Below are 244,074 nucleotides of genomic sequence, written 5' to 3' on the forward strand. Positions count from 1 at the left end.
TATATATATATCTTTATATCATTTATATTGTTAATGTAACATTCTCAATTGTTGGCATATAATATAATTTTATAAACATTTATTGTGTAATAATTATTATAATTAGGATTATTATTAGTTTAAATATTTGATAGGAAACCATGTTTTAAAAACAAATAAATAAAAATAATAATTATGTTCATAAAATATAATTTATAATTTATTTAAATGTATTATTTCATATTTATTTTTATATTATTATTATTGGTAGTAGTAGTAGTACTAGTAGTAGTGGTATCAGCTGAATAATTAATTGAAAATCAAATGTTTTTTAAATTTCTAAGGGCTAAAAATGCAAGTGCATGTTCAGAAAAAAAAATAGAGAATGTGACAGTGGCTTGAAACTCTCTCACACTGGCCCTGGGCCGGCAAAGTGGTCCTTTTTGTTTTGCCCTGTAATGAACTCCATGATTCATATTCAAACTTTATGGATCTCTCTTTCTATTTCTTACTGTCTGTGTTATATCATGACTATATGTGAAGAGATAAATGTGCAAATAATCTGTTCAAAATTACATTTTTCTTCTGTTTTAACCTCTTCATGGCAGATACATGAGGCTTGTGTAAAATGACATGGGCAATCACAGACTATCATCCATAATCACCAGCGAGCAAAATATACATTGTCATTGTATCCCTGATTTCTCACAGGTGATTTGGCCTGTAGAGAAATTGCTTTGACATTTTATTCCTGCATCGCGGCGGATTTCTGCCCATATCTAGAAATGATTAAACAGGCTTATGGAGCGCTAGCATTAGTTAAGAAAACACAAGGGAGAGGGCCAAAGCTTATCGGTGCTATGAGCAGCCATGTTAATTCACTACAAATTAGCCCTGGCGTGTGCAGTGAAATAATCAGACGCTTGTTTGTTTGGTCAGGCTGCTGAGGGCCTTTATCTGACGTCTGAGTCTCTGTTGACGCTGAAACTCTTGTCTGAAATTAAACAGCTGTTTGCCAGGAAACGCCCTCATGGCTGTTGAAAACTACCAACCCTGACTTGGCACTTATGTGCAAGTGCCATTCAGCATCTGGTGCACGGGCTTAGTTAGGTAACCTGAAACCCTTCAACCCATCAAATTCATCCCCTTGTTTTTATGGAGATGGAAGGAGAGCTTTGGCCAGACGTACACCTGAGAGTAATTTTTCACCCTAGTATACTGACCTTTTTTTACTACAAATGGGTTTCTCTGAGAGAGGATATAATTGTGTAATATGTTCTGATCGTTGAGTCATTCAACTCTACGGTGCACACTAAGGCCAAAAACCACAAGCGCAACATTATGACATAATTCTGAGCAAAAGCTTTATATTTACATTAATCTAAAACAGGATGAGATCATTATCGCAAATGTAACAGAACAGAAGGGATTTCATTTTCCCGGTGCCAGTAGATTTTCATCTGTACGCCAACAAATGTGTGCCTGGATATGTTTTGATGAAATCTGTCCCATTTATGATCCACTCAGTTTTATTTTATTGTTCTGGTTTTGACTTTATGAGGGGAGTGGATCTCATCACAGCTGATTTGTCATTGTTTTTTACACTAAGTGCCATAAATCCATATTCATTATCTTTATAAATCTATTTCTAAAAAACTTTATAAAAGTGTCTATTGCTACGGTTTCAGTTTATTTGTTTTATGTTAAGTTTTGGATTTTAAACTGAAGGTGGATGTATATTTTTTGTTTCTGTGTAAATATACTATTAGCAAAGGGTAACATACAAAGCAAATACAGTGAAAGATGCTTACAAACATTACATTAACAAGATTACTGTATCTCCAAACAAGCTTTACTTTCCACACATTAGGACTCAAATGATACCATTTCATGTTTTTTCTTTAAAAAACTATATATGTATATATACCTGTTACCCTTAGATGAAGATCATGCCGGAATTTTTATACCAAGTCACTTGGTCTGAGTATATTTTCAATATCTTTTCAGTAACTAAATGGCTTCACTTACTTCCTGTCACTCCCTCCAACCTCTCAAATGTCTATATTCCCCAGGATACAGAAACCATTAAAGGGTTAAATGTGCTTGCCAAACTACAGTTAATGCAATGTTTATCAGTCAGATACAATCCCATTAAATTGTAAATTGAAAGAGTAGTTAATTAAGCTTCTTGGGTTCCCATGGATGGGAATTCACTCACTCAGTGTGTGGAGTATTGGCTCACAGACGTAGTTTATTGCTTTTTAGGGCCTAATCTGTCATTATGGCCTGGAAGAACAATGGTGAAACAGAGCTGTGCCACATTAAATGTGTCCCCTGTGTGTTTAAATGTAATAGCTGAACAGCACGACAACTAACCATCAGAGAACACGCCACAGGTCTCAATCACTCCCCGACATTGTTATGACCATGAATGCCCCTCTCACACAATGCCGTTATATTGCCGTAAGGAAGAAAGCCTGGGGAAAGAAACAAGTGAAAAAGCAGTCCATGTTGGTGCTGAACCTCATGTGAACCCCACACAGCTTCATGGGACACATAAACAACTCATCTTGCCATCGTGGAGCTTGGGACATGTGGCCAACATGCTTGTGTAAACAAAGACTTACTGCTCTTGCTTGCTTATTACATCTATCCATTGGCGTTCTCAACTCGCTGTTTACATTGTGTCGGTGTTGAAAAAGTCTGGTGACAGCAGACACTTGAAATCAAAATTCACTCATTCAAAGGTTGTGACCCCAGCGTTGGGGGATTTGTGCAATCAACAAATCAGAAAATCTGTCATCGTAGAACAGCACAAACTGGAGCTGTACACATTGCAAATTCACGCACTAGCAACCCCTGAGGAGCAATGACACTACAGTCACTGAAGCATTCGAGTTGTACAGCTCAGCAAGGGAAACTTGGCAAACACAATGAGTCAGCAGTAGACCGGTGCTGCGTCTCAGAGTTTGAGCCCTCTGATCCCTGTACTGGATTCTGCTTCTCCTGTTACTCTGTATCCACCAGCATGGGCAACAGCACAAAGCAGGTGGCATTACAGTAAGATAACATCCACTAAAAATATATATTCTGTCTTCCATCATTAGCAATTTAATTTAAAATGTTTTTTTTTTTTTTGTTTTTTTTACATGTGAGAAAAAAAAGATTTTCATATATATTCCATATATTTATAAGTAAGAAAAATAGTATAATGCTATAAATGACAATAAAATATATTGTATATTGTATATATATATATATATATATATATATATATATATAAAATTGATTAATTTATATTTTTTTTTTTTCAGTTATTTCAAGTCTTTTTTTTTCTTTTTTTTTATTGATTCATTGATTTAAATATATATATATATATATATATATATATATATATATATATATATATATATATATATATAATATATATATATATATATATATATATATATTTAGTTTATTCTTAGTTTCTAATTCCTCCTCTCATTTTGTCCTGTAGTCCAGGATTACAGTGGTGGGATTAAGCACAACCTATCCATAGAAATGAATGGCCAATAAGTGCAATTAGATTACAGACTAACATTTGCTTGAGGATTTTCAATGGTGGAGTTGGCCCTTGGCGAAATGCAGATTTGATAGGGGTATCGAATTAATTAAGTTCATTGGCTATAGAAAGAGAAACTAAACTGGATTACAGCTACAGGAGCACCGCCAGTACTGCGGTTAAAAGCTAACTGTGTTTTTGAACATCATGAAGTCAGTCTCCAGCCTTAGGGTTCCCATTCCGTATTTACATTTTTGTGAATAAATTCCTATTGTTTAATATATTTAATAGGTTTCAAGTTGTCGCAAAACAACCTTAGCCTGTTGTTTTGCCAAAGGAATAGATGTTTAGTGTGCCACAACACTGAATACATCACCAACAATCGTATCTGTCTTTCTTGTTTTATTCATTCCTACTTCTTGAGGTATGGCAGTTCAGAGAGCTTTAATAGTTACATCAAAATTGAAGCATTACTCAACAGCATTGCATCTTATTTGAATAAAGAGAAAGAAAACTGAAGCCTTGGATCTGATCTGAAAACACATTGGTTGTATTCAGGGCTTGCTGTGGTGTGATGTCCTCATCAAGGCTTGTGTCTTATTGGACTCAGGTGGAAACAGATGTAATATAATTGACTAACCTTAAAATTTCCCTGCAAACGGATACAGCTGCATGCCAGGCTCAGCATGCACATGAACTCTGTCAGCCTGAGTTACGTCCAAAACTTTAAAAGTCTTTTCTATTGTTAAATGAGCACCTGGTTTCCATCCATCTCTTAGAAGAACTTTCAATAGATTAGAAAAAAAACGAATGAATAAGCCGCTCCCCATGCTAGAGGTGGTGTGTATATCAAGGTTACATATTTTGAGTGACATAATGTATGTTCTCAGAATGGTAACCATAAAACAATGTTTATCTCTGAATGGTAAAAAGTACTATAATTATTTTAATAATTATTAAATAAATAAAATTATATTGACTCCATGGTTTTGAATGGTATATGTAAATTGTTACAAAAGCTTTTTATTTCAGATAAATGCTGATCTTTCTTTTGGATCTTTCTTACTGTTCAAAAAATTTTGTAGTCTATGTATGTAGCCTATGTATCACACTCATATCACATCTTGTTTTGGATAAAACATTGGGTCCAACAATATTGTTTCTTTTTTTATTTAAATCTAGCTTTATTTGCATTGGCCCATGGAAACCTCTATGATCAAACTTGACTTGGCTAAAAAATCTTTGGGGACGAATTTATGTTTTATGAATAAGTATTTACATATTCTACACTTATCGCGCATACACATTAAGATATGTTTAGATGCCTGCCTCTGTTGTGAGTCCCTATCAAGCACCGATTCAACTGCTCTCTTCTTCTCCTCCTGCCTGGGTGGTTTAAAAAGTTATTTAGAGGAAATAAGGTCAAAAGTGTTATTTTCAGGTGAAGTATACCTTGCTGAATGTGGGTGAAAATATAAAAACGGGTCAATGTGCGACATATGGGGCAAAGAAAAATGTTTTATTGAATACAGTAGGAGGCAGCTGACTAGACAGTTTTCTTTTAATTCTCTTTTGTTTGTATTAGAAACGTTGCTTTCACTTTCACAGTTGAACTGTGATGAACTTACAACACTGATAAGTTAACCAAACAGTCCGTTGTGATTTCTAATCATGTTTATAGTTTTCCAAACATGCTTGAGCATGTTTGTTTCACTCAGCTTTATCAGCATCTACTTCAATGGTTTTTGCAGCCTCATATATACAAAAGGCAGCTTACCCCAGCATTTTTTACAGTTGAAGCAGCATTTGTTCACATTCGAATATCTTGCTTATGGGTCCATGGATCGTTGTACGTCTTTGGCAGCTGTGAGCTGTATTTACAATAAAATAGTGGAAAAATAAACGTCCCTCAAAGCTGTCATCACCATCAACAGTCAAAGGCCACAAGGCTGGCACTGCAGCGCAGACAGACACAAGGACAAACAGAGGGAACGACTTTGCAGGTGTCACACGATCACTTCTGATGACTTTTTTCCACATGTTGCTCAGTCTGGAAATGAGATATATGCATTCTGTCTTGATTTTCATAGAGACGGAAAAGCTCTCCGTAAGAATTTTGCTTGATTTATGCATTAAACACGACAAATTAATGGACCAGCAGTTTAGACGCTGTGATATCCTGGATTATTTTCTTTCCTTTAATCTTTCATTGAAGCTGGTGCTACATGGCAGTAGTGAGAGTAGGAAACAGTGCTGTAATTGTACGTTGTGGTCCATTTGAATAAATAAGCACAACTTTTGCATGTCATTTAGAATTTTTATGATGCAAAACAAATAATTTTGATCTCTATTGCCTCTGTTTTGTAGCATATTTTATGTGTGGTCTAATATAACAGATACATATTTGGTTAAATATTTTGTACATTTTCAAGAAGTGTAACCATTTGGGTTCAAATCAATCAACTAATTATTAGCATACTTTAACAGAATGCAGTTTGTGAGCGATAATGCCACTCTGCACTCTCTTACAGGGTTATTTTATTTATTTACCCGCCCTGTCTGAATGCAGCTCTGGACTGCACCTGGTCCCCCTTCACTGGTTGCTAATGCCAGCTTTCCATTGTCCTTCCATTCCATTTGGCCTGTCTTTATCCAATGCACCTGCATAGTACAGATGGAAACAAACAGAGGCACTGGGTGGCCTTCTCTTAATAAAACCATTTCATAAACATCTCTCATCTAGGCACTGTGGCAACAGGGAGATTAATCCATTTGTAAAGAGAATAGTGTGACAGACATTTGCAATATTTGCGTTTGTCCGATCAAAAACTCTCAAGGCAAGATGAAACCTTTTTTAAATAATCATTTTGCATGTCATTGTGAATCTTTTTGGCCTTCTTAGTGAATTACAAGTTAATACAATTGTGTAAATTTGTAGGCTAACACAATTGCAAATATAATTCACCACACATTCTTTGATCTATAGCAATAGGTTTTAACTATAACCATCGCTGAAGATGAATGAAACTCAAATGTGTCCCAAAAGTCAACAATCATAAACTCAGTCTCAGATCTATAAACTCAGACTTATGCTCAAATGTGTAACATCAGTATACCCAAGTGTATAATATCTCAATTGTTAAAAAAGAACTTTTACAGAATAAAAAAACTGCCAACTGTGATTGTCAGAATAATTCTGTAAAATACAGTATATTTTAAACATATTTACAGAATAACCTGTAAATATTATAGTTTAAAACTGTATTTCACAAAACTAATAAACAAATAAAGAAATATATATACTGTATACATCCATACAACAGTCTTTTCTTTTGAATGATCAAGGTCATGCGACTACTAACATATACTGACTAACATAAACTACCATAATAACACAGGTGGTAAAGAAAAGCCATATGGAGAATAAAGTAGCTTTTCCACAAGCTTATGTAAATAATTATATAAAGATGGTGCACAGTGTCATACACACAAATACACAAATAAAAATACAACACCATCATGGTAAAGCACATGGTTCAAAATTAATGCAATAAATATTAATAATAGTCACAAATGACTAATGTTCTAATTTAAAAAAAGAAACACAATTATTTGTTTAAACATGTTTTTACTGTAGCATTTTGACAGCCTTTTAGAGTTAAAATTACAACAACAACAACAACAACCTTTATTTATAAAGCACATTTAACACAATAAAAATTGATCAAAGGGCTGTACATAGTTCATAGCAGGACTACACTATAAAAAAAACAACAATTACAAATTTCCAAAAGCTAAAGAATTTACAGTGATTTTTTACAGGGCAGTGTCTTTTAGCCATAGTCAGAACAATTAAACATTGTGATTTAAGAGGTTGCTTCACAAAACAACTTTACACATCTTCAACTTTATACATTGTAATTCCTCTAACCAACCTCTTATATATATATGTATATACATATATACATTATTATTATATTATTATCCTTAAGTTATCCTCAATAACTTAAGGATAACGTGTGAAAATGTGAAGTTAAAATTCTCAGAGGCAAAAAGTACTTATAAAAAAAAGTAATTGTAGAAATTAATAAAACTGATATAATCAACATTTTTAATTATATCAGTTTTATTAATTTCTACAATTACTTTTTTTTTTTTATTAGTACTTTTTGCCTCTGAGAATTTTAACTTCACATTTTCACATGTTATCCTTAAGTACTTTCACATAAATGCAATTTTCTAGTACTCTTTCACCTCTATCACCTCTGTATATTATTAAAAAAAGAACAGCGGAAGGGCATCTTGAAATGGATCTGTGAAGACCTCAATGAGCGATTCAACACAGGCATGCCCAGAGGCTTCAACTACCAAAAACACAGTAATTCAAACAAAAACGTATGAGTATATGCAGTTGTATATGAGCCAAGGTATGGAGTCTACATCTGGAGGGGAAAAAAAGCTGCTCTTTTGGCCTGTATTTCTGAAGGGTGAGGAACTGCCCCGCTGTATCACTGAACAAGGATGACCATCACATTCCTGTCAGCCATGGGGCAGTACTCTGATACAAAGCCTTCTGTAAGTCCCTTCCTTCTATTACCACATACATGTTTGGGTGAAAGCAGTTCTGAGAAAACAAACTGTGCCATATTGAAACTTATTCATCATGACAGCCATCCAGATTTGTGGTTAGAAGCATGAGAATTCAAAAAGGGAGGAAATAATTTACAGGATGGTCTATTTAATAATATCATATGCATGTCCGATGTGAAATTGTTATGGTCATAACTAATAGTCTTCAGTGCTGTTTAATAAAAAAACACATTTTAAATATAAATCCCAGGATGATTGTGCACCTGATTGCTGATCACTCTCTGGGCTTCAACAAAACAAAAAAAACACCCTCTGCTCACATGACCTCATGCGGACTTACTTTCATGTTTTTCTGAAAAGCCTATGATATCTTCACCCAGTAATAATAGATTCAAGCTGAAAAAGCGTTTTGAGTTGATGGTTGTATTGTTCTTGACATTGCGCCATACAGAGGAATGCAGAGAGAGACTGGTTTTACTAATTTTAGGCAGCAGGATGAATTACCCTTCTTTGTTGCAACACAAAAAAGTCTCAGTCCTGTCAAAATGTAAAATGTTGCAAATGACATAACTTTCTAATCTGACACCATTTACAGTCTGTTTTTACTATATTAACACAAGGCTGATCCTCTTTTCTTGATATGTAACATGATGTTATCTGTGTTCACTGTGATTCTCACAACACAAAAATAACCAAAAAATTACAAGATATTACCATGGTTTTTGGACATGCCTCTATGATAATGCTATTTGGAAATAATAGAAATATAATAATTTCATGAAGTACCTTTAAATACCATGCTCTTTGGATATGTAAATCATTCACTACCATGACCATTCATTACCATCTGATCATTGTAATGTGCTATGGTACTGTTACAGTACTTTTTTGTAAGATTTTTTTCTGTTTTATGTGTACAATAAAACCTTTACACATGCTACCGTCATAATAATAATTCCGTTCAAAAGTTTTTTGGTCAGTAAGATACTTTAATGTTTTTAAAGTCTCTTATGCTCACTAAGGTATTTAATCAAAAAAACTTTTACTTTTCTTAGCTGAATTTTTAGCAGCCATTACTCCAGTCTTCAGTGTCACGCAATCCTTCAAAAATCATTGTAACATTATTATTTAAATCAGCATTTGGCGCAAAAGAAAAAAAATCTTAATGTTTCCAGTATTGACAACAGTTGTGCTGCTTAATGTTTGTGGAAACAGTGATTATTTAAATGAGCAGCATTCATTTGAAATAGAAATCTTTTGTAGCATAATTGTTTTATTGTCTCTTTTGAAAAATGAAATGCATCTTTTAATAAAAGTATTAATTTCTTTCACAAGAAGAAAAAAAAAAAAAAAAACTGACCCCAGTGGTATAACTGAATTCAGCAGGTCCATGGGTAATAAAATAGAGGCCTTCCTTGTAATTCATGAATCTACAGTACATCTATAGTATTTCTTTACAAGATTCCAAAGAATAACATCCCGTTCTAGTGTTTCCTTAAAAGAAGTCCAGTGTACTCAGATCTAGACAAGACTGCACATGCAAGAATACAGAAAAGCAGACAAGATCTCATCTACGCTGTGATTCATAATTGTCCTCGGGGGGTTTCAGATGCTAACCAAGGAGCCCCCTAATGCCCCTCTGTTGATTATCTGGAATGTAGCCTTTAAGCAGTACTACAAGGTGTCATTCAACTGCAATGCAATTACAGAAACAGTTGTGAGAGATGTATTATGAGATAAAACAAAAAGCAGGGGGGAAATCAGCCCATCGTGATGATGTCTGGAATGAAAAAAAGGAAACCGCTTGCTGATGTCAAAGAAATAAGGAGAGACTATAACTAGAGCCAGAAACAAAGTTTGGTTTTGCTTTGTTGACAGGCAAGGGCCCTGGTCTATATAGGAGGCCATATCCAATCACTGTCCCTTGGCAGCTTCACTGCAGACCCACAGAGCTCCTAAGAAAATAAACTAAGTGGCTTTTGCTTTTGTGTACGGATAAATTTGTGGCACACAGACATCATATCAATCTACTGTGCAGACAGACAGATAGCTATGTTTTTTAAAACCTAGTGAGGTGCCTAGGAAGCAGTATTTTAAGGTATCGGTCTTGGCACAGAAGCTCCTAAAATAACTGTTTTTAACCAAATTCTAAGGCAACACGAATCATTTGGGGAGGATGTAATCGCAGGATGCACCACAACAGGTAATTGAAAAAAAAAAGCATCAAAGATGGGAGAAAAGTATTTCATTAAATACTGAACAGTTCAGTTTAATTAAAAATGTATAATTTGACTAAATGTATGTATATGTACTGTTTTAGAACACAGCAGCATATTTTTTATGCAAAGATGCTCTTGTTCACTTAAATCAGAGGTTTTGAAACTGGGTTCTGGGAGACCACAAGAGAATTTCAATGGAGACTGTGAAAAAAAACTGTAAAAATACAAATATTAATAATAAATATTAATATTTAAATAAAAAATATTTAAATAATAAAATAAATACTACATCTAACAGTACAGTGCTAAATATTTTAAATATTTCCCAAATCTTATTTTACATATTTATTAATTTGTACAGTATAGATCTTTATACACGGTCATTATTCATGAAAAACTGCCTTTTACATTTTATAATGGGGAACATGAGGATGATCATATTTGAGGGTTCATGGCATTTAAAAGAATGAAACAATGCAATTGAATTACAGCATTAAAGGGAAGTAGACTGTAAAAGCACATCTGGAATATATAATCCATTTTATGTGAAGCAGAGATTGTTTTCATTTTTGTGTTGCACATATTAGTTATATTTGGTGTAACTGGCGCTAGAGCCTGAGAGCTAAGTTGCTTTCACAGCCAATCTGTGTGTTCAGTATAATATATGTAGTGACTGTTTCTCTCTTTGCCCTGCCCAATATCACTCCCTCCCCCATAGGGGATATCCATGGGAACTGTGCCCCTGTTACTGGACCCCCACAAAACATGGCACTCACAGAAAGGAAATGAGACAGAGGGAAAGGTTGGGATGGGGGAAGGGGGTAATGACAGGAAAGCAACCATTGAACCAGCTTTAAGACCACAGCATCCTCAGAAACTCATTCACAAAGAGCATGGCCTGTTCGACGCCCATCAGTGTGGTTTTGTCAATAAAGAGACCCAGCTGATGGGTGGGATAGAGAAGTCCATGAAGAGTCTATTTTCTCTTATGGGGGGGCGAAACCACAAAAGACCAGCACCAGAGAACCACTGAGACCCAATCAAAAGGCAATCTTCTCTTAGAAATTAGTGCTGCATTAGACCCTACTAGACCAAATGCCCTCAAGTAACATGAATGATCTGGTTTGGGCCTTCATCTGCAGAAGAGGACCATTTAAGCCTAAGCTATTTACTACAACAAAAGTCATCAAACAAAGAGTCATTAAACAGGAAATTACTTTGCAATTACCCAGTGTCATTATGTTCAGTATTTTCTTCATCTGAGAGAGGACAGAACAAGAAATGTCCCCACAAACATCAAACCTAAACAGACATAACAAAGACGGCATGTTATGAGGCTTTGAAGGGAAGGGGTGGAGTCATTCTGGAGAAACACCTGCTGGAAAACAAGACACAAGGAAGCCGCATTTACAGGATGAGTGATGACGCTATGGATTAACTTCCATGTCTGATGCATCATACGAAACCCAGAGCCATGACAGATATGCTCTTCCTGATAGAGGAGATAAGATGTAAAGGTTTCAGTCTGACATTTCTACGGTTGTTGTGAAGTGAGATAACAAACATTCTGGTAAAAAAAAAAAAAAAAAATTCCAGATGATACAGATCTTCTGGATCTTTCATGTCTCAGTAAGCAGGACTGATAGTAGGACACAAATGAAAATGAAGTCAGAAAACAATTCTTTTCGCATTTCAGGTCAGTAGAACATGCATTTATTAGCAAACAAATAAAAAGAGACTCAGCAACACTGTAAACACTGTCCCATTCATTTCAGCTAACATCCACAGTAATCAATAGCATTTGCATCAAACATTTCCTGTTAGTCTTATAGCATTAGTGACAATAAAATGACATCCATTAAACAATCTATACCTTAAGTGATTAAACAAAAGCTTTTCTTTTGGGATTTTACTAGTGAAAAGAATCACTTCAGTGCCACAAAGGGAGGCACCATATTTGATCGCTCATACTAATGTTGAGTAAGGTGCCAGTCAACCTCTGTGCAGTTTATGTAAGGTCAGAGTATGTATGTTTACATGCACTTTAAAAGTCCGATTTCAGTCTGACTAAAGCAATAATTTGTATTTTTAAAATGACATGTAAACACTTTAGTCCAACTAGAAACCATCTGTTTTTTTGTCAGGCTAGCAGACCTAAGTGTAACTTGGCGCTAGTCCAACATGTAACAATGTTATGTTTGTTTGTATTTTTATATTTATATTTCTTCATATTTTGAAAGGCCTACAACTTTTTATGTCATTTACTTTTTATATTTTATTTAATTTCAGCTTCTTTTCAAAAACAAAAAGTATTCTTAATAGTTTCCATAAACAATAACAACACTGGCATGTAAACATATTAATCATTCTATAATTGGCATTGTGTAACATTGGGCTGAGAAAGAAAGAGTTGATGTGCTACGCCTTTAATCCTTTAAATATTTGATTAGACATTGTCATATATGCACAAAAACACTCCACAAAAACACGCTATAGCCTGAATGTACAAGATGTTATATCATATGTGTATTCCACAGCTGAAAAAAGTTGAAAAAAGTTTGTGAACCCTTGTTATCATGTTACTCAGATGTATTTGAGGACTGAAATGTATAAAGCACCTATAAATTGTCATCTCTGCCCACTTTTCCTCCACTGTGTTCATATGCAAGATGCAAAGTGTTTGTTTCACCCAAAAGCCCAATGGAGTTGGAGAGTGGTTTATAAAAACCTGCCAGCATATGTTATGAGCTCTACATGCCTGTAGGAAGCAGTGTTTTTGCTGTTGCTCTCCAACCATCATTTCATTTCCCAAATGTTCTGTGTCGCATTAACTAAGAAACAGCTCTGCTAGTAAATATCAAGGCGGTTTAGCACGTACACTGTACAGGTATGCATGTTTAATGAATTTCTCTCACCCTCTTATATTAGTTCTTCCATTCACACATATCTTTATTTATATATGTACATGTAAACAAGGAAACCAGACAATCTCACAATCTGAGAGGGTTTGTTTGTGCTTGTGTATTTGCAGATGTCAGAGTGTGGTTGATGAGAAACTCCATCAGTTAGGTCCAAAGACCCACCAATTTGCTGTCCACTGAGAAACCAGGAAGCAACAAAGCTCTCAAGATCAATGAGCATGGCGGCAACAGGAAGAGGAGGTGCCAGAACTACCCAATGACAGCCAGGCCTCAGGGAGCAGCAACTGACGCAAACCAGGAAGCCACCTGATGTGACTGGGGTCAGATAAACGCAACAGCAGCAGCCGCGGAAGAACAGGTGCTTCCTCCAAGCTTGCTCCCTTCTTCGGTCATGACAGACTAGACTTTTCCCAGCCTGTGTGTGTGTGTGTGTGTGTGTGTGTGTGTGTGTGTGTGTGTGTGTGTGTGTGTGTGTGTGTGTGTGTGTGTGTGTGTGTGTGTGTGTGTGTGTGTGTGTGTGTGTGTTTGAGCGGAGCTGTTAAAGGAACAGCATCCTCGGGCGAGGCAAGACGAAGGACAGTGCACGCACACAGGCCAGGAAATGCTGCACAGCCCCGGCTGTTTTTGTTTTTGTTCACCCGTTCTGTTTCTATATACATAGTGTAAACACACATTTACTTACAGAAAAAGACAAACTCGTTCAGGACTCCTCGTCAAGGGCCCAAGCTCATCTGCTCCTAATATAGACACTTGACAGGAGCCCTGCAGCTGTGAACATCAGTGTTTGATTTGATGAATGAAGCCTATTTCATCCGGGCACCCAGGGAAGACTGGGTCAAGGGCCATGTATACCTACTTTTAGCTTGTCAGTGGGACAATACCATCAAAAGTGGACCTAATTAGAGGTTGGTACGATTTTTAAAATGCTTTTTTAAAAAGTCTCTTGTGTTTGCCAAGGATGCTCTTCTTTGATCAAAAATATAACTAAAACGGCTTATATTTTAAATATACTTTAAAATGTATTTTAAAATATTTTTACATTTTGAATATATTTTAAAATGTAATTCATTAATGTGATGGCAAAGCTGAATTCTCAGCAGCCATTATTCCAGTCTCAGTGTTCCACAATCCTTCAGATCATCATCCCATCATGATCCTTCAGATCAATCATTCTGATATGTTTATTTAGTAGAGCTCAAAAAACATTTCTTATTAACATCAGTTGTGCTGCTTAATATTTTATAGAAACTATGGAACAATTATAATGTGTCTTTAATGATTAAAACGGTTAATTCCCGTCCAAAAATATCTTACTGACTCCAAAGTAGTGTATATACGTATATATTACATAGATAGATGGGGGCATGGAAAGCTCAGTGTCCATACGTGCCGAATACATCGCAGAATTAAACAATAGGATGATGAGAGCAGAGGATTTGGGGCGGGGGGGGGGGGGGGGGGGGTCTGAGTCATTGCAAGGGGAGGCACGTATGCAGCCTCTCCATGGCCTTATGCACACATTTGGAACTCTTTAAACTCCTGACCTGAGAACAGTGCTACAGCTGAAGACAGACCACCACAGCCAAATCTAACCTCATAGATGAGACGGTTTCCTGACCTCACTGAGAAGACAGAGCTCATGTGCAAGTGAGTGGGAATAACGCATGCCGCTGATTGGAACCGCAGACCCCTCAGGCCCCCACTCTTAATTATTGCTAGAATGCCACAAGAATTCGTACAGATGTTTTACCAGAAAAAAAGGTAAAAAAAAATATGAAAAGAGGGTGAACATTTTACCTTGACACCTAATAGATCAGAACCTTGACTTAAAAAGTGATTTTTATAAAAGTACCAATAAAATAAGTAAAAAAATAAATGTTTCATTATTGAGAATGAATGAAAGTAAATATATATATAAAATAAGCATAGAGAAGTCATATGCACAGAGAAAGTTCTCTGAAACTTCCCAGGTGACAATATATATTATTTTAGTCGAACACTGAAAAGGCAAAAAAAGCCTGCCCTCAGGAACAGCCAACCGTTTTTCATGATAAGGATTTTTCATTGTTTTTGCAACAAGACAGCTTGAGTGAAAAAAAAATATCCAGCAGCCGACCGGCTAAGTTGTTTCACGGTGATATAATGCCCATTCACTCTTTGTTGTGTGGGTGTCAGTTGGCGGCTGTTGAGGGGGGGGGCATGAGTAGTGTTGCCCCTTTGTTTGTTTTCAATGGCTCATAAACAGTCTGCATAAACTGATAGAAAAAAGCCCGCTTCCCTTTTGCTCTCTGTGCGGCTGATTCCTCGTTCACACTCCTCGGGCCCTACGACTATGGGATTGTTTTGAGCTGTCCAGCGAGGAAGGAAGCCAGTGTGAGAAAGTGGCTGTTTTTTTGGAGTGGACAGGATTTGGCCTCATCGCGCGCGGTTCCTCTTTTCGCCGGTTAAAACAATGCAGTGGCGTCACACCCCTCAACTGGTGCTCGGTGTTTCACATGGAAAACTGTTCCCAGAATTCCGCTCCCAGGCTCAGAGGTAAGGCTGGGAATGGAGGGAGGGAATAGAGAGCAGAGGAAATAGAGAGCGAGAGAGCGGCAGGAACGGAGAAAAAGCGAGATCAGAATTAACCAGTGGTCACATGTTGCGGTGAGTCTGTGTTTCTATGGTAACGCTCCTCTCAGCCTGTGGGATAGGTGCTTGACTTCCAGGAAGTTGGTATGCATAGCAGCAATTAAACACATCATCATCATCGTTGAGGGCCTCCAATGTTTCCTATGCCTTGCTAAATACAAAGTCCCTTCTTCCCTCAAAAACATCTAAATTAGTGTTTTCTTTCCATGTGCCATTGGCACACAAATTTAATTTCTAATAGGGGGAAATAAAGTGGGACCGAGCATGGCTAAGCATGCCTGGAACTGCTTAATGAGAAGCAAATGAGGCTGAGTTCGACCTTGAGCTGACATCCCCGCCAGAACTGCACACCACAGCCAAGCCTCTCTGTATTTGCACCAGTATGGCAAGGAACTGGGAAATAATGAAATCATACAGCCATCTGCCCCGTATCCATCCTAATACTGCTGCAGATTAATAAACAACCAATTCAAATATTGGATTTGTGAAAAACTGATCAAGATGAGGACGATTTGTCAGTCCTGAAAAGTTTGATGAAATAGAAATGGGCTCAACAGCAAAACAAACAACAGAAAAGTCCAAGTATGATCGCCAATCATGATTATGGAATAAAATAATACCACATCATACTAGCACGTTTCTGGAGGATGCTGAACTGTCATCACTCACCCATTAACAAACACACACACCCACAAAACCTCTTGAATTTGAGTTGAGGTAGCAAACAGGATGTAGAATTAAATTTGAATATATTTATATTGATGAATATATTATGAATATATACAAGTAGAATTAAAATGACATTAAAAGAAATCCATATTCAAATAAACAAACAGCCAAATAAATAAATGATTTAAAAGGTTTTTGAATATTGCCATGACAAAGCCTGGTTTGAATGGATGGTTGGTTGGATGGATGGAGGGAGGGATTTTGCACAACCCTGCAATATCACAGTCACTTTCTAACAATCACTCAGCAACAGATGCCGGGAACGACAGACAGATGAGAGCAAATACATCAGTGCAGAAATGTGTGAAACATGGAGTGGGACCCGTGCCAGCTCACCCATCATTAACGCACCCCCAAATACACCCCTTTGAATGTTCACATGGGCAGCCAAAAGCAGCATGTGTTTTCTGTGTTTGTGAGGGCTTTCATGTGTGGGGGTTATGGAGGGAGTTATCATACTGCATTGCTAACATTTGCTGATACTGGGGTATCTGTAATTCTACTTTAAGATCTACTGCAGCACCACATCGTGAGGCTAAAGAACCAAACAGACAGAGGTAACATGGTAGGCAGCATGCGATGAGGGTGAGAAACACGGAAGATCACAGCCAGCACTCTGCACAATGAAGGAGAGACCTCATGTGAGGGCTCAAAATAATCATCACGCAGATGTTCCTGTACGCAACCTCCTGTGTTAGTAACAGGACCTAATGGTCAAAGCGTAAGGATGTGAAGCTTCTCAAAAACATAACATGCAGGAAGCGGCACTTGGAGATGGAGGAGGGGTAAAGGAGGTGGAATGAGGCAAAAGAGGAAGCTGACTCAGTGTTGCATGGAAACAAGGTCTTATTGCTCATTTGATTAAAAATAATAATAATAATAATAAATAAATAAATGAAGCAACTTTAAATCTGACAACTAACACTATTAGTCCTAAATGTATACATGACTGCCATAAAAATGTCATTGTGATACCAGGCACAGGTGCTGACAGAGGTTTTTTATCTTCAACTTAATTTGGAATATGGAAGATAATGAAGACATTTAGATGTTTGCAATGTTGGTGTTACATGGCCATTAATTGTGAAGACCATAAAAATGTGTTGGACAAGGTAAAGATCAAGTGAAGTTTTAGACTGAGGACACACAGTTGGCAGATGTACAGTAGTATGTGTGGGAGTGTGTGTGCTAGAGCATGCGAGTACCTTCCCATGAAATTATAAATATTTTCAGGGATTCTGACACGCATTCCAAAAGCAAAAGTGACAAGAGCCCTTTAAAAAATAATGATTAAATGCCATGGCCTGTAAGTGTTTTATGGCTCCAGGGGCTCAAATGATGTAGTGATTTGATTTGAATCATAACTGTTTATTATAAAACTATTAAATTGGATAAATTGTGAGCCAACAAAAATAAAACACAACAATATAATTATATATACGTAGCACATCTGCCAATTTATCAAACCACACAAAAAATATAAACCAGTGCACAATGGCTCGTGGTCTGCACTCTGTGCTCTTGTTTTCAACTGTTGGGCCAAAAGTGTCTGTTTTGAAAAGGAAATTAAAAATTGCCTCTTTTCCTATAGCAAATAATAAAATACAAATAACTATATAATTGTGCATTGTTAGGAGAGAAAAAATAAATATACTTATTCATTTAGAAAAACTTATCAACTAATCAAATATAGAGGAGAACAATTTCCCATATTTAATATTTTGTTGTTGATGTCAAGGGCCATGAATTCTCTACAGTATTTTGGCACAAATTCTGCCATTAGACAGAGGCCAACATGGAAAGTTTGCTTGACATGCCCTCATCCTCAAACCATGAACAAAACTACACAATACAAAAATAAAAATAAAAATCTAGACTACTTTAACATTAAATACGGGTTCATTTGCAACATGGTTTGTGCCACTTTATTGTCTTTTGAGAGCATGAAACCAATAAAAATGACATTTAAAGAACAAAATAATAATTTTTATTTTTCTTCATAAATTAATATTTATCAATATTTATAATTTGAAGATTTTTAAATACATTTTTGCTAATAAAAAACTTTGGTACTATGTATAGTCTGGGTTGTAAACAGAGGTATTATGTCCATTCATGCCGAGGACGTATGTGGACCCTCAGATTTTTTTAGCCAAAAAGATTTTGAATACAGCTTCCAATGTATGTGCAAAACGAATATAGCCCGAACTATCATCTTTCAGTATTCTTCGCAATGAAAAAAAAAAAAAACGTATGAAGCCCCTGGTCGTGAAGAAAAACCAATTAAAGAACTACTCCTCTGATACACATGGTTCTGAAAACTTCTATATGTTTTAAAATCAGGAATAGCATCAGACAGTGACCCCTATGAGAAGTTACCTTGAATACGGCCATAGACAATAAAGTGATGTCAAAGATGATCCCTGAGCCAGGAAGGCCACAGTAAACAGGATGTTTCTCGCCAGCAAGCTGCATCCCATATTTGAATGAAATCACAAGCGTGTAAACATTCCGCATTTAAATATTTAAATAGCACAATTGTACACAGGTGATGATGAGAGTAATTGTCATCAGCAGATCTATTGTTTTGATAAAATCGAGTCCAGTTTAGATCATGCACTTACAGTATAATTGTTTGCTCGATCATTCATTACTCAAACTCCCAAACTCATTGTAAACAGTCAAATCAGCTGTGTCCAAACACAATAAGACCTCAGTGATTTCTCAAGAAATTCAATATTTATTCATTCTCAACCCATTCTATAGCCTTATATGTAATGCAAACCACATCAAAGCACGTTGCACTTAAACGGCCTCTGACCAAATCGCTTACTCTCACTGCTTCCAAGTCAATGTGTACATACGTACCCACGTTCACATCACACAGTGCAGACAAACACAATGACACACACAGCTATTTGGAGGCTGCAGATAAGAGAGGCAAGCTGTGAGGAGATGGAAATGTGAAGGGAACAGTAGGGGGAAGGAGTTGAAGAGGGAGGGCCTGAAGGATGAGAACGATCAGCTGTGAAAGGCCAGACAGGTTCTTGCAGCATTGTGAACTTCTATTAGGGGATGACTCTCACACGAAACTATTGTGGCTAATTAAATAGCCCCTTCATAAAAGTGCTAATGACTAAGATAGAATGACTCTTTCCTATTGTTTCCACTTCAGTGAGTTGTATATCCTGCTGCAGGCCTCGCAATCCGATGGTAATTTGTGCAATAGATAGATTATTGAGATATAACATGGCCGGCAACAATAGTGCTGATAAACGAAATAATTCCCAGGCAATCCTTGAACGCCGGGACTGGCAAAACATCGGAGGGCCAGTATAGACGGAACACCCCTTTCATTTCCCTAACGAGGCCACAATAGGGAAAGAGGCAAGGCCTTCTCAGCATTGTGTTCCCAGTGCGGTTCTCTGGGACATTGCAACCCTAATATGTACACACAGGATGTGGGACGAGTGACAAAATAGGTAGAGCCGAGAGAGCAGCTCAAGTGATTTTGGGAATTCATTAAGAAGGAATCATGTTCTGGATGTTTAGCACCTGACTATGTTAATCAGGTAATGATGCAATTTCTGATTTTGCAGGTCAGTCACACTTTTAAGATGACTGTATTTAAGGTAACATTTTATTATTATAAGCCTGAAGCGAACCTAGCATTGTTAGCGACCCATGCTACTGTTTGAGGTAGATAAACACACTAGCGTGATATATTGTATATACATTGTAGGCTTCAGTATTGTACACAATTTTAAATTGAACACAAATTGGACTATCTATTTGAAAGGGAATTTAGTTTACCGCCTGCTTTCCTTGCAGCCTTAGTGAGCCCCAAATCCCAAACTTTTGAACAGTTGTGTATATGAATGACACAATATATAATTGAGTGCAATTTACTTAGAAAGCGTATCTGTACTTAGATTGACTTAATTTTAATACAAATGGTGCAGCACATTTGACATTAACATTTAATGCCTTGCTATATTGGACTGCAAATATCTAGAGAATAAGATGCAGGTTTAACATGCTGAACGTGCCACAGCTGCGCATAGTACAGTAAAGAACATCTATGTCTAAATGCATTACTCTGTGTTCATAAGAACGATGCATTAAACCCAGGGGAGTTATCGCATATGCATAGACAGGTGCTTGTTTGATGCGGATATGAAAAATGCTCAGAAGCGACTCCAAAATTCAGATAATAAACTAGATTAGATCAGTATGTAACATGTAAAATGATTATAGTAGCAGTGTATGACTCAAGGAACAGTGCCCCCCCCCCCCCCCCCCAACACACTCTGAAGCATATGAATGACATGAATACTAGACGTTGAGTTGGTACCTTAAAATCACTCTACAATAGTCCTAATGTGACTAATATTTTTTTTTATTTATTTATTTAATTATTTTTTTACTGTATGAAGTCATCATTAACAGTCTCCAAACTGGGAAGTTCTGGCTAGAACCTTCCCTGTTCCTTTAATGGAATTACACCTTACACACAGCATAACAGCATCAATCGGAACTCTGAAAAGATTGCAGCCAAAACTACTCCACCTGTCTTTATGAGCATGTGCAATTAATTAGTCAATAAAATGTTTTTATGACATAGTCCCATAGGGGAAAATGAAAAGGCATGAGCTTATTAGCTTATAGAAAACCACAATTGAATTATGGATTTTTTTAAATGCATTGCAAGTTCATATGATTAACTCATACTACTGATTACATTCACAAAAACCTAAAGTAAACCTAAAACATATGTGGTGAATTTAGTAGAGTATAAGATATGTATGACAGCTGGCTTGAAAAATTCAAGACTACTTTAGAGTCATTATTTTTCATAACCAGAGTGAAATGTGAGAGCCCAAAGTTTTTTTGTTGTTGCTGTTGTTTTATGAGTTTTAAAATCATTTTGAAAGGCATAGAAGATTACACTAACAAAACATCTGCTAAACTGTTGAATTACTGTCCAAAAAAAAAAAATTAATTTATGTACCGTTAAAATTTTTTTTAAAAAAATCTTCCGCTTCAACACCCGACCAGGCTTTAAACTCAAAAGACCCATGTTCTGGTTGTTTGTACTTCTTCATGAAATGCAACCCATATAAATATTTACATCCTAAACATTAATCAAGGTGCCCCTATCTCTGGTTGTGCTTCCAGGCAAACAGCTGACTAAAGTGAAGATTGGTTATCGCAACAGAAACAGAACCATGTCTGGAAATGAAAAATTTTCCCTGATCTGTCAAAGTAACAGACTGTATCTTGGTGGCCTTTCAGATAAGAATGGAGTGTGCCATTTCTGCAGTCAAGTGCAGATGTACAGCACTTGGGAGATTTATAGTAAATGATAGTCTGGGTTTGTGTTTATCTGCTTGTTTTACGTGTTAACATTTCCCCAGGAGATTTGGAGCTGCTGGAAAAAACATGGATTGCTCAAAAATGTCCTCTGGGGCTGCTTTCTTTTTCATTCAAATTTGGGTCATGACATAAAAACCTCTAAGGAAATCCACAAATAATGTAAACAAAGTAAGATTAATGACCTCTTACAGCTAGAAAAATATGATATGCTCACTGATCATGTGTGGATTTTCAAGTGTGGTTTGGCTGAATTATTTTTCATGCAGTATTCCAGCTGAACCTGAGGGAAGGCTGCAAACTCTGGATGGAGAAGACTGACGGAGGTTGTTGTTTCTCTGTAAACATAGAGGATTGACTTGTGGCTTGGACTGTTGGTGAAGCAGCACTGCTTTGTTTTTATATCAACAGCAAGCTTTAGGTTATGATGCTGTCTCTAAACAACCACAGCGCTGGCATATGGTGTAATGATCTCAGTTAACTCTTATACATGTCTCTCCTCTTCTACAACTGTTAGTATTACCCGATGACCCTGAACCGAAATAACACTGACCTTGGAAAAGTAATTGCCAAGAGCTGTGGCATCCCAAAAGGATTTCTTGAAAGTATGAAGTTTTGGCTCTCCGTTTGGATCTCTATCAAAAACATTTGCATCAAGGGAATGGGGTTTGTTGAAAAATTTTAGGAGCAGGAAATGGTTCTTAAAAGAATATAACAGCTTCGGTCTTACTGTTAAATGTTGGCGTTATACCCCATGTGAACTTGATTCAGGACACTGGCTTCACAAATGAGTCTTGTTTTGCAATATTTCTAGAAAACCAAAAAGTGAATTCTCAGCAAAGATTTGGGCACAAAAGGTTATGGATTTAGTCGCTCTTTTAGTGAAAAACATAAGCAAAATTTTGAAGCAAAATAACCATACTTTATGTGCTATTTGCCTCAGGCTACATTCTAATCCCACTTTGAGCACTTTTCCACTGTAAATTATACTTTTAATGAGTTAGTTAGCTAGGTTACTTGTCACTCGGGTAAGCAATTTAAACTACTCAAAAGTGCAAGAACAGTTAGTCATCTTTGAGCAGCCTTGGATTGCATGTCCTGCCTTAGGAAAGATAATGACAGGCTCTTCATACTTACCTGGAATGAGTTGTCAGCTCAGATCCTTATCCATGAAGATAAAGTTTAAATAAAAGTCATGTTCAAACGTTCATTGTTCATTAAAAGAAATGTTAACCACGAAGTGAAATATCTAGAGAACATCACTGTTCGCATGGAGTGTCTATACTGATCTACGTCACTGCGGGACATTACACATGCCGAGGTCATGACCCGTCCCAAAGGCCACAACCACCAGTAGTTTTCAGTAACCCGCTAGTGTCTGCATCCTCTAGAGTCTAGACTGCTGTGTGTCACTGCAACACTTGAAGCAAAGGTTACAGTTTTGTTTAATACCCTTCTCTTGCATTGCCTTTTTAAACATAGTAATGTCTGTTTCCATGTTGTTGTTGTTTGAAAGAAACAACATTTTTATTAAGCAAGGATGAATTAAATAGATTTTTTAAAAATATGTAAAGAAACTCAACTATTTGTTTCAAAAATATTAACATTGTTAATCAAAGAAATGTCTCTTGAGCAGCAAGTCAGCAAATTAGAATGATTTCTGAAGGATCATGAAGTAATGGCAAAATTACACAAAAATAATTACAGACAGAAATTGTTACATTTTAAAATATACTAAAACAGTCACTATGAATTGTAATAGTATTTCACAATACAGTTTTTTATTGTATTTTGATCACATAAATGCAGCCTTGTTAGCATTAGAGACTTCTTTCAAAAACATTAATGATTCTTACCAACCTCAAACTTTACAATAGGAGCGAAAGAGAGCAAACTATTAATTTGTGACCCTGGACCACAAAACCAGTCTAAGTCCCCTGTGGTAAAATATATACAAAAATACATTGTAAGGGTCAAAATTACTGATTTTTCTTTTATTCCAAAAATCATTAGGATATTAAGTAAAGATCGTGTTCCATTGAGATATTTTGTAAATTTCCTACTGTAAATATATTAAAACTTAATTTTTGATTAGTAATATGGATTGTTAAGAACTTAATTTGGACAACTTTAAAGGTGATTTTCTCAATATTTAGATTTTTTTGCACCCTCAGATTCCAGATTTTCAAATAGTTGTACTGTGTCTCGGCCAAATATTGTCCTGTCCTAACAAACTTCGCTTATTTGTTCAGCTTTCAGATGATGTATAAATCTCAATTTCGAAAATTGACACTTATGACTAGTTTTGTGGTCCAGGGTCACATATTTCAATGGAAACATTGGTGTCCAAAAATTAAGAGAACACTAATTGCATAACAAATGATATTATCAGCATAACAATTTGAAAGAAACGTTAACTGAAAAATTAACTAATTCTCCTAATATTTGGTTTGTCCCCATTTTGCTTTAATGACAAAAGGCTGTGTAAAACCTGATGATGAAGCTCTCCAGTATGACATGAATAATGTCAGAAATGTACTTATTTGTTTAGTGACAAAGAAATTGTGCAGAACCATAAATATCTCATTTTACATCATTACTTCACACTTTATTTATTCCAGATTTAAGTTTCAATAGCCCAGATTTTCAGCGTGGTCAGACTTTTTGGATCCCATTGTATATTTGAAATCATAATCACTGGACAAACTTCTTTTTGGAAGCTACCGAACTGTTTATAAAAGCCTTGTGAGAGAAGCAAGGCATGATGCCATTTACTAATGTTTTTTATAAATTAGATTGATATATGGATTTTCAGATGGTCACCAATTAGCAGAGACATCCTCAGGATATTCAATATTGGTAAAAGCATGCAATCAGGAAATCATTTCAGCTGGAAGCACCACCATCTCCTCCAACAGACAAACCATTTTTAGTCTGCTTATTTAATCTGCAACACAGAGTAATTTTAGCATGAAACAGTCTAATTAAAACTGTAGGAGTTTAAATCCATCTGCATGTGCTTTTCTGAGCTTTCTGCACAGGTTTAACACATTAAATACCAGCAGCTGTTTCTGAGAAAGCGGCACTCGTGGAAGCGCTGACACTCTCCCCTCATTTCTTTAATGGCCATATCCCCCCACACACACTCCCCCTCACTATTAAATATCTGCATGCATGTGTCTGCTTCACACACACTCACACATACACACACATAAGCTTCCTAGCAATCAGAGGCTGAGAATAGGAAGAAGAGAGAGGAAACGTCCGTGCATTCACAGTCTGGGAACAAGGGGTGAAGGGGGGAGACGGAAAAAAGCGGAACCTGGAATTTGCAGAGGAAAAAACAACAGCCTTCCAAAAATACCCCTGACCCATCCCAAAGCAGATAAACAGAAATATTATTCCTTTGTTGCTCTGGCCATCATCATTTTCTGTTGCCCCTTCCTCACTGGCCAGGAAGCTCAGTGGTAACTGCTCGTTAGGAGTCTCATCAGCCTCCTGCTTCATGACGGTCACAGACTGAAACATCACAACAGATGAAAAACAAGCATGGTTCCCTGTTAAAACCATCGCATTAATCCCACTTTCAGTGCAATCAGGGATAGTTCTCCCCAAAATAAAACCTGTCATCATTTACTCACACATGTTGATAATTTGAAGAATGTTTGCGGTCACACAATGAAGTCAGTGGCGTCTAAAAACATTGATTTTCATAGAACACAAAAATAAAGGTTCCAAAATACAGATTTCTGTGAACAGTTCTAAATTTCTCAGTTTTGTGTGAAGAATATTTTAATGTTCTGAAAAACCTTTTTCAATAGTACAGAACCTTTTGTCCAACGGTGAGGTTTTATGGATGTTAAAGGTTCTTTGTGGAACCATCAATACCAAAAATAAATAAATAATAACAATAATAAAAAAATAAAAAAATAAAAATTAAGTTATGCATAAGAAAAAGCATTTAAATTTTTTTATTTGTATAGCGTTTTGCACAATACATATTGTTTCAAAACAGCTCCACTGAAAAAGCATATTTAAATGTTACAATCAGGAAGTATTCTGTCATCAGTCAGAGATGAATGTGTCATATGTCCATATGGCAGTAATATACATGAATGAATGAATTTTTCTATTATTATTGTGTCTTGCATACACATATGCCCAGCCCTTTTAAGGGCTTGTAAGACACCATCAATTTACTAAACAAAAGACCAGTTGCCAAACTGTAGGCACAATATACAGAAATGAATACACATTTATCTAAATAAATAAGTCTGCCGTTTTTTTCCAGGCTTTAAAGACAAAGGTAGCTAACTTATACACATTGAAATTAAATAATCATTTCATCTTATCATCATCTGTGCTCCAGAACAATTCAGGGTTTTGAGCAAACATCTCATTAAACATAGGAATTCTGAATTCAGCATATAAAGTACAATACAACAAAAAATGACTTTCACTTTCCACTTCTCCTAACTCATAGAGCCGACAGAGTCTTTCCTCTTCTGGGATTTGAGAAAATCTCCCAGTTTCAAGAGTCAGGGGGAGAATCCCAGTACACAGCTGGGCAATCAGGGATCTCTGATTTCTAGTCAAATTTACTCCAACATAAAATGATGATACAGCTATAAGTTATGTGGTTAGTAAACACCATGGATTCAGACACAGTGAGCATGTTAGGCAAAGATTATAGCTTGAGATCTTAATGATTACAATACAAGGGTAAAATTAGACAGTTTCGTATGACGATCCAAAGTTATCATCATCTGGAGTTTTGGTATCAGCCATTATTTTGTCATATGAACTATACCTTTAAGATTCTTGTCTGACATGATTAAACTCATAAACTTTGGGAGTTGTTTGATTTTTTATTGGTATTGATGAAGTCATAAGGTAGTAATCAATGGGCATCTACTGTCTTCCATGAAGCTGCATCAGCGTCTTGTCAGATGAACTACACACTTTACCCAACACTTTACAACTGTGACAGCCTGTGACATAACCCTTGCTATGAGCAATTGTGTGTCAGCACTTTAAGGTCACTTCCTCTGACCCCAGCTTCCTAAGTGATTCAATTTTCTCCTCAATAGTCTGGTTCTGAGCATTCTCAGAGAGACAGCGTCATTCGAATGGCCATAATTGTGATGAATCTACTTTGGGTTAAAATTTAATTTATATGAAAAATATGGTACCATGTTGACTGACATCTAGTCTATCATACACTTCCATAAATATTCATAAATGTCAAACACTGCTACACCAGTCAAATAACCTACTCTGTGTCTGCTGGGCTGGATGAAGCTAGTTCTAAAAGATGCAAAAAAAAAAAAAAAAAAAAAAATGAAGAAGATTGCTTCATCCATTAACACAGTCCTTGAATAATGGATGACCCCATGACCTGAAGCGTTACAGATGTGGACCCTGGTGGTTAATTAGGTGAGTGGTTAACAAGATCCCTGGAGAGAACCCTCTGGGAGTTTAAAGCATATTTTAGTTGTAGAGTTGGGCCATCTTTCTGACTAATGTGTATACATGTTAAATGAAGCAGAGAAATAAACAAAGAAGGTTTTTAGTTGTTTCCATAAAATGAAAGACAGTGCAGTCCAATGTTGTTTTGGAGCCCACTGACTTATGTATATCTTATTTTAAAAAAAGAAAGTCATACAAGTTTAGAACAGCATGATGGTGAGTAAATGATGACAGAATTTTAGCTTTTTCCCTTTAAAGCTAATTCTTTTATTTAACTATATTGCCTCGTTGAACATGTTATACTCATGTTAAGAATTTTGTTTTCTTAATATCACTATAAAAAAAATTGGAGTATGTTTTACAAGAAAATAGCAATTTTAAAAAGATTCACATTTAATTAAATGTGTTACCTGCAGTTTCTTTGTAATTTTATGAATTTTACAAGCAATATCTGAGTGGCTTTTTTGTTCATTTACTTTGAAACAAAGTAGTTTTAATACTTGATAAAACATGCTAGCAATATGCTAAAACATTTACGCATGGTTCCCTGAGAAGTGGAATGAGAAGCTGCATCCCCTAGAGGGCGCTTTGGGTAATGCCTCTTGCATGACCGGTGTTTGAAGCATGAGTCTAAACATGACAATGAACTTGACATTGGCTGGCAGCAGACTATGACGTCACAGCGGTTTCGGCCAAAAGTATAAAAGGGCACCTGTGAAATACTTTTTCCACTTCTTGTCTGAAGGAGACGTGCAGGAATTCCTGAAGCATGACAAAGGGACGCAGCGTCTCGTTCCCCTTCTCAGGGAACCATGGTTACATGCATAAACTGAGACGTTCCCTTTCGAATGGGGACTTGCACTGCAACCCCTAGAGGGCGCTATGGGAAACAATATACCAATGCCGCCATGCTGAAGGGATGAGTGCTTTATTGGTTGAGCTAAGTCAAAGACTCAAAGGAGTCACACCTGCACCAGCAACACGTTAGACTGGAGCTTCTCAAAAATCAGAGGCCTCAACAAGAGCCTAACTATGTTGTTATTTAGCCTAACAACCTAGCATACTACCCTACCACCTAGCCGAGCTCTTGGAGTGGAGGCCTTGACATGATGACTCTATAAAACAAGAGGAGGCCAGCTATGCCCCATGCTAAGGACATCCGGTACGGAGGCTCGCTCAGAGCCTACTGCTCAGATGTTGCCTTAATGGAGCCCTAGCAAGCGGAGACCTCAATGAAGATAATTATATGTATCAAGAGGAGGCCTGACAATGCTTGCAGTAAATGGCCGAGCTCCAGGAGCAGAGGCCTCACCATGATGACTCTCTAAAATGAGAAGAGACCTAACCACACCCCATGCATAAAATACCCTGCAAGGAGCCTCACAGAAAGCCTACAACCTGCAAAAAAATGTCCTAGTGGTGCTCTGGTGAATGGAGGCCTCAATAAAGACAACTCTCTGCAGGGTTTCCCATACATTGATTTTTCTTTGTGGCGGGCCGCCACAATATCAAAACTGACTGCCACAAATAGATTTTCCAAAAGGCTTTGACTATATTGAATAACCATGAGCACTGCATGTTTCAAAATCAAAAACCGGTGTGGGTGTTTTTATATTACTGTATTTCAGAAGGAAACCGACTGTATTTAGAAAATTTTCGATGTAAATTGAATTTCATCTTGCATGTAACGCCTGATAAAGCAGCATTTGTGAACTCAGCTCTGCTTTACAGCCGTTACCGGAGAAACCTCTTTCTCTCCCGCTCTTAAAGCGCCTTCTGCTGGCAGAAAATGAATATGTATATATATATATATATATAAATATATATATATATATATATATATATATGTATATATATATATATATATATATATATATATATATATATATATATATATATATATATATATATATAAAGCGCCTTCTGTTTGTGGGGGATGGGTGTGTGTATATATATATATATTTTTGGGGTGTGGGAATGACTGCTCTGTTTGGGTGTGGGGTTGTTGGAGATAATGGTATGTATGGATAGTGACGAAGAGCCTAACAAAGCACTTTTCTAATTCCTCAGCATTAGATACATAAAAAACATTAGTGTTATTTGAGTCAACAAGAGAAGCCAAAAAAAGGAAAACTTCCTGTTTGACTCATCCATGCTCTGCCTCCAACCCTACCACGGGGTGCAGGCGTTCAACTCTGTTCTCCTCAAAAGAGAGTCAAACCCGGGTAGAACCAATTACTGCGACTGCATCACAAAAAGTGCACATTTAACCCTTAAGCATGCTAGTTCAAATGAAAGCTTCTATCACTCTGAAAAAATCATATGAGAACAGACACGAGTGAATCACTATAAGTGCCATAAACTTCTTCGAGAGCCGAACGCGCTCGTGCAGACACTAACTACTATCCCTCAAGAGAGAGCAGATAGGAAGAAGTTCCTTATCTGTCTCTTGTAGTCAATCTTGTGAATGCATCATACCTAGCATATCCAGCTTGCTCTTAGAGAAGACAGCATTCCACTTTAAAAAATGCATCCCTCAGGAATAGGGACAACACAAACAGCGCTATCATCAAGAAATTTTTTCAATGTACACATTCTGCCCCCTCAGGAGCTAAATACGTGTGCGCCTAACTCATGTACAAACAAATGTCTCCTGAAGACAAGAAAGAGGTTGACGTATTTCACAGGTGCCCTTTTATACTCTCGGTCGCATCAGCTGTGACGTCATAGGCTGCGACCTGCCAATGTCAAATTCATTGACGTGTTTAAACTCATGCTTCAGACACCAGTCATGCCGGAGGTATTCCCCATAGCGCCCTCTAGAGACAGAGCAAGTTCCCATTCGAAAGGGAACCATGGTTAATTTTTGTAAGGGAGAAAATACTATTTCAGTCTTTTTACTTAAATTCATATTTAACTCAGTTTGTTACTTGTAGTTTCTTTGTAATTATTTGTGAAAATCTACTATAGACAAAAGTGAAAATTGTTTCAAAGTAAATCCTGCACCATTTTTATTTTTTATTTTTTTTAGTGTATAGCACAAAGCATCAATTTTACATTGTTTTCATTAGTTCTCTTTTGCATCAGATGTGCTGCGGGAGCATTTTGGGAAAAGCATAGCCTACTATAACCTGAACAAAGTAAACATGATACAGGACTGAAAGGGATGTTAAGTTCAAGATAGTGTATTTACTTGTACAAAGCTTAACTGCAGTGTAGATCTCACTTGTTGACTGATTACTGACCACGTCACGTCTACAGATGGCTAGTAGGCTTGCACCCCATGCAACAGATTACCCAAATTGTTTTCAGACCTTTGCCCAGTACAACCTTCCACTCCTACCTGGTAACAAAGAAAGTAGACGAAAAAATCTTTAAGAGTATCACTCATGACTCCGGTGTTGCCCTCTGGCACCATCTTACCCCTCTCTGACCATTTACCCTCTATCTCATCTTCCAGTTTTGCAGGGTGGGATAGTGTGGAGACAACTGGGATTATCTTGGGCTACAGACGTTAATCCCATTGTAGCAAAGGCTTTGCAGAAACTGTGCCCCCATGTGTTGCTTTTGGCCATGCTCCCAAGGTGCCATATACTTAACCACTATTCTTTTTACTTTACTACCACTAGCAGCAGTGAAAAAGTTTTGAAGGTAAAAAGAGTCACATCACTAGCTGTATCTGGCTTCCATAGTGAACAAGTACACAGAGTAGATCAAACACATGGTTTTCACTTTTGTTTCACAGGCAAAGATGTGGATGATAAGATGTAGCGTGTAATTGATTAATAGAGTATGTTTTCTGGGAAGATTAGTGCATGCTTTAATTCAGTCTCGCATCATGCTCTAAACCCCTTACATGGCTGCAGGTGGTCTCTCTAATCTACGTTCTGTATCTCAACCACATGTCTTCTCTCATAATTGAGTCAGGAAGTGGAACTAGTCTCTTTCTGTCATTAGCCCCATACTAGCTGGATGCATCAGGTTCAGCTGCTGCTCTGGAGGTGAGAGAACACAAATTTAAGACTCATTCAACTCCATTGTTTCCTTATAAATGTTGCATGGTTAAGCATGTCAGGAGAAGTGACATTTGAATGTACACTATTGTTCAAAAGTTTTGGGTCAGTAAGATTTGTTTTTTTAAATACATTAATATTGTTGTTCAGTAATGATTCATTAAACTGATCAAAAGTGACAGTAAAGACATTATAACTGAAGATTTCCATTTCAATTAAATGCTGTTCTTTTGAACTTTCTATTCATCAAAGAATTCTGAAATGCATCATGGCTTCCACAGTAAATGAATAGATAAATAACATTTCATGAGCACCAAATTAACATATTTGATTGATCTCTGAATGATCATGTGACACTGAAGACTGGAGTAATGGCTGCTGTGATTTTGCCATCATAGGAATAAATTATACTTTAAAATATATTAAAATATAAAACAGACAATTGTAATAATATTTCACAAAATTGCTTTTTACTGTAATTTTTAGCAAATAAACGCAACAAAAACATTTTTAACAATCTTGCCAATCCCAAACTTTTAAGCAGTAGTATACACTTGAATTATGAAGACATGGAAGTGGAAGTTTAACTTAAAAATTATGTTTTTTTTTTTTGTTTGTTTGTTTTTGTTTTTTTATGCTATGATGGAGTTCTTTTTAATATACATTGTTTACTGATTCAAACACCCACTTTTTGCTAAATAAAACAGCCACTGATGTTGACTGCATCTGAGAAGTTCACTTATTCTGGATTTTCATATACAATTTAATCTATTTTTGATTTTTATGTACTTTTCAATGGGGTTTCTTCCAGAAGGTCATGATATGATGGCTCGTGACAGCTTGAAATACACTCATGGATCGTGGTTTCAACAGAACAACTGCCAGTAACAGCATTCTTGTGATGGATGAGAGCAGTACTGGAACAATACTGTTGTGTCAACATAATGTGGGAGAGAATGGTAGAAAAGTTCCAAAACAGGTTTAGAATGATAGACAAGCTCTTCTCAGTGGGGTGATCTGTGGGTGCTAGAGATTTTTATGAGAGACCTTAATGGCTCGCCAGCATCAAGTTGTACGGAGCCTGTCTGATAGATCGCTATGCTTGAGGGAGACAGTTCATATAGGTAACAAAAAGCCCTTTGTGATCATGTTTACTGTCCATTTTTTTTTTATCTATATTCATTATGTTCACATTTATATCCATAGAAATAGAAGCATCCATATTCACTGGCCAAAGTCTTAAAAAATATATTTTGATAGAGCTTGAATTTGGTGTGAAGCCAAATATATGAGCAACTCAGATGAATTAACCTTCCTCAGTGGAATATTTAACAATGAGTGCTGTCTTGCTTTAGTCATTTGCTGGTGCTTAGCTAAAACAAATAGAGCTCTAAACTATAATCAGTGAAACAGGTGGCTTATTGCTGATATACAGCCCCTCAGTGCAGCACTACTGATGGACTGGATATTGATTGGCCAAGACAGATTGTGGCTCAGAGATCAAATGTAGCATCGTGGAGTGTGAAACTGCCATGTTTTTAATAGGGGTGTAATCCAAGTGGACCAGGGCCATCTGCCTCCACTTCCAGTGCTGGCAATAAAAAAAGTGTTGATAAGTCACTCCGGCAAAAGAAGCAGGTTTGTTTGATAAATTCTGGATTTACAGTAACAATGATGAGAACTTCTGTGTGTGGTGATACAAAGCAGATGTAGCTGTCATACATAAACCATAATAAACCTTAGTATAAAGAACCCTTCTTTATTTGTTTATTTAAATAGAGAGCAATTTGTACTCAAATATAAAGTTTGCTGACAAAAAAAAAAAAGAAAATAAATTCTGTTTGTTTAGTCTGACCTGATATTGGTGATCTGGGATTTTTACAAAATATCTAGAAGGACTATATATATATATATATATATATATGTTTGTATATATATATATTATATATATATATATATATATAGACTATATATATATATATATATATATATAAAACCATAAGAACTCATACATCTACATCAAATGCTGAAAATGATTATACTTCCAAAAGTTGGTTCACTTGTTTGGAACAGGCTGATCACCAGAGTGATCTCACAAATCATCAGAACTCTAATCACAGCCAAAACAAGAGGACATATATTGTATATAGACCAGACAACAGTGTAGTGGAGGGAAGTGGTGTAGACACAGAAGGAAAAATGCTCTGTGATCCACTGTTCTGCTCACCGCAGGGGCGATCTAAGGACTGCAGAAAGTCCTCTTGGGACTTTAGTTCATTCAAACCCAGTTACAGTTTCTGGATCAGATAATTGAATAAATGAGTTGAAGAGTTCAGTTTTATGGTGTTATCAAATGGCCATCTATAAAGTAATTACGGTAGGAAGTTTCATTATTTTTTACTAACAGCAGCATTTATGTATTTTCTTAATTCTACTTTTTTTTAAAGATATGTAAAACTTTTAATGTGTTATTTTAATTATTGGCAATTTTAAAAGACATAATCATGCGATCAGTGCAGATCTTTATTGGTTTGTTTCGTAGTGAACATTAAAACAACTTGTTATTTGAATCTGTATCTGTCTTATCTCCCTTTTACCATGAAAAGAGACAAAGAATGGTTATTTTCCACATTTAGCACAATGCACTAACATCAGCAGTGTGGATGCATGAAACACATCTATAAATGCTCAGTTGTTGCTTGCACCGTGTCTGTTTAATTTGAGACATATGGCACGAGAGGAGATAAGACGGGTAATGTTTTCCACAGCTATCAAACCAGAAACCGGCTTTCTACACAACCTCCTGGGTGCAAATAACACGATACTATCAGACTACAAACCCTGTTTAATGATTTGATGAAAACAGGCTGATTTGGACCATGCTGAGTTTTGTATTGCTTTTTAACTAGTTGCAAAACAAATGAGAGTTGATATGCCATGTGGCATTGTGGACTAATGCACTGCTTTGTCCACTGAAACTCAGTGATTGATTGATCACAATAAGCCAAAACAAACATGTCTCTGCTATGGATAATTTGTTATAAATGGTGCTTTTAACAATAATTCAGCTCAGAAATAAGACAAATATCAATGCAAAGGGTATGTCTTTCCATCACTTTTTCTCTCCCTCACTCTCACTCTCTCTACATGCTTTATTTTTCATTTTGTTGTTTAATTTGTTCTGGCCATCATCAGGATGGCAGGTGTGTAAATATGACTCACAAACCCTATTCAATACATCATCTTCAGAAAAAAAGAAGAAGATGATAAATATGCTGTCTCAGCATATATTCAAAAGCAGATGAGATTTGAATCCGATAATAGAAAATCAACAAACACTGTTTCACAAATCAGGGTCTGTGTCAACATCCACTAGAATTTCCATTTTAAAAGAGCCTTGATAAAATGTTTAATAAAAACACCAACCTGTAAAACATGGGAAGTGAGGCATATTTATTATTATTTATTATTATGGCTGCCCTTCCCACTATAACTATCAACTGCCCTATTGACCAAAAGCTAATATAAACAGAATCCCATGTGTGTATAACAGTTTGTCAGTAGAAGGGTTTAGATCAACGTTTATGCATGTGAGGTAATTAATTTACAAATATATCACAAAAATACATAATATTACATATACATATATAATATATATATATATCTATATATATATATCTATATATATATATATATATATATATATATATATATATATATATATATATATATATATATATATATATATATATATATATATATATATATATATATATATATATCATATATATATATACATATATATATATAACAGAGGATAGAAGAAATGGGAATTATACAGTTTAGCAAATAAGATGATTTATATGATTTATATCCTCCTTCAACTTCAGACCTAATGGGATCAATGAACCACATCTGGCTGTATGGCCGCTCTATGATTTAAATATTTATTGAAATATTTAGCTTGTTTTGAACTGAATCCCATTTTATAAGCTGTAACCATTATAAGTAATTGATAATGGGATATTCAAGCTGTTAGTTAGGTTTACTACTAAATTTGGCAAGATAGCCAGAGAAACTATGATGCCTTGCCTAAAGAGCTCAAATGTCACAGTTAACCACAAAGCAATTAAACCCTCTTTCATGCACTTTCGCCACCTGTGCATGTATCAGGCGTTTCCTTCGAATTCTCAAGTTGGCTCGTTCAGAGCGCACTGGCAAATGGAAACAAGGCTTGCTGTAATTAATGAACATTTCACATTATTCTAATGCAATTAATGCACTGCTTGGATGCGCCGAATCCCTCTCTATTCACACTAACGATGCCAGCTAGAATCCAAAATGAACAGGTTCAGTCTGTCGATCAGAGAATGCGCGCGCTCAGTCTACCACCAGATGGTAAATTGAAAATCCTCAAGCGACATGACAGTCCAATAGCACAACCAATCAAAAATCAAAACGCCTGTGGACATTGGCAAAATATGGAAACCAAACTAGAAATAGGCTACTTTACTTAATTTAAACTTCTCTGTAATTTGCATTGCTATTTCCTTTCATACGCTATACAATCCAGTGCTTTATGAAAGAGAATGCCTGCAAACCACTCTAATTTTCCAATTAATTTTAAGTAATCAGTTTATTAGCCTATTAGAAATTACATATGCAAAGATTGTATATTATGAGTGTTTTAATATATTAAATCATCTTTTATTGGGCTCATACATTGTAGGCTATGTTTGATTTTAAACTAACTGTAAGATTTTAAATATCTATTTATATCTAATACAGGCTTACACCTACATGTCGCAACTATCATCACCCTCATCCAAAATGAATGATTCATAAACCACCAAGACACTTAGGTAATAGAGTAAAACTAAACCGGAATGAAACTGGAGTCATTTACATTATCTTGTTAAATGCAGAAGAAGACGAAGTGTTTTATGGCGGTTCTGGCTAAAAAAAAAAACTCATTATCATACAGCTGAATTGTTATCTCACCCCATCTCAGCCAGAGGCCCGTATGAAAGCCACATGAAAGCCCTCGAAACGCGCTTCTAACAAGGGCCACGCGACTCAACAATAATGGCACGCTGTATTTAGGCTGAAAAGACAGCGCGTGCAGCACATGTATCAAATTAAATGAGGAAATTTCATTCATTATATATTTAATTAGGGCTTATTTAGGCATCACTTGGAGTGAGCCTTTGATTCTTTTAATAAAAATACAAAAAATATTGTGTCAAACTATTTTTTTAATATTTACATTTTTTATAGTGTTTTCGGGGTCACTATAACGCAGCGTTTTCCTACTACCCGAGTTAGAAACATGAAGAGGCTCTACGCCGGAACATCAGGTAAGGTATATGACCCTACACTGACCGTGCACGCTTTCGATAGATATAATTACCCGCGCAATTGACTGGAACGGGGACAAACGAGAAGTAACAAGCTGCGCATAGGCTGACGTTGTGCGAAGTGTCCACCTTTTTTTTCTTTTCTTTTTTTGGATAAGGGAAAATTGCACATTGTGAAATGATCAGCGTTTAACCGTGCCTGCTTTAAATATGTCAGCAGATTGTTAATAATCACTCGCGCTCAATTGGTCATCATCCGCGTAGTGGTGGGTATTAAATGTGGATATCATTGTTGTCGAGAGAGGGGGGCTGAGTATATAAAGTGGGCGGCGTTTCGTGATAGACAGTTTATATAATGAGCAGCGCGGACACAAAGCCAGTATAAATACTGCGGGACGTGAGAAACAAGTCTTCATTCACGAATTACACGAGAAGCGCGAGGATACCCAACTGCGCAATGCTGACGCACAAAGTTTAGAACCAAAACAAGACATTACCATTGACAATAAACACACCGGTGTGCTCACTGTGGAATACTAAACATGCTCCGTGGATATCTAGAGACGAAGAGGAGTAAGACTGGATGCTGATTTTCTAGTTTCACCTTCACCTTTTGGATAACCTGGAAATTTGACGTGCTCTTGCACACATTGAAGTGCCGTGCAGCGTGGACGCGCAGCGGGATATACCTTTTTACTCTTCGGCATTTGTTTTCATTGCACCCCTTTTCACTGGAATAGGCTCTTTCGGGGAATATAATCGTGGGTGACGCGGCTGCCCAGGAGAATCGAAAAGCATGGCAGCTTGGCTCACCTTTCTCATCGCAATTTTCACGACCGTTTTGACGCAGGTAAACATCCAAGGTCCTGTGGAACGACAGCAGAACCCCGTTCCTCTCAACTGTCTCTCCAGTATCAAGAGCACTTTTGTAGGTAAGCCAGTGTTTGCAGTGCAATGTAGTAATGCATGTAATTTTTCCCTTCAGATATTTGGATCTGGTGTTTTCGAACTCGACCTTCACGAGTTCAAAAATTCCAACGGCTTGCTCGCAAATGGCAATGCATGCAAGCCTGATTGCAGGACTTTCTTCCGAATTTGCCTAAAAAACTATCAGGTGGTAGTGTCTCCAGGTGACTGTATCTTTGGAAGTGCCATAACGCCAGTGCTGGGGACAGACTCGTTCAGTATCACTGGAGGTGGCTCTTTCAGCACACCGATTCGACTGCCGTTCAACTTTGGGTGGCCGGTAAGCTCAAATGCAACTCCTTTTGATCGTATGTGAGCTGAAAACAGAACGCGTTGTGTTTTATTATAGTTTTATGGTAGCAACAGCTTGTAATGCATACAGGTTCAACATGTGTAGACTAATAGTTTTGATCCACTCCACATTATTAAGAATTTGTATCACTTTAATTACTGTTGTTAATTTCTGTTTTTTAATGCAGTTAGTTTTTATTTATAGGCTATACATCCTTCCATGTTTTAATCTTGTGTTTTAGTTATTAAAGGCCTAAATATTTTTTTTTCTTTCCTGTAGGGTTCATTTTCATTGATTATTGAGGCCTGGTACTCCCCTCACGCGGATCTACCTGTAGGTAAGATTCGATTTTATCCACTAGAGGACGACACTTCGATGTTGTTCATATACTGAATTTCAAGCTTGTATTTTCATTAGAAAGTTTTATACATATATATTTCGTTTCCAATATTTGATTAAACCTTGGCAAGTTGTATCCAAATCCTAAGACAACGTTTCATTTCAAATTTGCAAATTTGTTGAACATTTTCCTATTGCTTCAAACACCTTTGCATTCTCATGCTCAAACACAATTGAACTTCCTTTGGTTTATTTTTGGCGTGGGAAAGCGCAGTGGGCTTTGGTGAGAATACACAGTGCTTGCCAAAACCATCCGACTGCATTTTCCTGTATTTTACACCTTTGTCTGTCCCACCCTTTAGAATGGGATAATACCATGGGAATTTTTTGCTTAACTCAAAGGAAGAGGAAACTTAAACATAAGTTTTACTCCAAATGTGTCAGCTTCCCAGAACTTACAGTTGGTCTGCATTTGTTCTTTTTAAGACTCTTTCAAAAACGTAAAATGAAAAATATGCCACGCTCTATCCTACTTATTTAAGCTTTTTAACCTGTAAAAAAAAAGAAAAAAAAAAAAGACATCAAATAATAATTCAGCATTGGCCTAATCACAATTTTCTCCTTTTTTTTTCTAGACACAAACAACCCCGACTTGCAGATAAGCTTTTTTGCCATCCAAAGAAAGTTGGAAGTAGGGGCTCAATGGTCTCAGGATGTTCAAAGTGGGAAGCAAACGGAGCTAAGTTATTCTTACCGGTTCATCTGCAATGAAAATTACTACGGCGACAGTTGTTCCAAAAAATGCACGCCCAGGGACGACCGTTTTGGCCACTACACCTGCAATCCAGATGGGCAGTTATCCTGTCTCCCTGGCTGGAAGGGGGAGTACTGTGAAGAACGTAAGCAATCAGAAATCACAATCCACTGGACTCTAGTCTTGTCTTGACGAATGAGGCTTTGCTTAGGTGTGAGCGTAGTGTCTTGCTCGTCCCACTAATTTACAATGGAACAAATCAAAATGTCTGAGTGATGTTAACAGTGCTGCCAGCAAACCTTAAGCTATGCCATCAGGGATCAACCTTTTAAAAGGAATTTGTATAAGAGATTTTAGAAATGGAACAACCAGAGATGTGTTTTGTCACCTCCAGCACAATTAAACTCACTTTTAAATCTGTTATTTTAGATATAATTTTTGTGATACAGGTAATTTGTGACATGCAAATCTATAATTAACTGAAAAATAACATTTAGTGTTAATAAGAGGAAAAAAAACCTAATATTTAATATGTAATAGTTAATGTAAATTTTTGTCAATGTTCAGTCCGATGATGTTATGGCAGGCTGTACTTTTTTTTTTACAAGTAAAAGATAAATGTGCCTTCGAGATCTTAATTCTAGATCAATCGTGACGAGCAGGAGTACACACAGTGTGCTGAGATGGTTACAGGTTTAATGGAAAGCGTATGTTTGCCGACCGTATGACTGTATTCATTTGAGTCTTGTGTGTTTTGCTTTAGGCGTTTTCTTTGTACTGTTGTAGTTTCTCTGAGAATTCACGGTGTTGATCAGGGCGCTGACACAGTTTGTGTATACTCTAAGCGCTCGTGCTTGGTAATTTAATCCTACTCGAGCGTCATGGCAAGCACGCGCCGGGTTAATCGCGCCATTATTATCCGCCACGCGCCACGAAATTGTAGCCCCCATTGTTGCGCTCCAGCGTAGCAGCTGCAAATATGGTTCGCACAGACTACAAACAACAATAGGGGCAGCTGTCCGTTACTGGGATAGAGCATCTGCTGTGGTCTAACCAGCAGTTCAGTGCAGGTCGTGTACCCGCTCAAAATTTATGTCATAGACAGCTCAACACAGGCAACAGTAAATTACCCTCATCTAAAGCAAGTAACCTCGCCAGACAGGTTCTGTAAAATTGCTTGCAGTGAAAGAGATTTAATTGGATAATAGCCATGCACTGTGCTGATAATGAACCAGTACTAAACTTCAGTTTTTTACAAGAGCAGATGATAATGATTTAAAGCTACAATGCAATTATGGATGCTCCTATTGTAAAATGGACTCAAATCTCGAAATAGAGGTCTAGTCCAGTTTCTGCCATGTCTGTTTTTCGTTCAGATACAACAAAGCTTAATGCAAAGAATGAGTCAGTCACACTTATTCATTTAAAGCTCAGGACTATATTCCAGGTAGTTCTGCCCAAACCTGGCTAAGCCAAAATTGCTATTTCAGACCAAATAAGCTGTTCAAACAAATGGGATGCATCACCTTATATATAAACTACTGTAAACCCATGATCCTTTACTAACAAGAGCTTTTACTTTTAATGCAGCAATCTGTCTGGAGGGATGCAGTGAGGCGAATGGCAATTGCTCTAAACCTGGAGAGTGTGTGTAAGTATATATAGCCTGTGTATGAAGTGTGGAATATTCCTCTTAATCTTTGTCTTTGCATACATGCATATGTCTATATAGTATTTGCTCTTTTGTAATTTTCTGACCCACATACAGGATAAGGCTTAATATGTAATATTGTTAATGAGCTTTTTTCATTAAATACATTTTGGCAGCTACAGTTTGATGGGAAAATGACCTATGCAAATGTCTAGTTTAGTGGGGTTTTAAAAACAACCATGTTTAAAGTGTTTCTTTGGCATATTTGTGTATTGCAGGTGCAGAGAAGGATGGCAGGGTAAACTTTGCACAGAGTGTAGGAAATATCCAGCCTGTAAACACGGCACCTGTCAGCAACCATGGCAATGCAACTGTAAAGAAGGCTGGGGTGGATTGTTCTGTGACCAAGGTAAGCGTAAAGCCTTTACAGTTACAGTAGCTGACTAAATGTCTCACTCTTCATTGACCTCAGGGTCATAGTAATAATAGAGCTTACAGCACTTTAACTCATTGCTAGTTTAATATTGAATAAGTAGATCTGTGACTAAAACATGGAAAAACTTAAGGTGATTCACACTGATACTGAAAAATATTACCCTTTCTAGTACTAACATTTTGTATAATTTCTTTCAAAACAGATTTGAACTTTTGCACACATCACAAGCCATGTGTGAACGGAGCCACATGTATGAATACAGGTCAGGGCAGTTACACCTGCACCTGTCGACCTGGTTACACGGGGGTCAATTGCGAGCTTGAGGTGCGAGAATGTGACAGCAGCCCATGCAAGAACAGAGGTCTTTGCTCGGTGAGTCATTATTTCATGAAAAGCCCCAAACCTTCATGTTTTAATAGCCACAGAGAGATTCAGACTCATCCGAGTTAATGAATTTGATTAAAACCACATGCATTTAATGAGTTTAGTATTTTTGTACTTTAATGTGAATTTGGACTGGAATAAGAACTAACGAATAAATCCTCTTCACAATAGACTTAATAAAAAAATCACTAAAATATGACAGTCTTTGATATTGAATGCAATTTTATCATCTCTCCATGTAACATTATTCATTAATAGTGTCTTGGAAAAACTTAAGGTTTAATCAATGGCCATGTTATGACCTTATTAATGGATCCAAGCATCCTTTGATTAGCCTCTTTCTTAACATCAGAAATTACTGTACAAACATAAAACAATGCAAATGGCTCTGTAAATAGCTCTATGAAACATCTGCTTCCTTTCTCACACTGTAGGATCTTGACAAAGGTTACATCTGCACCTGTCTGCCTGGCTTTGAGGGAACTCACTGTGAACACAGTCTGCTCACCTGCGCAGACTCCCCGTGCTTTCACGGCGGCAGATGCTACGAGAAAGACAACGGGCGCAGTTACGCATGTGACTGTCCCAGAGGCTACACCGGTCTGAACTGTGAGAGAAGAGTGGACAAATGCACAACTCTGCCATGTGCCAATGGTACGAGAACATATCTTCTTTGCCTCTAACCTTTCAATTCAGAAATTTTGTGGATGCAGAGATCCAGATGTGTGTGTGCATGCATATCTATGTAAAATTAATCACTGACACCTGTGCCACTGATCCACAGATGGCTTGTGTGTGGTCCTGGGAGGTGTTCGCATGTGCAGCTGTCGAGCAGGCTTCACTGGCCAGCGCTGCGAGATCAACATCAACGACTGCGCAAACAACCCTTGCGCTAACGGTGGCATGTGCTACGACCGCATCAACGACTACGTCTGCTCTTGCACCCCAGGATACGAAGGACGCAATTGCGACCGGCCTTCCAACGCCTGTTCGTCCAGACCCTGTCTCAACGGCGGCTCCTGCGTGGGTATCCCAGGGAACCCGCCCGCCTGCTTCTGCCCCAGCGGCTTCACTGGACCCCACTGTGAATACTACTCGGTCACCGCTCCGGTGACCAAAGAAAAAGCTCAAGACCGCTTCCAGTGGGCTGCGGTTTCTCTGGCCGTGGGTTTGGTGGCTCTTGTGGTTCTGCTCTGCATGGTGGTCATTGCCCTGCGCCACATTCACAGGCAGGCATCTGGAGAAAGGACTCGAGGCGAGGCAATGAACAACATGTCGGAATCACAAAGAGACAACTTGATCCCCACCTCCCAGTTGAAGAACACTAATAAGCAGGTCAGCCTGGAGGTGGACTGCACACCTGACAAATCAAATTACATACACAAGAACTGCCACTTGGACTACAATTCATCGAAAGAGTTCAAGGACATCGTATCCCAAGAGGACAAAAGTCATAAATACGAAAAGTGTTTAGAAGAGAAAATACCATTGAGTAGAATGCACAGGTAAAGAAATGGATTTTACATCACTTTGATAAATAGAGGTGTTTGGATGAATTGTATTTGCTTTATTATGCTGAGGTCATGCTCCATTAGAGTGCTGCGCAGTATATTAACCTTTGCACTTAGGGCTGGCTTGATGACCGTAATACGAACATCAATACTGGCTAAAAGAAGTTAAACCTCGATATCTGCAACCGCAAGACACATTTACGCACTTAAATGTGGATTTTACACACAGACCCAAAGGCATTGACGGCAAGAAGCCTTTTTACCCTGTTAAAAGTTTTTTTATTGATTTGGACCGCACAACAAAAGCACTTTTTCCACTTACAGGGATCAGCCTCTGTAAACAAAGCAAAATAACAAAACGTTTTAAAGTGAAAAAATGAGCTGAACGCTTTCACCCACCATCTCAACACAATAAATAGCTGCCCCATGTGCTTTTACTTTGTGTTAACATGAAGCGTGATTTGTGTGTGCAGGGAAAAGCCAGAGTGTAGGATATCAACGATATGTTCCCCAAGGGACTCCATGTACCAGTCTGTGTTTGTAATAGCAGAGGAGAGGAGTGAATGTGTCATAGCAACTGAGGTAAGGAGGATCATTTAATTTCTTAATATGTCTGCATGTTTCAAGCAGGGATCTACTGGCCATGTTCACCATTTTATCATTCTGTCAGTGTCTACTAATCTAGCCTACTGAACAGAGGCTTGTTAATAGTGAGAAAAGTGATAAATCTGCTGTTTAGGCCACTTAAATAGTCCTTAAATTATATTTAAAATTGAATTCTTCTGTACATATTGAGAGCAATGCATCAATTCCAAAGCACAATCTAAGCCTCTGTTCTGTTTTTACTCTTTCCACAGGTATAAATTACAGGCTGATGTCTATGAAGAGAGGAGACAAAAACACAATCGAAGCAGAATCACTTTCTGGATTGTTTACAAAAATAATTAGAGACTGGAGGTTTATGTTGACGTCCACTGCTGCACTGAGAAACTTGAGAAACTGGAGAGAGCAGAGTCCTGCTCATCGAATGCAATAGTTTAGTTTTATGTTGAAGAAGTGTTTGTGTACAAAACGTGTACAGTCCTGGATGATTTCTGAACTATTCTGCTACGGTATGTTTTTCCCCCGAGGGCTGAAAGGAAAAGGAACTTCTTTGAAAGGAAAAAAAAAAAGATCCTTTTGCGGTAATCATGGACATGTCATCCGCCAAGTAATCAATAGAAGGTGCCAGGGACTTCCAAACCTTCAACCAGCATTGCCAGCTATGCAAGAACGAGGAGGGGAGCACCAATCAGAGCTCAGCTTACCCAAACAAATAAACGATGGGCACTATGAATGTCTGAGAAGAAAAACACTGCTAACATCAATCATTTAAGAAGACTTTTTGCTCTCCTCTTTACAATAAGATTGTAAGCAGCTGAAAATTCACAAAAAAGCCTTAAAAGAATTAAATAGAGTGCTATGTTTGTGCCCAGGGTCTTCTTGGATTGTTTTGTGAGAATTTAATCAACATGGAGAAAAAAAAAGAAGAAAAGAAAAATAACTTGTAGAACCGTAATATGCAGAACTGTGCCAGCAAGATCCAAGAGGAAGTTCAGTTGACTTCTTTTATGCAACACGGCCCATGAGTACAAGACAAGAAATGGACAGAAACAGAAAAACAAAGCGACTGCTCACCACTGACTGCCTATAATTAGTTTTGAGAATACAGAACCAAATGTAATTTTTTAAAAAGTGATTATTTCCAGAGTTAATTTAATAATGACACACTGCTCTTTATATGTTTTATACTATTATTTTGTATATAATGCATATTTATAAGAAAACAAACATCTGAAGAATAAAAAAGTTAATTCATTCAAGCAATTTTTTGTTCTTAATGAGAGATAATTTCACATTTGTTTGTGTGTGTGTATATATATATATATATATATATTTAATTCATTCAAGCTCATACATATAACAGTTATACTTTACAAGGTTTTAGTTGTATTCCTTCTTACAAAAGGTTACACGTGCTGTTTTGTTTTTACATCTCCATGAACTATTTTCCCTCAATCCTGAAAAAAAAAGAAACCCCCCCAACACACACACACACACACACATTCCCATTCCCCAGTTGTAAATTGGCTTGAAATTTAAATCCGTTGCCTCGGATACAGGCCCCTTGAGCTGGAAATTTTGAAACAAAGACAGGAGAAGAGCGCAAACGAAAGAGGAGCGGCCCCTCCTCAGAAAACCGAAACAGATGCCCCAGGGTGCAACCTTGCCCTTACATAAAAACAGCGGCATATGCCGCCCCTCTCACCAGGCTCATCATGGTGCTGCTCGGCAGAACACCCATAAAGAAAACACACACACTTATCTACAGACGCAAACGAGTTCCAGCTATGAGGGCCTCAGCCTCGCCTTCGGGGCTAAAGGAGACATCTCAAAACCCCAACAAAAGAATCAACTGCAGCTGTGCTCATGGCCTTGGTGCCCACAGATGGGTTTCAGTGGCATTATGTATTCCAAACATGAAACAAACAGGAAAAAAAGCAACGTTCAGAATAAAAAAATAATTCAGTTAATGAAAGACTGCCAGAGCAGCACAGGCTGTACAGGGTCACCTAAAGATTGCAAAGGTCAGCTTAGGCTTGATCTGCAATTTAAGTAGTTGATATACATCAAAAAAAGAAAAAGAAAAAAACAAAAAAAAAATTTAGACTTTCATTTGATGTTCAGCACCAACATTCATACTTTCCATCAGTTCTTCCCAAATAATTCATCACTCTGGCCAAAGTCAACACTATAAGACCCCATGCAAGGCACCAGAGGGCCATGCAGAAGATGCATTTTTGAGTTTAACTACGTACGAAACCAGAAATAGTTTTCAAGAAGGTCAAGTTCAAGCTTCTTTCCATTCCAAACAGCAACATAATCAACAACCGACAACAAATCTATGCCACGCAAACACACTTCACACACACATCCTGTTCATCTGTGTCATCTAAGCATCCTTGTCTTTGCTTCTGTGCTTGGGTCAAAAGGACACTTAGAAGGGATAAACATTTCGGAAAGGTTCCAAAAGAATTTCCGTCAGCAGCCTGAGCGTTAAACACTTGTTATCGCAGCAATTAGTCTTGCGCTAAAGCTTTCGCAATGCAACCTGTTGCCCGAACCCCTCCCGCTGCAACTGCAAGTGTGTGTGTGTGTGTGTGTGTGTGTGTATATGTGTGCTGCTCTCTGGCCTCTGGGTCTAAATCGCATGGCCAGGCATTCTCATTGTGTTATAATCACTGCATCCTGTTTGTGACCCAGTGACATCATTTCCTGCTTCCTGTCTGATTAAAAAACGCAGAACATGCCGGCACTGGCCAAGCACTTTTCTCACGCATCTCCTTCTTTCTCCGTTCTCTGTATTTGTACGGATCCCCAAAGTTTCAGGAAACGAGCACATAACAAACAAAAGGGGAGGGGGGCATCAAATCAAGACTATTGATTTCATTTCAAGAGTATTTTGAAATCTGGACTGTGGAATGTGAAAACATCCTTGATAGAAGGATGCTAAACATTCATTAGATTTTGACACAGTCGGCCATGTGCTGTCAAAAGAATAAAACGGGTAAACACAAATGAACTTTTTCTGAACCTGAAATTGCAAATTAATGCCTTCCTAAAGCAGCATTCAAATGCAATACTAAAATGTACAATTTAAAACACATGATGTCCAAAACACAGCCATCATAAGTCAGAGATCCAGTAAACCCAGAGGCCCTCCATCTGCAATTTTCCTCCACTAACACTAGATGTCACTAAAATGTCCATGCAGTTTGCACAGAAACGCAGGGTCCAAGTTTTCATTTAAAACAAAAAACCTTCTGTTGTCTGTTGCTTATCACACTGTTCTTGAAGTTCACTTTTATATGTTTAACCATGTGACAAAAAAGGTATGTACAGACTTGCATCTATTAATGGGATAGTTCACCAAAACATGGCAATTCTGTCATTATTTGCTCTCATTATTTGAGTCATTTTAAGCCTGTCTGACTTTTTCTTCTGAGGAACATAAAAAAAAGATATTCTGTAGTTCTGTTTTATGTCCATACAATAAAAGTCAAAGGGATTCAGTCTTGTCTTGGACAGCAATAATTGGAACGTTCTTCAAAATAATCTTTAAATATGATATATATATATATATATATATATATATATATATATATATATATGTGTGTGTGTGTGTGTGTGTGTGTGTGTGTGTGTGTGTGTGTGTGTGTGTGTGTGTGTGTGTGTGTGTGTGTGTTTGTTTTGTTATTATGTTATATTGTGCTCCACAGAATAAAGTAATACAGTTATAAGGTAGATAATGTTGAGTAAATTATGACATTTGAACTGCCCCTTTAAGACAACTATTATTAAAAATAATAATAAAAAAGAATAAAAAATGCTTTAAAAAGTGATCAAATATTTAAAAAGTGATCACAATAAATATATAATTATCAAACATTCTCATCTATCAGTGAACCAATTAAAAAAACATTTATGAAACACATCAACATGTCTGAAACATTCCCTGCATTTTATCATGTATGGCAGGATGAATGTTTAAGTGCACTATATGTGCATGGGGCATGGGAATGTACTTTCTCTTAGGTTTTCTGGGTTTGTTTATTTTGGGTGCATATTTCTTGGTCTCCACCCTATGGCATGCCCAGTCTCTATAGGACATACTGTACATGTGTTGTTGTTGTTTTGTTTGTTTATAATAGGACATACTGTACATGTGTTGTTGTTGTTTTGTTTGTTTATATTTTTGGTTTTGTTTTTACATTTGACAGTGGTATGTTTCTGACTAGCTGAAACCAGTTCAACTGGTAGTGATGGGGAGTAACTAGTAGTACCTGTAATGGAATTACGTAATTTAATTACAAAATACATGTACAGTAATTGTAATCAGTTACAGTTACTGAGAAAAATGTGTAATGAAATCAGTTATTTATGTATTTATGAAAAGAAGTTAAAGTTTTTTGATAGTTGTTTTCGCCTAAAACTATTCACAAAGCTGCTGAGAGCTAAAACTTTTTAATAATCTTAAATAGTCCTAAATTTAGAGAAGTCAAGTTACTAAGGAATAGAGAGAAGTCTTAAGCTAAGAGTAAGGGCGGGGTTAACCTCGTTGATTTGGTTTGTGTAAGGTTGTTGGCTGATGGGGAAGGGGTCTCTGTCAGAGATTTATTCATAGAAATATTGTAGAGCAGATGTTGCCATATATAAAGGTTTAAAAATAAAAATGTTGCCACATTCAAATAAAAATTTAAAAACGCCGCCGGAAAAGAGGAAAGAGAGCCGGCGTCCTCGTCAGACTCAGAACGTCGTCCCCTCCGACCTCCTCTCCCATCCATTAAGCTGTTACTAAGTAAAACAGTATATGTTCATATAATTGTCAGCCTCTTACATGTATGCTTTTCGTAAACAATTAGTGTATATGCATATAAACAGCCTTTTAATTAACAGAGTAGGATAATCATGGCTGATAGTAATAGATGCAAACATAAAAAAAATAAAATAAAAAAAAAACAGCTGTTACTTCTTGCCCAACTGGTTAATGAAAACTAGGATATAATCAAAGGAAAATTTAGAGTTGGGATAACCTCCAAAACCAAAGGCGATACCTTTTCAAAAAGTCATTATCATCAGATGTTTCTAAAATGTTTACATTCCTAGGCAGATTGCCGGGAACAGCCATTTTTGGATAGTTTGTGGTTCGATCTTAGTGACTTAGGAGACCTCTTCACTACTCCTAACGTTTCACAGATTTAGGAGCTAGTTTTAGAGCTAAAACGCTTTGTAAAATAATCTTAAAGCAAAAGTTAAGAGTCCTAAATTTAGGATTGACATTTTCTCCTAAATCGGCAAGTTATGAGCTACTTTAAGCCTTAAGATGTTTTGTGAATACGGGCTTTTGTGAATTATGTATGGCCATGGGTGCTTATGTATAAAGCTGGTAAGAGTTTAGGTTTAGGTGTGTACATAAGTGTGTCAATATTCTAAGAATGCCGTAATTTTACTCTTATTCCTAGACTTAAGAATAAGAGTGATTCATAAAGGTTAGTGTTAAGACTAGGTCTCAGCTCCTAAATTACTTAAGAGAGCTGGAGAGGTCTCCTTACCTAGTTAGGAGCTCTAACGTGCGAACTGCCAGACATTGTTGGCAGCAAAAACACCAGGCGGGGAGGAAAAATCCCGGAGGAATCAGTGACTCCAGCCATCTTCCCACAGACTTTCCCGATCCCGCCCAAGATATGACATATACAGCATACTCCACAATATGGTTTATATGAAGATATTAAACACAACTAATCTACCTGTTGATCCAAAATCCATATTTCTGTATACAAACATGATCTTCAAGATAGTCAATTATTTTTGTAACTGACCAAGTAAGAAATGTTATAACTTGTTCCACTTTACAAATCAATGCTCTAACTGCAGAAATGAAAGTAGTAATTCAATTTTTTTGGCTGTAAAATTGGAAAAATGCAGCACTGGTGATGACATAATAAGAAGGGTCTTAAATATTGTGGCACTAATCCCACCAAACACAACAGTGGCCAAAAATGATATATGGAGGGCTTTTATATATATATAACCATCAAAATATAAGGGGAAAAAAACACAGACTGAGTGTTGTCAACTGCTTTCAGCTGAAAGTAGCTAAAATAGTTGCTGAATGTTACTAGATTATGTCATAATGGCGAGCTCTATGATCTATATAAATATAAATATAGATCAGTGGACAAGTCTTGGAATCTAGATAACGTTTGTCCAATAAATTTATTTTGTTGCTAGGCTTTTGAAAAAATCTCAAAAGGGGCAAGGAAGTCAGTAAATCTAGTGACAAAATCACTAAATTGGCAACACTGACATGGCAACATAATCAGTTATTAATATTTTGTTGGTCCTCTCTTGTTTTTGCATGTTTCCGTAATTTTTTTGTATGACAGCATGGCAAAAAATTATGACCGCATTGGAATGTTTCATTGCATTATCACAAATAAAACAACTGATTCTATGCAACTTTGCAATATGCTCACAAAAAAACTTTAACACCTGGCATCACTTTTGGCCAATACTATAGGGCAGTTCTCTGACTTCCCAACTGACCGTCAAGCCATGCTGCAAAACAAGCCACTTTTATGAGAATTGTGGGTTTTTACTGGAGTTGTTGGAGCCATTGATGAAACTCATGTTCACATCAGTGCTCTAACTGTATACAGTAGTCCAATAGAAAACAATTTCAAAGCATCACTAACTATTTGTGATAATTTTGCACAATGCAAAGCATTTTTTAAAAACACATTTAAATACTAAAATATTTCAGTGTCTTATTTAAATGATTTTATTGTAGTTACATTAAATGAGCAGGCTCACTATTGGCTGTTTCAGAGGTTGAGGGTGGCCATTTTGGGCTGACATCATTGTAGTCCTTAGTTTGCAACACTTAAGTGTCACCTCAGGCAACACTTAAGAATCAATCTTAGACTTTACTAAAAGTTGCTTATAGCTTCTTTATAAAAGTTTCCTACTCTTAGAAAAGTCCTAATTGTAACTAAGAATTTTATGAGTCAAAGCTTAAGTCTATTCTTAAGAGCATTTCTGAGAAGTTTTATACATATGGGCCCTGATTTCAAAAACACTATTATAGCTATTAAACTATATTGATAGTTTAATAGCTGATGATTTTACATCTATATTTAACCTCAGAATGATCTCAAAGTAAGTCTGATTTTGTGGTGGCTGTGCTTTAAAATTAATTTATTATAATCTTAATTAATTTTAAAAGTCTGACAGTAATTACAACCCAAATTCCAGAAAAGCTGCATTTTGTGAAATGCCATACAATCAAGAATATGTTATTTGTTCATTCTCTTTCACCTTTATTTAATTGACTAAAATACAAAGAAAAATTAATTTTCAATGTTTTCACTGGCCAAATTATTTTGTAAATATAGACAAATTTTGATGGCTTCAACACACTCCAAAAAAGTTGGGACAGAGGCATGTTTACCACTGTGTCGCATTAACATTCCTTTTAATGAGTGTTAAATTGTTTGGGAATTGAGGATACTAATTGTTAAAGTTTTGCAAGACTACAAGACTACAGGACCCGTATTCACAAAACATCTTAAGGTTAAAAGTAGCTCATAACTTGCCGATTTTGGAGAAAACCTTAAAAATAATGGGCGTGTCAGTCCTAAATTTAGGACTCCTACATTTTTGTTCTAAATTTCACAAAGCGTTTTAGCACTAAAATTAGCAGCTAAATCTGTGAAACGTTCAGACTAGTGAAGAGGACTATATGTCACTAAGACCAAATCTAAATTATCCTAAAATGGTTGTTGCCATCAATCTACCTCAGAATATAAACATTTTAGAAACATTTGACGATAAGGATCCTGAATATAAAGCTGTTCTCACATCCAGTTTGGTTTTCTTTTATGTTTGCATGTCTTACTATCAGCCATGATTATTCTACTCTGCTAATTAAAAGGCAGTTTATATGCATATTACCAAAATTGTATTAGTCGCTAGCAGAAATACAAAATTCCACATGAAGTAGCGAAATCACGCAGTCCGTGATGGACAAATCATTACGGCTGGTCTATGTGGTAATATAGTACATCGGACAGGACATACTCACCTAACATTCATCGACCACAAATATGACTTATCATCTGAAATATGTTAGTAGCAGCAACTTTACATGGCAGATCAATCTAATGTTAACCTAGAAAACAGTGCGCAGTTCACGTGTTTGTGCGGAGTGTGGAAGCTGAACAGTAGCACCCTTGGAGGCGCCGGTGCGATCATTTGCTCTTAAAATACTTTGTCATTTTTGGTATAGGGTAACTTGTAATCTGTAACCCATTACATTTCCAAAGTAACCTTCCCAACACTGTCAACTGATCATCAACATAACGTCACACCTACATGAGCCAGTGTAACTAGCATGAAGATCTGTCATACATTTTTTAAATAATGAGCTTTGTAAAATGACATTAATTATAGTAGAATTATGTCAATTAAGATAAACATTCAATCAGTTATGCTAATAAATTCTTTCAGGAATTTGAGCAACAGCCAAAAAAAGTATGGATTTAGAAATTTGTTAGAAGCGGCTGAAAAGAAACAGCAAGTACAACAAATGCTATTCACACGACCCTCTTTCCATTCTGTCATTCATGTTAGGTCAGCAGGGGTCTAGCGTGTCCGTGCCTAAGGTTACTGTGCTGGAGAAAGTAAACAGGCAGTCCCGTGAAAGGTCTGGTCACTGGAGCTCCCCCGTCTGCCTGAGCTATAGGCAGAGAAAGGCTTGTGCATCATGCAGACTTTTAAGGAGCTTACATGTGCTTGTATCTTATGATGCCAGCTAATACCTCTATTTATAGATAATCTTATCTTAACCAAAGAAGAGCCTAAGCTATACTACAAGGAACAGTCCAGGGGTGGCCAGGGGCAGATGGGTGTTTCGTTTATCGACTGAAATTGAACTAATTTGAACATTTTATAAGAAAAAAAAAATAACAGCAAAAACAGCAAATAAAAAAAATTCCCCTGATCTAATTGTTTTGAAATTCACTGATTCATTTATCTGGAAAATATTACAAACAATCTTGCAAAAAGGAAATAACATGTAATAAAAATAAAATATAGCCCATCCTTTCTTTTGAAATTAGAGTGAATATTAAATGAGTCACCAGTAGACTAATGGCTTAGAAACTGGCCTGATAAAACTTGTCAACCTAAGACGTAAATCTCAAGCAGGGTTGACAAAAGAACTGTGACGCTACTGAAATCACAAGTCTGCCCTGCCTGTATTTCTTAATAGTTTGATGATGCTGTCATGTTGTTATTCTGAGACTGGCCATATATATATAATACGCAAAAACATTAATTTAACAAGGCTCTGAATCTTCCAGACAGAAAACAGGTTAGTACATTAATATTTGTTTGGCTAAGAACATTACGCAATTCTAAGGACAAACAACATGCACTCAGAGTACTTTCTGAACTTAAGGAACTGATGACCTTAACTTTATCATAATATGTAAACAAGATCATGAAATGTAATCAAGAGAGAGATGAACACATATGGTTGAACCTGCTAAGAATGTGGCACTGGATGTCAGGTTTGTAGAAAGATTAGAAATGTATGAAAAATTATCAAGATGTTTCTGTACTGATTCTGAAAGGTCAGAAATTTGTCACACTATTACAGATAGAGATTACAGACAAAGGAGATCTAAAATACAAGCCGATGCCATAGCTTAAAAGATCTTTAGGAAGAAACTAATCTGTCTCAGCAGTCATGATAAGATAAAACTGAATGGGGATGTCTGAAGGATGTTATGTTTTCTGGTAACGAGAAAAAAATGCATTTAATATTTGACGCGGCTACTGCATTTAAATAAAATTTGGAATTCATGGACATGCTTTGTAATAGCATCTTGATTTCTTTATTATATTATTTATTATATTATATTATATTATATTATATTATATTATATTATATTATATTATATTATATTATATATTATATGGCTCTGATATGCTGAGTTGCACTCCAGCATCCCTGTGATAGATAAATGGATGAATGTTATATTATCTTTTTTATATATTATGTCATATTTTATGGATTATTATATCTTCATAAGAATGATTCAGAATGCTAACGGGAACACAAAAGCAGGAACATATTACTCCCATTTTGGCCTCTGTTCATTGGCTTCCTGTCCGTTTTAGAATTGATTTTAAGATTTTAGTCTTAATTTTTAAATCATTGAATGGTCTGGCACTAACATATCTCTCTGACTTAATACAGCCATATGCTTCGTCGAGGGGACTTAGATGCGCTGACCATTCATTGTTAGTTGTCCCTCGTGTAAGGCTGAAGAGCAGGGGTGACAGTGCGTTTGCAGTGGTGGGCCCTAGACTTTGGAATAATTTGCCTTTACATGTTAGAAAGGCAACTTACTGTTTTTAAATTTTGCTTAAAAGCCTATTTTTATAGTATGGCGTTTAACACTGTTTCTAAAAAAGTGCTTTATAAATAAACTTTGAAGTCAAATCTGGTCCCTTGAATGTGCATTCAGCAGTGTTTTCGGTGTCAAATAACGTTCAGAGAAGGCCTGATGCAATACTAAACAGTACGTACTGTGCCTGTATCGCCGCTTGAAACGCTTGTTTCAAGTTGCATCAGCCGAACAGACTTTAAGCGACAGATTTTCGGACGAATCAGTGTAAGATTATTCTGTGACTGACGTCTGGCCCGCCTATGAAATTAAACAACCTCTGGCGTTTTTTCCTGGTTTGTGAGCCAATCAGACAGGTATGCGCTTATAGAGCCACGGCGAGATGATTTGATTGGATAGAAGCGAAGACTCCCCGCCCTATCTACGCTGTGATTGGACAGGATTTTGAGCAAGGTTAGATACGCCCATAGACATCGTCGCATATAGCCTGCCTCAAAGCAGCCTAGATTTCATCATCCGCTGAGGAGGAGAAGGAGCAGGGCAGCTTAGGGCGCTTGAAAGTAACGGTTGAAAGGCTGGTTAAACCGCTATTTCTTCTGACTCTGATGTGTCGTGTGTTTGGCTGGGTAGAGGTTTGTTGGTAAACAGCGGGCTGGCCGGTGAGCTAGCAACAGTTTTTGTCTTTTATTCTAGTTGAAAGAGCCGAAGAGGCCAAAATGGAGTTTTAATGCATTAACGCGGTAACTGCACGGCATCGGCATGCACCAGGCAAAGAAAAGCGATTTGGGTGACTTCACCATCACAGCTGCCAAGCAGTTGGGCTCTGATACCGTCCGCGGTATAGCCGTGAGCCAACCGATACCTCTCCTACTTGATCGGAGGAAGCTAACGCTAGCCAGTTAGCCTGTAGGCCCATTCATTTAGCAAGAAGCAGCTGCTACATCAAAGTGTACACTACTACCATTTCTATCCTCATACCATCCTGTAAAGATGAAACCTCAAGACATAATCGCTGGAAAATCCAGCCTGTGGATCTTCGGTTACGGTTCGTGTTTGGAAACCAGACTTCAAGTACAAGAGGAGCAAGATCGGCTATATTAAGGGGTACAAGAGACGCTTCTGGCACGGGGATAATTTTCATCGTGGAGATGATGAAATGGTGAGTTTATTTGCACATTTTTAGCTTTCGTAAATACATACGTTACTAAATACCTGAAGAGTTCCTCATTGACGTTTGCGTCTTTCCATTACAGCCCGGAAGAGTGGTGACGCTCATCGAGGAGGATGACGTAAGTGTAACTTCCCCTTTTCATAGGAACAACGCTGTGAATAACGTTAGACAACAGTGAAATATCCATTTTTGTTGACGTAATGAGTGTTTTTTTTTCTTTTTCTGTTTACTCGAACTTGCGTTGTTCCAAACCTGTATAACTGACATAATTATTTCTGCTAAACCAGGGCTGGGCAGCTTCGGTCCTCTGCCCTGCAGAGTTTAGCTAGTGGAGATGTCAGTGGAAGTTCCTTTCAGTTAAGACGATGCATTTTAGCCTGAGACTAGGCTTTAAGCCTTGTCTGTGAAACCGTGGTAAAGATGTTGAATTAAATGATAGCGTCAGTCAGTCTCCATTCACTTCCATTGTATAGAAACAAATAGATGCAATTGAAGTAAATTGTCACTGAGGCTGTCATTCTGCCATATTTTATTTCTACTGGAAGAAAGACTTTCGGGTTTGGAACAACATGAGAGGGAGCAAATTACAATTTTTATTTTTGGGTGAACTATACCTTTAAATACTCATTCCCTTCACTAGATGTGACTAACCTTGTGTTTACATACACAGGCGTGCACCTGGGGTGTTGCCTTCGAAGTGACTGGCTCTCAGGTAGAGGAGTCTCTCAAGTACCTGAATGTGAGGGAGGCCGTAAGAGGTGGCTACCTGACCCAGGTCGTAGAGTTCGTCCCGCAGGGCGCAAACCAGTCCCCTGTCCAGGCTTTGGTTTACATCGCCACGCCTGACAACCCTATTTACCTGGGGCCTGCCAGCACAGAAGAAATTGCTTCTCAGATCGCCGTGTGCAAGGGGAAGTCGGGCCACAACATCGAGTACCTGCTTCGTCTGGCGGAGTTCATGAGAGTCAGCTGCCCTGATGTGGACGACCCTCATCTGTTTTCCATTGAAAAAGCTGTTCTTGCCACCATTAGACCCATATTGTTAGCAGGCTAGACACCTGTATCTTCTATAAAACATTAAATAAGTCAACATTTAGTCCAAACACCATTAAGAGCCTAACAAAGTTCATGTTGCCGTACTTGAGGTGTGTTTGTGATTTTAGTGACTATTGAAATATTTCATTCTCCCTATACTAAGCTATTTAAACGTACTATACTACAGTAATGGTACTATATTAAGGGAACTTGGTATTTTAGGCTGTCGATGTTGTCATTCTATAGCATATCATGCATACTGTCAGTTGTCTTGTGCTCTTGACCCAAGTATATGGTGCTGTTGTACAAAAGCATGTTTGTGTGACAATGTATTGCCAAAGTTTGTCCAGTTTTAAAGCTGTTCACTTTTTTTTTTTTTTTTTTTTTTTTTTTTTTTTTTTTTTTTTGGATATGTGGGCATGAAACCTCAATACACTTCCATTTTAATTTGCACTGAAGCAGAATACTGTTAAGCCATTACGAATGTTTTCCTTTTGCACATTAAAACCTTTAGAGAACCTGTAACCTGAATGTCAAGTGTGTTTGGTGTGACATGAAGTCGGTATCTGTGTTATATAAGTAAGAAAGATGTGTGAACTTGTGAGAAGGTGAAATGCAGACTTGCATTTTAAAAACAGACAGGGTTTTGAAAGATTCAGCAGAAAGAAGACCCACAGTGAAAATTTCAAATCACTGAATCAATGTTTATTTAGTTTTTCTCCAAGTTAGTAAAAGGACCATTTGGGTTTTTCTCCAGGTATTTACACTGACCTATAAAAATAGACAAGCAATTGCGGGAAAATGGAGAACTTTGAAAGGGACAATACCCTTTAAGTATTTACATACATATAACATTTATAATCACTTTTAAAGACAAAACCCAAAAATGGCCTTCCTCAAAACCATAGCCACATGTCACAGATGCAACAAAATTATGGACTTTTCATCATGTTATTTAAAAATAAAACCGCTTTGATACAATTTACAAGTAGCACAGATCATCATAAATTACCAGGTTTTAACTTAAGCTATGATACATTTCACAACCAAATATTTTAAGTTACAATCTGAGCTGTGACGTTTTTCGAGCAGCACTCTCTTCAGACATTTTTCCATTGCATTTACTACAAAAAAACATTGATTTCTTTAATTCTTCCCAAAAGAAAATATATATTTGTATTTAAGCCAAAATCTTTGAATTTGCAGCAAATAAAGAAGGCCATTCGGTATTCAAATTGAACAAATGTCAACGAGTCGGTCCTACAAAAATAAGGGCAATCTTACAAAAGCGGTCTTATCTGTTCCTATGTGTTCAAGGTAAAAACTTTGTTCCAGAGGGTGTTCAATAACCAACATTCTTCCCCTGTCCCATTTCAACTCATCTCTGCTCATAATGATACCTAACATCTCATGATCAGAGCCAGAAGATGAAGAAAAATCTTGGTTCCCTTATTTGACCCTCCTGCCCTTTGCTTACTTGGTCATCAGAAAACAAAAAAAATTGAGCTGTCACTGAAAAAAACAAACTCTTTTGTCAACCTTTACAATGGCTATTTTCTGTACAATAAGGAACAGTTACTTAAATTTCATGTTCAGAAGATCAAATTCTCAATGGAAAAGTGACTTTTAGGGAAGTGTGCTACCTCCCATACTGTTCACCAGCCCCTGAAATGGATGCTATATTGGGGTGTGCATCAGGTCGGGTTTCCCAGTGACAATAGGGCTTGCAGTCTGATAACGGCTCGACATCGTAAGCGTTAGAATCATCAACCTTGGACTGAAAATGTACTGGCCATGCTACAATCAAAAAGCGAACATTCACAAGCTGCTACCGCCCACTGTGGTTGCTGGGTGCTTTGGCTCTCTTAGTGGCGTTGTGTTTGCTTTGTGAACTGCCGTGTGCTAAAGTCTGTGAGTTGGTGGCCACAGTGCTTCCTTTAGCCTGGGGGGAGGAGGTGCCAGCTGGAACAAAGGCAGGTGTGGTTGAAGACCGAATAAGAGCCGGTTGTAAGGAGCCAGCTGCTGGAATACCTGAGTAACAATAGATGAACTGTTATAGACCTTTTCACCAGGAGTTCTGTTAGTCAAAGACAAATCTGTTACCTTTGGACACACTGTAGCCGTATGCGGCATACGCAGCCGCAGATGCCGCTGCCGCCCCTGCCATCGCCCCCGCCATGGCTGCAGCACTGCCCGCGGTGGACTTCCGTCCTCTTCCCTTTCTCACAGAAGACTTCCCAGCTCCTCCAGAGCCTTTGGGTCGTCCTCGACTCCGACCGGACCTTCCCCTGCCTGGACTGGACACATCTTGGGAGGAGACACCTGAGAGAAAGTCATGTATGATGAAATGGGTTACAGCCCATCACAGGAATAAATTATATTTTAATATATTAAAATGGAAAACAGTTATTTTAAATTGTAAAAATATTTCACAATAATACTGTTTGTACTGTATTTCTGATCAAATAAATGTAGCCCTGGTGAGCATAAAAGACTTCTTTCAAAAACCTCAATAAAATTACCAACCCCAAACTTGGTAGTGTACCCTCAAAAGTATGATTTCAGATTATGTGCCAGCCAAACACATCAATATATTTCTTTTCAATTTTCAGAGTTTGCCATTTTTCCTCTAATCCTGCCAGTTTATTATGAGGTTGCATGCCGAGGCTGTCTGAGTCACTGCGGCCCAGACTCACGCACACCATGTCTCCTTCATAGCCACAGTTCTGCTCGCGTTTCACAGGCAGGCTCAATCCAACAAACCTCTGCACTCTCAGCTTTATGGCCTAGACTGCAACACTGCTTATTAGCACTGCTCATCACTCGACAGGAAGATATCCAGATCTGTGCTAAAAACGACCTTGTTAAACTGTATTCAGGGATTTGAACAATAAAGCAATAATCCCCAATGAACACATGTATAAGACCAGAGAAGCAAGAAGTTGTAGCAAATGTAGGTGTTGGCTGAAAAAAAAAAAATCTTAATTGATGAAATACAACAAAGCTTTCTGTGAGCTACACAAGTCTGAATGCAATTAAAAAACGAATAAGAATTAAAACAAGTACACCCACCATTCATCGTGTCAGACACAGAGCCGGCGATGGACGCGGGAGAGTTGGTGGCACGGGACTGTGGAGCAGAAGACACGGGTTCATCCACAATTACCAGCATGTCGCTGCTGCTTTCGTCTGCAGGAATGGAGCTGGGCTGGAGCTCACTGCTCAACGAGATCTGCAGAGACACATAGTTCTGGGGGTGAGACAGGGACAGAGGGACAGCACCACGAAGGAAAGACAGCAGGACCAGAAGATGGACGAGGAGGAGGAAGAGCGGCGTGAGATCAATATGGCAGCTAAATGAGAGGATGTGTGTTGACAATGGCATAACAGCTCTATAGAAATCATCTGTTCTTTGGGCAAGTTCTCACATTATTGTTTTGTGGACTCATCAGCTAAAGAAATGTCATTACAGGACCAACCCTGTACAATAACTCTTCCTGACATTATGACCTCTGCAATTCAATAAAACATTATCAGGATCACATAGTTCAATCCAGTACAGGAAGTGCATACCAGTAGAGTCTCATAGACTCTTACCTCACTGAAGGGGCTGGGCATGGCAGAGTCCATGTCCACACTGATGAACGAGTCTTCTCCATCTGCCGACAGATTGGAGTTGTCTGCAGACGGGACAAAAGGGATGACCACATTCACACCTTCTTTCCTCCTCTTAGTGTCTGGGTCATCCTCCTTTCTCTTTTTAAAATGAGTGGGATGCAGGGAAAGAGGATAGATAAACAATGGCGATTAGGACATTTTCTTGATGTTCACCTACAAAATAATTTGATAAAATTTGCATATGGATTTCTACATCAGGAACCTTAAAAAAAAAATCCTTGTGGAAATGAATATAAAGCAGTGCTATTTTTGTATCATTTACATGCTATTATAATATATACATTTTGAATAAGGTCTTATTTTTATATTTTGTGTTAAGTGGTTAATTTAAGTTTCAGTTATGTTGATTTGTCTTTCTGTCATTTTTTTTTTTGGAAAAATATATATTACTATTGTTGAACACCACTGCACAGGAAGTCGATTCTTCATCACTGTACACCTCTATGAGAGAACTTACCCTTTCTGCATACTTCTCCCTCTTCCTCTTCCTCTCTTTCACCTTACTACTCTCCTCCAGCTGCCGTTTCTCTTCCTGCCGTAAACGCACTGCCCAGAAACACAACCAAACCATCCAATCAGAGCCAAGCAATTCATTCAGTTATTAACCCATTTAGATTCTACATATGCATTTATTATCATAAACAGAGTGGTAGCTCACATTTTTTCTCCAGCTCCTCATCATCCAGCAGCAAGGTGACCACCTCTTTGGGTTTCAGGGTGTCAGGTTTAAAATTTCCTCCTGATATTACCATCCTCTGAATCTGAAGTGCAGATCCCACAGCAGAAAGTGATTATTGAGACGGAGAATAAATAAATCAAATCAGTAAGAGCAGAAAGAGGAGAAAATTTGACTCTTGGAAACATATACTGACTATGATGATGTGTTGATACAGATATCCCGGACTACATGTGAATGTTTAGAGCACATGCAATTACAGTATAATAAGTTGTAACCGCAGTTAAATCCATGGTCTAAATATTCCTTTCACCCCCTTGTCACTGCAAAGACTCTTCTGAGGTTTGACATTTAGATAAATATAGTTTTTGTAACTTAAACTGACTGATGTAAGCTATGAGGGGAAAAAGGGGTAATTTGTCCAACCATAGCAGTATTAGCTGAATTAAAAGGAAAACAGGCTACATTTTATTTTGTGTAACCTTCTGGCCCAAGGAAGGGACTCGATACTGTGTACTAACCTCACTCTTTTCTTTGGCTCTCTGTAGGATGCGTTCTTCAATTGTCCCTTTGCAAATAAGCCGATAGACTGTGACCTGCTTGGTTTGTCCTAGTCTGTGGGCTCGATCCATAGCTTGCTGGTCAACTGTGGGGTTCCAGTCACTGTCGTAGAAGATGACCTGGAAAAAGAGGAAAAGGCTACCTTAGTCACATGAAATGATCTCATCATTCCTATTCATGGCTATCGCACAGATGGCTTTTTAGTTCTTGCATATATAATACACACTGGTTTAAAATACCGTTTATGTCTCAGACTGAACACCTTCATAGTCAATTCATTGACTATCTGATGCATTATTGTACACAACATTGAAAAGTACTTTCTGTATCTGACCAAGCTCATATATGACTGGCTGACTCAATCTGGGAGTATTTAGTCTGCTTCAGAAAGACATGCTAACAAGGTACCTTGCTGATACAGTGACCAGAGTTTTATTATTATTATTTTTACAGTTTTATTTTTTTAAATTATCCAATATTTTGTAATTTCTTATTCATTTTATACAGACTAAAATGGCATCTAATTTTAGCTAATGAAAAAATGACAATTTAGTTGACAGGAGAATTCCAAATTAAACCAAATATTCAAACATTTTATATATTAATTTAAATATTCTTAACATAACACAACTTGCAAAAACAGTCCTTTGTGTTCTATCAAAGAGCTTTAGTTTAATGGTGTTCATTCAGTAAAATTAAATTAAATTAAAGCATTATCTTCATTAATTCCATTATGGCTGTCAAAGTTAACATTATATTTTAATAAATGAATTATGTTTAATGCAATGATTTTCAAAACATTTTAATTACTTTTACTAATATTTCATACATGGTTTTAAAAAGTAAATATTTTCCAGATAAAATAAAATAATATTCTTTAATTTCAGTAAAGTGACAACATAAAAGCCAGTTAATTAATTTTACACACATTATATTTTGCATATATATCAGAGATATATGGAACATACACGTAGTAGCAAGTAAACTAGATACCCTCAAGCTGAACTGCACAATTTGCTGAGCACTTTGCAGAGTTTCACTGTTTTCAGTTCTTATTTTTTATAATTCATTCTGATCCTAGTCTTTGTCTACACAAACTGAACATTTTCAAGTTTTCTGTGTAACTGCTTACAGAGACTGCTGCACCGTAATTTGTTTATTTATTTAATACCTTGCTATTATTGCGGTATCCATCATTTCAGATTCACCCACCCCTAAACATAAACAAACTGTGGTTGGTCATGTTACACGCTGACCATCTGGTTGAAGCTTCAAAGTGTCCATGTTAAGGTCAACGAGTTCAGCAGCTATTACTACATGACTGCTAATTGTTCATACAATATTAGAAGCCGTTCTCATGGCCTCTGGTGGGGGGAAGGAGATCTGGTAATCATGATGTGCTGATGGGCTACGGCCTCACCGTGTCTGCAGCTGTCAGGTTGATCCCCAAGCCTCCGGCTCTGGTACTGAGGAGGAAGACAAAAATATCCGTCCTGCAAAGGGAGGGGAGACCAGAACAGTGAGAGAAAGCAAATAAAGCAGAGCCAGATCATGGTCTTTAAGAGGCCTGTCCAACTGCCCAGGATTTACACAGAGAGACGTTTCAATATACAGCACACTCCTCTAGAAAATAAAAACCAGAGCCCACTGCACCCACAGAGAGCTGAGCTAATGCAAACCAGACCCCATGAGGAAGGGTGGGGAAAGAGAAGAGAGCGCAAAGCCCAGGGATGAGGAATTTACGCTTGGTGACATTTTGGAAAAACAAGCCCTAATTAGGTTTAAGAAGATATGGGCGCTTGCAGACGTGTGCGTCTCCTTTTCAATCCTTGCTGTCATGCTGCAGAAAACTAGCTAAAAACTCACCGGCTCTGGAAGTCAGCCACCATGTCCCGCCGCTCCGAAATCTTGGATGAACCATCCAATCTCATGTAAGTATGCTTGCGGTACACCATGTACTCCTGCAGGACAGTTGAGAAACACTTCAAGTAAGAAAATGGAAAATCAAGCAGGCAAACATGAAACTGGTGTCTATTTCACTTTAATTCTCTCATAAAATCTGCAGGGCTGGTTTTCAGTAATGTCCCCCTGAACACACCACCACAGATCCTCATTAGCATTGCAGACTCTTCTCAGAGATTTCTCTCAGATGACCTCCCACTCTCCTACGCCACCCAGAGTGAAGTCTCAACTCCACTGGATGGCCTCCCAAAAGCACATCTGGTCCGAATGAAGTCTCTTTGACATTAAATATCTTTGATTAGGACTTTGTTCCAGCCTGAAGTAACATTAGATCACAAATCTCAAGCTTCTCTGCAGCTGTAAGAAACAAACTGCATTACACCGCTGAGAATATAACTCCAGGTTATAACTCCAACATTACATGATTTAGCCTGAGATTTAGGAATAAAGCCTGGAAAATGCTTGAACAGACCTCAAGTGGGAGTTAAGCTATTGAACACATAATAAATAATAATAATAAAAAACTTGACCAAAACACTCAAGGGATCTGCTTGGAGAGACACAATATCAAAGGAGACAAGACTTGACAATCTTCGGCTTCTGCACAGAGAATACACTGATTCAGAGCCGGAGTTTTCAAACTGGGCTCCGGGGACCTACGAGGGGGTCTAGGGGGTCCGCAGAAAACTTGGGTAACTTATTAACTTAAGATGGAAATTAAACATTATTTAATGTTTTTAAAACATTTGAATGTTTTAAACATTTTAACAGTAAAAAAATAATAATAAAATAAAGTTTAATATTTTCTGGATTATATTATTATATTTAATTTTAGCGGCAATTATTTAATTTTGGATACATATACTTTGCAACTTGTTTTTATAAAATTTGTTATATTATATAGGTATTTAAAAATTATAATATATGGCTTCCTTTATATTTTAGGAAGGGCTCCCTTGTTTGAAAAGTTTATTATACACATGAAACTAGAATGGTTATATATATTGTGACATATTTCTATTCAAAGAGCAGGACATTGTGAATAATATATTATCCATCACAAACTAGAGGGGTTGAAAAATAAGCCAAATATGTGATGCCAGCTGAAAAGGAAAGTCATTTCAGAGGCGGGGTAAGTTATTACATTTTGATGAAAGAATGTAAAGCCAAACATTTTTTCTTTTGAATTGCGTGCACTGATGAATCGTTCACAATAAGACCAGGAATGTGTATCCAAAAAGAAAATAGGATCAATCAAGATTTTTATGTTGACCTAAAGTAAAAATATAAGGTGTAGATATACACGTCGATGCCAAAACTAATGGCCAATCAAAGCCAAAGGTTGATGCCATGTTTTTCCATGCTTAACTTTATCTATAGACCAACTACTTCACAAATAAAGGAAGTCGAATCTACGTAATGAGACTTTAGAGAGACTGGCATGAAAAAAGCCAAAATGAATCGGAAGGAATTCCTTTTGACTCTAAGGTGTTTCTAGACTACGAGCGCTGTTGTGTAGGACTATGTTGACAATGTTATTGGAGGCTTCTACTTTTAGCTCCATGTTTGGCTTGCTGCGGAACATGTGGCAAACAACTGTGTGCCTCTGGAAAAAGTGATTGTTTCCTCCAGTTCTCTTCTCTCAGCTTTTGTCCAGCTTTAACAATATGAAGCTATTTAACAGCAAACATTCCTTTCACAATGCTTGATCAAATTTAGCCCTCTCTTTTTTTTGTGGGATTAACAACTCAAAGTACAACGAACAGGTAAACAAAAACATGTACAGTGTGACCTCCGATATCTACAATCGCTTCAGTACAGACAGAGTTCTGTGGACGTGAAGGAAAGGTTGAAGGAAATAACATGTAACAATGACAACGTAGCTACATAATATTCACAGGCCACAGAGCTGTCAGTCACCGACTGTGAGAAGTTCCTGAAAGCACTCACCTCTAAAAGGTCTATCATGCGGGTCATCTGAGAGTAGATGAGAACTCGGTGGCCCTGAGACTTCAGTCGAGTCAGCAGCAGGTCTAGAGTGTGAAGCTTCCCGCTGTCTGTGATCAGAGACTCTTTGTCTGAAGAACAAAGCGGAGAAAAACATTTCAGAAATGGTAAATAATGCGTCAACTCACAAGATCAAAACTGTATCCCACACTGTCGGAATGGAGCTGATTAGATATTTTAAAGCAATATAATGAATAAGCTTGTGGAGTGACAGCAATTTCCCCTCCCTGCTCAAAGCGTTCCATAATCACTCCGCTCCAGCTCCGCTCCGGGTTTTCCATTTCCTGCTCCTCACTTACCGATGACAGAAATCCCACTCTCGGCTCAAAATTGGTTACAGATCCATCATAAAGTTCTTTCAGTATGTTTGTTTTGTGATATCATGAACATCTGAGCATTAAAGTGAAAAGATCTCTTAAGTGGAAAAAAAAATACTTAAGATAAAAATGTTATGCTTTATTGAAAGGTAGCGATTTCTTTTAAATTATTTTTAGTGATGCATGATATATTGGTACCATATTGGTTACAGGACAATATTTTTTTTTCTTTTTTACATTTAAACTAACAATAACAACAATAATCTAGTAATTGTTTTGTTTGTTTGTGTTCATCTAAATTATTTGCTGAGGTAATCCACATCATCCTATAAATTCTAAGCAAGTTGTATTTTCAGTTTTTTTGCTGGTTATCAAATGTATATCAGTTATGTAAGACATCAACACATTTGACTGATGTTCACAGACCAGAAAATTTTGTGGCAGTGGTCTATCAATGCTGTCACCCCAACAGTGCTTACAAAAGAGGAAGCACAGGCTTCCCATTGTTGACTGGTGCAACCCTTGACCCTAGGGTCAGCTCATAGGGGGAAGTTAAATGACCCTGCTAGTCATGGGCACTCAGAAAGTGATTATACACACAGAGCCGGCTGCCAGAGCAATCTAGAGATCCCCAGAGAGAGTTTGAGGCCTGCTGGCCGAGCCTTAGACAGTACAAAAAGCATGTCAAACTCATGGCCAGCATGACCATGTTGATCATGTCCATGCTAATGTGAACCATAGCTGAACCCTGACTCAACACCCCCATGACCCTGAAAAGGGCATGCGCGTAACCTTTTCAATGAGTGGTGGAGAATGGCTCAAATTAGCCCATGCACTCAAAATCTCATACTCACCATGTTGATGATTGACAAGATAATGTCCACATGGATCTAATTTACTCTACACGAGATGAACATTTGCTCTGAGGCAGGGGGTCTCAAACAACAGATCTGTGGGCCATATTCAGCCTGAGAGATACTTTCCAATTACCTCTCAAGTTTTAATAAATCGAGATCACATCCAAGTGATTTGTTTGCACAGATGATGGCAAGTTCTGTTTGAAAACTTGAGAGCAAATCATGTAATTTACAAACAAATGACAAAAAAGTACACTTGATTTCTCATTATCATACAGCTCTAAAAAGTGGTGATTTGATGAGATTATCTGGCAATGAAATTGGAAAAAAAATATTAGACACTTTACAATGATCACAAATTCTTAATTTACTAATCATGCAGAAATGCATTCATCAGCTTTCTGAAAGGAGTTTCAGACAAAGCAGACATCTAAAATTTCATTGGAATAGTTAAAAACATGAGATTAAAATGGGCCATCTTCAGTTTGATTCATCTCTTCATTAAAAGCCTTGTTGTTGACTTTAATATTTAAGATATAAAGAAAAAAAAACAATTTACAAAATAGTCAATTCATAACATTGAAAATTAAATTAAATATAATCGATTGAAACACTGATCAATTATACAATTATACAGTGATTTGCAATGTAAAAAAAGCGCTATACAAATAAACTATACAATAAATATTGTGATATATTATTACGATTAAAAATAACTGATTTCTATTTTAATACATTTTAAAATGTAATTTACTGTTATGGCAAAGCAGAATTTTCAGCAGCCATGTGCTGCTTAGTTTTTTCATGGAAACAGTAATTTTTTCAGGATTCTTTGATGAGTAGAAAGTTTGAAAGAACAGGATTTAATTGAAATTGAAATATTTTGTAACAAACATTTTACTGCCACTTTTGATCAATTTAAAGTTTCCTTGCTGAATAAAAGTATTAACTTCTTAAAAAAAATGTTCTGCCCCCAAACTTTTTAATGGTAGTGTACATACCTTAATTTGCTTTAGTGTTTTACAGTGACTAGCAGCTGAGCTTGCACATTCAATAAAGATTTACTAGAGCTGGTTATACACTGATCATATACTATGGTGCATAATGATTATATATTATACTATTTTCAGACCACTGAAGACTGCTTGAAGGATCACATTTTTCACCAAGAGACTGCCTGCTGAAATACGTGTACAAGTTTAACAACCATATCCCACAGTGTTAACAGCAATGGTTTCTTTAGCAAAAGGCTGAGGTTTCAGGTTCCTGACTGAGAGAAAGACTGTTTTATGAAGAGAGAAGAGTCTCCCATTCGCTCTTCCCCATAAAACTCTAATCTAATGGGTCTGGCGTCAGAGGGAAGAGGCAAAGAGCTGCCAGATCCCACTTTATGAAGCCCTGAAAGACTGTGGGATGAAGATGGTGGTCTAAGGGGATGATGTGACCCATTGGTACCCACAACTCAACAGCACCGGCACCACAGAGTCTCCTCTGGTGTTTCCATTCCTGTCTTATCAAACCCCCCACACGTCCTTTTTCACAAGTCTGACAATTAGTCAGACACATGCTACTTCATCTTAAAGCAACTCTTAGACATGCTTATCAAACATGACTAAACTCATACAAAAACATTTTCAGAGGAAACTAACAAGAGTGACTTTTACGATTTTACGATAACAGATTTAGGAGTGGGTTATGTTGAAATGAAAGTTCATAGAGGACGGCTTCATGTATTTTCAGGATACCTTCCAACTGCAAAACAGGGGGAGCTCAAAGAAACCAAATGCTGTGCCATCAGATATTACTATGGTTACCGCTATCAATTTAACCCACCTGCTGGCGGAAACCCCTCAAGAGTGGCGTTACAGGAGCCTCGGCTCTAATCCAGTCCCTCCTGTCCAGAATTCAGGTCTGACCCGAGGGTGACCCAATTTTTTAAAATCTGTCACAGAGCCCTGGACGAGCTCATTAACCACCCTGCCTACTTAATTGTCTTTCCATTGCTTGCTAATTTCATTAAAGCAATGTCAGCTTTAGGACCACTTTTTTTGGAAAAGGGACAATAGGTGACAACACAAGCATGCACAAGATTAGCTTTAGTGTTTACCGGTGCCCAGTACAACCATTAGCCAATACCCAAACATGAGCACAGGTCCAAGGAGTGAAGCTGATGCTCAACATAAACAATGTTTGTTTTTCCACTCAATTCACATAACTTCACCTACGTGAAAGTGCACCTTAAAAACAGGAAAGAGTTGCACAAATAAATGATGCAATCACAATTTAGAATGTAGTGTTGTAGTCAAGACCACCTAAACCAAGACCAAGTCGAGATCAAGACCATAGTGTGTTGAGACCAAGACCAAGGCAGGGCGAGACTGAGTCAAGATCAAGACCGAACCAGCACTCCTGAAATTCAGGTTGGTGATAGATCACCACTGTGTGTTGCTCAGAAACGCAACAGTTGCTTTGGATTGCTGGACTTTGTTTGGAACTATTTTCATTGCTAAAATAGAAAAAAAAAACAAAAAAAAAAACAACTGTGTCTAAAATGTAATCCACTTAATACTTCTTTGTTTAACATTCGCATAAAATCAATATTACGTTTTGTAATCATGCTCATATTCATGAAAATAGCTCTTTTGCTTGAAAATAGCTTATTTTATGTAACATGAAAAACAAGATCTCAAATACATTTTTTTTGCAATCATATCTTGAATATTTTGGCTATTTGTATTAATTTTTATGAGATTTTTGACACAATTTCCCATTAAATTCTAACCGGACACAGCAGTATCAAAATAAATCAAATTAGAAATAAGTTACTGATTGCATTTAAAGCAGGAAGTTTTACGTCATCACATTAATGATGTTAACAAACAATTCAGACAGTGCAAGTATGAGACATCCCTGCAGTTGTGGTCTTAACCAGTCTTGTAATAAAATCCAGAGTCCTTTAAATCTGAGGCCGAGACAAGACAGAGTAAAAATAAGGTTGAGACCGAGACAAGACCAAGACCTTATAAAAAAGGTCTTAAGACCGGTCTAAAGTACCACAACACTACCCTCATGTTGTTCTGAATAACTTTCTTAAGTGGAACACAAAAGATGGATTTTTCAACTGCTTTTGTCCATACAGTGAAAGTCAGTGTGGTTCAAAGCAACATTATGTGAACTATCTCTTTAAACGTACAAAAAAAAAATACAACATTCAAGACAAAAAACAGGTAGGCTGCTGATGAAATGGTTCAGATAGTTAGGATGTTCCATCTAAAGCCATCTTTTTGTAGGTAAAGATCATAAAATGTGACACATTTGCCACACACTATGTTTACAGAGTCTGGCAGCAGTCCAGTGACCACAGATCTTGCTTGGACAGCAGATGAAACGAGCAAATGATGGAGACTCTCATTAAGCTGTCGTATATACCGATTATACTCACCAGGTCCCGCCTGAGATCTGAGCACAAACCCAAACACAGAAGCAAATGGGGGTGAATTATATGACCACATTTTGAATTTCACACAAAAGGGAGAGGCAAAGCAGACTAAAACAAAGTAAAATACTCCCTCTGTAGGCCAGAAGGAGACCTGCATATGGGAAGCAACTTGTTATACTAAAGGTCAACATCATGACTTTTTCAGCCTTTGACCTGCAAAAACAAAATAAATGGTGGACTTGAGAACATATTGAGCAATGGAGCTCATGGGAAATCAGGGTTTGAGTCTGTTTGTAGCCATATTCCCATAATGTCCTCTTTCCCCTTGATTTTCTGTCAAATAAATGTACCTTCAGACAAAAAGAAATAAGTATAGTAATTTAATATAGTAACAAGTATAGTAATTTTATAGTTATATATTATTTTATAATAGTAAAAAATAACACTATTCTATTTAATGTTTGATATATTAAGTGTGATTATACTCTTAATTTTTTTTAGTAACAAGTATAGTAATTTTATAGTTATATATTAATATATATATATATATATATATATATATATATATATATATATATATATATATATATATATAAATTTAAAAATAAATAAATAAATTTATGCATTTAGCAGACGCTTTTATCCAAAGCGACTTACAGTGCATTCAGGCTATCAATTTTTACCTATCATGTGTTCCGGGGAATTGAACCCTCAACCTTGCGCTTCGTAACGCAATGCTCTACCACTTGAGCTATATATACTTTCTAATATTCAAACCAAGGCATGTGAATAAATATATACAAATTTAAACAATGAAAATAAATAAATACATTACTTTTAAACATTGGGGGTTGGGGGGGGGTGGAGATCGGGCATCTGACTTAAGGATAATCTCTCCAAACACCTTGGTGAAGCCTAAGTGTTTTTCACAGCCAGAAAGGCGGGCCGAGGGAGCAGATCACAAACAATTATGCAGTCACTGTTGTTTGGGCCCCAAATCAAAAAGGCCAGGAATATTTCCGGCCATTTTGCTGGAGTGCAGAGATTCTTTGAAAGAACAGGAAGGGAAAGCAGAGTTTCCCACAGGCTGTCTGTGAGCTGAGCTCTGCAGCATTCTTACTCTCCCTCCCTCAAAACAACAGCTCAAAGCAGCAGTCACATTACAACAATGTGCAGAGCTATTGTAAAAGAAAGCCTGTCCTCCTGTGGCCTGCCCCCCAATTAGAGTGACACGAAAGGTACAGAATCAATACACTAATACTCTCATGTGTACAAACCAGCCAACGGGGGGACACAAACAATATGCGTCAAATTGAATCTTGCTAAATGTGTGTGTGATACTGTAAACACAGTGGGTATAGAAAAGAATCAACCACCTTTAAAATAATCACATTTTGTTGCTTTGCAGCCTGAAATGAAGACGGACACAGTTTTTGTTTTATCTAGCTGTATTTACTTACTTTAGTGCAACTTATAACATCCAAGTGAAAGATAAAACACCAACATGTCTGAAAAAATAAAAAAACAGAAGTTGGAAAAAGGATCACCCCTAATGTCAGTATTTTGTTTAACCACCTTTTGTTTTAATTACAGCCTTTAGTCTGTTGGGATTTGTCTCTACTAACTTTACACATCTAGACCTAAAAATATTTGGCCACCCTTCTTTGCAGAACTGCTCAAGATCAGGTTCAAGTTCAACTGCTGTGTGCTCAGTTTTGCTGTGTGTTTTGGGTCATTGTCATGTTGGAAGGTAAACCTTCTTCCCATTGACAACTTTCTGGCAGAGGGCAGCAGATTTTCTTTCTTTGCTTTTTCCTTCCATCCTGACAAGTGGTCCAGTCCCTGCTGCAGAGAAACACCTCATAACAGGACATTATCACCTCCATGCTTTACTGGAGGAATGCTGTTATTTGAATGGTGAGCTGTATTGGATTTCCACCAGACATTTTCGCTCATCTGCCTCAGAATTTTATTTTTGTTTTTTTTTATAGCTCAGTCGTGACTGCATGTGGCCTTTCTTGAGGAGTGGCTTATTTTTTTGCAAAACTCCCATGAAGCCACATTTGTGGAGAATTTGTGATATTGTCACATGCACACAATGACCACTCTTTGTCATAAATTCCTGCAACTGCTTCAGGCTAGATTTACACGACAATGATGTAGTCAAAAAATGGAAATGTTTTTTTGCTTGCGTTTTTAAAAAGTTATCATATCCGCAAAAACGGCCAAAAATGCTGTATTATGTATGCCAGGCCAGTAGTTGGTGCTGTCACCTTGTTAGTAAACAGTACCTGTAGGGAAGTGATGATTATATGTTGTATATGATGCATCACCGCTATTGGTTGTAATATTGGTGAAATAAATCCACACTTTGCTGAAAAAGCGTTAGCAAACTCTTGAGCAGCAACAACAGTACCATGTACTCCGCCATTGTTGTGTATGCTTGTTCGCGCTTGCCTTTAAATTCGGCACGTATTGCGCATGTCTACATACCTAACACATATTACGTATGCGCATGATGTAACCGTTTTCAAAGATTCAAATTTTCAAGATTACTGTGCTTCTAGGCATTGATTTATGGAAGCAGATTAGTCTCAAATATAATTCACGCAAAAAACACGATTCACACATGCGTAGACAATTTCACATGCATGAAACCTAATTCACGTACACACAAAAATAATTCACGTGCGTGAAAAAAAATATATATTCAAAAAAAGCAATTCACATGCGCAAAATAAAATTATATATTCATAAAATACATTTCACAAATGCAAAACACAATTCGTAGATATACAACTGTGCACAAAAACCTTTGAATGTTTTAAAATGTACGAGTGTCTGAATGTACAAATCGTCATTTACTACGAATCCACTCGGATTTTGTGTGTGTGTGTTTTTGAGACTTTCCTGGCAGAGCTCTCTTCCCACGTGGGTCTGTCCGTACTCTTAAGCCAATCAGATGCGAGCTTACCATTCAACCAATCATATCATAAGCCACTGAGAGTGCATTCAGAAGCTCGTAGGCAATCGGGGAGACGTCAAGAGAGAAGCCCATAGAAGCCCTGGCGTTAGATTTTAAAATACTATACAAAATAATTAAACAGAATACTTACTCCTGCTCACTCATGCCAAAGAACTCCCCGCTCAAGTTCGCCGTCTCTGCAAGATTAACGATGGCAGTTTGCACGCACAGCTACTAGAAGATTTACATCTGTCAGACAGGTTGCTGACGTCATCAAGCTTAGTTTGAGTCTGCGCGTCAGAAACGGAAGTGCTAAAAATCGCTAAAAATGGGCTTCACTTGTCTCACCTGAGTTCCAATTGGGTCGCTGTGTCCATTTCTTTTACTGACTATGGGATTACTGATGTAAAGGCTTAATTTCCGTTCTAATTAATCCATATGGTGCAAAAGGTGCGCAGAATCGTGCTCCTTGAATGCACTCTCAGTGGCTTATGATATGATTGGTTGAATGGTAAGCTCGCATCTGATTGGCTAAAGAGTATGACAGACCCACGTGGGAAGAGAGCTCTGCCAGGAAAGTCTCAAAAACACACACACACAAATATGAGTGGATTCGTAGTAAATGACGATTTGTACATTCAGACACTCGTACATTTTAAACATTCAAAGGTTTTTGTGCACAGTTGGTATATCTACGAATTGTGTTTTGCATTTGTGAAATGTATTTTATGAATATATCATTTTTATTTTGCGCATGTGAATTGCTTTTTTTGAATATATATATTTTTTTCATGCACGTGAATTTTTTTTGTGTGTACGTGAATTAGGTTTCATGCATGTGAAATTGTTTACGCATGTGTGAATCATGTTTTTTGCGTGAATTATATTTGAGACTAATCTGCTTCCATATTGATAAAGCCTTTGGATTTTTTTTTGTATCCATCTCCTGACTTGTGCCTGTCCACAACTTTATCCCGGAGATCTTTTGACAGTGCCTTGCCACCCATAGCTGATTGTTTGCTTCAGTTGCACTACCAAGGACTGAAATGCTCACAGAAAGCTCTTTTCATGCTGAACTCATCAAAATGACCACAGTTATCACAGCTGAAAGTCAAATGGCTTTGTGTGCCATTGAGAAGGTGATTAGCTACACCTGATTAAGTTTACAAGTCATTTTTATGAGCGGGGTGATCCTTGTTTCCAACTCAGTGATTCTGTTGTTGGTTTTTTAAATTAATTAATTAATTTTTTTTTTTTTTTTTTTTTTTTTTGGTGTTGGCGTTATATATTTCACTTGGATGTTATAAGTTGCACTGAGTAAATACAGATGGACAAAACAAAAACCGTGTCCGTCTTCATTTCAGGCTGCAAAGCAAAAAAATTTATTATTTTAAAGGTAATTGATTATTTTCTATACCCACTGTACAGTAAATGTGTATGCACTATAAAGAGGGCAGAGGTGAACATGTCCACATTTGTTTGCTGGTTGTCTCAGGTATAAATGTATGCATAACTCTATAACTAAGATGTAAATAAAAATATATATATTCTTCTACTATTACTATTCTTTAATAAAAGTATGACCTGTTCGTGTGATCATCCTGATTTTTATATGACTTTATTATACAACTCACAAATGTATCTGTAATGATACAATTCATGTAATTAAGTGTTTTCAGTCTTTAAGAGGTCAAAGACACCCAAATATTATCAACCTCATGCAAGGGACCCCCATCCTTAAATTTTTGTATTTATATAGTTTCTTCTTAAGACCCAAATTTGGAAAATTAATCAATTGTAAATAAGTTACATCATGTTTTTTTCTATTCCTTGTTTATTTTAATCTGATGTTTATTCATTCACTTTAAGCATATTTTCAATTATATATGATCCTTCCATTTATGAAGAATCCCTGATCTATATAACTTATTTCTATGTCATTTTTTATTTGCATCTTACGTTACAGATGTACAAATACAGCCACATTTTGAATTTGATAAATATTAAAAAGTATTTTTCCCCTACACAGGAAAAAAAAATAAAAAAAATAATTAAAGACAAGAATAAAATAATGTTAATTTGAAATATATATATATATATATATATATATATATATATATATATATATATATATATATATATATATATATATATATATACATACAGGTCCTTCTCAAAAAATTAGCATATTGTGATAAAAGTTCATTATTTTCCATAATGTAATGATAAAAATTAAACTTTCATATATTTTAGATTCATTGCACGACAACTGAAATATTTCAGGTCTTTTATTGTTTTAATACTGATGATTTTTGGCATACAGCTCATGAAAACCCAAAATTCCTATCTCAAAAAATATTTCATCCGACCAATAAAAGAAAAGTGTTTTTAATACAAAAAAAGTCAACCTTCAAATAATTATGTTCAGTTATGCACTCAATACTTGGTTGGGAATCCTTTTGCAGAAATGACTGCTTCAATGCGGCGTGGCATGGAGGCAATCAGCCTGTGGCACTGCTGAGGTGTTATGGAGGCCCAGGATGCTTCGATAGCGGCCTTAAGCTCATCCAGAGTGTTGGGTCTTGCGTCTCTCAACTTTCTCTTCACAATATCCCACAGATTCTCTATGGGGTTCAGGTCAGGAGAGTTGGCAGGCCAATTGAGCACAGTAATACCATGGTCAGTAAACCATTTACCAGTGGTTTTGGCACTGTGAGCAGGTGCCAGGTCGTGCTGAAAAACGAAATCTTCATCTCCATAAAGCTTTTCAGCAGATGGAAGCATGAAGTGCTCCAAAATCTCCTGATAGCTAGCTGCATTGACCCTGCCCTTGATAAAACACAGTGGACCAACACCAGCAGCTGACATGGCACCCCAGACCATCACTGACTGTGGGTACTTGACACTGGACTTCAGGCATTTTGGCTTTTCCTTCTCCCCAGTCTTCCTCCAGACTCTGGCACCTTGATTTCAGAATGACATGCAAAATTTGCTTTCATCTGAAAAAAGTACTTTGGACCACTGAGCAACAGTCCAGTGCTGCTTCTCTGTGGGGAATGCGGCACCTGTAGCCCATTTCCTGCACACGCCTGTGCACGGTGGCTCTGGATGTTTCTACTCCAGACTCAGTCCACTGCTTCCGCAGGTCCCCCAAGGTCTGGAATCGGTCCTTCTCCACAATCTTCCTCAGGGTCAGGTCACGTCTTCTCGTTGTGCAGTGTTTTTTTTGCCACACTTTTTCCTTCCCACAGACTTCCCACTGAGGTGCCTTGATACAGCACTCTGGGAACAGCCTATTCGTTCAGAAATTTCTTTCTGTGTCTTACCCTCTCCCTTGAGGGTGTCAATGATGGCCTTCTGGACAGCAGTCAGGTCGGCAGTCTTACCCATGATTGCGGTTTTGAGTAATGAACCAGGCTGGGAGTTTTCAAAAGCCTCAGGAATCTTTTGCAGGTGTTTAGAGTTAATTAGTTGATTCAGATGATTAGGTTAATAGCTCGTTTAGAGAACCTTTTCATGATATGCTAATTTTTTGAGATAGGAATTTTGGGTTTTCATGAGCTGTATGCCAAAATCATCAGTATTAAAACAATAAAAGACCTGAAATATTTCAGTTGGTGTGCAATGAATCTAAAATATATGAAAGTTTAATTTTTATCATTACATTATGGAAAATAATGAATTGAATATGCTAATTTTTTGAGAAGGACCTGTATATTACACCCTATAATTAGGAATCATTCAACACAGTATTGTTATTGCTAATAAAGCCTTAATCAGCCTCTATATTGAGATGTAGGCTTTTAATTCCATGAGCCAGTGGTGGGACCGCCAGCATACTTCAATTACTCTTACCCAGACTTGTGTCACTTCCTTCCCTGGGTACAGTATGACTCTGAGAAAATGGGAAAAGTGCGCTCTGAAACACCTTAAGCCTGTGAATGAACATTCACAGTGATACACACACACACACACACACATACACATTCAAAGCGCTTACCTAACGCTGTGCAGAAACAATGTCCAATAGTCCAACTTCCTTGCTTTGTCCCCCCTCCCAACTTCACAGACTTCACAACCTCTTTCTCTTCCCCAGTCTGCTCCCAGCAATTACACTGGAACGCGCACACAAACACATGCCTGCACACGATTCACGCAACAGGCTGATGCAAAAATCTGTCTTATCTGCAAATATGACACTGGCACTACTCCTATCGAACTGTCATGCTAAACGTGATGAATGGCACTCTGTGAGTTTTGCTTGATTGAAATGCACTTTGGCTCCAGAGCACAGCGGTGCCATGAGGTCCCTCAGGGCCTGAAGCCTTGCCATAAGGAGCTGAGACACAGTACTATGGTTTGTGTTTGGTCTAAAGAAGGGAGTTGTCGCTGCTGAGGGTATTATAAATTTCAATAAAATTTAGACTTCCTCTCAAAACATTCAAAACCTTTATGATACAACCAATGAATGTGAGAAAGTCCTTCATCTTAAATGAAAATGTCTTTGCAAGGACAATAGCCGGATACAAACATCTTGGGAAAATTAAGTACCTCTCAACCGCTTTTACACACGAGCAAACATAAACAAACAGACATGCACGCACACTAACTCCCACCCAGGATTTCACCTACCTGGAATCCTTATGAAGGACCAGCCGTGTCTTTGCTGCAGGGCCATGATGCCCCCTGGGCTCTGAGGGAGGAAGGCCTGAGAGCATTGAGCCCAGGCGCAAGCCAGCTCGGGGGATCCGTACAGGAAGCACTGCTTAGCAATGAGACTCCCTCCATCTCGTATTAACCTCCATTCATACTCTGCACTGCGATCCGCACAATAGCGTTCCATGGGAACTGAAGTCACCTAGAGAAAGAAGAATATCCCTTAGTCAACATCTCCGAGGCTGTTTACAATATCCAAGTGTCTTTCCTCCAGATAATTGGCATCTATTTCCCTATTCAGTCTTTTTATTACTAAGAAACACCAAACAAATTGGAGCTTGAGGGGGGAGAAGAATCATTTCCAGTTGTTGAACGTGCACACACACACACAGGCACGCACAACCCTGTCTTTCTGACATTTTGTCCGAACCCCGCCGCTCTGGCAGGAAAGCGTGGCAGAGGTCAGCGGTGCTAACAGCGCTAACAGGCCTTTGAGTAACAGATGACCATTTCCTTTAGTGACTCACACCACTTACAATCCCTTCCACTGGCCGTTTCTTTTCATTCCCTCTCCCTCTTGCTTTATCCCTCTTTCAGCTTTATGGAGAATTTTATGGCGTGCTGACAAGCGGATGATATTATCTTCCTTTCATTCTTATCTCTGATGAAAAACAGCTCAGCTTTGGCCAGGCTTCCAGTTTTGTAGCGAACAGCTGACCAATAGGAGCGCGGACTCGCAGATGTGGCCATAAAAAGCCAACAGGGCCAAGAGTCCCTCATGAATAAAGAGAAAAAAGGCGACTAATCTATCTTATCACTTTCCCACAGTGCCAATATGCCCCTGGTGCCTAGGGGCCGGTGCCAATTCTCATTACGTAGCCATGAGGCTAGACACAATCCCGACTCTTGGGGCTGGGATAACACTGAGATAGCCTCACATTAGCAAAGTTAACAGCAGATAACAGTTTCTCATACATGACTGAGCCATTAACATTGCAGATATGATTCAGTACAACCACACTGGTCACGTATTAAAGATTAATATCTTGACTAGCTTAAGACGGACATTTTCCTGGCTCGCCGTCTTTTTGCTGGATCTGAAACAACCTTGCTATTTACCAATCAGATTTTCAGATTAGGTTTAGGGTTACGGTTAGGCTTAAGGGCTTGAAAAAGATTTGATCAAAGTGTCATTTGATAAAAGATCAAGTCACCTCTGGTTTAAAGTGTGGGACATGTTTAGGGTTAGGAAAAGAAAAAAATATATAAACATATAATAAAATTATAATACTATAAATAAATAAGTAGAATAAGAATATAGAAGAATTATAACATAATTAGTTTTATAAAATAAAATACTATAAAATATATTAAAATACTTAATTACTTCATTATATTACATAAAATCATAATACAAATAGTACATAGTACAATAGTACATTCTGACATTACTATTTATATAAATAAAATAATAAAACAGTAACTATTATATTTCTATAGAAATCTAATAAAAATATGTAAACATACAAATTATAATAAAATTATAATTATAAAAATTAATTTAAAATGAGAATTAAAATATAATCAATAGACTAATTAGCTTTTATTATTATATAAAAAGAAGAAGAAGTAGTAAAACTAAGGATAATGTATACTAATAATGAATAAGGAATGTTGATCTTGAACCAGCAAATGATGTTGTAAGTCACAACTACCACGTTTCCTCCAGTACCAAAGACATGAATTCACAATATCTCAACAATAATATATCCCTAAGTTTGAGAGTATCCCAAACGGCGGTGTGGGTTTTGATGGGCTGTGTATTCACAGCCAGAGAAGCAGCCCTTAACCAAGACCTCTGATTTCTCACTGGTGGGCTTGTGTTGTTTGGTTACTCTCCACCGGGGTCATGATCAGCTGAGCAGAAGATCCGTCAGGGGGTCAAAGAGGATAAATAAACCAGGCTTGTACTGAGGGCCACACAGAGAACAAGTCTTTCATTTTGGATAGCAAGTTTGTTTCTGAGACAGCGGGAGATCCCCGTCAGCACCTGACTACCCTCAGTAGAAATTCAGTTTCTGACTTTTGCAAAAAGAGTTGCTGCATATAGAAATCTGGATTTATTTCAAACTGCTAAACTGAGTAAAAGTACTGGCAATCAATATGTTCCACTAAGATGTTTTTTTGTTTTTGGGGGGGGGGCTGTGTTTCTTACCCTGGGCGTGACAGTGAGTAAAAACTTAGGTGGTTGGGTAGGCTGGCACGGTCTGAAGATCTGAACGGATGAGCGTCTGCTGTGGATGACCACGTCAGTGCGACAGATCAGCATAGACCCTGTGGACGTGAACACTAAATCCTGCAGGAAAGAAAGAAAAATAAAAGTCAGTATAGCATATTACACCCTACTAAATCACATACTGCCAAAATCTCAACACGTATGACTAAGTGTGTGCGTGAAGATGGCCATTTTTCTGCACCATGTGTGAAGTCGTCACAAAACAGAACACGGGCCTGCAGCACCTCCTAGTGATCTCCCTACTCTCTACAATGAGTTATCTAATGTAAACCCAACTCCCATCTCATCAGCTCCATTTTTCACAAGCCAAGAGGTCACTCTGAGAAGAAGTGATACCCTAAATGAGACCACAGTGGTAACAGACGTCCAGACGGGGGTCACAGTCCAAACTACAGCTCTAATCACCCACATGAATCATAAAGACCAGAGTATATATCTGCTTGTTTCCTGTCTGCATCCACACAAGTGACAAGAATAAACAGACCTGTCGGCTTCATTTAGAGGAGGTTGTGAGCTAATGATGGATGAGGTGTGAAAAACATGTGATGAGAGAGAAAGAACGAAAAAAAAGAAAGTGAGGAAAGAATGAGAGTGAAAAAGAAAAAGAAAAAAGAGAAAGAAAGAAAGAAAGAAAGAAAGAAAGAAAGAAAGAAAGAAAGAAAGAAAGAAAGAAAACGAAAAATCAAGAGAAAGAATGAGAGAGAAAGGAAATTTAAAAAGCAAGCAAAATTACAGCAATAACTAAAAGAACAAAGGAATGGAGAAAGAAAAATGGAAGAATGATGCAAGAAAGATTATAAGAACAGAGAAACAAAAATAAAGTCAAGACAGAACAATAGGGGGAAAACAAGCAAAAATCAAGTATGAGTGAAAAAACACAAAAAAAAATAATGTATATATATATATATATATATATATATATATATATATATATATATATATATATATATATATATATATATATAAAGAAAGAAAGAAAGAAAGAAAGAAAGGTGCTGTAGGGCAGTCTCAGCAGGAGTGCTCGTGTCTCATTTCATGAAGTACAGGCTTGAGACTCTTGCCAAGACGTCAGTGAGAGACAATGACCGTACAAACACAGATGAGGCATCAATATGATCCAGCATCCAGAGCTCTGAGATTCTCACAGCACTGCTGCCTGCGGCTGCATACTGACTGATACAAATACATGAAACGCTAATTACCATACAACAACACAGATCCGCTCCATCTGCACAGAGCACCTCTGAGAGGAGGATCCCTCAGCACTGGGCTTGAGCAATATGTGATTACTTACAAAACACACTGCCAGCTTAAATTTACAGACTGGGAATCAGTTTTGCTGAGCGTCTTGGTTTTCAACTCAAAATCACAATATGTTGCAATGCTTAGAGAAAAATGAACTGCTCCAAATTGAGTCTGGAGAAGATCTGAAATTGTAGAAAAAGGCAGGTGCTTTCACTTTTGTAACTAGTTAGTACAGTTTAAGGTTCTTTACAACCTTGAGTGCTCGATATGGGCCAGTCCACACGGGGAGCTGATTGTTGTGGTGTCGTGTTCCCCATCCATGCCCCAGTGGAGCTAGGAGACGCTTACGTGGTACAAAAGCTGTAGTGGGAAGTGGATAATATTACACCTCAGTCAGCACCTTCTGCACACAGCTTCCCCTGATCGTAGCCTAAACGCACGCCAGCGCGCCAAACTGCAGTTTAGCCCCTGCTGCTGTTCGGCCTCCAGGGGACGACACTGTAGCTTCTGGACTGGGACATCCAGCACCACTTCCTCCATCGTCTTTCCTTTTCCCGATAATCCGTTTGGACCTTTGATATTCTCATCAGCATTTGATATACAGCAACACTGGAGTGTCTCGTGGGTGAGTGGAAATAGGTTTTCACAATGAAATCTGAGCCCTTGCCGCTAATGAAAGATGAGGGTCATTCAATCTGGTTAACCCAAGGCAAGAGTAGACATGCGTCCACACACACAAAACTCCAAACGCAAGAAATACTATGAACAAAGAAATACGGCAAACTTTGTGCAAGCAAATATTTGAAAGATATTCCGTTTTATTTGAGCACGATAACTAGACATCTAGAAGCAGAACTGTTCCATTTTGTCTTTTGAGTTATGTCTGTGAAATAACCAGTACTTATTATTTTTGGACATACCTTTCGATCAAAATTTGTGCCAATAATGAGAAGTCTGGGTGACCGTTCACACAAAAAGTGTTTCTGTATTTCACTGCACTGCTTTTCCTTTGTTTTTTTTATGTAAACGTGCTAGATGGACAATCTCAAGGATCTCAAGGAAGCAGGCAGCGTTCTAGAAATGTTGCCGAATAGTCTTGGACAAAGGGGGGCCTTTGAGAACCACTAGCATATGGTGATGAAGGCAACTAGTATATCATATGACAAAGCAAGAAAAACTCACCTGTAGAGTAGGACTGCTGTGGATATTTGGGAAAGATGTTGGCCGGTTAAGCCACAGGATGAGATCTCTGTGTGAGAGACACAGCTTGCCTAGCCGGGCTCTCCCTATAGCCTCGTTCTCCTTCACCTCTTCATCCCACAGACGGCTGTGGTGGAGCCGGTAAGCCGATTTGAAGGACAGATATACGGCTAACCACCTGAGAAAAGAGTTGATTTTATTATCTAAACAGCTCTTAAGATGTGTTTGCTTGCCATAGGAAACACACATCCAAATATTATTGATATATTCAGTTCTTATTAGAATTTTGCTTAGGACAAATCAGAGAAAGTGTGTATTTATGTTTTATTCTCTGACTGATGTGAGTGTGGTGTAACTTACCTCACTAGAGTCCCCTGAAGCATGATGTTAGACATCTCAGCAGGAGACACATCAATGAAACGCAGGAAAGAATAGCTGCTGCCTTCATCGTCAGCTGTAACAATTGAACATATGATCCGAAATTAGAGAAGTTTTGAAATAACAATATCAGAATATATTTGTTGAATAACAGAGACTTACTTTTGCGGTGAAACAAGGACTGTTGAATGTGTTGAGCAGAGAACGGAGAGAGCAGAGTCTGCTTCAGCCTGAGGAGAGACAACGATTAAAACTATGAGTTTAATAAAAAAATAAAAAATAAAAAAAGGCACTTGTAAAAGCTTTTACACAAGTTGTATAACAGCATTTTGATTCAATCAATAATGCCACACAGTTGGTTAAGAATCACCCTAAAGGTTTGTTCACGTAAAGAATGATAACTATAAGAAGAACTATAAATTATAATTGCATGCTGCAGTTCCAGTTGTGCTCAACATAATTCATACCCTTGGTAAATATGATCAACGTAAAATCTGCACAGTTAACCCTTTTGATATTTTATTTTAAACATTTACAAAAATCGAACCTTTCATTGAAGAATTAGAATTTAAAATGAAGGTAAAATCTCATTATGAAATAAATGTCTAATACTAAATGTAATATAAATGTCATAATAAATGTCTAATAATTGTCTTATATACATTGGCCACAATTAATCATACCCTTTTAATCAATTCTTTTTGCAACCTCCTTTTGCAAAGATAACAGCTCTGAGTCTTCACTTAATTGTATATTTTGTTTTTACTAATGTTTTAAATGCAAATATAAATGGGAATATACTTTAGAGATATTTTACTCATAAGAATTTCTAGCAGTACTGATAATTGTGCCCATTGTGTTTTAGAGGAAAATATTTTTTTCATAATGTGATTTTCCCCCCTTTCACTTTTTTTATTCTTTTTTTTTTTTTACTTTAATCAAAAGTTTGATTTTTATTTATTTATTTTTTAATTTTGAATTAAAGATCAAGTGGATAAACAATGCAGATTTATTTTCACACCCTTTTTTGGTAGGCTTCATATTTACCAAGGGTATGAATAATTTTGAGCACAACTGCATTTTGTCTGCTGCTTTAATTATTCTGATTGGCTGAATATGTTTTACCGTTCATTAGCTGGAAAAGAAAATAAGTCACTCTTTCTTCAAACAAGTTATTCCAACATTATTGTTCCTTCGTGTATATTTGAGGTGTGCATAGAATCACAATGGTTAACTTTATACAGTAGTTATCATCCTTGGTGTTAACGGGCCTTAAGGGAGGTACAGTAAACCTTCATTGAGATCAACTCACCTGGTCTTTCCGTGGTCAGACGTATGGATGATGGCATGTCGAAACAGAAATTTGGACATGATGAAGGGCTTCAGGGACATGTGGAAAGGCGAGCGGATCTCCTGACGCTCAAACAGATCTGGGTGGTTACAAACCTTAAAGATGAGAACAACATGCTGTGTTTAAAAACAGCTTCTTCACTATATATACAGTAAGAGTTCAAAAGGTTACATAGGCTTTAAAGGGATAGTTCACCCACAAATCTATCCCTTTAAAGCTGACAAACCCGGCCTCACCTTCCTGAACTGCATGACAAGGTTCATGAGGCTGCTGGTGGTGCTGTGGGATTGCTGGGACGTGCCCATTGATGACTGCAGCAGGTCCTCGATGGAGATCTTGTTCTTTAGAGCCTGGTAGAGCAGCCGCTGTCTGCTGGTCAGCTGGCAGTATGTCAAGATTTCAATCTGAGATGCAGATATGAAAAATAAGCAAGATAAATCTCACATACATAAACATTAGGTATGAAACCACAATTCTTTCTGAGAGGCTATAGGACATCACCTTGTCAGAGAGCTCGTTCTCCACATCCTTCTTTATTCTGCGCAGCATAAAGGGTTTTAGGATCATGTGCAATCTGGAAAGTTGGTCTGAAAGGGTAAACCAAGGTAAATCATGTCAAGTGACAGCAGAACATAAGCAAAACGTGAAGGCTTTGCTTGCTCAGCGCGAGTTCTGCTGTTTCAATATTAACTGTTATCAAATCATACTGCAGCTGAAATACCCAAAAATATATAATAACTTGAATATGAAAATTCTGTCATTATTTACCCTCATGTCATTCCAAGCCTGTATGAGTTGCTTTGTTATGTTAAACACATAAAAGAAGATATTTTGAAGATTGCGGTTTTTGAAGAAAACGGTGGTTGCCATTGACTTCCATAGTAGGAAAAATATCATATTTTATGCTAGCAACACGATAAAACATGTCTATCTATCTGACAGACTAAGACGGAGAATAGAAAAGGATGGCTTTTAAAACTACTTCAAACTAAAAAAACTTTCGAACTTCAAGCTTTTTAATCTACTTCAAATTTTCTATCCTGTCTTTCTCACATTAACATCCATAGTTGTCTTGCCAAACTTTTTTTAATCTAATTTTTAAAAAATAATTTCTTTGACTACACTGTTCCACCCTAACACATATTGTAACCTACTTGGAGATCAAATGAACAGTAAACAACAACTTAAATGGAAATGAACAAAAGAGTTGACTGACTTTCATCAATAGCAGATTTGTTCTCAGCATGACTCTCGATGTCCTTGGAGAACCACTCGTTGAACTCCTCGTGAGAGTCAAACAGAGTCGGCATGATGAAGTGAAGCAAGGCCCACAACTGAGAGGAAGAACAACAGTGTCAGGTTTTTCACTCACACTCGTGAACTCTCAAATAAGGTCTCACATGAATACACTCACCTCTGCCATTGTGTTCTGAATTGGCGTCCCTGTTAGCAGAAGGCGGTTCCTGCACTGGAACTGAAGGAGAATCTTCCATCGTACACTGCCAAGAAGAACCAGACACAGCTACTAAGACCTCCAAATCAAGCAGCAAGCTGAGGTCAATGGAGGATATAACTCGCGACATCACATCAACAGTCAGTGCTGAACTCTGAATCCTATAGGTCGTATAAGATTCAGAGTTTAGCATTGAGTGTTGATGTGATGTCCTATAGTATAGGTATTCTCTTCAGAGCTCACTTCTCAGACTTGGTTAAGTCTTTCATTAATTATGGGGACTTTAAGCCTTAAAAACTCATGAAAGCTGCTCTGATGCCCTGTAGAGACGCCGATTGGGCAATAAATCATGTTCCACCACAACAGAAGCTGCTGGCACATGTCCTGTCATCTCCAGAGATGCACAAACTCACACTCAGAGCTCGAGAGGCCCTCATTCTCTGAAGGGTTCCAGTCCAGATATAGTGTCACTGCACTGACTATGAGGACGGAAACATGGAAAATCTGAGATGCACCAGTACTGGAGATTTTTTTTAGAAGCTCTTTTTTCCTTGTTAAAGGTTCAACCAAGGATACATATCAGTTAGACAACCAGATTTTCACATTTTGGAGCTATATTCGCAGGAAAATACACTTACAATTTAAGTAAATACTCTGTGTAATATTCTATTCGAAGATGCAAATGTATTAAAATGATATTTTAGTTATAATTATTTCATGTTAAGCTTATTTCATTTCATTTATGTCTTTATTATCAAGATTTTGTTTGTATGTAATAATTCCATATGCTTTGCAGTCAATCATCATGTTATTCCAAAAATAATATATATATGTAAGTGTGTAAAATTAACATTTTAAAAAACGCTATTTTAAAGGTACTAATTGAGTTCTAATTACCTGGTGCTGCTTTTCAGTGCCTGGGCCTCGTCCAGAACCATATACTGCCATTTCACCCTCTGGAAATACTTCACATCCTGCACCACCAGCTGATAACTGGTGATGACAACATGAAACGGTGCATTCTGGGTATACAGAGTTTTCTACAGGAGCCAAAAAGGGATAATATATGGTTCAAGTAGTAGATTGCAATCCATCTGATATTTTAAAGCAATATTCTTATGAAATGTTTACCTGGCTCCAAAATTTTCTGATGACTTTACGATCATGAGGATTCCCCCAGTACGGTAACACCTGCAAGACCGAATGAGACAAGATTGCAATGATTGCATAAGAAATATTATTTGAAATTGGCCTTTGCCTGATGAAATTAAATAAAGATGTAAAACTCTTGAAATAAAACATATATGTCCATAATTTTCATAACAAGGTGTATTATGTGAACTATTCAGGGCTCAACAATAAGGATAGACTGATTAAGCTGGGCAAGAATAAGAAAGTAAAAATATGTGTTTGAGTTTATAGCTTTCATGAAGTTACATTAAATCTCTAGAATTTCCAGTTATTACACAAATTAAAAAACATAATAAATTACTTTTTGTTATTTGTTTTTAGTATAAAGAAAACTAATGTTTAATGAAAAACATATTTAACATAACAAATCCTTCTGACACATACAAATAATTTGCTAAAAATAAATAGTGGCAGGGCCAGTGAATACATTGGCAGGGCAAGTATAAATCCTGACCAGGCCAACAAAAGAAATAATTATTGTTCAGCTCTCTGATATTCCTAAAGTTTTCCTGGCTGGTATTTCAGATACAGATGATTTGTGAGATTAATCTGACTGAAGGGGAATGAATATTTAGGTTGGTGACTTTAGTGGAACTCGCTATAAATGATACAACACTGCCCCCTAAGGATCACAAAAATTAGACCAGAAGTGCTCAGTCATTCATTTCCTTACAGCAAAAATATGCAAAGGATAAGAAAAAACACATCTTTCATTGTTCTGAATATAGACGTAGTTCAAAGGGTTTGTAAAAAGATTGAGACAGTGAGGGACACTGAAAGAAAGCAAGAGAGAGCGGTAAAAAGGATTCCACGGCTGCAGGTGTTTCCCTGCACAGCTGCCACACTCACCTTGAATTTGGGGACAAAGCGGGAGAACTCCTGATGCCAGTTGTTGAGTGTTGAGGCTGGGGAGATGATCAAGAAGGGTCCCCAGATGTTTTCCCTCTGTCCCATAGAGCACACGAACACAAAATAAGCCAAACAGGTGCAGACAGCGGAGGGGGAAGGGGACGGAGATGGTGGGAAAGAGAGAGAGAGAGGAGAGAGGGGTCAAAACAGGAAACAACTGAAAAACGAGGTAACATGCTACCATGGCTTCCTATGGGCCCACAGCGCTACACTTTCATATCAAATACCAAAACTCTGTATCCTCCTTTTTTCGCAAGCCCTTGAAGTCACGCAGAGCAGCGGAGACAGCTGGAGGGTTCACACTGATGCCAAATAACTGATTTGTGGTGTCAGGGGTTTGTTTGGGAGAAATGAATATGATAGCACAGAAAAGCAGAACAGAGAATTGTTTTCTTTTAAAACGTTGGTGTCATATTTCAAAAAAATAAACCTTTTCCAGATTTTCGACCTGAGAGCCTAGAGATTGGGAAATACGGTATCTTTCAAGTGAAATCTGTTGGCTTGAAGATGATACAAAGGGATGGAGAGAGCAAATACATGTAATGCTCTGAGAAAACTCAAATTGAGATTTTTCATTAGTTGTAGTATAAGTATTACTATTTGTTATTTGTTAATACTAAAAGAACATTTAAAATGTCTTCATTAAAGGGATACTCCACCCCAAAATGAAAATTTTGTCATTAATCACTTACCCCAATGCATTCCAAACCCGTAAAAGCTCAGTTCTTCTTCGGAACACAAATTAAGATATTTTGGATGAAAACCGGGAGGCCTGTGACTGTCCCATAGACTGCCAAGTAAATAATAGTGTCAAGGTCCATAAAAGGTATGAAAGTCATCATCAGAATACTTCATCTGCCATCAGACGTGCAACTGGGTTATATGAAGCGACGGGAACACATTTTGTAAGTGAAGAAAAAAAAACAACTTTATTCAACAATTCCATTGTCAACGATCTCCTCTGTGTCTCTCCATATCACCGTATGCTGCGTATGCTCTTCTGTATCATCCGCGCCACAAGTATGCGCTGTATCTACATGTATTTAGCTTTTATTTGAAAGAAAACAGCGCATCCTTGTGGCGCGGATGATACAGAAGAGCATATGAAGAAATGCAAAGGTCTGATGGCAGATGGAGTATTCTGACGACGACTTTCATACCTTGACACTGTTATTTACTTGGCAGTCTATATGGGACAGTCACAGGCCTCCCGGTTTTCATCCAAAATATCTTATATTGTGACATGGGGGTAAGTGATTAATGACAAAATTTTCATTTTGGGGTGGAGTATCCCTTTAAAAGTGCTGTATGTAAGACTGACATCCAGTGGTTGACCTAGGTATTGCAGTCCAAATTCAGAATATTGGAGAGGGTTTTTTTCACCCAGTCCCTCCTCCTCAGACTTGATGCACATGCAAGTTGCCAGATTGACGACACCAACAGGAATGAGCGCACCTGACGATGGAAAGAATCTCCAATATTTATTCTGCTTTTATTATACCGTTGTTGATCATAAAGTTTTTTGGATGAATGTCAAGGCTTTTTAGGATGGGCAGAAAGTTCTATTTCCCGCTCTGTTCCCTTTTATTTGCCAACTTCTATGACTGAAATGAAATACGCTGTGTTTCCTGCCAAAAAAGAGACCGATATTCCACCCGGAATGCACATTTTCAAAGGAGAATAACTGACTGTAGCATTGTTTTTCAGATAAACAAGTATGTTAACTTAGCATGTTTCTTAAATATCTGCAAACATATTATGGTATTTTTATGCTTTAGTAGAGTCAAAAACTTACATACAGCACCTTTAAGGAAAGCTAGGACGAATGGCAAGTTTTTCAGTGCGTAACTACTTAATTTTCAGTCTGTCCCTCACCCAAAGCTGCTGCTGCATGGCTTCAGAAAACTTGCAATGTCAGTCCTTACCTCTGCCAGATGAGCCAGTAAAGCGATGCTCTGAACCGTTTTTCCAAGCCCCATCTCATCTGCCAGAATGCCATTAATACCCTAAAAGAGACAATCAGACAGAGACATAAATCATCTTTATAAAGTCCACAGGCATGATGGAAAGATGAGATATAAACTACTGTTCAGAAGTTAAGGGATCTGTAAAATGTTTTCATGTGTTTGAAATAAGTCTCATTTATTTGACCAAAAATACAGTAAAAACAGCAGTATTGTGAAATATTATTGCAATTTAAAATAAAAGTCTTCTATTTTAATATACTTTAAAATGTATAGCTGAATTTTCAGCATCATACTCCAGTCTTAAGTGTCACACGATCCTTCAGAAATCATTCTAATATGCTGATTTGGTGAAGAAATACCTCTGATTTGGAGAAGAAATACCATTTAATTACCTTATTATTATTAATGTTGAAAACAGTCATGCTGCTTAATAGTTTTTTGAAAGTATTCGCAAGTTTCTTTGATAAAAAGAAAGTTGAAAAGAAAACCTTTCTGACATTATAAATGTGTTTACTGTCACTTTTGATCAATCGAATGCATCTTTGCTAAATAAAAAAAATCTTAATTAAACTTTAACCCAAACTTTGGAATGCTAGTGTATGTATAAATAACCATAATAGAGCATCAAAAATCACCTGTTCATAAAGATTGGCCAGCCAGTTCATGCCTTTGAGCTGGTAGCCCTTAAGTTTCCCATTGAACATGGTGGGCTGGGGTGTGTTGTCTTGACCTTGAATAGATGGGTTTGATAAGCTGTAGCTCTCGCCGAAGCCAGAGCCGGGCAAGATAGGCTAGTGTTGTGAGGGGAGGTGCTGCTGTTTTTTGTTTGCTTGTTAGTCAAACAACCTGGTCTACAGAACAAAAAAAAGGGACATTGTAATCATTTCCAGACAAAATTCATTAAGATATACTTGTATCATGTAAATCAAAGGCATAAAATACAATTCAGACTGCCACTTACTCTGGCCTGGTGGATCTGGTATGCTTCTTTTGCATTTTTAAGGGCCTGAGACTTGTAATATTCACTATCTGCAAAAGGACAGAATGAAATTCGACTCTAAAATTCATGTGATTGTTATACGCATTTTGATAACATCTATCAGGGACAGAAAACGATCCTACCATAGTCCTCCTGGCCAACATTGACCATAACTCCTCCACCGATGTCGATCTGCCGTTGAGAGGTGTTGTCCTCAAGCTTGCGCAGGATCTCCTCCTCTGTGCCGTCTCCCCCAGCATTCTGCTTGCCCCCCATGAAGTGAGCATAAAGCTCTGTCTGGGTGATCAGGAAGTTAAGCTTCCTCTGCTGACGCTTAGCCTGACGGGACACACAGGAAAACTGTCGGGACAATCCTTTAGGAAGAGATTTTCATTTCTAGTGCATATGTATTGATACCTCCCGCATCTCCTCATCAAGTTTGCGCTGCTCAAGAGCCTCTTTCTCAGCTCGCTTGCGGTGCTCCTTCTCCACCTTCTCATACTTCTTCCAGTACAGCAGCATCTCTTTGGTGAGGCGACGTGCCCGTGGCAAAGTCTCTTTGCAGTTCTTCTGTGCTTGGATCGCAGCCCTCCGGACCTCACGCATACACTGATGAGCCAACTGGACAAGTATACACATGCAAGTAAGCATTAAATCGATCAATGGTCAGTAAAGATATTTACAATATTACAAAAGATTTCTTTTTCAAATCAATTCTGTTTTAAGTTTGTATTCATTAAAGAATCCTGAATGTTTCAAAAATGTTTCAATATCTTCAAAAATATTAAGTAGGTCAACAATATTAAGTTTTCAACATTCATGATAATAAAGCACCAAATCAAAATATTAGAATTATTTTTTTAAAGGAACATGACTGCTGAAAATATGGCTAAAATTAGTATTTATATTTAAAAAAATATTACAGAATTTTACTCATTTGAGCATGAGAGATTTCTTTCAAAAACATTTAAAAACCTTAACCAACCCCCACTGGTAGTGTATGCAAAAAATAAACCCCTCTCACCTTTCTGGCATTGGTTAAAACAAAGTTCCTTGCGGAGACTTTCTGTTTAAACGCCTGAAATGAAAACAGAGATTAAAGCGGAAACAGAAGAAACAGCTCAGGGATGCCAAACTGATGACCAAGAAAAATGATTGTACCTTTGGGATTTCTTTTTTGGCAATTGTGAGCCACACCTTTCGTCTACGAGCATTGAGCTGCTCAATGGTTAAGTGCTTCTTTTTGATCATGGGAAGAGGTGCATCATGAGAAAACTTGGCAAAAATTTTAGTAACGTGTGGCCGTCCCTCCATGGAGAACTCCTCTCCTCGTTTCTTCTTCTTTTTCATCTTTTTCTTGGCTAGGAAAACAGAAGAAGAATGGGTATTCAAATGAGCAGAAAACAGTTACTGTCCTCCTCTTTTGTTTTGTAGGCTTACCTTTGCATTTCTTCTCTTCCTTGATTTTCTTTTTCTTGAGGCCCAGTAGGTGGCGCTGCTGCTCATAGAATGGGTCGTGAGTGGAGAGGAGGCCTGTGCTGTAGTGTTGATAGTGCTGCAGCTGTGAACACAAACACACATTACCAACTGGTTCCACGAAGCTATTGATGCGGGGGCAACTATCCCAGACTCAGCAAGAATGTCGTACTTCTCTGTCAGAGTGGAACTTGCTCTGGTGGAGTTTGGTGAACTTGTGCAGGCGCAGCATGTCCTGGAGCTCTTCCCGTGTCATTGTGAAGTCAGAATCATCCGAGTCAGTATCGGAATCTGTGGTGTCATCGCTCAACACGATGCCCTGAAATTCACAAACGATCTCCCAAACATCAGAATGCTTAGACATGGAAATAAAGGAGAGGCACAATTACCAATAAAAAAAAAAATTGTTTTTTGCCAGAATTCGAATAGTAGTATGGAAGTCTGTTTCCCCTTCAGAGCAAAAACAACTCTAAATTCATATCTTATTACTGCAAATCAAATTGATTTGTATTTGGTAATAATTGCAACTTCTAAAGGGACAGCTATAGAAAAAAAAATATTTCAATTCTTTTGTGTTCCCCAGAGAAACTATTTATTTGTTCACCAAAAATTTCCTGCTCTCTCACAAAAGTACTGCGTTCCCCTAAGAAATGTAACATTTGCTCGCAAAAGCTTTAAAATATAATATTTCATCCTACCTCATTTCCATGACCAGCTCTGCTTTCGCAGTTTCTCTGGGACAACTCAAAACTTTTTGTGAGAAAATGCAAACATTTTAGCAGTGAATGCAACGTTTCTAGGGGGGAACATGTCCCCTTAAGAGTTCATATCTCAATATTCTGAGTTCATTTCTTTTAATTATGACTTTACTCTCACCAGTACTGCCACTTTATTTGCCATAATTTAGATTTTTCATATCACAGTTGAGACTATATTTCTTGTAACTGTAAGTTTATATTTTGCAAAGTGCCTTTATTTACTATTTTAAACGCAATTACTGCTTTGATTTGTTTTACTCTGAGGCGGAAACAGGCTTCTATAAAGCAGGGATTGGATTTAGATGAAGGTTTTCCCAGAATTACTGTACTATTTTATATATATATATGCATTACCTTTAGCCATTTCCTGCTTTTCTTTAGTTTCGAGAAGTTATACAGACTGGCCTTGTCAGCTTTGTGCTCTGTGGATGACAGTTTGGGGTTCAAGGTGATTTTTTTTTACTCATTAAAAACTTTCACTCCTAAATAAATGAAGAGTACTTTTGAAAAATATGTTTAAAATCATATAAACATTAGAGGCCGCCATTCTGAAATCACATGACCAACCAAATACTACTCCTTTTATCATAGTAATGAGATAAAATGTAATTAGATGCCAACAGAAGTCTAAGACAACTGGTCAGGGCAATATATACAGAAAATTACATTCTTATGTTATATAACATAGCTATTTTTATTTTGTCTTGTACCTTGCAGCACAGCTCCATTGAGAGTGCCACACTCTGCCTCTCCATCTCTGCAGGTGTCCTTGGTCTCGTTCTCAGGGTTGATGTGATCATCTTTCACTGCCAGCAGTGGGTTAGACGGGGCCAGAGAAGAACCCTCGCCCAAACCCCCATCGCTGTCATCGCTGATATAGAGAAGCACACACAAACACAACCATAAAGAAACCACCACAGGCATTACAACCAAGCTGCAGTGCAATATTTCCCATAAAACATTTACTATTAGCTTTTGGTGTTTGGAATTATTGGGACTGGAGAAACATTCTAAAACAACAAAATAGCTAAAAATCACAAACAGAACTGGGACATTATAGTCGCGAAGGAGTAGTCATGCAGTGACTCAAAAGACAAAAGGTCAAAAAGGACCTCTTTGCCTTTGAGAACTACACAACGAATTACCTGGAAATGCTCTGGTTAAAAACAGCAGCAGTCTGCCTTAGAAAAGTGTCTAGACGGAGGGATCGCTCAAGGTACTGCAGGTGAAGTGGTTTGGCCAACTTTGAGCATGTGGCGTCTCCCGCGACATCCTGCTCTGAGGCCATAGGTAGAGGTTAAGAGCCTGAAAGGGGTTATCACTGCAAACACAACATGGAAACTATCTGTCAGTTATCTCTAAATGAGATCAATTTGAATCAAGGTAAGAAAACTGTGGTCAAAGAACAGTACGGTACCTTTGAAGAGTGAAACTTCATATTTCACAATTTCAACATTCAGTGCACCAGAAATGATGAATCTGAAACAGAAATGGTTGTGATATTGACTTATTTACTGCATTTACTGATGAAACTGCCCACTATTATATAGACATAATCACTGTAAGATTGATTGCACATTTAGAACAAGAATTTTGTATTTAAATATTCAGAACTGGATGAAAAAACACATATGCACATGGCTTACTGGCAGTGGCTGAAAGAGAATGAAGTGGATTGGGATTAACACAGATAGCCTACTGAAATGAAATACTGCCTTTACTGTTGTAGCAGGATGTGGGCAACAGAGGTGCTAATCAACCTAAAAAACAGCCTTGTGAGGTTCAGAATCAGCTGACCACAAACTTGAGCTTGAACTGGCCTTTTTAGATGTGCATGTGTTCAAAGATTCAGAAACTTGTGTCACAAGTTTGTTTGTGTAATTTATCCTTGTGATGGCAAGGCTAAATTTTCAGCATCATTACACCAGTCTTCAGTGTCACATGATCCTTCAGCTATCATTCTAATATACTGATTTGCTGTTCAATAAACATTTATCATTATAAATGTTGAAAACAGTCATGCTGCTTCATTTTTTTGTGTAAAATGAGATACATTTGTAACAAGTCTTTACTGTTACTGTCACTTTAATCATAAAAGTAAAAAAGCTTACTGACCACAAACTTTTGAATATTAGTGCTGCATCTTTGTAGCTTTTAATGCTTGTGTGTCAGCTTTGAGGCCATCTATGATTGTGAAATCATAAAACTCATCAGAATATCATCTATCAGATATACAGGTTTAAAATAGTGTTTTTCTTTAAGAAAAACAGACAAAAGACAAAAGATTTACTTAAGACATTTTATCAAAAGATATGGATAACTTATCTTGCACTGACTGCGCACACACACACACACATACACACACACACACACACACACACACACACACACACACACACATATATATATATATATATATATATATTCTATATATATATATATATATATATTGTATTTATTTCCAAATCAAATGCTCACTAGACTGTCCACACCATCTAAAGACACTTGTAATAAATACCAAGTCGCAAATTGTGTTTTTGTGGCATCAAGTGATTTCCTGGGGTCTAATGTTGAGAAAACATAGCAACAAATCTCTGTACATCACAATACAGAAGAAAAAAAAATATGTTGCTACTTCTGTTTCATAGCAACTTTCAAAATAAAATAAAATAAAATATACATATGTACTATAAAAATATATAAATATATATATGATAAAATGTGAAGTGCATGGATGAATCGTTGAATATTGAACTGGTGAATTGTCCATAACATTTAGAAAATAGATAAATAGAAAACCGAATTTCCTTCTCATACCATTTTTAAAGAATAGTAATTGCTCAAACCAAAAGTACTGTCAGAATAGGCATTGTTTTATTGAAAATGCACCATAAGAATTATGAATTTACTTCTGTTCGTAGCAATTCACCCCACTGCAAATATACTCCAACTCAGATGGTGCATTTGCACGGGTTTGAGAGTTTTTGTAAACAGAAGCACTGGCACCACTAGTGTTTCAGTGCCCCATTTAACCATTTCCTGGATGCAATATGCAAAAACAGCAAAGGCAATGAGTTATTCTTACTTCAATAGTTTGGCTACTCATTTAGCTTTAACGCCCGGGGAACTATTATTACACCATCAATAAACGCATGTGTTAAACTTCTAAATATTGGTCGATTTGCATTTCTTCATTTCAGACAACGCAATTTATAAACCTTACGCACACTGATGATACAGTCATACGAGCGTAGTCTTTTATATAGTGAGGAAATGTACAGCGGAGCAAGGTGTCTGAAGACTCATAATGAAATCCAGGCAAAACTACTGTTCACACAATATTATCTACAGGGTGATATTTTATGTCCGACTTAGCTTAGCTAGCACACTAATCTGGCTAGGTTTAGCTAACGCTAAGCGTCTCAGCAGCAAGTGCTGCTTGTTCATCTAAATCCAGGGTTACTGTACATGTTGCTAGTTAGCAAGCGCTACAACATAAGGTAAATATGAGCCACGACCACTAAAAACGAGCTTTATTGGATTTTTAAAAGCAAGGCTATGAAGTTTAGCTGGCTGCTATTTGGAATGATAACCGTGCAGAGATGACTTTTTAGCAAGGTTTTAGTATTATGACAAGTTCTTGATCATTTTGAATAATTGAAATGGGTTCTGTCTCTTTAAGGCCACCACCTCTTTGTCAAATGAAATGCAGGGAGATATGATTTAAAATGATTCGTAAGATTTCTGTGGCCTTGTTCCACGTGAGGTCAAGCCCCATCTGTCCCGTCTCGTGTCTACATATACCGCGGGAGTCGAGGAGGCCAGCAGATCTGCGATTCCCATTCTAATTCTTTCTCCCTCCCGGCCATCTTCCCCCATTGCTCCCCCACCAGGTTCCTCATAAACGCTAGCTCACCTTGTCCCCCGTGTCCGCCGTTTTTGCTCTGTCTCTGTTGCAGCCGACTCGCAGCTCTCTGTCTCCAAAATGGCGGTTGTGAGCGAGGAGAGAGACCGTGAGTCGGTAGCAGCAGAGAGGCGGCCACTTTCAGTAACTGAGAGAGCAGGGACACGGCGCCATGGCGAGGACAGAGTGGGGAACAGGCGTAGTAATCAAATAGAGAGCGAAGGCTGCAATCTTATAAGCATTCAGAGACGTATCATAGAAAAGTACTAGTAGCAGAAAGAAACGAGTAGTTTCGTTAAAAAAGGAGGTGGTGAAGATTTCGACCCATTATAAATTTAGTGGTTTATTGGAGGAGCGTATAATGGCTATCGGAGTTCTACTGATTGTGCCTAGAAAAACCGAACTCTGCCGAAGGTCTAATGACGTAACACTTTCCGAATGTAGCCTCAAAATATCGCGTGATTGGGACTTAACATAGAATTTGTCACAGTCCTACATAGCATTAATGCAATTTTTTTTATTATTCTATTGATGTTATTTTTAATTGTTGTTGTTTTAATTTTGTTGTTCCATAATGTAAACTAAATGTTCAAATAAAACATAAATAAAAAATATATATCATTAATGCCATTTCTTATGCTAGATATCTTGCTTGCCAAAATGTATCCATAAATGTAAAATATAAAAAGTAACCCTATTTTTCAATTTATCAATCCATATATGTACTTATCTACTTCCTGTAACAAAAAGCCACCAAAACTTGAAATGTAAGCTCACATTTTTTTTAAGTGATCTATTTAACATTTAGTTTTTTTTATTTTCTCATTTTATATATTTTCCTTTAGAGCCGTGTCATAGCACTGTGCATAAATCCTTGGCTATTATCGCTTGGAATATATTATTTATTTATTGTATACAGTTGTATACAATAAATAACACTAATGAGCAGATGTCATTTAATTTAATCAGACAAATAACACCAATAACTATATATTTTTTACAAATTGAAATTATTTTCCATAAAATGTCTGTGCACACATTTGCCCCATAACATTGTATCACAACACAAAGTCTGGTCAAATAGCAATCATTTATTATTTTTTGCTGCATACATTAAAATAAAAAAATATTATTCACATTACTCATAATGCAAAATGAAAACAAGTGCATATTAAATTTAGAAGTGACTAAGCAACATAAAATCAAAGAAGAACATTTGTACTGTTAACAGAACCATGTTAATGCTCATTAATTCAGCTTGTAGCATATAACATTCTAAACAAATTACAACTTTCACAATGCACACATAATTAAACTTTCAGCATATGTTCAACGAATAACAGCAGCCCTCAAAAGAGCTCATGGAGAAGTGTGTCCTTCAGAGCCAGCTGGACATCTCTTGATCAAACTTCTGTGGTTCTATGAAAGGCTTGTCAATGGATTTGATCATTAGCTCTCCACAGTAGACACACTCACACGCTATGATGTCATCAATGTCTGACTTGATCTGCTCTCTGCTTCCTTGACCCTTGCCTAAGCTGACCGTATCCTCCTCTTTGGGCCTGTGCCTGGATTTGGTGGTCTGCGTGGTCGCTGCCAGCTTCTTCTGTAGCTCATCTAATTTATTCTGCTTATAGGAAGAGAGGTGAGGGATGACTTCCTGTAAGAGGCAATCATAATGGAACATGTGCCCACAAAGGAAGAGATAGAAAGGTCGGTTGAGCAAGGGGAAATCACAAGTGGCACATTTTTCCTGAGACTCCACCACCCCATACTTGTTCCTCATCTCCTGGATGTCTTCACGGATACGTTTGGCACTTTCTGTGGCCTCCTCCATTTCTTGTTTCAGCTCCTCGATGTGTTGGTTGTACTCTTCCAGGGAGTTGCAAATTGCCTCCTTGAAGTGGTCTATCGTAACAAAATCTGGAAAGAAAGGCAAGATGTCCTCAATCTTAAGAAGGTTGCAACTGGAAAGACAGTTCATGGCTTTCTTGACATCCTTCTCCTCCTGAACCACATGACGAGCAATCTTCAGCCACAGCTTCTTCCTCAACTCCTCGTCATCCTCTGGAAGGTCGGCGCAAGACTTGGCCAAATCTACATCCACCTAAAGGGATAAACATAGGCAATTTTTTCATGCTGAATTTAAAAGATTTTTTCCATTCTTTATCGTGGACACTCATAGCGCACAGTCATAGCTCCTTAACAGAAATGAAGGAGAATGTAAAGAGAATAAAATCACTCATACCTGTAGAGCTAGATCCACAGCTTCCTCATACAGCTCCATAATCTTGTAAACCAAGACGCAGGCCTGCAGGTACCCATGCTCGGCACAAAGGCGTAAGGCATATTTCAAGTCATAGTGGATATCAGAGACATGTGTTCCCGCTTGTTCGAGGTACCACAACAGAGAATCCGGCTTGTGTTTGGCATAAAGCGAGAGTAAGTAATTGTGAATGGCTTCGTCTTTGACATCCAGCTCATACACACAGAACTCCATGTACCGGATGGTCTCATTTATCTGCTGCATGCTGCCCATCTGGCTGTAGTTCACCAGCGCTGGGATCAGATTCTTGGGATCCAACCGATTTCCCATCTGAATCCATGCATCGACCACCTTTTTGGGGATGTGCTGCATGAGAACTGGGGAGAACTTGTAGAAGAGCTTGTCATCGCAGTGTTTGGAGAGAACGTCTAAAGCTGCACTGTAGTCATCATGCTGGCAGTAATGAGATATAACGCGTTCATAATCTTGCATGATGACCGAGAAATACACCATGTTGTCCACGTCGCCGTGACTAGCGAGCAGGTCGTAGATGGTGTTGCGATTGTTGTAGAAGCACTCTTTGTGTTTGGGGCTTTTAAGAAAGGTGCGGAACTCTTCGCGGGTCTCTAGGAAGAGGTGTTGTTTGCCGTCATCGGTCTCCAGTTGACCGAGCCGGTTCAGATAGAGTTCTGTCAGCCAGGTGACCAGCAGGGTGATCTGAGTCTTCTCGGTGGGCTTGAAGTTGGTCAGCTTCTTAATCAGAAACTCTTTCAAGGCCTCCTCCTGCTTGGCCTCGATGAACCTCAGCGCAATCTCCTCAAAGTAATTCTGAGTGAGAGCGTAGCATTTGGCGCTCTCCAGGTAGCGCTTGTTCTGGAAGCAGTGCTCCGCCTCTTTGGCAAGCACCATATCTAGGCATTCTGGTCGGTCTTTGCAGTACTCTTTGGCCAGGTCAAACTTATTCATGCTCATGTACATCTGCCAAACGTCCCGCGCCTCCCTCTGGATGTGGTAGCGAAACACAGCTTTCTCTGTGTAGATCCACACGAGCCCGGTGATGGGATCTTTGATCATCTTTTTTAGACTGCCGAACTTTTCTGGAAACACATCTTCGTGCACTACCTGCCCGTTCAGAGTGCAGATACCCTTGACGCGATCTGGGAGCAGGAGCAGGAAGTGAAACTGTGTGAGTACTATAGAGATGGGCTTGACGAAGTTTAGATCAATGTCTGATGTGTATTCCCACACTTGAACATCACTGAGTAGAGAGTCGGGCCGCACGTAGTCTAGCTGTCCATACAAAACCCCATTTCCCATCATCCATGCAAAGGTCTTCGGGGAACTGCGCAGCTTTGACGTGTAGAACGTAATCTCACTGTAGCCCATATTGACTGGAAACTCCTGGAAGCTGGGTAGGAGATCCTGGTTCTGGGCAAAGATGGAGCTGAACCCCTGCTGCTCGGATCCCTCTGCCAGCTTTCCTACAAACTGGAAAAGGCGTTTCCGTGTGGTCGCAACAATGAAGTACTTGGATTCCAAGCCACGTTCCACCTCGAGGCAACAAACCGGAGCTGGCTTGCCATCCTCCTCCAAAGAATGAACCTGTCTGAAGTACTGGTCTGGGTTAGTGTTAAACAGAGTGCCCTCTGAGGCAGATATCTCCGCTTCAAAGATGATTCCCTGGCTGGTGCCGACCAGAATCGGCCCGGTGTTGGTCTCAGAGCCGGTTAATTTGTTCCATCCTATGCTTTCAATCAGGTGACCTCTCCATCGTGACAGACTCCGGACCTTTTGAGTGTTTCGGTTTAGGTATACACATTCGTTTGTGGTCAGGCTGATGACTAAATGTGACCCTGTAAGACAATTGATAAGGTCATTTTACAGACTGCATTAAAAAGCAGGTAAGTTTAAGCAGTTCAACACTCAAGTTTTTTTGGTATAAGACCCATCTTCAATCAAAGCTAGGTGTAAATAAGGTATAAAATGACCATGTCACATTTGTAATTTAAAAGCTAATCCATCTGATCATCCTAAACACTTGTCAACTGTGCTGAAGAGACTTTGCAGCTAAATATCTATATAAATGTATTTTTATTTTAATATACATTTTTGAAAATGTATTATTTAATATTCATTTCTAAATTCTTAAACATTAAAATCATGACATACATGACAAAACATTATGGTACAATTTGTGCTATAGACTATCACAAGATAATCTTGCAATTTCAGACATTTAGACCAACTAACCAGTTTAAAAAGTTGATAAGTCTATTCATCTGTCAATCAACCGATGTGCCAAAAAGAGATTTCAAACTTCGCTGGTTACAGCTTTAAACAAAAATAAATTACAATTGTATATTTCTATTTGTAAATATGCACTTCTCATTTAATTTATTTATTATTGAATATTTATTTTAAAATGATTTAATATAATTTGTTGCTAAAACTTTAAATGACACCACACATGGCAAAACATAAATACACTGATTCATTTGTACTATTTACTGTTACACAAAAAGAAAAAGGAATCATTATTAAAAACAAAACATATTTTATAGATTCCAGCTAGTCGGACCAAGCTGACTAGTTTAAAAGGTTACACAATGGATCACACAAGACAGATCTTAATACCAGGTTTAAACACAGAATTAGTTTCTCTCAATAAGATGCATTATAGAGCATTACATGATATAAATCATATAATCAAAAACAGATTACATTCATGTGTTTATTCATTGTACTCATTTCCCCACCATTGAAAATATACATTTTCATAATTGAATTTCCCAGTTCACATCTATTAAACTACTTTGGAATGCTTTTTTTGTCATACTAATTTCCAAGGAAATCTAATCAAAGCACTTATGTGTCTAATGACATCATAATAGATGACCCGAATGCCATTTAAATCCTCTTACAACAAGGTGTGAACACTGACACGTGATTACCTGTAGGATCTAGGAAAAGTTTGTGCACTTTGCTATCATCCTTTCTTCCCAGTTCAATCTGATTTGGCTGATCAGGTTTTCCAAGATCAATTCTGAAACATAATATGCATGACAACATATTACATTTTAAACCGCTCTGTAAATGTTTTTAAAAGTTTTTACAGGAATTCATGAATAATGCAAGTTAATCATAATTAGTATTTGACTGATTGATTACAATAACACAAACAAAAGGCAGATTAAGTGATTTTTATCCCAATTTAACAACCTGACAAGATTAAATATGCATTTCAAAGAGGATTGTATTTAATGGTCCACATCCTCGCTGCTTAGTCCTTTCTCCTTTCAATACTCAAGACAATAAAATACACAATCACTAATTGCATGCACATAAACTAATCAATGCAAAACTTAGCAACTGCAAAATCTCCCAATTAAACAGTTGTTGATAACATAGTGTCGAGAGATGGCAGCTTTACCTCAGCAGGGTGTCCTTCCCCAGACTCATGCATAACTGGTTGTTGCACACTGAGAAATGGTTGATTTTTTCGGGAGGTGAGAAATCGATGCGCTGCTTGTTGAAAATAGGTTTCTCTTCCTCCAACCTTACATTCACAAACCCTTTAAACGGAAAAAAACTTAATGTAAAGTACAACAGTCGCCCCTAATTACCCAAAATGGAATCATAATGTCTGCAATTACACTAAATGATGCAGATGCAGAGGTTTGTACCTGAATGAGTAATCCCGATGTTAGCCGCTGACACTCGGCTGTGCTGACGGATGTTCTGAGAATCTTCATATTGATCCAGAATAGATGCCATTGCAAATGATCATATATTCACAAGACTACAGTATTCACAACAAACACTGAACCTGTGTTTACATTGCATGTAAAGATGTAACGTTACAGTATTTCTACCAGCCGTTGCCACCCATAACACACTAGCATGTGAGCTAAATGTCCAGTTCAAAAGCTCATTTACTGACAATACACCCGTTATGTGCAAATAAATATATACTGGAACTAAAACACACACAAAATAAAACGGAACTGGACTCTAAATTATATTTTATCAATAAATAAGGTCAGAACTAAGAGACCGAGCTGCGTTGTGTGATTTGCTGTCTTGGTCAGCTGATGAATATCATGTGATTACAAGACAAAAATCCACTGCTGTTCTTAATCTGTCCACGAGGCGGCACTGTTCAGTTAAAGATTAATTCTCAATTTCTAATGCATTGAAATTTTGTGTAATTAAATATTATTAGGATTATGATTCGTAATGGTTAATTGTACGTTTTAAAAAAATATATATATATATATATATATATATATATATATATATATATATATATATATATATATATATATAAATATATATATATACATAACCAAATACAAAGGTCTAACAATAAAAATGAAAGTGCAGACCGTCTTTATTTTTAACATTTTTACACGGTTCATGTATAACAAGTCAATCGACCAGGTCCAGTTTTTCCTCTTAAAGATGATGACTGTGTCAAACGCCTCAGGACACTACTGTATTCTACATTTGGTGCATTTAATATTTAAAGGGTCTGTTTAATTGCATAATACAAAAATCACCAGTAGTATAATACATTTTATTTATCAGTTTAGAAAAGACATGCACTTTGTTTCATTGAGAACCGTTTGGGGTTAAAATCGTTAACGAATCATTAAAAGGCTCATCTGTGTTCAAACCAAAAAATTTGTTCTTTCCATTGAGGTCCGTAGCTGCGGTGGGCGTGGCTATGCAAAGTCAAGCCTCTCCGTCTCGCTGATTCAAAAGGCACAGAGAGGTCCCGTCACAGTTCAGAGAGAGTCAATTCAGCTTTTGAGCTGCGAAAGTAATGAGTCACACTTCAGTCTCAACAAAAACGCAACCCAATACTGTGGAGTTTAAAAAGTTTTCCTGAAGACCCTTCTTCTTGGCTTTAATTGTTGGACATGCCACCTCAAATGGATTACTTTTACCACGAGTCGAGAGTTCCGTCCGTGTGTTTAGAGCAGGACGACGCGCTGGAGCCCGGGATCAGCTGTATGCTGGTTGGGGATGGTGCGGTTGGGAAGACTAGTATGATTGTCAGCTACACAACCAATGGATACCCCACGGATTACAAACAGACGGCTTTTGACGTCTTCTCAGGTGAGCGGATGATCTTTTACCCCTTCTAAACCCTGATGGTTAAGTTAAAGTAATCAGATGAATCATGGGCATGAAAACTTAAGAGTTTTTAAATTCTGCTTATTCAGGACAAGTTCAGGTGGATGGGACCCCTGTGCGGATTCAGTTGATGGATACAGCTGGACAGGTAATAGTTTCAACTGTTTTGTCTGTCTGTGGTCACATTTCACAGAAGTTGTAGGAATTTCTTGAGAGTTTAACATTTTGTGAATAAAGTATGTAAACTTTGTTCAGAAAGTTTGTCTTTTGTAAACTGTGTTTAATTTGTCATCTGCAAACAAGTTTTTTTGTAAAGTGGAAACTTTGTTCAGAAATGTTTAAAAACTGTAAACCATGTAATAAAAAATAAAACAGTTTTGTTGAACAAAAGTTTGTTAACTTTGTCAAGTGTTCTTATCTGTCGTTGGCTTTGACTTGCAGGAAGAATTTGATGAATTCAGATCTCTGTCTTACGCACACACGGATGTCTTCCTTCTCTGCTTCAGTGTGGTTAACCCCACGTCATTCGAGAACATAACCAAGAAATGGATCCCTGAGATTCGTGCTTGTAACCCATCCTCCCCCATCATTTTAGTCGGAACTCAGTCGGACCTTCGGTTGGACGTTAACATTCTCATAGACTTGGACAGGTACAAGGTCAAACCCGTGCTCAGCTCACAAGCACGGAGCCTCGCTGAGAAGATCAGGGCCACCGAGTACGTGGAGTGTTCGGCCCTGACCCAGAAGAACCTAAAGGAGGCCTTCGACGCGGCAATATTCACGGCTATTAAACACAAGGCCAGGAAGACCAAAAAACTGAGACTGTCAGACAGACGAGCTAAAGCTTTTTCCAAATGCAGCTGGAAGAAGTTCTTCTGCTTCATCTGACCCTGTGGGTCAAAATGTGTAGACTGTTTACATGAGATATTAATTTATTTTGGACCGTGTGTTCACCTACGGTCATTTAGCTTTATTTTATGGGTGGAGTTGTTTGATCGGTGGGGAACTTCCCAGGAAATGTTCAAGTGACGTTTAAGAGCTGTTGTGTTACTCAACACAATGTTTAAGGAGCATTTTAATCACACAAGCTGTATAAGTAACACATGCTGTAAGATTTATAGACGCATTATGAAGAAGGATTAGAGAAAACTACACCTTAAATCGTTCACAAAGAGCACCCACCATATGTAAATGAATGAATTTGCATGAGCTGGAGAGCCGCCTATTCAAAGCTTGAATGGTGCTCACGTGGAGATGTCTCTGATGGTCGAGGGGACGAGAGCGGGTATCTGTCTTATCTCTTTTGTGTCAGGCGCTACTTAGACAGTCTCTTTCATATGCAACAGCCCAAACTAAAGCCAGTGTGTGTTTTCTCCTTCTTAGGTGCCTGTGACCACATAAATCCAACATCACTCTTACAATGATTTAGCCTGTTCTCCTGATAAATCTTAGCTGGGGATTGTCTTGCAAATTGGCAAAATAAGATTATTAGACTTGTGTGAAAATGGTTTCCTGAAACCGGGGAAAATTCGAGTTGTTCCTGGTTTCCTAAGTGTCCATTCTTGTGTAAATGTATTGTGAGAGCACATACACAGATGAAAGTATAGAAGCCCAGCCCATTTTGTGGAGCCGTAGCTTGGTTATGTTAATTATTTAATCTTTTTCTGACAGTGTGTTCTTCTCACAGAGTAAACAGTACTGTCTTTGTTGCAAATATGCTTCTTGTGGAAGTTATCTTTTTTAAAATGCTGTTTGTTTTTAACAGTTCAGTTTTGATGCCTCAGGCAAGAAGGATGTACCGCTTGATCATTTTATCTGTCTTCACTATTGTTTTGCCTTTTGATCAAATTCAAGCAGCACTTTTAAACAGCTTCTCCTTCAGTGTTTTTTTGCATCATCTAAGAATAAATTTACAATGTTAAATTCACAATGCAACTGTGCAAGTTCTTCTTTTTTTCCTGCTTTAAGTGTTATATGTGAAAGTTGTGTATTTCCACAATCGTATAAAGTTCCTCTTAAATATCAAATAAATAAACAATGTTGAAAATGGATATTGTTCCCTAATTAATTTTTTGAGCTTAGTTAAGCAACAATGTAAGCCATCACATCATTCAAAAGGCGGTACGATTTTTAAATATTTTTCTTTTTTTGTTTTTTATGCTCGACAAGGCTGCATTTATTTGATCAAAAATACAGTACAAACTATAATATTGTGAAGTGTAATAATAACTTCTATTTTCATATATTTTAAAATGTAATTTATTCACGATGGCAAAGCTGAATCAGCAGCCATTACTCCACTCTTGAGTGTCACACGATCCTTCAGAAATCTTTCTAATATGCTCATATGGTGTACAAGAAACATTTATTATTATCAATGTTGAAAACATTTGTGCTGCTTAATATTTTTGTGGAAACCATTGAAAAAAAAAGTAGAAAAAAAAGTAAAAAGTTTAATGAAAAGTAGGTTCAAAAGAACATTTATTTGAAATAGAAAGCATTTGTAATATTATAAATGTATTTTCTGTCACTTTTGATTAATTAAATATTTTTGCTGAATAACAATATACATCTTGTTACCATTTTAAATATTTTTTTCCTAAAATAATTCAAATGAGCTTATGAATTTTTAAATTCACTTTAATTAAAAATAATTAAATGACTAAATTAAATATGTGGTTATGAGAACAAATATCGCTTTGCTTACACACACTTTGTGCTACTAAATTATGTCCATAGCAAACAAATGTTAGAGATCTGAATACGCTTCCCAAACAGCGTGAGTTCTTGATGTAAATGGTCCTGCAAATGTCTTCAGAGGGTGTAAATGAGACACAGAGAAGTGTCAGGTACTGAAGGGATATGAATACATTGTGAACTCACACTTCTCTGCTCTGACGTCTCATGCTGTGACTTTGAGCCGAGCTGAGATGAATGTGGGAGAGGATATCACTCACGTACCCTTGAAGTGTAAACAGAAGATAAAGGGTTTGTTGTTGTTTGTAGTGAACTGCTCAAAATGAAATTCAGACTGTTACGTTGGCTAGACGTCCTACATCCCTACACCCTAAGATATAAATAAATAAATATGCAAGCTAAATAAAAACACCAAATTTATTTCTTTTTCTTTCTTTCTTTCTTTTTTAAAATGCTTAATATTAGCATTCAAACTTCTCATAGACTTGTAGAGGTACATGGTAAAGTTCAGCTCATGGGGACGAAGCTTTCAAGGCTTTTGAAGGAATGGTTCACCAACGAATGAAAATTTGCTAAAAACTAATACATCCTCAAAACATCAAAGATCTAGATGAGTTTAGTTCTTCATCGGAACAGATTTAGCATTACAAATCTTGTTCACCAATGGATCCTCTGCAGTGAATGGGTGCCATCAGAATTAGAGTCCAAACAGCTGTCCACAAGTAATCCATATAAAATATTAATTCAATTATGAATTTGTACATTACAAACACACAGCTTTTTGCTTCACAAAACGTTAAAGGGATAGTTCACCCCAAAATTACCCATTTAGTCACCCTCAAGTTGTTTCAAACCTGCATGAGTTTCTTTCTTTTGAATAAGATAGTGGGTTACCTGATATGTCTGGTCCCCACTGGCTTCCATGGTATTATTATTATTATTATTATTTGGGTTTTTTTTTTCCATTCTGTTGGAGTTAATGGCTACCAGCAACTGTTTAGTTACCAACATTCTTCAAAATATCTTCTTTTGTGTTCAGCAAAACAAAGAAACTCATACAGGTTTGGAACAACTTATGGGTGATGCCAAAATTTAAATATGTGGGTGAACTATACCTTTAAAGGGATAGTTTACCCAAAAATGAAAATTCTGTTATTTATTACTCACTCTTATGAAGTCCCAAACACCTCAGACCTTCGTTCATCTTCGGAACACAAATTAAGATATTGATGACATCCGAGAGCTTTCTGACCCTGCATAGACAGCAAAGGGAACTACCATGTTCAAGGCCCAGAAAGGTAGTAAGGACATCGTTAAAATAGTCCATGTGACATCAGTGGTTGAACCATAATTTTATGAAGCTACGAGAATACTTTTTTGTGTGCACAGCAAACAAAAGCAACATCTTTATTCAACAATTCTTCTCTTCCTATTCAGTGAATATGTCAATTCATGTGTGTGCATTCCTCTGCTTGTAAACAAGGCGCAGCGTGTTTTACATCAGGAGCACCACACGCATAGGACGCGCTACTCTCGTGAATGATGGCGGACACTAAAGGGAAAAGGAGAATTATTTAATAAACTCCTTATTTTTGTTTTCTTTGCACACAAAAATCTTACAAAAGGTCTTACAGAATTTCCATTTTTGGGTACTATCCCTTTAACTGATGAATTGGAGTTTTGTGGATTACTTGTGATTATTATGTTTTTATCAGCTGTTTAAACTCATTCTGATGGCACCCATTCACTGCAGATGATTCATTGGTGGGCAACAAATCTTTTTAAACTTTAAAAGCTTTTTAACTTTGTCTTGACAAACTATATTTTTTTGATCAAATTCAAATTTCTATCATAACTGTTAACCTTTAAACTTTTACATGTAAACTCAGATATCATTAAACAGTCACATTGAATTGCAGAAGTTATGGCTGCCATTAGTACCTGTTTAAATGAGGACCAAAAAAAAAAAACACAGTGAAGTTGTCATGGGCTTGCTCACCACTGATTCAACAAAGACTCTGGTAAGCCAACAACAATGAATCACTTCCACTGTGGGGTTACACTCTTGCTACCTGAAGAGTATCCTGTTTAAATGAGTTGCACAACTTGACTCATTTCTGTTGCACTGAACTGAACCATTATGGATTATGAGGACTAGATTAGATGTCGCCACTCCTAACAATATGAAAGATCAAATGACGCATGACCTCATGTTTGTTAGACCACAGTCAGTATGAATGATTGGAATCAAACCATACAGAACATTTTATTTAATCAATTCTATGAGCAATTCAAAATTGTATTATGTTCCCTTTTATTATAAATAAAAAAACAAAATTATATTGCATTTATAGACTATATTGTAGACTACACTAAAATATGTGATATAATTCATAATAGTATAGTGAACATTTCTAAGTAAATAGTCAGAAACATTTCTATAATTAGTCTGACATGAAGTAATTAAACTAATCTTCTCTAACTTGTAAATTCAGCCATGTTCACACACACCCACATTTCCTTGAGGATGCATTTGTGCATTTGTCTTGCATGATACCGCTTTCCACATGTTGAGCAACAGAGGCCAGGCCTGACAGGTTTAGGTTCCCATGAATGGTGAGGTGTTCATCTCACTTTGTGGTTAAAGAAACGGTTACTCACCCCTTTGTTAGCTTTCTTGCCCGCCCCCTTTCCCAGGCCTCAGACTAAACTGACTAGTGCCTTCTCTGGCATGCAGCCAGTTTCAATGAGTTTCACTCCTGTCACATTTACCTACAGGCCTCTTGAGAGGAGACAGGTACACAGTCACAGACCCGGCCTGTTCCTGGTCAGCCAAATCACTGATTACTGTTTTTGCCAGAGGCTGATTGACAAACAAGATGATGCATAGGCCTTTCAGACTTATTTTGCTTATTTTGTTTTCTTTTATGAACACAATGTTTTGATTTGAAAGTTTTGCTTTCAAATGGGGATTTTCCTCATTCTTTCAAATGCTAACTAGATTTTTGCATTTAATCAACCACTGAATGTGTGTAACTTATGCTAGTTGCTAAGTTGATATAGCCAGGGTGTTTGAGCAATTTTTAGCATGTTGCTAACAGTTGCTTGGGTGTTCTAGGTTGCCTACCAATGTTATTTTACTTTTATTTCTATAATATTATAGTATTTATAAATATTTTTGTTTTTATTTGTATATTTTCTAGTTTCAATTACATTTTAGTTTGTTTTAATCATTTTGTTTTTGCCATTTTATATTTTTAATGTTTCTATTTAACTTTATTTATTTCCGTTTTATAATTATAGAACTTCAACTTCACTAACTGTCAGTGCAACATTTGTAATTTTAACTAGCTGTCAATGCAACATTAACATCACTAGTTTCTAAAGTCTTTATGATACTGTGTTCCCTAGATATAGCTCATGTTCAACAAAAATAAATAACATAAAAACTTAAAGTTTTTTACATTACATCCCTAAAACTTAGTATGAACATTAGTAAAAGAGATGCTTTAAAAAAAAAAAAACTTATATTTCAAAATTATTCCATTTTTAGTTTTTATGCATTCAAACTAATTAAAACTTTCTTTACATACAGAACAAATTGTTGTTAGCTTACAAATTGACACTAATAAACTGTCTTGATGTAATTAAATTTGTTATGTGTGATGCTTTTAAATATATAAATATATTTTTTAACTTAAGTCAGTCTTTTGTAGAAAAGATCGGTGGAGCAAGGGGAAAGTTTTAACCAGGAAAATAAAAGTAGTGATAACGGACAGCTCGAGGGCCTCTGCTTGTCTCACAGCTGTTGTCTGCCGAACTGCCTGAAGGCAGTAACGTTACACACTCCCACACTCACTCACTGTCAGATTTATTTGATTCATCCCCAGTTTCGGGTGTGTGGCTTATAAGCTGTTATGGTTTCAGTTCTCACACATACGACAGAATCCTGATAAATCTGTTCCTGGTTGTATTGACAGATAACTGGTAAGCAGTTGTGTGATCCTGTGAACACTGATTGCTTGATAACATGTACATAATGGATTGCCTCACTGGAGAATAAAAGTTCATCGGCTGATATAGTAAATGTCTTTCAGTGCATCACAAATGTCCATCTTCAAAGAAATCATGCCACTCTGATTCCTGATCCTCAGACTGGTCTGATTTCCCAAGACTGATGAGCTGATGATATTTCAGTGATTTGATATAAGCCTTGATTGGACTGTTCAGTGTGATGGTATCATTTTGACCATTGGACTAAATCAATTGCGCAGCTCTTATGTCCACGTTATAGTTTGACCTTTTGAAACCCATTGAGCAACGACTTGCTGAGTCTGACCAACAAAAGATCCATCTTGGTCAACATAAAAACAAAGATGCAATGTTGTCACATGACAGTGTTACATGCAAACATTTCACTTTGCTGTATTTTGATTTCCATTAATTATTTTGTAATGTCTCTCACTGTATGTCATAGACCCTGTTCTAAAACCTAGTGAGCAGCCTATGTAGGCAGCCTTTAAGGCATAGAACTGTTGCAAAAGGAAATTATAATATACTGTGTTCTAAGACAAATTTAAACAGCATCACAGACACAGTTTTTGTTTAATCCAGCTGTATTTACTCAGTGCAACTTATTACATGCAAGTGAAAGATATAACACTAACATGACAGAAAAAAATAAAAAATAAATAAAAAACAATAACCAAGTTGGAAAAAGGATCACCCCCTTGTGTCAGCATTTTGTTGACGCACCTTTTGCTTTAATTACAGCCTTTAGTCTGTTGGATTTGTCTCTACTAACTTTGCACATCTACAGTAGACTTATGGGCAATATTTACCCACTCTTCTTTGCAGAACTGCTGAAGTTCAGTTAAATTTTATGGTGATCGTTTGTGGACTGCAGTCATTAAGTCTGGGCTCTGACTAGGCCATGCAAGGACATTCACCTTTTTCTCCTTCAACCACTGTGTGCTCAGGTTTGCTGTGTGTTTTGGGTCATTGTCATGTTGGAACATAAACCTTTTTCCCATTGACAACTTTCTGGCAGAGGGCAGCAGATTTTCCTCAAGAATTTGACTTTATTTTGCTCCATCCATTTTTCCTTCCATCCTGACAAGTGCTCCAGTCCCTGCTGCAGAGAAACACCCCCATAACAAAATATTACCACCTCCATGCTTTACTGGAGGAATGCTGTTATTTGGATGGTGAGCTGTATTGGATTTCCACAGGATGTATTGTTTGGTGTTGAGTCCAAATAATTACATTTTAGTCTCAACTGCCTCAGAATCTTCAAGGTGTGTTTTGGCAAAGCTCAGTCGTGACAGGCCTTTCTTGAGGAGTGGCTTTTTTCTTGCAGCTCTGTATTTGTGGAGAATTTGTGATATTGTTGTCACATGCACACAATGACCACTTTTTGTCATAAACTCCTTCAACTGTTTCAGAGTTGCTGTAGGCCTATTGATAGCCTCTCTGACCAGATTCCTCCTGGCTCTTTCATCCAGTTTGGAGTGACGTCTTGATCTAGGGAGGGTTTGTGTTGTACAAAATACTTTCCACTTCTTAATAAAAGACTTCACTGTGCTTTTAGGTATTGATAACACCTTTGAAAAGTTTCCGTCTCCTGACTTGTGCCTATCCACAACTTTATCCCGGAGATCTTTTGACAGTGCCTTGCCACCCATAGTTGATTGTTTGCTTCAGTTGCACTACCAAGGACTGAAATGCTCCAGGAAAGCTCTTTTCATGCTGAACTCATCAAAATGACCACAGTTGACCATAGTTGAATGTCGAATGGTTTTGTGTGCCTTTGTGAAGGTGATTAGCTACAACTGATTGAGTTTACAAGTCATCTTTAGGAGGGGGTGATCCTTTTTCCAACTCAGTGATTCTGTTTTTTTTTTTTTTTTTTTTTTTTTTTTAAATGCTGGTGTTATATTTTTCACTTAGATGTTCAATAAGTTGCACTGAGTAAATACAGCTGGATATTAAAAACATCTTCATTTCAGTCTGCAAAGCAACAAAATGGGATTTTATTTTAAAGGGGTGGGGTGATTCTTTTCTATACCCACTGTATATACAGATTACTTTCATGTTGCAAAATAAGGTGGATACTACAGTGGTCTAGAATGCTTCATTCTGGTTGGCTTACAGATATTAGTTACATATGACATTAATTTATTTAAGTTATTTGAAAAGCACTTTATTTGATAAAATAATGTAAATGTAATTTTGTGTGATTTTAATCCTTATTAGAGAATCACTTCATTAATGGTGCAGTGAAGTCTTCTGTTTGGTTGCCTGCAGAGTGTTCAAAATTGGTCACTTAGAAGCTCCTTACATTTCGAACAGAGTAATAGACACATACAGTCATATTTCAAGACAAACTGGCAACACAAACAGCCAATATAAAGTTCCAGAAATATCAATAACTTTAATTATGAAATGCCTCTGTTAAGATAAGTGAATTAATTATGATAGGTCCATCAAGGGTGAGAATCAGGAGGCGGTGCCTTTCTCACACTTTGCATGTAGGGGTGGGGGTGCAGCCACACGAGCCAACTGAGTGGCGCAGCTGCAAGTAAGGACAAGATGGTAACAACAACCAACAGTATCCCACACTTCTCAACCACCCGAGCCAGTACCAAAACAGAAGACAAGCTGACATCAGAACATGTTTACCAGTGGTGCATCAAGTCGCATGAACTCTCACAAGCTTGCTAAGGCTTGTTAATAAATGACAAGATCATTGGCTGATGAGAACACCATCGTCCTTTAATCACCATTCCACATAAGAGACCTCTACAAACATAATGCTTTATTTTCAAATAGCTGCATGGTATTCTACGTGACATCCTTGTTATCCACCTTATCTTTAACTTTGGCGCAGCCATTTTTAACTTAAATGTGCCTGGCTTCCGGAGCTGCAAAGTGCTGTTTGATATCATATTATTTTAATTTATAACCATTATCATAAAACAACTGCTTTATAGCATGCATGTTGCAAGGATACCACAGCACTCTAGAATGCTTGATTTAGATTGGCTGACAGACATTACAGTAGATTGCCAGTGAATTTAATTTGTCTTAAAGAGCTTCCTACAACAGAAAAATAACCAGGAATAAATACAAAAGACATTATCCGGGCAAAAATGTTTTGGGAAATTACCCTGCATCCCCCTAACAGAGACAAACAGAAACATCTTGTCAACGCTGTTCCATGGCTTACATTACTCATTAGTGAGGTGACAACATTGTTATTTTTAAGTAGTTAAAGAAAGATAGAAAGGCGCTGCTGATGAACAGTGCTATGAGACAAAGTCAGATTAAGTTCTTGGCACTGAGCTAAAAAAAGGAAGTATACAAGAGCCATGTAATCCTTTTTTTATAAGAATGATCTGGGACAGTTCAGACATCAATGTTATCATTTGTCAGCTCTAATCGTAGTATTACTGTAAGAATGCAATGCATGCAAGACTGGCATGTTGGCCAGCTGTGCTTCCAATGACATCTACCAAATGTTTAAACTTAACTGGTTCTCACTTACTCAATCTGAAAGAATGGGAATCATCAGAGTTTTTTAAAGAAGCTTTACATATTTTTCATTGTTAAAATAATGTAAAAAGGACACTGAAGTGGATTATTTGGAAGCACCAATACCCAAACTCGCAACTAGAGTTAAAAAAAGATGATAACATTGAAGATAACATTTTTTGTTAGCATTCACAAAAACAGCATGATGTCATTACAAACTAATCTCCTCTTTTGAGTCTTTGAAGATAACTTCTGCAAATGAGTGGACATTCAGCATTATCCAGCTGCACAAATGTTGAATTTAACCAAGCTATGAAAACATACTGTGGCTCTTAATTTAAGTATAAAGTATATCCAGACCAAAGGTCACTGATAAGAAGTAATCTGATGATTTAAAACGAAGTCTGCATGAGGCTTAAGATTTGTTAACAAAGCGAACACTCACCTAACTGGCTTTACAAGCTCTCTCTCTCACTTCTCATCTTGAAAGCCACTGAGCCAAAAGAGCTGGTTTGACTGGAAGAACATCTACCCTTTCGGCCCAGCCTTCAGATCACTTAACTGCTGGTGAGGTAATGTGAGCAGAGAGCTGGGTTAACACATCAGCATCCGTTTCCACAGATTTAAACTATAGATGATTAGGCTCCGATGAAACTGAGGACCTCAGATTAACATAATCCTTGAGGAAATAGTGTAAATTTGCTGCAATTACTATGATTCTTTCAAGTTTTCAAACTACAAAAGTGCCTAAAGAAATAAAAGCACTATATTTGATACAGTAAAAACAGTAATATTGTAAACTAGTATTACAATTTAAAATAAGTTTTCTTTTTTATAGATCATTTAAAATGTAATTTATTCCTTTGATGGTAAATCTGAATTTCCAGCAGCCATTACTCCAGCCTTTAGTGGCATGTGATACTATAGAAATCATTCAAATATGCTGATTTGGTGTGTAATATATATATAATATATATTTAATTGTGAATGTTAAAAACAGTTGTGCTGCTTAATATTGCATGCAAACCATGTGTGTGTGACTGAATTAATTGACAGTAAGTATTTTATTTACTTGTTCTTAAATTTGTCCTAATAATGCTTTCCCAACACTTTATTTACAGTAACTTCTGGGGTGTGGATTGTAAAGAAAATTTTGTCAATACAACCATGGTTATTTTCATTTTCATTTTATTATAATGAATAAAGAGAGTCATCTGTCTGCCTCCTTGCTTTCTGATCTGCTATCATAAAAATGGCTGTTTATTCCCTCTCTGAGAGGCCTAGCAGTAGCAAACTTGAGAAAAAGAGGATATTTGGTGGATATTTCTAGGTGAAGGTTCATAGGGAGGCAGATGGAAATTGCACAGTCCAAAAGAACCTCGGGAAAAAGAGAAAGCCTGAGTACCTAATTCTACAGCCGAAATGCTTGAAACTTTAACATATAAATTAGTAAACCGGCAAGGCAAAAGACACTGCCACATTCCCACGGGTCAGTTCAGGTGACAAAAGCTGCATTGCCACAGCACCTGTCCTATGTTTCTGAACACGTTTAATGAGAAAAGCTGGAGAGTTTAGAGCCAAGATTCAAATGAAAACTTGAGGCTGAAGGGGTGGGCTTTCTGGTTGAATTTCCAGTAACAGTTTTGTTATTCAGAGAGGTATGGGGGATGGAAAGCATTGAAAAACACAGCAGTATAGCTTCCTGGGTAAAAATACTGAGTCTTCTTCCTTTTCAAAGGCTCTATAATGGCCTCAAATTGTTTTTATATCATGATTTACTTCTGAACAAGTCCATATTTGCTATATTTGCATATCTAAAGTCAATATCTGCAGCAGATGCAGTGAGATTTTTTGCAATGTGTTGCTCAGCACTATTTGCATATGCTATCACACACTACAAAAAGCACACAAACATAGTTTAGGGAGGGTTTATGTCGATTCCTGGTAACATAAGTACGTGACCCGTGAGTTAGCAACTGCATACAAAAAATGGTGGCCAATGAAAAGAAGATTACAGATGGAGAAGGGAGTCACTCCAGCGGTCTATATTCCATCACCAGGGTGTTTTTGTGTTGCCTCATGGCCTGTGAATGTTACACCTTAGCACATAGTAAAAGTCCATAGGGAGGCAAAATAGTGTCGAGAGGGGAACTCCCATCACAGCGGGGTTCATGCACCCTTCCCACACAACTGTTTTACTCTCCCAAAACAGCACATCCTTCAGGCAATCAGATGTAGCTGTTAAATTCCACTCACGAGGGGTCTCAGTTTAAATACACCCTTAAAAATAAAGATCCAAACGCGGGTTTTTGCAGCGATGCCATAGAAAAACCATTTTAGGCTCCCTAAAGAATCTTTCACTGAACAGTTCTTTCAGACCAATTTTTTCTTAGTGTTAAGAATATTTTAATAACCCAAAGAACCCTTTTCTACTATCCTTTGCGTGTAAAAGCCCAAAACAGAGCCCTTAAGGAGGCTTCCTCCCACTTGAGCTGAAAATGGCAAGTTTTCTGACTTGAGTACTTTAGTTTATAAACCAAGTGAGCTCACGTGCCTTTGGAGTGTTTATGTATCCACAATGATATAAACTGTGGTTAACATAATTTCACCGCGTCAGGAGAATGCAGTGTAAACACATCAATCTGAGCAGCTAAACACCCTGATATTTTATTGCTATACTGAGTTTAATTAATTGGAAAAGTGCTGATGGTGGATGGCTTGTTTTTGATGATCTCTGTTGGCTGGCTGGGGGTGTAGGATGCCCAGCAGAGTTCCTGGGAGGTTCGCACCTCCGGGAGGGATGATTATCCTGTCAGGAGCATCTTCACAGCAACCTAACAGGATCATTTCAAACCCCTGGGTTGTTTTCACGGCCTCTATGGGAATGGTCATTCCAAATGGCCAGAGGAGAATGAACCAATGCTACATGGGAAACAGTATTTGAATAACAACAAGGTCTCTGAACTCTGACCTTTAGGTTCTATTCGGGCTCAAGCACGATTTCAATACGAGTTAAGCCCAATCAACAGCATTTGTAACATGATGTTGGTTATTGCAAAAAAAAAAAAAAAAAAAAAAAAAAAAGGAGCAAAAATCAAGGTTACAATGAGGCACTTACAAGGGAATCAAAAGGGGCCAATTTTCAGATAATTTAAAAGGAATTTCAAAGCTTGTTTTGAAACTTTAAAAAGACATTTAATAAAATCACTTACATCAAGTCTTCTGTAAAAATGTGTATTTCTTGTTTTAGATGTAAAGCTGATGTTGTAATTTTTGCAGTCGTTTTACATGGATGTGGGAACAAACCTGTCAGTTGGATATACACTACAATTCTAAAGTTTAGGATTAGCAGATTTTTTAAAAATAAATTAATACTTCTATTCAGCAAGGATGCATTATACTGATCAAATATGACAACAAATACAATGTTACAATTTTGTGGCATAATCCTGAAGAAAAAAAAAAAAAAATCACAGTATCACCGTTTCCACAAGACTGTTTTCTGTATTGATAATAATGTTTCTTGAGCAGCAAATTAGTATATTAAAATGATTTCTAAAGGATCATATGACGCTAACAACTGGAATAATGGCTGCTGAAAACTCAGCTTTGTCATCAAATGAATAAATTATACTTTAAAAAATGAAAATACACAGAAAAGGTCAGTTAGTGATCATTTTTCAAACTTAAACTATGTTAAGACAAATATTGTTGAATTTTGTGGCTATACTATTAAAAAAGTGAGTATTTTAACAGTAACGGATTGGCCCCATTTACTTCCATTCTAAGTGCCTCACTGTAACCCAAATTGTGGTTAACTATTTATTTTAAGAAAAAGAGAAAAATATTTGAAAATATTTTGTCCTTTGGCACATACATAATGACAGATTTGCTGTCATTTAAGATTAACTTGTACTGATCCCAGAATATTCATAGCACAAGGAGATTTGGGGTTCTTAACCATTGTTGATATTTTCTTTTAAAAGTGAAGGTAAAGTTTCACTGTGTATAAACACAAAACAGCATGAACAAATAAGCATTTGTCCTTTTCCCAAAAAGATAAACTTGAATGACAACTTTAGCACATGTTTATGCAACAACTGGTAGTTAGTTCCTATAAGGAACTTGCAGAATATTTAAACAATACATGTGGCATGGAAAACATTTCCTCGGAATATGAAAACGTTAGGAGAATCCCAAGTAAAGATAAACACATCAACAAAAAAGTTTTGTGTTCCACAAAACCACAGTAAGAGCTTTAGTCTGCTGGACGTTCACAACAGCTGCGCACCAGAAATACTATGAACCTGATATTGCAAGAAAGCTTTATTTGCCTTCTGTTGTCTGACCTCTAGAAAGCATTTATTTGGTACAGCCATTTCCACTTCCTATTTATAAAATGTAAATGTAATCTAAACATTGATAAATTAACTTAATTCAACTACTTCATTTTTAATCACCCAAATAACTCTGAAGCTCTGTGGTGCTGTGAATTCTGCAATAAGAGCTCAGATAAACTTACAATGAGACTGTTTGCTAACCCTCAGACATAAACTGCTTTGGGTAACAAGACAACCTGACAAAAGCAGGAACAGTTAAATGCTGACCCACCAAAGAGTAAATGAGATGCATTAGCATAATCCTTCAAGTGACCCACAACAATGGTGGCCAAGTAAAATCTGCTTTAAAAGCTGAATAATACACTGATTTACCATGCTAAAAAACCCTCTATTGTATTATTTAATTAAAACAGCTTTATTTTTATTTTATTTTTTAATAGGAAAAAAATACTTGATTAAAATGTCATGGTTAAAATATTAAAATAGGAGATTAAATATTATTAATATTATAAACTGATTTTGTTCCGGATATCAAAAATTGGCACACATGTCCCCCTAGTGGCTAATTAAGGTCTGACTCAGAAGGAAAAACCATCAGCTATAGTCATTGCAATATTAATATAGGAAACATTTAAAACGTTTACTACAAAAAATTTAAATATCAAAATTAGGAGTATATGAAAAATATTAAAAGCACTAACATATGAAATGTCTGATCATAAATTAATGTTTTAAATACTGTTTAAGTACAGTAGCCAGTAAGTCTGTGGATGCAAAATCTAACAAATCACTACATGTAACAGAAAAATGTAATGTAGATGACAATACAAAAAATGACCAACAATACACTCATGGTTCATTCTGAGGATTCCAGTTTTATCCTGTTTCAAAGAAAGACTCTGTAAAGTAAAAAAAGACAAAAAAAATAGAGCCATAAAACATTTATAGACACAGAAATGTCATTTATGTAAAACATGTATAGTATGAAGCATACCACGAAGCATTACCTCTGTGTCAACTGGTCTGTGCTAAAATCTCTTGACAGCTCCTGTACACATGAACCAAACAATTCAGCCGAGGCTTTGAACTCTGGCAGAAGAATGCAACATGTTAATTTACAGACTGACATGCCGAAGATTCTTATAATTTTGCTTTTGCAAGAGAACAACAACAGCCGCTTCTTACCTGGAAAAGAGGGACAACACTGGCCACTGTTTCAGGATCTGCTGGGTCCTTGATCAGAATGCACAGATAGTATATAATGCTGTGCTGAGGTGGAAACATACAAGAGTGATTATTTTGGACTATTTCTAGATCAAAATGTCCATCATGCACAAAAGTCACTGGAGAAAACGGTGTGTTTACCATATAAACAGCCTCGTTGATGACAATATCTTTCAGCTTGCTCATCTCAATGAAGATCGTGCTTTCTCGCCCAGATGCATAAGATGAAGACAGCTGCACACCGAGGGACCCGATTATAAGAAGGGTCTCATGGTCCACCTTCACGAAGTGAATATGAATCATCATCCCAGCCAGAGTGAGGATAATGGCACTCGACAGGACAGTCGTGTTCTAGAAAATATAATAAATCATTATTAGAAGAAAAATCTCATTTTAGTATTAAAAAGCTTACGAGTTCATATTCTTGCAGTATAAAATGTTCTTACCTCGGTGAAGAAAAATACAGCATAAGCAAATAACCATATGAAACAGGTGCAGACCATCACCTTGCGCAGGGACAGTTTCGGGGAGGTGACTGTGAACTCTCTGCAGAAAGCAGAGTGAGTTTGGCAGTCTAAAGAAATCGAGTTCCCATTTATGTCTGTGAACTCTTCTTCCTCGGCCATGTTGATTACCGTCAGAACATTAAATGAATAAGGATTTAGGATTAAATAGCTTTGCTTTGACAGTCACTTGACAACAAACAGTGGAATCTTCTTCTTGTGGGGTATGGTGTTGGAACATTAATAGAAACGTGTTTTTCCGCCACCTGATGGACTGGGGTGTGGAAAATTTAAGAACTCGCTCTAAGTGACCTTTTTCAGGGAAAACAGGTCTATTAAATTTTACTTGAATAAAAATGAGGGCTAGACAGTCAGTTCAGTGGGGCGTCGCTACTGTTGTGTACCTGGATGTCAGCCATTTATTTGAAATGCATATTTAAAAAAATAAATATAATTATCTAATTAATGTACTGTATATATATATATATAAAGATTTTTGTATGTACAGGTACTATACTGTCAAATTTTCACAACCATGTAAGAATGGTCTGTATTTCTGTCCTTCAGATCTTTGCTTTCATTAGTGAAAAATTAAATGTCTCAATATGGTCCATGCAATGATTTGTTTACTAGTTATAAAAGTGAATTTTTAACAGCATAATCTTTGGGAAAATGAACACAATGAACTTTACACTTTAGGATACTTTTTAAAAGAGTACTCGTTACAGAAATAATATTCTTTGAAATAATATATTTTGACAAATATAAGTGTGAACTAAATTGTATACTAGTAATAGTATAATTCTATAATAGTTTAAACTTTAAATCTGAAAATAAATAACAGTTAAAACTTTTAATCAAGTGCTTCACATGTGCTTTAATTATGTTAATCTACATTTTAAGTGTACCTCTTTAAAGCACAAAAGATTAAAATAATTTAAAATGTACTTAAAAATTATTTGACATTGCAAAGTGCACTTTTCAAGTTTAAGTGTTAAGAAACAAAAGTGTTCGTTAACTTTATTTCATCTGCATGTAGCCTACAGTGTTTTTTTTTTTTTTTTTTTTTAAACATACTATTATTTAGTAGTTTGTCCCCTTGTATATTGCCAAAAATGTTCTTGTTTTTGAAATCATATAGCTGTTGGCCACTCAGCAGCCGAACTCTCCCATCATATCCTTCAGTGGAGAATGGACTCCTTTTCCCATCGGTCTTTGCGGCTGGTAACCTTTGACAGCCGCTCCAGTGAAAACAAGCCGATCAGCTGATTTGACCTGGCAACAACATTTACCCGAATCTACCGGGGAGGGGAATCATTTTACAAACTGGTGGGGAAAAACAGTTCTCTTGACATCAACCGGCTTATTAATTTGTGTTTAACAAAGGGTCGTTGTCGCGGGCGATGTTTCAGGGAATTCAGCAGCTTGTTTGATGAAAACTGCGGCGTGATTCTGGCTCGAAATCAACTTGTTTTGTTCGGTCAAAGCGGTGTTGTTGGGTGAACGTACTTTAAGGACAGTCTGAACGATACTAAACGATTATTAATTCAGCTGCATTAGTCATATTTCTAACCCCCTAGTATGTGTAATCTTTGAAATTTGAGGTGTTTTTACAGACACGTATGCTAAGCTCCGCTAGCTCGAGTACGTTAACAAAGCCCAGGACGATAACAACACCCGAATGTAGCTGTTTTCTTACTGGTTACATGTGCCAATAAATACATGTCGGTGGTTGTTGCTTGTAGTTTATAAGTTTAGACACTTTAGACCGCTTGATCACTTTAAAATCTACCAGAAAGCTAGACAAGTCTGACCTAGTGGCAGTGCTATACTGATGTCAACTGATCTATTTATAGTTCATATTGAATATTTGATTTTAAGCCAGTGTCATAATCTGACACATCACATTTTGAATTCCAATGAAATTCAGGGCAAACAAGTAAGGTATTTTGTTTAAGATCTCAAATGCATCATATTTGAGGCAATATATAGCATCTGTCTTAGTAGTCTCTGCTGTAGTTGGTTCAACTTCAAGTCAGTGTATTTACAGAGGGATTTTAGTACTTTAAACTCGGTTGCTTCCGTTCGGTTCGCTGCCTCGCTGTTATATTTAGACGTAATAATGAACAGTCAGGGGTCGTCGGTGGAGAAGGGGGTTAACGGCGTCCTGGTTTGTCAGGAGAGTTACGCCTGTGGTGGCTCCGATGAGGCCGCCTTCGAGTGCGACGAATGCGGCAGCCTGCAGTGCGTCCGCTGCGAGCTGGAGCTCCACCGACAGGAGCGCATAAGGAACCACGACAGGATCCGGATCTCACCTGGCCACGTACCATACTGCGATTCATGTAAGGGGGGCGGGGGCGTTCCGAACGGGGGTCGGCTGAGAGCAGTGGTCCGATGTCAGGGATGTAAAATCAACCTGTGTTTGGACTGTCAAAAACGGACTCACAGTGGGGTCAGTAAAAGAAAGCACCCTCTCACTGCCTACCCTCCCTCGAAACCCGCGGAGAAGAACTGCAGCACTGGAGATGAACAGCTGGATGCGTTGAAAGCTAAACTGGAGCAAGTCACCAGTTTTCTTCTAGTGGATGAAAAGGAAGATATGCAGGTAAGTTAACTCAACTTGTGCAATCCAGGGGGCGTCGTTGGATCCAGATCCAACTCCTCCCACCTTACATATACCTAAACCTACCCGTCTCCACCCCCTGATCCTTAAACCCAGCCTTCTCTACCCCTAAACCTACCCATCTTCACCCCCTAGATGGGGATCCAACCACGCCCCCTGGATCTTGTGTTCTGCAGTGAGGGGCTACTGAATTTTTGTGCTGCTGTACAACTCTTCAAGTCGTGGCCTAATGGTTAGAAGTTGTGGAAGTCGGGGAAGTCGTGGCCTAATGGTTAGAGAGTCGGACTCGCAATCCAAGGGTTGTGAGTTCGAGTCTCGGGCCGACAGGAATTGTAGGTGGGGGGAGTGCATGTACACTGCTCTCTCCACCCTCAATACCACGACTGAGGTGCCCTTGAGTAAGGCACCGAACCCCCAACTGCTCCCCGGGCATCGCAGCATAAATGGCTGCCCACTGCTCCGGGTGTGTGTTCACTGCTGTGTGTGTGCACTTTGGATGGGTTAAAAGCAGAGCACGAATTCCGAGTATGGGTCCCCATACTTGGCTGTATGTCACGTCACTTTCACTGTCATTTTCAAGTATCCCTGGCTGCAGCCTGCAGATCGGGGCGGGGCAGGGCTGGAGGCTGCAGTCAGGGGCTTCTCTATTGTGTTTGAAAATAATGACACCATTGCTTTTTTAGAATGGAGTTTTTAATTGAATATTATAACGAATGAAACAGATTCATGATCGCACCGAGCAAGTTTTCTCTCACTAGTCAGGTGGAGTGGAAAGTGGAAAACACGGAGTGGTTCTGGAGTGGAGTGATCGATATTGAACGCCTTGAGCTGGAAGGGAACTCACTGTCGCTCTGCTCCACTCAATTATGTTTTTCCAGACCAGCTTTTAGCCTATACGTTGCATTTTGACAGGCAAAGCACGATTCTTCTTTTTTTTTTTTAACTACATGTTGGAAGAAAATTACTAATAAATCTAATAAACTACCAAATTTTTTCCTTAAAATTAAGTTACTGAGCATAAACTTTTTTATGCAACTGTTGTAAAACAAAAACAACAAAAACTGTGACACAAGAAAAATGTGTGATATTGAGTAAGGTGAGACTCATTATTAAACAATATATTTATTTCCACAACCTGAACAGGTCAAGGATGAGGAGGAGTTTGTGAGGAAATTAGGCTGTAGCCCCGAGGAGCTCTTGAAGGTGGTGTCCATTTTCGGCAACACTGGAGAAGGCAAATCCCACACCCTTAATCACACTTTCTTTTTGGGTCGTGAAGTTTTCAAGACATCTCCAACCCAGGAATCCTGCACTGTTGGGGTGTGGGGAGCACTGGACCCTCTTCATAAGGTGGTGGTTGTTGACACAGAGGGACTTCTGGGGGCAGGAACTAACCAAGGACAGCGAACCCGCCTCCTCCTGAAGGTGCTCGCAGTCTCCGATCTGGTCATCTATCGGACACATGCTGACCGGCTACATGATGATCTTTTCAAGTTTCTTGGAGATGCATCAGATGCGTATCTAAAGCATTTCACAAAGGAGCTGAAAGCCACAACTGCACGCTGTGGTTTGGACGTGCCCCTCTCAACTCTGGGTCCTGCCGTTATAATCTTCCATGAGACAGTCCACACTAAGTTATTAGGCTCAGGTCTGTTTACTAAGTTTTGGGTGTTTTACATTTTGCTGTCCTTCTCACCCAACAAGTTAGGAATGACTTTGAAATAGATAAGTTAAGAAGAAATAATGAATGCATAATACTTCTCTTTCACACCCCCTGTAGACAAGCTATCAGAATCAGCTGAGCGGCTTCTTCAGGAACGTTTCCGAAAGCTTGGCGTCTTTCCAGAAGCATTCAGCTCTATTCAGTACCGGGGCACTAGAACCCACAACCCCCCGACTGACTTCAGTGGTCTGCTGCGCAGCGTGGAGCAGCAGTTAGACAACAACACTACACGATCTCCACGGTCTGCTGGTGTCATCTACAAAGCCTTGCAGGTATTTTGTTTTTGTCACTGATAAGCTCAATAACATTTTTAGGTTATTGATGACATGAACATGTGGAAGTGTGTTAATTGTAATGTACAGTGTGTGGCTGATCAAGCTCTTGTTCTCCAGGCTTTGAGTGAGTGCTTCAGTGGAGAGATTCCTGATGAGCATCTAGCAAGCAACTCTTTTTTTCCAGATGAATACTTTACCTGCTCCAGCATCTGCCTCAGCTGTGGGTAAGTCTTCACATCTCTGGAATCACTGCACTTCTGATTTCAAATCTGTTTAGCATTTCTAAAGCAACACTCACATAGCAGTACATACTCTCTTCTCTACAGATCAAGGGATTGGGGTCAGTGGTCTCTTAAGTTCAAGTTTACAAGTTGTAATATTGTTAAATATGATTACATTTTAAAATAACTTTTTTTATTGTACCATATTTTAAAATGTAATTTATTCCTGTGATGGCAAAGCTAAATATTCAGCAGCCATTACTCCAATTTATCTTTAACATTATACTGTCTTTCACTTTTGATCAGTTGAATGCATCCTTGCTGAATAAATCTAATTTCTTAAAAAAAAAAAAAAATCTTACTGATCCCAAACTTTTAAACGATTGTTTCTGTTAAATAAAATTGTCATATTAGCAATTTGGTTCAAAGATTCAGATGGAATCTTTGACTTTTTTTTAAATGCCTTTTTATGCTGATTATGAAGAACAAAAATGAAATTAAATACGGTAAATATGATATATATATATATATATATATATATATATATATATATATATATATATATATATTATAAGATTGATTCAATTAGCCAAAGAACTTTACAGCTTACTGTGTATTTAAATTCTGCAGGTCCAAATTCCATGTGGGCCTATTATCTTCAAATGATTGTTCAAAAGAATAAAAATAAAAAATAGAGATATTGTGCTAAAGGCTTCTGAAATGTCCCCGAGCAACATTTAAGCATGTAAAATGAATATTTTATTTTTAAATATTTTAACTCCCAAATAAAGTTTTTTTTTTTTTTTTTTTACAATTGAGTAATTTGCATACACTTTGAGAACTGGTTTGGGTGAATCATTTAAAATAATTGGTTCAATGGAGTTATTTGAATGGTTCCACACAGGTGGCTAAACTAGTAACTATTCTAGTTTTGACTCTTTTAATGTAGGTGCAGTGTACACCCCCAAGCCTGTTCTGAATTACATATTTAAACAAATGTGAATCTAAGGGTGTATTCACACCAGGAAAGTCTGTTAGTTCACTTGCTTTGGTCCGGACCAAATACAGTGTTGATTTTTTTATTTTTTCTGGTGTGGTTCGCTTTCACACTGCCCTTTTTGCAAGTGAACCAGGAATTGTAAACAAAACCACACGTGTGCTAAATGTCATCCATTCATTGGACAGAAATTCTCAAGCGTACAAGAGTTCATTTGGAACCAGGCCGAGACCACCTCCTCAGCGGTTGTTTGGTGCGCACCAGAGTGCAATTGCTGTATTCACACCTACCCAAAAGATCCGCACCAAGTGGGGAAACGAACTTGAGTTCAATTCAATCGAACGAAGCAAGACCGATGTGAATACACCCTAATACTTGGTGGCATGTTTTTTTTTTTTTTTTTTTTTTTTTTAGCTCTGGCTGTAAAAACAGCATGAATCACCTACGAGAGGGTGTGGCACATGAGGCTAAACACCGCTGCCGCTATTCAGCACACTATGATAATCGCATCTATACCTGCAAGGTAGGTCGTAAACAATGCAACACGCTACGTGACCGGACCCTAAAGGCTAAACGTGCTTTGTGACTGTCCAGGTCTGACATTATGTGTGTTAACCTGCTATTCCAGGTTTGTTATGAGAGTGGCAAAGAGGTGATTGTGGTTCCAAAGACGACGGCATCCTCTGACTCACCATGGTTTGGCTTGGCCATATACGCCTGGTCCGGGTGAGTCAGGTTATTGAATTATAGTCGTATAAGGTACATTTAGTTCAATTCATTTAGACATACAGGACTAAGTTGTGCTTTTTCCTTTGCAGATATGTGATCGAGTGTCCAAACTGTTCAGTGATCTATAGAAGTAGGCAGTACTGGTATGGGAACCAGGACCCTGTTGATACAGTGGTTCGGACTGAGATCCAGCATGTCTGGCCAGGGGTGAGAGTAATCTGCTTTTTATTCCACATTTCTACCATTTAAATAGCAAAAAGAACAAGCTTTGTTTACCTTCACATTTACGTCTCAGTCCGACGGATTCCTGAAGGACAACAACAACGCTGCACAGAGGCTGCTGGATGGTGTGAACTATATGGCTCAGTCTGTTTCAGAGCTAAGTGTCAAGCCTGCCAAAGCTGTCACTGCCTGGTTAACAGACCAGATTGCCCCTGCTTACTGGAAGCCCAATTCTCTCATCATTGTGAGTTTTAATGCTAGGCAATTTTAATGTGCCTTTTTAATAAAGAGCAGTCTTCACTAAAACACTAAAACGTTTTCCAGAGATGCAAAAACTGTGGAGAGGAATTCCAAGATAATGATACAAAGCACCACTGTCGGGCCTGTGGAGACGGTTTCTGTGATGGTTGCTCCTCTAAGACAAGGCCTGTCCCAGAGAGAGGTTGGGGCCTGGCACCTGTGCGAGTCTGTGATGCCTGCTTTCAAAACAGAGGAATCCCAGAAGGTATCGCAGAAAAATTGATTTATAAATTAAAATTACTCATGTAATGGCAAAACTGAATTTTCACCAGCCATTCCAGTCTTTAGTGTCACACGACCCCATGAAACTATAATGCTGCTCAAAAGCATTATTATTCATGTTGAAAACAGTTTGATAAAATCTTGGCTGAACAGAAAGTTTAAAAAAAATGTTTATTTGAAATAGAAATCTTTTTGAAACATTATCAATGTCTTTACTGTCACTTTTGAGTGAAAGAAAGGGCATATGGCATTAGAACACCACCAGGGTCTGTAAATCAAGACTTCATTTAAATTTTTGGCTGAACTATCCTTTTAATGCATCCTTGCTTAGTAAAATGATCTTAAATCTTACTGGTACCAAACCTTTGCATAGTAGTGTATATACTGTACTAGTTTATATATTGTAATAATCAAAACTAATGAAGAAAGAAGCTCAAAAGTGATTGTTTTATCATAATCTGCTGTGAAATGATGCAAATCATTTCCATCTTAAATAAAGCCTCGCTAAATAATGTAAAAAACACAAAAAATGCATGTTGTGACATAAACATGCAGTATTTCAATCCATGATATGAGTAATATCAAAACTGGTCTCACACAGAACTACTGGATGCAGCGCTGGAAGAGGAGCAAGGTGGGACTCTGATCGCCAGGAAGGTGGGAGAAGCTGTTCAGAACACATTAGGAGCGGTAGTCACTGCTATAGACATCCCTCTTGGTGAGTTCTTCACTCCATCTAAAAATGTTAACATGACAGTATGTTAATACTAATATGAACGCACACTGGAAATACTGTTGAGTGTCAATATGTTATAATGTAAACATTATCCCTCACACAAACTATTCGTGTGAGGGATAATGTTTACTAATAATAAACCTTTGGCTTGTTCTAGTAATTTTCTGTATATCTTTAGGATTAAGCATTTTAATTTCAGAACTTGTGCAGGAATATCTCAGCATATATAAATTATCAAATGCATTTACTAGGTCTGGTAAAAGATGCCGCCCGTCCAGCATATTGGGTCCCTGATCAAGACATCCGTTGCTGCCACCAGTGCCAGCGCGAGTTTAATGTCCGTCTCTCTATCCATCACTGCCGTGCGTGTGGACAAGGAGTATGTAACGACTGCTCCTCTGATCGCCGGGCCGTGCCCTCCAGGGGTTGGGACCATCCTGTGCGGGTGTGCATCACCTGCAGCCAGAAATCTGGAGAGCTCTAGCAGAACCGAACATCACTCTGCATTATAAGACACCCTCATATTTGGCCACAGTGCTTCAAATCAGGTTGGGAAGGAAGAAGCACTGCTCTCGAAACCATTGAATCCAATGAATGATTGTTTGAGAGGAACATCTCTGCCTGTTGTTCCAACACTTCATGCTCCTACATAAGCTGTTCACAGTTCAACATGTAATGGCCTACATAATTTCTTCTTTTAAAGGTTAAATCCAGCAGGAAAATAAATGTATGTCAAACCCTGGACAATCCTTTGTCTACCATGCAACATGTTACCTGTGGGCAGGCCCAGATGGAACGTTGGAATGAACGTTTTTGGGAAAATCTGCAGAATGGGTTTAAACAAGGTAGAGAGAGAGAGAGAGAAAAAAAGTGTTAAACATGATCAAAGGTGCAAAATATGAATTATGTCCGTTCTATTTCTGTGACTGCAGATCCATATGGGCCTTCCTGTGGGTAAAGGCAGCTAACATATGGCCTCTACATGATACATATACCGGTGCACAAGTATGATTGTTTACCGTCCTGTTGTGTTATACAATTTTCAGTTTTAAGAAAATTTGCTTTTACCTCTTTAAAACACAAGAGTGTCCAGCATTCCTTTACCCTCCAAGAAACCCTAATGTAGATTTTAGACTAATTCCTATTTGTTTCTGTTATTTGCCTATTATGAGACAGATCTGGCATGATCATGCTAAACTATCAGATGTTGTTCAGCATAATCCTTTATCATTTATTTTAAATGTGTGTACTCGAGCAGGACGTTTTTGTTTGAAGTTTTTAAAAACTGACCTTTTTAATGAATCAGTACCACTTTTGTCGAGTCAAACTGCATAGTGACCCTTAACACAAAGCCATGATGAAACCGCACAAATTACGTGTCAAAAGAGATGCCAAACTGCATAAATCTCATGTTATCAGACGGTAATTGCTCTTACTTAGCCCCGGTCACTGATAATCACTGTCAGTTAAATTGTTTTCTTGGCCAAATGAACACTCATTATGTAGAATCAAGTTATCGTAGACTCAGTGAGCCATCATGTGTGGATGACAGAACATGACTGACACAGACATAAGAAATATGAATATGTTCTTTGCACCTTGTATGCTAATTAAATTAAAATTGAGTACCTCTAAGAGTGTGGCTTAAATATAAAAATGTGTAAATGCATATTTGTACTTAAAGGGACAGTGCACCCCCCCTTAAAATAAATAAATAAAAATAATCCCCCCCCCCCCCAAAAAAAAAAAAAAACCGTAGTTGTCATTTACTCACCCTCATTTTGTTCCAAACCTGTATGTTTTTAAAAGAAGATATTTTGATTTTATTTTTTCCCCATAAAATGACAGTCAATGGGGTCCAACGTTGTCATTTTATAAACAAAAACAGTTAAAACATTAAATTCATGTTGGGATCTAAACGAAAGATACAGACAAACAAAGTTTGGATTTATTTTGAACATTGAAGAATGGTTTCCCCTCTTTTTTTTTTTTTTTTACAAAAAGTTCCAGCATATTTGAAGCCAAATGCTTCCCCCAAAAGAGAAAAAAAAAACATGAAATTGCACTTTTAGGAGGTATGTTTCAAGTGACTATAATCTAGATATTAAATCTAAAAATATTTTACAAAAATCCATCTATTGATGATATAACGGACAAGAAGTATTCTGAATCCAGTCTAATCCAGAATATTTATTTAAAAAAAAAAAACTACTGGCAAAATGGCATCATTGCGGTCAGTAGGACACAGTAAGAATGGCAACAGATTTATCTTCCACACAGCAGCCTGATTTTCATTTTTAGATGGTAACTGTTAGCACTGACCCTCCAATGTTAGTCCATCCTGATAGTCTTTGTTGTAAGAGTAATAGTACAGATCATGACGAACAGCCATAAGGAGTCCAGGAAGTCCTCTACTACCACCCAGCTGGGAGGAAAACACCACATTTGGGATCGAGTCTTTCCCTGCAGGGTGAGGTGAGGGGATGGTCCTGAGGAGACTGCTGTCGTGGAGGCTCCAGAGCCGGGTGTAGCAGTCCTGACCCACTGCAAACAGCACACAATGAGATGTGGTACAAGCATTGCGATTGCACTGAACTGAAACTGGCTTATATGAAAAAGAGGTACCAGCAAGCAGCAATCCTTCTGGCTCATTGACATGAATGGGTAGGTAGGCATATTCATTGTGGTGTCCTTCATACTGTTTGACGGACCGCTTAACACGGATGTCCCACAGCTTTATCTGTTCAGTGACAATATGAAGGGAGAATAAAAATTGGATCATTCAAAGCTCTAAATTGTTATTAATAGCATGATGGTCATTTTAGTTGCTTATCACAGACAGACCTTGCCCAGCATGTCAGCAGCGAGTAGGTAGTTCTCATCCTGTAGCAGTTGGATCGAGGTGATGGCTGACTCCTGGAAGAAGCGGCTGGTCTTCCAACCGTGACTGCGACCCCTGTCACGCTGACGCAGGTCAATGCTGAAGATCTCTCCTGAGCGACAGCCATTGAACAGCACGGGAGCCTAAAATACGAGGAACATGGCACAAAGTGTCACACAGACATCTTTGCTCACATGCATAAAGTAAAAAAACGTGAGCTAATATCTACAAAAGCTTTCCCCTGCAGAATGTTATTAAGAGTAAAAAAAAAAAAAAAGATTCCATGTCAAATTAGAAAGACTTCCTAATTTTACCAAATACATGTGAACAAGGGATAAATAAGAATTTTGTAAACTAGAAAACTGTTGGCTATTGGTTCACTATTCATTCACTATAACTTTTAAAATCCTGGAGAGTTTAAACATGGTGTAAAAGAGATTTTTATTAATAAAGGATATCATTTTGTTGGAACTTTGTATTTAGGGCTATTATGCACTTCAAAAGGTCCACTCTTTTTTTGTGTGTTGTTGACCTGGACTTGTTCTTGTTATAAAAATGACAGAGCACATTTAAATTATAGTAAAACTGATGGAGACTGGAAAGTAGGAGGAGACAGAAAGTGACAAACATGATGCAGGTTAGATTCAAACCACAAGCATATGCACTACCACTGCACCATGGCCATGACTTCATGGTTGGTTGGGATGAAAAATCATTGTTCTTTTCTCACCCTAACGGCAAACTGTTGAGCTAGAACATCACTGCCTGCGAGGTATGTTGCTCTCCGTCCGGTCACAGCATCAGTCACAATCACTTGTCGAGAAAGGCCTAAGTATCCAAAAAAAAAAAAACACTTCATTAAATAAATATATATATATATATATATATATATATATATATATATATATATATATATATATATATATATATATATATATATATATATATATATATATATATATATATATATATATATATATATAAAGTGTAAACTATAAATTGTAATAACTTTTTTTATTTGTACAGTATTACTGGTCAAATAAATGCAACAGCATAATGTAGAAACGCATACAAACAAGGAGTCAAAAACTGACCAGTGCTGAAGGTTTTATCAGCCTGTGGGTTGAGGCACCATGCACATGACCAAGCTGTGGAGATCTTGAAACTGCACAGCATCCCTGGTTGATCTGATAAAAATATGTCCTTTCAGTATAATAAAGGAAAAACAAATAAAAATGTTTTTTATTCAAAAATGTGGGAGACCAAAAAGGAAACGATTTGTACCTGGATTGAAGTTGCTGAAAAGAGAAGCAGGTAATAAGCTCACACAGCCTGGGGTCTGAGAAATGCCCACCAAACACAACCTAAAAAGACTTGTTAAGAAACACTTCCTCATCGCTTCGAGATGTTTGTGGCTTTATAGTGATTGACTAATAATCATTAATAGAGTAAATATGCAGGTATGCTCCTATTGTAATGATTATGCACTTCATTCAAACTAAGAGTTATTATTTGACCTACATTCATAGAAGTATATCAAAATTAAACAAAGAGAAATCTGAAAGAAGAAAGACTAAATATATTCAAATTAAGATGATATTAACCACCTCCACATCTGTTTTGTGGTAATGTTAACAATTTACTGGCCACTGTTTATGAAAATTTCTGAAAGCTGACACCCCATTAGCGTTTATTTAGTAAAACCACAATACAGATCTACAGTTTCAAAATAAGCATAAAAATAAATAACTGAAGATTTAGTTTTCAGAACCTGAAATGTTTGAAGGATACAGAACATGCGAGTCTGTATGTGTCACAGAGGCCCAGCATACAGAGTTCACCTAAAACAAAATGAAAAGGAAATAGTACTATGAAACACCTTATTTTCGCTGAAAGGAATTCATTTTAAATTCCTCAGGTTACCTTGCGGTTAGTAAAATAAAGGTTATCGCACATCTCCACCGACAGAGAGCCTTTTCTGTAGCCATGGAAATTCATTATGCCATACTTGCAGCCTCCGTGCGACACATCGTTTACTGTAAAGACTCGCTCACAAGCTGAATCTGCCTAATAAGATGCAAAAAGGAGAACACAGTCAGACAGAAACCACAATCACTGCCAAAACGTAATCTCCCTTCTGCTAGTTTTCAAAAGAGTAGACAACTGGAGGCCAAAACCTCAGCAGCAATCTATTTCCATAAAAAAAAAAAAAAAAAAAGAGAGTAACCCACAAATTGTTTGACTGTTCTCAAGTTGCCTGTCCTCAACATAACATGCTGTTTTTCCACTAAGAACACAATTAAATGGACTGAGTTGCCACAGAAATCAAGTTTTACGTTTTTCAATTAAATGAGAGGCTTACAACAATGAGATGGAAGTTATCTGTGTTTGGGCTGGTGGAGTTGGAGCTCTGCACCTCCAGCCTGTGACGCTGCATCCCACTGACTTTCACTTCATGGATCAGCCTGCAAAAATGAGTACACCCTTGGAATCGAATTCATTTTGGGATCCATTTTTTCCCTGGTTGTGTCCACGAGCTATTTTATGTCATACCTAGAATATGAGCTTGGGGGCAGCAGACCCAGATGTCTCTTCTGTAACAGCAATGCAGAATTCAGCCCAGTCCTGGGAGCTTTCTAAACATATTAGGACGAAACAAGAAGAATCACATCTCAACACAATGATTTATTACCGACAAAACCCATCCAAATACTGCAGATATGCTTGTCCATAAAACATCAATAGATTTCTCTCAAAGAGCTTTATAGTTGAAATTTAGTGCAAAAATATAGAGGATATAGAGGACATATTCAGTACTTCCCCAACTCACCTTCCTAGGACCATCATCCTCTGCGAGCAGCGCAGATCTCTTTTTCTCCTCTTCCTTTTTCTGGAGCCCTTCTTTTGTCAGAGGGTTACAGTTGTTGTGTCCAGGCAACAAACGAAAGTAGCGGTTCTTCTCTGGGTCAAAGTAGAAACCTGGCAACTCTGTAAATAATAATGGTTAATGGTTAAATGGATTCATTTGGACTGATAGGACAGAAAGATGAGCAGAGAGATCATGTAAAGTAAAAGTTCACCTGGTGCAGAAGAGGCTGCTGTGGATGAACCTGCATCACCTGCTGTGCTTTCAGAACTAGAAAAAACACTAATGATAATGACTAATATAATGTTAAATACAAGTCTAACTGAAAATAATCTAAACACAATTTGACCAGAAAGACCAGAAACTACCAAAACCACTAAAAAACATTATTCACCCTCTTGTTGTTTTAAACCTGCATGACTGTCTTTTGTGGAAAACAATTCACTTTGACTGCATCTTTTGTCCATAAAATAAAAGTGAATATTACTGAGGCATTCTTTCTGCTTGACATCACCTTTTGAGTTCTACAAAAGAGCTCAAACAGGTTTGCAACATGAGGGCGAGTACATGACATCATTTTCATTTAAAGGAGCGTCTCGGTGAAAACTGATAGACTCAGTCTATGTTAGTTACCTATATTCTTGCTCGTCGTGGAGTGGACGGTGTCTGCTCCGCCACTGTGACTGACTGTGCTGTCTCTGCCGGTCCGTGCCACTCGCTCGCCAGTTCCCCCGCTTCATTTCTACTTCCCAGGAGTCATGCCAGTATATCTGCTGAATTAGTCAAAACAGATTAATGCCTTTAAATTTAAATAAAGAGGCAAAATTATGTATTCATTTTTTGTTTTAGCACATATGAAGAAAAACCTTAACTTTCTGGAGCATTATTAAGAAACTGAGCAGTGATGAAAAACATTGATTTGTTATGGAGCTAACATGCTAAGAATATTATTATGAAACCGCACGTGGCTCGTTCGTTCATGTTAACGATTACTCTTGCAGAAGAGAACTCACGTTAATATATTTATTGATCGCTGGAATAATTTGTAAACTTTATGTAAAAAGGAGAGTCATAATAAACATACCTGATAAAGATGCACTCGTGCTGACTTCCTGTTTGGACATATGACTTCCTCAGAAATATATTTTTAAGGTGTGTTAGTGATGTGTTACGCCCCTCACCATTTTGTGGTTTGTACTGGAGGTTTGATGGAAAAGGTGTGCAACGGTGTGCAACGGGTTGAGATGCGTTTTCTCTTGTTTGGTTTGTGTCAGAAATGTCGGCCCAATCAGCGGCAGCATGTATATAAACCACGCGGTATTAAAGAGACACCTCACACAATGGGTCCTAGTAAAGTAGTTTACAAATGTGTCCGCTGCAGCTCGGTATATGCAACAATTGATGCATGTTTATTTACATTAAAGGCAAAATAACTTAAATAATAAGAGCACAAGTATAGATCTAGAACTTCTTTAAGTCTGTCTAAAATATTTATTAGTAATTGCAATGTCTTCTGGTCTATTTTCTTTCCTTAGGAAGGTGTGCTAGACACTGATTAATGTAACAAACATACTAGACACATTATATATTTTTGATAATGTATTGTGGAGTGACACTTTCATAAACTTTTTCTATACTCCTCTGACTATATAATGGTAAATATCACAAAAGTATAGTACAACAGTGATCGTCAATAATGATAGCCTACTCACAATAAAAATAATATGTTCATATAGATCATAATCACTGTCTTGGAGGTAAGAAGTGGATTATCCTTCACCTGAAATGTTTGTCTTTTCATCCTGAAATGCGGGGCAAATGTTGGATCACAATAATTAGGAACCACAGTTTCCACAAATCCCTTTACTCGATTGGGATGTTCTCTTTCATTCTGGACGGCAAGGGCAGTGACTGTAACATTGAGGGTACTTTGCAGTATTAAACAAGTATTTATATCAATATCATCAGGCTCCGAAAATTCTTCAAAAAGAACACAGAGAATGGCCTTCTCAGCTGCCATAGTTGCAACGCTTGCGTCATCACAACAGGGGGTTCAACACGCCACCGTGTTCCGTTTAAAAAAACGTTTTGCAACGTTTTGTCGGGGCTGACCGCAGATGACTTCCTCAGAACACCAGGGCATCCCGCCTCCTTACTGTTCATTGGTGGAACCCCGAGACTTTGGGATAATGGGGTTTTTGAACGGGAGTTTGGTTAAATCCCCTAAAATAAGGTACGTGGTTCACACAAGATCAAGATACTTTCACGTTTTATTCTGCGAAATAAAACACACCAGTTACACCTCACTCGTGATTTTTTTTAACTGTTACGTTTCGTAAAAAAGACGGTTTTCACTAAAATAAGCTTAATCTTACCATATCCAAAAACTCGCTCACTCTGCTGTTATTTAATAGAATGAATGCACTAGAATTTTATTGAATAGTAAGTGGAGATCGGTTTTTAATTAAAATATTAATATTAGTCAAGGATTAATTGACCTTTAATGCACATTGTTTCTAAATGCACAGAAATGCGTGCATTCATATGTCTTTCAGTTATGATTGTTTCATTTATTCACTATACTATTTATTACTAATGTCTCATTTCAGTTTGAGTTTGGCTCTAGTTTTGTATTTATTCCAGTGTATATGAAAAGGTTCATGTAGCGTGGGTTAAAATAATCCACAGGAGTATATGCTTTTCACTGAACATTTTAAAAATAAGTTTGAAGAAGTTGTGGGAAGCTTGGTGGTGGTGACGCTGAAGGCGAGCGACCCTGGTGCTGTAGTTCGTTTATAGCCTAAGTTTAGCTTTTAAGCTCTGGCGCTTTTATTTAGGCTTCAAAATTCATAAAAGTTGTATTATTTTGTAAAGATTATCTTGCTGGACAACACGTGTAAGTTTCATGAACTATGATTAAACACATAGCTTATATTTTTTTTTTTTTTTTTTTGCGATAATCCAAAAGCCTTTTTGTGGAGGGAACCACTGCGACGCTAACCATAGACATATAAATACTATGTCTATGACGCTAACAGCCGATCCGCCTACAAAGTGACGTCATAGCTCCCCCACTCTATGGAAATAATGTGACTGGACAATGAGCTGTCAATCACGTCTCGTTGACATACAGAAACATACACGAAGCTAAAGAAATTAATAAAAATATAAACAGCTCTAATTAGCAAGATGCAAATGTGTTTTAATGATGATCGTTGTATGTATTTATATTGAAATGACAAACGGATAAAAAACAATATAGGCACAAAATATATAACGATAGCCTATATACAGTTTATTTACATTATTAATTTTATTACCATATATTGTTAATAAATTTTATATATATATATATATTTAAAATAGGCTCTATACAAATCACCAATCACAATTATGTAGCAGACTTCAATAATACAATTAAAATAAAAATCTAGTTAAAACTGACAAATTAATGTTATTTCATAAAGACTACAAGAGGCTCTTATTCTGTTGCTGAATGTAAAACAACACATGCAGTTTGCATAAATAGCGCTACTTTATCTCTTCAACTTACCAAGCAGGTAAAGATGTTGAAATGTTTATAATTTTGACAGCTCACAGAAGCCACGCCCAGATTCTGATTCCTAGTATTGTATTGGCCAGACTGCCGGACACTGAGGTCCGTATTGGCTGTTTTTCTTTCACAAGAAAGAACTCAGAAGAGATTTGGAATATTGGGTTACAGTGTGGCAAAATGGCGACTGTCATTCAGAATCCGCTGAAAGCGTAAGTAATTATAAACATTATTTTCGCTCGTTTTCGAAAATGTGCTGTATTACGCATGATTTAGAGCGTAGGTTCAAATCGAGTCTCGAAATAGGACTGTACGCACCGTACATTTTGTATTTCAGGAAATTCAGTCCCAAACGAATAACTGTTTAATCCATGTAGTTTCTCTTTGTGTGGGTGTAAAATGTATATAAACATATGCAATTACATTAGAAGCGTGGTGTTCGGACATTCATTCTGCAAAATATGCAATATGTGTGTCTCAGCATTCAGCCTCTGATGGTCAGTGTTAGTGCAGCATTATTTCGGATGCAATGCTTTGAGAGTGTAACGCTACACACTCCGTTGTCTTCTTTGCAGGACACCTAGATAAAGCCTCGGCCATATATGAAATCTGTCGGGATGAGCTGTCATATGAGCGCACTGTATGTCACGACAAACAACTTATAACGTAAAACAATCATTTAAAGATTCAGATGCAACGTGGTGATGTAAACTGATTATGTGTTTCGGTTGCATTATTGTTTTAAAAATGCCTATAAGATGACATCGAATAATTTCCTTGTTGTGGCCTATGGAGAACTGACAGACCCTGTCACATACACATAGAGTATTGGAAAGTGGCAAGAACGAGTGAAATATAAAATATGTTAATTTCCCATAAGAATGAATTCGATAACTTTCTCTAACGCACACACAGCTTTCAGTTGTGTTAAGTCCCTTCGTTAGTGTACACCCGCGTGATAGTAAACATTACATCGGAAATGGTTTGGTATGAGATATACATTGATATTTGTGTCGTGTCTAGTGAAGAAACGCCGTTTTATTTGTGATGACATATTATAGTAATATAAAAACAGGCTAACAATCATGAAGTCAAGATATAAGTGATGAATAACAATGGAATTCTCTGTTGTTTGTTTGTTGAAGTGCACGTGACAGAATTCCAGGTTCTACTACATTACATTTATTAGAGCTTTAAGAAGGGGTCAGAAGGATTTGCCCTTATCACTGGCTTTTGTCAATACCTTTTGGTTTTAACTGAGTACTCCTGACGTGGAACTTTTTAGGAATTGGTTTTAAATATTTGATGGAGAAAGAGAGTATTTACTTTCAGTGTGATCTCTTATAATCATTAATCTTGACATTAATAAAGCAAATACATGTCACCGTTTGAATTTCACGTATGCATTTATCCAATGCTATTCCTACAATAAATAGTGAGTGGACAAATTGCAGTTCTGCAGGCATTTAAAAGAAAAGAAAGAAAAAGTCTAGGTATCTATGTTTAAAAATGGTTAAAGATCAATAAATACTCATGCTATATAATATATGTTATATTTATGCAATACCTAGTCATGTTTTATAACCTATAATTTATTATATGTGTGTGTGTATTGCATAACTATATTGCATGGCATGAGTAACTACATTATTTATAAAGTGTGTCTTTTGGTCATGTCTTATCTTGCAAAGGAGTGAGCTAGGATTGCATCTGGTGCCTCCTCAAAAATAAAATAAAATAAATAAATAATAATAATTAACACCCTTGGATTCATACCAGCCTAACTCATAGTTACTTTAGTGATTCATCTCCATTCAAACTCAAGCTGATTTGTCGATGTAAGTATGTGCGCTGAGGGGGATGCACCATCTCTAAATGCTGTGGTGGAGCAGATTAGCAATATCCCAGGATCCCTCAGTTCCCATCTGTTCTGATGACTAGCCGCAGAGATGTCAGTGGGCAAGAGACAGAGCCCCATCTGCTCCAGATCAGGGACATAAAGCTCCCCTCCCATCTCACCAAAAAGACATCAGGGGGTCACTGGGAGCAGGAAAAGGAGCCGTGCTCACCTGTCTGAGCACACTTTTATCTTTTTTCCCTTTTCCCAGTGCTACTATTCTAAATACTTTGCTATAAAACAGTAAGCATGTTCCCTTATTGTGTTATGGAGGAATCTGTGAATGTTGGATTTGGTTAACAAAGACTGTTACTTGTATAATTTGGCTGTATTTTCTTCCTCTGTAAATCTCATTATGTTGCCCAGGCAAATAATGTGTTTCTTGTCTGGTTGTTCGTTGTGAATGAGATTACTTCCCACCGCTGTTAAACACAAGTGTTGTTTTCTACCAAGGAGCAGTCATATTATATACTGTGTTCAACAATATTTAGTCTATTCATTTATTAGTGTCTGGAGAGCGGGGTCAGGTGGTTTGCGTTCGTTTCGTCTCATATAAATCGAGGGGGAGTTGAGGAGGTGAATATGTGGGGTTTAGGTTAAGGCGCTTGGAGTAGCCTGCTCCCCTCCCCCCATCTTCATCTGTCTGGATGCATTTCGTTTTCGCATTACAACTGCACTGCAAACACCGTTGAGCCAGAGGTCTTTGTGCGTTCAGGGACAGGGGTTTGTGCTGGGATAGACTCCACTACTCCAAACCCTTTTCCTGTTTAGCATGTTTCTTTTTGTATATGCCGAGTCTCTTTAAAAACATGTTTTTACACAGCTAAAATAATATGGATTGCAAAAGAAGAGAAAGAAAGAGAAAGAAATGGACATAAAATAATAAAACAAAAAAACTGAAAGGAAAGCATATTTTACATGCCTCTCTTCATTCCATTCCATAATCCATTTGCAAACAGTCTAGAGCTCTACATCACCTTTTTTATTTTCTTTTAAATAAAGACACAAAATATTTGCTAACAAGGCCGACAACTGTACACTCCAGGACTTCTCCAAGCTCTTCTGGCCTCTCTTTCTTGCTGAAGGCCCTTTCTTTATTCAGCGCTGAGGGGTTCCTCTCAGAATGTGTGCGATATCATGAAAGCACAGCAGTCTGATGGGGCACCTATAGCTTCCTCACAGCCTAAATTTGCTCTTCAAGACTGACTAAAGAGGTTCAGAGCAGAGCTGAATTAGGCCTTGCATTTCCATTACAGTCATACATTATTTTACAGATTCATAATAAATCATAAAAATTAAAATTTCTGGGTGCAACTTGCACGTAAATTACCACAAGAAAAGGCATCTTCTAAATACTTTTATACTGTAGCTTCAAGTTTGTTTAACTATATGATTTGCCTTATGAATAGGGATAGAAGTTTAACACTGAAAAACAATATAATACACTACCATTCAATTTTATTGTGTGTCAAATAAATGCTGCACTTTTGAACTTTTTATTCATTAAAGAATTCTGAATTATGAATGTATCATGGGTCCACAGCACATCTTCTGTTTTGACAGCGACAATAATAAAACAAGTTCCTTGAGAATAAAATCAGCATATTGGAATTATTTCGAAAAGATTGTGTGGCACTGAAAATTGGAGAAATGACTGCTGAAAATTCAGCTTTGCATCTGGAATAAATTAAATACATTAAAATAGAAAACCATTGTTATAAATTGTAATAATATTTCACAGTATTACTCGTTTTTTCTGTATTTTTTAATCATATAATTTTAGCCTTGGTGAGCATAAGATTACCAAAATTTACAAAATCGTACTGACCAAACTTTTGAACATTATATTTAACAGGTGAGTACTGATAAATTAAAAATCTCCAATGTCTGCTGATAATTGATATGGTCCTGATATATCAGTGCTAAAAATTACAGTAAAAATTGTTTATATGCCATGAAATAAAAATTAAACCTGCAATTAATGATTCAAATTCAGTGAAGCTGAATTGTTAAATGCCTAAATTCTGTTGTAAAGGGTCAATGCTTTTTGGTATGGCAAACGTAGCCCCAGTAATTAATGGTCAATTGGATTACAGGCATGTAATGAGTGAATGTAGTGAATGTGGTGCACTCAGTGCCCTGGGTGTTCAGAGAGAGAGAAAGAGAGAGAGACTACAGCTTCTGTTTTCAGCCTCTTCATCTCCCCATAGACACAGAAAAGATCCTGACTGTGATGGATCACTCTCTCTGTTCTCACTATACACCATGGAGGGCAAATCCCTATTCATACCAGCACCTCCCTATCCTCCGGTGCAGCACAGACTATTTTAAAATACCCATACAATCACATAAAATGCTGTAAAGTGAAATATTTTGAAGAGGTTTAAACTTTAAAGGTGACATATTTCTTTATCTGTAGGAAACAGCATTTCAAGAATCCCATTGGTCGTTGAACAGAAAGCTTTACCCCAAATTAGCACCATTGGTTGAGCCAAATGTTGCTGTGTTTAACATAAAAAATGGCACACTTCATCTGGAAATCTGGACTTCTTATGAAGCATTTGTGGTGAGATGTGTGAATGAGTTGATTTGAACAAGCAAGCCATGATGATTAAAAAAAATCTGATACTGCATTTCAGTTAAAGCAGATCTTGTTTATTTGCACTGATGAAAAGCTTCCTTAGGAAGTGTTTTGAGACAAGACGTCTCTGTGCTAACTAATGAAAGCTTAATCACATTTGGAGAGCCGGTTTACAAAGCACGTGTCTAATTGAAATGCAGTGCTGATTATCACGACACTATGCATATGTATTTGAAAACGAACAACAATTCTCTGTGCAACGCCTACCTAAGCCAATGATTATTCATGGACACCTGTCCTTAGAGAGATCATTCGGATTAAATCAAACTAAGGGGGTCATTTGAATATGAAAGACATCTTCTACATCCTTAAGAAGTGTGGCTATGTTCTTTTGAGACACTAGTGAGACACCCCTGTTGTTCAAGTAATATGAAAATAGACGCTGGCTGAGTAAAGGGGCCTCTAGCCTCTGAGTTACACACAAAACTGTGAATGAGCCACAGCTCTGCTCTGTTGAATAAAGAGTAGGTATTAATTTCCTAAGAGCAGCCCTGGCACAAAGCACATGGCTCAGTGGTTCATTTAGCAGTTTTCATAGAGGCTGAAATAGGCTGATAGAAAACGCTTGTTTACAAATGCATTTGAATTAGATGTGTGAAAAACTGAATAAATGTTTAGTCTTCAGCTAATTTTCTTTGCTCTACCTCTCATTGAGAACCTATTTTCTGCTGCTTTTCGGTCAGCAGTGTATTTTTCCTACAAACAAACAATTATTTTATATAGTAAACTGGTTATTGGGTCTATCAGCTTGGCACCATTTATTTTCCAGACATTATATAATAAATTATATAATATCTAGTAATAACAACAATCTTAATAATTTTATATGGTCACACTTACAGTTCTCCCTATTAACTAACTTTTAACCAGGGCTGCCCCCTAATAGTCAACTAACCTTTATTGCGCTTTTCCACTGCATGGTACGGCACAGTACGGTTCACTTTTGGGGGGTTTTCCACTGGGTACAGTACCTGGTACTTTTTTCAGTACCACCTCAGTGGAGGTTCCCAGCAAACTGACCAAAACGTGACGTGTAAACTCTGCTGATCATGGATTGGCCGAAGAGAATCGTCACTACCTGTCACTGAACTTGCGACATGAGACACAACAGAACCACTAGATTTAAATTAGCAGAGCACAGCGTAACTTTTTGAACGAGTGCAACTTTTTTTAACAACCAAAAATGTCTGTTTGGTTGTCCGCTGAGGAAGTACAGAGTCAGACGTTCCTCTCATTGATAGCTGAGGAGTGGATCCAGCGTGAGCTTGATTGGATGACACAGAATGAAAAAGTTTTTCAGGAATAGCGTAGGTAACGTTAGAGGCGGCGCAACTATAATGACATGTGAATAGTCCCACCCACTCTAAAGCAGTACTAAACTGCAGTAGAAATACAAACCAAACTGAGCCGAGCCGTGCTGTGCCGTGCCATACCGAACCATTCCATGCAGTGGAAAAGTAACATTAGTTGAATAGAAGTGGCTTGGTTGACCAAATTTTATTAGTAGTCGCAGAAAAAAAAAATCCACAGGAAGTGGTGAGGTCACGCAGTCTGTGACAGACAGATCGTTAATGGCTGGATTTTGTGGTAATGCAGTACCTCCAAACACTCGCCTATCATACATCGAAATCATCTGAAATATGTTAGTAGCAACTTTACATGGCCGCTCAATCTAATGTTAACCTAGAAGAATACGCTATTCCAGTGTCTGTGCGGAGTGTGAAAGTTTCCGCCGCCGGTGCGGTCACTTGCTCTTTAAATACTCTGTCATTTTGGTCATACAGATAAGAGTAATACATCTTTTGAATCTGGAAAGCCTCTACGTTTATTTGTGTGCACTCACTATAACAACAAAACATTGCGCTTTTGTAAAATAATGAAAGCAAACAGGCTCTTTGAGCATGAAACTCCGTGTATACTTGGCTTACAATTCAAACCTGAAAAAACAAATATTCTCAAATTATGTAATCCATATGAAACTTGCATGCAGGCGCATTCACTATTGTGGAGATGACGAGTCAGTTTAAAAGACTTATTTTCTTAGGTTGTGTAATCCGAGTACAGTAGGTTATAGGTTATCAATAGATTATTAAAATGCTAATGCAGTTTAATCTTACTGTTTTTCCCTGACACATTCATCATCATTACTTTTTCCGGTGTGCTGTGGCAAGCTTGATTGTTTATTAATAAATGTGCGATTAGTCGACTAATGCTTAAAATGAACGACTACTAGTCGACCAGAAAAATCTTTAGTCGAGGGCAGCCCTACTTTTACCCACAACTTTTTCGTTTTTAAATTATTTTTTAATGATTATTAATTTTTTGTTGGTTAGTTGTTAAATTTAGGTATTGGGTAGGATTAAGGGTGTAGAATAAGATCATGTAGAATATGTGTCTTATAAGTACTAGTAAACAGCCAATATCACTAGTAATAGGCATGCTAATAAGCAACTAGTTAATAGTGAGAATTGGTCCCTATACTAAAGTGTTACTTTTTATACTTATTTGTACTTATTTATTTTATAAATGTACTATTAAATATTAAATATACGTAAATGAAAATAATAACACATAAATAACACAACAAATGCGTGAATAGTTAACAATAATATTATTATTATGATAATGTTTTTTTTTTTTTGTTTTAGTTATTATTTTTTTTTGTATGAATGAATATATTTAATTAAGTTATTTTTAAAAGTAATCATGATAATTTTCTAATGATAATTAATTTAATGTTAAATAAATTATTGAGTATTACATATACAGAATTGAAAATACATAAATAACAACAAAGGATTATTACTATAATTATTAATATATATATATATATATATATATATATATATATATATATATATATATATATATATATATATATTGCTGCAGTATAATTGTTATTGTATAATTTTTTTATTGCAATAATAAAATATAAAAAAGTTTTGGATTTTGTTTTTCAGACACTTAATATTTAATACATTTTATAATTATGAATCAACCCAATAAAATAATTAGTTTCCATTTCTTTTTCCATTCAATGTGCATTGTAGATGTTTTGCACTAGTCTACGTCTTAAGAACCTCACAGAAGAATTTAAATCCATAACGCCCTGTTATGACACCTAGCTGAATGTTTACACATTCCAGTGTCATACCATCCCACAATTTTGGTGAGCTCACATAGACTGTGAGAAACCCAGCTTTAACCTTTCTCTTTCAAATTGAAAGGATTTTACTTGACCAAAGTCACATTTCTGTTTCCTGACCACACATTATTATAACATGCATCATCTATTGTACTGTCATGCTCTTGAGGGTTGTGAAAATCAAATATTGTGACATATTTAATAAACATTCCTTCTATTCTCCTCAATTGATAACTAATCGATATTAAAAGAGTGAAGATCTCAACGACCTTCAAGAGGCTCTCTTTATCCGTGCCTCCAGGGAGGTGGCAGAGAGAATACGTCTTCCAACACACCACTCAAACTGTTTACATAATTGCTCCACTCTTTTGACCAGAGTCCTTGCCTCGAGTGTAATACGGGAGGCCATGAACACACAGTATGTTTATAGTAGAGGTTTTGTATGGGGGAGGATGTATGAAGCTTGATGAAGCTCTCTTCTTAAGATGGTGCTGATAGACACCGTCATCATCAGCTGCTCATTGGTAAGCACTTGTCATCTCTAGGGGCTGTTATGGTTTTGTTTAAGGTGCTGAAAAGTAGTTGTAGATCGACTCTGAGAGGGAACTTGAGTTGAGAGCCATCAGGGCAGTTTAGTCCAGTGGAGCATGTTGATGATTATGGGGATAGCGGCTTTCACACAGGTCGTGGGCGCTCTAATGCGGGCCTCTGTCACTGCAACTTACATAATGACTCTTGCAGTCTCCAGCTGATAGTTCAGGCATTTCGTTTCAGGGAAATAATGCTCACAGGAAGCCCAGGAAAAAGGGTGGAATATAATGCTGGAGGAAGGAAGAAATAGATCTGGAGATTTTCAAGATGAATGATGAGAAATATCAAGAATTCAACAGCTGATTTTGGAGATAATACTGTTTTCAGTGTTTTTTTTTTTTGTTTTTTTTTGGTAGAGACTGGAAATCATTCTGGTTTCTATTTTGATTTCAAATATATTCTGGTTTCTTATTTTTTTTAATGATTATTTTAGTCATTTCAGAAAGAATGGATGATGTTTAGACAACAGAACAATGAAATTCATATTTATTCCATCTAGCAATTGTTATCTCACCTAGACACATACAGTACTTTGTATATATATATATATATATATATATATTATATATATATATATATATATATATATATATGTATATACTATCAGAAAAAAAGTCAAACATGCTATCATCATTTACTCACCCTAATGTTGTTTTAAATCTGTATGACTTACTTTCTTTTGTGAAACACACACTGACACACACATACACACAAAGATATTGAAGAATGTTTGGAACAGTTGAAACAGTGAAAGTCAGTGGGGTCCATATGGCTGTTGCAATATAACGGTGTTGACTCACTGTGATATCTTAAAAATGTAATAAGGACTTTGTGTTAATACTACACATACTGTAATATTTTAAATAACTAATTTAGTATTAGTATTTGAAATCTGGAAACAGGTTGATACTCCAACTAAGCATGGTGTTGGTATTGTAACACTGGTTACCACCCATCACAGAAAACAAAACGGAATCCTTTTTTTAAAAAAAAGTACAAAAGTGTACCTTTTGAAAAGGTACTGCCCCAGTGACAGCTTTTGTAACTTTTTTTCTGAGAGTGTAGGTTTGGAATGATATGAGGAATATGAACTGTTTCGTGTTCATACTTACAGACGTTCCAGAATGGTAACAGTGTTATTTGAATGGAAATGGTTCTGAATAAGAACTGGTTTTCCATTCTCAAACCTACTTTTGGGAGTAGACTAGGCTATCAAATGTTAGTTGTCTCATACCTCTGCTTTTCATACCTGCCTGCTCTCTTTCTCTTCTGCTCCCTCGAAACACTGAGGCTCTTTGTGTCACCATGTTGAGTTGGAATACTCCTCTTTGTCCAGCCCAGCATTCCTCACATATCTGTGTATCCTCTAGTCCATAGAAGACTCATCTAATAGAATCAGGAGGCAGGTATGGGGAGAGAAGCCATGCAGGCTGACTCAGGTCCAGTGTCTCTTCTGTCTTCAAATTTGGAAATTGGTAGTTACATCTCTGTGCCTTTTGACTACTACATAGAGAATGTAAGTCTGTGGGAAAGTGAATTGTGAAAAGAAAGCATGTCCCAGAGGCTCAACAGCACAAAACACTTGAAGCTGTATTGATCTGCAGTGGTATTAGGCAACAAAAATAGCCGTATCTTTTCCAAAGTGAGGTATTTGGATACTATTGATTATTAGTTGAAGGTGGCACTGCTCAGAATCTCTTTTTAATGATTCATACTTGTATGGACTGGCATGGTTTATGCTAAAGCCAGGCTTCCTCACCAAAAAATGTTTCTTCTTCAGGCTCGGGGACCAGTTCTACAGGGAGGCCATTGAGCACTGTCGCAGCTACAATGCCCGCTTGTGTGCGGAGCGCAGCGTACGCATGCCCTTCCTGGACTCTCAGACGCGCGTAGCTCAGAACAACTGTTACATCTGGATGGAGAAGCGACACCGGGGGCCAGGTAGCACCTTCTGCATTTACCTTTAAAATAATATTAACACCAAAAAGATTTGGAATAAAAAGTTGACTCCAAAAAAAAAAAAAAATTACATTATGTACCTACCCTTATGTTGTTACAAACCTGTATGCTGATATTATTATTATTATTTTTTTTCTTTTGATTTATTAAAGAAAAATAAATATTCATGAAGAATCTTTACTGTTCATAGTCTGTTAAGCTCCAAAAATGAACAAATGAATTAATATAATATAATATAATTATTAATATTATTAGCATTTATTTATTTAATAAAATGTATAGCAAAACACATACAAGGATTATATAGAAATATAACTATATTATATAATAATATTATAAAACTTGTATACATTTATTAAAACAGTAAATAAATAAGTGGTCCACCATGTAGTAACTTCATGTGTGTTTATGTGACTGGCTGAAAGTTAAACTTGTCAACTGTATAGGTGATTGATCACTCTTTTTGTGTTTTTTTCAATGAAGTGAATCTTTAACGAGATTGATTTGTTCATGAATCCAATGACTGTTCTGGTCACCCTGGTTCTTGAGTTAACAGCTCAATGGACAGTAGGATTACACTGAATAGTGGGTACAATTTCAGCCTGTTTCTATTAACTACTAAATGGTAAAATTTAAATTGTATGGGGGTTTTTCGTTTTGTTTTTGGAGCTTAAAAGCCAGTCAGTCATATGAGATTGGGATGACATGACGGTGAGTAAATGATATTTTGGGTGAACTCTCCTTTTAATGAAGAGGTGTGGTGTGCTAGCATATATTAGCAATTTTTTACTTATATTGCATATGTGTTCATGTGCATTAAACGAACTAGAGAAGGAGTTTGTAGGGTGCTGTGGTCTCAAGACAATCATCTAACCAAATGTAGACTGCATCATGCCATTTGGATAAGTTGGACTTTGGCACTTTACACTCTGATTTTAAAATCCACTTAAAATGTAGCTATTTAACGATAAAGACTGATGAATTTCATTTTAAAGCAGATGGCACAGAGAGTGTAATCAAACTTTGTGTTGATGAGTGTTTATACAGCATACTTGTGTTTAGGAAATTGTAAGTTTGTAACATGTTAAATAATGCATTGCACTATTCAGTGTAATGAGGCAGAAGTATGTCTCTAGTCTTTCAGCAACATTCCTTTCCTTATTATCTGACCAAAACAGCCAATATCTAGATATACAGCTGCCAAAGGGAACAATATGCCTGCCGAGAACCGGACAAAAATAGAGTCAGCGCCTCACAGCTAAAAGCTCCATAGCCACACCCTACACTTTGTGGTAGACCAGTGTTTATTGGATGTTTTTTTATTCTGGGTCTCTCTCTCTCTCGCTTTTGATTCCTCTATTTTACCATTAGAGACTGGATAGATGAATAACTGAGACCATGTGCCTCACAGATCTATGTAACTGCACAGATTATGCGTTATGAGCAAATCAGAGAGAATGACCCTGTGAAAACCCCTGATGCCAGCATTTTTATTTAAGACGTTTAATTCAAGTTCTTGTGTTTAACGCTCTATCCAGACAAGACTCGTTTTGTGTTTCTCAGAGTGATGCCTGTAAGTGAAAATTAACATTTACATAATCTGTCCTTCAAAAGTTTGGGGTCAGTAAGATTAGTTTTTAAATAAATTAATACTTTTATTCAGCAAGGATGCATTAAATTGATCAAAAGTGACAGTGAAGACATATATAATGTCACAAAACATTACTATTTCAATCATAAATTCTGTTCTTTTGAACTTCCTATTGATCAAAGAATCAGAAAAAAATACTAAACAGAAATTAAATATTAAACTTATAAATTAGAAATGTTTCTCGAGCACCAAATATTAGAATTATTTATTTATCGAATAATTATCTGGAGTAATGACTAGTAAAAATTAAGATTTGCTATCACATAAATAAATTACATTTTAAATATGTTAAAATGGAAAACAGTAAATATAAGTTGTAATAATATTTCACATTATTGCTGTTTTTACTATATTTTTAAATAAAAAAATGCAACCTTCCAATCCAAACTGGTATATGAAATCACAGATATCCTCCATTATTAATTTCAACCTAAACATTGTTTACAAAAATAATCCCATCCAAATAGTAATTATATGAAGAATGTGTGTAAGAGCCTATTCAAACCATGCTACTACTGTCTGTTTGATTGCAGGGTTGGCAGCAGGTCAGATGTACAGCTACCCAGCACGTTGCTGGAGAAAGAAGAGGCGACTTCACCCACCACTTGACCCCCAGCTTCGCCTTTGTGAACTCCGACTCGGTGAGTGGCTAATTGTGTTATTTTCTCTCAAGCTTACATTTTGGTTTTGAATTCTTTCTTGCTGCACTTTTCCCTCCGTCCTTGCTTCTTTGCTCTGAGGTCATTCAGAGGCTGTAGAACTGGCCCATCTGTGTCTCATTATCTTCTCTGTGTCCGTGTATGCCCTGACCGGGCCCCTTTAATCATTTGGCCATACAGCTTTAGAATGTAAGTCTTGGAGACTGATTGGGGAGCTACAGAAGGGCTTGAAGAACTCGATAAAGGCACATAAAGGCCTGTCTGTGTCAACAAGAAAGCCACTCTATTATTTTCTTAGCTGTCCCTGGAAATACAATAGCAGTAAAGCAATATAAGAACCCCTGACCTTCACTTGGAGCTCAGCCAGCATGAGTTCAGCTGAAAAACAGCGAATAAAACTGATTCAGGACATGAAAGAGAATGTGATTGCTTTCCAATAATATAGATATCAGAAGAAGGATTTGAGTGACAAAATAACTCCTACCAAGTATAATTAACCCCTCCAAAGCACCCCTCAAATCACATGACTGCTCTCCTGAGCCATTCAGACATTTTGGTATGATGAATATTTAAGATGCATTGTAGTCTACTCTTAGGGATAGTTCATGCACAAATTAAGGTTTTGTCATTATTTACTCACTATCATGTTGTTCAGTTTCTATATAACTCTCTTTGAAGAATATAAACTAACGTTTAAATGTTTGGGGATGCTACGATATTTTCATGTTTTTGAAAGTCTCTTTTGCTCACAGAGGATAAGTGCATGAAGATTAGTAAATAATGACATCATTTTCATTTTTGAGTGAACTATCCCTTTAAGTTATGTGCTTTCCAGAGTCCTGGAATCGTAATATTTACACTATAGCGAGGCATAATTCTGGTCTGTTACAGCAGGACATCGTTCCTATGCTTCCTGTCTGAAATGTGTTTGTGTTGTACATTTCTGGGTGCTCAGCCACTGTAAACAGGTTGGGTGTCCAATATCCTATTTAAGTCTGGTTCATAACGACAAGCAAGCAAGCTTAATTCCAATGTTCATGTTCATGTGCTGTCTTTTTCTCCACAGCAGATGTGGCATGTAGAACAGCCTCTAATTCAAAAAAACTGATTCAGTCAGGCTATTTTGCCTGCTATATAATCACGCCACTGTAACAACACCAAATAGCTGCATCTCAGTGAACTGCTATGTTCATTATGATCTATGCCTTCCATATGAAACAGACTCCTCAGCGTGATCTTGCTAAATTCTTAATTAAAAGCAGTAAATAGTCTTTCCAGTCAGCGTGTGCCTTTTCAGTGCCAATGTTGTGATTTAATGGCATGCATAAATATTGCAGTGCTGTATTATATTGCGATGATTAAGACCTTATGATTTGTGTCTGTAGACATCAACCTCTCTTAGCCTCTTGTTCATGATTGGCGGCTAGAGACGGGGGATGGGCAGCTGCAATCAGCGCCTGACTGGCACTATGCGCTATTTTCAGCTCCTCTCCCAGGGGAAGAGTGTGTCTCGGCTCAATCAGACACAAAGAGAATAAAGACAAGGACAGAGATTCATAAAAACATTCTCAATCATGTACACACATACTGAGTAGGAACATCTTAAAGCAAACATATGATATGGTCATCAGAAACCACAGCTTCTGGGAACACTTTAACTCCACTGATGCAGATTATAGATCAGAAAACAATTAAAATGTTGTGACAGACCTAAGGGTGTGTTTCTACCCACTCCTTAGTTTACTAGTAAGTGCACTTCTCAGAGAGTCAGCCATTTCTAAACTGTCATTGTCATTGCACTTAAACGTTCACACCCTACCTAGAATGCACTGTAACAACCAGTGAACATCAGATGTTTACTCAGAAATGATCATCAGATGCTTATCAAAAATGATCATGTCTTTTCTTTAATTTTGCATTCCTCATGTGCATTAAAGGGGAAAAACCTATGCCAGTAAAAGGTTGATACAGTAATTAGAGATATTAAAAGATATATACAAAGATAAAGATCCCCAAAAAGACTATTTTATTTTGTTTTATTTATACTACCATTCAAAGGTTTCCAATCGGTCCGATTTTTTTACAAACCCGATTCCAAAAAAGTGGGGACACTGAACAAATTGTGAGTAAAAAAGGAATGGAATAATTTACAAATCTCATAAACTTATATTTTATTCAAAACAGAATTTAGATAACATATCAAATGCTGTAAATGAGACATTTTGAAATGTCATGCCAAATATTGGCTCATTTTGGATTTCATGAGAGCTACACATTCCAAAAAAGTTGGGACAGGTAGCAATAAGAGGCCGGAAAAGTTAAATGTACATATAAGGAACAGCTGGAGGACCATTTTGCAACTTAATAGGTCAATTGGCAACATGATTGGGTATAAAAAGAGCCTCTCTGAGTGGCAGTGTCTCTGAGAAGTCAAGATGGGCAGAGGATCACCAATTCCCCCAATGCTGGGGTTGAAAAATAGTGGCGCAATATCAGAAAGGAGTTTCTCAGAGAAAAATTGCAAAGAGTTTGAAGTTATCATCATCTACAGTGCATAATATCATCCAAAGATTCAGAGAATCGGGAACAATCTCTGTGCGTAAGGGTCAAGGCCTGAAAACCATACTGGATGCCCGTGATCTTCGGGCCCTTAGACGGCACTGCATCACATACAGGAATGCTACTGTAATGGAAATCACAACGTGGGCTCAGGAATACTTCCAGAAAACATTGTCGTGAACACAATCCACCGTGCCATTCACCATTGCCGGCTAAAACTCTATAGGTCAAAAAAGAAGCCATATCTAAAAATGATCCAGAAGCGCAGATGTTTTCTCTGGGCCAAGGTTCATTTAAATGGACTGTGGCAAAGTGGAAAACTGTTCTGTGGTGAGACGAATCAAAATTTGAAGTTCTTTTTGGAAAATTGGGACGCCATGTCATCTGGACTAAAGAGGAGAAGTACAACCCAAGTTGTTATCAGCGCTCAGTTCAGAAGCCTGCATCTCTGATGGTATGGGGTTGCATTAATGCGTGTGGCATGGGCAGCTTACACATCTGGAAAGGCACCATCAATGCTGAAAGGTATATCCAAGTTCTAGAACAACATATGCTCCCTTCCAGACGTCGTCTCTTTCAGGAAAGACCTTGCATTTTCCAACATGACAATGCAAGACCACATACTGCATCAATTACAACATCATGGATGCGTAGAAGAAGGATCCGGGTACTGAAATGGCCAGCCTGCAGTCCAGATCTTTCACCCATAGAAAACATTTGGCGCATCATATGAGGAAGATGCGACAAAGAAGACCTAAGGCAGTTGAGCAACTAGAAACCTGTATTAGACAAGAATGGGACAACATTCCTATTCCTAAACTTGAGCAACTTGTCTCCTCAGTCCCCAGACGTTTGCAGACTGTTATAAAAAGAAGAGGGGCAAAACATGGCCTTGTCCCAACTTTTTTGAGATGTGTTGATGCAATGAAATTTAAAAGCAACTTATTTTTCCCTTAAAATGATACATTTTCTCAGTTTAAACATTTGATACGTCATCTATGTTGTATTCTGAATAAAATATTGAAATTTGAAACTTCCACATCATTGCATTCTGTTTTTATTCACAATTTGTACAGTGTCCCAACTTTTTTGGAATCGGGTTTGTAAACAAAGAAATTAATACATTTATTAGGCAAGGATAAAGTTAAATGTTACAAAAAATATCTATTTCAAATCAACACTGTTCTTATGCACATCCTATTCATCAAAGAATCTTCAAAATATCACAGTTTCATAAAAAATATTAAGCAGAACAGCTGTTTTCAATGATGATAATAATAAGAAATTTGGAATGGCAGCTAAAAATTCAGCTTTGCCATCACAAGAATAAATTACATTTTAAAATGTGTTGAAATAGAAAACAGTTATTTTAAATTGTTATAATTGTTCATATTATTACTGATTTACTGTATCATTAATTATCTTAAAAAAAATGCTGCCCTGTTAAATATAGTAAATTCTTTCAAATACATAAAAAAAAAATCTTACTGTCCCCAAACGTTTGAACAGTAGTATATGTATATTTTTTCCTAAGGTATTGATATCCATATTATAAATATTTTGTGTCTTTCTTTATTATAGTTGTTTTATTTATGAAAGTTATTATATATGTACATAATCTTTTTTGCTTGATTAACAAAAATGCAACACAATCGACAACACAGTCCATTTAAACAGCTAGCAGCAAATGCATGGTTGCATATCTACCTTATTTTACTTAGTCATAAGAAAATAGCTTACTTCCATATTGCAAAATAAGTTGGATGTAGCAATGTTGATAAATATCAGATTCATCTATGTTTGAATGCATGATCTTGCAGTTATATCATAGGTATAATGAGTCATGAGTGTCTCAGTGTTTAGTGGATCGAGGCACTTGCTAGTGCACGATAGTATTCACGATATAGCAATTCACATCATAAAGATCTAGGGAGTGAAATGAGACACAGCTTAAGACTATTTCTTTCATGCCTTCTCCTCCATACATACACATTCTCCAAAATATCTTCAGCACCTGGAGCTTTTCACCTTTAATGAGGCTTGAAAAGCTATCCACCCTATAAAAACATATTGATGGCTGGTGTGTCCAAGAAATCTACCCAAACTGATGGTGGAAAACACACACACATGCACGTACACACACAATCTGTCTGCCTGTGAAGCTGATGCCTTCATGAAGTGCCTTCAGACAAGTGATTTATTCACTCAATGTCTCTAGCTGATTGTACCTCTTATTTTGATATACAGTGGGGTCCAAAAACTGGGACAAAATCTGAGGTTTTATTTAAACCTGGAAATAAAGAGAAACATTTAGAGTAATACTACATACTAAGAAATGTATAGCAATTTTTAACACACCTTTTCACACAGTATTATGTAAGTAATATAATTTGTCACAGACTTTTTGGACCCCACTGTTTATGGAGGAGAGGTTCATAGAAGTTGCTTCTCCTGGCCGTTTACCTGACATTCTCATTTTCTACCTCTCTCTTTCTTGTTTAGAGGCTGAGCTGATGGCCAAGAGAGAAGCCCCAGCGACGGAGGCCACGGCCCTGGAGGCTCTGTTACGAGGTGATGGGATCTTAGACAAGAGGAACAATAACTCCAAAGAGGAAGAGACACTACTGGAAATCCAGGTAACATATTGACAGTCCTTTCTAAGGGATTTCAATTGGTTTGGACATGCATGATAATATATTAAGTGTCAGTGTCAGACTTACAGAGTGGTTTTCAGTTGTCGGGTCACGAACCAAAAATAGGTTGTAGCTCTTTTCTGAAAGATTCACAGACAGCCAGGATGAAAAAAAAAAACAATAATATACAAATAATAAAATGTAACTAACCATATAACCATGACTAATTAGTATATTTAAGGCACAATAAATAGGCCTATGAGTTTTTAAAAGTGAAAAATGTGGGAAAATAAAAACAACAGAGATGCTTTGCAAAGGTTTGAGGTGATGGCGCAGAGAATTATAAGATGCAATCTACCATCAATCAGCGATATCCACCATTCACTGTTGCTGTAAAGCCCTATCCATCATCTGAGACCCCATCCTCCCCAGCCGCAAGCTGTTTTGTTTCCTACCTTCTGGCAAACAATACCGCACTATTAAGGAGCACTAGACTTGATAAAACACAAACTGCAGCATGCTTTCTACACAATGCACTTCACATTATATCTTCGCAATATCACACAAGCAAGAGTGATGTTGTACCCAAATATCAAAGAAAATGCACGACTGTGAGTAAAATCTTGATTTCATACAACAGTTGAATAGAAGTTAATATTAAGTTAGCTTACATTTTAAACCCAATTGTGCCAGATACAGTGTCTGTTTATGCATCCAAGCGAAGCCACAGCAGAAGCAACACACAGTAGGTGCTGTTTCATTCCTGAATGAATCTTTAAATGAATCGGTTGAATGAATGACTCAATGGCCCACTCATAAAAACAATCAGCTTTTAGTGTTTTCTGTGCTATTTTTTTGTTACGAAAAACGAGTGTTTTAAGGACCTCATTGACCATATATGGTAATAAAGTTCTCCTCTCTCTCTGTATGTGGTCTGTTGTCTTTTCTTGTGCAGTGCATTGATCTTTGTCATCTAATCGCTTACCCCAACTTTCTTCATTCTCTGCAGAGGGTGCTTGAGGCAGATGAAAATGGGGATGGTTTCCATGACGATGAAGATTTTGAAGTGGACACACCAAAGAGGAAGCATCGAAACAAAGGCAGGGTGAGTGATGAGCATGACTTATCAAAGTCTGCAGATGGTGTGAAGGAAAAAGGCAAGTGAGAGCAAGAAAAAGAGACAGCCCGAGAAAAGGTGGACTGACACCAGTGAGGGAAAAAAGCATGAAAAAGAAATACCTGTGTTGATCTCTCTGAGTTATGGTGTGTGCAGAGACTAAGAAAAGATGAACGAGAAATGATCTAAACATAAAGAAAGTGATTTTATCATGTTATTTTCTGTTATTTGTCGATCAGGGTCGAGGCTCTGGGCGCAGGCGAACAGAGGCAGTGGCCAACGACGATCAGGATAAACCCTACGTGTGTGACAGTAAGTGTCAGTTTCATAATTTAATATGCAACCTTTGTGCCTTAAATTATAAGCAACTTGAAATAGATATATCATTTTGTATACGTTTGAACTGCAAGAGAAAATCTAATTAGGAAATTTGTAAACTGTAACTTAATATGGCATTATGTATTTAAGTCCAAAAGTCTGAGACGACATTGAAAATCCAATATTTTCAAAATCCAATTTTTATAAAATTTTACACCTGATAATAAAGAAACTTTTCAAATTCAGAGAAATTAAAAAAAATATATATTATAAAATAAATATTTACAATTAATTAATGAATTAAGCAAGTTTGTGGCATTCTGAGTTCTTTAAGATTTTTTTTCACTCAGATTAATTGTTATGCAGACAATATAATTTGTATTTAATTATTTTAAATAAAGTGAGAGGTCTCAGATTTTTCGTCCCCAATGAATATTAATATAATTTTGTTTCACTTCACACGGCTGTCAAATAAAATAATGTTTATTGTCTCTGACTTCTGTTTTAATCATGGGATTTGATCTGTTTTGACACTGATCTATTTTTTTTTGGCTGTCCTATTTTGGTGTATTTTTCATTTTGTCATACGGTACCTGCCTGTGTTTCTGATCTTGGCATGGTGGCCTGTTATAATATCAAAAGCATGTGACAACCCGAGGAAATATTAGAGTTACTTTGGGTTCCAAAGGCCTTTCTAAATGTAACTTACTTCCTGTATTTTGTTTTGTGTCTCCTCTTTTGCTTTGTGTCTCCTCTGTTTCAGACAGATACAAACAAAAGCATAACTCAAAAACTGCTGACTCAGGTATTCAGCCATGTTGCCATCTTCCTCTTGCTCGGACATGTGGGCTATGCTAATGACAAGGCTAAACAGTTAATGCTCATGTCGGGGAGAGATTATTAACATAAATCAGCTGGTTCAGTCTTTTCTCTGTAGCTGCTATTGATATTTCACGCTGCTTGGCCAAAGCTATCACGCATGGCTAACAACACGGCTGCTAAAACAGCAGAGCTTGAACATGTAGCCTTTTCATTGCCGCATCTAGATTGCAGGCCCTGTTCTAGGTAAAATCTGCTGCATTGCTGGAATGATTGACTCTAGATGTGCAATTTGCTGAAATGAAATGCATGTAGTCGCTTCCCTTTTCCATTCTATATGTTCTGCCTTAATGATTCCTGTGTCCAGCTGTACGATTCAGCAGTCTATACAAAAAGAACATCTGTCACATCAAATATATACTAGTGGCCTAAAGGTGCACTAAGTAAATTTTCCACAGAAATGAATACCATTTATATGATTTGAAAGATGAAATATGATTTAATTTCATGAAATATGATTTAATCTCATGAGATGAAGACATATCATTGACTTATAAAATCAGTTTTATTATTTATATATTTATGCAATTAAATGAAAATGTATTATAGTTTTCATAATTTTATGTGCTAAAAATATGTGCTTTAGTATGTTCGTCAGCTCATAAAACTAAGGGTACTTTTTTAGAGCATGACAAAAATATATTCAACAATGATTTAAAATGTACTTTAAAGCAAAACTTGATTTGACAATTACAAAATGCTCTTTTTAAGTGTTAAGAAACAGAGTCATGAAGGCACTCTCTTCTTAAGTACACTTAAGTGGCCTTTTATTATGTTAATATTATATTATCTGTAAATACATTTTTTTTTGGTTTTTTTTTTTTTACAAACTTAAGATTTGAAGTAGACTACAAGTGCATTTTCAATACAATTAAGTACACTATGGTTGGATACTTAGTGCTCCTTTATGCATACATGTAAAAATTAAACTTAAAGACAACATGAAAACAGCATTCAAAAGCATTTAACTGTAATACAGTTTACTTCTGAGTAAAATGAATGATCATTCAGGGCAAAATTTTTGGAAAGGATTTAACTTATTCATTGAAATTTAATTGGACAGGCTCACCCTTTTTTCCCTTTAAAATAAAAGTAAATTTCATGTTGTCTTTGAGGTAATGTAGGAAAAATATATTGAAAATGTAATACAAATCCATATGACACAGACCTATATAAATCTAAATCATTTTAGTTACTAATTGTTGTCTTTAATAATCACAAAACAATTTCCTAGTTGTGATCATATTCAGATATTTTACACATGCTTTCCTTCTCTGTGCTTTGTCCATCCTTTTTCTTTATAGATTTGTAGTGAGAGAATTTATTACTGTGAAAATAGTGTGCTTACATTGCTGGTATTGCAGTCTGCAACCCACAGATGCCTGACATGTTTAATGCATCCTCCTGTTGGTAGAAGGAAATCTTTTCTGTACTGAGGTTTACATAATATGACAACCTAAGCCAGCATGTTCAGTAACAGCAATTCATTTGTATTATGTATCCATTAAACACAACAACACTATGATATAGTTATGTGATATATCCCATGTCTGTAATCTAATAGGCCAACTGGCATTAACATGTGTTTTCAGTGATCGGATCACAGTCCGATAGCACTTGACCAAATTAAAAGCTACATATAAATGCACCCAAGACATACAGTATCAGTGACAGATTCTGACTGCATTTGACAGAGGTGTGATTTAATATGATAAAAGTAATATTCATAGTTTTGCTCTGCACCTGTATGTGTTCATGAAGACACACTGTGGGGTTGCAGTGCTAATACTGCACCTTAAACACTGTTCTTACACCCCACATGTCTCTCTCATTGGCTGAGAACATGCGATGTAGATTTTGTGATAGCGCTTTGACTCCAAAGCTAGCTGCTTTGTCAATTCCTTAGATATGTGTTAGCATCCCAGCTTGATTATTTGTATAATCTAGATTTATTTGAGAATAAGAGATTTTTGCCAGTAAAATGAATTTCATTCTGACCAATGTTCTGTATCTTAGTTTGTGGGAAGCGTTACAAAAACCGCCCTGGACTAAGCTACCATTACACCCATACTCACCTTGCTGAAGAGGAGGGTGAGGAAGAACGTGAAACTGAAATCCCCCAATCTCCTCCTATCCACCATGAGAATCACAAACGTAAGTTAATATTCATTTGAATTGTAAAGTAAGTGTTTCAATATCTAGGACTCTTTTCCAACCAGGGGCGAATCTAGAATTTTTTCAACTGAGGGGGCCAATCTTATGTTGTGTATTTATATGTAGAACTGTAGATATCCAAATAATTTAAAGTTCAGTAAGCTTTAAAATCAGCAATATACATGATACCTTATTATTTTCTTTTAATGGCATTTATTCACTGCTGTAAATCAAAACAGTCAAAAACAATCTGTATTAACTTTTCACAATAATTAAAAGAATCCAAATCTGTGAATAGAGTACAACTCACAAAAAGAATACAATTCAAAATGAATGCTTTAATGCAGGGCCGATTGATGAGCTGATGAGAGGCAGTTGATGGTCAGAAGGCTGGTGAGAGAGAGCTCTCTGTGCATGTGTGTGTGTGATGGGAGAGCCTGGTGAATCCATGAAACATTTGTTGTTCCAATCCTGTGTGACTTTCTTTTTTCCATGTGACAAAAGAAATTGTGAAGAAAGTTATTGTCTGTATATAATGAGTGTCAATGGTGATCAAAATAGAGATTGATTTGTTTCCATTGCCTTTCATTACAGTGGATAAAGACATTTTCTTTTTTGTTTCATGGAAGAAAGAAAATCAGAAAGGTTAGGAATAACATGAGGGAGAGTAATTGATGACAGAATTTATATTTTGGGGTAAAATACCCCCTTTAATTTATTTATCTGACTTGAAACATCAAACAGGGTTTTCCGAGATCAAAAATGGTCTTTGGTATAGTGAACAACTTTTCCCTCTGATTATAAGTTGAGGAGAGTGAATTGCCTGTCTAAATTATTATAACAATAATTTAATAAATTATATCAATTTAAAAATTTGTATAAGGATACACAGCACCGACGGTGGGCATGGGAGATGTAATATCCTCGCTCTGCTGAGAAATCTGACCACCAGTGTGTGCCTCCCGATTGATTGCCTGTAAACCAGGGAACGAAAAGAAGTGATGGCGGCCACATAAACCTTTAGCATTGACTGTAGACTCCCGTTATCTAGCCTGTGCTGCACAAAAAACATAGAACATCTGACACAGGACAGCTCGCCAGGTCGATATCTCTATCACAGCTCCATTTCATGAACAATCCCCATTTTGGTGTGTACAGTGTCTAGTTGAAGGTGCACAAGACTTAGTGAGCGTTCAATCACACAGGGAGGCAGGGCGCTTAGCCCCTCTAGAACCCCTGAAGTAGCCACACATGAAGGCTCCACAGCTTCACAGATTCGGCCAGTTCAGGGCAATGAAGATCACCGACACTCTCTTCCCTGATTTTGTATAATACTAGAAAATCTTCACCGGAGGGAACACACATAGTCTAGCTCTCAGCCATCAACGGGGAGTGAGACAGCGAAAAGAACAGTGGGTCAGAACACCGGAGGTCTTTTACGACATCCGTGTCCCTGCCACCGTTGTCCAGGGACTGCAGGAGCTTAGCTTGAAAGACCTGCATCACTGCCATCGCATGCAGTGTGGAGCGAGGTGGGCAGTCAATCTGCAAGGCTTAGAAGACATGCTGAGGACTGCACCAAGTATGGCTGAGGAAGGGCACAGATGTGCGACAAAGGTCTCCTCGACGGGGGGCATGTGCACACATCCGTGGGAGAACATGGCCTGTTTGGAAGAGTGGACTTGCCCACCAACTGGGGTGCAGACCATGACTTCACCACTTCTCGTGGACATCCGGGAAGAACGAGAGCTTCCTCCTCGAGGCAGCCAGGCGTCGGCTCGACTGGAAGTACCAGGAGTCAAGCTTACTCCTGGCAGGTTCGTCTGGAGCATCCCAGTTGAGGTCGAGCTCCTTAACAGCTTTCGCTAGGACCTTGGCGAACTCCTCCTGGAGGTCTGGGGGGCCCTCATTGTTGGGGCAATCCCGCTCTGACTCTGGCCAGTTCTTTTCTGACACTGAGATGGACATGGATTCTTAGTTTTCCTCAGGGTTTCCAAATGCAGTGCGCCCCACCCTCGTAAGGACGGTGGTATCGCGCTGGGACGTTGGCCTGTTGTTTTCAGTTGGAATGAGGGATCGTCAGATCAGTGTGGGCCAGGCCCAGGTAGGCGATGCAGAGCTCATGTGGGTCCGGCAGATTTGGCAGAAGCTGCCATCAGATGCGGTGAAGAAACTGTCTTATCTTCAGGTGATCTTCAATGATGCCTGCATGAAGGAAAAGATTCTGAGGCAATTGTCGCTCTCACAGCATTATATACTGCATTATTTGTATATACACAGTTATATATATTATTTATATACACAGTATTTGCATAGGATTTCCATAATTAGCGACAATTGGCCAGTTTATTGTACTGGAGTTATCCTATAAGGTTTCAAGATTTCAGGAATGCTTAGCAGTGTAGAGTGAACGCTCAAAAGCAGGGTGTCCGCGGGTCCTTAAAAAGTCTTAAAATGTCTTAAATAACGTTTTCCTAATAAAAGGCCTTAAAAAGTCTTAAATTCGTATTCGATGGGTCTTAAATATTTTTGGTCACATTACCGCTAATATATTAAGTCTGATGGACCTAATGACTGTTTACAATCAGACCAAAGATTTTTTCTTCCCCGCGGTAAATTACTACGTCATCAGAGAATTGCAGTAAATTAGCAGAATACAGAATACAAGTTCGCGCTGAGGCTCACTCTGTTTGTCTGTTTGTCTCTTTGTGAGAGACTTCAGAACAAATGAGCGTGATGGCACACATAAACTCAAGTCTAGTGTGCTTGCGCATTTACAGTGCACTCTTTCACTGCATGATTACCATATACAGTACAAATGTAATATTGATTTTTTTTTTTTTTTTTTTTTTACAACAGTTCAATAAACTAGAGGTTTTATTAAGAGACATACGTTTTAGACACCATATCGCCTATTTATGCTCTATTTTACCAACAAAAATAATTCCAAACAAATCCACAGCGCTGTTTTGCGTCTTTGAGAAACATTACAGCGTTGCCATTTTGTTCCTGAATGAATCACCCCTTTTAAATGATTCGGTTCAATCGCAATGACTCACTTATTAACAGTGACTTTCTGCCACCTGCTGGCGGTTTTAATTTCACATTTAAAGTATCTTTTCATTTTTTTTATTATTATTTTATATATCAGTATTCAACGTTTTATGTTTAATATATCAGATTATTTATGCATTTGTAACTGCAGGTTAAATGCATACATGTTTTGCATTAAACAGTATGTAAATACTTCTAAATGCCACTTCAGGTGCAGCTTATGTCTGGATTTTAAAGAGGAATTTTTGTTGATACTGATTTCATATTGCTTAATAACAGCCCAAATGTCTTATTATTCTAATTCTCTGATTAAATGTAAGATTTTGACTCAAAAGATAATGCACAGTTATGGAAAAAATTGCTTTATAAAGGTAAAATGCCCATAAATGGTAAAAATCAATTTAAACTTATTAGAAAAGATTAATTTCTATTTGACCACCACACAGAATATGAAGAATATCAAAAACTTTAGGAGTCAGCTGTCCACAAAAGTCCTTAAGATACCAGCGTGATAGCATACTCAATCAGTTGAATGAATGACTCAGTGACTCACTCATTAAGTGACTTACCGCCTGCACTTACTGGTAGTTTAGTTGAGAAGTATGTTGGAAAGTATGCATTTTTTCCCTCAACCTTTCTTATTTGTATATTCATAAATGCATTTAAAACATTAATCTAATAACATTATTTATTGCAGTTGTAATTATTTTTATTTGCAGTGTAAATTATTTAATCTGCCTTGTAGCAGCCCTATAGTTTACATTGAATTTATTGATAAATTGTAATAATTTGACATGAAAGATGATGCATACATCTAAAAAGGTTAAACATAGGCCTTTGTACAGGTAAATAAAAAATATGCAGATTTAAGTATGTAAAAGCTGATAGAGCTAGAACACTGATGAAAATATTGCTTCAGAATAAATTGTTTACTCCACCAAAAATCTCAGTAATGCAGTTATTTTGCAGGGATATTTTGTATGGAATATTGTCTGCTGACATTAAAAGTTTACTGTGTATTGTAGTAATAAATATCATTTATTACAGCAATGCTATTTTGTTTTCTTTTTAATTTAAACACATTAAATACTATATATGAATGTAATAAAAATGTGTATTTACATTACAGGTTTAGGTCTTAAATTTCATATAAGGTGGTATTAAAAAGGTCTTAACAAGTCTTAAATTTAACTGGTTCATGTCTGTAGAAACAGAGGGGAAACACTGGTTGTATTATTATGCATTACATACCACCCACAGAGCATTATAATGCATTATCTTGGTCTAGGAGCTAACATTGAACCTGGTCTGTCCTAACACTGAAAGAAGGTTACAATTGCTAATTGAAAAAAGTGAAAAAATGCAAATTTTTTAGTTGGAAAACAACAGCTCGCTATTCTTAGTCCCAGCTGTTGAGAAGCAATGCGGAAGCGTTAATTATTCAAATACAAGCTGAAAGATTTGAATTTTGGAATGATGGTATGCTGATTCCAGCACCCAACATACCATGTAGATTTTAGACATTTTATGAATATTGTGTTTTTTGCGTTTTACTTTTTGTGTTGTGCCTGTTTTCTAAATTCATATTAATAACATTATTGTGAACAATTCATCCATTCATATGTTTCATTAAAAAAAATTATGATCTCATAATTTTTCAGTTAAACCTGCATTTTCGTAACTTTTTTGGTTAAAATTATCAGTTAATCAGTTATTAAGTACATAACCAGTTAGTGTGCAAAACTATCTCCTTACCTTAGCTTGAATCTCAATGTTAAGCTTATAATAAAGTTTTATAATTTGAGTGGTTCGGGTCATTTGTCTTTGTGTCATTACATCACGACTGTATACATAAAGAAGGATGCTAATAGGCTATATCGTGTGTTTGGATGCTGCAGCTGGCGTATCCTTTGTAGCCTCTTCTTACAGCAGCTGGAATAATTAAACTTGTCATTTTGAGAATAGAGTCTTAGTAATGAAACACATGTAAGTGACTGAAATTAGATTATATTCCAGTTTTAAATGTGCATCTGATTACAGATATGTGAGATTACACTGTACTTGTACAAGTTTTGTATTTCAAAGAGAACGAGTTCTAAGGAACATTAAATTAAGGTTAAAAGAACAATTTCTTTTGATGACATTATAGACTGTAGACTGTACAGAAATTGAAATCTACAGATAACAATAATACATACTAAATATATATAGTCACGCAACATTTATGTTGTTAATGTTAACAATTTGCGAACAATGTATAACAATAATAATAATTATTTGCACGGTTTGACGGGATCTAACTTTGCGATCGTTAGATTTAATCACCATTGGTTGCGTGATTTATTGTAAAGGTCAGAACAAAACTGGCAGACATGTTACTTGTTCAGATGACATTTTCTGGTGAAACGTCTTATTTTGAACATACTTATATAGCATTGCATTTGTAATTCCTGAATATCCACACTGGTGCATTGACTGACAACCCATCTAAAGAAGAGAATTCCACAAAAAAACTGCAATTGAAGGTTTTAAACAAAAGAGGGAAAACTCTGGCCATTTTCAGATCTGCCTCTATTCAATGAACAGTCGATGGATTGAACTGTTCTTTTTCGATAATCCATTTCACTTGGATGTATGTCACAAAATGAAGAAATAAGTCGCTGCTTATGTTACATTGTGACTTTAACCATGGTAAAATCATTGTAACAGCCTATTTCTTTAGTTAACATCACTGTGTGAATTTTAGCATAACAATAGTTAGTAGCAATTATGTGCTTTATTCCAAAACACTAGTGAGCTGCCTCAATGTTTACATATTCTATATAAATATTCTAATAATATTTTAATAGATACTGTTCAGTATTCAATAAGCAAAGAAATACATACCACACACAGATGTTTCCATTTATACTTTTCAATACTACACCGCGCATGATGTCACAATTTTAGGATGCCTAAAATAATACAAGTAATGTTTTCTTAGTTTGTCTGGATTTGGAATAGGCCACTGTTCTTATATGTTCTCTTCCCCTTTTTAATTTGTACTATTTTTACAGCACAGAAAGGGCCTGATGGCACAATCATCCCTAATGACTACTGTGACTTCTGTCTGGGAGACTCAGGCTCTAACAGGAAGACAGGCCAAGCTGAGGAGCTGGTTTCTTGTTCAGACTGCGGCCGTTCTGGTGAGTCTTTCACATCACTGTATTCTTTATTACTCACAGTTACAGTATCTGTCCATGTTAGATCAAGAAGGTTAGTTTCACCTCCATCTTGTTTTAATCTCACTCTGAGGGAGATGTTTACTATGACATAGCCAATATTAATCTGGTTTAAATTTTAAAAAGAAAGATGTATTTTTTAATGAATTGCCAGAGGTTTAGTATTAAATAAAATAGAAATAAACAGTAAAAGTGCTCAGAGATTTCTCTCTCTCTCTCTTTCTCTATATGTAATCACCAAAAGAAAATTACAAATCCCATTTAATGCTTTATCATGTCATGCATCAATAGCACATTTCATCAGCTTGTTTCTGCATCTTTTCATGTTTTTTGCTAGAGCATGTTTATTTATTTTATGGGGTTTTGCGGAGTTGTTGTGATTTGGGTTTGGCTTGGCATAACGGTGTCATATAGAAATATAAATTATTTAAATTATTCCAGTATAAATTATTTATCAGTTACTAAAAATGTAATCAGTAATTCAATACAAATACCACAATATGAAATTAACAGTCTGATTGTGTTTAATAACATTTGGATTTATCCTGCATGTGCAATAGGAAAATGGATAATTACTATATGATTTTTTTTTTATTTAAAGGGGTCATATGATGCGATTTCAAGTTTTCCTTTCTCTTTGGAGTGGTACAAGCTGTTTGTGAATAGATAAGACCCCTGAAGTTGCAAAGACTAAAGTCTCAAACCCAAAGAGTTATTCTTTTTTAAAGTTAAGACTCGTCCATGCCCTCCTAAAACACCTCATTTAAACACGCCCCCACATGTCTACCTCACTGTGTTGGAAGATTTGCATAACACTGCCCAAATGGTCATGCAAAGAAAGAAGGCGTAACTTTTATTCTCGCTGTATTATTGTTGCTGCCGTGCCGCCATGTTGTGGAGACGCTGTGTGTTTCGTTGTGAAATCGAAAAATACTTAGTTTGGCCTTCCAAAAGAGGACACAACTAGAAATCAGTGGTTAAGTTGTATTTACAACACTGTTCCAGAACAGTTCAACTCATATGTTCAGATGTGTGCAGCACATTTAATGGAGGACTGTTTACTGAACCTGGGAGAGTAGACTACAATGCCGGCTGTTCTGACTCACAGCCTGTAAGTATGTTTTCATATTTAAAGAATTTGCCTCTGACTATTCAAACGCGTTTTGAGCAGTAGAGTAGCGCTTGTTGTTTGTCGTTTCTCCGGTCACAAATGCAGACATGGTTTTATGTTTATGCAGTGCGATGCAACACAACGCATAAAAAGACAGTATAAATCATTATAATCAGTAATTATGTCCCCACTGGATGCAACAAATGCCTCGTTTGCAATGGGTTTTATTGGTTTTGTTCTCGTCATGCCGGGACACGGCATCACAGTATGGTAAGGGGCGTAACATTTCTGTCACACGCTTGAGGTATTCGGCCAATCACAATGCACTGGATAGCTGGCCAATCAGAGCACACCTCGCTTTTTAGAACGACGAGATTTGTAAAAAACAACGCGTTTCAGAAAGGCAGGGCATAGAGGAGAAACAATAATGTACAGTAAGTGGAAAATAATGTGTTTTTTGAACCTTAAACCGCATAAACACATTTCATTACACATTCTTTTTTTAGCAATGTCATATGACCCCTTTAAAGAGATTTTGTGCAACAAAAACAGATAAAATATTAAAATTAAAATCTTCATTTATTTATTTTATTATTGTCTCTATCAAATTTTCCAGTATCAGTATACCAGTTTTATTGCTAAGATAGTTTTGTTGCCATACAAATGACATTTAAGTGAAAATCATCTATTTGATATTAATATTCTGCTATGACTGTTTTGACCAAAGCTAGATCACAGTTCATTCTAATGAGAGCTGGAAGGGAAAGTAGGTGCAATTCTGTGAAACTGCTGTGGGAGTGTCTTGGGATTCTATCGAAACCGTTAAGTCATGCCGTTTTTCATGGCTGATGCCAAGACTACAAATTCCGAAAGCATCTTACTGTACATCTAATTTCGATTGCTTAGGTTGCTGCAAAAAATTTTCAAGATGGCAGACCAGAGAACATTTGCTCTTTGCAATTATGATAATTAACATTTCCAACCAATCCACTTGAAAAAAATAATTTTTATAAAACAAAAAATACCATGCTTGCATCTAGAACGTACATTGTGTTTGTAAGTGTAGACATGTGAGCCAAATCCTGCACTGCTGAGAATGAGCATTTATTTGTGACGTGGCCTTTTTCTTCATCTTTCTGAGTGCCTGTGTTTTGCATTTTTCTTTTACACAAGTTATTTTCCAAGCAAATGATCCTGGAAGGGTCAACTATCCCACATTTATTTCCTGGATTTATTTTTGAACTCCTAACATGCTCATAGTTCTTAACTGTTTAGGGCATAATCAGTTATCTCAGTTCATGTGCGCAAAAAATTCTCAATTTTTATTTTGCTCATATGCTTCCATTCTTTCTGTTTTCCTTTCTTGGCTGTGTGATCCATTGCCTTCTCATAATCGAATGGTAAATAGCAAGAACAGGGAGAGACCAAATGATGTATTCCTCAGTAAAAACATTTTTATAGTTTATAAGGATAGTTCATACAAAAATTAAAATTCTGTCATTACTTATTCACTTCAAAACCTGTATGACTTTGTGTTCAAAACATCATTCAGTGAGCAAATAATGACAGAATTTTCATTTTGTTCATTTTCATTTTGGGTGAACTATCCCTTTAAAAGATTCATGATTCACTTACAGCTAAAAAATGCGCTGCAACTTTAATCTACAGCCAATGATAAGCACATATTCAGGCAATTAGATATGCAAGCCGTAGTCCCTTAATGTATGAGTAACTGCAAAGACTGCAAGTTGTCCAAAGCTGAGAGGAGTGTGAGTCCTAGCTGACTGCAGTGTTACTTGTGTGTGTTTCCACTGTGATGCTGATATGTCCGTCATGCATGTCAGCTGATCGCGTCGGTGGGACCAGGGCGAAGAGGAGGACGGGCGGAGTCCTGGACATGTTCGGGGACACGTCAGAAAGCGAGGCGTCCACCTTTCACGGCTTTGAGGAGGCCGACCTGGATGGGCTTCTGTCCGACGACAGCACAGGCTCACCTCAGTACAGATAGACAAAGGAGAAACCTCAAGAAAACAGCATCAGAGAAACTTCCGGCATGTGTCTGCTGCCTGTTTTTTTTTCTTCTTTTTTTTTCTTTTTCCCTGTTTTTTTTTTGCAGCAGCATGCATAATGGATTCACAACTCCAGACACAATGTTAACTTCAGGAATTGCTTACAAAGGACAAGTTGCAGCCTTTTATAAATTAAGGAATGTTGTTTTTATTGCTTCACACTTCTGTATACGGAGAGGTGCTAGTTATAGGACAGAGGAGCCATCACTTCTGGACTGTTTGTTTTCCTTCATGGAAAATTGCAGGGACGTTACCAATGTGTGGACGTGGATTACACTCCGCCATGTAAGATAAAATGCCTACTGTGTGGAAATTTACTTTAGAAATAGAAATTAAAGAATTTCAATCCTCAAGGAGGAGAAAATACTCAACATGTGTCTGTAGGTCGGATAGTGAAGAGGGTTTTTTTCCTACCTCTGGATAAATACAATATTTGCAAAGAAAGGGATCACGAGAAGGCAGAGAATGGGCTGAGGCCAGGCCCTGATTGGATCCAGAGGAAAGGGAGGACAGTTACAGAGAGGTAAGAGCCAGTTGGCATTTAAATGTCCATCTCTCCTCCTTTCTCAGGACAGCTACAAGAACAACAACAACAAAAGAAAATGAAATTTGAAATCCCATGTTTGCTGGAGGATACATGATACTTGGCCTCTCCCTAGTTTTGTTGAGTAAGAAGAAGAAAAAGGACTGGTATTTTTGGAGTATTTCCCTTTGCTATTCAGGAAACTCTCCTTAAACAACAGGTACGAGAAGGGGTACAATTGTAGCATATGTGCAATGATTCTAATGAAGGCTTTGTTTTGCAAATAAAATCCGGACCATTCACCTCTGTTAACAGATCCAGCTCTGAGGATTTGACTGTGTATGTGTAATTGCAAATAATAATAACAACAATACACTGGATTTCAAGCACATAACCTTCCTACATTCAATAGGAAAATGCAGTAAATGTGAACTAGAAAAAATAATACATGCAATAAAAGGCGCAATACACATGAGCCACAGGGACGTCACCCAGTTAATATGGGGATATTTCAGTGTATCCATTTTGTATGAACAAAATTAGCCATATTTGCTCTTTAAAGCTCTTCTATTTATTGTTATGGTGGACTCATGTGTCACTTTTGAATTGAAAATGTTCCGTATTAATGCTTTCGATCTTGTCTCTATTTCAGGGCGTTCATTCTTTTGAAAATGATAATATAATTTATTAAGATATTGTATATAGGCCCACAAACTGTTGCAGGCTAAACCTGTTGTTCTACAACAGCTCTTGATGATATTTCTCCCAGGGTTTTGGTGTCTAAACTTTAAGAAAATGTTTCAATGTTTAACATTTGAACTTTCATTTAATTTAGTTTCATTTAGTTCATTTATTACTAAGCCAAGGGCAACATGGCTAGAGATGATGCTTGTAACTGCTTCTGTGTCATGCAGACCTGTGGCACAAACACACAGAACACACTTCATGCAACCTGTCATGGTCGCTGCTGAGTCCTGTTACTCCAAATGTCAGCCTGCAAGTCTTTCACTGGATTTTGTTACTAAAAAACATTAAACATTTGACATTTTATGAATTACTCTTGAGTTAATTTTGTTTCAAGGAAGAAAAACATGGGAAAAGTGACCTCAAATAGTCTTTGAAAAATGTCTTAATGACACTAAAATATCATACCAAGTCTGCAAATAAATGATGCTAAACATTATCTCACAACAAACCACTTTCATGAGACATTTTTAACTGGTTCAAGTTCATTATAGTGGATTTATAAAGGCAGCTCCCCTCAAGTCCACATGGACATTGTTATAACTGTCTTAATTTTGAGTATTATATTGTTTTATAATTTAAAACCTAGTAAACTAATTATTGGGAAATGTTGAAATATTTTCTTTACAATAAATAACACTTGGCTTTCTATTTTCTTAAATAATGCATTACATAAAACATTCATATATATTTAAGTATGGCTTGTGTCCAAATAATTTTCAAGGCCATTGTAGTCTATAATTTCAATGCAACTAACAGCAATTTATCAAAATTACACAAATTAAGTTATTTGAAGTATTTTAGATAGATCTTTTCATATTTTATATGTATTGCATCAAGATCAACCTCTTAAATCAGTCATGTTTCCATACACTTGCAGGAGTTAAAATCAAGGCAAAAGATGTTTCTAAACGTCGGCATAATGTGGCTTAATATATTCAACCAGTTCTGCATGTGAATACCAGGGACAGAGCCATGAAGAGGAATGAGGTAGCAACGCTTATGAAACTCCCAGTAGGGAAAGAGCCTCACATAACATCCAACTCCAAGCCAAGGCCCCACATGCTTTCCAAACTGGGAAGACTGCACATGCTTTACTGGGCATCCAAGCAAGAGGAGCCTGCTGTTCTCACAGTTTCATTGAGGAAATGAGCAGGCCGAGGAACTGACACCTCCCTTAGAGAGAGAAAGACAGACATGTGAGGTTACAGAACCATCTGGCACTGTCCAAACCTGTGCTCACCCTCTCTCTGTGTTAGGAGGGCAGAACAGAAGGTGGAGGTGTTTAGAGGGAACGGTTGTTTGTTCCTTCCACACGGACTGTGTTTGATCAGTTTTTTTCTTTCATGTTTCTGTCATTATTAACTTAAAGGGATCGTTCTCCCGAATTAAAAAAATCTGTCATCATTTACTCACCCTCAAGTTGTTCCAAATCTATATGAGATTCCTTCTTCTGCTTAGTACAAAACAAGATATTCTGAAAGATGTTGGAAATCAAACAGTTGACAGTAGCCATTGACTTCCATAGTATGGAGAAGAAAAAAAAAATACTATAGAAGTCAATGGCTACCGTCAACTGTTTGGTTAGCTTTTGTGCTCAACAGAAGAAACTCATACAGGTTTGGAACAACTTGAGGCAAATTTTTCATCTATCTATCTATCTATCTATCTATCTATCTATCTATCTATCTATCATCTATCTATCTATCTATCTATCTATCTATCTATCATGTGTCTATCCCTTCATCCATCCATCGGCATATCAATCCACCTTAAAGTATATAAATTACATTAAGAACCTTTCTAACAATTAGTCTCACAACATTTTATATGGATTTATGTTTTTCTAAATCAAATTGATTATAGTGAAGTACATCTGAAACTAATCGAATTGTCTAATTATCTAGCTCCTCTTCTTTCTGTCAGATTATTCTTTCATCTTTCTCTCTCACCAGGCCATCCTTCATGTCTGCAGTTCACAGACAACATGATGCAGGCTGTTGGAACGTACCAGTGGCAGTGCATTGAGTGTAAATCCTGCAGTCTGTGTGGCACCTCAGAGAACGATGTGAGTCTTTAAATCCTAACAAGGAGCATAGATTATTTTCAAACAAGATTCTCAAAGCACTCTTTACTTGTTTGACATGGACACACCATGTTGCTAGTATGCATGTTTCTGCAAGCCTCCTCATATGGCTGAGTGTGCTTGGTGTCGCCCTCTACTTTTGTAGGATCAGCTTCTGTTCTGTGATGACTGTGATCGGGGATACCATATGTACTGCATTAAGCCTCCCATGACACAGCCACCCGAGGGTAAGATCACTTCACAGCAGCACATTACAAAATAGATATTAAAATTCATTGTTTCAAAAATCAGCCTGAATGGTGTGGCTTGTTGCCTTTTATGCCTGGCCTATAATAACACGTGAATATATTAAAATGCATTAATAATAAACCACCAATAAACCGTGTTTTAATATTTCAATACTGCAAACACAATAAAATAATCATTATTGGTGCTTAGAGTCATACATTTAATTTTACTGAATACATCTTAATGTGAAAGCTGAACCTTTTTAGGTTTGGTTGAAGTTAGGAACTTACGGGAAATTAGTCATGGACCCTCTGAAATTCTGCTGACCCACTACTGAAGATCACTGCAGTACTACATAGTTACAAAATAAAATATGTATGACACTGATTTACAGTACACAGCATGGACAAATGGATAGATGAACAAACAGTCATACAATAAACAAATACACATGCTATACATGTGAGTCCGCTTCATTAGTTACCTTAGAATTGTTTCGTCCACAGGAAGTTGGAGTTGTCATCTGTGTCTTGATCTGCTGAAAGATAAGGCATCTGGTTTCGGAGAGCCCTAGGCATTGAGGAGGTTCTACACAGTTACACACAGACACGCACAGCAGACTCAGGATAGATGTTTGTCTTGGTTTTGCTCTGTGGTTCCCCTCCTGTAGTAGTGTGAAGTTGAGTCTTTCTCTACCTCCACGTTACAAACGTTTTCCTCAACCAAGTCTAGGCAATCGGTAGTCTACCTCACATCCTGCTCACTAGCAAATCCAAAGGCAGGTTTGAGTCCAGATTGTCCGATTACCTAGAAACATGTCTTATTATATAAAAAAAGTAGTTAGTTAAATAGCAACACCAGCACAATAACTATAATATTACAATTAAATGAAGTGATAATCAACCTCTTATACACACAGAAGCTCCTGAGCTGTGATTCTAAGCTATTATTTCTTTGAAATTGCAATGGACAAAGCCAGTTTTAACAAATAGCAAACAAGTATAATAAGTTATCTGCTGTTTCTACTGTAAGTCTTTAATAAAAGCAACATATACTAACTCAGAGACACAGTAGTATAAAGCAAAACCATTTTCATTTTAGTTCATGTTTTCAGTGTGTCTATGATGTTTGTAAGCCTACATGATTTCTTGCCAGATACTTTTGGCTCATAATCTGTTTGATGTGATTAGAAGCTCATCTTTCTTACTGGGATCATCATTCAGGTAGACATTTAGAGCTTAGGATCTGAAAGCAATCTTTAAACTAAATGGCAAAAAAATACCTTTTTATTGTATTAAAGCAGCACTTAGCTTCGACTTCAGGACTGGAAAATAATGCTGTGGAGTGTTTTTTATTTGTACTTTTATATATATAATTTAGAAGACAATCGTGTGGTTGGTAAATTACATGATAGCCATCAAATACACCTATAATGCTTTTCCTTGTGCTACGATAATACTGGCATGCATTGTTTTGCCTTTTCAAGACTGTTTAATATTTCCTTACATTTTGTGGGACAAACTGTATCTAGTTATGCTCCAGGAACATTCCAGTTTTGTGTGTCCGCCTGTTTGAAGCCCTTCATACCTCTCTAAGTGAAACATCTGTTCATTTAACATCTGTTGCTCGTGATATATTAGCATTTCTATTTCCATCTGGACATTCTCTCATGTCATTCCCACCTCCTTCACCTGTATAATAAATTAAAGGCTCTATTTTCAGAGCCAATTCATCAATGCTCTCCAGATCTTGCGATCTGTTGAATATTTTAGCTATGCATTTTTATCTATTTTAAAGGTCATCTACATTACATTTACATTTGTTTTTCAGTTTAAGAAATGTATTAAAGGTTCCAAAATCAAACTAGTTTTGATGATGTTTAGAGTCCATTCATCTAACCATAGTTAGGCCTTTGGAGTATTTTTTGTTTAAAAAAAAAAAAAAAAAAAAGGGCAGAAAAACTGACAGCTGATACAGTATGACTTTTTGCACCTAAAATTGTTAACTCATTCTAAATCTAATCCTAAACCCCTTTTTTCATATTTTGTACTGTTCAGACTTTAGCTTGAAAACCTGTTTATTTAGACTCTACATTTGTAAACTCTGGGTTAACAGTCTTTTTTTGGCTATTTGTCGATATTGATTGAAGGAACAGTCTTGGTTAAAGGTTTTTTTTTTGCAAAAAGAATTCATCTAGTCCAAGAAGTGGGTGAATTTTTTTTAATTTTAGGTTTGTTTGGTTCAATTTATCTGTTATCTGCCTGTTACAATGTCATTTGTTGTATATAATCATCTGTAATTCAAACACAAATGTTCACTTTTTAATCCTTTGCAATCAAGAATTGTTCTGTACTTTTTTTTTATTCCTTGTCTTTTTCTTTTTACCCTTGTTGTAATGTAAAATTTAATAAAAAATAAAAGTAAAACCAAGTCTATGCTGATTTCACTTTTTTAAAAAAAAGTTACCACTAGAGAGCAGCACATACACAAATTAACAGATGAGCAAAGACACCTCGTCCCTCTGTAGTGTCATTCAGAGCTGTTAGCAGTTCAGCATCATGAAATCCTACCCCACTGGCTTTACTGAAGTCAAATCTAACTTACTGAAGTACAAGTTTCTGATGTAGCTATATGTGTATTGCTAAGTTCAACATTTAATATGTTTGCTGGGCCATCATGAACAGTTTGGGCTAAAAATATGTGACACAAAATGCTGTCCATGCAGAGAAAAATGAAAAAGCATTCCATTCCAGAACTCTGAATGTTTATTGAATGTCTCAGGACTCAGGTCCTCCTTTCCATTAGCTTTATCTACTGGATCCCAATGAAAAAAAGCCTAAAAGCAATAAATCTCTTTAGAAATATTCCATGCATAGTTTTGTGCTGAATATGGCACTTGTGCCTCTAAGTTATATTCCACGTTCAGTATTCTACACAGCATCTTCCATTTCCAGGATTGCTGCAAAGTCTATACATTCCATTTCAACCTAATGTACAGTTATGAGTCAACAAATCAACTACCTGAATATGTGTAGAGGAAACGTGCTACGTCAGCTGCACACATTTCTGTTCTGCCATTTGACTGCGTTTACAGCTGAGAGAATTCATGTCTTCCAGCAGCACAAGTCTATGTGTTTCTGGCAGTGATGGTGCTTCAGGAAACGATGCAAGCAAAAAAATACAGAAATGCAGATTGGTTGGCTATTCAATGTCCAAACTCCTTTCTAGTAGTGGATAGTAATCTACTGTTGATATGTTGAAAGTGAAAGGATGTGATCCCCTGTGTTCAGAGCAAATCATAATCACCATCATATTAATCAAAACACTGACACAAAGCAACATTAAGCGCTTACGTTCTACACAGAATTTACAATACCATTCATTAAAGCAAAGACAAACATAGTCGACAAGGACCAATGTGTTGGTTTCAAAATTGAGATTCTACGTCATAATTCTGAAATAAAAAATCAAAATGAGATATTAAGTCACACTAATGAGATAAAATCTTAATTATGACGGTGAAGGTTGACTTTTGTAATAATCATAATTTTTGTCATCTCATAATTTTGGCCTTTTATGTTATAAATTTCAGTGTTTTTATCTAATAATTGACTTAGCATGCAATCATTTTGACTTTTTCTCTCAGAATTATGAAAAGTCACAATTATGATCTTTTATGTGACGAAATGGTCCTCCATAGATGCTCCTAAATAATTTAATGTTGTTATTTGGAGATTTTGTAAAGCTGTTCAGGAAACACACTGACCAAGCAGGACTTGCATCTGAGGGATTTTGTGCAAAAGCAATATTCTGTGCTCTGAATCATCCTGAAATTCTAACACTTTTTATTATCCTGGTCAATATTTTTTTTATTCCTCAATAAAACTGTCTAAAAGGTATAGCTCTTGGCCATTTTCTCATCTCATTTAGAAGTAGCATGTGCTAATACTGTAGTTGAGTATAACACGGCCTGAAGACGCAATGAATAATTCTACTTTCTTTAAAATGGCAGGAGTAATAACAATGTGCTTTTCCAAACCCCATCGTTTCCACTTTCATTCTTCATATTCAGTGACTGTCCAACAGAAAGTATATGACGAAAAGTTCTGTGCAAACCTTGAATGAGGGAACACAGTCACTGAAAGCCCTTTGGAATGCTCTGAAGATTTGAAACACATCTTCGCTTCATCAGAATGCTTAGTGTTGACATACTGGACTGATTACAGCACACCTTGTTTTCATATCTGATGATAAACATTTGGAATCGGTAATCCAGCGAGACAGTCCTGTCCTTGCCGCAGTTTGGTTATAAGTATCAAACGTAAAATGCTTCTCTAGATGGTACTGGGAAATCTGACATTCATGTATACTGAAAATCAGTTACTGATTTAAAAGACACAGACAGCACTGTCGCCATTTGGAGATTTTTGTTTGGACTTATTGCATGCTGCCATCTAGTGTCGGTAGCTGTGCGGTGTTTGGGTGGATTTTGGAGAGAGGGTGGTCCATACACGTGGTCTGTCATGGCCACAGTCCTTCCACCTCAACAAACTGCAAACAGCAGGACTGGTCAGGAGGACTGCATGAGGCCTGTCAGTCGTTTACTTGTCAGAGACTTGCCCTGAAACACAAGTGTGTTATTATTAAAAGAGGTCTTTTAAACAGTACCAGTTAAAAAATTGTGGTTTTAGATTTGACTAATAATATTCAGCAGCAAATTCCAAATATAACAAATAGTACATATATATATATATATATATATACAACTGACTAGTGAAATTACAAATCCTTGTGAACCCTTTATGGTTCTCAGAAAATATCCCATTTTCTTCTGGTCTGATTACCTTCCAGAAAGCCCGATTTTGAATTAAAGTTAAAAAAGAACTGGCGATGGTCTTTTTTTTTGCCACTCACCACACTGCGAGTGAATTTCTCCAGGGATGTGCGGCGGCCTTGCTCAGTCTCAGGCTGTGGAGCCGAGGTTAATGGAAGGGAATGGGGAAGATACAGTGCACAACACCAGGTTAACATGTGTTAGTAAAGTAGAGGGATTAAAAAAAAAAAATTAATTAAATTAATCTTAATCTTAAATAATCACAGTGGGGCTGAGACTGTAAAATGAGACTGCCCATGTTTAGCCATTACAAGTTGGCAGTAAAGTAAGTAGACTATTTGATGATAAGTACATATTAAGTTGGCTTAGTATGTTTTAATAAGTGCAAACCGAACACTGAATACTTGTTTGCAAGTGAAGAAAATGAAATGATTCAATTCAGGGCTGTTGTTTTTGGTCAAAAAGAAAGTAAGGAATTGTTGTCTCTTAAGAAAGAACTGACTAGGAAAAATGTGCTAAAAATGTAATCACCCTCAGGTAAGTTTGTTTGTTAGAATAGATTTAGAGAAATTTAGCATTACATCACTTGCTCACCAGTGGATCCTCTGCAGTGAATGGGTGCCGTCAATAACAAAAATGCTTCCTCCTGTAAAAAACTCCATCCCATTCATCTACATATTTGTTTAGGGGTGTTTTCAACTGTTTTTGCTTGTAAACAGTGCTTGATATGTGCCTATTTCTTTCCTGATTCTGACGAGACAACTTCTTCACTGGAGAAAGCAATATAATGGATTGAAGTCTCATAATTTAGCTGAAAGCAACGTTTTGAAGATAAAAAAAAAACATGTTTGATTATCAATGATTGATTAGTTTCTTACAAACACAGCTTTTCACTTTGCAAGACATTAATCGATGGACTGGAGTCCTGTTGATTACTTGTGGTTTATGATATTTTTATCTGCTGTTTGGGCTTTCATTCTACCGGCACCCATTCACTGCAGAGAATGCATTGGTGAGCAAGTGATGTATCAATTAATACATCAAAATCTATTTGGCTGAAGAAACAAACTCATCTACATCTCGGATGACTGGAGGGTGAGTAAATGTTCATTTTCAACTTTCATATTGGGGTGAAGTATTCCTTTAAAGGAAAATGTCCTGGCAGAAATTTACCAGTATCTTTTGTTTTTCCACAGTTTTTTCCCTTGCAGTACTCTAGGGGCGCACTGATTTTTGTTCTTAAGGCTGAATGGTTTGTGCAAAAGAATACTGAAAACAAAATTGCTTTTGTTTATTGTTTAAAATTATTCCGCTTCATTACACGCAGCAGAGAGAGATTTGAGATTGAGTCTAACCTTCTTTTTGGCCAGCAGGAGGTCCTGGTAAGCATTGGAGCGCAGGAAACGAGGGTAGCTGTCACTCTTCATCAGCTTGTAGATGTGGTCCTGAAAGAGAAAAAAACATTGGAGGCTGACAGTGAGTTTGCAGCTTGCATGCAATGAGAAAGAGTCAGGAATCTTCTGAAAAATGGCTTTCTGTCCTTATGATCCTGCTTCTGTTATCTTTTCAGTCATGACTTCACATAAGCAAACAGGAATAAATCTGTAGGTTCTTCCACTGGAAAAGGCAATCTATGTCTGATAAAACATATCTTGCAGCAGGATTAATGAGAATTCACTGCTGCCAAAATAATGTTTTACCTAAGGAGATGAAGTTTTTTTTTTTTTTTTTTTTGACATTATTTAAACCAACACTATGTAAATGTTGGAGCATTAGTGGTTAATAAACAGAACTGCATGCATCCTGCGGAAGAACATTCTAACCGGAGCTACTTCTCCAAGTTTATGTCTATGGCAAGTCACGCAGTTATGTGTTACTCTGCTGTGAACAGGCTACAATAGTCCAAAAATAATCACTTATTATAAATGTACTGTAGTGATTTGGGATAAGACAAAAAGGCGGTTTGGTAGATGAATTTATGATGTACTCGCTCATTATATACATTTTGCAAATTTTGAACACAGAAAAAGTTACATAGTGTTGCTTTAAACATTATTTTCAAATAAAGCTTTGACAGACTCTAAACAGTAATGTCACAGATTCTGTCAAACATTCTTCAGTTATTCTACTTTGAATTTTCTGAAAGCAGTTAGCTTGTAGTGACAGTTTCTAGAATAAAATGGTTCATTTTTTTTTTATATAATTCCAGAGAGACATTTCACCCTGGTTCTGAGCATTGCGATGCCTGTTATTCTGTCTCTTTCATCAATCATGTAAATGTAGATAAATGAAATAGACAGACATAAGGCAAACTCTTTTGAACAAAGCTGTGAGGACAAGGACAGGGAACAGATTATCCATCAGCATTATTGTACATCAATCTCCCCGAATGGCCCAAAGCCCTCAAGTTACTCTTTCATCATTTCAAAGAACAAAAAAGATTCAGCCTTGGGCACAACTTGTCTCTTAGTGCAGCTTTCATACTTTTTCCGTCCATCCAAAAACCTAAAAGCCCTCAATCATCTGTGAAAATCTGGTTATTGGACATTAAAAAATAATAATATACAATTGATAGATATCTCAAGATGTCTTCCTGTTTAGTTCACACAGTATGATAATTTTCCCCAAATGTGCAGAAAGGGCGTGGAAATAGTTACAAGGAACAAAAGCCATCAGTGCTTGAGCTGTGCTTCCTGTGACAGATATTCACCTGGGCATCTTCAAAGCTGTAGCGGCCCGGGTCTTTTAGATTCTGACTGGTGCGCTCGTAGCTGTGTGAGTCTAGATTGATGGCACTGGGAGCTCCCTCAGCAAGAAACTCTTGCCAGATCTCCTGAGCACGAGCCGCCACTTCCTGCAGGGGGCGGCATTTCAGATCCTGCACAGCCAACCAGAACCTAAGGAGAAAACAATAATAAATGTCAGTTGAGTGGAGTATTGACAACGGGAGGATGGTGCAAATCAAATACATTTTAACATATGTAGTTGTTATTGTAAAAATAAACTTTCTGAATATGTACACCACCATTTGAACTTTCTATTCATCAAAGAATCCTGAAAAAATTATCATGGTTTCCACAAAAATATTAAACACCACAACTGTTTTCAATGTTGATAATAAGAAGAAATGTTTTTTGATTTTTTTTTTTTTTCTGAAGGATCTTGTGACACTAAAGACTGGAGTAATTCAGCTGAAAATTAAACTTTGCCATCATAGGAATAAATTACTTTATAAATATTTAATAAATATTTTAAAATATATTAATATAGAAAACATTTATTTTATATATTTTAATAATGTTTTACAATATTACTTTTTTTTTACCATATATATATATATTTTTTTCCAAAGGCATCTTGGTGAGAAATTTTTTATTTTTTTTAAAAAAATCTTCTTTAGAAAATATTAAAAAAATGTAAATGTTTTGAATGATAGTGGATATATTTTTGTTCCTATGCCAATATTTTTGACGCTGGTCAATGGCATGACTTTGTTCTCAAATTTTGGTGTTCTACCTCAGATTTGTTGTGGCTTAACGTGAGGAATGTTGCATAAATGTGTCAATACATAAAGTTATAAAGAAGAAGAAAAAACTTTTGTAAAATTTTATGGTAAATGAGTAATGGCCAGATTATCATTTCAACAATCTGAACCAAATTCAATCCCTAAAGCTAATTTTCACTCCCAATTAGCACTTGGCGTGTGTTACTTCTGGACCCTCTTTACATCGCTGATGGCAATGGCATTCCCAAACTCCTCTGTAACAAACACTGAGTTAATTATGGAAGTCAGTACAGGCACAGCACTCGCCATGACAGACAGAGAGAGATAGAGGAAAGCAATCGCCCAGTCACTCCTTCCACCCTCATATCATACTTGCTCTGTAGCTCTATAGATCTCTGCAGTGTAGAAGTGGTTTAGGCCCTAATGGGCCCAGGGGAGAGTCAGGCAGTCAAGAGGACACATCACTTTCACTCTCCTCACAGACTGGCAAACATAAGACAGCCCCCACAGAGGCTATTAGATGCCTAGCTGGGGGATACGTGGAGATACGAGAGAAAGAGAAGGATGAGAGATGCATCGAGACAAGCAGCATTTTATCTCTTGCCCAGTCACTTTACAGCTCCAGTGACCTGCGCTATCTCTGCAGCTCCCTTCGGGGCCTCGCTGTCCTGGTTGGGCATCTCCTGGGGCCCACCGCTGCCTCATTTGCCCCACGACGCACGTGGTTTGCAGTAACTTATCACAATGCATCAGCGATCAGGCTTTGGAGGTTGTAATGATCATGTACCATCAGTGAATTTACTCGCTCTTTCTCATCAGTGATATTAAAGCTCGAGGTCTGACCTTTTGCTTGTCCTGTTCTGCTTCATTCTGTGCAAGTCATTAAAAGTGGAGTGGGTGGTTAAGAGAGAGGAATGAGTAGGAAGGGGAAAATGTCACAGAAGTGCAAATGAAAGGAGGACAGAGGAATATGGTGATGGAAAGCTCACAGCAGGTTCTCGGAGCTGAATTCGGACTCCAGGAATTTAAGAAACTGCTCACGGCCCACTGGGTCCTTTAAAGCCTCGTCCAACGAGAAGCCCCACTTCTTTACTCGCTGTTGACTCGGGTCCTTACTGAGACAGAGAGATAGAAAGAGAAAGACAGTATTTATATATTTATTCTTTGCAATATGTACTGACAGCAGCTAATGCTTTGACAACACAATGTACCATTGTTTGTCATATTAACCAGACGAGGCTGAAAACAAAGAGAGAGAGAGACTGTGTGTGTGTGTGTGTGTGTGTGTACACTATTCCTAATTAATGTTGTTCAGTTGCTTTGACACATTCTTTTTTGTATAAAGCACTACATAAATAAAGGTGACTTGATTTGACAAGATCATTTAATCATGTCTAATAATATCTTGTAAATTAGTGTTTGAATAAGGTACAATATGTAAACCACCACAGGAATGCTAATGTTTTAGAAAAACCTAATTCCAACAACTGTTAATTAATATGATAAGGTAAATAAGTTAACCTGATTTTTGCTTAATTAAGGGACAAAAGTCACATTGCTGAACAATGTGATCAGATGTAAAGAAAGAAACCCAGAAATGAAACACTAGGATGAGGGTGTGTGTGGGAGGTATTCCTTAATTCGTGTCAGATTTAGGTTGATTATGTACAATGCCTGCATGCTATTTGTCAAGCTACTTTTCAGTCATTGCCGTCAGCAAGCAAAATGCCAGATTCACAAATCAAATATGTTCATATTAAGAGATTACAGCATTCACAATGGGAGCTTGGGCTGCGTGGTGTCGCATTCCAGACTTCGTCCCATTCATTGAAATGAAAACACCTTGCTCACGCAGTGTGTGTGAAACCGGCGTAAAAATTTGGGATCACATTAGCCAAAGAATTTATAATATATAATATATAATATATAATATATAATTATATATAATATATAAAAGCTAAATTAACTAATTGAAACACTTTACAATAAGGCTAGTTAACTTTAGTTAATGCATGAAGTATCATGATCCAACAATGAACAGTACTTATTTTATAAATGTGTAATAATTGTCTGCAGACCTCAGTGTTATTTTAGGATTGACCCCAGTTTAAGAATAAATCAGGTAAGAACAAAGGCACAACATAACAGTGACATAAGAATTTTCAAAATAAAACCAAAAAGAAGCATAACAACAAAACAGATAAGAACTTTTTGACAAATGCGACTCTAAAAAATTAGCAACTTAATCAATTTCCTCAGCAGCAGTAACAAAGGAATTCAGACATCCAGATCCCTTCTCCCTTTCGTCTAATGAAAACTAGACTACAGAAGAGAGGAATCTATAAAGAAAGATGTAATATTTAGGTGTTCAGACCTAGCCTCGAGCTCCCAGAATGTGACATCTTCACTGATCCAGGGGTTAGCTGGCTCTGGTACTGTCACAAAGGGGTCATAGTCAAGATACTGCTCTGTATAGCTCATCAATCTGCAAAAAATGAGTTGAAATCATGTTTATATTCCATATTATTGTATATAAGTATTTTTGTGTTTTTCATTATTGGAACCAAATGAACTGTTTTCACATATGCATTCCTCCGCCAAAGTGACCGGTACACTGTACTAAACTACTCTGACAGAATTTCCCACACAACTAATTCGGTGGCAGTGCAACCCTGCCACGGAATCTATAGCATGAAACTTACTGTGATTCAATTCCCGAATCAATGACTTTGTTTAGTTTATCAAAAACATACAGCGCAACAAGTGTAGTCTGATTCCCAAATGAATAGCTTGAATAAGTGAGTTCTATTAAATGAATTAAACACATACAGCTTATACTGGAACTCTTTGTTTTGAAGTGAAATTTATACTGTATGGCATCTTGTATAGTATTTAAAGATACACATAATGAGTCATATTATAAGAATGAATAAAATATGTTGACACAATTTTAGTTTTCGTATTGTTGTTTAATCTTTATAGTTACTGCCAATTACTCGATTGTAATAAATCATCACCTTGGAATTATACATTTCTATCTGCATTCTGCGCAGTTTCAAGACATTGAGGATCCATATGTGATAAAGGGAGCAAGTCTCTTTCATACATCAGTCCCAAAATTTACACAACTTAAAGAAAACATCACATAATGTAAATAAGTTGTCACAGAATAAGAATGTGAACAACTCAATTTTGACAGATAAATGGCAGATAGAACCTTATTAACTAATTCCAAGGTGATGAAATGTAATTTTTGTGAAAATGTTTACAACAGACTTTTCAGTCTTTTTAAAGGTCTCACCATTTGGCAATTAAATTGCATTTCTTTTCTTTTTTTTTTTTACTAAAATACTAAAAGAATCATTAATGGAACCAAAAGAGGAATCAGAACTGGAACAAATAAATTCTTTATGATTCCCATTCTTAATTTTTTAATTAACCCGTTATTATTTGCAAGCATTAAAATTTGCTAAATCATGGACAGATCATGAAAGAGGACTTACGTCTCAGCGACTTTGGACATTTTCATACAGTGTCGATCCAACTGAGTGTTCAAGAACAGAATCTGAAAGAGACAGAATAGCGTTACTCACTGCATCTCTACCCGAGGATGTGAGTGATTGTGCTAAACATTAATAGCCGCTGTGAGGCTGTCAAGAATCAAATTCACATCTTTGCTCGCACACACCTCTTTCTCTACGTCCTCTCTGGTGCCCTTGTTGTTCTGCAGTGAGGGTGTGTGTACAGGACTCTGAGTCTGTGTGTCATCCCCTACCCCATACACTGACTGCGACACAGAGACGGAGAAGGAGATGGGTCACAATACGATCAGACACACCCTCTGTACATAAAGCACACACACTAATACAGCGTAAGCACCTTTTTCACCCTTTGAGGATTCTTCAGGCGACGACACTTCCTGATGTCCATCTCTGTGGTGTTAACACAGCCAGGCTGTGAATCACAATCACATGTAAATCAGCCATATAAAAAATTTCTGATACGCATTTTCCACTAAAATTTGTTTTTTATGCTGATATTTTGTTGTTAGTTATATTAAACATTATTTTAAAGTGTTACTGAACATTTCAATGTACTGAAAGTCCTAAAAATATCAAAATTTTCTTTTTTGAACATTGTAGCTTCAAATAAAGTTTTCTGTATGAAACACACACATTTGCTTAAATCTGAAGGACCAGTGAAGAACAGTGCAGATTTGTTGGGGGTTCCACAGATTAAGTATTCCATTTTTACAGTGAGACTATTTGATCTATTAAATTCAAACAAGATACAAACACAGAAACCCGTCCCACACTGGATCCACCCCTCACACACCACGGGACGGTGAACATCCCAGAAGGCTCTCTCTTGACTATCCAGAATCTTTCTCTCCGTTTTGTCTTTTTTCCTGTCGATCCTACAAAATCAAAGAAACACAAAGCTGCAAGACATTAATATTAAACAAAGAGCAGGAAACTTTCCCAATCCACACACTTACACGTCCTGCCTCACACGTTAAAACAAAGAGCAAAGCCCTTGTGCTCATCAAAGTTGCAACCTGCCTGCGAGCAGAGCTAATTCATTTCTATTCCTGCAGCTTCATTCTTACGTAACTGACATTTGCTGCATCACTCTCTCTGTCTCTCACTGATCCTAGTTTTGAGCCCTGAGACTCTATCATTCATCTCTCTTTCTCTTTTGTTATTGCTCTCCCCAAAATTGGGGTTTTCGTCATGAAAAGGGTACTGCAGACAGTGTGATGATGGAGACAGACTGATGATCAAAAATCAGAGCAGGGTTGACTTGTGTTTGCAGCCCTCGGCCATCAGATGAGGCTCTTCTGCCGGTGTTTGAAGAGCGAGAGACTGCTTCAATCAATGTGGACCCCTCCAAATCAAACACACATGCAAATACGTCTTGCCCCTAACAACTGCACTTCAGCAATATTATTATGTTACATCATAATGAGAGCTTGTGTATATACAGTATGTCTTTGTGTGAATGTATGTGGGCTGAAAACAAAGGATAGGGTGTCTTCAACAGAGAAGAGAGCAGGTACGAGTGAGAGCAAGTGTTTGCGTAGTTGTCCTGACAACAGCACTTACTTGACCTGTGCCTCAGCCTGCATGAAGATGAACTCCCACTTCCTGGCAAAAGCCCTCTGTAGTCTCGCTAGATTCTCCTGAATAAGAGAAACAAAGATAAATGAGTTAAAGAAAGAAAGAAAACTAAAGAAATAAAATAGAAAACTGTTATTTTAAACTGTAATGATAATTCATAATATTATGGTTTTTAACTGTAATTAGATCAATTAATTGCAGCCTTGGTGAGCAAAAGAGATTTCAGAACATTTTAAATGTAACCAACCCATAATTTTACATAAAATTCTTAATATAAAATTGATATTTTCTTCTAATATTTCTTATTTGTTTTCTTTCTTTTATATAAATAAATTATAAACAGTATACTGATTTTTTTCTTTATAGTATAACAGCAGTTTTGCAGCTCAGGATAGTCACTTGTGAAGAGCCTAGTGAAGTGACTGTGTGTGTCACTTCAGTCCATCTGCAAGTCATGATGCCATTTTCAAAAACAACAACAAAAAGTTCAGAACTAAATGTCCATGAGCAAAGATGGAAGCATGTATTACAGAGGTCCTTGTTTGGGCCACTTAAAAAAAATGCTGAAAGCACCACAGAGGCACAGAGTTTACACTCTTTGGGGGAATCAGTTTACAAATGGCTTATTTATAGTTACTGTACAGTACCATCAAAAAAAATTGCATACTTCACCTTTAATTCTCAATGACAAGGGCTCAAAATTAGTGCTTTCAGGTATAAAATAATGTGACGTATCTGTTAATACCTGTGAGAATCCAAACTGAGATGCTTTTGCTGGCAAAACACTTTGGCTCTCATCGCAGTGGGTCACTTACCGCCTCATAGTCCGCCAGCTCCAGCCGGGTCTTGTTCTGCATAGTCCGCTTGCACAGATAGATGGCTGTGACAGGCAACAGAGAGAGAAAGAGACAGACAGAGAAGAGAGAAACAGACAAGAGGCCATAAGAGACTTGGCCTTATCAACAGTCATGATTAATCCTACCCCTACACATGCACACACATCCAGTGTAAGCCCTTGATTGGATTTTTTATTTTCCTCTGCATCTATCACCTCTGGTTGGTCAGTTTACAGAAAGTAGGAACTATGAATGAGTCACCATTGACCATGAGTGAACATCTGCCCACAGTCAACACACTGTCATACACCTACTAATGCTCTGCTTCAGTCTGACTGTTCACCTGTCCAACCTGGAATAATTGTTTTGAAAGCAGACTGTGGGCTGAACATGGGGCGTCCATCGTCTCTGGGACCTTATGAGTTATGTTAGCAAAAAGCATCTACAGTAAAGCTCTGTGTGCTCTTGCGTCACTCTGAGTCTGCCCAGCAGGGTCCTTCTCTTACCGTAGTCTGTGTTCTCTGGCTCCCAGCAATTAGAGGGCCAAAAGTATGGAGCCTGGGTGAGAAGGAGAGCGATCATTACTCTTGAGTTTTGTACAACTGAAAAATTGAGTAGGCAGACTTTGAAGTATGAACAAACTTATTCTAGCCAAAATACATTCAGTCATGCTGCTCATTTCTGTAAAAACACTACTAATTTAATAACACTGTTAAATGTAATATTTAGCACATCTCACAATGAAATTCCTTTTTTATACTATAAAAAATGTTTGTGATGCCTAAATTTACTTTAAATTTTCAGATTTTTTTTTTTTTTTTTTTTTTTTTTTTTTTAGACAAAATCTGTATTAAATTAACATGACTACATATCGGCTTTTAATACTGGTGCATAATAATAATAATAATAATAATAATAATAATAATAATAATAATAATATCCTTATTTCCCTCAAAAAAATGAATTTAAGAACATACAAAGTATCTTGAATGTTATAAATATTCTGAAAATTCAGAAGTATTCTGGTATCACAAAATTAATCATGGTTAACTAACTTAATATACAGTTTCTGTTAATAAAAATGTTTGAAATCAAGCAACGCTGTCATATTAAAAGCAGTGTTGGACAGTGGGGGGCCTTCGAGTCAAAAAGGTTGAGAACTGCTAATCTAGACAACATCTGCAAATTTAGATACAGTGATTGATTCTGGATTGTCAGTAACTACTTCACTGATTTATATGGATTCTGTTTAAAATCAGGTGTGAGTTTGAAAGAACTAAGAATTTCTTGTCTGCCTCCTGCTTACTAGCCAAAGCAGTAGCTGAAATGATGATTCTGTGCCGTGCAGTTATTATATGAAGATATTCATGTCATAAGAGTTATTAACGACATTTGTAACAACTGACTCTCTTGCCTTTCTGAAGCCAGTCTAAAAGACTGCAGGCGGCACAAAGCAAATGATGGTGCATTGAGATCATTATCGTCAGGCAATGAGCTGATGAGCCATACTCACTAATTCCCTCCTGAGTAATTAATGAATGTACAAAAGAAACTCAGATTTATTCATTGATACTGTATCATGCTTATTGGAAAGATAGCCTAATGCCATTATCTGAGAATTTGGCTTTTCTCACAAAACTCTGGATAAATTACAGTTGGTTTGGAGGTTGATATTGAGACTATATTAATTAAACATGAATATTTAGTACTGTAATGGAGTATTGATTCATAACCATTACACATGCACCCATCATTTAATTGTATTTTAGTAAATGACTGCATGTGACTGATTTTTTTTTTTTGGAGTGCTCTTTAAAGACGAATTCCAGATCAGTGAGTGCCTATGAGTAAAGATGGCAGATTTCAAATCACACTGTCAAGCTCCAGCAGAGCTACTGCCATTGAGATGAACAGGAATGCAAATTGATAGCTTTCTCCAGGTATTACAGAGAACTTTGGCTGGAGAGAATCTGTTCAGTGCAATCATTTCCAAATGAGATGACAGACTGTGAAAGTACAGCAATAGACAATTAACATAACACACTACTGTTCATAAAAGTCTGAGGTTGATATGTATGTTTTTCTAAACAAGTCTCACCATGACTGCATTTATTTGATCCAAAAAATACAGTAAAACAGTAATATTGCAAAATATTATTACGATTTAAAATAACTGTTTTCCAATTGAATATATTTTAATATATAATATATTACTGTGATGACAAAGCTGAATTTTTAGTGCCACATGATCCTTCAGAAATCATTCTAATATTGATTTGCTGCTCAAGAAACATTTCTTATTATTTCTATATTGAAAATAGTTGTGCTGCATCATATTTTTGGTTAAACCGTGAAACATTTTTTTAAGATCAAAAGAACAGAATTTATTTGAAATATACATTTTTGTAACACTGTGCTGTCATACTGATCCATTTAATGAAAAATGTATCCTTGCTGAATAAAAGTACTAATTTCTTTCAGGTTGTGCATATATAGTATGTTAAATAAATCTCAGTAATGTGCTGCCCGTATAGAGAAAGGCTTAATAAAGGCCGCTGCACTGATCAAACACTGTCCTATTTGCTCAGTAGGTGTAAAGGTCAGTGGAGCTTCTTCATAGTGTGTCTTAGGTGTGATTTCCACAGTAGATTCAGAATCTCAGCAGTGCTGAAGTGAAACAGGATCACATCCTGGAAACCACAGCTGCCAGGATACAATCCACGTGAATTTCACTTGGTTGATGGTAGATGGATAAGCTCACCTGAAAGCGGTATAATGTCCCATCATCCTTGAGGGTGAGAACATGATCAGAGATGGGGAATATGTAGCCTTGGGCGGCGATCAGGCTGCCGATGTGTATGGCCTCAGCTGTAAATACAGAAATTAATGCATTTGCTTTCACAAACAATTCACAGTCATCAATAAGACGTGTATCTTTCTTCATATCAACACCTACCAGGGTCATCTATGATGAGGTTCTTCATCATCCACTGAACAATGTCAGAACCTAAAGTTTAAAACATGGAAACATATCTCCTTATTTTCACATGCAAATTTTTGAATAAATTGCATTCCCTTCTCAAAGCCTTGATATAAATCAAAATCATCACAGTGTGTCAAGACACGTTATGGTTCAAGATTCAATGTGTGTCAGATCAGTCATGCTAAATCTACATTAGCACCACCTCAATCATGTACAACATCAACACTTTAGTTCCAAATCAGCTATTAGTTATCCAGATGTGGGCCTGCAGGCATCCATTTAGAGCTGCCCACTGTAGTAACTGTGTTTAGCATTGTGTGCAAATCAAGCAATATCCTTAGGTTTATTCTCTTTGAGGGTTTATAAGGACAAGTAGCTGTTCTTCTAGCATTCCTTATCACACAATAAAGGAATCTGTGAATCTGCGAAAGTGGTTAGTACGATCGGTGGAGACCACAGGGGCGTATGGCTCCTGCTCCACCCTCTTGTCTATGAAATTCCCTGGCAAACAGCGACTACGCACATTTTATCAGCACTGACAGTGATGTAACTTTTTAAAAACATATTTTTGAAAGCATCATTAACTGAAATAAGAAAACTGCTATTTTAAAAAGGTGCACTCAGTAACTTTTCCCTCATTAAAAAGTTTTACCCCAACTGTAATGAATAATACTTTTGAAAATATCTATTTAAATACATTCACATCAGATGAAGACTACTGTGAACCTATTATGAAACACTTTAGCTTACAGAATAAATTAAGCATCATGTCTGACTGCTAATAATAAGAGAAAAACATTAAACTAAAAAAGGGCTGAAAATAGACACAAAAAGCTGGATGTGAAAACCAAATATTACGGGCCAATAAAATAGATAAATTGAATTTCATAAATAAATATACATATATGTAAATAGACAATTGTTGCAGTATTCATCTTGTTGCTAGACAGATTTTCTACAATTAAGCAATTAATCTAATAAAATAATTTCAAATCAATATTTCATGTGAATGCATTTGTTTATTTACATTGGCTGACTGCATATTAGCCCATATATATTGATTATGTTCCTTAAATTTATAGAAAATATTACAGTTCAACAACTGCTACAAGTAAGCTGTATTGTATTTTCACACACATACAGTATTGTATGATAGCAACAGCCATTGAAAAACCCACATACTTAAGGTTTATCAAATCACACACCAGTTTAGACACAAACTGTCCCACTCCTGCCAGTATACCTGTAACAACGCTGGGAATCTTGGACAGGAAGCTCTTGACCGTTCTGACAGGCACACCTTCAGTTTCATCTTGGAGGCGTGTGATGATGTCCTCAATCTACAGGAAGAGAGAAGAAAGAGTATGTCTAGTTAGTTTGGACTGTATCTACAGTCTAGGCTTGCTTCACTTTTACTTCTTGTTCCATATTGACAAGATACAGCGTTAACACAGCCCAGAAAAGCAGCACAGCAAAAGCATATTTGCAAGTAAAGTTTTGTCTATTTTTGCTGCGTATAGTGTGCAGAATTCAAAAGGCTTCATTTATTTGTAATAAATAGCATAAGAGAAGCATAAGAGACTTCCTTACAAAATAATCTTAATCAAAACTTTTGAACGGTAGTCTATTTCAAAGGCATCAATAATGAAACCACTCAATGTAGTAAACCAGAAATCATTTTTTTTTTATTTCAATCCACCATTAGACTTGATCTGGTTATTTTACAGCTTTTTCAAGCATTGTAGTATCACATTCTAACCGAACTGTTAATCATAACAGGTGTAAGCACACACCTACGTCTATTGCTCACATTACTAAATGCACTAAGTACCCAATTCGCACAAATCATAGGCCAAATTTATTTATTCCATGTCTATTTATATTGTTGTACAGCCACAGAAATGGTCCTTTCACTTGTGATGGGAACATCTGTTCTCGTTCCTCTTTGGTTACGCAGGCATCGGTGGAGGCCTTTGGAATATACAAGCTCGCACCTACAGTCTATAAATAATCCCAGCACTGATGAAAACAGCTTGTGGTTTTGCAGGAGAGAGGGAGCGTAATGTGATTAGGTAGCGTTCTCTGCTCTGGAGATTGCATGTTGTCATCACTGCTCTGTGGCGCTCAGCACTCTTTTTTTGCACGTGTCGTGTAGGAGGCGAGATCTCCGTTACTTCGGAGACATTTAATGCATACAGTAGCTATATATAAACAATCAAAGCCAGCCCCCGACTCCTGTGAGCCCACGACAACACGACACTGCTAAAATAAAGCAAAACCACTTCACTTTGAGTATAAAGAGAGGGCATGTACATCATCAGCTGCGTCAAACAAAACATACAGCTGTGCTACACAAGGACCCGCACTCGTTATCCCAAAAAACACTCTAGTCATCCCATCCATTACCACGTGAGACTAATTTCCCCTCTCTACCCATGAAAGCACTTCACTTCATTTAATGCTCTCTACCTAGTGGCTAAAACATGAGTCTATGGCACAAACTATTCTAAATGGGTCGATGAGTGTTGGCCTGAGTCCCAAGAGAGATCCTGGCTGTAAACAGACAACACTGCCAGCCTGGAAGTTCACCTCTAAACCCTAAATCAATACAGATAAAATGCTACATAGTGTTTAGAGGACAAAATGAGATCTATCCCACAGACTCACACCTTCCTGCCCCACAAGAGTTTCAATAAAGAATCATTGGAAAAGTAGGGCTGGATTATGGACCAGATGGACATTAGGGTCCCGTGGCTCCATATACAGTGACCACCCTGGGCCCCGTGACTAATTTTAGGGGCCAATCACACAGAATGCATTTTTCCATTTAAAACACGAAAAAGAATAATAAATAAATACAGAGGAATAAAGAAAAAAAACAAAAATGCATAGTCTAGAGACATGATTTTTGAGTAAAGCGTGTTTTTTTTAATTCAGTTTTGTTTTATTTTGTTCGGTTTTCACAAAAATATTAAGCAGCAGAACTGTTTCTTACTTTGGCAGCATATTAAATGATTTCTGAAGGATCGTGTCACTGAGGACTGGAGTAATGGCTGCTGCTTAAATTCAGCTTTAAATGCCGTCAAAAGAAAAAAACAAGTGGAACAGTCATAAACATCTGTCTAGTGTATGTTTACAGTACATAGAATGTACTGTAACAAAGCAAAAGCCTAAAGAGAAAAACAAAAACATTCTTTAGTCTAATCTAATATCTAATATATATTAGGCTATTTGTATATCTAATAGTCTAATCTAATATTTAACATTACAAAACATGCGTTTTATCATTTTGCCAAATCATCCTTGTTGCTAAAAATAGGTTAAGTGGTATGTTCCGAAAGGCCAGCAGGACCATCTCTGAGAAAAAGATCATCATCACGACAAAGCCATGTATCTATGCTTAATGAGAGTGAATGCCAATTAAATGAAGTTAACGGATGTCATGCGTTATCTTTCTCAGAGACGCTCTTCACTCTGTTTCAGTACAATCAGCAGCACTCACTAGAGAGCTCTTTTTAGGATGGGTCCTAGTGTTGGCACCATCCCAAAAAACACTTACGTATGTCATAATCTGTCAAAACACTGTGCCGAGTTCTTATTAGGTTATCGCAGCACCCTCCCACACAGAGGCCACTGTGGCGTGTGCTAAATGTAGCAATTAGCGCTCTTGCTTCTTCAAGGAAAGCTGGTGAACCAGCCTTCAGTTTGGGAAGTGTCTGTAATAATTTTCTAAAGAAACATGACAAGCTCAGGCACATTACTTCACAAGATCATGTGAAAGAAAATAGCAATTTGGAAGGTTTTGTTGCAGTTAATATTAAAACAAATCATCAGTCAAGGAAATACAAATTCAAGCTCAAGTGGCAGAGCATAGTCCCAAATTAGAATGATTAGAATATTAGCATATAAAAAAGTGACCACAAAACTGGACCACAAAACCAGTCATAAGGGTAAATTTTTCAAAATTTAAATTTATGCATCACCTGAAAGCTGAATAAATAAGCTTTCCATCGGTGTATGGTGTGTTATGAATGGGTGATATTTGGCTGAGATACAACTATTTGAAAATCTGGAATCTGAGAGTGCAAAAAAAAATCTAAACATTGAGAAAATCCCCTTTAAAGTTGTCTACATTAATTTTTTAGCAATGCATATTACTAATCAAAAATTAAGTTTTGATATAATTTACGGTAGGAAATTTACAAAATATCTTCATGGAACATGATCTTTACTAATAATTTTTGGCATAAAAGATAATTTGATAATTTTGACCCATACAATGTATTTTTGGCTTTTGCTACAAATATACACCAGCGATTTAAGACTGGTTTTGTGGTCCAGGGTCACATATTAGAATGATTTCTGTAGGATCGTGTTACACTGAAGGTACTGGAGTAATGGCTTCTGAAAATTCAACTTTACCGACACAGAAATAAATTACATTTTAAAATATATTCATATCCCCGGTTTTCACAGACAAGACTCAAGTCTAGTCCCAGACTGAAATGCATGTCTGAGCTGTTTTAACTGAAAGGAACTTTCACTGACATATCTTAAAATATGTTAGTGCCATTGTTTTGTCTCAGGATGCACACAAGTAATGTTTTTTGTAACGCATGTTTATAAAAGGTACTTAAATGTTCTAACTGAACTACAGCCAAATCCAGTCTAAACCTAAGTCATGTCTGTGAAATTAATTTTTTTATTACAGTAATATTTCACAATATTATTGCTTTTAGAATATTTTGATGAAATAACTGCAGCCTTATTGAACAAAGGTGAAAAAAAAACCTTTGCGGGAGTGCATATTGTCCAAAATATATTTTAAAATTGGATTTAAAGGTTTAAACCCAACCTATTTACTATATTGAAGAAAAAAAAAAATCCTTAACGCATTCTGCTTGCAATATGTATAGCATTTATTTTAAATATATTTTAGCTAACAAAAAAATTGATAAATAAATAGAAAAAAAAATAAAATAAAAGCCCTGTAAAGTGCTTCAGATTAAAGTGCTTCGCAACCTAGAAAAAAAGAGAATTCTCTTTAATATCAGCAAGTGTCCTTTATTGTTAAAGTGCTTGTAGTCTCTGTGGAATTCAGCAAAGTATTTTAAATAAGGTAGTCCTGTTACGTCTTTGTGACACAATATCTCAACAGTCGCACTGCAGATAATCAGTGGGGACATTTAAAAGAGTAGCATTGATTGGATTCCTGACAGTAACTATCAAGTGAGCATCAAGAAACTTTCCTAATGGAAAAATGAGAACCAAAAGGGTCAAATTTCTTTGATCGGAGAACGCTCACTCTGTGTTGCCTTGAGCTTGCTGCAACTGTCAACCACACTGCTGTGTACAGCATTTTTATTAGGCTTGCTTAAGTAATTATTAAACACTGTATACTGAGACAAACACTTAGACAAAATTACAACAAGAAAATACATTTTATGTAATAATTTTACCAACAGAAGTGTATATATTGTTTTCGTCTATATGCAAACATGTTGATGATGACATTAAAATGACTCGTCTCGCTGTCTCTGGGGGATCTGAATGAGAGGCAGCCGCAGATGTGGGTGGTTACATATCAGATTCACCCATAAGAGACCCTTCTAAATCAAGCCCATCTTTCAAACTTGATTACAGCAAGTCTCAGTAGCCTGTGAATAGCACTCTTACAAGGAGAAGAGAGAAAACTAGGACAGATTTCCACTTCTGCTGAAGCCGCTAAAGAGGCAAAGTAGATGGTGGAAAAGCATCTTCTAGTGTACTAGCTTGTCTTGCTTGTCTTGCTTGCCAGGTAAATCCATAAAATTAAAACACACCACTTTGGAGATGCATCAAGGTTGGTCTGTGTAGCAAAGCAGCGAGAGTTAGTTCATGAGAAAGGTTAGTGTCGCCAAAGATAAGAGTGTGGGAAGCGCTCCTGATAATACCTTTGCAGCATCCTGTGGCTCATCTGCTCAGTCCCTGCAGGAGATATGTGAACAATCGATGCTGTTGATTTTCCACAGTCAGGTCCTGATGAATGACACTCAACCATGTCTACCCGAGGCACATACTGATGTGACAAGCATTTCTTATACTCCAAGGCGGCATTATGACAGCTCCAAACCCCACAGCGGGATAATAATATGTTATGAAGTGTGTTCAAAGATTGCCCATAAAGAAGTTAATTGGAAAACGCTTTATGTGGTAAGAAAAGTGAACATAACTTGCCAATAAACATTTAATAATGTGAATTGTCTTATATTTACACTTACTGAGTCTAAAAATACCAAAAGAACATAATCAGATGAGATGGAAATAAACATTTAACATATTATTTCATACTTGGACTTGATTTAAAGACAACATGAAATACAAATTTTCATTGCTACACATTATTTAAAATAAAAAAATGCATAATAATACTAATAATAATAATAAAGTGTTAGTTTTCAACATTTCTGAAACAACAGAAAATTTAGGTTTTGTATTAGCGCTTTGAGATCTGACTATATTCTGAAAAACTATTGTTCAAAAGTTTAGGGTCAGTAAGATTTAAATTGCATTAATATTAGTATTAAGAAAACTTTTATTTAGCAAGGATGCATTCAATTTCCCAAAAGTGACAGTAAAGACTTTTATAATATTACAGAAGACTTCTGTTTATAAATGCGGTTCTTTTCCTGGAGACAAAAATTACTGCAGTTTCCACAAAAATATTGTGTTTTCATCATTGATAATAAGAAGAAATGTTTCTTGAGCACCAAATCAGCATATTACAATGGTTTCTGAAAGATTATGCAACATTAAAAATTAGACATTTGATAGCTTTTGCTAGCATTTGAATAATTAATAGCATTTGATAGCTATTCACTGTCATACAGGTTTGGAATAACAATAGGGTGAGTGAATGACAAAATTTTGTTTATCTTTTTCTTCTTTTTTTTTTTCTGAATGGGAACTATACCTTAAAGATTCATCACATTAACTTACGCATTCTCTCTTGAGTTACAAATTACACCCACCTGCAAACTTCTGGGTTTCTGTGAGTGGCCTCCATGACTTTAAGAGGCTCTTCTTTTTTAAACACCTGGCCATGCAGCTGGGACATGAAAAAACAGGCACGCAGGTGAAAGCTGGTCTCTGCTGATCTCATCTCTTATCAAAAATCACTTCTGTTTTCTGTACGCCAGAAGCAGATGTCTAAATGCAAACTCTTTACCTGGATGTTCAAGGTTTGCAGAATTCAAAGTCCTGCATAAAGGAGGCTGAAAGAATTGTGGTACAAAGTCCCTGATGTAGAGGCTCAGTCCAAAACGATACAGTACCTTATGTAATGCCTCCTCCTCTCTCCCCTTTTCTCTCTTTAAAACCTCATAAAACACTATAAGGATGATCATCCCGGATGATCATTTCATATTTTACTGCATGTACTCTGACATTATTATTTTTTCCACCCAAAAGGTTTGTGAGAGACTGCATTATATAATCAATTCACAATAGGAACAGATTAAAAATGTCAAAATCAGTCTGTTCGACTGAAAAAAAAAGTATCTTATTTGTGCTATCATTATTTGAGACAGTTATCAAAGATTCTGCATGCATATGATAATGATCAAGTCAAATGATGATATCAGACAATATCATATCAGACAATATATGTTGCATACTTTACTTTTTACTCTAAAATGCATTTTTTGGTTACTATATGCTATGTAGTCTTAAAATTTTAACATAACTTAAATATAACATCAAAAACAGAGCTTTTGCCATTTCCACACTATATTTTATTCTTTGCACTGTATGTGGCTGCCTCACCAATTCGTTTGAGCTACAATGTCATGCTCTTTCACAGAGAAATGAGATTATATTCATTTAGCCGTCTAGATGACAATCATAGCACCAGAACTCATTCACACTCTCATAAATGTGTAAAATAACATGCAAAATTAGCATATAATCAACTCACAAAAACGTGTGCTAAATGTATTCTTTATGCTAATTAATGTTAAACCCCTTTTCTGAATAATTTAATGCTTGAGTCTTTTATTTTGGTTTATGATTAAAAGTAACAACACAGAAGGGGGTAGCAAGTCTTGGGCAGCATTGAAAGAACTGCCAGGTAGCCCGGACCAAATATTAGGGCAGCTGTGGCCTAATGGTTAGAGATTTGGGCTTGTAACCCAAAGGTCGCGGGTTCGAGTCTCGGTGCTGGCAGGAGTTGTAGGTGGGAGGGAGTGAATGAACAGAACTCTCTTCCCCCCACAATACCCATGGCTGAAGTGCCCTTGAGCAAGGCACTGAACCCCCAGTTGCTCCCCAGGTGCTGGAAATATAGCTGCCCACTGCTTCGGGTGTGTGTTCACGGTGTGTTCACTTCTCACTGCTGTGTGTGTGCACTTGGATGGGTTAAATGCAGAGCACCAGTTCCAAGTATCTTTTGTAAGTACTGCAAAAATCAATGAATGAAGTATTATTACCTGGGGAAACGTTCATGCTCGCTAAATCAGTGATGTAATAGTGTAGTACAGTGCATATGAACCACAGCTCTGTTTCAGGGTTCCATGATTTGCAATCAAATGGGTCTTGGTTAAGCTGAAAACATTTGCACACAGGCCCTGCAAAACACCACAGGATAATCCACTACCCTGAGGTCACCTCTTTAAAAAATCACTATAATCACAGCAAAGCCTGTGTGTTAATCGCCAGGCGAATGGATTGCCGTTTGCTGATGGTTTCTCTAGTAATTCATAATTAAAGTAAAAAGAAAAAAAAGCTTCAGTGTATGACTGCTTTTGGATCACCTGAAGGTCAAGAGCAGAGTCTGAGCTTTGCGGAGAGCCCAAGTGCACATGGCTGATGTTTTTGACAAGTTTTGATGGTGACAAGGTTGTCAGACTTTGAAAAAAAGCCAGAGACAGTTTACAGAAATGAACACCCTTGATATGGGGCTCTTAAGGGAATATTCCAATTTCAACACAAGTTAAGCTCAATTGGCAGCACTTGTGGTACAATAATGATGATTTTATCCAAAGTGACTTACAAATGAGGAGAACAAAAGAGGCATTCAGACCAACAAGAGAGCAACAGTATACAAGTGATGTGACCAGTCTCAGTTGGTCTAGCAAAGTACACATAGCAAGGTTTATAAAAAAAAAAAAAAAATTGATTAAAAGTGCTAGTATTAATTGGTCAGATGCTGACAAAAAAAGAGATGTCTTTAGACATTTTCTGAAGATGACTTAAGACTCAGCTGCTTGAATTGAGAAGTCGTTGGCAAGTCGTTCCACCAGCTGGGAATAGACCAGGAAAAGGTCAGTAAGAGTGATTTTGTGCCTCTTTGGGATGGCACCATGAGGCGTCATTCACTTGCAGAACGCAAGCTTCTGGAGGGCACATAAGTCTGAACTAGTGAGTTTAGATATATTGCAGAAAAGCCAGTAGCTGTCTTATAGGCAAACATCAGCACCTTGAATTTGAAGAGAGTGGCTATTGGCAGCCAGTGCAAAAGGATGAAGAGAGGTGTGACTTTCTTCGGCTTGTTGAAGAATACTCTCGCTGCTGCATTCTGGATCAGTTGCAAAGGCTTCATAGTACATGCCAGAAGGCCCACCAAGAGTGCATTACAATAGTCCAGTGTAGAGAGAGATCAAGAGCTTGGACAGGAGTTGTGTGACCTGCTCTTATAGGAAGGGTCTAATCTTCCTAATGTTGTATAAGGCAAATCTGCAGGACCGTGCCATTGCGGCAATATGGTCTATGAAGCTTAACTGATCATCAAACGCAACTCCAAGGTTCCTGGCTCTCCTGGAAGGAGTTATGGTTAACTCCAAACCTGTATGAATTTTTCTTCTGTTGAACACAAAACAAGATAAACTGTAATCAAATGGTTGCTGATACTATGACTTCCATAGTATGGAAAAAATGCTATGAAAGTCAATGGCTAACAGCAACTTTTTGTTTACCAATATTCTTCAAAATTTCTTCTTTTGTGCTTAACAGAAGAAAGAAACTCAAGTTGGAACAACTTGAAGGTGAGTAAATGATGAATTTGGGGTGAACTATCCCTGTAATTACACCTAACTTGTATTAAACCCTGGATTTCATTCATTATGTTTCATTTATATGTTCATCCATTACTTATTTCTTTATGCCAGTGGCCAATCTATCTCCAGCAGTGCTTTTTTTCTTTTGTTGGTATCTCCTGTAAAGTTTCACAAGTCGTACTGACTGATTCAGAGACATGAGCATTTCCTTAAAACAATTCACTGGTCTCTAATCTCAGTGATTCTCATGACATGGCCCACTGGAGCTGAACAGCAGTGGCATCTACACAGAGCCTGAAGCAATCCAGCCAACAATGTCAGAACATAGCACACATAAATTAGATACAATAGCAAGATTAGAGCAAATGAATCAATGCCAAAGCTGACAGTAGCTCAGCAAGCACCAATTTAAGACAACAAGAAATTACAACTGACACTGTTGACTTTATTAATAAAATGCAGTGGCATTTGCGAGTGATTCCTGAGTTATTTTAAAGAGGGCAAAAAAACTTTATCTGCCTCTAAACAACTTTTATGGACACCACCATTCCCATTCACCTCAATATAAGAATAAACAGCAATATAAAACCCCATTTTATTCTCCAATCAATTCCTGATGGATGAAACAGGACTCTCTTTATTTTACACCATATATTTTATTTCCAAGTCATCCAGGACACAATCAGAAATTACAATAGCTTCAACTCAGTGCGCTTATATTGCATTTGTTACCCGCAGCACTTTCAGGCCCAATTTGCACACACTATGCAAACATCATGAAATACAGCTTTGAAAAAAAAACATGAAAACATTTTTCATCATTTACATGATCTCATGGTGAAAGTGCAACATGTTCAAAGAGGTTTCAAACTGGAGAAACCCGATCCACTGTTATCTCATGTTAAAGCTACACCTGCTTTAGCAATATAGATAATTATATAGATATATTTGAGATTGGTTATTTTATTGATTTTTTTTATGTTTTTTGTTTGGTTATGTTTGTTTTTATTTTAATTTACATTAATTATGTCAAAGCAGGATAATCTTAGGAAGAAAAATAAACAGACAACCTCCTTGATGAAAAGATAGTACTGTAAGTCATACCACCACAGACACAATCTTAATCACAAGCTACAAACATTTTCTATCTTTGCTTACAAAGTAAACAATTACTATGAATATGATGAATGTAAAGGTAGTAATGGAGTGGATAGCATGTTAACTGCTGATATGTATCCATGGAAACATAAGGTCCACATTGTTTTAAAGATAGAAGAGAAAAGCCTTCATCTAATAAAGCACTTGATAAAGATGAGTGCAACTGCATAAAAAATAAACAATGCATTAAATACATATTTATTAAATGTAGTATAACTCATAAAATTGCATTTCATTCTAAACTCCCAAATATACAATTAGGCTGAAGACATCCATCAAGCTTGATTTTAGTCTCCATATCTTTTCTCCATATCGTTTCTGTAAATAAAGAGCTATGCCTACGCCATATACGACTGACCATCTTTTCCCTTGAACAGAAGGATGCCAATTTTTCCACAAAACATTAATATTTACAGTGCAGCACCATCAGTCAACTGGCTTTAAAACATTGCAGGTGGCTGAGTTCATTACATCTTTGTCTATAATTAGATGACTAGTGATGACAGATGGACACAGAGAAAAAACACTTTAAAAAAATGCTCCGGTTACTAACGTTACCTCGTTTCCCTGAGATCAGGGAATGAGAGTTGTTTATACATGTTTAAGGGGAAACTCCTGTTTACTTTGATACTGAAGCCTGATTTGTTCATGTTCGTGTACCTGCACAAATAAATGTCGCTTCAATCCACAAAAAAGGGGAGGAGCCGACTACTACATAAGATGGCTCATAGCGCCATTCGTCAGAATCATTGGACTGTCAGCGACAGTCATCGATTCACGTGTAAACTTATAGCATGGCAGCTTACGTAACGCTTGTTACCTTATCTCAGGGAACTGAGGTGACGTAACTAACGAGAGTGTTCCCTTTTAAAATGGTCTCTCCTGTTGTGTATCCACACTTATGAGAAACGCATCCAACAGCGCAGAACTAAGTCCCAGTCCCAGAGTGCCCGAAACGAGGGCCCCTAAAAAGCATGAGCAAAGAATGAGCCCCAAGCTAACCTGCTGTAGACTATATAGCAAAACATTTTCCACTCAAAGAGGAGAACAGGTGAATTTAAGCAGACAAGATCCATGCCAAGAGGGCAGGGACATCTAAATTATAAAACCTTGTAAAGATTGATGGTGAGTAGATGGAGCCTTTTGGCAACTTGAGGCAGCTGCCAAACTGGAACACTTCAGCAGGAAGAGTCGCATTGCCTGCAAAGATTTCTGAGCTGCCATAAATTGTTCAGCAAATCCATCCACAACTGGGCCGAAAAGTCCCTTTGGAGAGACTGGGGTGTCGAAGAAGGCAACCCTGTAAGCGTGCCTGATCTCCATTAAATTAAGCCAAAGTTTGTACTCCAGCTCCACCAAGTTTGCCATGGCCTTACTGATGCCTTGCAGGTCAGTTACCATGCGCAGCTCTTTTAAGGCCTCAGGATTCGGTCCAGACTCGTCCATGTCACAGAGGAGTTTGGCCTAAAACATCTGTAGCACCGCCATCATATGAAGCGCTAAGCCAGCCTGGCCAGCCACTGCATAAGCTCTAGGGCAGTGGTTTTCAACCTGTGGGCCGCGGCCCCCTAGTGGGTCGCGATGGTATTGAAGGTGGGCCGCCAATTACTATTAAAATAAATAATAATATTAATATATGTAAAAATGTCTAAATCATAACATAATAACATCATTTCATTTTTTTTTTTATTTAATTAGGCCGGGTTTTTTTTTTTTTATTTGCAGTTTATTTTTGGGGTTTTGGGTAGGAATTGTCATAAAATCACGATTTGAGCGTGCGCGATTTCTAAATCGCTTTATAGCACGATTTTCCGCGGCCCTGACCTCCCGCAGTATGCCATCCGATCTAATGAGAATGCAACAGAACAGATGTGATGCGCCTTTTTTCTGAGCCCATGTTAAAGGATCAGAGCGTTCACACTGCACGCGGTAAAAGGCTAGAAATAAAAACGTGCGAAAAGAATTAATATCTAGCACACGAGCATAGAGAGTGTTGTGAGTGCACAGGACGCAGTTTGAGCGAGAGAAGACACGTTTTTAAGTGCGCACACTTTTCTCCGGGCGAGAGCAGCGTGTATCTGAGCAAGTGCGTCTGGTTTTGTGACAGAAAAAAAAAAAATGTGCGTGCGGACAGATTCGCGCTCGCGCATTAATTAATCTAATTTAATGTGCTTTCGCGTTACATTAATGCGCTCTCGCTGCTGCTTCTGCACCGCATACACATACTGTATACGCACTGCAGACTAGACTAGACGTAGTAGGCCTACGTGTGAACCTGTATAATGTATAACAAATCTATTTGATCTAGTGATGCCCCTGTACAATTAATGAGCTCTATGAACAATGTATGGCAAAAAAAAAAAAAGTCCCTAGACACAGGATTTATATATATATATATATATATATATATATATATATATATATATATATATATATATATATATATATATATTATATATATTTGCCATAAGTCTAGAAATTTTGTTACACCTTTACTATAAAGATTATTTTGACTTATGTCTGTTCTAGAGACGTTACAATGTTTTGATAAAGCTCTAATTGGTTTTCTTTTGGAAATATGTTTCAAATTTATACTGAATGCATTTATGACTGTAAAGCATATCTGTGTGTGTCAAAATTGTGATTAAAATAGAAATCGCAAAATTGATCAAAGAAATCGCGATAGTTTTTTTTTTTTTTTGTCCATATCGCACAGCCCTAGTTCATTCAATAAATACAGTTAACAATCTAGCTTCTGAGTACTAAGTTATTAACCCAACAATAGCGGGGTCAGTTAATTTTTTTGCAGTGGGCCGCGCAAACATATGTGTTTGGTTGTGTGGGCCGTGAGTTGAAAAAGGTTGGGAACCACTGCTCTAGGCTATTCGCTAGAGGGAAAGTCATCCTGCAGAGCTTAGATGGATGAGCTGGATGGACTTTAACCCCCAAAGTCGATGGAGCACAGACATATCCCTTTTCTTCAGCGCTATCAACGAAGGTGAGAGCAGCAGAAGTGGGGGAATTAACACGATCCGGATAAGGAGCACATCATGTCTTGGTAAGTTCATTATGAACTTCCTGGAGAATGGGGTTGGTCACTGGCGAGCGGAGAACCACTCGTCTAACAGGCCAGGGACAGGCTCTTCTGCCATTTGTTTGTGCAGGTACACGAATGTGAACAAATCAGACTTCAGTATCAGAGTAAACAGGAGCTTCCCCATAAGCGTGTATATGCAACGGGAGAGGCCATTCAAAAAGGAACTTCCTGACACACCATATTTTTCCTGTAGCATGTGTTTTTGTGCTATTATTTTTGGGTTTTGGTGATGTTTTAATAGCAGACACAGTAGAGAGGGGAAGCAAAATTATCTGATAGGCAAGCAAAGGTGTTCCCACATCTTCCTGATCAATAATTTTCCATGGTCTAAACTAAGGGTAATTTTATAGAGATTATAATCATCAAGAGTAATTTCTGATTAAATATTTTAAAACCGAGCATAACTAGAAATATGTGCACTAATGTTCAAAGGTTTGAGGTCAGAAAGATATTTATGTTTTAGAAATAAGTCTTTTGTGTTCACCAAGTCTGCACTGACTTGACTAAAATACAGTAAAAACAGTAATGTTATGAAATATTATCCCAATTTAAAATAACTGTTTTCTATTTTAATATACTTTAAAATGTAATTTATTCCTGTGATGACAAAAAGCTGAATTTTCAGCATTTTCAGCCATTACTCCAGTCTTGAGTGTCACATGGTCATTCAGAAATCATTCTAATATGCTGATTTGATGTTCAAGAATATTTTTTTATTATAATCAATGTTGAAAACAGTTGTGCTGCTTCATATTTTATGGAAACCTTTTTCAGGATTCTTTGATAAATAGAATCAATTTAATGTAGTAAATATTTATTTCTTTCAAAACATAAAAGGTAGTGAAAGGTATTTACATAACTTTTCCATTACTTTTTAAGATTTTTTCAAACTTGAATTTCATGCATGAGAACTATGAATCAAGACGTTGCCAACATGTCTGGAGCCCCAAGGCCACAGCTCCAATGTAATAGTGGTTCCACTGAAACCCTGTCTAGAAGTACAGTGATTGATTACAGTTTCAAATGTTAAGTACAGTATAACAAACGTACATCGAACCTTTACAAAGTATGTTATGAAGCTGAGAAGGTCTCATATAATTATACACAGTTATTAATCACTGCATTCGATTTTGCTGATATCAATCACTGTATTTCAATTGACATTTTCAATAACTGCATTTTATTTTACTGTTATCGATCACTATTTAAATTTGCCATATCAACTACTGTTTTAATTTCATCTAATTACTCTACTGACATTAAGCCTAAATGTGTCAAACCTTCAGAAGCTCATATGAGAGAGTTCTGGGTGACTGAACGAAATGAAATGAATGAAGCAGACTGGGATAAAACAGACAATGTGGGAGTTGTGAGTGGGTAGAAGTCAGCCGGAAAAGCCTTGGCAAGGACTGGAATTGAATTTGTCTCTGCGCATCGGCACATTTTTTGATTCTCTGCAACTTACATTTCAGGAGAGAGAATGTAGGATGTGTGGTCTCTATCAGATCAGATTCAAGGAATGATAAAAGAGAGGGGGGCACTGTGGAAAGCAGAGTAAAATGTTTGATATTGACCTATTCTTGTTTTTTTCTGTAAGATGAAATGAGACAGCTGGTGTATGCTGTGCTTGCTGTCAGTTGGACAGCTTTCTTCTCCACCCCATTTGCTTTGGACAGTGTTCAAATCACTAGCATCTGATTCCACATTCTCATTGATCAGCCACCGACCAGACATAAAAGTGGGATACAAAGGGAAGGATGCTTGGCAGCGAGCTCCCACTCAGCCAGGGCTTGGAGCCATTTAGCAGATTGCGAATCAGACAAGGTGAAGCTGGACCGCGGCCCCTCAGATCTGGTCCTAATCACCGTAAGCAAATGGGTGATGTGTGATAATTTAACAAACAGATTTGGCTGATTTAGACCAATAGATGTGGTGAACTCCTACAACAGAAAGGAGAAAATACTTAAAAAGGCATGAAAAAGTACAGCTTCTGAATATTTCACATAACTGTAAAACATTTATGCACGCATACATTAGTGTGACAATCAAGCAGCCATTTATAATCTCAACAGTCTAGTGAACAGAATGCTTTGGCCTGAATTATCTATTATCTGCCTGCATGAACATAAACAACATCCACATTCCACATATCCACATTTCCTGCACTTGTTATACATCTGGCCATTGTGAAGCGATGTGTATGTGGTCAAAGCTTTGCTTCTGAAGACTTGTTATAAAGAAAAACAGCAAAAGAATCTGAATTTCTTTGGTAAATAAGCAATAAAGCTTGAGCCCAGCCAGTTATTGGAATTAGTGTCAAATAGCCATTACCAAATCAGAAACATATACATAACTTATGGATGCACACACACACACAAGATATCAGACGAGAACATGCACAGATATGAGACATGATTATGAACTTGCACTAGAACACGGAATGAATAACTAAATTTTTGGTTAATTATTTAAATGTTAATACATGCTTAAAATAATATTTTGTACTTTCTCATTAAAATATAACTTGCACAGTAACGTTCAAAAGTTTAGGGTCAGTAAGAGATTTAATATACTTTTATTCAACAAGGATCCATTAAACTGATCAAAAGGGACAAATTGATACAGTTATAATGATACAAACATATTCTATTTCAAATAAACACTGTTCTTTTGAACTTTCCATTCATCAAAGAAGAAAAAAAACAAACTGTTAAAAAAAATTAAACAGCACAACTGTTTTCATCATTGATAATAATAAGAAATGTTTCTTGGGGATGGAAAGGTCATGCTTAGATGATTCTGATAGAGATCTTTCCTTCAGATTTAATCTCTGATTCTTGCAAGATCCCTCAGAGGCCCAATTACAGCATGCGCTCTCCTCACCTATTCAGCTATTATAGGACCATGCAAACTTAACACTGATTTCCATAACATCATTGGAGACATTAGAGGAAATGGATACCCTGTCTCCAAAACCCTCAAGTAATGAAGTCCCTTGTTATTGTCCTGCATCTACACAGGTACTCCATGCTCTACAGTCTGGCTTCAGATGCTGTGTGCATAAAGGGCCAAACAGAAAAAAACAGAGCCGAAGGCTACAGTTTCGGCAGTCTATAAATTGGAGAGGAAGGGAATTATTGATGTGCATCTCTACTGAAATGCTGCTGGCTCAGCAAAGCTCAAGGATCTCATTCATTTTGGTGGTGAGGGAATGTGTGTTGTAGCAGCAGATTATGCCAGTTGTGTTTGACAAATGCATTAGGCTGGATGTATCAGCAAACAAAATATGATCCCTGCAGTACTTTTAAAAGCCCCTAGCTCATTTATTGCCATTACCCTGGAGGTAAATGGCACAGAAAATGGGTATTTTCAGAAAGGAAACTATTAAAGGAAAAGTGAAAGGTTTCTTTATGGACTGATAACAGCCTCCTGTTATTTAATTTTGGAAAATGAACACACCAATAACTAAACATTTCTCAGCTCATTGGTGTGTTTTTAATTTCCAAATTCATTTATTTAAAGTCTTATATTGCGTAATGTCAATTAAGCTAAATTTTCAGCAGCCATTGTTGTTGTTGATTGTTCTTCAGTGTTTAGATCATCTATTCACATCCTTCATTCCCACAGAAGAATGTGGGCTATATAGAGTCTAAGATACAAAAATATATTAAAATTATAAATGTAAATAACACATGAAAAAATACAGTATTTTATATGCAGAGTGTAACTTGGTTTATTCCACATTTCACTGGTGAAGTACATTATCTTCAGTGACTAAACAAGACGCTGTTCTCTTTTCGTCAAATAACTAATTTTGTTTGTCTTGGTTAGTCATAATTTCACTCCCTTATAACTTGTCACCACTGGTAAGCCACAAAAAATGAAAAATGAAAAGAAATGGACTGATCGAGGACATTAAACAACAATTTCAGCCTATTGCACACTGTTAACAAATCATATGAAATATAAGGAAGAAAACACACCAGCAGGAAGGAGCCCTGGCTTCTCCCTGCCTGACATCCAATAGTTTTTAGAGGAGCTGAGCCGTGATGGCTCCATGTTTCATCCTCACGATCTCCATCGACCCATCTGTTCAGATAAATTGATGGAGCTCAGAGAGCGTCTTCTCCTCTATGAAGTCCCCCCATGAGCTAGCAATTAATTTGCTCCCAGACCTTGAGTTACTCCAAGTGCTTGCCAAAAACAGACATACAGATTTACTGGCCTGTTCTGCCACAGAGAGCAGTTCTGCTCATGTTTACATGGGGTTAACGAACACATCTCTGCTGGTTTGGACAGGCTTTGTGAATAAAATAAGGTGGCATCATAGTCCCGGATAGAACAAAATTTGTATATATATATATATATATATATATATATATATATAAACATTTTGCAGAGATTTTATTAAGCATAAACATTCAGACTGTGGTGTTAAATCCAAACCTCCATGGGTGATTACCTTTTCCTTTAAAATAAAATAAAATAAAATAAAATAAAATAAAATAAAATAAAATAAAATAAAATAAAATAAAATAAAATATAATAATAAAATAAAAATGTGTAAAATAAAAATAAAAAAATAAAAATAATAAAATAAAATAAAATAAAATAAAATAAAATAAAATAAAATAAAATAAAATAAAATAAAATAAAAATTGCACAAATAATTCTGAAAAAAAAGAAGTCGTCACGAATCAAAAGGAGACAAAGTTATTTTTTCTGTTGTGATTTAATAATTCATACAACAGACAGTTAATGGGTACTTGTCCATCAGGGTGTGGCGGTGGTGGGGGTGGGGGTGAAAGGTAAAAGCCTCTGAAAAGTTCTGTCATGGAAGACATGGCTACATTCATTAAAAAGGTATTAAGATGAATAGCCATTGTAAGGCACTGCCATCAGAAAGTAATTTCTTTTCAGCACAGTATGACCAGAGATAGTGACAGACCATTACAAGTTTAGTGCCTGGCGTGGATGTCCTACGGGAGGACACAGAACAAAAGAGACAGAGGCAAAAAGTCATATGAGAGAAGACGAGAGGCGAAGGCAGTTAAGAGTAGTATAGACAGAGTATTAGGAAGAGCCTATAAGGGAAGCGAGTGAATATTCTCAAGATCTGGTGATGGATGGCTTTGTCAGCCATGGTTATTTTCAGTCCTATGTCGATCGCTTCATTATTAAGCTTTGGATGCACAAGCATGAAGTTACATTTTCGGGCCATTAGCCTCTTTGAGAGGCCCATTAACCCTGACCGCTTTAATGTAATCTAAGGAAAATTGGCCTTGTAAAAAAGGAAAAAGGAGAGTGAAAGAGACCTGTGGTGATCCTGAATGTATACCAGGATTCATGATAATTTTGTTTTGCCATCTTATCGCTTATGATGTAATAAATTACTACAGTTGCTTTTAGGAACTGTGGCAGAGTATTGATCTGAGTTTAGGATTTGTTAATATGCATGGAGCCAGACCCTTATCTATCCATTCTCTAAAAGAAATAAAGAACACAACTTTTGTGTCACATTTCTTATTATCATCAATGTTGAAAACATTTGTCCTGCTTAATATTTTTGAGGAGATGGTGATATTTATATATATATATAATAAATGTAAAACTTTTGAACAGTAGATAAATATACAGTAAATAACTAATATACTATCCATTCATTCATCCATTCATTTAATGGCCAAAAATCAATGCCATGTCTGAAATTGCTCCCTATTCATTACTGTATATAATGCACAATAGTTTTGGGCACTTAGCTATGCAAACTGTAGTTTAGGATATTAGACCTTATTCTTCATTGCCATGTATCCCTATAATCTCTAAATCAGAGTACTTTGCAGCTCATTAGCCCATAAGAACATTAGTGAAGCTTTGTTTGGTGTTCGAAACTAATTGAATTTACATGTTTTACATCAATTTGACTTATGCTCCCCCATCAACTTTTCCTAACGTGATGATCCACACAGAGAGATCTCACTGTCCACAGTATTATGTAATATTATTATTATTCTACTATTATTATCATAATGATGACAAGGATGATGATGTTTTGTTGGTTGTTATGGGTTATCATCTAACGTTTAAACCAATTAGAGACGTCCTTGTGTGAATCAGTGACAAACAGGTGACAGCACTGTGATGTGTGTCCTAAAGTAACAAGGTAATCACATTGCAGTCAGTCTACCCCTGGGTCCCAGTACTGCTGCAGGAAAGGCTCAGTGAATCTATCTGCCTGGATTAACATGCGCAGATAAGGCTCGAGTTGACAGGAAAGCCAATTAAAGCTTAACCATCCCTTATGAAAACCTGAATCTATGTGCTCAGTGATTCAATGAGTTGTGAAAACCAAAGACAATATTATCCCAAGATGCTACTGCAAGTTAAAGCTGGTTGTCAGAACTGCACTTATTCAGCAAAGAAGGTACAGAAAGTCATTTTTTTGTATAAACAGCAATGATATTTGGGATAGTTTGGGATAATATTAATGTTTATTTTAACATTCATTTTTTATTATTTTTATTTTTATTTAACAGTATCAGCATATTAGAATGATTTCTGAAATATCATGGAACACTTAATAAGACTGGAGTTATGGCTGCTGAAAATGCACCTTAAATATATGATTAGTATTGTTATATTTAGTTAGTTGATCAAGCATTTTTTTGATGGAGCGCAAAAACCTGATCAAGTTTCCTAAGATTGCAGTTGGATTCAAAAACTGTTATTATGTTGTATAGAAAAGCTAAGGTAAGCAAACATAAAAACAGTAGAGGATGACTCATTCAGTTCATTTAAATCAACAAATAAAAATTTTTGGTGCCCTAAAACATTACATCATGTTATTATAACTTAATTTTACAAATTGCATGTTCACAGGCTCTCTTCACTCCTCCACAGTTTGGCTGGCTCTACGCTGTAATCCATTCAAACAAAAATGAGCATTTAATATGACACAGCAATAATATATTTACCCCAGAGTCACTGTGACCAACATATTCTCCCAGCCTGCTCTGAAGAAAATACATTCAAATGTTGATACTGCCTAATGCGATACTGCTCGTTTACAGATTGATTGTGTTTCACTGTATAAACATCTACATTTTCTAGACATTTCTTCACCATTATTCTAGTATTGAGTGCAGCTGATCATTTACAATGTTTTTTCAGTATGGTTTCACAGGCAGTACAAACCCTTGGGCATCTGCAGGGATTTTAGACAAAGCCAAACATCTCTCCTAATGTATCATGTGTATCAGTAAAATGTGGCCACATACAACAGCACTGATATTTGGGACAGCTGAATCCAAAATAAAAATTCTTCTATGTAATGTTTTTATTATATTTATAGTTCATATTCATATTGATACGTGTGTGTGTGTGTGTGTGTGTGTGTGTGTGTGTGTGTGTGTGTATAAAATTATTACCTTGCTATATCACTATATAATTATACAGTGAAAAAATGCAAAATTCTCTTTAAATATACATAGAAATGTATAATTTATGTATACATTCTTGTATCCACCACAATAAATCACATACTTAAACAAACATCCACACACCCTGCATTTGAACCACCAACAGATCTAGGTCACTTTTAAAAATGGAACATTTAATTTTCCAGTTACTAGTACCAATTCTAGTTGCAGGATATTGGATCACAAGGAACTGAAAAAAGGTGTTCAATAATGCAAGACTTCCTGACAAAACCAAATGCATCCTGTGGTGTGGCTGTAAATGGATAGAGGATCTGCTTAACTACAATGTGGACACTAATGTGATTTTTTTTTGCTAAGGTTTGTGCAGCTCTTAATATAGATAACACCAAAAACTGCACCTAAAAGTCACACAGACAAAGAAAATGAGTGTGTGGGGGTGGTGTACTGTACATTGCATGCACTACAAGTAATGTGTCTCATATAAAATAGCATATGTTAAGATCTAAATTCTGTCCATGACCCAAGCCAGCTGGGCGTTCAGTCCCTCTCAGGGCATGTTGACAGCTCAACAGGTAAAGAGAACAGAACAGCCGGAGGCTGAGCAGAGGTCAGTCTTTTTTTAAAGATAACCTGCTATGAGACTCTGTTTCAGAGGCAAAAAATCTTCTCCCAGTTCTCACTGTTAAAGCAACCATGAATGTTTCTTAACCTCACACTTCCAATATTTAGATATACATGGTAAAAAATATTTTTTAAAGATAACCTTAATATATATATATATATATATATATATATATATATATATATATATATATATATATATATATATCATGAATGTTTCTTAACCTCAAACTTCAAATATTTAGATATACATGGTAAAAATATATTGTGCAGCACTTTACTGCATTATTTAATTTCAGTTTATGTCCTTTGAATCATATTTTTTTTTTCAACTTAAAGGCTTCATTTAGTATTTTAAATACAAGTTTCCAGTTGTTTTTCAGCTTTTGGCAGGACCAAAACATATGAATAAGGTCAGCTTTATCACTTTTACATCGATCACATCTGTCATCAGCGTTTGGATAAATTTAGTGTAAAATGTACAGTGAAGTATTGAAGCATACTTTTTACTATTTATTAATTTTAATGGATTTTCTTCCTAATTAAATATTTTTATTTTATTTAATTATCTCTCTATATATATATAGAGAGAGAGAGAGAGAGAGAGCATTTCATACATGATTGTAATTCAGAGTGCTTTGCAAGCATAATAAAGAGAAAAAGAAAAATGAATGATTAATGTAAAAGTTTATTTTAAAATCATTTGAGAACATAAAAATAATTAAGGGGAAATTAATAAAAATATTTAATTAGGAAGAAAATCCATTAAAATTAATAAATAGTACAATAAATAAATATATATAAATATATAATAAATATTATAATAAATATATAATAAATATATATATAGTTGTTGCTGCTGCAGTACATACACATAGAGGCTGTGTTTTCACCCCACTGCTGTCCATCTGTTGCTCAGACGGGAATATACTTCACCCAGTGTCAAACTCATGAATTTGAAGTCAAGCTCAGAGCATGAAACAGCAACATCCTCTGAATACTCAATTCTGTCCTATTTCCCACATCGGTATCCACATCCTCTCTTTCGAAGCATAATTTAGCGTAATTAAAAATCTATAAAAAATAATGACTGCACGGTGCGACACAGCAAAAACAAAATGAGACTAGCAGATCTTGGATGCAGCCACACTGTCTCTCTTTTCACACCCATTTCCTTAAGGCATCAGAGACCACTGGCGAAAGATAGTCCAAGACATGCAGGGAAGCTTACCACAACAAGCATGTAATTATCACAGGCAGTGTCAGAAACAACCTTCTTTAAACCTGTTTTTTCTCACATTCTATAGCTTGAGGCAGGTTGACTTTTTTATCGTCTGGCCTGTGTGCTTTGCACACCTGTATAGAGTTTTATAAGCAAGCATTTCATCACAGTCATAGATGCAGGTGTGACATTTCTCAGGTCATAGCACATTCCCCATTCTTCTGAATTCACTGCAAAGATGCTATTTCATTCAGCAAACTAGAAATTTAGCTAACAAATAACACAATTAAATAATCACATACACCAATCACAATCTGGATTAAAGATAAAAAACAGTTGAGATTCAGATTTACCCTGCTAAGTTAAAGCAGATATTTGTCAATAAACTGATGTTTGGCTCAATGTAATCAATGTAGTCTCGAAATAAACCGCTAAGGGAGCTACTGCAGGATGTGTTGAGACATTGTGATGGCCTCACCCAGCTTGAGCATAAGGAAAAATCCTTTGAGGTGAAATTAAGTCCACTCAGTCATCCAATTTAATGGCTGTCTGTGAGGTGGAGACTGCTAAAATTCTGGGTTCAGACAGACTCAGGCTCCTCAGGCTTCATTGATTTTACTCCTTATTAAACCTGTAATTATCTGCAAAAGCACTGTTAAGGTGAACTTAACCCTTTCATGCACTGTGATTAGTTATTTAAAGGTCATATTGGTTAGGTTTAAATAACACAGCTACAATTAAATACTGAATTCACAGATTTGACAAAAAAAAAGACTTCTGTTTATTGCTCTCATAACATCTTAAATAAATAAATGTTAAATTCAAAACTTAAATTCACACTGTCTCCAATGGTGGACACATTAATATCTGAAAATAATATAATTGATTAATATCAAACAATGAAAATTAAAAAAAAAAATGTTTTCATCCCTAAAGAAGATTAGAAAATTAGAAAAATAAATAATTCACAATGGAAAAAAGTCATGTACAAAGGGTAAAAAGCAATGATATTAAACTGCATTTAATACATTTGAGATGTGTTTTTTTTTTTTTGTTTTTTTTTTTTACATGAATGCATTTATGATAGTAACGATGAGGATGACAGTGTAATTGTTCATAATGAGACTGAATTAAGACAAAAGAAAGCTGACAAAGCAAAAGAGATTTCAAAGCATCAGCAGTTTGTTCAAGAAAGCAGAGGCTGAATGTGCTTTGTTTGATTATTGTCCTTTGTATAGTACACTATTTATTTTTTCCTTCAGATTTACGATAAATTTCTAACAAAGTTAAATCATCTAAGGGTGATGGGCGCAAGATAAAACATCTAATTGTTAATGCACTATGGCAACTTAATTGCCCTTTAAAACTCATTCAAAGTGTTATCGACAAATAAGTTACCTCTTTTGATGAACACAGTCTACAGTAAGAAAAAAACATGACACAAGAAGCACCGAGTTGACAAGAGCAATATTACCATAAGCCATTTCGATGTGGTTATTAGAAACAGAGCAGAATTTCAAAATGTCAGCAGGTCTTATCAAAGCAATTAATCACCGCCTTGAGAGAGCTACATGAAAAAGCTTTCTCCTCACTCATCACATCAGACTCACAAAACACTGTAATGCAATGTCGGAAACTCTCATCACCTCTAATAACAACCAGCTGACAATAAACCCCCAGTCAATGCTGTAATCATCAGGACCAGTGATTCAGAGCGGTTCCTCCGCCTTTAAATACAGGACCAGTGCTTAAGTACAGCAGTTGTGGAAGCAGTTTTAAAAAAGGTGAGGTGCATTTGCTGCAGCTCTGTTTTGTGCTTCGGCTGGTGAAATGGTACAAGCACCCTCATTAGGGCTGACACACCGGCATCCTTCGGGGGTGCCCAGGAAAATAGACAGGCTCATTACCGCAAGCCTCCTTGAGTGTCGAGGTTTTGTTTAAGGAGAGATGACAGTTCTATTCACCCAGAGCGACTCCGTTTTACCTCCACTCTCAGACGCAGAGGAAAACACAGCTGATATGGGGATTTAGTGTTTGAAGGTAGGCATTGCACTAAGCCGCTGTTAATATGGAACACTAAAATAGTGGCATAAGCCTTTTGGATTGTTTGTCAATCATCTATACGCATGCTAATTGACTCACATTCAGGGAGCTGTGGACCATCTTTCAACCATTGTATTTGAACCCTCATGGATCTGATGCTGAATGCTTTCATCTCTTTAAGGAACTCATCCAGTGTGGTTGGAATGCTTTGGGAGCCGCTGTGATGAATGTTGTAGCTCTTGATAAGCAAGCGAACTACTGTTCAAGAGAATCATTGTGATTGTTAGTAACCTGCAATTCACAGGTTACTAACAGGATAAAGCAAGCCTGCGTTTGAACGATTTCAATGAAAACTCACTGGAATATGAACCACCTTCTGGGTTAATCAGGCTCTACATTCCCAGATGAGTTTCTGTAAATCAGCTGGTAATTCCCAACCAGAGATACACATATCCCAAGAGGTACTTAAGCAGGTTCTAAGGGTTATTCGACAAATCAATAAATAACATACATATATATATATTTGGGGTGTAACGGTACACATATTCGTACTGAACCATTTCGGTATGGGTCTTTCGGTTCGGTACGTATGTGTACCGAACTAATACAGTTTTTTTCTCAGGAAATTCAAATAATAAATGGCGTTTTGACAGTCTTTGATGTGGCATGACAGATCGCTGTATAAACGCCTTGGAGAGCCGCTTCTGGGACGGTTCAGAAATGTGCTGGTATAATCCCAATACAAGCACTGACTAGAGGGGCCGCGATCAGCTCCGGTTCCCGTGTCTGAGCCGTGACGCCCCGCTGATTTGTGCAGAGCAGAGCGCGAGTGAACGCAATCATTATGCTGCATTCAAACCAAACGCGAATAGAGTAATATTTCCCCCTAATATACAGCTACTTTTCGCTAACAAGATAATGTGTTTATTCAGAGGATGTGTGCAGGAAAAAGCCGCGAATGCTTGATCAACATCAGCCATCTTGCAAACAGACAAACCCTAGCACTTGCCCCTCCCACAAGAAGTGGATGATTTCGCCTTGGACGCATGTCAATTTCGCTTCAAACTCTTGCTTTCTACGTGCGTCTATTTCGCTCTAGACGCGCGAATACATTCAAAATGTTCAAGCGGCAAACTAGATGCGGTAGACGCGAATTTGACGGTCTATTCACGTTTGGTGTGAACGCAGCATTAATCACTTATCCCCATTTTGTTCCAAACCCGTAAAAGCTCTGTTCGTCTTCAGAACACAATTTAAGGTATTTTGGATGAAAACCTGGAAGCTTGAGACTGTCCCATAGACTGCCAAGTAAATAACAGTGTCAAGGTCAAGAAAAGGTATGAAAGTCATCGTCAGAATACTCCATCTGCCATCAGATGTGCAATCTGGGTTATATGAAGCGAAGGGAACACATTTTGTAAGCAAAGAAAACAAAAATAACGATTTATTCAATAATTTCTTTGTCAACAGTCTCCTCTGTGTCTCTCCATATCACTGTCTGCTGTGTGTGCTCTTCTGTGTCATCCGCACTACAATGATGCGCTGTTTCTACATGTATTTAGCATTGATTTGAAATAAAACAGTGCATCCTTGTGGCTTTATGTTTGGGGTAAGTTGTTAGGCCTATAATTGTAATCTTATAACGTAAAAGTGCTCCCTATAGTTTTAAGCATAAGCTGAGGTAGATTTGCATCACTAAGAAAATTTTAAACTATAACTGAATGTATTTAAAGAAAGATCAACTTGTTCAGTAAACCATTAAAAAAAAATTAGTTTTTTCCCCCCCTGCTGTACCGAAATCATACCGAACCATGATGTTAAAACCGAGGTATGTACGTACCGTATATATATATATATAATATATATATATATATATATATATATATATATATATGTGTGTGTGTGTGTGTGTGTGAGTGGGTGTATAAATATGTTATATGTGTGTATGTGTGTGTGTGTTAAATATGGCAGAAAGAATAACTGTAGTATGCTAGCATGTTATTATGAATTCACTCAAACAAATGAATCATTCACCATTTGCTGACTGGAACGAAACATGCCTATATTGTTTGATTTTGGTTTATTGAATCTATAACAATTATGACTTAATTTCATGAAAAGAAAACTTAATTGTATTAATTTGCATGGGTAACAATCAGAGCGTCGGAATATTTCAAAATGCAAGAAAACACATGGAAAAGGAAAACTTAATTTTATTGATTTTTTGCAATTTTGTCAGAGATTTGTGATTTTTGATAATTAAAGTTGATGCTTGGATTTTTAATGTGTCCTTTAATGATCTTCTCATTAGCATTAAATAAAACAACATAAAAAGCATACTTTGACCATGATTAGAATAAAACTGTGTTAAATGAATGCATGTAAAACGTAAAATATATTTCCTCAAGGTTAAGTGGATCATTAATAATTTAAAAACAGAAAGCTGGATAATTATGCCCACCATCATCCTGTACAAACTAACAAGTAGAGGCTTACTTCAACAATACAGCACACTCACATCTGATAGCAGAGAAAGAAAGCCGAGCCAGATCTGTAGGGGGATTTTGCATTCTGTTGCTAAAGAAATTTTTGGATCATTATTCTTCAACCGAGAGAGGAGACACACTTAAAAGACATTAGATGCATACAAAAATAAGAAGAAGAAAAAAAGTATCTGAAAAACAAACTAGTGTTTTTGCAACAATTGATTAGTTAGATTTTTTTTTAATGCTTTAATTTAGTATGCAACAGGCATGGCGAATGTGCATTTAACAGATGTTATTGCAATTTATAGTCTCGTCAAATTTAATTTGCTGTGTTAATTTTGGCTTAGGGCCAGGTAACATTTGTAAGTGACTTAAAATGAGACAAAGTAGGAAATGGTCACTTGTCCTATTGATATACTGCAATTAGATTGTACTTGATTGCATTTCATTTTGGTAAATGAATAGATGCTGTCCAATTGATGCATGTAAATGCAACTGGCTCTTTTATTGCAATTCAAGTATAAATGCAATGAACACGAGGTTATATAGCATTATACTGGCAAAGACTAGTGGTGTAGGCCTGTTTGGTTTTGCATTCATTTTAACTTGAGGAGAGTTCAGCGAATTGCAGGGTGTGAGGAGATTCAAACAGCCAGTGAGTCATGAGGAGACTCGTTTCATTATTATTGGAAAGGATGATTCGTAAGTCAGGAGATGCAGTATAGAAGTACAAGTAGGAGCAAAAAAAGGGGGGGGGGGGGGCAACAAGCAAGCTGCAGACAGGTGTAAACTTACAATGCTGTGGATGATGACAACTGTTAAGGACACTAATGTAGAAAAAAAATTGTTATTCCAGAATTTTCAAGATTCTAATTCTTTGTTCTTTAATGAAAACAGTTATTGAGGGAAAAAATATGAACCTCAATGATACTTGATTTCTTTGTTTTATTTTTAACATTTTAATTTTGTTTTTTAATTATTTATATTTTACATTTAACAAAATATCAAAAAAGGCCATTGCAGATGCCATTTTGAGCATTGCAGTTCATTCTTATACAAGTAGCTTCTCTCCATTATAGAGCCGTAGTGAATATCTAGCTAAAAGTAGTGACACAAACTAACCTTTTTAGTAGCTTATTTTATTTATTCAGTGTAAATATATCTGTTGAAATTTCAGATTTGTTTTTTCATTCATGAAATCTTACTGTTCTTGTGCCAGAAAAAAAACACATCTGTAATTAAATTATAAATTCATCATTAGTTATAGGTTTACAAATGTAATGACTCCAAAAAGGGCCATCATGATGGAGGTACTGTAGATTGTAGCTTGGCCAAGTATCCCCACCAACACTGACATATGCATTAGCAATTATCTTTCTGCAGTTGAGATTTGAGAGTGTGTCTAAAAATTGTTCCCATGAAGCAAAAAATAAATAAATAAAAAATTATTACACTCCCAGAAGAGATAAGCACCACAGCAGCAGAAACCATGTGTAAAGCATAAAGCTGTGTGAGTCTGTGTGTGTGTGTGTGTGTGAGAGAGAGAGAGAGAGAGAGAGAGAGAGAGAGAGAGAGAGAGAGAGAGAGAGAGAGAGAGAGAGAGAGAGAGAGAGAGAGAGAGAGAGAGAGAGAGAGAGAGGGGATATGGAGTGTAGGAGAACGACAGCAAGACAAGTGAAGGAGAAAGACAGAAAAAAAAATGTTTGTGCATCAGTATGACAAAAATTGAGAGCAATGGAGGGAGAGAGAATATTTGAATGCCTGTGCGTAGGAGAAAATAAAGAGACCAAAGAGAGGAATAGAGAAAGATGGAGTGGACAGCTGAAATTTTTCAGAAAGAGTGAAAATGTGAACAGACTTGTCATTTATTTCAGTATGATGGGCTAATGAACAGTGGCTGTCATTCGAGACGGATTGTACTGTGTCCAGGTCTTAACACAGCCCACAGACGGAGAAGAGGGTGAGAGATCTATAAAATCTATACTTATCTCTTGTGGGCAGAGCATTTGCTCAGTCTTGCTTTGTTTTTGTTTTTTTAAAGGCACATGGGCATATGCCTTGCGTTTACACTGAAAATTGGAAGCATATGGACATGGTGCAGACAGACCTCTTGTGATTTGATGTCCCCAGTCCAGAACAGAAGCTCAGCCTGGGCTGGCTTGCCCCACTTTGTTGACATGTAGCTAAAGCAATAAAAAATGTGTCATGCACACAAATACGCTCATATTTAATATATATTTTTATTAAGCCTAGCTAAGATAACGAGTAAATGTATACAATATGTGACCCTGGACCACAAAACCAGTCATAAGGGTCAATTTCGCCCTTGAAAAGCTGAAAGAATAAGCTTTCCTTTGATGTATGGTTTGTTAGGATAGGACAGTATTTGGCTGAGATACAACTATTTGAATTTCTGGAATCTGAGAGTGCAAAAAAATCTAAATACTGAGAAAATCACCTTTAAAGTTGTCCAAATGAAGTTCTTAGCAATGCATATTACTCATCAGAAATTAGGTTTTGATATATTTATGGTAGGAAATTTACAAAATATCTTCATGGAACATGATCTTTACTTAATGTCCTAATGATTTTTGGCATAAAAGAAAAATCGATAATTTTGACTCATACAATATTTGTTTGGCTGTTGCTAAAAATATACCCCAGCGCCTTAAGACTGGTTTTGTGGTCCAGGGTCACAAATATTTAAAACAATTTACTTGCTGTCAAAGGAATAGTTCAGCCAAAAAAAATTAAAATTCACTTTCATGCCACTCCAAACATGAATGACTTACTTTCCTCTGTCGAACACAAAAGATATTTTGAAGAATGTAGGTAACCAATCAATTAACTTCCATTGTATGGATGGAAAAAAAGCACTGAAGCATTTATCAAAATATCTGTTGTGTTGTGCAGAATTAAAGAAAGTTTGGAATGACATGGGGGAAGTAAATTATGACAGAATTTTAATTTTGGGTTGAACTATTACTTGAACACATTTAAATTTGACAAATTTCTTTCTGTTCTGTTTGATTTCTGAAAACTCACTGGCACTGTTGAGTCTTATTTCTGTTCTTTGCATTTGCAACATTTACATTTATTAAATCAGCAGACATTTTTACCTCATGTCATTCCAAACCTGTATGACTTTCTGTTATTCTCTGGAAAAGACATTTTGAACAAGCCTTAAACAAGTGTTTTTTCCCCATACAATGAATGTCCAGTGTGAATGGGGTTATTTTGGACCCCACTTTCATTATTCTACAAAAACATAATTTATGTTCCACAGATCAAAAGAAAGTCACACAGGTTCAGAAAAATACATGACAGATTTTTTTGTTGAGTGAACTATTCATGCAAATACCAGCAGATGACATTATCAGTGGGGAATACATCTTAACAAACATACAATTAATTTTTTCTAAACTAAAATCATCGACTAAAGAAATAAAAACATTCACTGCACATTTTCCAATGACAGGCCAGTACTTTCATGTCACAAAACAAATGAACACACAGAAATCTGAAGGCGGTTCTCACGCCTGCACATTTTCCCCTGTCTCCCTTAGGCTTTCTTTACAATGGACAATGGACTCGGCAAAAGCATCTTAATGAGCTCTTAAACTGTCCCACAGCTGTCTTCATCAACCATTCATGCACATACACGCACAAATTTACAGAGCTGCGCCCTTCAATGCCAGCCTCTAATCCTGCCATCCCACACTTCAATTATTTATCCATCACCCAGCCCAGCTTTCTGGCACTTTCTCTGTGATTACGGCACTTGTCTCTGTGGCGAGACTATGTGAGACAGTGCAGTTTAGTGGCGCTCTTCCCTTGTTGAACCAACCTGAATTAAATGCACCATTACACAAGGAGCTCAAATAGTTTTGATTTCAGAAGCCCCCTTGGAAGAATACATGAGGAAAATGTAAACTGAGGTTACTGCCTTTTCCTGTATTAACAGGAAGGTCGCAGGTGAAGGTAGGCAGCTGGCATACAGAATGCCAACAAGGTGCAGGTTGTGATGTAGTCTGGATGGTTAAAATGCCAAAGTGAAGGGTTTCATTACTGCTATGTTCTGGTACCATGGGTTTAGTTTTAATGTTGAGGTTGGTGGTGGACAATAAATTTATAATTTGTAATTTTTGTTTTTTGAAGGGGTAATAAATATAAAATTGTACTTGTAAGGATATGTATACACAGAGGAAAGCCGTACTACTATTAGTGCAGCAAGGAGACCATGCCAAATAAGACAAATTCAAGCTGCTGTGGTCACGCCACGACAGCATTCGTGTCCATTGTAGACATTACTATTCGTCACAGTGTTGCCAAGTGCGCGGTTTTCCCGTGGAATTGGGCTACTTTATCACTGTTGCCGCAGGCTGTTTTTCATGTCTGAGCCGTGGGTTGATGCGACCCCAATAATGTGTATATTAACCCCGAAACGTGATTTTTACCGGGGGACCCCCCTCGAAACGCGGTTAGTTTGGGCTAGTTTTGAGTAGCAACTTGGCGGGTTTTGTTGTGAACACCTGGCAACCCTTTCCGTCAAGCAGGTAACGTTATTATTACTAACATACCGGACTCATCGAAAAATAAATTGGCATCATGTATTAAAGAGAAAATAATCACTTCATCCAATGTTTAAGTGAAAAAAATAGCCATTGACAGCCTTACTTACTGGAGTTCCACAACTATTGACGTCTCTTTCAAGGACTTGTGTGTGTAGATGATGTAAAAGAGCAAAGGCATTTGGACCAAAGCACTGTGAGGCAAGGGAGGGGGCGACTAAAAATCTTTCTAAACTTAAAACGCATTTTTGCCCCGTTTGTGTTGTTTTACTACTTACACAATTATTTAAAGTATAAAATATTGTTATTTGTTATTTACTGGGTTTTAATTATAATTTTAGGAGGGGCAACCCTCAGATGGGGGGGTCCTGTCCCCCGTGAAATTTACACCTATGGCTATGCTAATCCTTCTATGCAACATTGAGCTAAATGCTGTCAGATAGTCTAGCCTTTAGTAAACACGTCAAATGTCACTATCAGTGCTCTTCACTTAATTCCCCCTTTCTCTTTTCTGCTGCCTATCTCACCTTTTCTTCTATATTTGAAAGAAACAGCAGCCCACTTGCAGCTCATCAATTCAAACAGCAACCGGCCTTATCGGTGTCTGCCAGTTGAAACACTTAAAAGGGAGTGTGATGACAGGAGAGACATTCATAATCAAGGGAACTGCATTCTGGATCACTGAGGCTTTGAGTCTCCCTTTAGATAAGATGAATGTTTTGCTTGCGGCCAATACATTGACTGCAGCGCATCATCAATCTATCTACATGACTTACAAAACAAAGATTCTCTGTGTCAATCAGCCACAACAAAAAAGCCCCAGATTCATCTGCCATTCCTCACTGAGGTTACAGGATGTAGTATCACAGGCCTAATTTAGAGCTACTCCCAAAAGGCTCATCCACAAGAACCTAGAGCAGAGGTCATTGACCTTATGACATTATGTGCCATTTATAAACTGCACCATATCATCTGCTAAAAAAATTAAAAAAATAATGCTGGACATTTTTTTCCCAGCATGCACCACGATATGAATAAATCATGTAAATTACTGCTTCATTGTTTACTATTTTCTGCATTATTTGCACTGGTAACTTGGAGTGAATCTTAATGATGAATTGCTTGCGGCAGCATCTCCACATTTATACAATGTATTTTTCTAAGAGCAAACAGAAAAATAAAAAAAACTGAACTACATCACCGCCATGTGGGACCCACTAGTTTATTTGTGTGGCAGTTTCTTATCCAGCAGATTTGTCTGAAGTGTGGCCTCCATACTGCTCATATCAAAAAAGCTATGTGAGAATCAGGATGGATTACTGTTTTATTTTGCCAAACAAATGTGAGGAAATCTGGCATTGCTAAAATAAACAGATTTAATATTAATCTTTCTCACTCTTGAGTCAACGGCATCACCCCCATACAGGTGCATTCCGAATTGGGGAGTGGGGGGCATTGCATATGATCACAAACGGACTTATTATTGAGAACGAAGAACGTCAACTCCGCTGATCCAGTCGATAAATACTTTGGCGGCCCACATATTCAGCAGCATTTAGTTCAAAGGACCACTAATCTCTACAACGGTAACTTAATAGGAAGCTAATAACAAATTATCTTTTAAATTTAATTTTAAATTGAAGTGCAACAAGTTCAGTCACACGAAAGTAAAAAGAGTTTTCATGAGTGGAAATATAAAGTTCTCAGGAGATTACACTCAAAGACCCGCCGCCCTCAACTTTTTTAATGGTGAGTAAGCAAGTGTGCTAATGCTTTGTATAACATATTTTAATTGCTATGTGGTAGCTACAGTGGTGTGAAAAAAAGTGTTGGCTCCCTTCCTGATTTCTTATTTTTTTGCATGTTTGTCACACTTTAATGTTTCAGATCATCAAACTAATTTAAATGTTAGTCAAAGATAACAAGTAAACACAACATGCAGTTTTTAAATGAAGGCTTTTATTATTAAGGGAAAACAAAATCCAAAACTACATGGCCTTGTGTGAAGAAGTGTTTGCCCCCCTGTTAAAACTGTGGTTTATCACACCTGAGTTCAATTTCTCTAGCCACACCCAGGCCTGATTACTTCCACACCTGTTCGCAATCAAGAAATCTCTTGAAGCTCCAATATGTAGGAATTTTGTAATAAAATTTCCCGAAAATAACTTGCACAGTGTGATATATTTCCTCCAGTTGTGTGCTTACAATATCTCAAAAGTCTCCAAAGATTTTTTATTTCAGAGAAATTCCGATTTTAAATAACTGGCCGTCCCGGAAAAAATATGTCGCCTCTCAGTGACGCAATGTCCCCTCTAAACTTTTTTTCCGGTGTAGACACCGGAATATCACATGGTCAAATGCGGAAGTGGTGGTTATGTTATAGCCGCGCGTATAGTTTGGTTGTCGTTGTTATGGATCACGATAACTCTTTGGTGAGTATTGAAGTGCCAGTAAAACGTAAGTTATATTGCTCTTTGTACTAAGGTAAGGATTTTTATCACGTGTGGTGACCGAGATTATGGCAGTACAATTAAATACAATCGGATTTGTGTTGTTAAAAATATATTTAGTCATTACTTGCAAATGTTCGTTCAAATTTACTTTTAGAACGATTGGTTTGAGCACGTTAAACAACACGGCATTAACCAAAAACACGTAACACTGCACAACATTAACCCAACAAATCATTTAACAAATAGCTGTAAGTTGTAACGGGATAATATAGTATAACATTTCACGTTCCTTGCAGTTCATTAATTATGATGACATAAAATAATACGATCATATATGCAGGTAATACAAAAATGAATAAATTACCTCATCCTTGATCATGATTCGTTTATCCAATTTAGATACATTGCTATGGTGAAAACGCATTAAAAACGACATCTCCCATCGTCACCTGCTTCATAGCGTCATCAAGCTTCGCCTTTGTTATTGTTGGAAATGCGCCCTCTTGTGGTCAATTACAAAAGTCACATACTGGAGCTTTAAATAGTGATATGGTTGTCAAGGTTGGGTTTTGTTATTGTGTTTTATTGATTTATAGAGATAGGTTAATCGAGTTAGAGTGTCAATGGTCCATTAGAGGGATAGGTGGCGGTAATGCACTAAAAGTCTGCGATCCGCCGTAAAAGTAGAAGAAGAAGAAGAAGAAGAAGAAGAGGTGAAGTAGACCAAAAGATCCTCAAAAGCTAGACATCATGCCGAGATCCAAAGAAATTCTGAAACCAATAAGAAAGAAAGTAATTGAGATCTATCAGTCTGGAAAAGGTTATAAACCATTTCTAAAGCTTTGGGACTCTGGCAAACCACAGTGAGAGCCATTATTCACAAATGGCAAAAACATGGAACAGTGTAGAACCTTCCCAGGAGTGGCCAGCCGACCAAAATTACCCCAAGAGCACAGCGACGACTCATCCAAGAGGTCACAAAAGACCCTACAACAGCATCCAAAGAACTGCAGGCCTCACTTGCCTCAGTTAAGGTCAGTGTTCATGACTCCACCATAAGAAAGAGACGGGGCAAAAATGGTCTGCATGGCAGAGTTCCAAGATGAAAACCTCTGCTGAGCAAAAAGAACATAAAGGCTTGTCTCAGTTTTCCAAGAAAACATCTTGATGATCCCCAAGACTTTTGGGAAAATACTCTGTGGACTGACGAGACAAAAGTTGAACTTTTTGAAAGGTGTGTGTCCCATTGAATCTGGCGTAAAAGTAATGCCGCATTTCAGAAAAAGAACATCATACCAACAGTAAAATATGGTGGTGGTGGTGTGATGGTCTGGGGCTGTTTTGCTGCTTCAGGACCTGAAAGACTTGCTGTGATAAATGGAACCATGAATTCTGCTGTTTACCAAAAAATCTTGAAGAAGAATGTCCGGCCATCTGTTCATGACCTCAAGCTGAAGCGAACTTGGGTTCTGCAGCAAGACAATGATCCAAAACACACCAGCAAGTCCACCTCTGAATGGCTGAAGAAAAACTAAATGAAGACTTTGGAGTGGCCTAGTCAAAGTCCTGACCTGAATCCTATTGAGACGCTGTGGCATGACCTTAAAAAGGTGGTTCATGCTCGAAAACCCTCCAGTGTGGCTGAATTACAACAATTCTGCATAGATGAGTGGACCAAAACTCCTCCACAGTGCTGTAACAGACTCATTGCAAGTTATCGCAAATGCTTGATTGCAGTTGTTGCTGCTAAGGGTGGCCCAACCAGTTATTAGGTTTAGGGGGCAAACACTTTTTCACACAGGGCCATGTAGTTTTGGATTTTTTTTCCTTAATAATAAAAACCTTCATTTAAAAACTGCATGTTGTGTTCACTTGTTATCTTTTACTAATATTTAAATTTGTTTGGTGATCTGAAATATTAAATTGTGAGAAATATGCAAAAAAATAAGAAATCAGGAAGGGGGCTAACAATTTTTCACACCACTGTATGTACTGCTTTATTATCATTGTGTTGTTGGTGAACTGAAAAGCTTTAATTGCAACTTTTGTTTAGCGTTAATGCACATGTATTTTTTACACTTTTTTTGTCCCATCCATTGCTATGCTTATTACATATTACAATTTCAAGAGTAAATCATTCATTTGCGGATGTCACTCCTGAAACTTTGTAGTGTGTACATGGCCTTTTGTTTCTTAGCGGCATGAAAAACAAAACATTTATTGAAATTCTGAATGGATTATATATAGCATAGAAAGAGTGCTTCCTTTATAATCATTAAAAAGCTGACACCCATCTTAGTTCATCACAATCTCACAAAGTTACTTTATAATCAATGAAGCTTTCTACACTGCATAGTGAATCTCTTATTTATATCACATGTACAGTCCACTTTGTTTGTTCTAATGAGAGGATTCACAAGCGTACATAAAAAAAACTCTGGCCATTTGAGAGGTGAGTGAATTCTAACTTAAACACCTCGTATTGGTCATTGCATTCATTACGTCAACAGATATTACTGTATGTCTGTGATTGGCCACATTGTTCAATGCTACAAAAACACACTGTGAATAGAAACCTTTGAACAAATACGCACCAGAGCGTTTGCCTAATCTGTTTCACCCAATGTCTTATTACTGCAGTCTCAACTGAGGTGCTTATGCTGTCGTTTTGTCTAGAACCCTTGTAGAACTGAGCATGGTTTACTGAAGTGTAAATTCTTTTTTTAGAATTATATGAAAAACAAATGATTGAAATATCTGATAAAATCTAAAGACTCCAACTTTTCTCTTTGTAACATCTTGTTCAGGTTTGATTCTATAATAATACAGTAACTATTGAAAAAATGTTTGTTTTTTTCAGTAAAAAAAAAAAGGTTAAACTTTGACAAAAAGTCATTTTTATTGTTATAATTGTGATTTCAGAATATGTAGATATGAATCCAACTGAAAAAAACTTGAGAAAAGATATCTTTTAGTTAGTCAAATAGCAAATAGCATATAGTGGAGCTCTGCAGCCATCTAGTGGTAAAAGTGTTTTTTTTTATTATTAAAACTCCATTTTCCAAAAGATGGGCAAAAATCTTGTTATCCCCATGAATGAAAGTTATAAATGTGGGTTTTTTATAAAGTGAATTTTACATAAAAACCTGTTTTTGTATAAAAACCTATTTGAAAAAATATTTATTTATATACATTTTTAAAATATCATAACTCCTCCAAAAAACTGCATAAATGTGGAGTTAAAACATTAATAAACAAATAAAGTAAAATTACAATTATTTTTTTTTTATATATATATAATTATTTTGGTACAAAATTACATTTTGCTGCCTGGGATCTCTAGAGACCCCAAAGACCATGAGTGTGATTTTTTTTTTTTTTTTTTTTTTTCACACTAACATAAAAACAAGCAATCATTCGAAAAAAATATTTATTTGTAGATCTAGAAAGTGTTGACCACTGTACAAAGTCTCATGCAATCTGGACAAAGATAACTTTTTTTTTTTTTTATTTTAGCAAACGTCATTTGCGGGTCAAAAAGATCCCGAAGACCGCATAAAGGTTAAAGTGGGACTCAAGTCACATCCGGGTCTTTGGGGTGTCCCCTTACTTTTACTTGGGGCTCTAAGCATGTGCCCAGCAGCCACTCTGAATCCCGAGGAAACCACCTAACAACACTCTAACAACCAACAAGAACACCTGTTCTGAACAGTTTACGTTACTGTGAATTTTTGCAAATGACTCAGCACATAGCAACTCGACTCAAATATCTGCAGAGATGTGTGACCTTTGAGAAAACATGTGTGGGCTATCTTTTTAGACAATAAACAATTAAGTACATTGTTAATTAAGTACATGAAGAACCAGGTGCTCATTTGAGGAGGTGCATTGTAAGTACAGTTGTATCGTTATATTGTTCCAAAGAGCCCTCGATACAAATCTTTACACCTAATGCGTGAGGCCTGGCTCATAACAGATTCACAAGAAGTGGTCTGTCTGCACCCATAGTATGAATAGGTCTTCATGCCATTTTCATAGAATGGCTGCCTTTGAAATGGCCGCCTTCATTATTCTCGTGAAAAAACACCTTGGAAAGTAGGGCTCTGGGTCTTTTTAACTGCAAATTATTTGATTGTTTCACCATACAATAACCTGCATACAGCCATATGCTAATGTAGCCCAATAGCGGCTGGTCCAGACAAAACTGCATACTGCAACAATATTAGCATCTGTTTTTCTTATTATGAGCCTAAACACCACAACAACTGAAGTTGCTGATGCTAATCTCACTGTGATATTAAAGGGATAATCAAATATGAAAATTCTTGAAATCTTGAAATTCTTTCTAATTCCCTTATGTTGTTCAAGACTTGTATGCATTTCTTTCTTCTGCGGAACAAAAAAAAAAGTTTTGAAGAATGTTGGTAGACAAACAGTCTTGGTTCCCATTAACCTGAGCTGTATTTTTGTCAAAATAATGGAAGTCAATAGAAAACGGAACTGTTTGGTTACCAACATTTTCAAAATATTTCTTTTACGTTCAACAGAACAAAGCAGATACAGGCTTGGAATGACATGAGGGTGAGTGAATAATGATAGAATTTTCATTTTTGGGTGAACTATCCCTTTATTTTTAGTATCTATTAGGTCAAAGAGGTTGTTGTCTTTTAATATGGTTCAATAACTGAACAGATTTACTATAAATATTCAAATGGGAAATAAAAAATTAATGCACCTCGTCTATATCAGCCGATCTGCATAAATTGTAAAACCGATTTAGGATGCTTGCTCCACCCCTCCTCCTGAATGTCCTTCATATTGGAGCATTCTGCTGGGATACATCCTCATGTCGTGACAGCACTTCAAGGCCCCAGCAGATCAATAAGTAAATGACTCTTTTTGTGTAAACAAACAATCAAAGGATGAGAAAAACATTGCCAGCACTACCATGGCCCTCATATATAGCCATCATGGGGATAGAGGTAGGAGCTAACACGCCCAAAAAAGTACGGATGAAACATGAGACCTTCCTCTGACCTCAAATGAAACTGTTTAATTGCTTACTCGAGAGTTTAATCCAGGTCAGCGACCCCCTTGAATTCTCCTCAAATAATGCAGGGGAACATTTGAAAGCAGATCCAAATCCCTGCCACTTCCCCAAAGTCCTTACAACAAATTCTGTACAAATTCAGCATTCTGTTTCAATACCAAACTCATGCATGTGCTTGCTAGTCCCAAATGCCAGGAAGGAGCCTTTAGCTGGAGGCGGCATCTGAGGATAAAGAGGGAAACATGAATTGATTGTGCAAAGCACCAAACAAAATTTGCAGATTTGGCATTTTATTTTATGCTGTTCATCTGAAGGATGACGAACTGTCATAAACTAATTGGTTAAGTGTAGAAAATAACACAAATAAGAAATTAGCCCAGAAAAATACTTGCCCAAATAAGTTCAACAGAGCTTGAAAGAAATAATTAACCGAGCTGTCAGAATTCACACAAACACGCGAGGATAAACCTGCTTATATACACATGCAAAAACACAAGAAAAAAAGCAATATTGGGGCACCAGTCCTTTCTGGAGGAGCACATCAAGCTACTGCTGTTTTATAATGTCATCTTACTTTATCTATCACCTACAGCACGAGAACGCTCTTCTTCAGCATCTCCACACCCTTCGTTTATCATTACCCTCACTTCATTTTCATGCCAAATAAAATATGGAGAGAGACATTATTCACTACGGTTGTTTCTCTTCAAAGGGGCCCTGAGCCAAAAATGGCCACTGTAGTGCAGACTATGGATGACAGTAATTAATTACAGCAGAATATGGTATGATAATAGGCTCCACTGATATAATTAGCTTCAAGAGCCTCCAAAGTATATTTCTGCCCACCTGGTTCATCCTTTATACCTGTAATTAAAAAAAAGATCACTTGGGAAAGATTTGCTTTGTTGCCTCTTGATTAGATCTAGCAACGTTCAGCACGTTTTTGTCATGGTCTCTGAACAGGACACAGAAATGGAAAACCACATGCAAATTTGAAATGGTGGTCATCTAATTTGCTAATACAAAGGTTACAGGTTTAATCCAAAAAGGTCTGACCCAGAAAATTAAGTTGCTGAAATCCCAGCACTGTTCTGTGACCACTGGGCTCTTAAACTGGACACTAAACTCCAGATTGCTCCAGGGACAGTCTCTTGTACAATGCAACTTATCACTCTGAATAATAAAGGTGTCTGCTAAATGGAAAACAATTTACTTTCATTCACAAATAACATATTAAAGGCATATTTATCACAATAAGTCTGATTAATGTCTTTTAGATTGTAAAATTGGCCTATTCATGTTCAAACTACTTATATAAATAATTTTTTTTCTTTATAATGTAGTATAATTTAATATAATAGCTACCATATTTTTATATTTTTTTTAAAAGTGAAGTGAACAGTGGAATATAATACTGACAGGCAATGTGTCAATATGCACTGTGATAAAATGCACTTAGTTCAGACAGTCACACAGGTCATATCTCTGGCTACCTGCAAATCATCGGCTCAGTACCCTTAAAACGAAATGAATAAAGCTTCAGCGGTTCCCTAGTCAGCTATGTTTTCCTGAGAAGATCGGCCATGAAAATTGCCTGAGCTTTTTTTTAGCTGTAAACATGAAAGTGAGACATAAATCTTGTGTACAATATTTGTCGGTTGTCTTCTGCTGGAAAACTCCACTTAATAGAGATGCCCCAGTATGCCAGACGCCAATACTCTCTGGCTAATTTATCCATTCGCTGTTGGTTATGTGTTCTGGTTATGATATGTTACAATCACTTTTGATTAATTAAAAGCATTCTTCCTTAACAAAAGCACTAATTTCTTTCCAATATTTTGCTGATCACATACCTCTGAACAGCGGTGTATATATATATATATATATATATATATATATATATATATATATATATATTTATATATATATATATATATATATATATATATATATATTCCACACACCAGAGATGGAAGAATAGCATGGGAAAAGACACATTATTGACTCTTTGACGACTTTCACCTGGGCTTATGTTGGAAAAATAGCTTCCCATTCTAATTGCTGTTTTGGGGGAAACTGGCAGATAAGTTTCTGCAGAGGCAGACAAACAATTCCATATATCTCACTATATGAAGCTGCACTGGGAACTGCTATAAGAAACAACATCAAAAGAATATTACATTTATATAATACAATAAAGCCTTGAAGGTTGCCAGGGAAGTCCAATGCACAGAACAACACTATAAATACTCCGCAGCCCCAACAGAATTGTTGATAAGCGTGTCAGATTCTCACTTAGTTCTGTACATATTTGAAAGGGTCAGTGGGTGTCAGGGAAACAGACCAACCTTGAGGCATTTTGTCTCATTATATATCCTCAGAAACAAATAATAGCCTTCTTACAGTCTTTCCCCATGCAGGAGGAAGAATGTCTTTTTCAAGCTGTAAGAACACAGCATGTGTTCACGCACCATAACAGAACACACCGAGGATGCTATCAGCTTGAGAAAGGCTGACTGAGTTGCATATTGGGAAGAAAACTGAATACTCTCTTCCATAGTGTCACCCTCTTTCTCTGCATCTCTCGCACATGGTAATGATGTTCGCCCCGTGGGGATTTCCATGCTCTCTTAATGGGTAAATTCTTCAAAGTCAGTCCTGTTTCACAGCACATCCAGGTTAATTGTGTCTGTTTACACATGCACATCCTTTCTTGTTTCTCCTCCCAAAGCAGAGCAATACTGAGATGAGGTGCGTACCAAGACACAACATCCACTACAACAGTGTGGAATAGAGCAGTCAGCCAATGCTGTACACCTCTTAAAAATAAACTTTCCAAAACAGGGTTCCCCAAAGAACCTTTCAGTGCACAGTTCTTAAAAGAACCACTTTTGAAGAACATTTTAATCATTTAAAAAACCTTTTCTGAAATTAAAAGGTTCCAGATGTGTTAAAGGTTTTTAATGGAACCATAGATGGCTATAAAGAACCTTGATTTTTAAGAGTGTGGGTCACAGCAAGAAAGAGACTGACAGTATACTCATTTGCCAGGAGAAACTTGACTGGGTTTCACAGAAGAATGGCTCTCGCTGTGACCTCATGCTCATACCCTAGGGACACTGGGCATTTCTTCCATGTGTCTAGATCATATTGTGAGCCATCTGGTGCCCATCTCATATCCCTGTGAGGTAGTAAGTACCCATAGAAACAGCAAGCTATCAATCAAAGGGCCAATGAAATCATATCATTGCAGGTCAGTGTTCTCCATCCTATATAAGTTCCACACAATCCTAAAATAACTGACAGCTCGATGGACTTTCTCTTTATATCCTCTCTCAGTGCAAGAGATTTCCTTTATGTCTAAAATATTCTTTGCTTAATAAATGTCTTGACTCTTGCAGGGGTACTAAGATTGAGAACGTACTGTACAATATGTCTTATTCATGATCTCACCAAGCCTTCACTGTTCAAAAGTAGACATTTTTCTTCTGTGTCAACCACACTCACATCTTAAGAGTCCCATATGTCATAACAGGAAGTACTAAGATCCACTGAAGTACATTAAAGCACTGTACAGTCTGAAAATGGCTTTTAAACTGTCGACACTTAATAATTTAATAATAAAAACATCCAAACCTGGTCTGATAATATTCATCAACATATTATCTGTAATTCCATTTATGAAATATTTACAGAACATTACAAAATTACTTATTTTTACCATGTTTTTTGTGACTTGTCTTCCAGTACAAATATCTAAAAATACAACTAAGACTTGAAGTTAAGTGCATGTTGTCTTACTGCAGTGGCAGATGTTTTCACTTGTTTATACTTAAAACTAATGTAATAAGTCATAATACACTCATATTGAAGATGCTTTCTTTGAAAACAAGTCTTAATATCTTATGCATTGCTGCTCTTCAAGTAAATTTGCTTTGTTTCACAGAGTTTTGGATATTTTAAATGGAAAATTAATCTCAGTAAGAATATGATTTCTTGCAGTGTAGTAATGTCATTGGTGTATTACTTAGTGGCATGGATTTTTCACAATTAACATTTTATCAAGATATTCAACAAACTGTCCTCAAAGAGTGATTATTATAAAAAGGTACACTCTTCACAAAAATGTTTCTCTAGCCATTTGGCAATTGAATCTCACTGCAGTTGGGCTCAATATCTTTGCGCCAGCTTGAGCTGATTATCTCCACTCAGATAGAAGATAATCATTTGGCATCAAATATGCTTCACTTGGTTTTCCATAAAAGACTTGCTTGTGGGTGGTCCATAGCTAACTGGTCAAGCAAAAAAGATGGCACAAAGCAAATAAGTAGAAAAACTCAAGTAAAAAAAGAGAAAATTGGTATCATCAAGCTAGTATCGGTCTGTGATATGATCGAGATGTTGAGGAATGCCAACACTATGAAATTCATCACTCCCTGACATCTATTTTCTCCTCATATCATAATTCATCTTTACCACACGTGATTGAATACAGCAAACTGGCATGACAAATGTATGCCACTTTCTTTTAAGAAATGCAGGAACAGAGGTTTACCACTGAGCCACGGATGGTACAATAAATGCACATCCAGAAATTCTTTGCATTACAAAGGAACACTTCATGGTTTTCTATATGCTTCCTAGCAGACACTTTTACATAGATTAGGCACCTTCTCTTCACTCACAGTGACCATAAGGGTCAGGAAAGAAAAAACTGAATAAATATCAAGGGATGACGATGCACCAGCAAACAGACAAAAAAAATCATTCAAATTCAAATCCAGTACAGAGCAATATTCATGACTCTGTGTGTCTGCCCTGCCCTCATTGTATATACATTTGCTGACCAAATTCCTTTCGCTTTCAAGCATTAACTTGCTAACAAAATACTTTAAAGATTGCAAATCCAAAGCATATCAAATTTAAAGGCAATGCAGCAGTACCTTCCTGTAAGCAATCATGTTGGGCGAGTCCTCATCTGGGTCGGCCACGCCCACTGCACCTTGGTCCTGAGAGGCCTGGGCCATGCTTGGTCTCTTGATCTCTCTTTCTGTCTCTGTGGGGAAAAGATAGAACAGAAAAGAGATCAGTCAAACAGAACAGATTCCATTGTGCCACCCAGACAATGAATTTAATATCTACAGTTGTTGGTGTGAAAGGGTGAATGAGATTTGAGAAAGCACAAGGGAGTATTTTCAATAACACATCCTAAATTTCAATGTTTCTCAAAATACTGTCGAATCCTTTGAAAAAGCAAATAATACCATGAACTAATTTATGATTCTTTTTTCATCCCTTTTGGAACTTCAGTATTCACTATCGAGTTCATATTCACTAATTCACTATAGCGTGAAAAAAACATCTGTAGCCTACATTTATAAGAACTGAAAAAGAATATATATTTTTGTAGTAGGCCTATTTAATGAGAGTACTATGTTCATGTGGCAAATTTTAACAAGAAAAATATTAGGTACTTTAAATACCCGGATAATGCACTTATTTCAGTCAAAGGGAAGAGTCTAACACTTAATTGCTGGATGACAAAATTAACCTTTAAAAGCTCATACACTAGATAAGTACATAGTGCATGTCAATTGGGTTACAACTATAATCTCCATTCTTTCATCCACCTCATTTTGTGAATAATAATAATAATTGAAGCAGCATTTTGAGTGAGCAGCTAAATGATGACTTTTTTTTTGATATTTTTTTGGGGTAGTTTTTGTTTTTGTAATTTTTGTTTTTTTGTGGAAGTTTTATAGTATACAGAGAAATAGGTCTAGAAAGAAAAGGTTAATTCAGTTTAATTTTCCTCAGTTTAGAGTTTAATGTCTGGAGAAAGCGCGGGTGAATCATATCTACCTGAATGACAGAAAAACGTTGGTGCTGGAATAACGAAATTATACCTAGGAAATCTATTTGGTTATGGCCACCTCTGATTACCTTAAATCTGTAAGTTCACTTGTTGTTTAAAGGTTATGAACGCCGAGGGTTTCAGCTTTCCACGCGTCTCATCGGTTGCTCAGAAAGCGATTTATCGACCACTCATAATTGGAGTCAGCAGAGAAGACAATAGATCAGTTTTCAGTTTCACATAATGGAGAAGGTATGTTGACATACACATCTTTCTCTATAGTCAACATACGTGTTCCTCTCTAAAGCAGTAATACAGCAATAGCCTTTTAAGTGCAAGAACATCAACCAAAACGGTTGTTCTTAGTAGCCTATAGCCTATATACATTACAGGAATTAAACGTCTTAACTGGAACAACAGAGAGGTTTTTGATAGTTTTTTTCCCTCCTATTTTATAACAACATGTTTTACTTTACATAATCATAAGACCCTACGAATACACGGATACTCTATATAAAACCAAACGGCGCTAGAAACATCCCTAAACCTTACGATTAAGTTAAACTTTTTAAATATTTTAATTTTAAGGTGTCTTGCAACGGACACAACCGTCTGCATCTTAAAAACAGTGGAAAGTGTCTTTGTTACTACAAAACAGAGAAAGAAAGAAAGAAAGAATCCACGCATTTGGTCTTCAGCACATGCTGCACTTCGCTTTATGTTGTGTGCACCTGCACGGGTGCGCTAGAAAAGGCACGATGCACTACAAATATATGCAGCTATTTAAAAAAGACAAACAGCTGCTTTCCCACAGGAACACCGGTCCCAATTCACAGAGCACTCCACAGAGCGATGCCGAATATAGTAGGCAGAACAACCCCGTCTCCGAAAGACGCGCCAGCCTCAATACAAGCTCACTCGTTCGCTTTCAGCGCGCGCGAGGCGACAGGAGGATTCACTTCAAACTCACCAGCACTTCGGGAGACACTTGAATCCAGCGCTGGACATGACAATTTATCATTCAGCGCCAGCGAACACTGGAACAAGTTTACAGTGACACACAGTCACACACACAAACTGATGACTGGAAGAGCGTGTTACCTTAATAAGTACCGCCTCGTCCACTCCTCGGAGCTCGATTTTCCCTCCTTAGCAACCAGAAAAGAGCAGATTCATGATCTAACTGGCTTGAAAGGACTGTGATGATGATGATAATGATGATGATGGGGTGTTGGTGGGGGAAAGATGATGAAGAGACTCCAAGGATCTGTGCAGCTGTGGAAGGCAGTGGGTTCCTTCCACTCTGTCCGTCTCTTGCGCGCTGGATCCCAGCGTGGGTGGTCGCTGCGTGGAGTGGAGTGCTCAGGTACAGTGTGAGGATCCTGGCATGTGTGCAACTGAGTGTGAGAGTGTGTATCAGAGGCAGGGAGGGAGAATAAAAGAGGGTTGGGGGTGGAGTGTCTCCCTCTGTAGTTACTGGCAAGCAATTTTAAATGAATTTGTTTATTAAGAGAAAACGCTTTTGCTGGCATATCAGTTTGAATTTCTGTCATGTGGTTACAAAATTTAATGAAGTAATTCACCTCTAATCTCTGTTTTTCTCTCATTAGGACTTCTTGCTACATTAAAATTAATTAGAGAAACTGATTAGGGTTTAAGAAAAAATGATGAACTGCTGGATCCAATAAGGAGGAGCTGTAATAGAATACATGAACACACTTTGTTTTTACTAGATTATAGGTGGACCATATAAACATAAGTCATTTCTTGTGCTAAAAATAAGACTTAGAATAAAACAGTCTGTCACATGTGAAATGAGCAACAGAGCAGTTCACTATGGTGTGCGCTCTCTCTCTCTCTCTCTCTCTCTCTCTCACACACACACACAAGCTGTGAACAGTGAGCTTTGAAGAACAGCCTCTTTGCACAGCCTCCAACATGTGACATTTCGCAAAAAAAAACAAAAAAAAACAAATCGTGCTGCTGTGTCAGATTGAAATGATCAGGGTGTCTTCAATAGATAACAAACAGCCTCAGAAATAACCAAAACAACCAAGTGTAACATATGTTGTCACATATTTCTGGTTGTTCAGGAATAATATGATTATTATCCCTGGAGAGAGCCAACTAATCATTCTGGAGCCACAGGAGAAGTCATGCAAATCTGATTCAAGAACGTGCCCATCACTAGCAACTACCGTGATGTCAAATGAAACAGACAGAAAATATACAGTAAGTCCATTTTATGCTTTAAAAAACCTTCTGGAAAAAAAAAACATGCACTGCTAAAATGTCAGAATACACAATTAATCTTGAATGGCCATCAGTTGATGATAATGTTTTTCCACAGGACCTGGAATCAGAGGGAAGAAAACAAAGAGGCCGTTTATGTCGTCATTCTTAATCAGTGAGTGTGACAGACCTCTTTTATCTGAAAAGATCAAGGGAAATCTGACTCCTCAAAATACGATCCCTTTAAAAGAAAAGAGGAAGAATACATCACATATCTGGGAGATACTGCCTGAAAAAGTGTTAATGATATGTGGCCACATCAAATTTGCACATTGCAAAATAGGTATTTAATAACACTGCATGGATAAGAAATGGATTAGATGGATTCAGTGGGGAGAAATGTGCACTGCAAGTACTCATGGTTACTTCATCCACAACAGAATGTCACACATCTGGACCACAGAGACCTCACAGAGAACACATTGTGTCTTTTGACTCCTGTTCTTGAGGAAGCCTGCAGGTCCACTCATGCAATCTGCTGCTTCATTTGTCTGCAGCGTCCCCTCTTCTATCCCATTACGTATGCGCACATACTCTCACACCCAAAGCCCCCTTGCCTTTTTTTCCCCACTGGCTCTTAATTGGCTTTCTGGCACAACTGAGATGAAAACTACTCACAGGAAATCCTGTTGGAGTTCTGGGAGTTGTTCTTTACTTTTTGTTACATTTTCTTCAACTTCTGATAAAAGATGATGCAATAAGTAGTGATTTATAGAAAGATAAAGTGCACCTTGCAACATCACAGATTAAGTTACCAGTACACATATCTGAAACAACTGATATTTGAATATCTGTGTGTGTGTGTGTGTGTGTTTGTGTATACTGTATATATAGAGAGCGAGAAAGAGAGAGAGAGACAGTGTTGCTCAAGTACATTGCATTTACAGTCTGCATATTTCTAGCGAGGGTGTTTATCATCAACCCTTGACCAAATAGTAAGTACTCTACTATGTAGAGAACAGTCAGTAAAGGACTATTTATCAGTGCCAGGAAGAGTCCTTTATTGCATACTCTAAGCAGCCCCTTCCTGAGCCCTAGGTGTTAACACAGCTCCTACACTATTTTTGGGGCTCTCTTTCCTGCATTGTTTTATTCGGGATGTATGAACATGGCTTTTCTTACACAAGTACACACAAGTATATAATTTGAGGCTTAAAAAACTATAGCTATACGATAAACTTACCCCATGCTGTGATTCAAAATACAGATGCTCCAAATAGGCATTAGTACATGCTCAAATGCTTGCTTCTCTGAAATCAATACCATCAAAAGCCATTAGGGAGGAGTAATTGTTCATCATGTCTGAATCACAAATGTATTCAGCCAACCACTCACTCAAAGAGGCATGTGTACACACATATAGTCATAATGGACATTGGCGGAGAGTGGCATCAGCACAAATTGTCAGTATCAGAAACCCACCCACTCCAGGCTAGATTAATTATTTAGACTAGTGAGAGATGCAAGAAATGCACAGAGGTGTTTCCCTATCTCCAGTAGTCTAATTGCATTGCACGCACACACGTAAACACACACACTCATCTCACTAAATTAGCTGTTTTCCATTTCATATAGAAAAGAAATGATCTTCCACTGAGCTGCAGGATGAATATGTTGCAAATGCAAGCGTTTTCTCCTTGCTTGCACTGAATTAGAGATATTTCTGTCTTGAAAGTAATGCTCCAATGTATATTAGGTAACATGTCACAAGAGTGTTACATTTGCAGTGCATTTATGTTCTTTCATCCTTACCAAAGAGACCTGCAGGAAAGGGCACGTTGCGTAAGTGCCAATTATTAGAGCAGGAAGCTAAGAATACAAGTCAAGTGTTAAAGTCTGCCTAAAGCAATAAAGAGGTATCTAGTATTAGTCTAAAATGAAACCTAGTGCACAATGTTAATACTGCCAACAAAATTTGTGACAAAATGATCATCAAAGAAGGTTGTCTAAAAACTGCAATACATTAACAATAAACAAAAATGGTTATAACTATCAACCACAGATGTGTCAAAAATGTCACTGATTGGCCTGCATGAGTTGAAGGTGACAGTGAATGAACTAAAGAGCTTTGCTTTCGTATTCATATGAAATTAATAAGGTGAACTACTGTTAACTAACAGAATGTCTAAAAACAGACAATAAATAACTAAAGCATAAAGGATTCACAACATTTAATGCACTCAATGTTTTTTCAGGAGCTCAGGTTTACACAAGGACAATAAAAAAAAAAATGGTAAAAGTTTATACATTTAAATTAATATATAAAATATATTTAATAATTTGGTTTGCTTGGACAATAGCCAAATAGTTAAACTGACTAAAATTAATAAATATGACGTGACAAAATATTGACAAAATTAACTTTTTTTACCCAAAAAATTAATACAATTTTACCAAAAAAGAAATAAATATATAACACTGCTAGTGTAGAGCAAATGCGCATTGATACTGCAAAATTAGTAGGTTAAGATACAGTAAGAGTTGTAAGAATTATGGAAGTAGGAAGACATGAGGTGTATTTTTATGGCATTTGTTCTTTATTTAATTTCTATCCTGGTTCTTTTCTGTGATTAGTTCAAATAGTGGAGAGCTCAGTCTACTGACATCTGCACAGGATTCTGACGACATTTAACAACCAGCACTCCTGGGAAGAGCTCTAAGCCCTTCGCTCCCACTACTTGTTCTATAACATGTTTATTTCAAGTGCACTAAAAATTCCCTATTGCATTGTTCAACCCAAGATCCTAAGCAGAGGACACTCCACTTCAGTCTGGGTCTATGCTCTCAAGTCTTCTACATGTCCATTTCCAATAGTCTGAGGCAGATAATAACACCACTGACATTTGCTCGCTGATATATCAGAAATGTCTTCTACCACATGCATGCATGAAAATCCAGCAAGGTTATTTGACTTTCCTAGTGTGGGCAGTAAAAGCTGCACAGACTTTTGGCCAGAATAGGCCGCTGCAGGTAAGAGATGCCCTTTACATTCTTTTCCATTTTGGTTTAACATTAGCATTTCCACAAAGAGAAGCTTTTCACAGCATATAAAAGGTACTTCATTCTGCAAATTCAGCTACATGTATATCACTGGATGCTACTGCCACATTGACATTAGATGGGATTTAGCGGCATGCGGCCACAGTCACGGGAGGGTTAACGTCACAATCAGAGTCAGATCAGCAGGAGTACGTGAGGAGCCGTTGGCAATCCAGCCCTGCTCCTCAACAGGCTTTGCTGATTACTTACTGCAAGGTGCAATTATCCTCGCCATTACCGTGGCAAAAATCAGCCTCTCCCACAAATGCACAACACTGATGGAGAGAAAGACAAAAACATAAACCAAGGACACAGATCACAGCAATAATAATAAACACGAGGAGACTTGGAATAACATTCAACTATGGCATTTAAATTAATTTATTGGCTCAGAAAGCAATGGCAGATTACACCTCAGAGCAGGCGGCAAGCACGAGCCATTTGTTTTGACCAGTTCATGAATAATTACAGCACCGCAAATCAAGTTTTTTTATTATTATTATTTATTTATGAAACCTTAATACTGTAATCACTGGAAAGTCTCTTTTTAAACCTCTACACTTTACAAAGAAGATGAACAGTATATGTAAACAGTACTTTTTGTTTGTAATTGTAATGCTCCTTTTTAAAATGTGCACATCATTAAAAACACAATTCTTTAAAGTTTAGATGGAGAATATATGGAGTAACGTCTAATGACACAATATAAAAGAGATCAAGGAAGGGAAAACAATCCCAGCCTGATCTCTCTCAAAAGTGACTGCATACGTAAGAACAAGAAACAACATCAAGAGCAATATGTTTATGCATGTCCATAAACCAATAGATTCCTACAAAACAAAACTGAAAAAAAAGAGTGCAAAGAAATTTAAATAAGGAAGCTAAGAACAAAATTAGAAGAGATAAGAGATAAAGAATGAATTTTTTTTAGAGATATAGAATTAATTTTTTTTTCGATATTTACCTTGAACAAAGCCATTTGTGTTTAAAAATGAATAAGGATATGTGAGAATGTTAAAAAAATGAATACCAAACCAGAGGGGAGAGATGTGAGAATAAATAGCAGTCGTGTTTTCTGCAGCAAAACCTGGAATGGACACTAATAATCTCATGTCGTGATGAATACTAATAATCTCACGTCGTTCTCCATGTTGTGCAGGTCATCAGAAGTTTTGACCGAGGCAAAATGTTTGGCAACTCTTAGTGTGTCGTTCTCTGCTGACATCGGGAGGCACTTTCTGAGACACTTCGAGTGATTCCTACAACAGAATCGATTATGACTGCTCACTTTTCACAAACTCAAATCGTAGTTACCTCCGGATCCATTGTGCACATCTTCATTATACTGAGAAACCAGCTAGCGTTTCCTAAACAGTATAAGCAGGCCCTGCGAACCAGAAAATGGAGATCTATACAATATACATTACATGGGTCAGTGATATAAGTAGGGCGGGATTTTTGATATTTGATGACTGACCTTCTTGCTCTGGGAATGCCACTATGTTCAGACGAGGGACTAAGGAACTGACAACTAGAGCAAAGTGCTATAACCGGGTGTGAGATTACAGGGAAGTTGTTCAATATTATTGATCCCAGACAGTGAACCAGGCTCTTAACTAAGCCGTCCCTCTGGTTCTGCGCTTATTGTGCAATGATGGCCACAGCACCAGAGAAATGACTCTGTGTGAGTGCATTCTTTCTGAGGCTAGTTCCTGTGAGCAGCCCATTGCATTTTTCCCGAGAACTCATTTTTCCTGTTATGAGTTCGCATATGTCTATGAAACTGCTCCTAGTTTTTTTTCTCCTTCCTTTTTTCCTTTTTCTCAGAAATCCTCTCATCCCTGATATTGAATCCAATACCTGTGTATCTACTTTCATAGCGTTATCTCATGTTTGAATGGAAGGTTTCCATCACTATGGGTGTGTATAGGCAACGTAGAAAAACAAACTTGAATAGATTAGAGCTGAAGTCAAGTGAGACGATCACTTATTACCACTAGATGGCACTAAAGCAACACAATAGCAGACTAGGGCACCATAACTCACACAACAAAAACATACTGCAGCTCAGGCAGAACTCTACTAAAAATAAAAATAATACCAAAAATAAAAACAGAGTCCAATTGAAGTGACATCTTCTGAAATAAACACTATTCACAGATGTCCGCACGCATAGAGAATCATAATTGATTACTCATAACATAAACTGAATAAATAACTGAACTGTTCCCAAAATAAGACTTGTCCATAAATTCCAGACTTATAGGATCTTCAGCGTTCATACCATAGACTTGAGATGTACTTGAGAGAAATCGAGGCAGGATATTGCCAAAGTCATTATATTTGCAAGTCCGGTCCCCAGGACAAGGATTTAGACTCCCTGCTATTGCTTCAATTGATGTTGAGAAGAAACATCACAACACACGTTTTGACTTCATTATGAGCAAATCACTTCATGCCACCCCAGAAAAACAATGTTCCTTCGTTTGAAACACAAATGGTATCTGAAGAGCAGGGTGGTGGCATGTGGTTTTTGTATTTTTTTTT

General features: G+C 37.1%; 10 protein-coding genes and 1 long non-coding RNA gene across 20 annotated transcripts; 6 read left to right on the forward strand and 5 right to left on the reverse strand.

The window, feature by feature from the left end:
• Positions 1-36,917: 36,917 nt before the first annotated feature.
• On the forward strand, positions 36,918-45,020 carry LOC109112204 (delta-like protein 4). The gene is made up of 11 exons (XM_042777779.1): positions 36,918-37,675; positions 37,811-38,071; positions 38,363-38,420; positions 39,058-39,321; positions 40,767-40,827; positions 41,106-41,236; positions 41,466-41,635; positions 42,082-42,301; positions 42,432-43,152; positions 43,632-43,740; positions 44,016-45,020. Exons 1-11 carry the CDS (start codon positions 37,622-37,624, stop codon positions 44,019-44,021), a joined length of 2,055 nt encoding a protein of 684 aa, XP_042633713.1. The 5' UTR covers positions 36,918-37,621; the 3' UTR covers positions 44,022-45,020.
• Positions 45,021-54,670: 9,650 nt separating this feature from the next.
• On the forward strand, positions 54,671-56,904 carry LOC109072154 (glutathione-specific gamma-glutamylcyclotransferase 1-like). Its single transcript, XM_019088421.2, is given in 4 exon segments — positions 54,671-55,222; positions 55,224-55,332; positions 55,427-55,462; positions 56,015-56,904. Coding segments are annotated over 4 exon segments (588 nt in total). The 5' UTR covers positions 54,671-55,163; the 3' UTR covers positions 56,399-56,904.
• Positions 56,905-57,062: 158 nt separating this feature from the next.
• LOC109082789 (chromatin-remodeling ATPase INO80-like) lies at positions 57,063-94,839 on the reverse strand. The gene is given in 37 exon segments (XM_042777780.1): positions 57,063-58,410; positions 58,483-58,701; positions 59,452-59,611; positions 59,977-60,135; positions 60,515-60,603; positions 60,716-60,818; positions 61,255-61,413; positions 62,715-62,787; positions 63,161-63,255; positions 65,207-65,334; positions 77,474-77,699; positions 79,713-79,853; positions 82,221-82,416; positions 82,599-82,692; positions 82,779-82,846; positions 83,929-84,062; positions 84,204-84,371; positions 84,469-84,554; positions 85,184-85,301; positions 85,382-85,466; positions 86,318-86,460; positions 86,552-86,611; positions 87,461-87,556; positions 89,446-89,526; positions 90,123-90,338; positions 90,449-90,516; positions 90,610-90,805; positions 90,884-91,087; positions 91,491-91,544; positions 91,628-91,827; positions 91,907-92,027; positions 92,115-92,261; positions 93,055-93,122; positions 93,411-93,571; positions 93,846-94,021; positions 94,118-94,179; positions 94,816-94,839. Coding segments are annotated over 35 exon segments (4,662 nt in total). The 5' UTR covers positions 93,989-94,021; positions 94,118-94,179; positions 94,816-94,839; the 3' UTR covers positions 57,063-58,207.
• A 2,836-nt stretch (positions 94,840-97,675) lies between these two features.
• On the reverse strand, positions 97,676-102,978 carry LOC109082792 (vacuolar protein sorting-associated protein 18 homolog). Its single transcript, XM_019097628.2, has 5 exons — positions 102,554-102,978; positions 102,301-102,442; positions 101,822-101,913; positions 98,853-100,723; positions 97,676-98,711 (listed from the first exon to the last, which is right to left on the reverse strand). The coding sequence occupies exons 1-5, from the start codon at positions 102,642-102,644 to the stop codon at positions 97,983-97,985; spliced, it is 2,925 nt and encodes a 974-aa protein (XP_018953173.2). The 5' UTR covers positions 102,645-102,978; the 3' UTR covers positions 97,676-97,982.
• Positions 102,979-103,632: 654 nt separating this feature from the next.
• LOC109082793 (rho-related GTP-binding protein RhoV-like) lies at positions 103,633-106,060 on the forward strand. The gene is made up of 3 exons (XM_019097629.2): positions 103,633-103,991; positions 104,099-104,157; positions 104,451-106,060. The coding sequence occupies exons 1-3, from the start codon at positions 103,793-103,795 to the stop codon at positions 104,895-104,897; spliced, it is 705 nt and encodes a 234-aa protein (XP_018953174.1). The 5' UTR covers positions 103,633-103,792; the 3' UTR covers positions 104,898-106,060.
• Positions 106,061-118,550: 12,490 nt separating this feature from the next.
• On the reverse strand, positions 118,551-120,574 carry LOC109082790 (phosphatidylinositol N-acetylglucosaminyltransferase subunit H-like). Of its 2 annotated transcripts, none has more exons than XM_019097625.2 (5): positions 120,250-120,574; positions 119,945-120,154; positions 119,765-119,848; positions 119,587-119,627; positions 118,551-119,478 (listed from the first exon to the last, which is right to left on the reverse strand). In XM_019097625.2, exons 1-5 carry the CDS (start codon positions 120,427-120,429, stop codon positions 119,466-119,468), a joined length of 528 nt encoding a protein of 175 aa, XP_018953170.1. In that variant the 5' UTR covers positions 120,430-120,574; the 3' UTR covers positions 118,551-119,465. The 2 variants fall into 2 exon arrangements, with proteins under 2 accessions (XP_018953170.1, XP_018953168.1); XM_019097623.2 differs by having other exon boundaries at positions 119,587-119,668; positions 120,250-120,573.
• Positions 120,575-121,500: 926 nt separating this feature from the next.
• Positions 121,501-129,989, forward strand: LOC109082791 (zinc finger, FYVE domain containing 1). Its single transcript, XM_042777782.1, has 11 exons — positions 121,501-122,911; positions 124,073-124,577; positions 124,710-124,924; positions 125,045-125,151; positions 126,560-126,668; positions 126,774-126,871; positions 126,964-127,081; positions 127,170-127,340; positions 127,421-127,601; positions 128,220-128,336; positions 128,606-129,989. Exons 1-11 carry the CDS (start codon positions 122,429-122,431, stop codon positions 128,836-128,838), a joined length of 2,337 nt encoding a protein of 778 aa, XP_042633716.1. The 5' UTR covers positions 121,501-122,428; the 3' UTR covers positions 128,839-129,989.
• A 222-nt stretch (positions 129,990-130,211) lies between these two features.
• Positions 130,212-136,293, reverse strand: LOC109077384 (DDB1- and CUL4-associated factor 4-like). 4 transcript variants are annotated; one of them, XR_006162760.1, is made up of 16 exons: positions 136,227-136,292; positions 135,186-135,233; positions 134,735-134,874; positions 134,316-134,383; positions 134,066-134,223; positions 133,789-133,871; positions 133,598-133,700; positions 133,159-133,302; positions 133,027-133,076; positions 132,520-132,599; positions 132,330-132,422; positions 131,966-132,063; positions 131,199-131,378; positions 130,980-131,094; positions 130,570-130,898; positions 130,212-130,507 (listed from the first exon to the last, which is right to left on the reverse strand). XR_006162760.1 is itself a non-coding variant. In XM_042777784.1 (15 exons), exons 1-15 carry the CDS (start codon positions 136,242-136,244, stop codon positions 130,666-130,668), a joined length of 1,608 nt encoding a protein of 535 aa, XP_042633718.1. In that variant the 5' UTR covers positions 136,245-136,293; the 3' UTR covers positions 130,212-130,665. The 4 variants fall into 4 exon arrangements, 3 of the variants coding, with proteins under 3 accessions (XP_042633718.1, XP_042633717.1, XP_042633719.1); XM_042777784.1 differs by having other exon boundaries at positions 130,212-130,898; positions 134,735-134,871; positions 136,227-136,293; XM_042777783.1 differs by having other exon boundaries at positions 130,212-130,898.
• On the forward strand, positions 136,273-175,052 carry LOC109077389 (zinc finger protein DPF3-like). Of its 5 annotated transcripts, none has more exons than XM_042777789.1 (12): positions 136,273-136,334; positions 147,709-147,869; positions 150,072-150,179; positions 155,259-155,392; positions 156,399-156,494; positions 156,746-156,818; positions 157,588-157,629; positions 159,720-159,857; positions 165,968-166,096; positions 172,535-172,647; positions 172,811-172,892; positions 173,400-175,052. In XM_042777789.1, exons 1-12 carry the CDS (start codon positions 136,291-136,293, stop codon positions 173,465-173,467), a joined length of 1,188 nt encoding a protein of 395 aa, XP_042633723.1. In that variant the 5' UTR covers positions 136,273-136,290; the 3' UTR covers positions 173,468-175,052. The 5 variants fall into 5 exon arrangements, with proteins under 5 accessions (XP_042633723.1, XP_042633720.1, XP_042633721.1 ...); XM_042777786.1 differs by lacking the exon at positions 136,273-136,334 and adding an exon at positions 137,716-137,866; XM_042777790.1 differs by lacking the exon at positions 136,273-136,334 and adding an exon at positions 145,525-145,861.
• Positions 175,053-175,640: 588 nt separating this feature from the next.
• Positions 175,641-237,898, reverse strand: LOC109112620 (regulator of G-protein signaling 6-like). Of its 2 annotated transcripts, none has more exons than XM_019125520.2 (18): positions 237,298-237,898; positions 235,286-235,398; positions 191,415-191,511; positions 190,145-190,195; positions 189,950-190,056; positions 187,695-187,746; positions 187,168-187,232; positions 186,338-186,414; positions 185,568-185,649; positions 185,112-185,186; positions 184,921-185,019; positions 184,736-184,797; positions 183,607-183,717; positions 182,222-182,347; positions 180,438-180,624; positions 179,083-179,172; positions 177,808-177,861; positions 175,641-177,514 (listed from the first exon to the last, which is right to left on the reverse strand). In XM_019125520.2, the coding sequence occupies exons 2-18, from the start codon at positions 235,367-235,369 to the stop codon at positions 177,464-177,466; spliced, it is 1,470 nt and encodes a 489-aa protein (XP_018981065.1). In that variant the 5' UTR covers positions 235,370-235,398; positions 237,298-237,898; the 3' UTR covers positions 175,641-177,463. The 2 variants fall into 2 exon arrangements, with proteins under 2 accessions (XP_018981065.1, XP_018981067.1); XM_019125522.2 differs by lacking the exon at positions 237,298-237,898 and adding an exon at positions 237,167-237,291.
• On the forward strand, positions 237,427-239,035 carry LOC122148982. Its single transcript, XR_006162761.1, has 3 exons — positions 237,427-237,562; positions 238,290-238,428; positions 238,547-239,035. It is a non-coding gene; the product is annotated as an uncharacterized LOC122148982 (long non-coding RNA).
• The last annotated feature ends 5,039 nt before the right edge of the window (positions 239,036-244,074 follow it).

Source organism: Cyprinus carpio, chromosome A20, assembly GCF_018340385.1.
Source record: "Cyprinus carpio isolate SPL01 chromosome A20, ASM1834038v1, whole genome shotgun sequence".
Classification (NCBI taxonomy): domain Eukaryota; kingdom Metazoa; phylum Chordata; class Actinopteri; order Cypriniformes; family Cyprinidae; genus Cyprinus; species Cyprinus carpio.

Coding starts and splice junctions, on each gene's coding strand:
- LOC109077389 (XM_042777789.1), top strand. CDS start 136,291: ATGGGGTTTTTGAACGGGAGTTTGGTTAAATCCCCTAAAATAAG. Junction 147,870..150,071: donor GAAGCGACACCGGGGGCCAG/GTAGCACCTTCT, acceptor GTTTGATTGCAG/GGTTGGCAGCAGGTCAGATG. Junction 156,495..156,745: donor AGCATCGAAACAAAGGCAGG/GTGAGTGATGAG, acceptor TTTGTCGATCAG/GGTCGAGGCTCTGGGCGCAG.
- LOC109082791 (XM_042777782.1), top strand. CDS start 122,429: ATGAACAGTCAGGGGTCGTCGGTGGAGAAGGGGGTTAACGGCGTCCTG. Junction 122,912..124,072: donor ATGAAAAGGAAGATATGCAG/GTAAGTTAACTC, acceptor CAACCTGAACAG/GTCAAGGATGAGGAGGAGTT. Junction 125,152..126,559: donor AGCATCTGCCTCAGCTGTGG/GTAAGTCTTCAC, acceptor TTTTTTTTTTAG/CTCTGGCTGTAAAAACAGCA.
- LOC109082790 (XM_019097623.2), bottom strand. CDS start 120,429: ATGGCCGAGGAAGAAGAGTTCACAGACATAAATGGGAACTCGATTTCT. Junction 119,849..119,944: donor TCAACGAGGCTGTTTATATG/GTAAACACACCG, acceptor TTTCCACCTCAG/CACAGCATTATATACTATCT. Junction 119,669..119,764: donor GTGTTGTCCCTCTTTTCCAG/GTAAGAAGCGGC, acceptor TTCTTCTGCCAG/AGTTCAAAGCCTCGGCTGAA.
- LOC109082793 (XM_019097629.2), top strand. CDS start 103,793: ATGCCACCTCAAATGGATTACTTTTACCACGAGTCGAGAGTTCCGTCC. Junction 103,992..104,098: donor GGCTTTTGACGTCTTCTCAG/GTGAGCGGATGA, acceptor CTGCTTATTCAG/GACAAGTTCAGGTGGATGGG. Junction 104,158..104,450: donor TGATGGATACAGCTGGACAG/GTAATAGTTTCA, acceptor TTTGACTTGCAG/GAAGAATTTGATGAATTCAG.
- LOC109112204 (XM_042777779.1), top strand. CDS start 37,622: ATGGCAGCTTGGCTCACCTTTCTCATCGCAATTTTCACGACCGTTTTG. Junction 42,302..42,431: donor AACTCTGCCATGTGCCAATG/GTACGAGAACAT, acceptor ACTGATCCACAG/ATGGCTTGTGTGTGGTCCTG. Junction 43,153..43,631: donor CCATTGAGTAGAATGCACAG/GTAAAGAAATGG, acceptor TTGTGTGTGCAG/GGAAAAGCCAGAGTGTAGGA.
- LOC109077384 (XM_042777783.1), bottom strand. Junction 132,600..133,026: donor CATACAGACTCGCATGTTCT/GTATCCTTCAAA, acceptor AAGTCTTTTTAG/GTTGTGTTTGGTGGGCATTT. Junction 132,064..132,329: donor TGATAAAACCTTCAGCACTG/GTCAGTTTTTGA, acceptor TTGGATACTTAG/GCCTTTCTCGACAAGTGATT.
- LOC109112620 (XM_019125520.2), bottom strand. CDS start 235,369: ATGGCCCAGGCCTCTCAGGACCAAGGTGCAGTGGGCGTGGCCGACCCA. Junction 186,415..187,167: donor AGCTGGCGGACTATGAGGCG/GTAAGTGACCCA, acceptor TCTCTTATTCAG/GAGAATCTAGCGAGACTACA. Junction 182,348..183,606: donor TTCTGGGAGCTCGAGGCTAG/GTCTGAACACCT, acceptor TCTCTGTCTCAG/TAAGGACCCGAGTCAACAGC.
- LOC109082792 (XM_019097628.2), bottom strand. CDS start 102,644: ATGGCATCTATTCTGGATCAATATGAAGATTCTCAGAACATCCGTCAG. Junction 101,914..102,300: donor GGGAAGGACACCCTGCTGAG/GTAAAGCTGCCA, acceptor ATTATGTTTCAG/AATTGATCTTGGAAAACCTG. Junction 98,712..98,852: donor CTGTGGATCTAGCTCTACAG/GTATGAGTGATT, acceptor TTATCCCTTTAG/GTGGATGTAGATTTGGCCAA.